The sequence below is a fragment of the Pelophylax lessonae genome (assembly GCF_965119305.1).
Source record: "Pelophylax lessonae genome assembly, chromosome: 11".
Lineage (NCBI taxonomy): Eukaryota > Metazoa > Chordata > Amphibia > Anura > Ranidae > Pelophylax > Pelophylax lessonae.
The window spans coordinates 229,000,517-229,288,874 of record NC_138778.1 but is presented as its reverse complement, the minus strand read 5'-3'; the positions used below and the strand labels follow the sequence as shown (position 1 = coordinate 229,288,874).

Sequence of the window (288,358 nt, the reverse complement as noted above, 5' to 3'; positions counted from 1 at the left end):
TAAAGATATAAAACCGTAATTTGTTGTGAAGAATCAACAACAAGTGGGACATAATCATGAAGTGGAACAAAATTTATTGGATATTTCAAACTTTTTTAACCGATAAAAAACTGAAAAATTGGGCTTGCAAAATTATTCAGCCCCCTTAAGTTAATACTTTGTAGCGCCACCTTTTGCTGCGATTACAGCTGTAAGTCGCTTGGGGTATGTCTCTATCAGTTTTGCACATCGAGAGACTGAAATTTTTGCCCATTCCTCCTTGCAAAACAGCTCGAGCTCAGTGAGGTTGGATGGAGAGCGTTTGTGAACAGCAGTTTTCAGTTCTTTTCACAGATTCTCGATTGGATTCAGGTCTGGACTTTGACTAGGTCATTCTAACACCTGGATATGTTTATTTGTGAACCATTCCATTGTAGATTTTGCTTTATGTTTTGGATCATTGTCTTGTTGGAAGACAAATCTCCATCCCAGTCTCAGGTTTTTTTCTAGAATGGTCCTGTATTTGGCTCCATCCATCTTCCCATCAATTTTAACCATCTTCCCTGTCCCTGCTGAAGAAAAGCAGGCCCAAACCATGATGCTGCCACCACCATGTATGACAGTGGGGATGGTGTGTTCAGGGCGATGAGCTGTGTTGCTTTTACACGAAACATAACGTTTTCCATTGTTGCCAAAAAGTTTGATTTTGGTTTCATCTGAGCAGAGCCCCTTCTTCCACATGTTTGGTGTCTCCCAGGTGGCTTGTGGCAAACTTTAAACAACACTTTTTATGGATATCTTTAAGAAATGGCTTTCTTCTTGCCACTCTTCCATAAAGGGCAGATTTGTGCAGTATACGACTGATTGTTGTCCTATGGACAGAGTCTCCCACCTCAGCTGTAGATCTCTGCAGTTCATCCAGAGTGATCATGGGCCTCTTGGCTGCATCTCTGATCAGTCTTCTCCTTGTATGAGCTGAAAGTTTAGAGGGACGGCCAGGTCTTCGTAGATTTGCAGTGGTCTGATACTCCTTCCATTTCAATATTATCGCTTGCACAGTGCTCCTTGGGATGTTTAAAGCTTGGGAAATCTTTTTGTATCCAAATCCAGCTTTAAACTTCTCCACAACAGTATCTCGGACCTGCCTGGTGTGTTCCTTGTTCTTCATGATGCTCTCTGCGCTTTAAACGGACCTCTGAGACTATCGCAGTGCAGGTGCATTTATACGGAGACTTGATTACACACAGGTGGATTCTATTTATCATCATTAGTCATTTAGGTCAACATTGGATCATTCAGAGATCCTCACTGAACTTCTGGAGAGAGTTTGCTGCACTGAAAGTAAAAGGGCTAAATAATTTTGCACGCCCAATTTTTCCGTTTTTTATTTGTTAACAAAGTTTGAAATATCCAATAAATTTCGTTCCACTTCATGATTGTGTCCCACTTGTTGTTGATTCTTCACAAAAAATTACAGTTTTATATCTTTATGTTTGAAGCCTGAAATGTGGAAAAAGGTCGCAAAGTTCAAGGGGGCTGAATACTTTCGCAAGGCACTGTAGCACACTTGAAATAAACTCTGGACCTTTTATCTGCTCCTTGTAAATGGGATAATGAGGGAATAACACACACCTGGCAATGGAAAAGCTGAGCAGCCAATTGTCTCATTACTTTTGGTCCCTTAAAAAGTGGGAGGCACATATACAAACTGTTGTAATTCCTACACCTTTCACCTGATTTGGATGTAAATATCCTCAGATTAAAGCTGAAAGTCTGCAGTTAAAGCACATCTTGTTTGTTCCATTTCATATCCATTGTGGTGGTGTATAGAGCCAAAAAGATTAGAATTGTGTCGCTGTCCCAATATTTATGGACCTGACTGTAGATGTGACGGTGGGGGGTCATACTGAACATAACCCCTCCGATAACTTCATTGTATATAGAAATGGCGCTCCTTTCTCGCGGGTGCAGTAACGGTTCCTATCCTCCGGCGCTCAATCACCGCACTGACGGTTTTACCACTGACAGCGATGTATGAAGGATTCTGCGTCATCTGTATCTGTCCACGCCGGCCTGGAAACCCGCTGCCTGCTGACCCGACAGATGATAAATCTCCCCTCCCCCCCCCCCCCCCGGGTGGAGTTTATTATGTGTCTTAAGCTCCTCCATCATTGCGCTCTTCTGCGAGCGATGAAAGATCGCCGTATAGATGGAGAGGGAGCTGCGTCTGGCCGCAGACAGTTCCATCGCTCAGGAAGACGCACAGCTCTGCGCTCCGTCCTGTGCCGGCTCTTTTATTAAAAGTCCTGAAGGCGGATGGAGCGTCTGAGGATGAGATTTATAGCAGAGCGGAGCCAAGGGACAAACTTTATATCTTTGTGGATGGAGTGGAAGAATGAAACCCGTCTGTGTTTTTTTTTTCCTTTTTGTTGGATCTCCCTTCATTTCCTGTCCCAGAGACCGGAAGTGAGAGGAAATCTCCACAGTTGTCACCAGAACATGGGTCCTCATTGGATGATTACCCCTTCCCTTTCTGTTAAAGGGTAACTCCACTTTTGTGGGGGGAAAAAATAGCAAATAAATAAAAAACAAAACAGCGTATACATTGCGACACAAATCATATTGTAATTGGATGTTATTAAAAATGACATTTCCTTTAAAATGAAGCCATGGCCTTCTTTAAAAATAAAAAAAATAAAAAAAATATTGACCTTTCTTTTTCAATCTGCAGCTGTTGTAATTTTCTGCAAATGCAATGCAATATGGCCGCCTGGAGGTGTTCTGTACACAGAATGTATACTGACCACACCCCCAGAAACATCATTTCCTGCTTGTGTGATTGGCTCACCAATTTTCCCAGAAGTCTGCACTAAGATACTAGTTAGATTTCTGGCATCCCCTGCAACAAAAATTTCATTTTTGGTGAGATCCTCCCAATAGGAACACGTCTAAAGGGATGCAGGCCCAGCAGATTTCCTCATTAGAGCTCTGCAGCTGCCACAGCTGATAGATAATTATGAAACCACTCCCATTAGATCCACTCAGCACAGAGGAACAAACAATGATTTCTTCAGAATAATAAAAGGTAGAAATCTGCAACAAAGTTTGTTACAATCCCTGCAATGTACAGAGATCACCCAGGGGGGGATGTTTTTTTTTTTTTTTTCTCAACAAAAAGTGGAGTTACGCTTTTAATTTTGGTTTCCCTTCACTTCCTGTCCTAGAGACACAACAAGAGATCTCTACAAGATAAGGGACAGATGTCACCGGAAGCGGTGTCCCCATTGGAAGATTACTCCTTTACTTTCTATTAGATTTGGATTTCCCTTCACTTACTGTGCCAGAGACTACAAAGGAAGTCTCCACAAGATGAGGGGCCATTTTCACCAGAAAAGGTGTCCCCGTTGGAAGATAACCCATCGCCAGCTGTTCTGGTGACAACTGTTAAATTTGGATTTCCCTTTATTTCCTGCCCCAGAGACTAAACAGGAAATGAGTGGAAATCTCCATAGGATAGAAAATTGTCGTCAGAACAGGGATGACCTTTAGTGATATTCTTATTTTTCCCTTCAAGTTCTGTATGATGTTCTACATATGATTATTCATTGGGAATTTATACCTTTCCTATGTGTGTATATCTGTTCTAATTTTAGACTAAAAGATGTTTTTATGTCTGATTTATAAAATTTAACCACTTGAAGACCAGACGTTTTCTGGCACTCTTTGTTTACAGTATTTTTTGCCAGAAAATGATTTATAACCCCCAAACACATATATATATATATATATATATATTTATATATATATATATATATATATATATATTTATATTTTTTTATATATATATATATATATTTTTTTTTTTAATATATATATATATATATATATATATATATATTTTTTTTTTAATATTTATATATATATATATATATATATATATAGAATATATATATATATATATATATAATATATTTTTTATATTTATTTATATATATATATATATTTTTTTTTTTATTTATATATATTTTATATATATATATATATATATATATATATATATATATATATATATATATATATATTTTTTTTTTTTTTTTATATATGTATATATTTTTTATATATAATATTTTTATATATAATATATATATTTTTTATATATATATAATTTATATTTTATATATATATATATTATATATATATATATATATAATATACACATTTTATTTTATTTTTTAACAGAGACCCCTAGGGAATAAAATGGCGATCGTTGCATTTTTTTTTTTTTTTTTTTTACACTTTAGTGAATTGAAAAAACACATATAAACCCATATATAAAAATATATACCCATATATAAAAGAGGATGATATGCCGAGTAAATAGATGCCTAACATGTCGCTCTTTAAAATTGCGCACGTTCGTGGAATGGTGACAAACTACGATAACTAAAAATCTCCTTAGGCGACGCTTTAAAACATTTTTTGCAGGTCACCAGTTTAGAGTTACAGAGGAGGTCTACCGCTAGAATCATTGCTCTCGCTCTAATGATCCCAGCGATACCTCACGTGTGGTGCGAACACCGTTCACATATGCGTGCGGGACCTACGTATGCAATCGCTTCTGCGCACGAGCATGAGGGATTGGGGCGCTTTAAAAATGTATTTTTCTTTATTTTTTTTTACACTGTCCCTTTTTTTTTTTTTTACAGTATATGGCTTGATATACAGCTGACCACTAGAGGGAGACTGTACACATCTTTTATATGAAATGCAATTGTGGGAAATATGGAACAGCAAGGGTTGAACAATGCAGAAGAGAGAGAGGAGCGATGACAAGTGATGCCTCATATCCTCCCTTCCAGTCCCATTATTCTTCAGCATAAAAACTTGTCCTCCCTGCCCCCCCCCCCCTTCTGAGGATCATTACCTGTAGCAGAATCGGTAAACCACCTGTTATGTTATAGGAAATGCCAATCTCCTGGCTGATTCTTTTGTTTCTATACTTTGAGTATAGAAATGAGGTATTCTGACTTTCACTGGCTGCATGCTTATCAAAGCCAGACAGCCAAGCAACGAGCATTTTCAGAAGGAGGCCATTAAATCTTACAATAGATGTCATTGTTTTTTCCCCCTGTAACATGGTAACAATGTTTCTTCCTCCTGCGGTTGCAGACAGATGATGTTTTTGCTGAGTTGTGTTGTAGGAGGGAAAGCAGAGCAGAGGCGTTGCGCTCGGTACGATCAGAGATCAGATCGCACCTCGCACCTCTCTTCGCCTCTTCTGTGGTTTTTTTTTTTTTTCTGTCTTTGTCACGTCAGGTTTAACCCCTCGTGTGTTTCCTCCCCCAGGATCTGCGAGCTCCAGGCACCAGCTGCGCTGTAGAAGCGAGACGCAGGAGCCAGGCGCCATGACGAGCCGGCCAGTGCTCCTCTTCCTCGGGTTGTTGGTGGTCGTCCTCTCCGAGGCCATCGAGGGCACCTTCCCCACCCTGTCCAAGCAACGTCTGAAGGGGAGATTCCAGCGGGACCGGCGGAACATCCGCCCCAATATCATCCTCGTTCTGACCGATGACCAGGACGTGGAGCTCGGTAAGTGCGCTTCCTTCTACAGAGGCTACAATCTGCCCATACACATTGGTCTGCTTATACAATCTCTGTACAATTCGATTTACATGAGGACCTGCCTGAACTCCTATGTCTGTAATCAGGCAAGCGATTCCATTAATGGCTGTTAGTAGATTTTAGGCTCACAATACACTTCACAATTGTACAATCTCTGTACAATCTTCTATAGCTATGCAATCAGTATGTAACCTGAGGACCTACCTAAAATATCCCATCGATTTCTTTTACATCACGCAAGCTATTGCACTGCTGAGCAAACTTCTTTAGGTCTACCCAGGGCCGGGACAAGGGATGGGCAGGAGGGGAGCTGCCCTGGACACTGTGGTATCATGTGAGGTTCAAGGGCACTACAAGGAGATTAGGAGGAGAGTATTTTTGTTGTGAGGGGTAATTTTTTTTGGGGGGGGGAATTTGGGGGCAGGGGGGGCAGCAGGAGGTAAGAACTGTTGGAAAAGGTAATTTGGGAGGGGGATTTGTGTTGGGAGGGGGAATTTGGGGCCAGGGGGGGCAGCAGGGGCTAAGAACTGTTGGAAAAGGTAATGTGGGAGGGTTATTTGTGTTGGGAGGGGGAATTTGGGGGCAGGGGGGGCAGCAGGAGGTAAGAACTGTTGGAAAAGGTAATGTGGGAGGGGGATTTGTGTTGGGAGGGGGAATTTGGGGGCAGGGGGCGGCAGGAGGTAAGAACTGTTGGAAAAGGTAATGTGGGAGGGGGATTTGTGTTTTGGAGGGGGAATTTGGGGGCAGGGGGGGGCAGCAGGAGGTAAGAACTGTTGGAAACGGTAATGTGGGAGGGGGATTTGTGTTGGGAGGGGGAATTTGGGGGCAGGGGGGGGCAGCAGGAGGTAAGAACTGTTGGAAAAGGTAATGTGGGAGGGGGATTTGTGTTGGGAGGGGGAATTTGGGGGCAGGGGGGGCAGCAGGAGGTAAGAACTGTTGGAAAAGGTAATGTGGGAGGGGGATTTGTGTTGGGAGGGGGAATTTGGGGGCAGGGGGGGGGGGCAGCAGGAGGTAAGAACTGTTGGAAAAGGTAATGTGGGAGGGGGATTTGTGTTGGGAGGGGGAATTTGGGGGCAGCAGTAGGTAAGAACTGTTGGAAAAGGTAATGTGGAGGGGGATTTGTGTTTTGGAGGGGGAATTTGGGGGCAGGGGGGCAGCAGGAGGTAAGAACTGTTGGAAAAGGTAATGTGGGAGGGGGATTTGTGTTGGGAGGGGGAATTTGGGGGCAGCAGGAGGTAAGAACTGTTGGAAAAGGTAATGTGGGAGGGGGATTTGTGTTGGGAGGGGGAATTTGGGGGCAGGGGGGTGTCAGGAGGTAAGAACTGTTGGAAAAGGTAATGTGGGAGGGGGATTTGTGTTGGGAGGGGAATGTGGGGGCAGGGGGGCAGCAGGAGGTAAGAACTGTTGGAAAAGGTAATGTGGGAGGGGGATTTGTGTTGGGAGGGGGAATTTAGGGTGCGACAGGAAGTAAGATTTGTTCTAGGAAGGGAAATTTGGGTGTGCGAAGAGTGATTTGGGGGGGGGGGGTGAGTGCTATAAAAGTGAGGGGTGATGGGAGAAGATTTGTGTTAGGATGGGGTATTTGGGGGGGGGGGGTTGTGCTAGAAAATGTAATGTGGTTGGGGGGGGGCTTGGGGTGCTGCAGAAGGTAAGATTTGTTCTAGGAAGGGCAATTTGGGTGTGCTAGAAGTGGTTGGGGGGAGGGGGGTGGGTGCTATAAAAGTGAGGGGTGATGGGAGCAGATTTGTGTTAGGATGGGGGATTCGGGGGGGGGGGGGGTTTGCTCAGAACATAAGTGGAATGAGAGGTTTTGAGCTGAGCATGCAGATTAGCGTTCTATTTTTTGTGGGGGGAATTTTTGCTGACACCTAATGCTCATGTATCGGGGGGGGGCACAATTTGCCACGTTCGCCCTGGGCTCTGGATGTCCTGGCACTGGGCTGTAGTGCACCAGCCTGCCTGATGGGATACAAATTGATTGGATCGTTTAGGTCATCCAAACTACGGCCCTCCAGCTGTTGCGGGACTACAAGTCCCATGAGGAATTTTACAACTCTGACATTCACAGACATGACTAGGCATGCTGGGAATTGTAGTTCCTGAACAACTGGAGGGCCATAGTTTTGAGACCCCTGGGATCCTCATATGATTACTTTTGGTAGATCTGAGGTTGATTGTACAGTCAGATGTGAGCCTACGCACTTTGATTTTATTATCCGATTGATGTGCATTTCAAAACCTTTAAATCAGCAACACTTTCCTTTCCGATCGATTTCAGATCAGATTCGATCAAACCGGGTCAATCAGCAAGGCTGGACATTTATCGGTCACATTACATCGAGGTGCTTTGTGTGTGAATTTGGTTGTATTTCTAGAGATTAGTTTTATGAAATTGCATGGTGGAAACAGAGGTGCGATCGATTAATGTTTGTATCTTCCGCCTCTCGATTGAAATCCACCCTTCCCCGCGTTTAGCCAAATCGACCCATTGGGAGAAATCGATCGGAAAAGAAATTGATCTTTAATCAGAGTGTATACACACAAAGTAGAATTTTTTCTGTGAAATTCAGCAATAAGGAGATTTTACGGTCAGTATACAATGTAACACATTTAAAATATATATAATATAATATAGACAATGTAACACATAATTTAAAATATATATAATATATACAATGTAACGCATAATATATATAATATATACAATGTAACACATAATTTAAAATGTATGTAATATATACAATGTAACACCTAATATAAAATATATGTAACAATATAACAATGTAACACGTTTGACAAAAAAAAAAAAATGTAACAATTAGTAAGGAGTCAGGCAGACCTTGCCGTGGTTGGATTGGCTTGTATATGGTCCGACCTATGACGATCCTGTGAAATCTTTTCAGTTTCCAAGCTTTGACCTGTCTGCTGTTATCCTTTGTTAGACAGAAAACCCTCCTGTGCACCCCCCTGACCCGGTTTCACTTGTAACCAGTTTAAGGCTCCAGTCACACCTAAGCGTCCTCTGAGCGCCCACCAAAGTGCTCGTTTTCACAGAACCTGCGTGCTGCGTTTGTGACGCCATTCATTGTTAGCCCCCCCCCAACATGGCCAGAACAAAGCTCAGTGCCATAAAGGTGCAGGAGCTTCTTTGGCGCCCATGGGGGGCCACCCACTCAAATGAACAGGCTGCCCTATGGGGGCCACTTATATATATATATAGATCTGCTGAAAGCTGCTTGCGGTAAAGCAGAGCTTGATAGGTGTCAGCTGGTCTGTCAGAACAGATGCCAGGACCTCCATAGCCCCTTTTGGGATGTAGCAGAACCAGGGCAGCGACCACAGACAAGGTGGCACCCAAAGAAGAAGCAGGATCAGGCTGAAGAAGCGTAGTCTGGATGGGAGCCTAAGTCATACACAGGAAGGTAAGCCAGGGAGTAGGCAGATCCGTGTTCAAGAATCGAGATGAGGTCATTCACAGGGTTCCAATGGAGCAATCAGAAGGGTAGTCAAGAGCAAGCCAGGGTCATGCACAGTAGAGCAGGAGAGTAGTCAAGAGCAAGCCAGGGTCATGCACAGTAGAGCAGGAGAGTAGTTAAGAGCAAGCCAGGGTCATGCACAGTAGAGCAGGAGAGTAGTTAAGAGCAAGCCAGGGTCATGCACAGACAGAGCAAGGGAAGCGGAGTCCTTGGAGAAAGCTGGGTTCAAAACCAGGGGTCAGGCAGCAGAGAAGTCCAGAGGCAACCCTGGTCAGCAGCAGGTAATCCAAAGAATACAGGGAACACAGGAGCAAGAAGTATTGGTAGCTAAAGATCATCCAGCAAAGCCTAAGTGTAGCCACATTTCTGCACAAACGAGCATGACCATACTAAGTATTGGCAACTATGCCAGGTCTTTTGCTCAGCACATGCACATTTTTATTTCTCTGCCTTCTTTCAGCACATTCTCATGTTTGTTCTGTATAGCACCCTGACAGTTGTCAACGGACACATGTCCACTGACATCCGCCTCTCCATAGAGGGCAATGGTCGGTCCGATCGGGTCCACCTGAAAAACTGACAGGTGGACGCGATTGGTTGGCCCGTAAAAAAGTGGCCTGAAATAGTCCGATAGGTGCCAAGTCATCAGTGCCCAACAGGCACGTTCATACATGCTAATGCTCATTGACGCACGTACAGCTCTCACTCTGTGTGCGTTCGCATGAAATGTGCGCTTATCTTTGCGCACGACTCTCCTTACCAGCACGATTATTTTCAGGCATGTGACTAATTTTCAAATTTCATTGCGCTCAACTGAACATAACTGTCACTTTTTTGGAATGTGAGGAATCTTTGAGAGACTCTCGCCAGACAGGTAGGATCAGGGTGCACTGGTCCTCTTTACTACATGTAGACATGGAGGAGACGTCCTCAATGCATTTGCCCTGTCTGCCCTGTGACCGGCCTTCATGGGTGGCAATGTTTCTGTTCCTTCTGGCTCCTCTCCGTTGGTTCCTTCTGGCTCCTCTCCGTTGGTTCCTTCTGGCTCCTCTCCGTTGGTTCCTTCTGGCTCCTCTCCGTTGGTTCCTTCTGGCTCCTCTCCCTTGGTTCCTCGTGGCTCCTCTCCCTTGGTTCCTTCTGGCTCCTCTCCCTTGGTTCCTTCTGGCTCCTCTCCCTTGGTTCCTTCTGGCTCCTCTCCCTTGGTTCCTTCTGGCTCCTCTCCCTTGGTTCCTTCTGGCTCCTCTCCCTTGGTTCCTTCTGGCTCCTCTCTATTGGTTCCTTTTTGGCTCCTCTCTATTGGTTCCTTCTGGCTCCTCTCCCTTTGTTCCTTCTGGCTCCTCTCCCTTTGTTCCTTCTGGCTCCTCTCCCTTGGTTCCTTCTGGCTCCTCTCCCTTGGTTCCTTCTGGCTCCTCTCCCTTGGTTCCTTCTGGCTCCTCTCTATTGGTTCCTTTTTGGCTCCTCTCTATTGGTTCCTTCTGGCTCCTCTCCCTTGGTCCCTTTTTGGCTCCTCTCCCTTGGTCCCTTTTTGGCTCTTCTCTCTTGGTCCCTCGTGGCTCTTCTCTCTTGGTCCCTCGTGGCTCTTCTCTCTTGGTCCCTTGTGGCTCTTCTCTCTTGGTCCCTTGTGGCTCTTCTCTCTTGGTTCCTTCTGGCTCTTCTCTCTTAGTTCCTTCTGGCTCCTCTCCCTCGGTTCCTTCTGCTCTTCTATCTTGGTTGGTTCTGGCTCCTCTCTGTTCCTTCTGGCTCCTCTCCGAGCCACGTTCCCGGGGCTCAGATTTATGTAGAGATGTAAATAAGAATTGAATGTTCCCAGCTGCTGTCTCCTTACTCAGCACTTGCAGCAGGCAGCGGGCTGCTCGTTTGCCACTCATCTCCATAAAGGGTGACAAATGTACGGAAATTCTTGTTTTATTTTTGCAGAAAAGCATATTCGGCTCCCCCCCCTCACCCCCTCCCGGAATCCATCTTCATCTCCTCGTGCCTCCGCATACATTAACTCACACATTAAAGCTCTTTAATACAGACTTACCGAGCCGTCAAATCCCCAGACGGCAATGTGCGCCGAACGCACGCTTGTCAGATCCGCCAACGCCGCCGCCACCGCTCTGCCTTCGTAATCCAGACCCGATGACATTACAACCATTTCATCCCTCAATTAAACGGCCGTTCCCCTTCGGCTCCAGATACGTTTCTTTTCTCCTGAAAGTTTGTCGAACGTTTCCAGGCGCGTGAATTATTTTGCCGTCTGTTAATTTGTCAAACGAAAGAATTCAACTTTTTTTTTTTCTTTTGCCTCCTCCTCCTCCCGGAACGTCTAATGAAAGCGTATTGATCGCTCGGTGATATTGCGGTGTGTGGGAGGCGGCGGCGGGAACTGATGATCCCCGGAGATGAAGGAGCCTATTTGCGGAGGGCGAGATTGCTGTGCTGCCCTTTGTTGTCGGGGAAATATGGATTCCCACAATTTTTGCCTGTTTATTCTCTGGCAGAGGCTCACCGCCTTTTCTTTATAGCTTCAAAAATCCAAAATAATCAGCAAAGTTTATTCTGCAGCCCGCAGGGACTTTCTTCCCCTTTTTTATTCCTCTTCCAAACTCGCAATAACTGAACTCTGGCCATCCTTTCAGAATAGAACAGTTGTGCAGGTTCCTCTTCTGGTTTATTCTGATTTCACTGCACACTCTGAGCTTCTCACAATGTGCATTGGAAGCTGCAGCAAGTCAGATCGAGACCCGCCTCATTTCCTGGCAGCATCTACCCCATTGGTGCTCAAACTGTGGCCCTCCAGCTTGCAGGACTACAAGTCCCATCATGCCTCTGTCTTTGGGAGTCAGCCTTGCAGTGACTCATGTAGTTCTACAATAGCTGGAGGGCCACAGGTTGAGCTCCCATGATTTAGCCCAGTGATGCCAAACCTTGGCACCCCAGATGTTTCGAAACTACATTACCCATGTTGCTCAACTACACTGCAGAGTGCATGAGCATCATGGGAAATGTAGTTCCAAAACATCTGGGGTGCCAAAGTTTACCATCACTGATCTAGGCCTTTCCTTGCAGCCTGACTGTCCCTGGCCCGCCCCTTTCTTTCATTGGTCTTCAGTTCTTGCATTTGAGGCTCAGTATCACATGTCGGCCTTTTGGCTAAGATCAAGTGTAGTATCTGTTCTTATCAGTGATCCAGTGGGGGGCGCTGTGCTGTCATCTGAGCCTTACCAAGGTTGGATGGCGGCCATGCAAACCTGCTGGAGTGATGGGGATCTAGAAGGTTAGTATCGGCAGGAACTGAAATCGGAGCGCCTGAACGTAATTGGGGGCCGGGAATAAGTTCTCTTCCAGAAAGCTGGAAGGGTCCATTACCTTCTGATTTGAATGGACTGCCTTGTCTGGCCAGGGACTGGTTGGGCAGAAGGTCCGCGGTGAATGTGCCCCCTGGGAGTGGTCGCCCCAGGGGTGCTCTTAGTAACCCATGGGTGTGGGACCCCACAGTGTGAACAGGCACTAAATTTGCTTTCCTTTCTGCACTGCACCTCATGAGCTGGACCTTTTGGCTATAGTCCGGGGCAATTTTTGCTTACCAGGCCCTAGGGCCCGGCCAGTGCAGATTTGGCACGGCCACTTTATTATTTTATTTATTTATTTCCTTCGCTGTTTGTCACTTTTGTGTGTGTTTTCACGGATTGTAGGGTGTGAGTCCTCGGGCTTACCCTGAAGTCTAGGGGGAGGATGTGTGGCCCTCAGGTTCCTTCCTCCGCTGCCTCTGGGGGGGGGTCTCTCTTCGGGAGAGCCCCCTGACCTAGTATTTGGGGTCGGCTTCGGCTGGCCTGAAGAACGGGGTCTGCCAGGCCTTCTGGCTAGGCAGACCATGGAAACCTTAATCCCTGTCAGGAGCCTTGCGCCCCAGGAGAGCAGGGTACAAGTCCTACCCCTTCAGGGGGCTGGACTAAAGCAGTGGTCCTCAACCCTGGCCTACAGGGCCCACTAACAGGCCAGATTTGCAAGATAACTGAAATACATCCCAGGTGATATCATTTGCTGCTCAGTGATTGCAGTACTCTAGTCTGCATCTCCCCAAGGTAATACTTAAAATCTGGCCTGTTGTGGGCCCTGAGGACCGGAGTTGAGGACCACTGGACTAAAGCACACCCTTAAGTACACTTTTTTTGTGTGTTTGTTTCACATGCACGTTTTTTGTTCACTTACAGGTTTTTTTCGTTGTAGGTTTTGCACCACCGCGGACAAAAAAAAATCACATGTGGGCGTTATGCATGCAAATACAGCTGCCTAGGAACACCCACCAAGGCTTTGTGATATTTGCATAGCTCCTCCCACTGCTTGCATCAGGACTGAGGGCTCTTGAGAGGAGTACGTAGGCAGAGGGTGCGTGGATGTTTTCAGGAAGCTATGTCCAGCACCCTGTCGGCCCTTCCCACCAGCCATGATCTAATTTACATAGAGAAGACCAGGAACCCTGCAACCAGGGAGGGGGCAGAAAAGGCATGCGCCCAGGGCACAGTGGCTCTACTTAAAGGGAGGGGCAAGCTGGGAGCTCCAGCGGCTCCCTTCCTGTCACTGACGGGAGTGATTGCAGTATCACTCCTGTCAGCAGAGTATTTATTCTTCTGGAGCACGGCAGCACCGATGTCACTTCAGTTCGGCTCAGTTAACCGCACAATTTCTGTGTTGCGGGTGTGTTTCTGCATGTGTTTTTTGATGCGTTCTGGTTCACTTTTTAGGATTTTTTGGTGTTTTCCCCTTTTTTTTTATTTCTTCATCTCAATTCAGGAAGTTCTGGTGATTTTCTGGTGCATTTTTACATGCATTCTTGTGCGTTTTCCATAAGTTTTGCTGCATTCCATACAGAAAAACTTGATATTTTTTCCTTCCAGTGACGCCACCAACTCGGAGACATTTTTTTCATCTCAGTGACACCCTTGACGCAGGAACTTTTTTTTTCCTTTTGTGACACCAGCCATTTCACCAAGCAAGTGTTTCTTCCCCAGTCTCCCCTCCCCCGGTGATCAGACTGCAACACTAACTTTGCAGCAAGTCACAAGGTGAGAGACTGCAGCAGGGGCTGATCTGTGTTAGATATTTGCGAACACAGCCAAGAACTGCACAAACTTCAGAATGACTGTCCTCTCTGAACAGGCATCTCTGAGTATGAGGTCTAAACAAAGGTGGCGCCACCCTTCTGGGGAGAAAAGCCGATGAAGGGACTGTCATGGGGTGCACTGTGATTCCTGTGATTGGTAATAATTACCTGTCACATTACGTAGCATGCAGCACTTAACAAGAAAATATATATCTGATGTATTTTTGTATACTGTCTGCAGTTCAGTTTACACAGCAGGCCTTTGATGCCTCGTATTTCACCCGCAGGTTCTTCTCAGTTAGTAAGGAGTTAAGCTGACATTGGGGAATCTTTGTTGGTCTTCTGCTTTGTCGGCTGACTTTGCGGAAGGTTGTAGTGATTAAATATTAGTCGGTACTTCTGGGGGTTTAAATATTTAACTCTGGCCTAGTTGCGGAGGGCCGGGGGGAGGCCCGGTGATGGCGGTCGGCGGCTGGTCTGTCACTCCGCATTAGCTGGGTGCCTGCATTAGATCATATGTTTTGGTGCGGTGGATGGCGGTGTTGTGAGGTTCTATTAGAGGCGTTGGAGATCTCGGGGGACGCTCGGCATGTTGTGTTGTGTCTGCACAGATGCTGCTGTCGTATCCAGGCAGACACTTCCAATGTCATGTTGGAGAAACAACGTTGTATTCCTGCGGCGCTGCTAATGGCTCCTCTGCATAACAAGCAGCATGTTTATGGGGTCGGCTCTCAGAGTCGGTATTGGGTTTTAATGTAACTCTTCTGGAATAAAATGGCAATTTATTATTAATTCTAAGTCCGACATCTGAGATTGGGTACAAGGATGCATTAGGTGGACAGCTGAGGTCTGTTACAAGGGTACATTGGATGGACATTTGAGGTTTGATACAAGGGTACATTGGGTGGACAGCTGAGGTCTGATATAAGGATACATTGGGTGGACAGCTGAGGTCTGATATAAGGATACATTGGGTGGACATCTGAGGTCTGGTAGAAGGATACATTGGGTGGACATCTGAGGTCTGATACAAGGATACATTGGGTGGACAGCTGAGGTCTGATATAAGGATACATTGGGTGGACAGCTGAGGTCTGATATAAGGATACATTGGGTGGACATCTGAGGTCTGGTAGAAGGATACATTGGGTGGACATCTGAGGTCTGATACAAGGGTACATTGGGTGAACATCTGAGGTCTGATATAAGGATACATTGGGTGGACATCTGAGGTCTGATACAAGGATACATTGGGTGGACAGCTGAGGTCTGATATAAGGATACATTGGGTGGACAGCTGAGGTCTGATATAAGGATACATTGAGTGGACATCTGAGGTCTGATAGAAGGATACATTGGGTGGACATCTGAGGTCTGATACAAGGATACATTGGGTGGACAGCTGAGGTCTGATATAAGGATACATTGGGTGGACAGCTGAGGTCTGATATAAGGATACATTGAGTGGACATCTGAGGTCTGATAGAAGGATACATTGGGTGGACATCTGAGGTCTGATACAAGGATACATTGGGTGGACAGCTGAGGTCTGATATAAGGATACATTGGGTGGACAGCTGAGGTCTGATATAAGGATACATTGAGTGGACATCTGAGGTCTGATGCAAGGCTACACTGGGTGGACATCGGAGGTCTGGTAGACGGATACATTGGGTGAACATCTGTGGTCTGATACAAGGATACATTTGGTGGACATCTGAGGTCTGGTAGACGGATAGATTGCGTGGCCATCTGAGGTCTGATGCAAGGCTACACTGGGTGGACATCTGAGGTCTGGTAGACGGATACATTGGGTGGACATCTGAGGTCTGGTAGAAGGATACATTGGGTGGACATCTGAGGTCTGGTAGAAGGATACATTGGGTGAACATCTGAGGTCTGGTAGAAGGATATATTGGGTGGACATCTGAGGTCTGATACAAGGATTCATTGGGTGGACATTTGAGGTCTGATACAAGGATACATTGGGTGGACATCTGAGGTCTGGTAGATGGATATGTTGGGTGGACATCTGAGGTCTGGTAGGCGGATACATTGGGTGGACATCTGAGGTCTGATACAAGGATACATAGGGTGGACATCTGAGGTCCGTCTGATACAAGAATACATTGGATGGACATCCGAGGTCTGATACAAGGCTACATTGGGTGGACATCTGAGGTCTGATACAAGAATACATTGGGTGGACATCCGAGGTCTGGTAGAAGGATACATTGGATGGACATCCGAGGTCTGGTAGAAGGATACATTGGGTGGACATCCGAGGTCTGATACAAGAATACATTGGATGGACATCCGAGGTCTGATACAAGAATACATTGGGTGGCCATCCGAGGTCTGGTAGAAGGATACATTGGATGGACATCCGAGGTCTGGTAGAAGGATACATTGGATGGACATCTGAGGTCTGGTAGAAGGATACATTGGGTGGACATCTGAGGTCTGGTAGAAGGATACATTGGATGGACATCCGAGGTCTGATACAAGAATACATTGGGTGGCCATCCGAGGTCTGGTAGAAGGATACATTGGATGGACATCCGAGGTCTGGTAGAAGGATACATTGGGTGGACATCCGAGGTCTGATACAAGAATACATTGGATGGACAGCTGAGGTGTGATACAAGAATACATTGGATGGACATCCGAGGTCTGGTAGACGGATACATTGGGTGGAAATATGAAGCTTAGTCTTGTGCGTTCACTCCCTAACATTATGCTGTGTCATTTCCTTTTTAGTAGCATTGCATCACTTACTGTATCCAAACTCCGACAAATGTAACAAATTGTAACTTACTAGTCCTTAGAAATGGTGGCTGCATTTTTTTTTTTCATTTTCCTTTGATTTTTTTTTTTTTTTACCTGGTGTTCCTTTCAGCAACACATTTCCTGTCTAAGGGTGACAACACTCACTGTGTACTGTATCTATGGAACAATGTTGTCACCCTGAGTCAGGACTACAAAGCACCTCCACTGGAAAGTTTGTTTTTCATTTCCCTCACAGGAAGGGACAAGGACAAAATTCTGCTTGCTGCATATTTGGTGTATATTTGGCATAACGCAGCAGAAACGCACCTTCCCTATTGAAATTGATTGAAAACGCAGCAAGAACGCATCAAAAATGCACCTGTGTTGCGTTTTTGATGCATTTTCGAGTCACATGACCTATGAAAAACCGCATAAGCAAGGTAAAATCGCTGGCCTTTTTGACAGCCATTATCCGCACTTTTTTTTTTTCTTTCGGCACAACGCTGAAAATCTTATTTTCGGCCGATGATTTTTGGCAGCCAAGTTTTCGATGCATCACTAGTGACAACACAACCTTGTCTCTCAGGTGTACACCTACGTTGTCACCCTGTCACATAGACTTCCAATTGAGACCAAAAAACATAAATGCACGGTCTACTGCTGTTAGCCCAATAGAACACTTTCACCTCCCTCATCTGTAGGACATAGGGTGGAGAGGTTTTGTAGTACACAGAGAGATTTGGAAACCACGTAACTGATAACCGTGCAGCGGGGACAGAGAATACAGGAATTTATCAGCTCACTGGATTTGTGGCAGGATCAACAGCTATTATATTGAGTTATTGATCAGATATACAATGGGGAAAATAATTATTTGATTTTGTAAGTTTGCCCATTTACAAAGAAATGAAGGGTCTATCATTTTTATCATAGGTGTCTTTTAAATGATAGAGACAGAATATCAACCAAAAATGCAGACAAATACACGACACAAATGTTATAAATTGAGTTGAAGTTCAGTGAGAAAAATTAAGTATTTGATCCGCAAGCAAAATGTGACTTATTACTTGGAGAAACCCTTGTTGGAAGCACAGAGGTCAGACGTTTCTTGTAGTTGGTGACCAGGTTTGCACACATCTCAGGAGGGATTTTGGTCCACTCTTCTTTACAGATCTTCTCTAAATCCTTAAAGTGATTGTAACGTCTCGTTTATTTTGCTATAAAAATAACAATTTTCTTACACTTACCTGCTCTGTGCAGTTGGTTTTGCACAGAGCAGCCCAGATCCTCCTCTTCTTGTGTCCCTCTTCTGTGATCCTGGCCCCCTCCTTCCTGATTAGTGCCCCCTCAGCAAGCAGCTTGCTATGGGGGCACCCGATTTGAATCACAGCTCACTGTGTCTATTCAGACAGGGAGCCCCAACCTGGCCCCGCCCCCTTTCTCCCCTAATTGTCTAGCTGACTTAGACAGCAGCGAGAGCCAATGGCGTCGTTGCTGTGTCTTAGTCAGGAAGGAGAATCTCAGTTGGCTGAGATACTCGTGGACAGAGAGGGATCTCAGCTAAGTGTTAGGGGGGCTGAGGTGGACTGCTGCACACAAAAGACTTTTTATCTTAATGCATAGAATGCACAAAGATTAAAAAAAAACTTCTGCCATTCCAACTCCTTTAGAGTCCATTCAGACTAGCACGACTTGTCAGGCGACTTGGTTGCCTGACAAGTCGCGGTCGGTCGCTCACCATTGAGTAGTACAGGACCCATTCTAATAGGAGCGACACAAGTCGCTCCGACTTAGAAAAAGGGTCCTGTACTACTTTGGGGCGACCTGGAGGCAACTTGCATTGACTTCAATTATATGAAGTCCGTGCAAGTCGCGCCGAAGTCACGGTGCACTCTGTGCACCGCGACTTCACAGGTCGCCCCACAAAGTCGTGTCGCACCAGTCTGAATGGGCTGTTAAGGTTCATTGGCTGTCATTTGGTAACTCGAAATTTCAGCTCCCTTCATAAATGTTCTATAGGATTAAGGTCTGGAGTTTGGCTGGCCACTCTATGACCTTAATATTCTTCCTCTTGAGCCATTTCTTTGTTGCCTTGGCTGTTTTGGGTCATTGTCATGCTGGAAGACCCATCCATGACCCATTTTCAGTGTTCTGGCTGAGGGAAGAAGGTTCTCATCCAAGATTTTACAATACATGGCCCCGTCCATCGGCCCCTAAATGTGGCAAAGTCGGCCTGTACCTTTAACAGAGAAACAGCCCCAAAGCATCATGTTTCCACATCCGTGCTTGACTGTAGGGATGGTGTTCTTAGGGTCATAGTCAGTTCCTCCAAACACGAAGGCACATCTACAGCCATGCCAATGAACATCTAAATGATTCAGAGAAGGATTGGAAAAAGTGCTGTGGTCAGATGAGACCAACAGCTTTTTCGCATTAACTTGACTCACTGTGTTTGGAGGAAGAAAAATGCTGACTATGACCCTAAGAACACCAATCCTACAGTCAAGCACAGAGGTGGAAACATTATGCTTTGGGAGCAGTTTCTCTGCTAAAGGTTCAGGCCAACTTTGCTGCATTGAGGGGCCAATGGACGGGGCCATGTATTGTAAAATCAGCCAGGACACTGAAGATGGGTCGTGGATGGGTCTTCCAGCATGACAATGACCCAAAACATACCGCCAAGGCAACAAAGGAGTGGCTCAAGAAGAAGCACAGTCACTAGACTTTATTCCTATAGAAAATTATGGGGGGAGTTGAAACTTTGAGAGGCCAAGTGACAGCCAAGAAACCTTAAGGATTTACAGAAGATCTGTAAGAGTGGGGCCATGTATTGTAAAATATTGGATGATAGCCTTCTTCCCTCAGCCAGAATACTGAAAATGGGTCGTCAATGGGTCTTCCAGCATGACAATGACCCAAAACAGTATATACTGCCAAGGCAACAAAGGAGTGGCTCAAGAAAAAGCACGGTCACTAGACCTTATTCCTATAGAAAATGTATGGAGGGAGCTGAAACCTTGAGTTGCCAAGTGACAGCCAAGAAACCTTAAGGATCTAGAGCAGGCATGTCCAACCTGCGGCCCGGGGGCCACATGCGGCACGGAACCCCAGGCAATGCGGCCCACTGCCCCCTGACCATTTTTTTTTTTGCTGGGGAGGAAGGAAGTTGGTTCGGGGGCATGGCCACAGTGGCTTCCAACTAACGGTAGGCAGAAATTGCTGCGGAGGGGGGAGGCGAGCATGTGCAGTGTTTCTGACTCCAACCACCATGACCACTTCAGTGATTTGGAGTGTTCCTTTAATATCTCTCAGAAGAAGAAAACCTCTGTATACTGATTCCATTTTATTTGATCATCCCCTAGTTGTGTTAAATTAGTGCGGCAGTGCGGGAAGGGTGCGGCGGCATTTTATTACTTGTATACCTTAACTATCTTACTATATAAAGTACAAGTGTCTCTGCGTCCAGTCCCTGTGTCCGTGGGATTGCGCTACTGCGCATGTGCCCCATGGACAGCCGTTGGGACTTGGAGCGCAGAGACTTCGGGCGGCCGGGCGAAAATGTTAAAGCAGGGTTCTGGCGCCCCTTAATTTAACAGGCTTAATGTCTAGTAGTATATATTTAATATGCGGCCCGAGAAAATTTCTCTACACTCAATGTGGCCCAGAGAAGCCAAAAGGTTGGACACCCATGATCTAGAGAGATCTGTAAAGAAGAGTTGACCAGAATCCTTCCTGAGATGTGTGCAAACCTGGTCACCAACTACAAGAAACGTCTGACCTCTGTGCTTGCCAACAAGGGTTCCTCCACCAACTACTAAGTCATGTTTTACTTGAGGATCAAATACTTATTTTACTCACTGAACTGCAACTCCATTTATAACATTTGTATTGTGTTTTTTTCTGTTTTTTTTTTTTTGGTTGATTTTCTGTCTCTATCATATAAAATGCACCTATGATAAAAAAAAAATGATGGACCCTTCATTTCTTTGTAAGGGGGCAAACTTACAAAATCTGAAGGGAATCAAATCATTATTTTCTCCACTGTAAAAAGGTGGTGTCAGCCCTGCCTACTTTCCTGCTTGCTTAGAAGATTTCTGGCAGGACCAACTTTATTTTATTTTTGCACTTAATATTCAAATACGATAAAACAGTAAGAGAGAGATTCATTATTAGGGTTTACTTGCCCTTTAAAATCACTTCTGGGGCCCCTCACTAAAGATTCAGAGGGGCCCCAGAAGGGCCACACGAAGCCTCCAGGCTTTAGGTCTGCTGGCGATGTGCAGAGCGGAATTGGACCTCACACACTGTTTTTACTTTTTTTTTTTTTCCCCTTGCAGGCTCCATGCAGGTGATGAACAAGACCAGGCGGATCATGGCACAGGGCGGGACGCACTTTGTCAACGCCTTCGTCACCACGCCCATGTGCTGCCCGTCCCGCTCCTCCATCCTGACCGGGAAGTACGTTCACAACCACAACACCTACACCAACAACGAGAACTGCTCCTCGCCGTCCTGGCAGGCCCAGCACGAACCTCACACCTTCTCCGTGTACCTCAACAACACTGGATACCGCACAGGTGAGGGGCGGCCAATGGCAGGGGAGGGCTGAGATCCTGATGAGAGTCCCAGGTACCGGTCATCATTAAAGAGTAACTCCACTTTTGTTGGGAAAAAAAACCCTCCCCTTCTGGGTGATCTCTGTACATTGCAGGAATTGTAAGAAACTTTGTTGCAGGTTGCTACCTTTTGTTATTCTGAAACAATAGCGGTTTGTTTCTCTGTGCCAATGCACGGAGTGAATGTGAATGGGAGGGGTTTTATGAAAAAGCAATCAGCTGCTGCACCCCCAGGGCTCTGAGGAAAGTAGCCGTGTCTGCATCCCTTTAGACGTGATTTCCCCATCTCACAAAAAAAATGACCTTTTTGTTGCAGGGGATGCCAAAAATGTGACTTGTATCTTAGTGCAGACTTCTGTGGAAATCAGTGAGCCAATCACACAAGCAGGAAATGACATTTCTGGGGGGCGCTCTCTTTACTATCTGTGTATGGAGCGCCTCCTGGCGGTCATATTGCATGTTACAGAAAATGACAGCGGCTTCAGAATAAAAGGAAAGGTCATTTTTAATAACATTCAGTTACAATATGAATTGTGTCACAATTGTACACTCTATATTATTTTTTATTATTTTTTTATTATTTGCTAATTGTTTTTTACCCACAAAACTTACTCTTTAACCACTTCCGGGCCGCCCGTCGCAGTTATACGTCGCTACTTTGATGTTAAATACCGAGGTTATGGCAGCAGATAGCTTCCATAACCCTGGTATTTTTTTACTGGGCGGGCAGTCCCCTTTCTCATAAAAGTGGTCCCAGTGGTGGATTCGCCGCGGTATCAGTTTTATGGGCGGCGGGAGAGGTGCGCCCCCCCCCCCCCTCCTGCTGCTTCACGGTTGTTTTTCCTGCTTACTGGAGCCGTCGGTAGCGGGGAAAACGATCCGGTCCTTTCCCCTCCTAGGCAGGAAGTCGAGTGAGGGCAAGATGGCCCCCACTCCACTCTGTGGCCTTGGAGGACCGGAGTGACGTCATATGTCACTTCCTCCCAACGAACGGCCTTAAAGGGCCCATTTTTTTCCATGATGAAAAAATGTATTTATTTTCTTTTTTTCTGCTTTTTAGTGTATATGTGAGGTCTTTTTGACCTCAGATCTCACATAAAGAGGACCTGTCTTCCTTTTTTTTATTACAAGGATGTTTACATTCCTTGTAATAGGAATAAAAATTATCAAAAAAATTAGTTTTAAAGGGACAGTGTAAAAATTAAAATAAAAGGTAAAATAAATCAGAAAAAAAAAATAATAATTAAAGCGCCCTGTCCCCCTGAGTTCGTGTGCGGAAGTGAACGCATACTCAAGTCCCGCCCACATATGTAAACGGTGTTCAACCCACACATGTGGGGTATCGCCATGATCCATAGAGTGAGAGCAATAATTTAATCCCTAGACCTCCTCTGTAACTCTAAGCTGGTAACCTCTAGAAATTTTTAAAAGCGTAGGCTATGGAGATTTTTAAGTACGCTACCAATGTCTGTTGCCATTCCACGAGCGTGTGCAATTTTGAAGCGTGACATGTTGGGTATCTATTTACTCGCTGTAACATTATCTTTCACATTATAGAAAATAATGGGGCTCACTTTACTTTTTTTTTTTTTTTTTTTTTTAATGCAGTGAGATGTATTTTTTCCCAAAAAACTGCATTTGAAAGACCGCTGCGCAAATACCGCGTGACAAAAAATATTGCAACGACCGCCATTTTATTCTCCAGAATCTTTGCTAAAAGAAATAAAAAAAAAATATATATATATATATATTTCTAGATTGTAAGCGCTAACGAGCAGGGCCCTCTAGTTCCTCCTGTTTTGAACTGTATTGTAACTGTATTGTCTTCCCTCACATTGTAAAGCGCTGCGCAAACTGTTGGCGCTATATAAATCCTGTATAATAATAATAATATATATATATATATATATATATATATATATATATATATTATAATGTTTGGGGGTTCGAAGTAATTTTCTAGCAAAAAATACTGATTTTAACTTTTAAACAACAAGTGTTAGAATTAGGCTCCGTCCTTAAGTGGTTAAAGCCCCTCTACAGCAGGAAAATAAATATATAAACATCCCAGGTCCTCCTCTGTCCTGCACCAGCAGTCTCTGCCAGGCTGAATGACACCCAGAGTCATTCACTTCCTGTAACTTCAGGGTGTCATGGACTCCGCCCCCTTGAGGTGGGCCCTATCACCTGCCCAATCTCACATGAGAATGCTGGAGAGAGCCTTTCCAAGTTCTGACGCCGGTAGAAGAGAAAGAGAGCCCCCGATATGTCACATGACCCGCCATAAAATAACTAGGAAAAGTTAAAAATAATGGGGGGGGGGAGGGTATTCTAGGGGGACCGGGGCTTTCATGGCGGGGGTGCACCCAACTTTGATTTGGGATTTGAAGATATTAAAATTTGAAGTAATATGGGGGGGGGGGGGGTTCATGTGACATCCTCGCAGTGCTCAGGGGCCTAAAGAATGGATTGAATTTGTATCCTTTTATATTTCTGTCCATTTTATATGTATCAATTTACACTCACTGGTCACTTTATTAGGTCCACCTTGCTAGTAGTGGGTTGGACCCCCTTTTGCCTTCATTCTTCATGGAATAGATACAACAAGGTGTTGGAAACGTTTCTCAGAGATTTTGCTCCATAGTGACATGATAACATCACGCAGTTGCTACAGATTTGTCGGCTGCACATCCATGATGCCGATCTCCCGTTCCACCACATCCCAAAGGCGCTCTATTGGATGAGATGTGGTGAGTGTGGAGGCCATTGGAGGACGGTGACCTCATTGTCATAGTGAAGAAACCAGTGGTGAGATGATTGGAGCTTTGTGACATGGTGCATTATCCTGCTGGAAGGAGCCATCAGAAGATGGGGACACTGCAGTCATAAAGGGAAGGACATGGTCAGGAACAATACTCAGGTAGGGGGTGGGGTTTATACCATGCTCAATTGGTACTAAGGGGTCCAAAGTGTGCCAAGAAAATATCCCCCACACCATTACACCACCAGCCTAAACCAATACCCCCCTCCCCCACACCCTTACACCACCACCACCAGCCTGAACCGTTACCCCCCCCCCCCCCTCCCCCACACCATTACACCACCACCACCAGTCTGAACCGTTACCCCCCCTCCCCCACACCATTACACCACCACCAGTCTGAACCGTTACCCCCCCCCCCCTCCCCCACACCATTACACCACCACCACCAGTCTGAACCGTTACCCCCCCCTCCCCACACCATTACACCACCACCAGTCTGAACCGTTACCCCCCCCTCCCCCACACCATTACACCACCACCAGTCTGAACCGTTACCCCCCCCCTCCCCCACACCATTACACCACCACCAGTCTGAACCGTTACCCCCCCCCTCCCCCACACCATTACACCACCACCAGTCTGAACCGTTACCCCCCCCCCTCCCCCCACACCATTACACCACCACCAGCCTGAACCAGTGATACAAGGCAGGATGGTCCATGCGCCAAATTCTGATCCTCCCATCAGAAGATGGGGGACACTGCAGTCATAAAGGGATGGACATGGTCAGCAACCATACTCAGGGAGGCCGTGGGGTTTCTATCATGCTCAATTGGTACTAAGGGGCCCAAAGTGTGCCAAGACCCCCCCCACACCATTACACCACCACCAGCCTGAACCGGTGATAGAAGGCAGGATGGATCCATGCACCAAATTCTGATCCAACCATCTGAATGTCGCAGCTGAAATCCAGACTCATCAGACCAGGCAACGTTTTTCCATTCTTCTATTGTCCAAATTTAGTGAGTCTGTGCCAATTGTAGCCTCAGTTTCCTCTTCTTAGCTGATAGGAGTGGCACCCGGTGTGGTTTTCTGCTGCTGTAGCTCATCTGCTTCAAGGTTGGATGTGTTGTGTGTTCAGAGATGATATTCTGCATACCTTGGGTGTAACGAGTGGCTATTTGAGTTACTGTTTCCTTTCTATAATCTGGAACCAGTCTGACCATTCTCCTCTGACCTCAACAAGGCATTTTACTCCACACAACTGCCTCTCACTGGATATTTTCTCTTTTTCCCACCATTCTCTGTAAACCCGAGAGATGGTTTTGTGTAACAGTCCCAGAAATATTCAGACCAGCCCGTCTGCTACCAACAACCATGCCACGTTCAAAGTCACCTAAAGGGTAACTCCACTTTTGTGGGGGAAATAAAATCAGCAAATAAAGAAAAAACAATGTAGTGTATAAAATTGTGATACAAATCATATTGTAATTGAATGTTTATAAAAATTCCCTTTCCTTTTCAATCTGCAGCTGCTGTAATTTTCTGAAAATGCAATACAATATGGCCGCCTGGAGCTGTTCTGTACACAGAATGTATACTGACCACACCCCCAGAAACATCATTTCCTGCTTCTGTGATTGGCTCACCAATTTTCCCAGAAGTCTGCACTAAGATACAAGTCAGATTTCTGGCATCCCCTGCAACAAAAATGTCATTTTTGGTGAGATCCTCCCAATAGGAACACTTCTAAAGGGATGCAGGCCCAGCAGATTTCCTCATTAGAGCCCTGCAGCTGCCACAGCTGATTGATAATTATGAAACCACTCCTATTAGACCCACTCAGCACAGAGGAACAAACAATGATTTCTTCAGAATAACAAAAGGTAGAAATCTGCAACAAAGTTTGTTACAATCCCTGCAATGTACAGAGATCACCCAGAGGGGAATGTTTTTTTTTTCTCAACAAAAGTGGAGTTACGCTTTAAATCCTCTTTCTTCCCCATTCTGATGCTCGGTTTGAACTTCACAAAGTCGTCTTCACCACGTCTAGATGCCTAAATGCATTGACTTTCTGCCATGTGATTGGCTAATTTAGCAATTTGTGTTACCAAGCAACTGAAGAGGTGTAGCTAATAAAGTGTCCGGTGAGTGTATGTACAGGATACAGACTGTACAATGGCATGGAAGAATTGTCCCCGGGCTTTACCACCTCCCGAGTCCAAATGAATGAATGTAAAATGTGTGTGGAGGAAGTGTGGGCAGAGCGGAGGCCCCCTTCGCAGTCTGGAGTCCGCCCGCTGACAAATGGCCGACAGATTTGTTGTTCCTCTTTAATGAAGGCGAATGGCAGGGAATTTGCATCTCTAATTGTCTTTATGTTCTGCCCGGGACGGGAAGTGTTTTTATGGGAATTATTTTAATAAGCTTCCAACAATTGCGGCTGATTTATGGCGGATTTCACCGTCTGTCATTATTTAAAATGTAACCGGCCGTCTGCGCTGTGTATGGCGGGGGATCCGTCATCCTGATTGGGTGATGAATCGGCTGTGTGAGGGCCACTCCTAATCCATTTAAAGGGCATATTAAACTCTGACCTCCGGCCTCCCCTTCAGTCTTGCACAGTTGTACCGGCTCCTCTCCTGGACTGAAATGGCTTTCTCTGATTTCACTGCACACTGTGAGCGTCGCACAGTGTGCATTAAGAGCTGCAGCAAATTAGAGCCCCGCCTCATTTCCTGGCTGGAGAAATCCTTAGCCCCGCCTTACATTAGAGACCCCCACAGAGCCCCCCTTACATCATAGACCCTCACAGAGCCCCCCCTTACATCAGAGACCCCCACAGAGCCCCCTTTACATCAGAGACCCCCCACAGAGCCCTTCTTACATCAGAGACCCCCACAGAGCCCCCCCTTACATCAGAGACCCTCACAGAGCCCCCCCCTACATCAGAGACCCCCCACAGAGCCCTCCTTACATCAGAGACCCTCACAGAGCCCCCCCTTTACATCAGAGACCCCCCACAGAGCCCCCTTTACATCAGAGACCCCCCACAGAGCCCCCCCCTTACATCAGAGACCCTCACAGAGCCCCCCCTACATCAGAGACCCCCACAGAACCCCCTTTACATCAGAGACCCCCCACAGAGCCCTCCTTACATCAGAGACCCCCACAGAACCCCCTTTACATCAGAGACCCCCCACAGAGCCCTCCTTACATCAGACACCACCACAGAGCCCCCTTTACATCAGAGACCCTCACAGAGCCCCTCCCCCTACATCAGAGACCCCCACAGAACCCCCCTTTACATCAGAGACCCCCCACAGAGCCCTCCTTACATCAGACACCACCACAGAGCCCCCTTTACATCAGAGACCCCCACAGAACCCCCTTTACATCAGAGACCCCCACAGAGCCCTCCTTACATCAGAGACCACCATAGAGCCCCCTTTACATCAGAGACCCCCCACAGAGCCCCCTTTACATCAGAGACCCCCCACAGAGCCCCTTTTACATCAGAGACCCCCCACAGAGCCCTGATTACATCAGAGACCCCCACATTGAATACTGGAGGCTCAGCATCACCTAGGACAGTCTGCATGCAAATACAGCCTGCTTAGGGACGCCCACTCCAGACTGCCCCCACCCATCGAGGCACTTTTGTATTTTTATAACTCCTCCCAAGAGCCCACCTACTACTTGCATCAGGACTAAGGACTCTTTTGAGAGGCGCAGGGTTCTGTGATGTTTTCAGAAAGCTTTGTACAGGACCCTCCCACCAGCCATGATTTGCCTATATTACATAGAGAAGCACAGGGACCCAGTGATGACAGCATCAGGTCTAAAATAAGTCATGAAAAACAATTTTCTTTATTATAATAATGCAGGATTTATATAACAGTTTACGCAGCGCTTTACAATGTAAAAGGAAGACAATAAAGTTACAATACAATAAAATACAAGCGGGTTAAGAGGGCCCTGCTCAAAAGAGCTTACAATCTAATAGGGTGGGGTAAGTGGTACAAAAGGTTGTAACTGTGGGGAATGAGCTGATGGAAGTGATAAAAGATTAGTTGGAGTCATGATAGGCTCCTCTGAAGAGATGATTTTTCAGGGATCATCTGAAAGTGGACAGAGTAGGAGAAAGCCAGACAGATTGGGGTAGGGAGTTCCAGAGGATGGGAGAAGTCCTGGAGATGAGCATGGGGAGAAGAGGACAAAGGGAGCTAGAGAGCAATAGGTCTTGAGAGGAGCAGAGAGGACAGTTTGTGTGATATTTGGAGACAAGATTAGTGATGGGGCTGGGGGCAGAGTTGTAAATGGCTTTGTATATTGTTAGCATTGAATTTGTTGGGTGAGTGGCAGCCAATGGAGGGATTGGCAGAGAGGGGTGGAGGACACTGAGCAGAAGCCAGTGGAGGGATTGGCAGAGAGGGGCGGAGGACACTGAGTGGAACTCAGTGGAGGGATTGGCAGAGAGGGGTGGGGGACAACGAATGGAGGCCAGTGGAGGGATTGGCAGAGAGGGTTGAAGGACACTGAGTAGATTTCAGTGGAGGACACTGAGTGGAAGCCAGTGGAGGGATTGGCAGAGAGGGTTGGAGGACACTGGGCAGAGGCCCATGGAGGGATTGGCAGAGAGGGTTGGAGGACACTGGGCAGAGGCCAGTGGAGGGATTGGCAGAGAGGGATGGAGGACACTGAGCAGAGGCCCATGGAGGGATTGGCAGAGAGGGGTGAAGGACACTGACCAGAGGCCCATGGAGGGATTGGCAGAGAGGGTTGGAGGACACTGGGCAGAGGCCAGTGGAGGGATTGGCAGAGAGTGGTGGAGGACACTGGGCAGAGGCCAGTGGAGGGATTGGCAGAGAGGGGTGGAGGACACTGAGCAGAGGCCCATGGAAGGATTGGCAGAGAGGGGTGGAGGACACTGGGCAGAGGCCCATGGAGGGATTGGCAGAGAGGGGTGGAGGACACTGGGCAGAGGCCCATGGAGGGATTGGCAGAGAGGGGTGGAGGACACTGGGCAGAGGCCCATGGATGGATTGGCAGAGAGGGGTGGAGGACACTGAGCAGAGGCCCATGGAGGGATTGGCAGAGAGGGGTGGAGTAGAGTGAGTGGTTGGTAAGGTAGAAGAGTCTGGCAGCAGCATTCATGATAGACTGAAGAGGGGATAGCCTTTGGAGAGGGAGGTCAATGGGAAGGGAGTTGCAATAGTCAAGGCGAGAAAAAACAAGGGCTTGAATGAGGAGCTTGGTGGTTTTATTCGTTAAAAAGAGAAAATGATGTAGGGGAAAAAGGAGATGTTACGGAGCTAAAGTCCACAAGCTTTTGACAGCGATTGGATTTGGGGCTGAAAGGACAGATCAGAGTCTAGGATTACACCTAGTACCCTGGTGGGAGGGGAGGGATTGATGGATGCATTATTGACCTTGATGGAAAAGTCATGAAAGGGGGGGGGGGGGGGCACGGGCAGGGGAGAATATTATCAGCTCGGTTTTAGAGAGATTTCGTTGAAGGAAGTGGGGCGACATCCATGCTGATATGTCAGTTCATAAGTTAGTAATGTGAGAAGAGACTGAAGCAGTGAGCTGAGGGCTAGAGAGAAGATTTGGGTGTTATCAGTGTAGGGATGGTATTGGAAGCCGTGGGATGTGATCAAGTGATCAAAAGAGGAGATGTAGATAGAGAAGAGAAAGGGGTCCAAGTATAGAGCCTTGGGGGACCCTTACAGAAAGAGGAAGGGACAGGAGACAGATTTATAGGTAATACTGAAGGAGCACTGTGATAGGTAGGAGGAGAACCAGGAGACCGCAGAATCTTGGAGGCCAAGAGAGTGGACTTTGAGAAGAAGCGAGTGGTCAACAGTATCAAAGGCCGCAGAGAGGTCTAGTAGTAAGAGTATGGAGTAGTGGCCATTGGTTTGAGTGCTGCGAGCGAAAGTCAGACTGTAAGAGGTCAAGAAGGCCGTTTTCAGTGAGGTAGGAGCTCAGACGGTTGTAAAAATTTAATTCGCACATTGATGAGGGGGGAGAGATCCAGCAATACCACTCCAACGCGTTTCGGCTAAATAAAAAAGCCTCACTCTTCGCATTGAGGAAAGGCTTTTTAGCCGAAATGCGTTAGAATGGTATTGCTGTGTCCCTTATGTAGCCAATAAAGATTCATTACTATGGATGTTACCGAGTAGCCGGCTCGATCTTACCACTTCCTGGAGCGCCCCAGTTTTCCAGCAACATGAGACACACTGCCAGGTGAACAGTGATGGTTCACAAAGATAAAAAATGGTGCAAGTGGGCTGAAACGCGTTAAACCTGTATATATTATGAAGCCAATAAAGATTTATTACAATGAATGTTAGAGTAGCCGGCTCGATCTTACCACTTCCAGTTTTCCAGCACTTCAGAGACACGTTGCCATTACAGGTGAATAAAATGATAGTTCACGCAAAGAAAAAAATTATGCAAGGAAACCGTAACCCTGGGATATCTACAAACTTGCAGTGCGGCACGTCACATGTAATATTCACTGCAGTCCTGTGCAAATCACATGCGATGTGCATGCGGTGCGATTGGCTCAAATCGCACCAATCTGCATAAAAAGGGTGCAGGATCCCTTTTTTTTTCCTCCCTTACTAGAATGAGATTGCATGGGAGGTTCACACCTGTGCGATCTAATTCTGTCAATAGCGCTGTGTTTTGTAAACCATTTTTGGGGTGTCATTAACATAACCGCTTCCATACCGGGACAATTCCAACATTCCTCTCCTACATGTCAAAATCCTAATTTTTTTGCTAGAAAATTACTCGGAACCCCCAAACATTATATATATATACAGTGGGTAAGGAAAGTATTCAGACCCCCTTAAATTTTTCACTCTTTGTTATATTGCAGCCATTTGCTAAAATCATTTAAGTTCATTCTTCTTCCTCATGAATGTACACATAGCACCCCATACTGACAGAAAAACACAGAATTGTTGACATTGTTGCAGATTTATTAAAAAAGAAAAACTGAAATATCACATGGTCCTAAGTATTCAGACCCTTTGCTCAGTATTTAGTAGAAGCCCCCTTTTGATCTAATACAGCCAGGAGTCTTTTTGGGAAAGATGCAACAAGTCTTTCACACCTGGATTTGGGGATCCTCTGCCATTCCTCCTTGCAGATCCTCTCCAGTTCTGTCAGGTTGGATGGTAAACGTTGGTGGACGGCCATTTTTAGGTCTCTCCAGAGATGCTCAATTGGGTTTAAGTCAGGGCTCTGGCTGGGCCATTCAAGAACAGTCACGGAGTTGTTGTGAAGCCACTCCTTCGTTATTTTAGCTGTGTGCTTAGGGTCATTGTCTTGTTGGAAGGTAAACCTTCGGCCCAGTCTGAGGTCCAGAGCACTCTGGAGAAGGTTTTTGTCCAGGATATCCCTGTACTTAGCCGCATTCATCTTTCCCTCGATTGCAACCAGTCGTCCTGTCCCTGCAGCTGAAAAACACCCCCACAGCATGATGCTGCCACCACCATGCTTCACTGTTGGGACTGTATTGGACAGGTGATGAGCAGTGCCTGGTTTTCTCCACACATACCGCTTAGAATTAAGGCCAAAAAGTTCTATTTTGGTCTCATCAGACCAGAGAATCTTATTTCTCACCATCTTGGAGTCCTTCAGGTGTTTTTTAGCAAACTCCATGCGGGCTTTCATGTGTCTTACACTGAGGAGAGGCTTCCGTCGGGCCACTCTGCCATAAAGCCCCGACTGGTGGAGGGCTGCAGTGATGTTTGGCTTTCTACAACTTTCTCCCATCTCCTGACTGCATCTCTGGAGCTCAGCCACAGTGATCTTTGGGTTCTTCTTTACCTCTCTCACCAAGGCTCTTCTCCCCCGATAGCTCAGTTTGGCCGGATGGCCAGCTCTAGGAAGGGTTCTGGTCGTCCCAAACGTCTTCCATTTGAGGATTATGGAGGCCACTGTGCTCTTAGGAACCTTAAGTGCAACAGAAATCTTTTTGTAACCTTGGCCAGATCTGTGCCTTGCCACAATTCTGTCTCTGAGCTCTTCAGGCAGTTCCTTTGACCTCATGATTCTCATTTGCTCTGACATGCATTGTGATCTGGAAGGTCTTATATAGACAGGTGTGTGGCTTTCCTAATCAAGTCCAATCAGTATAATCAAACACAGCTGGACTCAAATGAAGGTGTAGAACCATCTCAAGGATGATCAGAAGAAATGGAAAGCACCTGAGTTAAATATATGAGTGTCACAGCAAAGGGTCTGAATACTTAGGACCATGTGATATTTCAGCTTTTCTTTTTTAATAAATCTGCAACAATGTCAACAATTCTGTGTTTTTCTGTCAGTATGGGGTGCTATGTGTACATTCATGAGGAAGAAGAATGAACTTAAATGATTTTAGCAAATGGCTGCAATATAACAAAGAGTGAAAAATTTAAGGGGGTCTGAATACTTTCCGTACCCACTGTATATATATATATATATATATAAACATTTTTTTTCTTTTTTTAGCAGAGATCCTAGGGCAGTGATGGCAATCCTTGGCCCCCCCAGATGTTTTGCAACTACATTTCCCATTATGCTCATGCACCCTGCATTGTAGTTGAGCATCATCGGAAATGTAGTTTCAAAACATCCGGGGTGCCAAAGTTCGCCATCACTGCCCTAGGGAAAAAAATTTGCGGTCATTGCAATTTTATATGTCACACGGTATTTGCGCAGCAATTATTTAAACTCAATTAAAAAAAAAAAAAAAAAAAAAACAGTAAAGTTAGCCCAAATTTTTTACTATAAAGTGAAAGTTGATGTTACGCCGAGTAAATAGATACCTAACATGTCACACTTTAAATTGCGCACGTTCGTGGAATGGCGCCCAATTTTGGTACCTAAAAATCTCCATAGGCGACACTTTAACATTTTTTACAGGTTACCAGTTTAGAGTTACAGAGGAGGTCCAATTATTGCTCTGGTTCTAACTCCTGCAGCGATACCTCACATGTGTGGTTTGAACACCATTTACATATGTGGGCATGACTTGCGCATGCGTTCGCTTCTGCGTGCGAGAATGAGGGGACGGGGCACTTCATTTTTTATTTTTATTAAATTTATTTAATTTTTTTTTTTTTTTTTTTTACTCTTCACATTTTTTTTTTTTTGATCACTTTTATTCCTATTACAAGGAATGTAAATATCCCTTGTATTAAGAATAGGGCGTGACAGGTCCTCGGAGCGCACTGCTCTGCAAATCACATGTTCTGTGCATTGTGAATTCAGCCATACCGATTGTATGGCTGAATTTGCATTGCATTCGGACCAGAATCGGATCGCATGGGTGTTCACACCTATGTGATCCAATTCATGTCCGAACTGACCGTTCGCACTGCAATATGCGAACCGATCTGGGGTGTCGTTAACTTTGTATTGACACCCCCAGCGATTCGCATATGGCAGTGTGAACTGCCTGCGAGTGCACTGCGATGCGGGAACCCGCCGTGGATTCGCAGGGTTCCCGCATCGCATATGTATGAACCAGCAGTAAGTCCCACATCTCTCCTCTAGGCTGGAAAGCCGGAGATCAAAAGAAATATATATAAAAAAGGATTCTGCGCTATGGTAGCCTACTTCAAATATAACCCAAAGAGTTATACAGATAAAAAAAAAAAAAAACACAAAAAGAGGAATAAGTGGCGCTGCCTAGGAATAAATAAAATACAAACCTGGCAGGACTAAAGCCAGGAGCAATATTGGGATAAACAAAATGTGTACACGGTGTAAGAAAGTGTGAATACCACTAGTGAGTCAATGATAAATACATGAAATTTTAATACATCTAAAATCGTATGACAATTTTCTTAACCTCCTTAGCGGTTTTCCCGAGTGTGGCTCGGCTCGGGGTTAATTTTCAGTACCAAAAGTGGTAATCCCCAGCCACATTCGGGATTACCTCAGAATCACACTCACCTTCCCTGTGATCCCCTGCCGTGATCCCCCGCCGGAACGTGAGGACAGCGACGATTCTGATGTCTCTTTCTGTCGCTGTCCTCACTTTCCGTACCTGATGACCAATTTTCCCACCAATCGCTATCGCTCAGTTCTTCAAGTAACTCAGTTTCGCTGTTGCTGTTTTCCAGTTCGTCTAAAAGCACTTTTGCGCAAAAAGAACGCTTTTTGGACGCCATGGTCGTTCTCTATTTTCCAGGCACAAAGCACTGGAAAAGCACAGGCAGGGCACTGGAAAAGTCACCAGGGGAAATCCTGTGGTGAGATGGGATGATACAGTGTAATCCGTTAGGATCGCAGCTTTCTATCATCTCATTTGGTGTATTTACATTTTTGAATTTGCCGCCGGTTCCACCCCCCCTGTGTTGTAACGCTCGCAGGGAGGGAACCGGAAGACAGGGGCCAGCATTCGCCGGGATGACGACGGGGGATCAGAGGGGTAGGTGAGTTTTAAAATATAAAACCGATTTCCATGCAAAACAATGTACCGCTCTGGACATATTCAGACCGCCAGGGAGGTTAAATAAAGTCCATAAAAATGACAATCCCAAAGAAATCTTGGAAGTGGTTGGTGATGTGAATGAACTTGTGACCCCCCCCCCCCTCCCAGGACAGCACTCGCCAAAAGGGAGAACCCCTACAGGAGTATCACAGGGGTTTCAATCACTGATCAGGTATGCCTGGTAATCCTAACCTTGGCTGTAGGGGCCGAGGGTGGCCAGTTCGTTTTAGAAATCCCAAACAACATAAATTAAAAGCGGTGGTGGGAACAGTGTATCCGGAATGCATACGCGTTCCACAGACCAGAAGCGGAAGTGACGTAATGACGCTCTATGCGTTTCGTCAATGTGACGTCATCAGGAGCAGCACTAAGTCCCCACATCTCTCTTCTAGGCTGGAAGGCCGGAGATCCAAAAAAAAGAATCAGATCTCAGGCTTTCCAACTGAACCACACGGTAGTGTTTACAACTGCCGGATGTGATGTCATAACATTGCGCCCGGCCTCCGAGAGTCAAAGAGATGACTGGGGACAATCTGGTCCTCAGTCAGCTCTTTGGTAAACTTCCGTTGCCAGTGGATTCCTTCTCGGGCTCGCCGATCACACAGGTGAGCTGGTAGAAGCACTGGAGAGCAGTGGGGGGGGGGACTTCCTCTCCTGCCGCCTGTAAAAACAATCAATCATCTGAACTGCCGCTATGATTGTTCTTACGGTGCAGGGAATCACTGATAGGAAAAAAGATATCTGAATGATGCCTGCAGCTGCATCCATCATATAGAGATCTCCACTGACCGCCCAGGACGTCGCATGACTTTCAGCGGTATGGAAGTGGTTAACATTGACACCCCTGCATTTCGCATACACGCCATGCAATTTCAATGTGGTGCGGGAAACGTATAGGATTCGCTGCATTTCCCGCACCGCATATATATGAACTGAGTCATAAAATCTGTGCCGTTCCCACCAGTTAAGTACAGGTAGGTGACGGGGTCTCTTTACACAGATACATGTATTACAGAAGCGAGGGGTTCGGTGGTAAACTTTAAGGGCAGTCCAATATAAGCGCAGGTAATCTCCGCAGGGAAAAGCGGTTTATTGTATAATTTATGGAGCGCTGGCGGTTTTTGGTGAAAGGGAATCTCTGGGTTTGTGGAAGATGAATGGACCATGACGTATCTTCGCCTTCTGACTCACATCTGTCAGATCGGTGGCCTTGGGTTGGTTGTTGCGCGGTCTGTGGTCTTGGCACGCTGTCAGGATGCGGTCAGATCCCCCCCATCGGCAGGCAGTCTGGTGGGGTGTGGCGGGGTGTTTGCATTGAACCGTCACTGTTGGGGTGAGCTCATGTTTGGGAGAGAAAACGTCCACATTGTACTTGGCCCTCCGCAGATCTTTCCCTGCCAGAGTCAGATTGCTGTGAGCACATTTGTTTGTGGAAGGGAGGCGGAAACGCTCAACGCTGAATGATGATTGGCCCCTCCCTGGCTCCTTATACACCATATAATACCAGGAAGACATAGGACCCCCAAAAACCTTCCGCTGTGCCCAGATTGTTAGATCCACCCATACACATTGCAGATATAATTGGTTGTTTTCAGGATGTCTTTGTGACGTTGTGTCCAGGATGACTTTGTTACATTGTATTCAGGATGAGTTGGTTACATTGTATTCAGGATGAGTTGGTTACATTGTGTTCAGGATGAGTTGGTTACATTGTATTCAGGATGAGTTGGTTACATTGTATTCAGGATGTCTTTGTGAGGTTGTGTTCAGGGTGAGCTTGTTACATTGTATTCAGGATGACTTTGTCGCATTGTATTCAGGATGACTTTGTTACATTGTATTTAGGATGACTTTGTTACATTGTATTCAGGATGACTGTTACATTGTATTCAGGATGACTTTGTTGCATTGTATTCAGGATGACTTTGTTACATTGTATTTAGGATGACGTTGTTGCATTGTATTTAGGATGACTTTGTTACATTATATTTAGGATGACTTTGTTACATTATATTTAGGATGACTTTGTTGCATTGTATTCAGGATGACTTTGTTACATTGTATTAAGGATGGCTTTGTTGCATTGTATTAAGGATGGCTTTGTTGCATTGTATTTAGGATGACTTTGTTGCATTGTATTCAGGATGAGTTGGTTACATTGTATTCAGGATGAGTTGGTTACATTGTATTCAGGATGAGTTTGTTACATTGTATTCAGGATGACTTTGTTACATTGTATTCAGGATGACGTTGTTGCATTGTATTTAGGATGACTTTGTTACATTATATTTAGGATTACTTTGTTGCATTGTATTCAGGATGACTTTGTTACATTGTATTAAGGATGACTTTGTTACATTGTATTTAGGATGACTTTGTTACATTGTATTAAGGATGACTTTGTTGCATTGTATTCAGGATGAGTTGGTTACATTGTATTCAGGATGAGTTGGTTACATTGTATTCAGGATGAGTTGGTTACATTGTATTCAGGATGAGTTGGTTACATTGTATTCAGGATGAGTTTGTTACATTGTATTCAGGATGAGTTTGTTGCATTGTATTCAGGATGTCTTTGTGACGTTGTGTTCAGGATGAGCTTGTTACTTTGTGTTCAGGATGACTTTGTTACATTGTATTTAGGATGACTTTGTTGCATTGTATTTAGGATTACTTTGTTGCATTGTATTCAGGATGACTTTGTTACATTGTATTAAGGATGACTTTGTTACATTGTAATAAGGATAAGGTGTCCCCATTTCAGCTAGGGATTTTGCAGGGCAGTGTTGGCAGCTCTGCACATGCTCAGTGTTCAGCGAGTTTCTATGCTGAGCATTTCCTCCCTAACACATCTGAGCAGCCCATGTGACTATAGAGTCACACATGTGGGTGTATACACAGTGGTAAATGACAGCCCACCCCTCCCCCTCCTTCTCCATGCCCACTAACCAGCTAAACACAATGGAGGTGTGATATTACATGTGGATTGATGGAGGCTTCCCCTCCCTCTTATTCAAAGACACAGGCTGGAGGAGGGTGACACAGCCTGTGACTGGCCAAATCCACCCACACCATGTTGTTGCCAAAAATAATAAAGATTTGATTTCAAATATAGATTTGTATGAGGATTTAAAACAGTTTGTTGATATTTTTACTCTGTATTCTTCCTGTATACAAAGTAAGACAGGCTAGGAGAGGGCGGGGTCATGTGACAGCTGGGATATCCATTAGGAAAAAGGTACTTAGATGTTTTATTTATTAACCACTTCTGGAACGGAAGGTTTTACCCCCCTTAATGACCAGGCCATTTTTTGCGATTCGGCACTGCGTTACTTTAGCGGACAATTGCGCGGTCGTGCGATGCTGCACCCAAATAAAATGGAGGTCCTTTTTTTCTTTTGGTGGTATTTGATCACCTGTGTGACTTTTTTATTTTTTGTGCTATAAACAAAAAAAGAGCGACAATTCTGGGGAAAAAAAAAAAAAACAATATTTTTTCACTTTCTGCTATATAACATTTCCGATAAAAAAAAAAAATTCAAAAATCTATTTTTTTTTTAGGCCAATTTGTTTTCTGCTACACATCTTTGGTAATACAAATCACAATAAGCGTATTTTGATTGGTTTGTTCGAATATTATCGCATCTAAAAACTAGGGGAAAGATTTATGCAATTTGTATTTATATATTTTTTTTTTTACTAGTAATGGCGGCGATCAGCGATTTATTTATTTTTTTTTTTTTGCGGGACTGACATTGCGGCGGACAGATCGGGCCCCTAACAGACATTTTTGAAACTTTTTTGACACTTTTGGGAGTACCAGTGACATCACTACAGTAATCAGTGCTAAAAATATGCACTGTTACTGTAATAATGACACTGGCTGGGAAGGGGTGAGCCTAGGGGGTGTTTTCTAACTGTAAGGGGGATAGGCTTATGGAATCAACACAGAGACCTGTGTTCCTAAATAGGAGGTCCCAAGAGCTCTGCAATGATTCCTGAGAGAACATCAGTCTTTTGTGTTTACATCAGCAGACCGCCGTTCTCTCTCCACGGGGAGCGATCACGGGAGTTACAGATGATGCAACCACTTTTCTTTCTGGGGTTTACTTTAAGGCCTGACACTAAAAAAAAATCTCACTATTGTGGGAGGGGCTGAGACACAAACTACTGCAGGGAATGTCACCATTGTGGGAGGGGCAGAGACACAAACTACTGCAGGAAATCTCACCATTGTGGGAGGGGCAGAGACACAAACTACTGCAGGGAATGTCACCATTGTGGGAGGGGCAGATACACAAACTACTGCAGGGAATGTCACCATTGTGGGAGGGGCAGAGACACAAACTACTGCAGGGAATGTCACCATTGTGGGAGGGGCAGATACACAAACTACTGCAGGGAATGTCACCATTGTGGGAGGGGCAGAGACACAAACTACTGCAGGGAATGTCACCATTGTGGGAGGGGCAGAGACACAAACTACTGCAAGAAATCTCACCATTGTGGGAGGGGCAGAGACACAAACTACTGCAGGGAATGTCACCATTGTGGGAGGGGCAGAGACACAAACTACTGCAGGAAATCTTACCATTGTGGGAGGGGCAGAGACACAAACTACTGCAGGAAATCTCACCATTGTGGGAGGGGCAGAGACACAAACTACTGCAGGAAATCTCACCATTGTGGGAGGGGCAGAGACACAAACTACTGCAGGGAATGTCACCATTGTGGGAGGGGCAGAGACACAAACTACTGCAGGAAATCTCACCATTGTGGGAGGGGCAGAGACACAAACTACTGCAGGAAATCTCACCATTGTGGGAGGGGCAGAGACACAAACTACTGCAAGAAATCTCACCAATGTGGGAGGGGCAGAGACACAAACTACTGCAGGAAATCTCACCATTGTGGGAGGGGCAGAGACACAAACTACTGCAGGGAATGTCACCATTGTGGGAGGGGCAGAGACACAAACTACTGCAGGAAATCTCACCATTGTGGGAGGGGCAGAGACACAAACTACTGCAGGAAATCTCACCATTGTGGGAGGGGCAGAGACACAAACTACTGCAAGAAATCTCACCAATGTGGGAGGGGCAGAGACACAAACAACTGCAGGAAATCTCACCATTGTGGGAGGGGCAGAGACACAAACTACTGCAGGAAATCTCACCAATGTGGGAGGGGCAGAGACACAAACTACTGCAGGAAATCTCCCCATTGTGGGAGGGGCAGAGACACAAACTACTGCAGGAAATCTCACCAATGTGGGAGGGGCAGACACAAACTACTGCTGGGAAATCTCACTATTGTGGGAGGGGCAGAGACACAAACTTCTGCAGGAAATCTCCCCATTGTGGGAGGAGCAGAGACACAAACTACTGCAGGAAATCTCCCCATTGTGGGAGGGGCAGAGACACAAACTACTGCAGGAAATCTCACCAATGTGGGAGGGGCAGAGACACAAACTACTGCTGGGAAATCTAATCTTCAGGGGAGTTGTCCTTAAATATTACAGAATATAGACGCTATAGAATATAAAGTGGATACGGGATAACAGTGTGCACCTCCATGGCACTCCATCATCCCAGGCGGAAGGCCAGCAGTAATTACCTTCTTCTATTACTTCTCTGTCCCGGGAGAGCTGAGCTCCTCGGATGGAGCTGTGAAAATAAGCCGATCCATATTTAATAACATTTATATATAATCCGTGTTCTTCATACATCTCTGGGGGCCGCAGTGTAACCGGAGCGCCGCTCCTGACCTCTCCAAGGGCCCCGTGTTCACTTTACATCCAGATTATTTACTGCATGCCCTACACATAGACAGCAAGGTGCTCTTCATCCTCGCTTCCCCATCATCCCTCTACAAACATGGCTGACACGGATTCTTCTCCAATCTGAGATAATGGTGTCACCCAGAAAACTACCCGGGGGTCTCGGTGTAACCAACAAACATTGGTGGACAGAAATAACAAACATTCTGTTTATAAAAGGTTTTTTCATGTGTGAAAAAAATGTGTAAAAAACACCCAAAATTGGGCCTTCAAAAAAAGTGCCAAAGTCGGCTTCAAAGAAGTCATACGGGAGCGACTTTGGTGCGTTTTTGTAGCTCGGGGCAGCCCATTCATGGGAAAGGTGTCACCCCAAAAACTGGCCAAATTACGGTGCAAAAAACGTGACGTGGGAGTTCTGCTCAGATGTGATTGGAGCCTTCTGTGACTTCTTCCCAGATTTATACATGAATGAACAAAAATAAACTTCACGTCAGAGTCCCCCTTTCTTACATCAGAGTCTCCCCCTCTCATGCATTGGAGTCCCCCCCCCTCTTATCAGTGTACATCATAGCTCCCCCCCATACATCGAAGTCCCCCCCCCCCACATCAGAGTACATTAGAGTCTCCCCCCCTCTCATACATCAGGGTTTCTCCCCCCTCTCATACATCAGGGTTTCCCCCCCCCTCTCATACATCAGGGTCTCCCCCCCCCCCACTCTCATACATCAGGGTCTCCCCCCCCTCTCATACATCAGGGTCTCCCCCCCCCCCCCTTTCATACATCAGGGTCTCCCCCCCTTTCATACATCAGGGTCTCCCCCCCCTCTCATACATCAGGGTCTCCCCCCCCCCCCCTTTCATACATCAGGGTCTCCCCCCCTTTCATACATCAGGGTCTCCCCCCCCCTCTCTCATACATCAGGGTCTCCCCCCCCCTCTCTCATACATCAGGGTCTCCCCCCCCCCTCTCATACATCAGGGTCCCCCCCCCCCTTTCATACATCAGGGTCTCCCCCCCCTTTCATACATCAGGGTCTCCCCCCCTCTCATACATCAGGGTCCCCCCGCCCCCTCTCATACATCAGGGTCCCCCCGCCCCCTCTCATACATCAGGGTCCCCCCGCCCCCTCTCATACATCAGGGTCTCCCCCCCCCCTCTCTCATACATCAGGGTCTCCCCCCCCCTCTCTCATACATCAGGGTCTCCCCCCCCCTCTCATACATCAGGGTCTCCCCCCCCTTTCATACATCAGGGTCTCCCCCCCCTCTCATACATCAGGGTCCCCCCGCCCCCTCTCATACATCAGGGTCCCCCCGCCCCCTCTCATACATCAGGGTCCCCCCGCCCCCTCTCATACATCAGGGTCCCCCCGCCCCCTCTCATACATCAGGGTCTCCCCCCCCCCCCCTCTTACATCAGGGTCTCCCCCCCTCTTACATCAGGGTCACCCCCCCTCATACATCAGGGTCACCCCCCCCCTCATACATCAGGGTCTCCCCCCCCCTCTCATACATCAGGGTCTCCCCCCCCCCCCTCTCATACATCAGGGTCTCCCCCCCCTCTCATACATCAGGGTCTCCCCCCTCTCATACATCAGGGTCTCCCCCCCCTCTCATACATCAGGGTCTCCCCCCCCCCTCTCATACATCAGGGTCTCCCCCCCCTCATACATCAGGGTCTCCCCCCCTTTCATACATCAGGGTCTCCCCCCCCTTTCATACATCAGGGTCTCCCCCCCCCCTTTCATACATCAGGGTCTCCCCCCCCTTTCATACATCAGGGTCTCCCCCCCCCTTCATACATCAGGGTCTCCCCCCCCCCATACACCAGGGTCTCCTTCCCCCTCATACATCAGGGTCCCCCCCCCCCTCTCATACATCAGGGTCTCCCCCCCTCTCATTCATCAGGGTCCCCCCCTTCATACTTCAGGGTCTCCCCTCCCCCCAATACATCAAGGTGGTCCCCCCCTCTCATACATCAGGGTCTCCCCCCCTCTCATACATCAGGGTCTCCCCCCCCCTCTCATACATCAGGGTCCCCCCCCCTCTCATACATCAGGGTCTCCCCCCCTCTCATACATCAGGGTCCCCCCCCTCTCATACATCAGGGTCCCCCCCCCTCTCATACATCAGGGCCCCCCCCCCCTCATACATCAGGGTCCCCCCCCCTCTCATACATCAGGGCCCCCCCCCCCTCATACATCAGGGGTCCTGACACACACACTTCAGAGTCCCCCCCCCCTCTCTCTCTCTCTCAATCATCAGATTCCCCCTCCCACCCCCCCCAAACATCAGATTCCCCTCCCCCCTCACATGTCAAAGTTACCCCTCCCCCCCACGTCAAAGTCTCCCCCTCACTCTGAAGTCAGAGTCCCCCCATTTAATCTCATTGTGACCTGTAATGGAACTTGGGGCGCCACTAAGAGATGAGCGGATTCCCTCTGGTCCCCAGAGATGCCCCATGTGTGGTCGCCCCCCCATGATGAATGCATTCCTTTATATTACATTGATTCCGGCAGACCTTTGCACTACATAGATGACGGTAGATCTATAGGAGATTGTACAATCAGATATTCAGTGTATGGTCCTGTTTTAGATTTACCAGAACTGTCCTATGAGTTCAAACCTGAAGAATCCAATTCATTCAGATGAAATACACAGGAGATGTATTGGAGATTGTATAGTCATTGTACAGAGTATGGTCCTCTGAAAGGAGACAATACAATCAGGTTGTAAGGTGTATGACCCCTGATCGACAATAAGCCCCATTTACAGAGGCTCACTCTGAGCTTTACCCAGAATCCCCTGCAGTCAGGCCGGCCACACACACAGAAGCGGAGGACAATCTGCGCCTGTTGGCGTTGGCGCCGGCGCCCCCCCTGATCTCATGTTTTCCCTCTCCTGTCTTCCAGCTTTCTTTGGCAAGTATCTGAATGAGTACAACGGCTCGTACGTGCCCCCCGGCTGGAAGGAGTGGGTCGGCCTGGTGAAGAACTCTCGTTTTTACAACTACACGCTGTGCCGCAACGGAGTCAAGGAGAAGCACGGGTCTGACTACGGCAAGGTGAGCCAAATTCGTCACCCGGTGGCCCCGTGCCACGGCCCAATGGAAAGCGTGATGCCGTGCCATCTGGTGTGAGGTTTCTGCTGTGTGCAGTCCGGGGCAGTCATTAATAGGCGTAAGAGGGGGCGACACGAGACTTCCCAGTCTCTGTATTTGTTACCATGTGTGTCATTCTATTATATTTGTTACATTGTATTATTAATGGCAACAAAGTCACTGCTTTGTATTCCATTCCCTTCTCCATTTTCATGGCTGTTCAGCTGGTTTTGTGATCCAGACAATACAGCCAGGTCACTGACCTCCCTGCTGACCACATGACCAATGACACTTGGTCTAGTGCCCGCCCCCTACCTGTGATTGGGTAATTAATAAGGGATGAATTTAACCTGGATTCACACCCACTCCTTTTCCCCTTATGAAATTGCCATTGAAGTCAAGGGAACGTATAAAAACCCATGTCAAAGCGCGGCGTTGCACGGTTATAATGCGCATTGCAATGCACTTTATACTCAATGGCGGCATACAACATAACCTGCACTGACGTGGCATGATCAGGGTTAATTTTTCCCTAATCAAATAGGTGTAGGTACTCCCCCCCCCCCCCCCCTTCCGAGTCACCACTTGTCTCCGCCTCCTACGCAACTCTGAGCACCCTCCCTTGGATCCACCACCTACCCACCTCCAAGTACCGCCCCTTTTAGAGACTATAAATGCAGTAATTTGTATGAAATTTGTTGATAACAAGAAAAGGAGTAAAATGGATCCCCTGCAGCCTACAACAGACCCCCCCCCTCCTAGCAACAATAGATCCCCCAGCAGTATAGACCCCCCACTAATAATAGATCTCCCAGTAGCCAGCGATTATAGACTTCTCCCTCAATAGTATTCTCCCTCCCCCCATAACCGAAGATCCCCAACAGCTAGCAACAATAGACCCCTTCCTCAATAGTATTTCCCTCCCAGCTACAATAGACACCCCCATAACAATAGATCCACAGCAGTCAGCAACAATAGACCTCTTCCCCAATAGTGTTCTCACTCCCCCCATAACCGAAGATCCCCAACAGCTAGCAACAATAGACCCCTTCCTCAATAGTATTTCCCCCCCATCAACAATAGGCACCCCCATAACAATAGATCCCCAGCAGCCAGCAACAATAGACCACTACCTCAATAGTATTTCCCTCCCAGCAATAATAAACAGCCCCCCCCCCCCCATGATAGATACCCAGCAGCCAGCAACAATAGATGTTAGGGTGTTCCTAACCCCTTTTCTTCCACTTTGGTGTCCCTAACCCCTTTTATCCCACCTCGGTGTCTCTAACCCCTTTTATCCCACTCCAGTCTCCCTAACCCCTTTTATCCCACTCCGGTCTCCCACCCCGGTGTCCCTAACCCCTTTTATCCCACCCCGGTGTCTCTAACCCCTTTTATCCCACCCCGGTGTCTCTAACCCCTTTTATCCCACCCCGGTGTCCCTAACCCCTTTTATCCCACCCCGGTGTCCCTAACCCCTTTTATCCCACCCTGGTGTCCCTAACCCCTTTTCTCCCATTCCGGTGTCCCTAATCTTTTTTTATCCCACCCCGGTGTCCCTAGCCCCTTTTATCCCACCCCAGTGTCCCTAACCCCTTTTATCCTACCCCGGTGTCCCTAAACCCTTTTATCCCGACTCCGGTGTCCCTAACCCCTTTTATCCTGACTCCGGTGTCCCTAACCCCTTTTATCCCGACTCCGGTGTCCCTAACCCCTTTTATCCCGACTCCGGTGTCCCTAACCCCTTTTATCCCGACTCCGGTGTCCCTAACCCCTTTTATCCAGACTCCGGTGTCCCTAACCCCTTTTATCCCGACTCCGGTGTCCCTAACCCCTTTTATCCCGACTCCGGTGTCCCTAACCCCTTTTATCCCGACTCCGGTGTCCCTAACCCCTTTTATCCAGACTCCGGTGTCCCTAACCCCTTTTATCCCACTCCGGTCTCCCTAACCCCTTTTATCCCACTCCGGTCTCCCTAACCCCTTTTATCCCGACCCCGGTGTCCCTAACCCCTTTTATCCCGACTCCGGTGTCCCTAACCCCTTTTATCCCGACTCCGGTGTCCCTAACCCCTTTTATCCCACCCTGGTGTCCCTAACCCCTTTTATCCCACCCTGGTGTCTCTAACCCCTTTTATCCCACCCTGGTGTCCCTAACCCCTTTTATCCCACCCGGGTGTCCCTAACCCCTTTTATCCCGACTCCGGTCTCCCTAACCCCTTTTATCCCACCCCCGGTGTCCCTTTAAAAAGTTCTCTCAGCACAGAAACATCGGCCGCCCAGCGTCACACATGTGCGTATTAGGTGGTCATAAAGGGGTTAATGAGAACTGCCACACAAAGTTCTTTTTCTGGGGGACGCTTCCCATTAACCTGACGGGCTCTTGAAGTGTCCCGGGTTGTGGTCAGAGCATTGCTGTCCCCTGATGCGTCTATAACACACTCTCCTAATTACTCTCCTGCTCCGAGCAGAAGCCGATATCGATCGCCCGTGTTTTTCAGATCAGACGCTGAAAGGAGCCTCTTTTCTTTCTTTCTTTTCTCTCTCTGCGCGGTAAACAACGGCCGTCTCAGATCATTTCCAGATATTCGGCTCCTTTAGGGAGGGCAAGCGGCGGAATTCTGTGTTTGATTGCTGCAATCTCCTGTCCGCTCTTCTGACACTGTCAGGTGCAGATAAAATAATTAAATGCTATTGATTAGCTGACTGCGCCTTCATCTGAAAGGTCCCGGCTATTATTTAACAAGCGAACGATTGCCCCTCCGGGAAAATGTTACCCCCCACCCCCGGATAAGCTTCGCCTTCAAAACAAGGCCGAGCGCAATAAAACCGTTCTGTGCTGCGGATTTAATGTATGGAGTGCGGGCGGCTGAGTCTCCCCAGGAGAAGTTCCACCTTGGAGTGGACCCGTCAGTAACTGTACAGTCCTGAAATCACAATATACAGTAATATTTTTCAGAAAAGCTTCACCTTTTATCAATAAAAAGTCACCCATGAGCTGCAGTCAGTTACATAGTTATTTAGTTAGGTTGAAAAAAGACACAAGTCCATCTAGCTCAAACATTAAAGCGGTTGTAAACCTGAAAAAAAAAAAAAACCTGCAAGACAAAGGCATAATGAGCTAGTATGCATCGCATACTAGCTCATTATGTATTACCTTAGAACGAAGCCCCGACACGGACCCCCGGACACCGCTGTGGGAGGGAGCTGACATGATCCCTCGGTGTCTCTTCCGGGTTCGGCGGCTCCGGCCGATCACAGCGTCACTCCCGCGCATTTTTCGGCAAGCTCCCGGCATGGAAAGCTGAAGGTCCGCCGGACCTTCAGAGCGCATGCGCCGCTCGCGTGAGCGGCTGCATGCAGTGCAAATATCTCCTACACCGTGCCAGTTTAGGAGATATTAATTGTACCTACAGGTAAGCCTTATTATAGGCTTACCTGTAGGTAAAAGTGTCAAAATGCGGTATACTACTGCTTTAAGAAAAAACAACACAACCATACAATCCCATATACACAATCCTATACACACAGATGATCCAGAGGAAGGCGAAAAACCCCAGCAAAGCATGATCCAATTTGCACCAGCAAGGCATGGCAATTCCTGCAGCCACCAGGCAGACTCCTGGACGCAGGGGCGTAACTACAGGGGTTGCAATTGCAACCGGGCCCCATGCTCCAGGGGGCCTGTGCGGCTCCCCTGTACACCTGGATAGGAGGGGCGGCGGGGGCAGCATGTAGAGAAATCACTGTCCTCCTTTTTCCTCTTGTAGCTGCAGGAGGAAAAATGGAGATTGGTTCCTCTGTATGCTGCCCCCCGCCATTCCTCCTATCCGGTTCACTTGTGTTCTGCTGTCTCTGGGCCCCTGTGTGCTCCCCCCCCCCCGCTGTGCCCCACCCCTCTCCTGCTGGCTGCTGCAGGGGATGTGTCACAATAGAGAACCAGGAAGGGTCGGTAAATATGTAATTTACCAGCTCCTTCCTTTTCTGAATGGACAGAGTCATAGTCAGTGACATTGTAAAAAAATAAAATAAAATGATAAAAAATAATACAATTAAAATACCAAAAAATAAAAACTACTGACACCAGTGGATGAACTTCCAGGATCGCAAAGGTCACACTTGTGACCAGGCCCTGACATTCCACCACAGTGGGGATGCCCCAAGATGGCAGGAAGGGGAGCCACTGAAGAACTTGTTAAAGGGTCCCGCTGCGGGACTGTAATTAAGGGCCCAGCAGCGAGAGTAAAGGGCCCCAGGATCAGTGGGAAGAGCCTCAGGCTTGAAGGGAAGAGCTCCGGCCAGGGGTCTGGGGGGCCCTTCATGGTTTCTTGCAGAAGGTTCTAGTTACGCCTGTGGGTGGACGCACACACCCCTGGTACCAGCGCCCCCCATTGCATGTATTCCGGGCTCCGCTTGCCCATCTGTGGGCCTGGGACCGACATGGCGGTGCCGCTGGGCGGAGGGAGGGAGAATATCCACTCTCCTTTTCTTGCTGTAACCTGGAAAGCGGGTGCCTTCTGGGTCAGCCTCTGTGTCCCTGGCTAGCAAACCCCGTAAGGCACTGGTGTCACTACGGGGGTGCAGACCGCACCCAGGTGACACCATGGCCAGATCTAGAGGGGTTGCTGATTTTAGTTGTACTCCCCGAGGCCTGTCTTTTCATATATGCTTTGCCTGGCTGCTGAGTGCCTTCCCCTGTCTCTGCACTCTCGGCTGGGACAAAGGAAGAGCAGCCTGGAGCAGTGAAGTCTGCAAAGCAAAGAGGACAGAGAGCCGGGAGGTGCGGGCTGTGTTCTCCCCTTTCTGTCAGCAGTGATCCTCCATAAAGCATATGACACAGGATCGATCGCTCTTACATCTTAGTGTTTGCTTCATTCCCTGCTGAGCGATGAGCGGTCATTGGGGGAGATAGGGGGTGGGGTAATCAAACTGTTTACAGCCCGATCCTGCGTCATCTGCTGTATGGAAGAGCGCTCCACTGACAGCAGTGAGAGAGCACAACCCCCACCTCTACCTGGTTTCCTACCTTTAAGTTGGGGGTGGGGGGAGCTCCAGGCCGGGGGAACATCCCACAATGAAAGTGAGGGGGGGTAACAATCATTGGTGCTGAGATGAGAAGCTTGTGCAGGGGGGGGGGGATGTGTACTATAAGAGAGGATTTGTGCTAGGAGGGGGTATTTTTGCCGGGAGAGGGGGTTGGGGGGACTTTTATCAATAGTGGGGGTTTGTACTGGGAGAGGGGATTGGGGGATTTGTGCTAGGAGGGGGGGGGGGTTGTGCCAGGAGAGGGAAGTGGGAGGATTTGTGCAAGGAGGAGGGATTGGGAAGATTTGTGAGAGAAGGGGGGATTTGTGCTAGGAGAGGGGGGTTGAGGGGATTCGTGCGAGGAGAAGAGGACAGAGAGCCGGGAGGTGCGGGCTGTGTTCTCCCCTTTCTGTCAGCAGAACGATCCTCCATAAAGCATATGACACAGGATCGATCGCTCTTACATCTTACCGTGTTTGCGCTAGGAGGGGGTATTTTTGCCGGGAGAGGGGGTTGGGGGGATTTTTATGAATAGTGGGGGTTTGTGCTGGGAGAGGGGATTGGGGGATTTGTGCTAGGGGGGGGGTTATGCCAGGAGAGGGAAGTGGGATTGATTTGTGCAAGGAGGAGGGATTGGGAAGATTTGTGAGAGGAGGGGGGGATTTGTGCTAGGAGAGGGGGTTGGGGGGATTCGTGCGAGGAGAAGGGATTTCTGCTAGGAGAGGGGATTGCTGGGATTTGTGCTAGGAGAGGGTATTGGGGGATTTGTGCTAGGAGAGGGTATTGGGGGATTTGTACTAGGAGATGGGGTTGGTGGGATTTGTGCTAGCAGAGGGTATTGGGGGATTTGTGCTAGGAGAGGGAATTGGGGGGGATTTGTGCTAGGAGGGGGGGGGTTATGCCAGGAGAGGGAAGTGGGAGGGATTTGTGCAAGGAGGAGGGATTGGGAAGATTTGTGAGAGGAGGGAAGGATTCGTGCTAGTAGAGGGGATTGGTGGGATTTGTGCTAGGAGAGGGTATTGGGGGGATTTTGGGGCAAATTTGAGCTAGGACTAGCGGCAGAACAACATGGTGTCACTCCCCTCTGTGTGGCAGAGGTTGCACCGAGTAAATAGTGTGTAGTAGTGTAATATAGAGTAGTAGTGTAGTGTATTGTGTAGTAAGTAGTAGTTTAGTGTAGTGTAAGTAGTGAAGTGTGTAGTAAGTAGTATTGTAATGTAGTAGTGTGTAGTAAGTAGTAGTGTAATGTAGTGTAGTAGGGAAGTGAGTAGTAAGTAGTAGTGTAATGTAGTGTGTAGTAGTGTAGTGTGTAGTAAGTAGAAGTGTAGTGTAGTATGTAGTAAGTAGAAGTGTAGTGTGTAGTAGTGTAATGTAATGTAGTATAGTGTAGTGTGTATTAGTTTAGTGTGTAGTAGTGTAATGTAGTATAGTGTAGTGTGTAGTAGTGTAATGTAGTATAGTGTAGTAGTGTAATGTAGTATAGTGTAGTGTGTATTAGTTTAGTGTGTAGTAGTGTAATGTAGTATAGTGTAGTGTGTAGTAGTGTAATGTAGTATAGTGTAGTGTGTAGTAGTGTAATGTAGTATAGTGTAGTGTGTATTAGTTTAGTGTGTAGTAGTGTAATGTAGTAAGTCACAAGGTGAGAGGCTGCAGCGGGCTCTGATCTGCACCGACACCAGGATTTCCGTCATCCACTGACACATTACTGAACATTTTATGCCTAAAAATGAAACAATGTGTCTAATGTTTGATCCTTTGTACTGAGCCTGAGGTTCAGCAGAGTTCAGGAAGCAGTCAGAGGCTTCAGAATTATGATCTGCCGTTGTTCTCCCCACAGGATTACCTGACGGATCTCATCACCAACAACAGCATCAGCTTCTTCCGCACCTCGAAGAAGATGTATCCTCACCGGCCTGTGCTCATGGTGCTGAGCCACGCGGCCCCCCACGGCCCCGAAGATGCCGCCCCCCAGTATTCCCAGATGTTCTCCAACGCCTCCCAGCACATGTAAGTCCTGCGTGTCAGAGAGCGCCGGCCTTAGCCCACGGCGGATATTAAGGGACACTCCACCCAATGCGGACATTTCAGTCTTAGGTGGACGCAGCAACTGACTTTTTTATTACATGTCTTGAGGTTCTGCAAAAAGTCCACTTTTTTTTTTTTTTATTAAATGTGGTCAAAGTGAACCCCCATGTTACACACGTCATTGTTCGGTCGAAACAAAAAAAAAAAAAAGTTCCCCTTTTTAAAGCAGAGAGAACTCTGTGACACCCGGAGACGTGTGACACCCGTAGACGTGTGACATGTGTCATGTGATGGCCGTGACAGCACTAATATGGCGGTCACGTATAAACAAAGCTTTAGAACTAAGGACCGGGTTCGCTTTTCATGGCAAACAGGAACAGGCCCAGCCTAGTTTAACCACTTAAGGACCCCCCCCCCCCCATGGCAAATCTACTGCCACATGGCGGCCCTCCTGTGCAGAATCACATGTGTGTGTGTCTATATATATATATATATATATATATATATATATATATATATATATATATGATTCTGCAGTTCCCCCTAGGGGGTGCGCACACGCCACCGCCAGCCCACTTCTGCTGTGATTACTCATAGCAGAAGCCAATATGCAGGTGCCGGATACTGGATGTCCGCCGGCACCCGCTGATCATCAGGCAGAGACACAGAACAGAGTTTTGCCTATATAAACAATGCAGAGCTCCGTTCTAAAGGGGGGGGGGGTATGGATTTTGTGTCCCCTCAAAGCAGGGGAAAAAATCCATCACTTCCCTTCGTAAAAAGCACCACATACAGTGCACGAGAACACTGGCTAGTTAACCCTTTGTTTAACCCGTTCCCAGCCAGTGTTATTAGTACCCACTTGCCCTCCGGAAGGTTTAAATCCCCCCCACCCCACCCTACCTGACCAGGCCATTTTTTGTGATACGGCACTGCGTTACTTTAACTGACAATTGCGCGGTCATGTGATGCTGTACCCAAATAAAATTGATGCCTTCCCCCCCCCCCCACTTTCTTTTGGTGGTATTTAAACACCTCTGCAGGTTTTTATTTTTTTTTTTTTGCGCTATAAACAAAAAAACCCGACAATTTTTGAAAAAAAAAAATATTTTTTTTTTACTTTCTGCTATAAAACATATTCAATAAAATGTAAAAAATCCAATTTCTTCATAAATTTAGGCCAATATGTATTCTGCTACATATTTTTGGTAAAAAAAAATTCCAATTTGATCCAATATTGATCGGTTTGCGCAAATGTTATAGCGTTGGGATAGAATTACAGAATTTTTTTTTTTTTTTTTTTACTAGGAATGGCAGTGATTAGCGACTTATGGCGGGACTGCGACATTGTGGCGGACAAATCGGACACTTAGTGACACTTTTTTGGGGAGCAGTGACACCAATACAGTGATCAGTGCTAAAAAAAAAAAAATGCACTGCCACTGTACTAATGACAATGACTGGGAAGGGGTTATCATCAGGGGTAATTAAAGGGTTAAATGTGTTCCTAGGGAGTGCTTGCTAACTGTGTGGGAGGTGCTTGTACTAAGGGAAGGCAGTAAATAAAATACATTTATGTTTTTGGGTGTAACATGACAAAATGTGGAAAATTTCAAGGGGTGTGAATACTTTTTCAAGGCGCTGTATGTGTATCTAGTCTAGTGATGGCGAACCTTGGCACCCCAGATGTTTTGGAACTACATTTCCCATAATGCTCAACTACACTGCAGAGTGCATGAGCATCATGGGAAATTTCAAAAAGGATTTTGTGCTATGGTCAGTGACTGGCTGCAGCCTCCCTCAAGTATAACCAAGAGGTTATACTAATATAAACAGAGTATGAGAGGAATAGGTGGCACTGCCTAGGGTGAAAATAGTGAATTATGATTAATTCTGGTGAACTACAACCAAACAAAATAAAAAAAAAAAAAATCAATAAATTAATTATAGAAAAGGGAGGAATGTGTAATTGTGACAGTATCATACCTGATAATTTACTGCATGAATAAATAAGTGCACCTCCTATAAATATTAAATAAATATTAGATGATTGATATATTCAAAGTGATGTGTGCTGAAGGGTACAAATTGTTAGTGGCCACTGTAAAGGACAATAATACACCATAATCATAAATTCATAAATATATGAATAAACATATATAAATGAATAAATGCTAGATAAATTAATACAATCAATAAAAATCCTCCATTAACCACTTACCGACCAGGCCTATTTTTGACACTTGGTCTTTACAAGCTAAAATAATTTTTTTTTTTTGCTAGAAAACTACTTAGAAGCCCCATACATTATTTTTTTTTTTCAGAGACCCTATAGAATAAAATGGAGATCATTGCAATATTTTTTACCACACCGTATTTGCACAGCGGTCTTCCAAACGCAATTTTTCTGGAAAAATTCACTTTTTTTAAATAAAAAATAAGAAAATAGTAAAGTTAGCTCAATTTTTTTTTTCCATAATGTGAAAGATCATGTTATGCCGAGTAAATAGATACCCAACATGTCATGCTTCAAAATAGCGCCCGCTCGCGGAATGGCGACAAACTTTGGTACTTAAAAATCCCCATAGGCGACATTTTAAAACTTTCTATAGGTTACCAGCTTAAAGTTACAGAGGAGGTCTAGGGCTCACATTATTGCGCTCGCGCTAACGATCGCGGCGATACCTGACATGTGTGGTTCGAACACAGTTTACATATGTGGGCGGGACTTGCGTATGCGTTCGCTTCTGCGTGCGAGCTAATGGGGACAGGGCCCTTTAATTCCCCCCCCCCCCTATTTATTTTATTTATTATTTTTGTTTTTTACACAGTTTTAAAAAAAATTTAAATTTGATCATTTTTATTCCTTTTACAAGGAATGTAAACATCCCTTGTAATAGAAATAGCCATGACAGGACCTCTTTAATGTGAGATCTGGGGTCAAAAAGTCCTCTCACAAGGACACTAAAAAAGAAAAAAAAATGGTTTTAAAGAAAAATTGGCTCTTTAAACCGGTTGCTAGGTGACGTCGCTTCGGTCCTCCAAGACCATAAAGTCCAGTGAGGGCCATCTTGCCCTCACTCGACTTCCTGTCTAAGAGGATCCGGGAACGGAACGTTTTCCCCGCTGCCGGCGGGTCCGGTAAGCTGGGAAAACGGCCGGGACGCGGCGGAAGGGGTATAAATGTATAGTTCATAGAAATGCCAGCCCCAGGCAAGGCTTTGAAGGTGGGTGGTGAAATAAGAGAGCTTGTGCTCCCCACCCTCCCAGGACCGCACTCACCAGAGCGCAAAACCCCTACAGGGGTGTCGTGTCCCAATCACTGGATGGATCTGGTGGGTGCAGGTCTTCCTGAGGTCCCTACAGGGATGTCTCGTCCCAATTTCTGGATGGGTATGGCTGGTACTCAAGCTTGGCCACATAGACCACGGATGCCCCGTCCAATTTAGCAGTCCCCAGGTGAATAAAGATGGAAAGACCACATAGTGTAAATCCGCATAAATAATTTTATTGAAGAAATCAAGTCTTGTACTCACATATGCAAAAATACAGCAAAAAAAACGACAATTTCCGGATGGCAAATGCGTTCCAAGGACCGGAAGCGGGGGTGACGTAATGGCGCTCTAATGCGTTTCGTCGTTAAGACGTCATCAGAAGCGTCATCATGGGAAATGTAGTTCCAAAACATCTGGGGGGACCAAGGTTTGTCATCACTGGCTCTAATCTATATACAACGCATCATACCTGACCTCATTAGAGGAAATACTTCTCACCGACCACAAGAGCTTACAATCTAGAGTGCAGTATATTCTCCTATAGTAAGAAATGTCACGGCTATAAATTCCCAGCAGATAAAAGGCTGATTCATCTATGTAGATCTCTATATTGGTTGTATCTATAGAGCTCATGAAGTTTTGTCTGAAGAGAATACTTTTTATACTTTATTCCCTCCCCGCACACAAATACTTTAATGGGTCAGTGAGCGGTACGAGGCACTTAGTCTAATGGCACGGGGAGTGTTTCTTGTAACGCTCGCATCGGCGGCTTTCCTAAGTAGGCGATCGCTGATTCGCTTATTTCTCCTGTATGAAATGTTGCCGTTAACGGTACAGATTACTTATCCGCGTAATCTGCCTTTTATTTCTCTCATCACTCAGACAGCAATCTGCATAAAATCACATCAATTTCCGTCCATAAAACCAGGCTGAGAATGTGATTTTTCGCTGAAATTGCGATAATCGCAGCATAAAACAGCGGCACGTCAGGTAACGAGCAGCTCACAATTATCCAGCTTCCTATAACTGGATGTAACGCGTTTATGGGACGCGCAGAATGGGTTATTTACATGGCGAGTAACGGCGCTGCAGAAATATCTTCTACTTACCTCCCCGCTGTGGCGGTAATTATATTTTATGGTTCCTGTAGATTTTATGGGTCGTCGTCGCACTTCAGACGCCGTTAATGCGTTAGGTGCGGTCGCTTTAACTACGCATTTCATTTAACGTGCCAGTAAACCAATAATCATCGCAAGTCTTGTTACCACCTTCCCAGTTTTGCTTGAGTGAGTTTTTTTCTTTTTAGTGAAAGCCTTTCTTTCATTTTTTACTTTTTTATCCTTTTTACACGTCTGGAACCCGAGCGATTCTGCGGCACTGCTAAAGCGTTCTTCTGGTGACTCGTAGAACTCTAAATTCCAGACAGTTATACAACTGTTCATTAGCATCTAAGGAAAAAAAGGTTGTTTTTTTCCTTTTTTTAATTGCCCCATGGTGCAATCAGACCCACAGTGTTCCCCACTGTCAATGCCATTAATGGCCACATGAGCCAACTCATTGACCCCCAATGAATAATGGGGGTGATTGCAGTTCTGGTGTTGTGGAGTAATCTGTGCGCAATGCTGGGAGTGCTTGACTGCTCAGTGACATGCAATGAATAGGAACTCTCTAACAACCTCAATGTTGGGAGAGTCAGCTTCTTTGACGCATTTTAACCTGTCACTTGGCTAATGGTCATCTGAGCCAGCTTGGTGACACCAGTGAAAATGGAGGGGATTGTATCTATTCTGGTGACATTGGCGGAAACTATGCCCTGCTGGGAGTGCTTGACTGCTCAGTGACATGCACAGAAGCCGGGCACTAACGTTCTCAGTGTTGTCTGATCATCTTCCATACCCACCAGATAAATAACATGCATAATGGAGTATGAAATCCACACACCTGGCTGATGGCCCTCTAAACTTTTTTTATGTTCTCATACAGATGTTTGTGAGACTCCGATAAGAAATTCCTGATTTGACCAATATTTGCTACTTTGCTTGTGTTACTGGTCCATCATGATGGGGTCAGCACTCGCTCTCGCTCTTTCCGTTTTGCTCTCGCTCTTTCCGCCTCGCTCTCGCTCTTTCCGCCTCGCTTTCACACGCTCTTTCCGCCTCGCACTCGCTCTCGATTTCCATCTCGCTCTTGATTTCCGTCTCGCGCTCGCTCCTTTCCGTCTCGCGCTCGCTCCTTTCCGTCTCGCGCTCGCTCCTTTCCGTCTCGCGCTCGCTCCTTTCCGTCTCGCGCTCGCTCCTTTCCGTCTCGCGCTCGCTCCTTCCCTCTCTCTCCTTCCCCCTCTCTCTCTCCTCCCCCCCCCCTCTCCCCTTCCCCCCCCTCTCTCTCTCTCTCTCTCTCTCTCTCTCTCTCTCTCTCTCTCTCCTTCCTCTCTCTCTCTCTCTCTCTCTCTCTCTCCTTCCCCCTCTCTCTCTCCTTCCCCCTCTCTCTCTCTCCTTCCCCCCCTCTCTCTCTCTCTCTCTCTCCTTCCCCCTCTCTCTCTCTCCTTCCCCCCCCTCTCTCTCTCTCTCTCCTTCCCCCCCTCTCTCTCTCTCTCCTTCCCCCTCTCTCTCTCTCTCTCTCTCTCTCCTTCCCCCCCTCTCTCTCTCTCTCTCTCCTTCCCCCTCTCTCTCTCTCTCTCTCTCTCCTTCCCCCTCTCTCTCTCTCTCTCTCTCTCCTTCCCCCTCTCTCTCTCCTTCCCCCTCTCTCTCTCCTTCCCCCTCTCTCTCTCTCTCCTTCCCCCTCTCTCTCTCTCTCCTTCCCCCTCTCTCTCTCTCTCCTTCCCCCTCTCTCTCTCTCTCTCCTTCCCCCTCTCTCTCTCTCTCCTTCCCCCTCTCTCTCTCTCTCTCCTTCCCCCTCTCTCTCTCTCTCTCTCTCTCTCCTTCCCCCTCTCTCTCTCTCTCTCTCTCTCCTTCCCCCTCTCTCTCTCCTCCCCCCTCTCTCTCTCTCTCTCTCTCTCCTCCCCCCTCTCTCTCTCCTCCCCCCCTCTCTCTCTCTCTCTCTCTCCTTCCCCCCCCTCTCTCTCTCTCCCTTCCCCCCCTCTCTCTCCTTCCCCCCCCTCTCTCCTTCCCCCCCTCTCTCTCCTCCCCCCCCTCTCTCTCTCTCTCTCTCTCCTCCCTCTCCTCTCCCCCCCTCTCTCGTTTGCGCTCTCTCTCTCCCCCCTTCCCTCTCTCTCCACACATTTTCTATACATTTGATGGACACTTCTTCTTTACCCCTCGCTCTCGCTCTTTCCCTCCATCCCTCCACACATTTTCTATACGTTTGATGGACACTTCTGGTGACACCATTTTCTTTGACATAAAGAATACATGCACCCCCTCCCTGCCCCCACTGATTTCCTGGTAGATCTATATACTTCCTCCTTATCACTTCTCCATTTCATTGGAATCCAGACAAATCTTATTCTGCTGAAACATAAAGTGAGTCCTGATTTCTGTAAGCATTATTCGGATGGACAATCAGACAAAAAATAATAAAATGACACAAAATTTCTAATTGAATGTGATAACTTTCCTATGATCTCTTATTGTGAAAAGAAAGGGGTGCGCTAACCTTCAAATATTGTGGCAGCACTAGAATTAGAAAAGTGAATTTGAGAAAAGGGGTAGTGCACCCGACAGGTTAATATCTTCTATGCAAATGAATTTACATATGAAATATTAACTATCCAAAAATCATGCGATTCCCACACAAGATAAAAACCTTCAAATAAAAATATATACAAATAAACACTTTGCAGAGAAATGCATAAAGTGACAAGTGTGCAAGTGATATAAAGTACTTAAATCATTCAAAATTCGATAAATCAAGATATCTTCAATCTTTGCCACTATTAACCTCCCTGGCGGTATGATTGTTTCCGATTTTAGGTGCTGAAAGCGGTACCATTATTTTGCATGTAATTCTTAAGGACGAGCAGCCCAAACCAACTATTTACATATGATTTATTTTTTACTGTGCGTTCTTCTTTATAACATCTCGGGTATGATAAAGTTTGAAACACAAAATCATTAGTTTTATATTATAATAAATAACTATAAATAAGTTAAAGTGTATATATATATATATATATATATGTGTGTGTGTGTGTGTGTGTGTATATATATATGTGTGTGTGTGTAGTAAACCCCCCTCCTTTGCGGGGGTTACGTTCCGGACCCAGCCGCGAAAAGTGAAAATCCGCGAAATAGAAAAACCCTATTAAAATGCATTGTAGGCATGTTTTTTTACTGTCACTGTACGTGTAAAAGCATTTTAAGGTCTTTAAACACACTTTTAAAACAATAGAAACTCATTTAAACACATAAAAGATACTGAGAGACATAGCAAGAGCTATGGAAAACACAAAAATATTTCATTTTTAATGATTTATATAGTAAAATAACATTACAAAAAAAACCGCAATATACCGGGACCGCAAAAACTGAACCGCGATGGAGCGGGGGTTTACTGTGTATATATATATATGTATATATGTGTGTGTGTATATATATATACAGTGGGTACGGAAAGTATTCAGACCCCCTTAAATTTTTCACTCTTTGTTATATTGCAGCCATTTGCTAAAATCATTTAAGTTCATTCTTCTTCCTCATGAATGTACACATAGCACCCCATACTGACAGAAAAACACAGGATTGTTGACATTGTTGCAGATTTATTAAAAAAGAAAAACTGAAATATCACATGGTCCTAAGTATTCAGACCCTTTGCTGTGACACTCATATATTTAACTCAGGTGCTTTCCATTTCTTCTGATCATCCTTGAGATGGTTCTACACCTTCATTTGAGTCCAGCTGTGTTTGATTATACTGATTGGACTTGATTAGGAAAGCCACACACCTGTCTATATAAGACCTTCCAGATCACAATGCATGTCAGAGCAAATGAGAATCATGAGGTCAAAGGAACTGCCTGAAGAGCTCAGAGACAGAATTGTGGCAAGGCACAGATCTGGCCAAGGTTACAAAAAGATTTCTGCTGCACTTAAGGTTCCTAAGAGCACAGTGGCCTCCATAATCCTCAAATGGGAGACGTTTGGGACGACCAGAACCCTTCCTAGAGCTGGCCGTCCGGCCAAACTGAGCTATCGGGGGAGAAGAGCCTTGGTGAGAGAGGTAAAGAAGAACCCAAAGATCACTGTGGCTGAGCTCCAGAGATGCAGTCAGGAGATGGGAGAAAGTTGTAGAAAGTCAACCATCACTGCAGCCCTCCACCAGTCGGGGCTTTATGGCAGAGTGGCCCGACGGAAGCCTCTCCTCAGTGTAAGACACATGAAAGCCCGCATGGAGTTTGCTAAAAAAAACACCTGAAGGACTCCAAGATGGTGAGAAATAAGATTCTCTGGTCTGATGAGACCAAAATAGAACTTTTTGGCCTTAATTCTAAGCGGTATGTGTGGAGAAAACCAGGCACTGCTCATCACCTGTCCAATACAGTCCCAACAGTGAAGCATGGTGGTGGCAGCATCATGCTGTGGGGGTGTTTTTCAGCTGCAGGGACAGGACGACTGGTTGCAATCGAGGGAAAGATGAATGCGGCCAAGTACAGGGATATCCTGGACAAAAACCTTCTCCAGAGTGCTCTGGACCTCAGACTGGGCCGAAGGTTTACCTTCCAACAAGACAATGACCCTAAGCACACAGCTAAAATAATGAAGGAGTGGCTTCACAACAACTCTGTGACTGTTCTTGAATGGCCCAGCCAGAGCCCTGACTTAAACCCAATTGAGCATCTCTGGAGAGACCTAAAAATGGCTGTCCACCAACGTTTACCATCCAACCCGACAGAACTGGAGAGGATCTGCAAGGAGGAATGGCAGAGGATCCCCAAATCCAGGTGTGAAAGACTTGTTGCATCTTTCCCAAAAAGACTCCTGGCTGTATTAGATCAAAAGGGGGCTTCTACTAAATACTGAGCAAAGGGTCTGAATACTTAGGACCATGTGATATTTCAGTTTTTCTTTTTTAATAAATCTGCAACAATGTCAACAATTCTGTGTTTTTCTGTCAGTATGGGGTGCTATGTGTACATTCATGAGGAAGAAGAATGAACTTAAATGATTTTAGCAAATGGCTGCAATATAACAAAGAGTGAAAAATTTAAGGGGGTCTGAATACTTTCCGTACCCACTGTATGTATATATATATATATATATATATATATATATATATATATATATATATATATACATGTATATATGTGTGTGTGTGTGTGTGTGTGTATATATATATATATATATATATATATATATATATATATATATATGCGTGTATACATACACATATATATATATATAGTACAGTAAAACTGCAGGAAGGGGCACTGGGGGGCAAACAAATGTCAATTTATTTTATTTTGTAATGTAATCCAATAGGATTACAATATATCAGTGTGTTTTACTTTTCAAATTTTTCGCCGATTCCACCCCCCTGCGAGCGTCACGTTGCAGGAGACGGAAGCCGGGGTTCACAGCATCGGACGGAAGATCCGGCCGCCGTATGCTGCAGGGACACATCTCGGGATCCCGGTGACAAGGTAAGTACACTCTACCAGGATCCAGCGATGCTCCCTGGCGGTACCCCGAATGTGGCTCGGGGTTACCGCTAATGGCACTAAAATCCCACCCCGAGCCACACTCGGGAATAACCGCCAAGGAGGTTAACCTGACGCCTGATAAGGCGAAACGCGCCGGAGGGAGCAGCCACGCCATCACGCCACGTGGTCCGCACTGCAGGTGGCCACATTTTTCACATTGGAACCATTGTTTGTGCCTTTTTTTCCTCCTTTGCCATGTAAGTGTGTTTTCTATTTTTTAATAAAGTTTTATAAGTATAATGCACTATTGGCAATTTTATTTTTCCTATCTTGGGGGAGCTACACTAGAGACAAGTATCGTCAGCTTCACTTGTGAGTTGGACACATTTTAGTGGAGGAAACCTCACAGTCCACGCATAGAAGCCGTCATTGGATACCTTCTATCTAGTGAATCCATATACCAACAGGGGTTCAAGTTTACCCTCTTCATACTTCTGGTAAGAAGTTTGCACTATCACCTGGGTGATACCTCACTTGGTTTTCCTTTGTCACGAGTGGAAAGTGTCTGTTCACTATTAAGGCTCACTTTTTAGTGCCGTTTGGTAAGGGGCTGTCCCTCCTATTCCATTGTCACGGATTTACTGGTTTAATAGTGGCAAAGATTGAAGATATCTTGATTTATCGAATTTTGAATGATTTATGGGCTTTATATCACTTGCACACTTGTCACTTTATGCGTTTCTCTGCAAAGTGTTTATTTGTATATATTTTTGTTTGTATATTTATTTGAAGGGTTTTATCTTGTGTGGGAATCGCATGATTTTTGGATAATTAATATTGCATATGTAAATTTGTTTGCATTGAAGATATTACCCCATATGATCTCTTATTACCAACACTGGTGTAAAGCTTTACACTCCAACTTCAGCCAGGGGTTAAACCTCTTCCTATAAACGGGTTCAATAGACCTAACCAGTCCGCTGATTGTCTGAGGGTCCTGCCAGGATTCATTGTGCGCAGCTGGTCACCCCTCCAGATGGGGGCCCTATAGTTGCTGGTAAAAAATGAAGGTTGAAGGATTAAAAGAGGTGCATGGAAGTCAGCCAGCCCCCAGTCCGATGTACTCACCCTCCAGTCTGTCACCAACCAAGTAGACCTGTCTCATAACATAAAGAACAGGGGATTCGTTGACACGCATTTGCAAACGCATGTGTGCTGCACGGCCACTACACGGCACCCTGTTTTACCTGCAGTCCTAACACTTCCTAATTTAGTGTCTCCACAATGGGAGCACATGGCTGCCAATGGATGGATGGGGAAACAGGTGGGGGGGAGACAGCCCAAACCTCCCCCAACCCACCCCCATCCATGACTGGTCTGTTGTCTCAAAACTCAAATAGCTAAGTTGTAGCGATGGTACAAACTGGAAATGACCAGCTGAGAAGCATTACACCTCCATCCCCTTGGTGGATGCAGTATAAAAACAGATTGGGATTTTATATATGGGGCATGGCCTGTAAAGCACAATGCCTTTCAATCCCTAATTTCATATTTGGGACTTTATAGGAGACAAGCAGGTCATGCTATTGGTCTCCATCCCTGTATATGGAAAAACTGAGGTCAAATCAGACTGCATCCACCAAAAACGCACGAAAATTGCACGGTTACCGCCTCTTTCAAATGTGCTCTGTAGATGAGCCTGTTCCCTAGAGGCTCCTATATGCAAAGTAAACTGGCGACCCTCCAGCTGTTGCAGAACTACAAGTCCCATGAGGCATTGCAAGGCTGATAGTTACAAGCATGATAGGACAGCTGGAGGGCCGCCAGTTGGACACCATTTTATCCCATTAAAAGTGATGTTTATAGAATAAAGTATGGCAGTTGACTAAATATAAATAATAAGCCGAGTCTTGGAAAACGCAAATACACAACCACATCCCACATAAAACCATGGAAAAGGAAAAAGACTGGGGAAAAAAGGAAACCCCAAGTACTAATTATGGGACAATAACAGCTGTGTGGTTAGAAGTGATGTAACACAATGAAGCTTAAAACATTTTATGACATAAATTTGTTAAAAATAAAAACATGGGTCATAAACGACCGTTACATATCATAAAATACATAATCATAAAACACCAAACCGGTATTAAATAAGTAGAGGCAGTAGATGCTCATAGAAATAAGTGGTTGAATCTGATGTGTTTCGCAGCCCCTTGCTGCTTCATCAGGGAAACCATGAGGGCATCTGATAAGATTGTTTAACAGTATATTACAATACCATACCAAAATCATTGCACGATATATACGGGGGGGGTCACCAAGCAGGGCCAGGTGGGCAGAAGGGACGGCTGCCTCGGGCGCAACATGTATTGTAGGGGATGGGGAGACTGCAAATTCCTTCTTCTATAAGGCTGAGAGGAGTAGTGACAGCGGCATCACTACCTCTGTCAGCGGAAAGGAGAGGAGGAGAGAGCCAGGAGGAGGTGCAGGTTGTGCTCTCTCTCCCCTTCTTCCTCATAAGCTCACACATAATGAAAGGGGTGGGGGGCGCAATTTGGCATCTTTGCCCTGGGCACTGGATGATCTTGTCCCAGCACTGTCACCCAAATATGGCAGTTATTTGCAAATTGGCAAAAAAATAAAAAATTAGGGGGTAAGGGGGGGTTATACTTCTGGGATTTTTTTTTTTGTTGAAGAGGAAGTAAACCCGAAAAAAAAACCTGTAAAGACAAAGGCATAATGAGCTAGTATGCATACAGCCTGCCATACAAATGAATGGCTGTTTTGGGTGTTTTCCCATTCCCAGGGAGCCACATACAGCCTGCCATACAAATGAATGTCTGTTCCGGGTGTTTTTTCCCATGCCTAGGGAGCCACATACAGCCTGCCATACAAATGAATGGCTGTTCCGGGTGTTTTCCCATGCCTAGGGAGCCACATACAGCCTGCCATACAAATGAATGGCTGTTCCGGGTGTTTTCCAATGCCTAGGGAGCCACATACAGCCTGCCATACAAATAAATGGCTGTTCTGGGTGTTTTCCAATGCCAATGGAGCCACATACAGCCTGCCATACAAATAAATGGCTGTTCCGGGTGTTTTCCCATGCCTAGGGAGCCACATACAGCCTGCCATACAAATGAATGGCTGTTCCGGGTGTTTCCCCATGCCTAGGGAGCCACATACAGCCTGCCATACAAATGAATGGCTGTTCCGGGTGTTTCCCCATGCCTAGGGAGCCACATACAGCCTGCCATACAAATGAATGGCTGTTCCGGGTGTTTCCCCATGCCTATGGAGCCACATACAGCCTGCCATACAAATGAATGGCTGTTCCGGGTGTTTCCCCATGCCTAGGGAGCCACATACAGCCTGCCATACAAATGAATGGCTGTTCCGGGTGTTTTCCCATGCCTAGGGAGCCACATACAGCCTGCCATACAAATGAATGGCTGTTCCGGGTGTTTTCCCATGCCTATGGAGCCACATACAGCCTGCCATACAAATGAATGGCTGTTCCGGGTGTTTCCCCATGCCTATGGAGCCACATACAGCCTGCCATACAAATGAATGGCTGTTCCGGGTGTTTCCCCATGCCTAGGGAGCCACATACAGCCTGCCATACAAATGAATGGCTGTTCCGGGTGTTTTCCCATGCCTAGGGAGCCACATACAGCCTGCCATACAAATGAATGGCTGTTCCGGGTGTTTTCCCATGCCTAGGGAGCCACATACAGCCTGCCATACAAATGAATGGCTGTTCCGGGTGTTTCCCCATGCCTATGGAGCCACATACAGCCTGCCATACAAATGAATGGTTGTTCCGGGTGTTTCCCCATGCCTAGGGAGCCACATACAGCCTGCCATACAAATAAATGGTTGTTCCGGGTGTTTCCCCATGCCTAGGGAGCCACATACAGCCTGCCATACAAATGAATGGCTTTTCCGGGTGTTTTCCCATGCCTAGGGAGCCACATACAGCCTGCCATACAAATGAATGGCTGTTCTGGGTGTTTTCCCATGCCTAGGGAGCCACATACAGCCTGCCATACAAATGAATGGCTTTTCCGGGTGTTTTCCCATGCCTAGGGAGCCACATACAGCCTGCCATACAAATGAATGGCTTTTCCGGGTGTTTTCCCATGCCTAGGGAGCCACACACAGCCTGCCATACAAATGAATGGCTGTTCCAGGTGTTTTCCCATGCCTAGGGAGCCACATACAGCCTGCCATACAAATGGTGTTTTCCCATGCCTAGGGAGCCACATACTGCCTGCCATACAAATGATTGGCTGTTCCGGGTGTTTTCCAATGCCTAGGGAGCCACATACAACCTGCCATACAAATAAATGGCGTTTCCGGGTGTTTTCCCATGCCTAGGGGCCACATACAGCCTGCCATACAAATGGTGTTTTCCCATGCCTAGGGAGCCACATACAGCCTGCCATACAAATGAATGGCTGTTTGGGTGTTTTCCCATGCCCAGGGAGCCACATACAGCCTGCCATACAAATAAATTGCTGTTCCAGGTGTTTTCCCATGCCTAGGGAGCCACAAACAGTCTGCCATACAAATAAATGGCTGTTCCGGGTGTTTTCCCATGCCCAGGGAGCCACATACAGCCTGCCATACAAATAAATTGCTGTTCCAGGTGTTTTCCCATGCCTAGGGGGCCACATACAAATAAATGGCTGTTCCCGGGTGTTTTCCCAAGCCTAGGGAGCCACAAACAGTCTGCCATACAAATAAATAGCTGTTCTGGGTGTTTTCCTATGCCAATGGAGCCACATGCAGCCTGTTATACAAATGGCTCCCAAGCCTAAGGAGCCACATACAGTCTACCTTACAAATAAATGGCTGTTCTGGGTGTTTTCTTATACCAATGGAGCCACATACAGCCTGCCATACAAATGAATGGCTGTTCCGGGTGTTTTCCCATGCCTAGGGAGCCACATACAAATGAATGGCTGTTCCAGGTGTTTTCCCATGCCTATGGAGCCACATACAGCCTGCCATACAAATGAATGGCTGTTCCGGGTGTTTTCCCATGCCTAGGGAGCCACATACAAATGAATGGCTGTTCCAGGTGTTTTCCCATGCCTATGGAGCCACATACAGCCTGCCATACAAATGAATGGCTGTTCCTGGTGTTTTCCCATGCCTATGGAGCCACATACCTTCTGCCATACAAATGAATGGATGTTCTGGGTGTTTTCCCATGCCTAGGGACCCACATACAGCCTGCCATACAAATGAATGGCTGTTCCGGGTGTACTCCCATGCCTAGGGAGCCACATACAGCCTGCCATACAAATGAATGGCTTTTCCGGGTGTTTTCCCATGCCTAGGGAGCCACATACAGCCTGCCATACAAATGAATGGCTTTTCCGGGTGTTTTCCCATGCCTAGGGAGCCACACACAGCCTGCCATACAAATGAATGGCTGTTCTGGGTGTTTGCCCATGCCTAGGGAGCCACATACAGCCTGCCATACAAATGAATGGCCGTTCCGGGTGTTTTCCCATGCCTAGGGAGCCACATACAACCTGTCATACAAATGAATAGCTGTTCCGGGTGTTTTCCAATGCCTAGGGAGCCACATACAGCCTGCCATACAAATGAATGGCTGTTCCGGGTGTTTTCCCATGCCTAGGGAGCCACATACAGCCTGCCATACAAATGAATGGCTGTTCCGGGTGTTTTCCAATGCCTAGGGAGCCACATACAGCCTGCCATACAAATGAATGGCTGTTCTGGGTGTTTGCCCATGCCTATGGAGCCACATACAGCCTGCCATACAAATGAATGGCCGTTCTGGGTGTTTTCCCATGCCTAGGGAGCCACATACAGCCTGCCATACAAATGAATGGCTTTTCCGGGTGTTTTCCCATGCCTAGGGAGCCACACACAGCCTGCCATACAAATGAATGGCTTTTCCAGGTGTTTTCCCATGCCTATGGAGCCACATACAGCCTGCCATACAAATGAATGGCTGTTCCTGGTGTTTTCCCATGCCTATGGAGCCACATACCTTCTGCCATACAAATGAATGGATGTTCTGGGTGTTTTCCCATGCCTAGGGACCCACATACAGCCTGCCATACAAATGAATGGCTGTTCCGGGTGTACTCCCATGCCTAGGGAGCCACATACAGCCTGCCATACAAATGAATGGCTTTTCCGGGTGTTTTCCCATGCCTAGGGAGCCACATACAGCCTGCCATACAAATGAATGGCTTTTCCGGGTGTTTTCCCATGCCTAGGGAGCCACACACAGCCTGCCATACAAATAAATGGCTGTTCCGGGTGTTTTCCAATGCCTAGGGAGCCACATACAGCCTGCCATACAAATGAATGGCTGTTCTGGGTGTTTGCCCATGCCTAGGGAGCCACATACAGCCTGCCATACAAATGAATGGCCGTTCCGGGTGTTTTCCCATGCCTAGGGAGCCACATACAACCTGTCATACAAATGAATAGCTGTTCCGGGTGTTTTCCAATGCCTAGGGAGCCACATACAGCCTGCCATACAAATGAATGGCTGTTCCGGGTGTTTTCCCATGCCTAGGGAGCCACATACAGCCTGCCATACAAATGAATGGCTGTTCCGGGTGTTTTCCAATGCCTAGGGAGCCACATACAGCCTGCCATACAAATGAATGGCTGTTCTGGGTGTTTGCCCATGCCTAGGGAGCCACATACAGCCTGCCATACAAATGAATGGCTTTTCCGGGTGTTTTCCCATGCCTAGGGAGCCACACACAGCCTGCCATACAAATGAATGGCTTTTCCAGGTGTTTTCCCATGCCTATGGAGCCACATACAGCCTGCCATACAAATGAATGGCTGTTCCTGGTGTTTTCCCATGCCTATGGAGCCACATACCTTCTGCCATACAAATGAATGGATGTTCTGGGTGTTTTCCCATGCCTAGGGACCCACATACAGCCTGCCATACAAATGAATGGCTGTTCCGGGTGTACTCCCATGCCTAGGGAGCCACATACAGCCTGCCATACAAATGAATGGCTTTTCCGGGTGTTTTCCCATGCCTAGGGAGCCACATACAGCCTGCCATACAAATGAATGGCTTTTCCGGGTGTTTTCCCATGCCTAGGGAGCCACACACAGCCTGCCATACAAATAAATGGCTGTTCCGGGTGTTTTCCAATGCCTAGGGAGCCACATACAGCCTGCCATACAAATGAATGGCTGTTCTGGGTGTTTGCCCATGCCTAGGGAGCCACATACAGCCTGCCATACAAATGAATGGCCGTTCCGGGTGTTTTCCCATGCCTAGGGAGCCACATACAACCTGTCATACAAATGAATAGCTGTTCCGGGTGTTTTCCAATGCCTAGGGAGCCACATACAGCCTGCCATACAAATGAATGGCTGTTCCGGGTGTTTTCCCATGCCTAGGGAGCCACATACAGCCTGCCATACAAATGAATGGCTGTTCCGGGTGTTTTCCAATGCCTAGGGAGCCACATACAGCCTGCCATACAAATGAATGGCTGTTCTGGGTGTTTGCCCATGCCTATGGAGCCACATACAGCCTGCCATACAAATGAATGGCCGTTCTGGGTGTTTTCCCATGCCTAGGGAGCCACATACAGCCTGCCATACAAATGAATGGCTTTTCCGGGTGTTTTCCCATGCCTAGGGAGCCACACACAGCCTGCCATACAAATGAATGGCTTTTCCAGGTGTTTTCCCATGCCTAGGGAGCCACATACAGCCTGCCATACAAATAAATGGCCGTTCTAGGTGTTTTCCCATGCCTAGGGAGCCACATGCCTAGTCTCTACCTCCTTCTCTCTCCTAAAGGGGTATCTTATTCCAGAGATCTGTCCATTGATGTTCTATAGGCAGGGACTGATGTGTCATAGGATAAGGGAGGGAAAGGTAATTCCCGGTGACAGGTCCACTTCGGCATGTCATTCACCACACAATGAGTGTATCACGTTCCCACATCTGATACAGATCAGGCAGTTAGCGGACTGTCAGTACACTTTATGAGATGGCGTTATTGAAATGTATCCGCGTAGAACAACATTGTCTCATATTGCTGAGCTCCTCTGACATGGATGGCTGGGAAGACATAAGCTGCAGAGCAGAGCCTGCCAGTTGTGGAGGTGGGTGAGCGTGCCGTGCCATGCTGGCCGTTTTCTGTATTAGACACGTCTACCTTTTATATCCTTTAGATAATTCCCAGTCCCCTGATGGAAGCGTCTCACCCCAATAAGCACTAATTATTGGCATCACGTTTTTGGCTTTGATATATGGTGACATCATTTTAGTTTTGGCGCAGCAGATTTGGGGGTTCGGGGTTATATTTCTACCCGCTGTCTGTGCCCACTACAACTTTATCAAAACTGGAGCAGTTGTGCATGGCAACCAACCAATCACCATCAGACTTTCATTTTCAAAGCTTAAATGAAAAAACTGACGATGGAAACTGATGTCGGCCAAGCCCAGCTGCTCCAGTTTTGATAAATTTCCCCCATAGGAGCAGGAGGGGGAAGGGAAGTTGCGCTGCACTGTTGAGTTGTTCTAGGTATACGGTGTTGCATCTGAAGGAGAATAGTAAAAATGGAGACATGATTACTGCTCAACGCGTTTCGAAAATCAAAGTCCACTTCTTCAGGAGGATTTAGGAGGAATGGTGCATATACTGTATATACTGATCAGCTTGTTGGCTAAATCAGCCAAATTAATTTTATTATCATATCTGTGCCTGTGCATTATCCAGGCTCTGACCAGAGGACTGTTAGGGATCCAGGGGGAAGCCACTTTATATGATCTTATATATATGATCTTACCCTGATCGGGACACTAATGTAAGAGGGAACCCTCATGTAAGAGGGGACTCTGATGAGGACCCTGATGTAAGAAGGGACTCTGATAGGGGCACCTAATGTAAAGGGGGACCCTGATGTAAGGGGGTCCCTGATAGGGACCCTGATGTAAGAAGGGACTCTGATAGGGGCACCTAATGTAAAGGGGGGCCCTGATGTAAGGGGGTCTCTGATGGGGATCCTGATGTAAGGGGGCACGCTGATGGGGACCTTGATGTAAAGGTGGGACCCTGATGTAAGGGGGTCTCTGATGGGGACCCTGATGTAAGGAGGGACTCTGCTGGGGACCCTGATGTTAGAGAGGACTCTTGATGTAAGGGTGAAACACTAATGCAAGGGGTAGGATTCTTATGGGGACCCTGATGTAAGGGGGTCTCTGATGGGGACCCTGATGTAAGGAGGGACTCTGATGGGGACCCTGATGTAAGGGGGGGAATCTTATGTAAGGGGGGACTCTGATGGGGACCGTTATGTAAGGGGGGCTCTGATGTAAGGGGGATACTCTGTTGGGGACCCTGATATAGTGGGGGACCCTGATGTAAGGGAGGGGGATTCTGATAGGGACTCTGATGTAAGGGGGCCCCTAATTGAAGGGGGAGGGTTCTGATAGAGACCCTGATGAAAGGGGGGGATCTTATGTAAGGGGGGACTCTGATGGGGACCCTTAGGCAGGGGGATACTCTGTTGGGGACCCTGATGTAAGGGAGGGGGACTCTGATGGGGACCCTGATGTAAGGAGGGCCTCTGATGGGGACCCTTTTGTAAGGGGGTTGGACTCTGATGGGGCATAGCTGCAGCATTTCCTGGACGGTCTTTTCCAATCGGCCTTTTGTGTACTTAGAAAAAGTCTTCGATCTTTGAGTTCAGCTCATTAAAAATTGGGGCAAAAACAAAAGTGGTGTTTTCATAATTTTGTTCGTTGTGTGTCGCTGCGCTCTCACTGACACCTTCCTGACATCCAATCAGAACATTCCCAACCACACATTCTGTTCAATGTAGTATCGCCATCCCGCAGTCATGTCTTCTGATGGCGCCGCCGTTGCCTGGGGCCAATAGATGTTGTAAATGTGAAATGATTTCCCGGAGAGCTGCGCTCATTGAAATCGCTCGCTTCACGCATTTTTTGAGGTTGCCTACGGGAAACGTCCAGCCGCAGGAAGACATTGTGCCGGCAGGACGGACTCTGATAGAGCTGGAAGAGGTCCGTGACATCATTTCATCCAGGAATAAAAATTTTTTTTTTTTGCTTATTTCACATGTCACCGCGCTGTGTGTGTGAAATGCGTTATAGATTTGGGGGGGGGGGGGGCACGATGAAAGTCACACTGGCCCCAGCATGTTACCCGGGTTCCTGTCTGTAAAAAAAGCCTAATACACAGGTGGAATAAAAATCACCTTACCTGCCAAAGGACTGGTCTGTTCATCCAGTCCTGAGATTTACACAGCTCTGCCACACACAACCTGATTTTTCTCTGCTGCCTCTTAGTACAGCCTTAGTGAAAGGAACAGCAGCAGACTGATGAGGTTATCTTTCTTTTGCTCTGCTGTCTCCTTCTATCAGCATGCTCCTTGTTAGTACATGAGCACTGGACAGCTGATTGGCTCCTTGTGCTGTTTCTTCCACTTCCAGTCTGAGTCACCAACCTGATCAGCTCTATGCCAAGGAGATGTGTTGCACTGTGTGAGGCGAATGGTGGTCACACCAGATACTGACTGGTTTTTGGACCCCCCTTTGCTGTACTGCAAAGACTTACACAGCTTAGTGATGTATTAATGACATAGAGCCGCATTCATTGTGTGTCTTTGTATCTCTGTCTAGAGTTCAGCTTTAGGTTTTCCCATCATGGCAGCACTCCACCGCGCCTGCAAACACAATTACATTATAAATAGTTCTATAGGTTGGAGACGGCGACCCATCGGGTTCAACCCATAAATAACTGACATCGGGTGTGTTGGGGTTTTTGTCTTGCAGAACGCCGAGCTACAACTACGCCCCGAACCCCGACAAGCACTGGATCATGAGGTACACCGGTGCCATGATGCCCATCCACATGCAGTTCACCAACATTCTGCAGAGGAGGCGACTGCAGACCCTGATGTCCGTGGAGGACTCGATGGATCGGGTATGGACAGGAATGGGGGAGGGGATAAAATGCCATCATATCCAATAGGAATAAGACTTTTCAGGATCACAATGAGTTTCCAGTTAAATGGGATTTATTTTCTGAAATAATAGTAGAATTTTGGAATGTAAAAGTGAGGTAGTAGTAGTAAAAGTACTGTTGTTATAATTATTATTAAGGGTGTTATTTTTAAATTACGATTAGTAGTGGTGTTATTTATTTTTTTTTTTTAATTATATTTTTATTAATATTAGTTGTAGTATTATTAGTGTTATTTGTAGTTGAAATATTATTAATAATTAATAAGAATACAAATAACAGTAATAATACTGCCAATATTATTATTAACAATAACACTACTAATATATTATATTATTAATAATATTGGCAGTAGTATTAGTGTTTTGGATAATAATATACAAATAACACTAATGATACTGCCATTAATATTATTCAAATAACACTAATAATACTGCCAATAATATAATTTAAATAACACTAATACTACTACCAATAGTAATATTATTATTATATAAATAACACTAATAATACTGCCAGTAATATTATTCAAATAACTACTACAATACTAATAATAATAATAATACTACAACCAATATTATTATTATTATTGGCAGTAGGATTAGTGTTATTTATATAATAATAATATTGGTAGTAGTATTAGTGTTATTTATATAATAATAATAATAATATTGGTAGTAGTATTAGTGTTATTTATATAATAATAATAATAATATTGGTAGTAGTATTAGTGTTATTTATATAATAATAATAATAATAATATTGGTAGTAGTATTAGTGTTCTTTATATAATAATAATAATATTGGTAGTAGTATTAGTGTTATTTATATAATAATAATAATAATAATAATAATATTGGTAGTAGTATTAGTGTTATTTATATAATAATAATAATATTGGTAGTAGTATTAGTGTTATTTATATAATAATAATAATAATATTGGTAGTAGTATTAGTGTTATTTTAATAATATTATTAGCAGTAGTATTAGTGTTATTTGTAAATTAATATTATAATAACACTTATACTACTATTAATAATATAATAATATAGCAGTAGTATTAGTGTTAATAACAATGTTGGCAGTAGTATTGGTGTTATATTTATAATAATAATAATGATATACAAATAACACCAATACTAATGTCATTAATATTATTCAATTAACACTAATACTACAACCAATATTATTATTATTATCATCAGTAGTATTAATGTTATTTATATAATAATTAAAAAGTTGTGAAGGCGCCAAGCCCCAATTAAAAGATGTTAAAACCTGCTGCCCTTTTAATTGTTAAATAACAATAAATAGGTGATGGATAAATGGTAAAAAGGCGCTGGTAATCTTTAAAGTGCTGTATATAAATACTTATAAAATAATTTAAAGTGTATATTTTTCACAAAGGAATAAAAACTTCAATAGTGCAATATATCTTAAATAATTAATAAAGTGCAAGTGTTATCCAGCATTCGTGCAAAATATTCGCAAAAAAAGAATTTTTATGAAACAGTGCTTACTTGTGCATCCACAAAGGATCAATAACACCGCAAAACTGGTGCATATATTAAATCAATAAATATTAAATCAATAAATATTGTGCTCACAATTAAAGTGTTTAAGGTGGTAAAAAAAGTGCTTATAAATAATTAAATTCTAGTCCAAGTCAATTCATGCAAAAAGATTATCAATTCAATCGCTTGGATCTTTGGTGCTTCAGGTGAAGGGGAGTGTCACTCGTTGCCTCTTACCAGATAAGGGCAGGTCGCAAGGACCCCCAACGCCTGTGATCCCTTTATTTAGGTGGATCAAACCTTTAATCGACTCCTTTCTCCAGAGTATCCTGCTCCTTACTCCTATTCGTGCGTTACTCGTACATATGAAGATACGGTCCGCATGTATAAAGACATATAAGATAGCCGAACAATAGTGTAATACTGTTGATTTTTAATGGAAATACACAAATAACAAATAGTTGGCTTCTTACATTTTGTTGTGCCCTCCTGGCACTGGGCAATTTGTATTGATTGCTTGCGGGTATCAGGAAAAGACTCCTCCAAGGATCTGCAGTATCCCTTTTGTATCTCCTATTCCCCTGCTAGCATGCGGCGGTCGGCTTGCGTTCCAGCCTGTATATCAAAATGCCCTTACTTCCTACTTCCGGGTATTAGCAGAGACCACAATGCATTTCGCTTGTATTTGCGTCATCAGGCGGTCTCTGCTACCCGGACTATCGCTATTAAATACCGCTGGCTGCAATTTGATAGGCTCCTACTGGATTTCTCCAGAGCGATCCTCTCTAGCCAATCATTAACTAATGCGGCCTCGATTGTATTGCCATTTTACCAGCTGACACTATTTAAAATTGTAACATTACTTTATTTCGAAATACTGTGTTAAAAATCATTAAGAAAAGCCGATCTTACTGCTAAGGTGGACGCACTACACGCACCTTAGCAGTAAGAATAGGGGAATTCAAAAATATTAATTGCAGTAGTATTAGTGTTATTTGTATATTATTATTATTCTAATACCACTTATACTTCTGCCAATGTTATTATTCATATACCATAGCAGTAGTTTTAGTGTTAATAATAACAATAGTGGCAGTATTATTAGTGTTATTTGTATAATATATTTAGATATTATTATTATTATTATTATTATTATACAGGTTTTATATAGTGCCGACAGTTTACGCAGCGCTTTACCACTTGAGGGTAGACAGTACACTCTAAAAAAAAAAGTAGGAACCTGTTCCTTAGAGCTTACAATCTAAGATCTACTAATACTACTGATATTAATATTATTATTGGCAGTAGTTTTAGCCCCCGTTCACATAGGGGCGGTCCGACTTCGGGCGGCGATCCTCCGAGATCGCGGTGCGAGCAGCGCGCCGCGACCTTGGAGCGGCCGCCACGGACTTCATAACATTGAAGTCTATGGCGGTCGCCTCCGGGTCGCCCCAAAGAAGCTCCGGACCCTTTTTCTAAGTCGGAGCGACTTGTGTCGCTCCTATTAGAACGGGTCCGCAGCTTCCCTATGGAAGGCGACCTGCGGCGACCTGTGAGGCGACCAGGTCGCCTCACAGGTCGCCCTAGTGTGAACGGGGGCTAAGTGCTGTTTGTATAATATTATTATTATTGTTATTATTAATAATATTAGCAGCAGTAGTATTAGAGCTCTTTCACACGGTCCGCCTCCGTAGGCGGATCCGTGCTGCTCAGCGGGGATCGATCCGCGATCCCCGCTGAGCCAGCGTATGATGGAGAGGGAGGCGTCACAGCCCCCGCTGCTCTCTATGGGGGATCGGATGAGAGCGGACCGCCTGTCCGCTCTCATCCGATCCCATCCGATCCGATTCCTGGACGGATGGAAAAATAGGGTTTCCATCCGTCCAGATTTCACGGACAGGATCGGATACGGATGGCAGCGGTTGTCAGTGGAGGTTTCTCCGCTGACATCCGCTGCCCCATAGAGCTGCATGGAGGATCCGATCAGATCCGCCTAAAACACTGACAGGCGGATCTGAACCGCCCGTGTGAAAGAGCCCTTAGGCTCGGTGCACACTGCCGCGATTTGGGATCCGACTTCTGAGACCCCAAGTCGCGTGACATGTGAAATTCCATGTTAGTCAATGAGAGCGGTCGTAATTAGCGCTACTGAAGTCGCTCCGACTTCAGAAAAGGGTCCCGTATTAATTCAAGGCGACTCCTATCTGATTTATATTCTACACTTCTATCAAAGCAGTACTCAAGTCGCCAGGAAGTCGCCTGGCAAAGTCGTACCGCAAGTTGCACGACTTTCAGATCGCATCAGTGTGAACCGAGCCCTAGTGTTATTTGTATATTATTATTATTATCATTCTACAAATAACACTAATAATACTGCTGCCAATAATAATAATACTTATAATAAAAGTTGTAGTATTTGTTTTTTTTATGAATAATATTTATAATAGCAATAGTATTAATTTTGTTTTATATAATAATAATAACAACATTATTATTATGATTAGCAGTAGTATTCATGTTTTATGTATAATATTATTATTATTATTATTCTACAGATAACATGAATACTACTGCTAAAAATAATATAATAATTATAGCTGTAGTATTAGGGCTCTTTCACACGGGCGATCCGATCAGATCCGCCTGTCGTTTTTTCAGGCGGATCTGATCGGATCCTCCATGCAGCTCTATGGGGCAGCGGATGTCAGCTCAGACACCTCCGCTGCCATCCGTATCCGATCCTGTCGGATGGAAACCCTATTTTTCCATCTGTTCAGGGATGGGATCGGATGAGAGCAGACAGGCGATCCGCTCTCATCCGATCCCCCATAGAGAGCAGCGGGGGCTGTGACACCTCCCTCTCCGCACTGCAAGCGGAGACGGAGCTGTCGTCCGCCGGCTCAGCGAGGATCGGCGGATCGATCCTCGCTGAGCAGCAAGGATCCGCCTATGGAGGCGGACCGTGTGAAAGAGCCCTTAGTGTTTGTTTGTTTTTTTTTACTATCAATAATAATAATAATAATAATATATAAAAATGCCACCAATATTAATATAATGACAGTAGTATAGTGTTGTTTGATTATTATTTTGCCACTATTATTTGTGTTATTTGTATAATAATAATAATAATAGTAGCAGTAGTATTATTGATATTAGTTATTATTATTTTAGTAGTAATGTAATTTAGAGTCCATTTAATATTCTCTGTATTCTGTATATACTGTCCTGTCTGTACAATGTTGCCAGTTAGCTTAGACTTTCTGTAAGTGTAAAGTAAATGTTTGGTTGAGGTATTGAGGTTCGGAGACCCTTTAGTGCATGCTATATAGTGCCTAAGGCGTGCTAAAATGACGTCTGACAACAGTAAATAAAAGGCCACTTTAGCATGCCCTCAGTGCGCCTGAAGTAAAGCCCAGGTAAACTTTCAGTTTAAATCCTCCAAATACATTCCAGTTGTATGAAATTGAGATGAGTCTTACAGCTTGATTTCTATAGAGTAGAAAGTCCTTTCCCCTTCAGAAAAGGACTCTTGTCTCTGTTGGGAAGCAGTGGTCTCTCTGCAGAGGTCAGAGGTCTGAGACAGAGCTAAAGCTCCCCAGTCACCTAGGTTTATCCTGCCTGCTGTGGTTTTAATGTAAGCCAACCAGTAACAGAATTAGGCAGGCCACAGAAAGTCCAGTAATGGTGATGGATGCTAATTTTCCGCTAATTTTGTTGTGTTTCATTCATACAGAATAAGGTGAATTGGGAAAATACCACATTATGGCCACTAGATGGAGCTGAAGATCATAAGAATTACTTATTCACAATGGTTGTAGCTCCGTCTTGTGGCCATATTGAGGTATTTTGCTTAACGATTTTTCTTTTTATTAACTAACAACATTTAACCTGGAGAAAAAAAAAAGAACCTAATAACGTTCGATTTTGCTGGAACGTACACAGAACATTTCCATATTCCTCAGGGCCAGATAAACTCACACAGAAATAAAAGCCTGGAAGGGGCTCTAACACTCCACCAAAGCTACAACCAGCAGATACCGTACATACTTTAAGGTTGCGGTGTTTGCTGGACGTCACACGCAGTCGGATCCAATTTTGCTCGCGCCTCGCCGTCGTTCCATTAATATTTTATGGGCTCTCCTTCGTCTTTTATGATTTTGATTTACATTTTCTCCCCTCAAAGCCGGGAGCGTTAAAACGTGTTTTGTTAAAATTATAAAAAGACGGACGCGGCCTTTCCTTCTCGCTAATGTTTTATTAATCTACACAACAGACAATTTATTGTTTTTATTTACTGAGTTAATAAAAGTGCGGCCGATCGTGTCTCCTCACCCCGCCGAGGAACGCGCCGGGAATATTGATGTACTTTGGATACTCGGAGATGATTCCGCACGTGTCCGGGGTACAGGGTTCCATAGATAGAGGATTTATTTGTACCCAAAATAGGAGGCATGGAGCACCTCATACCTCGTGTCCCCCTGATGTCCCAAATATTGCTTTAGCCTATAAAATGTACTCATAGAAAGTGAACCCGTCATCAGATAGAGATTTTCCTCTATAGTAACTCTCCTAGGTATGTATTACCTCTCATAGAGATCCCAGGACCCCCCCCCCCCCCCCCGACAATGCCTTCATCCACTTTTCAGTTCTAAAGGAGGGCACCAACTTTGTTCAGGCATCATCCACCCACAGTCACCGTCTACTTCTGAGACTGAGGTGCCGGCTCAGAGGTGACACCAATCATGTAATTCCTGGAGGATGTGCTCACAAATGTCTTACAAGATCAGCCCCTGCTGCAGCCTCTCACCTTGTGACTCTCTACAAAGTTACAATGTTGCAGTCTCTCACCATGTGACTGACTACAAAGTTACAATGTTGCAGCCTCTCTCCTTGTGACTGACTACAAAGTTACAATGTTGCAGCCTCTCGCCTTGTGACTGACTACAAAGTTACAATGTTGCAGCCTCTCACCTTGTGACTGACTACAAAGTTACAATGTTGCAGCCTCTCTCCTTGTGACTGACTACAAAGTTACAATGTTGCAGCCTCTCACCTTGTGACTGACTACAAAGTTACAATGTTGCAGCCTCTCGCCTTGTGACTGACTACAAAGTTACAATGTTGCAGCCTCTCACCCTGTGACTGACTACAAAGTTACAATGTTGCAGCCTCTCACCTTGTGACTGGATACAAAGTTACATTGTTGCAGCCTCTCACCTTGTGACTGGATACAAAGTTACAATGTTGCAGCCTCTCACCCTGTGACTGACTACAAAGTTACATTGTTGCAGCCTCTCACCTTGTGACTGACTACAAAGTTACAATGTTGCAGCCTCTCACCCTGTGACTGACTACAAAGTTACATTGTTGCAGCCTCTCACCTTGTGACTGGATACAAAGTTACAATGTTGCAGCCTCTCACCTTGTGACAGCCCCTACCCCACCAGCAGCCATGGTTCTGGGTGGAGTGACCCTGTATACCTCTCCCATTGCTTCCTATCTGAGCCAGTGTAATATAATTATTAATATTCAGGATTTATGTATTGTACAGAAATTATATTATTATTATAATACAGGATTTAAATATTTTTATTATACAGGATTTATATAGTATTTTATACAGGTTTTTTTATAGTATTATTATTACTGTTGTTTAGGATTTATGTATTATTATTACTATACTGGATTTATCTAATAATATACAGGATTTATATATTATTATTATTTTTATTACTATACTGGATTTATCTAATAATAAACAGGATTTATATATTCTTAATATTATACAGGATTGATATCATCATTATTATTCATGATTTATATATTATGCAGGATTTATATATTACTATTATACAGGATTTGTATATTCATATTATACAAGATTTAGATATTATTATTATTGTTAAACAGGATTTATATATTATTAATATTATACAGGATTTTAAAATGTAATATTATACAAGATTTAGATATTATTATTATTATTCAGGATTTATATATTATGCAGGATTTTTATATTCCCACTTGTATTTATATTATACATGATTTATATATTATTATTCTAAAGGATTTATATATTATACAGGATTTAGATATTAATATTATACAGGATTTAGATATTATTATACATTTATGTAATAATATTATTATACAGGATTTATATATTTTACAGGATTTATGTAGTAGTAATAATATACAGGATTTTGTTGTTATTATACAGGATTTTTAAATGTAATATTATACAGGATTTATATATTAATATACAGGGTTTTTATATTATTATTATACAGGAGTTCTATAGCACCAACAGTTTGCACAGCGCTTTACAATATAGAGGGAGGCAGCGCAGTTACAATACAGTTCAATACAGAAGGAATAGGAGGGCCTTGCTCATGGAGCTTACAATCTAAAGGTAATATTGTCTGGTTTTGCTGTATTTGCAGATCTATAACACGCTGGTGGAGATGGGGGAGATCGATAACACGTATATCATCTACACGTCCGATCACGGATATCACATCGGACAGTTCGGATTGGTGAAAGGGAAATCTATGCCGTATGAATTTGACATCCGGGTGCCTTTCTATATCCGAGGGCCGAATGTGGATGCCGGAACCCTGTAAGTGCTTACACCCCCCGCCCCCCCCCCCCAAAAAAAAAATCTGCTTGTTTGGTGAGGGACCCCAATGCCCCCAATCTGACCTCTTGTGACCTCCATTGCTTCTTGTGCTGGTCAGGCACGTTGTCCCGTTTTCTAGCTGGGAAAGTGTGGGGGGAAGGTTTTTTTTTTTTTTTGGGGGGGGGGGGCATTGTACTCTTATTTCTTTACTGATGCCCCCCCCCCCCCCCCATTTCATTCTGCTCAGAAACAACCAGTCCTACTAGTTTTATCTCAGCAGTCATAAGTTGCTTGTCTGTCACATGACCCCCCCCCCCCCCCACACTCAGGAGAACCTTTTGGTGAAATGCAACAATGTAACAGCAATCTAAAGACACAGTTCTATGTATTTCCTGTTTGTGTGCTCAATGGCCACCATTTCCTCCTCCTGTCTGCAGAAATCCGCACATCGTGTTGAACATCGACCTGGCCCCGACCATCCTGGACATCGCCGGGTTGGACATCCCCCCCGAAATGGATGGAAAATCCATCCTGAAACTGCTGGACACCGAGAGGCCAGTGAACAGGTGAGGAGACCCATAAGGGGGTGTACAGGGGGTGGGGGGAGAAGAATGTCACTTTGTAACCTTTGGATTTTAAGCCTCCATTCACACTTGTGTGACTTGTCGTGTGACTTTGATGTCCAATGTCGCATGACAATTTGCAGCCCATTCTTTTCACTGGCACCCGTTCAAATCGGTGCGACGTAGAAAAGGTGACTCTGCACTACTTTGATGCGACTTTGATCCAGAGAGTGTAAAGGCGGATCAAAGTCGCACTCAGTCTCGCTCCAAGGTCACCCCGGATATTGAGTGACTGATGTCGTGTTAGTGTCAATGGAGCCTCATTTTCATTTTTAAAGATCCAAACAGAATAATAGATGAGAAGCAGGAGGCTGGGGGGTAAAAGTGCAATGTTCTGCCCTTGACCAATAACGGTCACAAGGTTAGTGGAGCACAGACAGTTACAAGTTCTAAGGAGGTACAGAGCATCCGGAAAGTATTCACAGCGCTTCACTTTTTCCACATGTTGTTATGTTACAGCCTTATTCCAAAATGGATTAAATTCATTATTTTCCTCAAAATTCTACAAACAATCCCCCATAATGACAACGTGAGAGAAGTTTGTTGGAAATCTTTGCAAATGTATTAAAAATAAAAAAAAATTAAAAATCCCATGTACATAAGTATTCACACCCTTTGCTCAATACTTTGGTGAAGCTCCATTGGCACCAATTACAGCCTCCAGTATTTCTGAGTATGATGCTACAAGCTTGGCACTCCTATTTTTGGGCAGTTTCTCCCATTCTTCTTTGCAGGACCTCTCAAGCTCCATCAGGTTGGATGGGGAGCGTCGGTGCAAAGCCATTTTCAGATCTCTCCAGAGATGTTGAATCAGGTTCAAGTCTGGGCTCTGGCTGGGCCACTCAAGGACATTCACAGAGTTGTCCCATAGTCACTCCTTTGTTATCTTGGCTGTGCGCTTAGGGTCGTTGTCCTGTTGGAAGAGGAACCTTCACCCCAGGCTGAGGTCCAGAGCGCTCTGGAGCAGGTTTTCATCAAGGATGTCTCTGTACATTGCTGCATTCATCTTTCCCTCAATCCTGACTAGTCTCCCAGTTCCTGCTGCAGAAAAACATCCCCACCACCATGCTTCACTGTAGGGAGGGTTTTGGCTAGGTGATGAGCGATGCCTGGTTTTCTCCAGACATGACGCTTGCCATTCAGGCCAGAGAGTTCAATCTTTGTTTCATCAGAGCAGAGAATTTTGTTTCTCATCGTCTAAGAGTCCTTTAGGTGCCTTTTGGCAAACTCCAGGTGGGCTGTCATGTGCCTTTTACTGAGCAGTGGCTTCCATCTGGCCACATCCATACAGGCCTGATTGGTGGAGTGCTGCAGAGATGGTGTTTGTTCTGGAAGGTTCTCCTCTCTCCACAGAGAAATGCTGGAGCTCTGTCAGAGTGACCATCGGGTTCTTGGTCACCTCCCTGACTAAGGCCCTCCTCCCCCGATTGCTCAGTTTGGCCGGACGGCCCTCTCTAGGAAGACTCCTGGTGGTTCCAAACATCTTCCATTTATGGATGATGGAGGCCACTGTGCTCATTGGGACCTTCAATGCTGCAGAAATGTTTCTGTACCCTTCCCCCAATCTGTGCCATCCTTGGACTTCATGTCTTGGTTTGTGCTCTGACATGCACTGTTATCTGTGGGACCTTATATAGACAGGGGTGTGCCTTTCCAAATCATGTCCAATCAATTGCATTTTCTACAGGGGGACTTCAATCAAGTTGTAGAAACACCTCAAGGATTATCAGTGGAAACAGGAGGCACCGGAGTTCAATTTTGAGTGTCATGGCAAAGGCTGTGATACTTATGTACATGGGATTGTTTTATTTTTAATAATTTAGCAAAGATTTCAAACAAACTTCTGTCACGTCATTATGGGGATTGTTTGTAGAATTTTTAGGAAAATAATGAATTTAATCCATTTTGGAATAAGACTGTAACATAACAAAATGTGGAAAGAGTGAGGCACTGTGAATACTCTCCGGATGCGCTGTACATTACATATACTGTATATATTTCAGGCTTTCCTCTGAATTAGACATAGAAAACGAATACATTGTTTTAATTTGAGACCGGATAATAGAAGTAAAATACAAATTAACATTTGGGGATTGCGAAATCCGGGAAAGCGCCAGAACTTAGTCCGTCACAGATGACATTACTGCGTCTAATTACCTCTGCGCCTCTCTCGCAATTTCACCGTTCTGTTTGAACATTTCCGATTTTTTTTTGGATTCTGTTCCCCTTTAATGTCACATGAAATGTGGGGGCTGGCGGTGTCGCTCAGCTTTGCGGTAACCATGGAGACGGCGGCTCTCAAACTTGATTAGATTGGGAAATTTCCCCAGGAAAGCTGCAGAATTGGCGTTAATTGGCCTCGGATGTGACGCCGGTGTCACATCCAACTAGGAGGCTTTGAGCCCTCAGACAGATGCGTTTTCCCGGGATATTACCGCCACGTCTCCAAGTTGTCATCGCCGTTCGCTGGAAATGGAGCCCATCATCTCTCTAATAGACTTTTTTTTATGTTTTGTATCCTGTCTGACAACTTCTTCATTTTGTGTTGGTTGAGATGAAAAAGCAGCCGCCATCGCAGCTTATGCGCTGTGGGTGGGGCTTTTAAAGGGTATCCTTAAAACAAAAAGCATGAAAAAAAAATCCATTGACTCCATGCCATTCCCCTTTGTAGGTCAGAGAGGGTTGCAGGTCTTCATGGGCCAGAGGGGGTTGCTGGTCTGTGGTGGGTTGAGGGGGTTGCCTATCTGCGGTGGGTCGCTGGTCTGTGGTGGGTTGAGGGGGTTGCTGATCTGCGGTGGGTCGCTGGTCTGTGGTGGGTCAAGAGGGGGTTGCTGGTCTGCGATGGGTTGAGGGAGTTGCTGATCTGCGGTGGGTCGAGAGGGGGTCGCTGGTCTGCGGTGGGTTGAGAGGGGGTTGCTGGTCTGTGGTGGGTTGAGAGGGGGTTGCTGGTCTGTGGTGGGTTGAGAGGGGGTTGCTGGTCTGTGGTGGGTTGAGAGGGGGTTGCAGGTCTGCGGTGGGTTGAGGGGGTTGCTGATCTGCGGTGGGTCGCTGGTCTTCGGTGGGTTTAGAGGGGGTCGCTGGTCTGGGTGGGTTGAGAGGGGGTGGCTGGTCTGCGGTGGGTCGAGAGGGGGTGGCTGGTCTGCGGTGGGTCGAGAGGGGGTTGCTGGTCTGTGGTGGGTCAAGAGGGGGTCGCTGGTCTGCGGTGGGTCGAGAGAAGGTCGTCGGTCTGTGGTGGGTCGAGGGGGGGTTGCCGGTCTTCAGCTGGTCGAGGGGGGGTTGCTGGTCTGCATGGGTTGGGGGGCTGTTGCAGGTCTGAGTCAGTCGCGGGGGTTTCGGCTCTGCAGGCGAGACAGAAGGGCTTGCGGCTCTGGGGGCGAGTCGGAGGGGTTGCGGCTCTGGGGGCGAGTCGGAGGGGTTGCTGCTCTGGGGGCAAGTCGGAGGGGTTGCGGCTCTGGGGGCGAGTCGGAGGGGTTGCGGCTCTGGGGGCGAGTCGGAGGGGTTGCGGCTCTGGGGGCGAGTCGGAGGGGTTGCGGCTCTGGGGGCCAGTCGGAGGGCGTTGCGGCTCTGTGGACCAGTCGGAGGGGTTGCGGCTCTGCGGGCGAGTCGGAGGGGTTGCGGCTCTGCGGGCGAGTCGGAGGGGTTGCGGCTCTGCGGGCGAATCAGACAGCCCATGGGTCTACGTGTGCCAGAAAGCTGCAGGTCTGTGTGCAGTCACTGGAAGTGGTAACCTGTGAATTGTTTCCTCAATAATCCAGGTTTCAAGTACACAAAAAAGTGAAGGTGTGGAGAGATTCGTTCCTGGTGGAACGCGGGTGAGTTGTGACCTCTACATATTTATTATTTAATTAGAGCTCTGTTTGCTAATAATAAAATGCTGTACAATATGGGACCACCACCTATGAATGCATGGGGGATGCGGGGGTTTAAAGTGGACCTTGCATTACAATGAGCGTGAGCCCCTCCCCCCTTTACAAAGCACCTAATGTTTGTAAGTACAAAATGTACCAGTAAAATAACATAAGCAAAAAAAAAAATGTCAGATTAAAGCTTAACCCCCCCCCCCCCATCTTCTGCATCGATTGAAGTGATGTCACCGTCCTTCTGGGAAAAATCTTGAGGGCAAAGCAGAAGAAATCTGATGAGAAGACCTGCCAGTCCACCTGTAGTCTAGGAGCTGCAGGTGGACAATGGGTATGAAAAGTATAAATCGGAACTGTTCTCCTTGCAGGCACCTTCTGTAGCTACTAATAGAAGGTGGTTGGTAAAGGGGGAGGAGGGGCCTGGGCAGTGAATGCGGACCTTTTGATATTTGCTGTCCTGGTGGTGCCGGGACAGGTGCGGTCACTTGCCACCCCAAACTTAGTTACGTCTCTTCTTGCTATCTACACATTATACAGAAAATTGCTGCATAAGAGAGAGGTGGATAAACCGGATGCCCAAGAGGAGAACGTTCTACCCAAGTACCAGCGAGTCAAAGACTTGTGCCAACGAGCTGAATACCAGACGGCCTGCGAGCAGCTGGGACAGGTAATTACCCACAATCCTCCTTACTCTGTACTTGTTCTGATCCTAATAGTGATGTACAAAACTGCTAAACCCCCCCATACTCCCCTATGGAGCAGAGCAATTTTTACACTTCTGCTGTGGGCTGGTTTATTCAGCAATACTTTTTGTCATTACTTAATAAAACAAAGTTAAATATGACAAATATATAAATATATACCGTAAATAAATAAATAAAAAAAAATATATATATATATATATATATATATATATATATATATATATATACCGTAAATAAAAAAAAATATATATAAAATCTCAATCATTTGTCCTGTTTAAAATGACACTTAAAAGCAATGCAAAATTATTTCTAACTTAAAGAGGAAGTAAAGTCTTCCAGGTTTTTTTTTTCTTCCCTGCAAAGTAAATGCATATGTAAATGCATCGCATACTAGCACATTACGTGACACCTGCAAACGATGCCCGCGTTGTCCCCTCTGGCGGCCGCATCCATCTTCGCCCCTCTTCCTTCCGGGTCTGCAGACCCTGGCTGAATTACTGCGCACAGGAGCCGCTGGTCATGGCACAGGTTTTTGAAGAAACAGCACGTGCGCTGACATCATCTGCTGCATGCAGTGTAAATATCTCCTAAATGCAAGTTTAGGAGATATTTACAGTACCTATAGGTCACCCTTATTATAGGCTTACCTATGGGTACAAGTTATAAAGGTGGGTTTACAACCACTTTAAAGCGGAGCTTCCCCGTTTGGCCACCTCCTCCCCCCTCCCCTCTCTGCTGCCACACTTGACACATTTCGGGGGAGTGTGTACCTTTTTTTGGATAGTTTTTAATGCAAAACTAAAAAAAAAAATTACGTTTAAAATTTATTGGTTAGGACAATAGAAATAAAATAAAAAAATATTCCCTAAGGAACTAAGGCAAAAGACATAAATTGAAAGACCAAACATTGCTCAGGGATGGATCATGTAGCCTGTAAGATCTCTCACTCACTCTCTCGAGGCTCTGCCCTACGCGTTACGTCCAAATTGTCATCTGGGGGATCTGTAAAGTGTACTTAGTGGAACTGCAGTCTGCTCACATAATTTGTAATAAAAACATATTTGCCATTCTGAAGCTTCCCTCCAACCACTTTGTATATTATTTTGCATGCACTGTGATTCTGTACTTGCCAAATATGCTGCAGAAATCTCCCTCCACTAAGTATGGCTGCAGCCATTTTAACTGTGGGCAGCTTAAGCTGCTGCCTGTTCATTTCCTGGATTTACACAGACACACGAACATACACACATATATATATATATATATATATATACAGACAGACAGATACACTAACACCACTGCTTGCATGCACATTTCTCCTCTCTCGATGAATACTCCTAGATCTCTGCAGTCCCCTGTTATCTCCGCCCTTATCCAGCCCCCTCCAGCTCTGCAGCTTTCCTTGGCTTTCCTCTGAATCATCCCTCATCCCTTGCTGGCAAACTCTAACGAGAGTGAGAGAGAACTGTGGATGATGTCCTTAGCCTAGGCTAATTACAAGATAAGAAAGAGGAAGTGGGCTGTATAAGGTATTTACTGGCAGAAAAAAAAAATTACTATCCAAAGTTAAAACAACAAGGGCAGAAGATTTAATAGATGTAAATCTGAAAAAATGACTGAAGGTCCGCTTTAACTACTTCCGGACTGCCCGCCCGCCACAGTTTTACTGCGGCAGGCAGCGTCTCCTGCACGAATCAACGTAGCTCTACATCGGTAGCGCTCCTGCCCCCACTCGGCAGCGGGGACTCCGATGCAGGGGGCAGGTGGCTCTGATTGCCGCCTGCCACCCGCAACCGATCCCCACTGAGAGAGAAGAACGGTCAGCTATATATAGCTTCTATATAGGATCACAGTTCTCTGTGATCATTTCAAAAGCCCCACCCCCATACAGTTAGAAACACTCCCCTAGGTACACATTTAACTCCCTGATCACCCACTGTGTTAACCCCTTCCCTGCCAGTGTCATTTTTACAGTAATGTTGCTATATTAATTACTGTAGTAATGTCAGTTAGGGGTCTGACCTGTCCGCTGCAATGTCGCAGTCCCGCTATAAATCGCAGATCGCCGCCATTACTAGTAAAAAAAAAACAATAAAAATGACATGTTTGCTGTAGTTAGTAAACAGGATAAATTTTGCACAAACCAATGAAAATATGCTTATTGCGATTTTTTTTTTTTTTTTTTTTGTTTACCAAAAATATATAGCACACAACAAATTGGCCTAAAATGTTAAAAATTTTAGATTTTTACATTTTTTTTTTTTTTTGGGAATGTTATGTAGCAGAATGTGAAAAATTCTTATATGTATGGGTGGTTCCTGCGCTATCTGAGGATATGTGTGTTTCCCTTCTTGCTGCTGCACCACAGTACTGGTACCAGGAACCAGTTAATACAATGTATACAATTTTGGTTGGTGGTGCGCTTCAGAAGTGGACATAAAGTAAAATAAAGTGAATGTATAAACTGACGTGGTAAAAAGTGTTCTAGTGATAAAAAGTGGTGTCGCTGGATAATACAAGGTGATCACATTACTTCATATATAAATATCATATATAAATATCAATATAAGTAAACCATTCCAGTATATCTTCTATACAATAAAGTGCTGAGTGTTTAAACTTTCCTAAGAGATGTCAATAAATATGCCGTAGACAAGATAAAAATATAAATAAACTTCAAAAAAGATACAAAGTGCTATGTGCTATTTTCCTTCAATCAAAAATAAATAAATAAATTAGGTGCTGTGTTTATAGTGTCCATATATACAAAAATCCAAAATCAGGTGTAATTCCCTTCGATATCATCAAATAAAACAAGGTGCTCTCATGCAAAATATGGGTGTTGTGACTTGTTGCCTCCACCAGGTGTCACATCTAGGTGCTCTATATTCTCACCTCAATAAGGTGTGTATTGCGCCTGTATACAAAACTTAGCCTCCGGGTATCATATAGGCTTTTACTTATTCCGGTATCTTGTTCCAACCTCCGAGTGTTTCCTGTCCTGTCCTGTTAGTATTTTGGGGTGCATAAACTTTACGTCCTTAACTCCTTATCGTGGCCTCGGGCTCAGTGAAAACAGAGGGCAATCATGGTGTAGTATGTCAAATCAGATTTATTATTAAAAACGTAGTTGCACTTACAATTTGTAGATCATTTGTTTGCAGATAAAATCTCAATACAACGGGGGGAGCGTTATCGCTCCGATCTCTAACGTCACTTCCGGTAGTCTGGCGGCTCCTCCTACGCGTTACGTCACATCACGTGACTTCCCTGAGGAAGTCACGTGATGTGACGTAACGCGTAGGAGGAGCCGCCAGACTACCGGAAGTGACGTTAGAGATCGGAGCGATAACGCTCCCCACGTTGTATTGAGATTTTATCTGCAAACAAATGATCTACAAATTGTAAGTGCAACTACGTTTTTAATAATAAATCTGATTTGACATACTACACCATGATTGCCCTCTGTTTTCACTGAGCCCGAGGCCACGATAAGGAGTTAAGGACGTAAAGTTTATGCACCCCAAAATACTAACAGGACAGGACAGGAAACACTCGGAGGTTGGAACAAGATACCGGAATAAGTAAAAGCCTATATGATACCCGGAGGCTAAGTTTTGTATACAGGCGCAATACACACCTTATTGAGGTGAGAATATAGAGCACCTAGATGTGACACCTGGTGGAGGCAACAAGTCACAACACCCATATTTTGCATGAGAGCACCTTGTTTTATTTGATGATATCGAAGGGAATTACACCTGATTTTGGATTTTTGTATATATGGACACTATAAACACAGCACCTAATTTATTTATTTATTTTTGATTGAAGGAAAATAGCACATAGCACTTTGTATCTTTTTTGAAGTTTATTTATATTTTTATCTTGCCTACGGCATATTTATTGACATCTCTTAGGAAAGTTTAAACACTCAGCACTTTATTGTATAGAAGATATACTGGAATGGTTTACTTATATTGATATTTATATATGATATTTATATATGAAGTAATGTGATCACCTTGTATTATCCAGCGACACCACTTTTTATCACTAGAACACTTTTTACCACATCAGTTTATACATTCACTTTATTTTACTTTATGTCCACTTCTGAAGCGCACCACCAACCAAAATTGTATACATAGAATGTGAAAAATATTGTTTTTGTTGCAGAATTGTCGTTCTATTTTTCTTTATAGTGCAAAAAATAAAAATCTCAGAGGTGATAAAATACCACCAAAAGAAAGCGCTATTTGTGGGAAAAAAGGACATCAATTTTATTTAGGTACAGCGTTGCACGACTGCGCAATTGTTCGTTAAAGTAACGTAGTGCCGAATTGCAAAAAATGGCCTGGTCATTAAGGGGGTAAATCCTTCCGGTCCCGAAGTGGTTAAGGAATGATAATGTGTAAATTTTATTTTTTTTCCACTTGTCAGGTTGCTTTAACCACTTAAGCCCCGGAGGATTTTCCTGCTAAACGACCAGGGGGTATTTTGCGATTCGGCACTGCGTGACTTTAACAGACAATTGCGCGGTCGTGCGACGCTGTATCTAAACCAATTTGGCGTCCTTTTTTTCCCACAAACAGAGCTTTCTTTTGGTGGTATTTGATCACCCGTGCGATTTTTACTTTTTGCGCTATAAACAAAAAAAAGAGCGTACATTTTGCAAAAATAACAATATTTTTCACATTTTTTTATATGAAATTCCCCAAAAAAAATGTAAAAATCAAAATTTTTTAAAATTTTCGGCCAATTTGTTTTATGCTACCTATGTTTGGTAAAAAAAAATCGCAAAAAGCGTATTTTGATTGGTTTGCGCAAAAGTTATCGCGTTTACTAGGGAAAGGGAAAGATTTCTGTCATTTTTGGTGTTTTTTTTTTAACGTGTAATGGCGGCGATCTGCGATTTTTTTTTTGCGGTACTGCGACATTGGGGCGGACAGATCGGACCCTTGACTGACATTTTTGACACTTTTGGGGTTACCAGTGACATTTCTACAGTAATCAGTGCTATACATATGCACTGTTACTGTAAAAATACACTGGTAGTGAAGGGGTTAACTTTATTTGGGAGGGAGGGGCTGTGTGTGTCCCTAGGGGTGTGCTTTCTACTGTGATTGGCTGTGGCTTGAGCTGTAAGGACACTGATCAACGGATCTACATAGTAGATCCATGTGATCAGTGTTTTTACAGCGAGGAGAATGACAGGTGGCTTGTTTACACAAGCTGCCTGACATTCTCCTTCTCCCCCGCCGATCGCCGAGTGACCGGCGGACATCGGGTCCGCTGGTCACACGCGCGGGGGGGGTCCGTGACCACGCAGGAGCGGGAGCGCGCCTCCGCGGGTGCGCGCTCGCTCCCCAGAGCCTCACAGGCGAGCGACGTAGACCTACGTCACTCTGCCTGTGAGGGGCTGACTGCCGCAGTAAATATACTGTGAGCAGTCGGCAAGCGGTTAAACAGACATCCTGTGCAGATGGAAACTTCTAATTTTTGTTTGCAGATGAATGGAAGAGAGAAATACAGAAGTAACAAAAAAAGTAACAATAATACTCTGTATCTATCTGAATAATGAATAGAAATTGGCAGAAGGTTTTTTTTACACCAATGGGTGTACAGTAAAACCTTGGTTTGAGAGTAACTTGGTTTAAGAGCGCTTTGCAAGACAAGCAAAATTTTCAAATAAATTTTGACTTGATATACAAGCGATGTCTTGATATACAAGTAGCCTCAAGTCACAGCTGAGTATAAAAGAGAAGAGAAGCGCCTCTAAGTGTAGCAATATGGTTAAATTTAAGGAAGGTTCAACATTTAGCAACTCACATGGTTGATGATTGGAACAGGCACATCTAAGTATGCAGGCATCTGGGGTAAAGCTGTCCACATAGACCATCCTCCACACTGCTATCTACGTCATCCCTTCCATGCTGCCCCTCGCTTTCAGATCGCTTTACTCCAGGGTGGTCTTCCCGGTCAGGATTACAGACTGGCAGCCGGAGGTGCAGAAGATAGTCTATGTGGACAGCTTTACCCCGGATGCCTGCATACTTAGATGTGCCTGTTTTATTGATCAACCATGTGAGTTGCTAAATGTTTAACCTTCATTAAATGGAACCATATTGCTACATTTAGAGGCGCCTCTCTTCTCTTTGATACTCTGTAGCTCCTGCTGCATTTTGCTTCTAATCCCCTTGTGGAAGCGGCTATTTGTGGATGGACATTTTATGGTTACACAACCTATCGCAATGCTATAATCTTTTTATATGGACTATAAACTGAAGGACTTATGGTTGTGGAACGAATCATCTGAGTTTCCATTATTTCTTATGGGGAAATTTGCTTTGATATAAGAGTGCTTTGGATTACAAGCACGCTTCCGGAACGAATTATGCTCGCAATCCAAGGTTTTACTGTAATAGCTAAACACAGCAATTACATCCGACTGTTAGAGGAAGTAAACCCTCCTCTGACACTTTTACCTATAGGTAAGCCTATGATGAGTTTACAACCTCTTTAATAAATGGTTGATAAGTCTCCAAAACCTAAATCAATAACTGAACCTTTTGATTAACGCCAAGGTCCTCTTCTTTTTTTTTTTTTTTTTTAATTGGAGGGAGCGGTACATAATGCATGGATTTCACATCTAGAGTTTTTCACCCATAGAAATGGCAGTGTGTCGAGGATGCGACGGGAAAGCTGCGATTACACAAGTGTAAAGGGATGGCGAGTCTGTCGGCTGTCCCCAGCAGTGTAAATAAATCCCCCAACCTTATGAGCAATTACTACACCAGCGACGAGTGCAACTGCGACTCCATCAGCTACAAGATGACCCAGCTGGGCCGCCGCAAGAAACTTCTCACCAAGAAAAGTGAGTATCTGATTTTTGTGGAGTTTGTGGAGGAAGCTTGATAGGCCTTGTCTCGAATAATGGAGATCCGGAGAGGATCTCTGAAGTTAAACTCTTGCTCAGGGAGTGTCAATATGACAGGCATGCCTCTTTGGTTCTGAAAAGGGATTTTTTAGGAAACATCACTCGCCCAAGTCTTAACAGAATTGCCAACAAGGTAGAGCAGTTAAGTCAGTTGTAGGCCTGGTTGACAGTACAGGTTCCATGACCAGGTCCAAGTCAGGGATCCTGGAAACCACAAGGTCATATTATGCTGACCTCCTGCCATGGATAGGAAAATTAATGTGAATGATAAAGCTGTTTGTAGTGCTGAAGAGGGGAATTTATGTGTTGGTGGATGGAATGACAGCTGCTGGTGCTGCTGCGGCCTCTGGTGGTGATTTGCAGAGTGGGGGTTCTGATGCTCCTGCCACCAATGGTGCAACTTTGAGACCTGGGGTGTCTAATCCTGCAAGTAAAACCTGTGCTGGGGCTCTGGCTGGGATGAGGGGGTTACATCAGGCTGGCAACTCAGGGGGGAGGTCTGCTGCTGGTCCTTCCACCTGCACCCCTTTCTTTTAGGTGGAGGAATGTAGTCCTGCTCAGGTGGGGGTTCCGCCCCTGTTAAGGAGGTTGGTTTTGGACAAAATTTTGGCAATGGGTTTAAAGGCAGATGACATCTTTGCTCTGATCAGTCCGGCAGGCTCCTATGAGTATGATCTCTCCTTTGTTCACCCTGAGTCTCTTGATATGTCTTGGGAGAAGTATGAGCGTATGTATAGGGGTCTGCTGGAATGGGAGGGACTCATCCCAAAACTTGCCTCACGCCAACCTCTTGTGAAGAATGTCACCATCCTGGTAAGGAATGAATCCATTCCCTCTGCTGACCTGTCTGTCTGGCTGAGGAGATTTGGGGAGCTTCTGACCCCTCTTAGGAAGATTGTGGATGAGAGGGGCATATGGACAGGTGGGTGGTCGGTGCAGATGAGGTTGCATGTGTGTGGGAATGTGGTCCAGCATCTTCCCTCCTCAGCCTTCATTGGTAAGGATAGGATTGTTGTGTTTTACCTTGGCCAGCGCCAGGCTCTGTAATAAGTGCAATTCTCGGGGTCATTTCGCCTCCTCATGTCCAGAGATGAAATGCTCCCTGTGTCAGGGCCTGGGGCATCTGGCTGAGGATTGCAATAAGATCAAATGCAATCTTTGTGATGAGTTTGGCATTCGTATAGCCAGTGCCCTGAGGCCTTGTATAATCAGTCTGCTTTGGTGGAAGAGTTTTTTCGCCTGGACATGGAGGAGGCAGAGGAGAGAGGGGCTTTGCCAGGGGTCCCCAATGTCTTTGTCCCTGTTGTTTCAGTGCAATTAGTGTCTGATTGTTCATCCAATGTTGTGTCATCCCCTTGTGTCGTGCGGCTCATCATGCCCCCTGAGTCGGTGTCAGTGGATGCTGTGTCTGATCCTCCTGTGTCAGTCTCCCCAAAGGTAGCAGGGGCTGTGGAGGGAGTTGGACCGGTGTGCAAGTTTGCACTGACCCCCCCCCCCCCCTCCTCGGCGTCTGAGAACTGGAGGGTGCGAGGCGCTGGGGGATGGAGTGAATGATGGTGGGGGTGCTGGGGTAAAGGGTGGGGGGACTGTTGTAGTGAGTGGGGTGGGTGATGTGGGTGATGAGGGAGGGGAAGGGGTCTTTGCAGTCAGGATTGTCTCATTAAGATATGGAGTGGTTGAAGGCAAAAAGAAAATCTGGGAAGAGGAAGAAGGATGTACCTGAACCTGGGAGGGTGGAGGTGTTCAATAGGTTTTAAGTGTTTCCTTAGGTGGAGGATGAGGGTTCTTCAGGTGATGAGTCTGTGATTTCCATGCAAGAGGAATCACAGGGAACATTAAAGCGCGTAGGGTCCCCAAGTAGGGAGTGGGGGGGGGGGGGGAAGCATGAATCATGTACCCCAATCATCCTGATGGCAGTTCCCACTCCACTGAAGGTGGCGGCCATTAATGGTGCCAGCATAAAATCAGTAAGTGCTCGTAACCTGGCCTTACTTTTGCTTAGAAAGTTTGATGCTGATATTTTCTTTTTGCAAGAGACCCGGTTGTCTAGTTTGGCCGATATTCATCTGGTGGAGGCGTGGGCCCTCCTTCTGGTGTTTTGTGGCTGAGCCTTACACTGGAGTTGCGGTACTTTTTTCCGGCATGGTAACCTGTTGGTTGATTATTGAGGTAGAAATGGGGAGATGCATGGTCTTAGAAATCTCCATGGGGGGGCTGCGCCTGATTAACTAGCTTTTTTTTAAAGAGGAACTCCACCTTCTTGGCACCAGTGTGTCAGGTGGTGGAGTTCTCGGTTCTCTGTGAGTCTGAATAGCCCCGATACACCACCTAGGGGGAGGGGTACCTGGAAGCTAAATTTGGCACTCCTGGATGATAAGGGGAGTCAATCCTTTGAGGATTTTTTCAGGCACAGGTATCGATCATGGTCTTTTGCACCAGTAAGTCAGAGTTGCGGGAGCTTACAAAACAAAGGATTGTTGGGTCTTTCAAGGCCATAGGAAGAAATAAACAGCTTGATAAGTATGTCACCTACCAGCGTTTGTGGAGGAAGCTTGATAGGCCTTGTCTCGAAAAATGGAGATCCGGAAAGGATCTCTGAAGTTAAAACTCTTGCTCAGGGAGTGTCAATATGACAGGCATGCCTCTTTGGTTCTGAAAAGGGATTATGGGAAATATCACTCGCCCAACCCTTAACAGAATTGCAAACAAGGTAGAGTAGTTAAGTCAGTTGTAGGCCTGGTTGACAGTACGGGTTCCACGACCAAGTCCAAGTCAGGGATCCTGGAAACCACAAGGTCATATTATGCTGACCTCCTGGGCAGGAGGGACCTTGATCGGGCAGGCATGTCAGGTTTTCTGGATTCTATTCCAGGACTGGGAACTGGCAGTTCTCTGGTGCGTTTGACAGAGGACATCACTGCAGATGAGGTGGTTATGGCTATTGATAAGCTTGCCATTAAGAAGTCGCCTGGGCCATATGGATTGACAGCTGACATTTACAAGCACTTTAAGGTTACTCTGGCCCCGTAGTTGGTAGTGATTTGTAATTGTAATGGCTGTCTTAGAGAGGGTTCATTCTCTAGACAGGTGTGGAGGAGACGATGGACCATTTCATTTCAGTTCCCCTTTAATATTGAAGTCTACAAGTGGGTGAGGCTCTGGGTATCCCTTTCCTTTCCCGCTTGAGTTATGCGGAGTGGTCATACGGGTCATTTGAGATGCATCGTGATTTTGATTTCGAGACACTTTTTCTAGTTAGCTTAGTAGTCCGTTACTTCACATGGAATGCACGGTGTCAGGTCTACACTCGGAAATAAGTCCTTCCTGTCGAGGTGGTGGTGCACAACATTCTGGGTGAGGTTGGGAAGATTCGGGGTCTTGAGAAGGACCGGTGGTGGCCGGGGGCCTGGATAAAGGTGTGGAGTAATGTCAGGTCCCCGTAGCTGCTGTCTGTCAGTCTCTGGGTGTGTGGCTTTTCTTTCTGTCCTTTCAGATCCCCTAGATTTTTTAAAGGATCAGATTTCTGGAAAAAGACTGCCTGCATGGGGTGAATGTGTAATCGTTTCCTAGCCTGAGGGGGTGTTTAGGTGGAGGTTAGGGCTTTGTTGAGTTTAATCATACTAATATTAATATGAAAATTTGTCTTGGTTGGTATATTTGTTCGTTTTTTTTTTTTTTCTTTCTGGCAAAAAAGCAATATTCTGTTTCTATGCTGCTGTGAGCTATTTTTGTTTATATATATATTTTTTTTTTTTTAATTTATTTTGTATGTATGTAAATATGTTTTTATTATGTTTGTAAGATTTTTAATACACAAAAATTTACAACCGAATATCCCCCCACAGTCACACACTATTATTATTATACATTTATATAGCTCTGACATATACCGCAGTGCTGTACAGAGATCACTGAGCCATTCACATCAGTCTCTGTACCAGAGGAGCTTACACTCTAATGTCCCCCCACAGTCACACACCATTATTATTATACATTTATAGAACTCTGACATATACCGCAGTGCTGTACAGAGATCACTGAGCCAGTCACATCAGTCTCTGTACCAGAGGAGCTTACACTCTAATGTCCCCCCACAGTCACACACCATTATTATTATACATTTATAGAACTCTGACATATACCGCAGTGCTGTACAGAGAACCCAACATAATAAAATCCAGTTTTAGAAGAGAAGACTTTGGGTAATGTTGGGCAAGTGTCTTGTTTATGATAAATCTGGGAAATCTATAATTCTGCAACTTTGAAAAGTCTGATGCAGGCTGGGTGTATGACCTCATCACTGACCAGCTATACTTCGCTATGAGGATGATGAAGACCGGTCCTCTTTATAGTTTTGTATCAGAGACAGGAAACATTTTTCCCATCTGGGAACCCTCCGTCCATCTGCTGTGTTCTCTAAATGGGATGGAGCCGACCACAAAGGAGATTGGAAAATGTGAGCGGAACAGAAATTGCAGACGAGAATGATGCCGTATATCATTACCAGGGAGGAGATTCCAATCCACCCCAACCTCCACTCCCAATCCACCCCAACCTCCACTCCCAATCCACCCCAACCTCCACTCCCAATCCACCCCAACCTCCACTCCCAATCCACCCCAACCTTCACTCCCAATCCACCCCAACCTCCACTCCCAATCCACCCCAACCTCCACTCCCAATCCACCCCAACCTCCACTGCCAATCCCCCCCATCCTCCACTCCCAATCCACCCCAACTTCCACTCCCAATCCACCCAAACTTCCACTGCCAATCCCCCCCATTCTCCACTCCCAATCCACCCCAACCTCCACTCCCAATCCACCCCAACCTCCACTCCCAATCCACCCCAACCTCCACTCCCAATCCACCCCAACCTTCACTCCCAATCCACCCCAACCTCCACTCCCAATCCACCCCAACCTCCACTCCCAATCCACCCCAACCTTCACTCCCAATCCACCCCAACCTCCACTCCCAATCCACCCCAACCTCCACTCCCAATCCACCCCAACCTCCACTGCCAATCCCCCCCATCCTCCACTCCCAATCCACCCCAACTTCCACTCCCAATCCACCCCAACCTTCACTCCCAATCCACCCCAACCTTCACTCCCAATCCACCCCCAATCCACCCCAACGTCCACTCCCAATCCACCCCAACGTCCACTCCCAATCCACCCCAACGTCCACTCCCAATCCACCCCAACGTCCACTCCCAATCCACCCCAACGTCCACTCCCAATCCACCCCAACGTCCACTCCCAGTCCACCCCAACGTCCACTCCCAGTCCACCCCAACGTCCACTCCCAGTCCACCCCAACGTCCACTCCCAGTCCACCCCAACGTCCACTCCCAGTCCACCCCAACGTCCACTCCCAGTCCACCCCAACGTCCACTCCCAGTCCACCCCAACGTCCACTCCCAATCCATCCCAACCTCCACTCCCTAACCACCCCAACCTCTACTCCCAATCCACCCTACCCTTCACTCCCAATCCACCCTACCCTTCACTCCCAATCCACCCCAAACTCCACTCCCAATCCACCCCAACCTCCACTCCCAATCCACCCCAAACTCCACTCCCAATCCACCCCAACCTCCACTCCCAATCCACCCCAACCTTCATTACCAATCCACCCCAACCTTCATTACCAATCCACCCCAACCTTCATTACCAATCCACCCCAACCTTCATTACCAATCCAACCTTCACTCTTAATCCACCCCAACCTTCACTCTTAATCCACCCCAACCTTCACTCTTAATCCACCCCAACCTTCACTCTTAATCCACCCCAACCTTCACTCTTAATCCACCCCAACCTCCACTCCCAAACCCCCCCTCCCCCAAATCCTCACCAACCTCACTCCCAACCCCCCCCATCCTCACCAACCTCACCCCCAATCCCAAATGTTTTTATTTACAAGCAGGGTAAGCACCTGAATGTTACCTGGCATCAGCCTTTTGCAGTCCCCCATACAGCAGAGCTCAAACTGGGGAGGATGAAGAAGCACAAAGAGCCATTCGGGAAAATGATGGGAGGATAAAGCTGAGCGACAGAGAGATGAGCTCATCAGTCTGCTTCTTCTCCTTTCACTGTCCAATCACAGGCAGGGAGAGGGAGAAGACCTGTAAGTGTTACTGAACTGCAGAAGTGGAAAATCAGGTTTCCTCCCCTGCCAGGCTGGGCTTTGCTGTGTGTAAGCAGGGCCGGTTTTAGACAAAGTGTGGCCCTGGGCAAACCTAAAAGTGGGGCCCCAAATATTTTTATATTCTACCAAAAATATAGGCGCCATATATGGTGATATGCTGCGTGGCACCCAATTGCACCAACCGGCAAGGGAAAGGGAAGAGAGGGGCCGTATCCTTCCACAGGTACGCTAGGAATCTGTAAGATCGGTGCTATGGGCTCCTGACAGTGACGTGGCCCCTTTGTAAAATCTTTAGACACAAGGAACAAAAGTGCAATAATTTATAAACAAGTGCAATATAAATAATTCACAAACCAAGACCAGTGCATTACAAAAATCATACATAGACAAAACCAGAGCATTACAATAGTAAATTGCCAGGTCTAGGTGGGGTAGGGTTGCTACCTCACCCCTTTAATCCAGGACACATACGAATTACCAGTGGCGGCTGGTGCTCAAAATTTTTTTTGGGGGGGGGGGGGCGCAAACAGAAAAATGTAATAGGCATTGCTTTGCGGCAAAAAACGCTGTAAAAAATTGCGTGACTTAACAAATAATCATTAGGTTGGTTCAAGATTGACCAGCGTGTCCCCATTCACTGCACAGTGACCAGCATGTCCCCCATCAATGCACAGTGTCCACAATGCACAGTGACCAGAATGTCCCCCATCAATGCACAGTGACCAGCATGTCCCCATTCAATGCACAGTGACCAGCATGTCCCCATTCAATGCACAGTGTCCAGCATGTCCCCATCAATGCACAGTGTCCAGCATGTTCCCCATCAATGCACAGTGACCAGCATGTCCCCATTCAATGCACAGTGTCCAGCATGTCCCCATTCAATGCACAGTGACCAGCATGTCCCCATTCAATGCACAGTGACCAGCATGTCCCCATTCAATGCACAGTGTCCAGCATGTCCCCCATCAATGCACAGTGACCAGCATGTCCCCATTCAATGCACAGTGTCCAGCATGTCCCCCATCAATGCACAGTGACCAGCATGTCCCCCATCAATGCACAGTGTCCAGCATGTCCCCCATCAATGCACAGTGTCCAGCATGTCCCGCATCAATGCACAGTGTCCAGCATGTCCCCCACCAATGCACAGTGACCAGCATGTCCCCATTCAATGCATAGTGACCAGCATGTCCCCATTCAATGCACAGTGTCCAGCATGTCCCCCACCAATGCACAGTGACCAGCATGTCCCCCACCAATGCACAGTGACCAGCATGTCCCCCACCAATGCACAGTGACCAGCATGTCCCCATTCAATGCACAGTGTCCAGCGTGTCCCCATCAATGCACAGTGTCCAGCATGTCCCCATCAATGCACAGTGTCCAGCATGTCCCCCACAAATGCACAGTGACCAGCATGTCCCCATTCAATGCACAGTGTCCAGCATGTCTCCCATCAATGCACAGTGTCCAGCATGTTCCCCATCAATGCACAGTGTCCAGCATGTTCCCCATCAATGCACAGTGTCCAGCATGTCCCCCATCAATGCACAGTGTCCAGCATGTCCCCCACCAATGCACAGTGTCCAGCATGTCCCCCATCAATGCACAGTGTCCAGCATGTCCCCCATCAATGCACAGTGTCCAGCATGTCCCCCATCAATGCACAGTGTCCAGCATGTTCCCCATCAATGCACAGTGTCCAGCATGTCCCCCACCAATGCACAGTGTCCAGCATGTCCCCCACCAATGCACAGTGTCCAGCATGTCCCCATTTAATGCACAGTGTCCAGCATGTCCCCATTTAATGCACAGTGTCCAGCATGTCCCCATCAATGCACAGTGTCCAGCATGTCCCCCATCAATGCACAGTGTCCAGCATGTCCCCCATCAATGCACAGTGTCCAGCATGTCCCCCATCAATGCACAGTGTCCAGCATGTCCCCCATCAATGCACAGTGTCCAGCATGTTCCCCATCAATGCACAGTGTCCAGCATGTCCCTCATCAATGCACAGTGTCCAGCATGTCCCCATTCAATGCACAGTGACCAGCATGTCCCCCATCAATGCACAGTTTCCAGCATGTCCCCCATCAATGCACAGTTTCCAGCATGTCCCCCATCAATGCACAGTGTCCAGCATGTCCCCCATCAATGCACAGTGTCCAGCATGTCCCCCATCAATGCACAGTGTCCAGCATGTCCCCCATCAATGCACAGTGTCCAGCATGTCCCCCATCAATGCACAGTGCCCAGCATGTTCCCCATCAATGCACAGTGTCCAGCATGTCCCCCATCAATGCACAGTGTCCAGCATGTCCCCCATCAATGCACAGTGTCCAGCATGTCCCCCATCAATGCACAGTGTCCAGCATGTCCCCCATCAATGCACAGTGTCCAGCATGTCCCCCATCAATGCACAGTGTCCAGCATGTCCCCCATCAATGCACAGTGTCCAGCATGTCCCCCATCAATGCACAGTGTCCAGCATGTCCCCCATCAATGCACAGTGTCCAGCATGTCCCCCATCAATGCACAGTGTCCAGCATGTCCCCCATCAATGCACAGTGTCCAGCATGTCCCCCATCAATGCACAGTGTCCAGCATGTCCCCCATCAATGCACAGTGTCCAGCATGTCCCCCATCAATGCACAGTGTCCAGCATGTCCCCCATCAATGCACAGTGTCCAGCATGTCCCCCATCAATGCACAGTGTCCAGCATGTCCCCCATCAATGCACAGTGTCCAGCATGTCCCCCATCAATGCACAGTGTCCAGCATGTCCCCATTCAATGCACAGTGACCAGCATGTCCCCCACCAATGCACAGTGTCCAGCATGTCCCCCACCAATGCACAGTGTCCAGCATGTCCCCCATCAATGCACAGTATCCAGCATGTCCCCATTCAATGCACAGTGACCAGCATGTCCCCCAACAATGCACAGTGACCAGCATGTCCCCATTCAATGCACAGTGACCAGCATGTCCCCCATCAATGCACAGTGACCAGCATGTCCCCCATCAATGCACAGTGACCTGACCAGCATGTCCCCCATCAATGCACAGTGACCTGATCAGCATGTCCCCTATCAATGCACAGTGACCTGACCAGCATGTCCCCATGAATGCACAGTGACCTGACCAGCATGTCCCCCATCAATGCACAGTGACCTGACCAGCATGTCCCCCATCAATGCACAGTGACCTAACCATTATGTCCCCCATCAATGCAGTGTCCAGCATGTCCCCATTAATGCGTGACCCCCCCCAGAGGACTTCACTTACCTCTGGTGCCACTGCCGTCAGTGGGGGGGGGGGGGGCTACACCGCCACTGTATCATACCCCCCCCCCCCCCCCGCACACAATTCACCACTGATCTCCTCACCAAATTCACCACTACTGTGTCATTCCCTCCGAATGACACAGTAGTGGTGAATTTGGTGAGATTACATATTGGTGGGGGTGTCAGTGGTTTATTGTGTGGTGGTGGGGGGGGGGAATGACACAGCGGTGGTGAATTTTGTGGGGAAATCACATATTGGTAGGGGGTTTGTGCCACAGACAGACCCCCTACCAATATGTGATTTCCCCACAAAATTCACCACCGCTGTGTCATTCCCACCCCTACACCACCACTGACACCCCCACCAATATGTGATCATGTCCCCCAAATTCCCCACTGCTGTGTCATACCCCCCACACCACCACCAATATGTGATGTCCCCCAAGTTCACCACTGCTGTGTGTGTCGTTGTCCCCCCATCACACAATTCACCACTGACACCCCCACCAATATGTGCTCTCCCCCAAGTTCACCACTGGCACTATGGTGAATTTAGGGGAGATCACATGTTGGTGGGGGTGTCAGTGGATGTGGTAGTTAGCTGGGCTTGCTTATTATCTACTCACTGACCTCTGTCACCACTTATGAGGACACCATAGAAAGGCAGCGCCGCCGGGCTCCTCCTCCCACAGATGCAGCGCTGGCCACCGGACTCCTCCTCCCACTTCCATAGCACAGCCGCCGGGTCCCTCCCCTCCTCCCACTTCAATGCCATTGGCCGCCGGGTCCCATCCCTCCTCCCACTTCAGTAGTGACAGCCGCCGGGCCCCTCCCCTCCTCACACTTCAATATAGAACTGGCCGCCGGGCCCCGCCCCCTAATTCTATAGCGGTGGACGCAGGGCCCCTCCACTCCTCTCACTTAGCGCTGGTCGCCGAGCGGCAGTTCCTGGCGAAAGCCCGATGTTGTCTCACTCTGAGACAACATCGGGTGAATTAGTGCTGTACTGGGCGGCGGGTTCCCTTCCCGTCCGAAGTGCCCGACCGACCGGCGACCACTCAGTCCGCCCTGGAGCCCGCTGCTGACAGTGGCCCGGGGCCCCTGGACATTCGGGGCCCTGGGCAGTTTCCCAGTTTGCCCCCCCCTAACGCCGGCCCTGTGTGTAAGGCCCCTTTCGCATGATTGGGTCCACCTGTCTTTCAGGCGGCGGACTCAATTGGGCCCCCACTTCTCCTCTATGGGTAGGCGGATGTCAGCAGACGTGTGTCCCCTGACACCCACCTGGCATCCAATCCAACAAGATCTGCTGAAAACAGACATATGGCAATACGTTCGCCATCTGCCCAGCGGATCGGATGAAAATGGACAGGCTGTCCATTTTCATCCAATCTCCCCATAGAGGAGAGCGGGACTCTGACAGGTCCGTCTGAGCGGGGATCAATAGAGCGATCCCCACTGAACAAGCGGAGTCTGTCAAAATGGATCTGCCCCCTGTAAAGGGGTCTTAGGATCAGAACTGGATGGACATGGACGGAGATGCAAATCCTAAAACAAATTATTTATATATAAAATTCATCTGTGTATGGAGTTTTTTTGTGTTGCCCCGGAGTTCTGCTTTAAGGCGGTTGCGGAATTCAGCTGCTCTTTCATCTTCTCTTCTGGAAAATTCCGCCATTATTCATATTTTTCTTTCTCCCCTGTAATGTGGTGTTAATGCCCCTCCGAGAATCTTTCTTATTTTCTCGGCGTCGCTTGGCTGGCACGGCGAGTTTTCCAGAGCGGCAGTAAAGTTATCACGGTATCGTCACCTCGTGAGACGCCCATTTCCCGCCGAGGGGCCGTAAATCCGCTAAATGACTTTCCACAGCGACGGCTCTGGAAAATAAAACTTCCCTCCAGCTTAGTGACACGGAGCGCTCGGCCACCCCTGCCAGTCTGGATGGAAATTTCCTTCTTAAAGACGGAGATGAAAAACGATCCCATCCAGATATCATGGAGAGTGGGGGGCCGGGCGGAGGACTGTCTGTGTTGCCTGCTGCGGCCTATGAGGTCTCATTTACTGGGGGCACAACGAGGATCAGATGTGGCGGTTACACCTGTGAGAGGGCATAATTCAGCCTCAAAACAGATCTAGGGTACATGGAGCGCCATATCACACACTGTGACAGCGAGTATAGGGGCCCCTGCAACATCCCTGCCCCAGTGTGACAGCGGGTATAGGGGCCCCTGCAACATCCCTGCCCCAGTTTGTGAGAGCGGGTATAGGGGCCCCTGCGACATCCCTGCCCCAGTGTGTGACAGCGACTATAGGGGTCTCTGCAACATCCCTGCCCCAGTGTGTCAGAGCGAGTATAGGGGTCTCTGCAACATCCCTGCCCCAGTGTGTGAATGCGAGTATAGGGGCCACTGCAACATCCCTGCCCCAGTGTGTGACAGCGGGTATAGGGGTCCCTGCAACATCCCTGCCCCAGTGTGTGTGTGAGCGAGTATAGGGGTCCCTGCAAAGTCCCAGCCCCAGTGTGTGGCAGCAAGTATAGGGGTCCCTGCTACATCCCTGTCCCAGTTTGTGAGAATAGGTATAGGGGTCCCTGCGACATCCCTGCCCCAGTGTGTGAGAGTGGGTATAGGGGTCTCTGCATCATCCCTGCCCCAGTTTGTGAGAGCGGGTATTGAAGCCCCTGCAACATCCCTGCCCAAGTGTGTGAGAGGGGGTACAGGGGTTCCTGCAACATCCCTGCCCCAGTGTGTGACAGTGGGTATAGGGGCCCCTGCAACATCTCTGCCCCAGTGTGTGACAGCAGGTATAGGGGTCCCTGCAACATCCCTGCCCCAGTGGGTATAGGGGCCCCTGCAACATCCCTGCCCCAGTGTGTGAGAGCGGGTACAGGGGTCCCTGCAACATCCCTGCCCCAGTTTGTGAGAGCGGGTATTGGGGCCCCTGCGACATCCCTGCCCCAGTGTGTGAGAATGGGTATAGGGGTCCCTGCGACATCCCTGCCCCAGTGTGTGACAGCGGGTATAGGGGTCCCTGCAACATTCATGCCCCAGTGTGTGACAGTGGGTATAGGGGTCCCTGCAAAGTCCCAGCCCCAGTGTGTGGCAGCGAGTATAGGGGCCCCTGCAACATCCCTGCCCCAGTGTATGAGAGCGGGTATAGGGGTCCCTGCTACATCCCTGCCCCAGTATGTGAGAGTGGGTATAGGGAGTCCCTCTCCTAACCCCCCCCCCCCCGTCCTAGCCCTGACTGGGTGAGGGTTGACTGAGGAAATGCTTCCTCCTGCCTGCAGCAGACTGATGACATCATCTCAGCCTAGGGAATGTCAGTGACTGGAGCTCAAGGATGGCTTTTTTATCCCCTTCACACAGACAGTATGCAAATATGTGGCCCCATTAAACTGGGCTTTTTGCCATGGGGCTACATATTTGCGTACCTCCCTATGTACTGGGAGCCCCATTTGAACAGATAGAAGAGCACACAGGGCTCCCTCTTCCTCCCTGCAGGGACACGGCAAGCTGTGGGAAGCATGAGGTAAGTGTTTCATTGATCATGTGCTGAGACTGAGGGTGATGATGCCCATCTGTTGAGCACTGACATGCCGATCAGGATTGCTGTGTGATGTTGTGGGGCAGAGCTTTCCTCTCCAGGGGGTGAGTGTAGGTTCTCTCAGCAGCCTTAGTTAGAGCTGTGTTTGGATGTATTCACTTTGTGCTGGGGAATCCTCTGAAGAGCAGCAGCAGGAGCACAGCCTCTGTGTAGCAGCAGCACACTGATCTCTCTCTGCATTGAAGGGGGCACACTGATCTCTCTCTGCATTGAAGGGGGCACACTGATCTCTCTCTGCATTGAAGGGGGCACACTGATCTCTCTCTGCATTGAAGGGGGCACACTGATCTCTCTCTGCATTTAAGGGGGCACACTGATCTCTCTCTGCATTTAAGGGGGCACACTGATCTCTCTCTGCATTGAATGGGGGCACACTGATCTCTCTCTGCATTTAAAGGGGGCACAGTGGTCTGTCTGCATTGAAAGGGGGCACACTGGTCATTCTGCATTGAATGGGGGCACGCTGGTCATTCTGCATTGAATGGGGGCACGCTGGTCATTCTGCATTGAATGGGGGCACGCTGGTCATTCTGCATTGAATGGGGGCACGCTGGTCATTCTGCATTGAATGGGGGCACGCTGGTCATTCTGCATTGAATGGGGGCACGCTGGTCATTCTGCATTGAATGGGGGCACGCTGGTCTCTCTGCATTGAATGGGGGCACGCTGGTCTCTCTGCATTGAATGGGGGCACGCTGGTCATTCTGCATTGAATGGGGGCACGCTGGTCATTCTGCATTGAATGGGGGCACGCTGGTCATTCTGCATTGAATGGGGGCACGCTGGTCTCTCTGCATTGAATGGGGGCACGCTGGTCTCTCTGCATTGAATGGGGGCACGCTGGTCTCTCTGCATTGAAAGGGGCAAGCTGGTCTCTCTGCATTGAAGGGGGAACACTACACCTTGATTACAGAAGGCCCCTTTCACACTTTTGTGACCTCAGTCACGCAATTTTTTACAGTGTTTTTTGCCGCAAAGCAATGCCTATTACATTCTTCTGTTTGCGCCCCCCCCCCCAAAAAAAAAAACATTTTGAGCACCAGCCGCCACTGTATATGTATATATATATATATATCTGTATCTGAACAAGTTGTCAGTTTGGCAGGTTTTGGGCCCCCCCATATTTGATGGCCTACCCCCATCTCGTACCCCCCACCCTCCGCACGCCAGCCTGTACTAGACAAGACAGGACCTCCATTACCAATAGACGTGGGACTTGTTTTTGCTGGAAAAATGAAGGACGGAATAATAGACTAATTGGATATTTAGCAGCCGATGTCAGTGAAGCGCGTAGATTCATATTTAAATTACCCTCTTCAGTCATTAGCCGCGCTCACTGAGAGGGAACGCTATTTGCTGCGTGAAGAGGGAATGACAATAAAACAGAGGTGAACGAGGACAGCGCAGATAATTCTGAGAGATTAGGAGAGGATTGAAGTGCATTTCTTTTGAAGACCGTTTATGATTTGTCAAAACTGTATTTAATGCTAAGCGATCGCTGCGCAGCCTCTGGGGATTGGCGGTGTCTTGGCGCCATCTTGTGGACGTTTGGCTGTATAGCAGGCGCGGTGATGGGATCACAAAAAGAGGCAGCTTTTAGATTTAGGGGTTTATTGTGATACGTATAATGTTTTCACAGGTAAGGATATTTTGTGCACACCTAATACGGGAGCGGAGGGATCTGTGTGTAGAGTTTGTATAATCTGAGCTGCAGGGCTTGCCCAAGACATTGTGCTGCCTGGGTCCAAAAATCAAATGCTGCCCCCCCAAAAAAAATCATGCCCACCAAAAGGCCCACACAATTTTATGTTATATCATGGGAATTAAAACTAAAATTAAATGTATCAGGAAGTCAGATTTATATGCAACAGCACCTTGTCTACATGCACAATTATATGACATACCAGTGGAAGTTGAGTGGGGGCCATCTATGCCCTTGGAGGACTGGAGCGACGTCAGACTTCCGCCTGTTTACATTCCTTGTAATAGGAATAAAAGTAATAAAAAAAAAAAAACTTTAAAGGGACAGTGAAAAAATTGTCACACACAGAAGCGAATGATTAAGCAAGTAGCGCCCACATATGTAAATTGCCGCGATCGTTAGAACTAGAACAATACTTCTAGTGCTAGACCTCCTCTGTAACTCCTAACTGGTAACCTGTAAAAAGTTATAAAGTAACGTAGTTTATCACCATTCCACGAGTGGGAGCAATTTTAAAGCGTGACATGTTAGCTATCTATTGACATGGCGTAACATCATCTTTCACAATAAAACAAAAAAATTGGGCTAACTTTACTGTTTTCTTATTTTTAAATTCAAACATGTTTGTGTTTGTAAGACCCATTTTATTCTCTAGGGTCTCTGCTAAAATATATATATATATATATATAAAAAATGTTTGGGGATTCTAAATGTCAGAAACAGGCCTGGTCTGGAAGTCGGTGCTGAGAGATCGGTTCCTGGTGTAGGAAGTCGGTGCTGAGAGATCGGTTCTGGTGTAGGAAGTCTGTGCTGAGAGATCGGTTCTGGTGTAGGAAGTCTGTGCTGAGAGATCGGTTCTGGTGTAGGAAGTCGGTGCTGAGAGATCGGTTCCTGGTGTAGGAAGTCGGGCTGAGAGATCAGTTCTGGTGTAGGAAGTCAGGACTGAGAGATCGGTTCTGGTGTAGGAAGTCAGGACTGAGAGATCGGTTCTGGTGTAGGAAGTCAGGACTGAGAGATCGGTTCTGGTGTAGGAAGTCAGGGCTGAGAGATCGGTTCTGGTGTAGGAAGTCTGTGCTGAGAGATCGGTTCTGGTGTAGGAAGTCTGTGCTGAGAGATCGGTTCTGGTGTAGGAAGTCTGTGCTGAGACATCGGTTCCTGGTGTAGGAAGTCGGTGCTGAGAGATCGGTTCCTGGTGTGGGAAGTCTGTGCTGAGACATCGGTTCCTGGTGTAGGAAGTCGGTGCTGAGAGATCGGTTCCTGGTGTGGGAAGTCGGTGCTGAGAGATCGGTTCTGGTGTAGGAAGTCAGGGCTGAGAGATCGGTTCTGGTGTAGGAAGTCTGTGCTGAGACATCGGTTCCTGGTGTAGGAAGTCGGTGCTGAGAGATCGGTTCCTGGTGTAGGAAGTCGGTGCTGAGAGATCGGTTTCCGCTGTGGGAAGTCGGTGCTGAGAGATCGGTTCCCGGTGTGGGAAGTCAGTGCTGAGAGATCGGTTTCCGCTGTGGGAAGTCGGTGCTGAGAGATCGGTTCCCGGTGTGGGAAGTCAGTGCTGAGAGATTGGTTCTGGTGTAGGAAGTCGGTGCTGAGAGATCGGTTCCTGGTGTAGGAAGTCGGTGCTGAGAGATCGGTTCCTGGTGTGGGAAGTCGGTGCTGAGAGATCGGTTTCCGGTGTGGGAAGTCGGTGCTGAGAGATCGGTTCCCGGTGTGGGAAGTCAGTGCTGAGAGATCGGTTTCCGCTGTGGGAAGTCGGTGCTGAGAGATCGGTTCCCGGTGTGGGAAGTCGGTGCTGAGAGATCGGTTCCTGGTGTAAGAAGTCGGTGCTGAGAGATCGGTTCCTGGTGTGGGAAGTCGGTGCTGAGAGATCGGTTTCCGGTGTGGGAAGTCGGCGCTGAGAGATTGGTTCTAGTGTAGAAAGTCGTTGCTGAGATATCGGTTCTGGTGTAGGAAGTCTGTGCTGAGTAATCAGTTCCCGGTGTGGGAAGTCGGTGCTGAGAGATTGGTTCTGGTGTAGGAAGTCAGTGCTGAGAGATCAGTTCTGGTGTAGGAAGTCAGTGCTGAGAGATCAGTTCTGGTGTAGGAAGTCGGTGCTGAGAGATCGGTTCTGGTGTAGGGAGGTCAGACTGAGAGGAAATAGATTTGTAGCTACATTGTAACAAAACACATATAGACGTCTTTAGATACATTTTATATCATGGGTAATCACTATGAAGGAGAACCAATGGCAAAGCTTTTTGATAGAAATATGAAGTATAGGAAGACCTCTCTGTCTGGTGTCCAGTCGTCTTCTGTACGTTATATTGAACTCTCTTTTTTCCCGTCTTGCAGAGTACAAGTCCGGCTATCTCCGGAACCGCTCAGCTCGCTCGGTGACCGTCGAAGTGGGCGGGAAGATCTTCAACATGGCGTTGGAGCAGGAGTACCAGCCTGTGACGAAGAGAAACTTCACAAAGAGTCAGATGTCCAACCCAGAGGACGACGAGGATTTCAGCGGGACGGGGAGTCTCACCAATGAGCTGTTGGTGCCCAGCGCTCTGAAAGTGACACACCGGTGAGATATTTGGAAATGGTGGATGTTTTACGCTGCAAGACTCAACTCCGTAACCAAAGTGCCGTTACCATCACACCCCCGGTCATTGGACCTCTCATTCTACTGACTGATGTAATATGATGAAAAGACACGAGGGGAATTTACTAGGGATTGACCGATTGTCAGCAAAGCCAATATATCGAGGGCCGATATGCACTTTCCCCGATATATATCGGAATCGACCACCAAGGTGACGGATATTGCCGGTATTTCGGGAAAGTGCTTGTACCGGAGTGATGTCTGCAGCTAGAGGCATCACCCCGGTACCTGCGTCCATAACTGACCGTCGGCTGTCTTGTAATGACAACCGATGCGGCTGAGAATCTGTTTGGCTGTTGTTACAAGGAGCGGTAAATCAGATATAGTGAATGCAGAGTCCTGGGGAGATCAGATATAGTGAATGCAGAGTCCTGGGGAGATCGGATATAGTGAATGCAGAGTCCTGGGGAGATCAGATATAGTGAATACAGAGTCCTGGGGAGATCAGATATAGTGACTGCAGAGTCCTGGGGAGATCAGATATAGTGAATGCAGAGTCCTGGGGAGACCAGATATAGTGAATGCAGAGTCCTGGGGAGACCAGATATAGTGAATGCAGAGTCCTGGGGGGAATCAGAATATAGTGAATGCAGAGTACTGGGGGGATCAGATATAGTGAATGCAGAGTCCTGGGGAGACCAGATATAGTGAATGCAGAGTCCTGGGGAGACCAGATATAGTGAATGCAGAGTCCTGGGGAGACCAGATATAGTGAATGCAGAGTCCTTGGGAGACCAGGTATAGTGAATGCAGAGTCCTGGGGGGAATCAGAATATAGTGAATGCAGAGTCCTGGGGAGACCAGATATAGTGAATGCAGAGTCCTGGGGAGACCAGGTATAGTGAATGCAGAGTCCTGGGGAGACCAGGTATAGTGAATGCAGAGTCCTGGGGAGACCAGGTATAGTGAATGCAGAGTCCTGGGGAGACCAGGTATAGTGAATGCAGAGTCCTGGGGAGACCAGGTATAGTGAATGCAGAGTCCTGGGGAGACCAGGTATAGTGAATGCAGAGTCCTGGGGAGACCAGGTATAGTGAATGCAGAGTCCTGGGGAGACCAGGTATAGTGAATGCAGAGCCCTGGGGAGACCAGGTATAGTGAATGCAGAGTCCAGGGCTTAGTAACACTTTAAAGGAGGACTAATTTTGAATGCTCACCAGCGCTCCATCTTGTGGCCGTAATGCAGTATTTTCTTGGATCACACTATTCTGAAGAGAAAATAACCTAATAACATTTGATTTTGTCACCATTTACAGTGAGGGAAAAAAGTGTTTGATCCCCTGCTGATTTTGTATGTTTCCTTCTGATAAAGAAATGATCAGTCTATAATTTTATTGGTCGGTTTATTTTACCAGTGAGGGACAGAATAATAAAAATTTCTAGAAAAACGCATTTCAAAAAAGTTTTAAACTGATTTGCATTTTAATTAATGAAATAAGTATTTTGATCCTCTATCAATCAGCAAGATTTCTGGCTCCCAGGTGTCTTCTGTACAGGTAACAAGCTGAGATTAGGAGGACTCTCTTAAAGGGAGTGCTCCTAATCTCAGCTTGTTTCCTGTATAAAAGACACCTGTCCACAGAAGCAATCAATCAATCAGATTCCAATCTCTCCACCATGGCCAAGACCAAAGATCTGTCCAAGGATGTCAGGGAGAAGATTGTAGACCTACACAAGGCTGGAATGGGCTACAAGACCATCGCCAAGCAGCTTGGTGAGAGGGTGACAACAGTCGGTGCGATTATTCGCAAATGGAAGAAACACAAAATAACTGTCAGTCTCCCTCAGTCTTGGGCTCCATGGAAGATCTCCCCTCGTGGAGTTTCAATGATGATGGAGAACGGTGAGGAATCAGCCCAGAATTACACAGGAGAATCTTGTCAATGATCTCAAGGCAGCTGGGACCATAGTCACCAAGAAAACAATTGGTAACACACTACGCTGAGAAGGACTGAAATCCTGCAGCACCCGCAAGGTCCCCCCGCCCAAGAAAGCACATGTACAGATCGTCTGAAGTTTGCTAATGAACATCTGAATGATTCAGAGGAGAACTGGGTGGAAGTGTTGTGGTCAGATGAGACCAAAATCAAGCTCTTTGGCATCAACTTAACTCCTTGTGATTGGAGGAGGAGGAACGCTGCCCATGACCCCAAGAACACCATCCCCTCCGTCAAACATGGAGGTGGAAACATTATGCTTTGGGGGTGTTTTTCTGCTAAGGGGACAGGACAACTTCACCGCATCAAAGGGACGATGGACGGGGCCATGTACCATCAAATCTTGGGTGAGAACCTCCTTCCCTCAGCCTGAGCTTTGACAATGGGTGGTGGATGGGTATTCCAGCATGACAATGACCCAAAACACATCACCAAGGCAACAAAGGAGTGGCTCAAGAAGAAGCACATTAAGGTCCTGGAGTGGCCTAGCCAGTCTGCAGACCTTAATCCCATAGAAAATATGTGGAGGAATCTGAAGGTTTGAGTTACCAAACATCAGCCTCCAAACCTTAATGACTTGGAGAGGATCTGCAAAGAGGAGTGGGAAAAAATTCCTCCTGAGATGAGTACAAACCTGGTGGCCAACTACAAGAAATGTCTGACCTCTGTGATTGCCAACAAGGGTTTCTCCACCAACTACTAAGTCATGTTTTGCGAAGGGGTCAAACACTTATTTCATTCATTAAAATGCAAATCAATTTATAACTTTTTTTTAAATGCATTTTCTGGATATTTTTGTTGTTATTCCGTCTCTCACTGGTAAAATAAACCCACCAATAAAATTATAGACTGATCATTTTTGTCTGTGGGCAAACGTACAAAATCAGCAGGAGATCAAATACTTATCTGTTGAATCGGCAGTGGGAGAGTCGTGATAATAAACCGCCCGTTCTCTCTGATCTCTCCCTCTCTCAGGTGTCACATCTTGGCGAACAACACGGTGCAGTGTGATCTGGATCTGTACAAGTCTCTGCAGGCCTGGAAGGATCACAAACTTCACATTGACCACGAGGTAAGTGTGCGGTCACGAGGAACAGGGCCGTCTTTAGCACAGGGCAAAGGGGGCAGCTGCCCTGGGCCCAGTCATTATTGTGGGGCCCAAAGCAGCTGCCCCTTAAGCCCGCGCTGCCTGCAAATAGTTAAGTGGATTTGGGAGGGCCCAAGAAAATATTTGTCTTGGGTCCAATCAGTATTAAAGATGGCCCTGACAAGCAATACTGACCCGGCTCCACCGGCAGTCATGTGACTCGTACTAAAGTGGAACTAAACCCAACGGTTTAACGGTTTGAAAAAACTGTTACATTCAAGGCATGCTGGGAATAACGGTCACATTGGTTGTGCTCTCAACCAAATTGTCAAACCATTAAATGGGCAGAGCCATAACTGATCACATGTGGAGCACCCTGGGAGCTGCAGATCAAACAGAAGCAGCTTCCTTGGCTGAAAACGATAGGAGGGTTTAGTTCCGCTTTGATGACTGAGTCATGACTCGGGCTCCGCTGTCTTCCCCTCTTAGATCGAGACGTTGCAGAATAAAATAAAAAACTTGCGAGAGGTCAGAGGTCACCTGAAGAAGAAGAGGCCGGAGGACTGTGACTGCAGTAAGATAAGGTAGGTCTGTCCCAGGTTGGTTGTCAGCAGGTTTTATTTTAATAGAGAATTTGTCCCACTTTTCTTTTCTAGCTCAGTAGCGGCCACTGCTAGGGGGCGCATAATTGTATTGTCCAGCCTAGCTCAGTAGCGGCCACTGCTGTGGGCCTGCAATTGTAGTGCCCAGCTCAGTAGCGGTCACTGCTAGGGGGCGCATAATTGTACTGTCCAGCTCAGTAGTGGCCACTGTTAGGGGTTGCACAATCGTAGTGTTCAACTCAGTTGCGGCCACTGCTAGGGGGCGCACAATTGTATTGTCCCGCTCAGTAGCGATCACTGCTCGGGGCCTGCAATAGTAGTGCCCACCTCAGTAGGGGCCATTGCTAGGGGGTGCATAATTGTAGTGCCCAGCTCAGTAGCGGTCACTGCTAGGGGGCGCACATTTGTAGTGTCTAGCCCAGCTCAGTAGCGGCCACTGCTAGGGGGTGCACAATTGTAGTGTCCAGCTCAGTAGGGGCCATTGCTAGGGGGCTCACAATTGTAGTGTCCAGCTCAGTAGGGGCCACTGCTAGGGTGCCTACAATCGTAGTGTCCAGCCCAGCTCAGTAGCGGCCACTTCTAGGGGTTGCACAATCGTAGTGTTCAACTCAGTTGCGGCCACTGCTAGGGGGCGCACAATTGTATTGTCCAGCTCAGTAGCAGCCACTGCTGGGGGCCTGCAATAGTAGTGCCCACCTCAGTAGGGGCCATTGCTAGGGGGTGCAAAATTGTAGTGCCCAGCTCAGTAGCGGTTACTGCTAGGGGGCGCACATTTGTAGTGTCCAGCCCAGCTCAGTAGCGGCCAATGCTAGGGGGTACACAATTGTAGTGTCCAGCTCAGTAGGGGCCATTGCTATGGGGTGCACAATTGTAGTGTCCAGCTCAGTAGCGGCCATTGCTAGGGGGCGCACAATCGTAGTGTCCAGCCCAGCTCAGTAGCGGCCACTGATGAAGTAGAAAGTGCACTGAGCATGTACTGTTTGAATGACCTGAAGCCACCACTAGGGGCTGCACAATTGTATTCTCCAGCCCATCCTGCAAATGGCAAGTGTTGTCACTCTGATACAGGAAATGGGATTATAATGGATTTACCGTCAGAATAAACAGTTAAGAAAACTGCTACGGTGTAAATCAGGAAACCAAAAAACTGCTGTGATGATAGACTGCTGCCATAATGCTTGGGATAGACGGCTGCCATTTTTATTCTGCCCATAGCTCCACCTTAAATAAACGTCCTCTCTTCTACCCTGAATGGTACAAACCCCTGGTGGTTCTTTGACACCCCCCAACTAGCTGGCACTATCAGTAAGTCTCAGCCAGAGCTTTAAGGATCCCGTGTCACCCATAAAATGACCCCAATTGTTTATCTCCTGCAGTTACATCAAACATAAGAATGGGAAGCTGAAGAGCACAGATCCCATGATGCATCCCTTCAAGTGAGTAACCTCATTGAGCAGGTAGTGGGGGGGGGGTGGGATGCAGAAGTGTCCCCAGGGGTTTTCTTGTTATAATTTTATTTAAGAAGCTGGTAAGCAGTGCAGCTCATTTAATCTGCAGATTGTATTTTCTGATGGGGGTCACCATACTGCCCTGTCCCCCCCCCTCATCACAGGGTGTTTGTACCGCCCCGTCCTCTCTGACCACTTGGAGATTGTACTGCCCCATCCCCTCAGACCGTTGGGTGTCCACACTGCCATGTCCTCTCTGAGAGCTGGGCATCTGTACCAATCCATCCCCTCTGAATTTTGGGCTGCCATGCCACCCTGTCCCCTCTTACTGTTGGGCAGCCGTTCTGTCCTGTCCCCTCTGACTGTTGGGCTGCCATGCTGCTTCATCCTGTTTGGCCATTGGGCAGCCATATTGCTTTGTCACCTCTTGACTGTTGTGCATACATACTGCCCCATCTTCTCTGACCACTGCATGTCCGTACCACCCTGTTCCGTCAGACCTTTGGGTGCCACACTGCCATGTCCTCTCAAAGGGGATGGGGTGGTACAGAAGCCCAGCAGTCAGACTTTTGGGCTGCCATACTGCTCAATCCACTCTGACCATTAAGCTGCCATATTGCCTCATCCTGTTGACTATTGTGCGTCTATACTCTATGCCGTACTGTCCCGTCCTGTCTCACTATTGGGCAGGCCATACTGCCCCGTCCCCTCTGACCGTTGAGCTGCCACACTGCCCTGTCCCTTCTGACCATTGAGCTGCCACACTGCCCTGTCCCCTCTGACTGCTGAGCTGCCATACTGCCCTGTCCCCTCTGACTATTGGGCGGCTGTACTGCCCTGTCCCCTCTGACTATTGGGCAGCTGTACTGCCCTGTCCCCTCTGACTGCTGAGCTGCCATACTGCCCCATCCTGCCTGACTATAGCGCGGCCATACTGCCCCATCCCCTTTGACCGCTGAGCTCCTGTCTGACTATTGGGTGGCTGTACTGCTCCGTCCTGTCTGACCATTGGGCAGCTATACTGCCCCATCCTGTCTGACCATTGGGTGGCCCTACTGCCCCATCCTGTCTGACCATTGGGTGGCCCTACTGCCCCGTCCCCTCTGACTGTTGCCTATGTATGCAGGAAATCACTGAAATCTCAGGACAAGACGTGGCTCCTGCGGGAACAGAGGCGCAAGAAGAAGTTACGCAAACTTCTGAAGAGGCTGAAGAACAATGACACTTGCAGTATGCCAGGACTCACCTGCTTCACCCATGACAACCAGCACTGGCAGACTGCCCCCTTCTGGACACGTAAGGTCTCATTAAGATACCTGAATATTGATACAACGCTCACTGTTCACTGGGGAGGGCGAATTTGTTAAATTGTATGGGCAAAAAGGTCACATGCTGCAGCTTATTAGTCATTAGATGTAGTGGATGCATCCATTTTTTTCCAGGCATACATTGTTTCAGCTGCCTTCTGCAGACTGTGGAACACCTCCCCTCTATGTAATGGAGAGTAGTAATGGGGGTGTTTGGACTCCATATCGAGAGCGTAGCCTAGAGTGACAACGCTGCTCCTCCATAGATACAATGTAGCAAGTGAATGTTGTCACCCTAGGATAGGAAGTGTTACTGGTGAAAAGAAAACAAATGCAGCAACCCCATCTAAGGGCTGGCAAGCTGCTGTATATTACAGTTTGTGTTTAGATACACTTTCCTACCAGAAAGCCGTTCGTTATCAGTGAGCCGTGATTTGGGGGTCTTGGTTGTTTGTTTCCATTGTTATAGTGTAATCTGTGAATAATAAAAGAAAAGAGGCCACTAGCAGAGTATTCAGCGCTGTCACTGTCCTTTCTTGCTGTGCAGTTGGGCCATTCTGTGCTTGTACCAGTGCCAACAACAACACATACTGGTGCCTGAGGACCATCAACGAGACGCACAACTTCCTCTTCTGTGAATTTGCCACCGGCTTCCTGGAGTATTTTGATCTCAATGTGGATCCGTATCAGGTAAAGGGGCATTATGGGAGGGGCTCCAACAGCCATACATTGGGTTGCTTATGAATGCCATGTGTTGATGCAAGGTGTCCACAAGATGGCAGCAGCTTGGTGCCTGTAGAGAGGAGTTGATGTACTGCTGCCACCTTGTGGACATACTGTGTACTGCACCTGTACATACAGCATGGTTTGTTGTTTAAAGTATATACCTGCATGTGTTTGGTTTCTGATTATGTTGCCAACTTGAAAAAAGAGCATTCGAAGGCCTCTTTTACATCCTAACCCCAAGACCAGTTGTTGATATGCCCCCTTCATCCCTTTTATTTAGTTGATGGCCTCTGCACTCTGTGTGTTAAATAATCCTGAGCTCTGCACTCTGTGCGTTAAATAATCCTGAGCTCTGCACTCTGTGCGTTACATAATCCTGAGCTCTGCACTCTGTGCGTTACATAATCCTGAGCCCTGCACTCTGTGCGTTACATAATCCTGAGCGCTGCACTCTGTGCGTTAAATAATCCTGAGCTCTGCACTCTGTGCGTTACATAATCTTGAGCCCTGCACTCTGTGCGTTACATAATCCTGAGCGCTGCACTCTGTGCGTTACATAATCCTGAGCTCTGCACTCTGTGCGTTACATAATCCTGAGCGCTGCACTCTGTGCGTTACATAATCCTGAGCCCTGCACTCTGTGCGTTACATAATCCTGAGCCCTGCACTCTGTGCGTTACATAATCCTGAGCTCTGCACTCTGTGCGTTACATAATCCTGAGCGCTGCACTCTGTGCGTTACATAATCCTGAGCCCTGCACTCTGTGTGTTACATGATTATGAGCCCTGCACTCTGTGCATTACATAACCCTGAGTTCTACACTCTGTGCGTTACATAATCCTGAGCCCTGCACCCTGTGCGTTACATAATCCTGAGCCCTGCACTCTGTGCATTACATAATCCTGAGCCCTGCATGCTGTGTGTTACATGATTCTGAGCCCTGCACTCTGTGCGTTACATAATCCTGAGCCCTGCACTCTGTGCATTACATAATCCTGAGCCCTGCACTCTGTGCGTTACATAATCCTGAGCCCTGCACTCTGTGCGTTACATAATCCTGAGCCCTGCATGCTGTGCGTTACATAATACTGAGCCCTGCACTCTATGCGTTACATAATCCTTAGCCCTTCACTCTATGCATTACATAATCCTGCACTCTGTGCGTTATGTGATCCTGAGCCCTGCACGCTGTGCATTACATAACCCTGAGCCCTTCGTTACTCTCTTGACCCATAGCAGCAATAGGTTCGGGATAATTTAACCCCTTGAGCTCAACTCACTGTTACAGTTTGGCCACAACCACAATTTGCTATGAAGCGCAATCCCCACTGCAGCAATTCCCTTCTGTCCTTTCTTTTTTTTCAGTTTAACAAGTGGGGTGTTTTTGTGGTTGTGGTCAGGGTTTCCCCAGATTTATTAATCCTATTTCAGAATGTACATCTAGGAAGAAAAGTGTGTCGCTCCTTCCAGCAGTGGGGTGGGATTTCTGCAGTGAATGTTTGTGATGTGGATTTGGCGTTCTCTTTTCTCTTCAGTTGATAAACGCGGTGAACACTCTGGGCAGAGACTTCCTCAATCAGTTACATGTCCAGCTAATGGAGCTGCGAAGCTGTAAGGGTTCCCGGCAGTGTAACCCACGGACGCGCAGTCTGGATCTCGGTATGATATCTACTTGCTCATATGATTTTCTCTATAAATGTGTATGGAAATACTGGTCCTTCTTGGAATAAGTGTTAGTAAGTCCCTTGGAGTTGGGTCCAGGTACAGATCCCCACTGCCCTTCGTACTGGTTGTTGCAGGTAAACTGTACCTGTACCTGAACACAGGTGGTTGGCCACTCTGCAAGGGTGGAGAGGCGGAGCAGTGACATCACGCTCTTCCCCCCTCGTCCAATCAGAAAACTGTCAGGGTTATTTGGGGAAGTTAACAGCATTCATTGAGAAAATGAGGGTCTGAATGTGTATGGCACCTGTGAGGCCCGATCTTATTTCCACCATGCAGCTGCTCAGCATTGGACCCGGAAGCTAGTGGAGACCACTGGAGTAGCCATGTCTATACTATGATTTCCTGGGGCCAGGTGTGGTATATACTGTACACAGTTACATTGGTTTAACCTTTTGTCATTGTTACTTTTAGTATCTGTACCTGCAATAAATCTTTAAGCAGCTGTAGAATTTTCACAGGTTTGACAATCTGTTGCCATAGTACAGTTATTGCTATCCAAAATAAGTGACGCTGCACCCAGAATGAGCCACCTTATGTGTGCGTCCCACCTCTGTATTATTCTATTGACACACTGTACATTTTATTTACAGGGCTGAAGGATGAAAGTTTTGAACAGTACCGGTAAGTCCTCCTCCCCAAAAAGTGTATTTTACCTGTTGCACCCCAGTGTTTTTCTGACCTCCTGCCACCAGCTCAGTAAAGAAATACAGAGCAGCCAATCAGAAAACTTCTAGTCACCAGAGGCTGCTGATGCTGGATGGTTGTTGTGGATTACTGCATATTTCTGTTACAAGTGGATCTCAGAAAACACATTTAACAAATTCAGCCATCTTGTTTTTTAAGTTTGTATTTTATTTAGATTCAGCTCTCTGATGCTTCTGGTGGCTGTCTGTACACTCCATGGCCTACAAGCTGGATGTAGCACTGAGCACACCTGTATGAGTTTGTTGGACATTCCAAAACAATGATAATATGGAGTTGTCATCTTCCCAATTGGCCATAAGAGTAATGTTGCCCCTTCCCAACTGGCCTGCCAGCGTAGAGTTGTCCCCTTCCCAACTGGCCTGCCAACGTAGAGTTGTTCCCTTCCCAACTGGCCGGCCAGCGTAGAGTTGTCCCCTTCCCAACTGGCCGGCCAACGTAGAGTTGTCCCCTTCCCAACTGGCCGGCCAACGTAGAGTTGTCCCCTTCCCAACTGGCCTGCCAACGTAGAGTTGTCCCCTTCCCAACTGGCCGGCCAGCGTAGAGTTGTCCCCTTCCCAACTGGCCTGCCAGCGTAGAGTTGCCCCCTTCCCGACTGGCCGGCCAACGTAGAGTTGTCCCCTTCCCAACTGGCCGGCCAACGTAGAGTTGTCCCCTTCCCAACTGGCCGGCCAGCGTAGAGTTGCCCCCTTCCCGACTGGCCGGCCAGCGTAGAGTTGCCCCCTTCAAGACTGGCCGGCCAGCGTAGAGTTGCCCCCTTCCCGACTGGCCAGCGTAGAGTTGCCCCCTTCCCGACTGGCCGGCCAGCGTAGAGTTGCCCCCTTCCCTTCCCAACTGGCCTGCCAGGGTGGAGCTGCCATCACTGCTTTACCATCCTGTATGCTTTGTGTGTGTGTAAATTTGTGAGGACAGGTACTGATGGTGGATGATAAGATCTTGCTCAAAATCGGCACTGTTACCACAAGGTTAGAAGAGAAAAATTGTCTACAATGTCTTACCTATAGGTACTCTAAATATCTCCTAAACATAAACCGTTTAGGAGATATTTAGCTTTCATGCAGCCAGTGACATCACTGGCGCATGCGCTCTGAAGGAACGGCCGCTCATGCCGTTCCTTCAAAGCCAAGTGCCGTGAAAGTCGGCTCCCGCGAGAAGAGTAACTGAACATGTCGCCCGTGAGGGAGGTGAGCGAGCTGCACTGCGGAGCTTCGTTCGAAGGTAAGTATTTCATAATGAGCTAGTATGCGATGCATACTAGCTCATTATGCGTTTGTCTTTCAGGTGTTTTTTTTTTTTAAAATTCTGAGGTTTACAACCTCTTTCTCAGGACCCTTCACTGGAGACACCTGAACTCCATCATTTGGAGGGGTGTCTGCATCCTTTGGGCTATGTCGTGTATTCGTTAGGAGTGAGATGACCCTATTACCATTATTGGTAAGGTTCTTGATTCAAGAACCTCCAAGGCCAGGACTGATATTGGATAAGACATGGCTCACGATCGGCATACCAATGGCGCTTTGTAGGGTTGAGGTCACAAGGTTGGAAGATCACAATTGTCTACAATGCCTTTGGAGGGTGGAGTTTTAACTACACTTCACTTGAGACACCTGAAGTGAGTTCAGTTGGCTACTTCAGTCTTTGATTCCAGTACTTAAGGCATGATCATGTAGATTCTGTTTTTTTATCTTTGTGGTTGGGTCTCCTCTTGTTTGTTCTGTACTTTATGTATTTAACATAGACATAGTAGCTGCTAATGCTTAGATGAGTGTTGGGCTTTCACTGTCGGTGATGGGGTTCCTCTTTTCTCTCTTACTTGGACATTTAGACAACTTCAGCGGCGGAAGTGGCCAAAAACGAAGAGACCTTCCTCTAAGTCCTTGTGAGTTGTCCTCTTGTCTGACTTCTGTCTTGTCTCATCATGTCCTTCATCCTCTAGACGTCTCCTTCTATACCAACGCTGTGTTTTTCTCTCTCTACAGAGACCAGCTATGGGAAGGTTGGGAAGGCTAAAGGCTTCGCACAGGAAGACACCTCTAAACAACTTGAACCATTGTTCACGTTTGAAGACAACCTTCGGGGGAATGCTGATAGACGATTCTTCAGAGTGATGGATTGTGGGTAGATAGTCTGCACCGTGGGAAGACTTTTAGAGACAGATAAAGCTACTTGTGACTAATGACGTGATCAGAGGTGCACAAATCCTCTCTAAAAACTCCACTTCTTGCACCCGTAACTTTATTTTTGTTTTCTCATACATTCCTGATGCTGGAGGGGAGGGGGGCGGGGCTTGTTTTACAGCACCACTAGCTTACCTGGAGGGAGCAAACCTCGGATAAACTGCACCAAAATGCTTTCTTCACCCACAGAGACTCTGGATGCCATGGGACAGAGGATGCTGCTGGATGAGAGTATTAAAAATACCACTAAAATGGATGCGAGATGGAAGTAGCGTGACATCCCTCCAGCGCTTGGCTGTGATATTGGAGATTGTGGGATTAAAAGAATGAACGTAAAAAGACGTTCCTGCTTACTGATGGATATTTCTTGTTGCATAATAAAATTTCATAACTGATCGACTTTTACCAGGTGATACTACAGCTTTTTTATTGTCTCAAGGATGTTCTGCAGAGGAACCAAAAAAAATTTCCAAATTCTGGAGTTACAAAATATTCAATGCACGATTCTGCTGACTGGTAGTGGCTGCAACTGGAGGTTTGCTGTATAGAGTTCTTTCCCGTCTCCAGCCAGGTGCTCGAGTGGCCTACATGCCCTCTCAATGCTTCCTGCTGCTATATACAGGATCTTTAGGTGCTGTGTGTATATGTAACTACTTTAAAGTAGATGTAAAGCTGATGCTGATCTCCATGTTTAATGTCCCTTTAAGAATTTGTTTGGGCCAAGCAAACTATTAACAGGTGGAATTGTTGGGGGTGCTGTATGTATCCTCAGCTACATACAGTATACAGCGCTGTGTTCTGACAACTTCCTGTCTCCCGGACCAGATTAAGATTTATGGGAAGCTTTTTTTTTTTTTTTTCATTCTATGAGTAAATACAAAACTTCGTCTGATTGGCTGATTCAGAGTTAATGACATCATCAGTCAAAGGAAGCCTGGTATTCATTCATAGAATATAAAGCTTCCTATGAATGTCTGGTCAGCTCTCAGCCTGACTCTGCTTTGTTCCAGGAGTGGGACGGGAAGTTCTCCTCCTAATGCTGGAACACAACATTGGATGTAGCTGGAGGCCATTTCCCATTAATACAGGGCTGGACAAATTTGTTTTGAATCTAGGAGCAAGCTAAAAAAAAAGTTAGCCAGTTTGTGCACAGCCATATGTAAAGTGTATCGCAATCCCCGTTTTCATGCGTAGAAGCCCCAAAGCATGTCTTCACGTTTTTACATGCGTATATGTGCATGGGGCCTCTATTTTTTTGGGCGGGGGGATCTTTTTTGCTTGGGTGTAACTTTACTTTTATAACAAAGCTTGTTAAAGCGGAGTTCCACCCATTTTTAATACATTGGATTACATAGATGTATGTAATCCTCTTTAAAAGGACTTTTACCAATGGAAACTTTTTTTTTTTTTTGCTAGTAAATACCTTATTTTCTTGTTTATTCCTCCTCTCCTCACTTCCGGGTCCAATCGGGGATGACGTCATTCGGCGATTCGCAGTGTGTGCTGGGATGTATTCCATGCCAGAAATCTTGCAGTATTACCCAGGAGCTGTACTGTGTGTATTGAGGCCGTTACCTGCCCCGCCTCCTCTCAGTGAGTTGTACTTTATGTATTGTATTCAGGCCGTTCTCTGCCCCGCCTCCTCTCAGTGAGTTGTACTTTATGTATTGTATTCAGGCCGTTCTCTGCCCGCCTCCTCTCAGTGAGTTGTACTTTATGTATTGTATTCAGGCCGTTCTCTGCCCCGCCTCCTCTCAGTGAGCGAGGACTGAAAGCATTATATCCTCACTGAGCACACTGAGAGGAGGCGGGGCAGAGAACGGCCTGAATACAATACATAAAGTACAACTCACTGAGAGGAGGGGGGGGCGGATGCGGGGCAGGTAACGGGCCTCAATGCACACAGTACAGCTCAGCTCCTGGGTAATACTGTGAGATTTCTGGCATGGAATACATCCCAGCACACACTGCGAATCTCCGAATGACGTCATCGCCGATCGGACCGGAAGTGAGGAGAGGAGGAATAAACAAGAAAATAAGGTATTTACTGGCAAAAAAAAAAAGTTTCCATTGGTAAAAGTCGTTTTAAAGGGGATTACATAGATCTAAAGTTACGAAAATGGGTGGAACTCCACTTTAACTTTTTTTCATCACATAGGGCACAAAAAGTCCCCTATGAGATGATTTTTTGTGGTGACCATTTGTCTTTAATGAGACGTGGGGGTGGTAACAGAAGCCCAGCAGTCAGAGAGGACATGGCAGTGTGGGCAACCCAACATTCTGACGGAATAGGGTGGATACAGCCATGCAGTGGGCAAGTATGGCTGTCCAATGGTCAAACAAGATCCCCCCCCCGAATGTAATGCAGATCACACTGCATCACATTCTTTCCCAGCCATGCTGACCAGGGAATCTGTCAATAGGGACCTGGAAGTGACATCATACGTGTCACTTCCGGAACAATATGTGGAGGAGAGCAGGTGTGTGTCCGCTCTCTTCCCTCCACTTGTGTGTGGAAGCAGCAGGGCTATATGTAGAGGCTATGGGCCGGAGGCTGCACGTCCCAGGCATCAGGCAATACAAATTGTGAATCTCTCTGCATTTGTGAATGGGTTCTCAGAATCCCAGGTGCCATGATAAAATTTCTAAACACTGTCAGGCTCTGAAGAAGGGGAGTCCTTCAAAACACATCAACCAGCAGGGTCCCAAGACCTCCTCTCTTTGCCGGGCAGTCAAAGCAATCTATGAGAGATCAGCCACCCACGTGGCTTGATGGGCGAGTTTTGACGTTTGTTTGCCAGTGCTCCCTCTTCCTTTCTCTATTCTTGCAGCACGGCCAGGGCAACGCCAGTCCTAGAGGGCAGCAAGGCATCTTGGGAATTATCCACTTTTTTGACCAGGCATTAAGTGCAAACCCCCCCCAAAAAAAGGCACTTCACATACCTCATTAAATTGCAAATATAGAAAACACATAACAAACAGAAGCTGCATATTCTATGACAAATTATTCATAAACATGGAAAGACAAATTTTTTTGGATTTCAGATCTAGAGGTTTCAAAGTAAGGGGGTTAGAAAGCCATTTGCCCCATATTTTATTACACACTGAGTTTTTGATGGAGGGGGTGTAGGCTGTCCAACATCCATGGAAGGCTACAGAGATGACACCATTGACAGAAACCATGTGCACAGATGAAGTTCTAATGGTGTCATGTCTGTAAACATTCTGTAGCTTTCCATGGATGTTGGACAGCCTGCACCCCCTCCTTCCATCAAAAACTCAATGACCGCAAGGTGCTTCTGCTTGAAATTCATAATATTACCTGCAATTAAAAAGAGAAGGAAGAACTTCCAACTACCTGTAAGTTACTAAAGTTATGCACACGTTGGCATTACTTTCTGTACAGCTCCTCCTTCAGTGAGGGAAATGGTAAGTTTAGACTAAAGCCTCGTACACACGTAATGATCGGCCGTCTTTTGTCCAGTGTTGTTGTGTTGGTTGAAATGTGCTCTAGACTTGCACTGGACTTTTGTTGGCCAACAAAAACCAACTTCAGAAGTGATGTCATGTGATGGTTTACTTTCCGTGTGTTTTTTATTCTCTGAGCATGCCCAGTCTTGCTCATCAGATTTTTGTCTGCCGAAATCTGTACTGACTGACGAAAAATCGGCCGTTGTGGTGACGGCCAACAAAAATTTTATAGCATGCACACCAGATTTTATTCGGCCGAAAAGTCATTGTCGGAATCATCATACTAACAAGCAGACAATCGGCCGATCGGACGTTGGCCGAAAATTCACGGCCAACAATCGTTGCGTGTGTACGAGGCTTTACTTAGTTTAAAAAGTTTGTTGGAAGTAAAAATCAAACTTGGGGTTCAGCTTTAATTTCCATCGCTGTGTCAGAGGTAAAATAATATAGCATATAAAATGTATATAATTTGTGGAATTTCTGTTGGTAACATGAGTAGGAATGTGGAATCGGGTTGAACCCTGAATGAGGGGAAAGCTTTCCTGTTTTGTTGCTTTCATGTGTCTCGCTGCCTTTTCTAATGTTTGCACAATGCTGCTATCTGGGGTCACAAATGAATATTTCCTACACTTATCTAGAATAAACAAATTACTTATTTAGTGAGCCAATGTTTTCTATAAAAAAAAAAAAAAAGCGCAAAAAAGGAATGCCAGCTCACACTTTTCAGTCACCTCAACTCCACCCAACCGGGACTTTGTGCTACTCTCTGTAGACGGTTATCAGACAATACAGCAAATCTGTCACTGCAGAAAAAAGACAAGCTCTGTAAAGGAAAGAGGTACTACTACACCTACCTTCCCCAAGGCTCCCTGGCTGCTGGAGTTGAATATCTGCTTCTCATGTAGGGTTATACACTATATTACCAAACGTATTGGGACACCTGCCTTTTAGATGCACATGAACTTTAATGGTGTCTTAAGTCTGTGGGGTTCAACTCTTCTGGGAAGGCTGTCCACAAGGTTAAGGAGTGCGTCTATGGGATGTTTAACCATTCTTCCAGAAGTGCACTTGTGAAGTCAAGTCCTGATGTTGGAGTGAAGGCCTGGGTCGATTTTGTTTGCTCTAATTCATTCCAAAGGTGTTCTATCGGGTTGAGGTAACTCAAGTTCCTCCACCCCAAACTCGCTCATCCATGTCTTTTATGGACCTTGCTTTGTGCACTGGTCCAAATCATTTGGCAAAGAAAACAAAGAAAGGGCGCACCGACCTAGCGCATTATCCTCCATAAAAGGCTTTATTCAAGTAACACTTAAAGATGGCTACTCACAGACCTAGATGTAAATATATCATATCGAGCTCAGTTGCCCAAATGTCCGGATTAGTCCATGTGATCGTCCATAACCGATGAGATGACGGCTGACGCGTTTCGAGGCCTAGCCTCTTCCTCAGAGCCCTCTGGGCTCTGAGGAAGAGGCTCGATATGATATACTTACTGATATACTGAGCTTGATATGATATATTTACATCTATGTCTGCAAGTAGCCATTTTTAAGTGTTACTTGAATAAAGCCTTTTATTGAGGATAATGCGCTAGGTCGGTGCGCCCTTTCTTTGCCTTTAGTACCGGTGGACTACCCCAGTCCGTTATGGGCAGCAAGACCTTAGCCATCTGAGAAGCCAGGTGTGAGTCCCGTGAGGAGTGTGGTCGGGGGGCTCGGATTCCAAGCGCAGGAGAAAGGTGTTTTCACCTTATTGTTTTTTGGACCAAATCATTTGGCGGAGGGGGGATTATGGTGTGGGGTTGGGCTTGGCCCCTTCGTTCCAGTGAAGGAAACTCTTAAGGAGTCAGCATACCAAGACAATTTCATGCTCCCAACTTTGTGGGGACGGCCCCTTCCTGTTCCAAAACAACTGCACACCAGTGCACAAAGCAAGGTCCATAAAGACATGGATGAGCGAGTTTGGGGGTGGAGGAACTTGACTGACCTGCACAGTCAACCTAACAGAACACCTTTGGGATGAATTAGAGTGGAGCCAGGCCTTTGCTCTAACAGTGTCTGACCTCACAAATGCGCTTCTGGAAGAATGGTCAAACATTCCCATAGACACTCCTAAACCTTGTGGGACAGCCTTCCCAGTGGGCCAATCCAATATTGAACCCTACAGACTACAAGTGGGATGCCATTAAAGTTCATGTAAAGGCAAGCGTCCCAATACATTTGGTAATATAGGGTATGTCATGTAGAAATGTACAGCGGTGGGAAGCAGTAGCATACAGGTCAAGGCAGGGATCCTTAGCAAAGCAGAGAAATTTCTCTCTCTTTCACAGAGCTGGTTTTTCTTTTTTTTTCCTAGGGGGCCAATTCTCACTTGTGAGATGCATTGCAGTGTGTTCTGTTCCCCAAACCTTGGTAACATCTTTGATGGCCTACCATGGATCTAAGGTCACTCCACAAGTAACCACCAACAATGCACAGTGGGAATCAGAGATCAATTAATCTCATCTATTTACCCAACTCCTGGCCACGCCTATAATCTGCCATGGATCTAAGGCTATGTCTCAAACACGATGAGCCAGCATCAACTGAAATCGATTTAAGTCCCACTTATCACCCACCTGATGGAGACAGCTTGTTAATTGTGATCGATGACTGCTACAAATGAAAATGAGGCTATAATTTACTTTAACAATATTTTTAAGAAAATAAAAAAAATTTGATTTACTAAGTCTTGATGCTCAAGAGGACTGGCTGCTAAAACTGAATACAGAGTTTTGCTCTGGTGTAGGGGTAAAATAGCCAGACAGTGGCTAAGTATCTACTTTAGAGTTGCAGGTTCGAATCTCTGCTTTGATCTTTTTGAGTTCTTCACAACCTTTAACTTCTGAAATAGAAGAACAAACACACAAGTCATTGAGCAGAGGTGAGTAGCTCAATGAATAGCAGTAACCAGGGTGCCAAAGACTTGAGGTCAAATCCTGTAGACCCTCGTCAAGTCTGAGCGATTTGGGCAGCAATAAAATCACTCAAATCCTGCAGACTCCATGCTTGAATCACTGAGTGGATGCTTGGAGGCCATAGACAACCCACCAGTCTGCTCCAGACCCCCATAGGCCTATAACATGTGTGGGCATCACATTAGGTTGTGGACACCCACCTCTTCAGTCCACAGTCTTTGACATCTCTGCAACATATATAAATAGAATGGACTGTCTTACTAGGGTAGCCCATTCCAAAAGCAGGGACTCAGCATTTTTGTCCTCACCCCCCTCAAGGTACTGTACAGTACCCGAGCACCCACATGGTGAGACAGGGTAGTAGTGGACCTCAAACTTTTCCCACTGCCCTGTTCCACCCACAAAGGGGGTTTAGGTATTGCACAGCACCCAGGACCGTGAGGCAGGCTTGCTCAGGGATTTGAACTCAGGTCTCCAGCACACTTATTGTAGCTCTTACCTCCTGAGCTGTCGCTGCTTCACACAAACCCGACTACTTATTGCCCTACTTCCAAGCAAAAAAAAAAAACACAATTCAGTTTCTGCTGAAGGCCCTGTTACATAAGACTCAACACCTAATTATTGGTGCTTAAGAGTCGGTTCACACTATGGCGACACGACTTAGGGGGCGACTAGTGAAGTCAACTTCGGAGCGACTTGCACGGACTTCACATAATGGAAGTCAATGCAAGTCACTCCGACTTCGGTCAAAAGTAGTGCAGGAACTATTTTCTAAGTTGGAGCGACTTGAGTCGCTCCTATTAGAACAGTTCCCATAGCACAGAATGGAGCACGACTTGTCAGGCGACCAAGTCGCGGTAGTGTGAACCGGGACTCAAACCAACTAAGTTACTTGTCCTTCTTCAGAATTGGAGAAGGAACACAGAGAGTACCTCAAATGTTGTATAAACATCCTTCTGAATGATGTGAAAGTGGGACAAAGCAAATAATCTCGGAGTCATGGCTCTACCATAACCCAGGGTCAACAATTGAACACCTTGCGGGGGTAATAGACAAGAGGCAGTGATATTTTCCTCCATTGAAGACTTACCAATACAGAGTCCCACACTTGGATTGAGTCATTGCCCAACAACTGATACCACCCAGGTTGGGCTATGGGGCATAAAGTAAGACTAAGTCCACCAGCTCAGCTATAGTTCTTTACGAAGCCAACACATTGCCTAGGTCAATGTCTCCGAACTCAAGGTCATGTTTTCAGGCTTTCCATTTATTTTGCACAGGTGATTTGATCAGTTTCAATGCCTTAGTAATTAACACAGCCGTTTCATCTGAAAATCCTGAAAACATGACCTGTTGGGGGTACTTGAGGACTGAAGTTGAGAAACATTGGCCTAGGTAATAGATGAGGTCCGTAATCCATATTGACATTCGTTTCAGGTCATCAGAACAGAAGCAGACAATGGCAGGATGGAGGTATGAACAGCAATTACACAGTAGAATGTCAGAAAATGTATACTTCCAACCAACTAAAAATATTCTCAAAAATGGTAATTCTCCATGAAATGCCCCAGAATGTGACCAATCACACTTTCAGATGATCTGTACATATAGTGCCTCACTGGAATGAACTGCTAAAGAAATAATACAATAACGACTCAAATCGCTCTGCTCCTGCTTATATGTTCATAAAGTTAGACTGACAGCACCGATCTAACCCGTAATGATCTGATTGGTTCACAGCACTGACTTTACCTCCTCAATCCAATTGCGCGGGACATTCTATAGACAGCTTTAAGGAAGAAGAAGGGCAAAACAAAGTAAAATGTAAAGGTAGATGGAAAGCTAAAACATTTTTCTTTTGAAAAAATACACAAAGGATAAAACCTGTAGTATATCTATATATATATATATATATTTTTTTTTTTTGTGTCCTGTTGTGGAATCGTGATGTAAAAATATTCCTGATCCTGGGCAGGCAGCTTCTACACCTGAGAGGATCTCCATAGTCTCCTTGGATTGATGTGTAATGTAAAAGAAAAAAGTTGAAATTGAAGGGCCACACCACTGCTAAAAGGTGCAGAAACAATTTTATTCCATTAAAGGTCAGGGGTACAATTCGAAAAGTAGCCAACGTGTTTTGAGGGGGTATAAAGGCCCCCCTTCATCAGGGCTTGACTGGCAACAAAGTCAACATACCAGAAGTGACTTGGACCTGCTGCTGATTAGGCCTGTGCTTTTATTTCACACTGAAAAAAAAAAAAAAAAATTGAAGGTCCAGCTCATTTCTCAATTGTTCACTTTGTTTTCTAATTAAGCCCCAATGAAGGCAGCACTTAGACCCCCGAAATGCATTGGCTACTTTTTAACTTGTACCCCTGACCTTTATTGGAATAAAGTTGTTTCTGGACCTCTTAGCAGTGGTGTGGTGCTTCAATTTCAACTTTTTTTTACATCACACTACCCAGCCAAGGAGATAGGGGTGTCCAAACTATGGCCTTCCAGCTGTTCAGGAACTACAATTCCCATCATGCCTAGTTATGTCTGTGAATGACAGAGTTTTACAATGCCTCATAGGACGTGTAGTTCCACAACAGCTGGAGGGCCGTAGTTTGGACACCCCTGCTTATGGGGTGTAGAAGCCGCTTGTCCAGGAACCAGATCATTTACGATGACCATAATACCTTAAGATAACAATACCAGTAAAATAACCCTACAGCAGTCTTTCCACTTTCCTCAACTGTGGTGGAATTGATCCGTAAACGTATCCTGCCCAGTGCTCACCCTGGTGTCCTTTTAATTGGGCTCCTATGCCCATAGGGCGGGAAGGCCTGCCTGATCAGGTGACCACTCTTGATGGGCTATTAGAGCGGTCACATGACCGGGAGCCAGACTTAACAGTTGCCGATCATTCGGACAGTCCAAGTGCTGACTTTATGCACGCTCTCAGCACAGACGACTCCATCCTTAGGCGCATATGTGCAGGGTGTGGTTCCTAAAGCGGACCCCTCTTTGAGGTTACTTGGCCGGTGTAACGTTAAAAAAACCATACCCCGTGGAGAAACCATACCCTCGTCACTTCCGGGCTGAAACAGCTGAGCAGCGCAGCAGTGCGCATGCTCAGAGTCCCGGATACGTGATTGAACATTAAAGAATGAGACAAGTGCGCATGCTCGGTGGGCATGAAATTCTCACGGCACTGTGTCTAATGTAAATCTTGCGGCGCTTACATTAAAACAGCTCATCTGAAACGTAAATCATCTCCGCTCTTCGCCCTGTCACTGCCCTGATCTCCGGTAATAAATATGAAAGCGGTGGCGGGTGTATGTGATGTAAATGTGATGGCGATCGTGGCTCCGTGATCCGCTTTTATATTTATTACCGGAGATGAGGGCAGTGACAGGGCGAAGAGCGGAGATGATTTACGTTTCAAATGAGTTGTTTTAATGTAAGCGCCGCAAGTGTAACTACCGTGAGAAATCCATACCCTCCGTAGCGGAACCGGAAGTGACTAGGGTATGGTTTTCTCACGGGTATGGATTTTTCACGGAACACCGGCAAGAGGTTGCAGTCCTGTCTGGTAAACACAACAGGAAGTAAAAGGAAATTTCAAAAACTGCAAACCAAGGAACACAGCAATAAAAATGTGAGAAGAAATGCAGTATTTCCCACACTTTCCAAATTTCCCCCCAAAAAGTGCTGGTTTCAGACAAGAAAAATGAACTTCATCTCAGAATTAATAACAGCCATCCAACAGTCTTCAACAAAATGGTGGCCATCAGCACACAGACACCAACCCCCTAGCTGCATAAATGTAATGAAATGGGTAAAAGAGGACTTCAGCACCTATTCACCTGTAGAGAAGAGAACCTGCCTAGGATTTCATCCTTTTCAGGGCTTAAATTTATGCAACAGGGAATCGGTGTCTGTCATTTTGTTGGAGCCTGCCGATTCTGTCCGTCTTGCACCAGTCTTTTCACATGCTGATCTGACTGTTTGGAGGGGCATTAGAGTGGTATTATTTTCTCTGTTTTGGGCACCCAACAGTTTTGTCATCCACGAGACACAATCACACCCAAACTTCACACATCCAGGCTCATCGACGACGTTCAGACACAAAGTCCAGAGGAATTTTTCACCAAGATGGTCTCTGAAGACGAAATAAAAATTGAAGAAGTCGCATAATAGACTGAAAACCAGACACTAAGCCTTTTATTACACACCAATGTAAAATATACAATTGTACAGATTATTACAGAGAATAACAGACAGGCTTCATTCCTGTGTTTGCAGACACATTGACTTGCACACAATTAGCGGTTCTGTAAAGACAATTTCCGAACAGCTTTAATGGCGGAGGTGAAGCACCTCAGCAGGCCGCTTTGGCGGTACAAACGGGGGCCGAGTTCAGTGGGAAGGCACGGGAGGAACAGATTATTGCTCGATAGACAGGTGCTCCTCCAGACACATATCGGGAGGAATTGAACACCGGGGGGGGGAAGGGTGGGGATATTCGACAGCCACAGAGGTGCGCCACATAAAAACTCTACTAAATGCAGATGGAAAGTAGTAAAAGGAAGACTACGTACACCGCACAAAGAGTCGCCCAAAACTGGCAGAATTAAAATGGCGAAGATTGTCTCAAAATTAGTGCCAATTCAAAGTGTAAAATTTCAAGAAAATACTCTATGAAATCCAGGTAAGCTAAAGAATAAAAGATTAGCAGGGTCTGGGAATTAGTCTTTCGGGAGGGGATAGGTGCAAATATCCAACAATTATTATCATTTTTTTTTTCTCTAATGTTGGGGGAAGTGTTGGAACAGATCTAGCTTATGTCCAGTCTAACATTTCACCAGCACGGGGCGGCAGAGGGCCGACGTTCGCGCCGTTCTTACATTCCGTGTATAATAAAAGCAGCACAAAAGTAACATTCATTTGTTAACTTTGGAAAAGCACTAAGAAAAGAACTTTGTTAGAACGGGGAAAGGAACAGATCTGAATTGAACATCCAGAACACGAAACACAAGGCAGATTGGAAAGCTGAAAATGCTGATAAGTACAGATAATTCTACATCAAAGGACCTGAAGATTATATGGCACACCCAAATCCTGACAATTTTTCCACTACTTAGAATAAAATTGGGCTCTGCTCACTGGTTGCCTGGCTACCTGCATTCAAGTTGGCTTCCTGCAATTACAGAATTAGAGACATTAGCTAGCTTTTCTATTTCTTGCTGCAGACGGGCTACAGCCATGGCCATTCCAGCTGCAGACGGGCTACAGCCATGGCCATTCCAGCTGCAGACGGGCTACAGCCATGGCCATTCCAGCTGCAGATGGGCTACAGCTATTCCAGCTGCAGACGGGCTACAGCTATTCCAGCTGCAGACGGGCTACAGCTATTCCAGCTGCAGACGGGCTACAGCCACTCCAGCAGCATACGGGCTACAGCCATGGCCGTTCCAGCGGCATACGGGCTACAGCCATGGCCGTTCCAGCGGCATACGGGCTACAGCCATGGCCGTTCCAGCGGCATACGGGCTACAGCCATGGCCGTTCCAGCGGCATACGGGCTACAGCCATGGCCGTTCCAGCGGCATACGGGCTACAGCCATGGCCGTTCCAGCGGCATACGGGCTACAGCCATGGCCGTTCCAGCTGCATACGGGCTACAGCCATGGCCGTTCCAGCTGCAGACAGGCTACAGCCATGGCCATTCCAGCTGCAGACAGGCTACAGCCATGGCCATTCCAGCTGCAGACAGGCTACAGCCATGGCCATTCCAGCTGCAGACGGGCTACAGCCATGGCCATTCCAGCTGCAGACGGGCTACAGCCATGGCCATTCCAGCTGCAGACGGGCTACAGCCATTCCAACTGTAGACGGTTTACAGCCATGGCCATTCCAGCTCTTTCTCCCTCTTGATGGGCTACAGGCATGCCTAAACACCAGCGGCCGCTACGTCCAAAACTAATTGGCAACAACTTTCACAAAGCCGATGTGAAGGGTGAATCTGTGAAATAAAACTGGTTCCATCGTGATAGAGGAGATCGGGAGAGTACAACTTGTCAGTATAGCGTCAGAGGGCAGTGTACTCCACATCGAAATCTCATTGATGGCAAGGCAGAAAACGATGTCACAATCTGTAGGCATCACACTATAGCTTTTATTTAGTGTAACAGACTTCTGACATGGTCCCCACCCTAAGCCCCAACCCACTGATGAGTTTCACCCTGTTTTTTTCTTATTCATATCTATAAATCGGGATAAAATGTGTCAGGGTGCGTGGCTTACAGCAGAGACCATGTTGAAAGCCTTAAACATTGAATAAATGTCATGGCGTGATTCCAACAGAGCGCAGCTTCATTTTTTTTTCCTGATTTGCCATCTTTGCCGAGTGGGACAAACTCCTAGAAGCCGTCACATGGCACAGCCAAGGATCTGAGAACTATGCACCGAGCAAGGAGTGGTGCAACTCTGCTTAAACTTCTTCCAAAACCTCATTACTTAAAAGAGGCGAGGACTCTTGTCAACAAGATGCCACTATGGATGATGCAGAAATCAAATCATGAATTGATTTTTAAAGGTGTTTATTTTCTATCCGTGAAGAATTATCTGTACTTATCCACAGAAATCAGAAAAAGGACCAATCTTTTAAAATGTTTGATTTGGATGAGAAAGGCTTAGCAAAAAATTTTCAGAAAAACTGGAGCAACAAGAACGAAGAACTTAGAACAATGCAGAGATATCACAACACGCAGATATTGCTATAATAAAACATTTCAGAATATCTGTGCTAACCGTCATGAAATATAAATGGGTCCTAAGGGCTCATTCACAGCAGCCCGTTCCGCTGTGGTGCATTAGATGCACCTGCCTTAAAGTTAGGGCAGCCTATTTAGCCTGCACAATGCACCACAGTAGGTAAAAAAGAAAAATAAATGGGCATGCAGCACTGCAACGCACATTATCGCAATGCGGTCGTGTGAATGGGCCCTAAAAAAGAAGCTGGAGCAGAACAGGAAATCCTAGCGTTTAAAGTAACTTTAAGGGGGCTGTAACGGGGGTGCCTTTTAGTCCATATCCATTTTCCATAAAAGTCAAGCCAAGTACCCCCCATGAAATAAAACTAACAAACATTCTCCAAAAAGCCTGTGAGGGCCATGGCTTCCTTAGATTCAGGAAGTAGAGCAATTATAACATTAGATACAGAGTCGTCATGGCCCTCCGCAGGAATTAACCAATCTATTGCCAAAACATAGAAAGGAGTTGCTGTGAACCCATGGCAGACACAGGGTTAAATATACAGCTTTAAAAGCTCTGAGAAAAATAAAAACCAGGAACACTGACCTAGAAAAAAAATCATATACATTAATAAAGATCATATATACAAAAAGTTTACACTGTGGTGAAGGGAAGGGGCTAGACAAGTTCAATGCCTGCTCGTGCTATTTATACAGAATGGAGGAGGGGGTATCTCAGGGTGGGGCTATTGCAGTCTCATTCTCAGACAATGAAGCCGGTAAAATTCCAGGCGGTTCTCAACAGTCGTAAAGAGCAAAACTACTGCACGCGGTTATCAACACATTCTCTCATCTAAACTGTACTCGAGCCAAAAAAGTCACAAAGCTTTATAGGAATACTACTCTGAACACAACGTAAAAAATAAGCAAACTTTAAAACTTAAGGTTTCACTTAGAAATGTTTTTTTTTTTTTTAGGTGCTTTGGGATAAAGAAAGGAGAAAAAAAAAAAAAAAAAGTTTCCCAAGTTGCCCTAAAGAAACTGTCAGACCAGCTTATGAATGAAAATGTTACCACCCGATTCACATCTTGTGTCTCTGAGCACCAAAACAGCCGGCGACCGTTGTCTGTCCTGCGGACGTACTACATCAAACATTCCTGACGCCCCGAAGTCCAGGCCGAGCTTTCTCCGACAGGCCCTCCTCCGAGACAGGAAGAAAAGAGCTGATGTCCTTGGTAAGGCCAAAGCAAGACGCAACTTGCTGCAGAAATAGATTTTTTTTATTTTTTTTTTATAGAAATTTATCCTCTATAGTGCAGACTTTCCTCCATGGCGGCCGAAGAGACGTCAGCAGTACTTCTACAGAGAGGGAAGCAAGAAAAAGATTTAGTTAATTATAAAAAAAAAAAAAAAAAAAAAAAAACCTTCAGTAAGAAAGTTAGTGAAATTCCGGGTAATATAAAAAGAATGACATACACGTGCATCTCATAAAATTAGAATATGATCTACAAGTTAATTTATTTCAATAATTCAATTGAAAAAAATTGGATTTTTGTCTTACTGTAAAACCCATTTCTCTGATGTTCACTGACAGACACAGCTCCTGATCTTCTTAATCATTGGGTTATACTGCCCCCCTACAGGAGTAGGACACTAGGCAAAAAAAAAAGCTTGACTACGCCTATGGTCAGTCCCAGGGGGTATACTCCCTCTCTCGGCTATAGGCACTTAGTTTTGTTACAAGCAGTGTCAGAAGAATTACAACTCCACAGAGGGGTGGGTGCTGTGTCTGTCAATGAACATCAGAGAAATGGATTTTACGGTAAGGCAAAAATCCCATTTACTCTATCGTTCATTAAAGGACACAGCTCCTGATCTTCTTATCCATTGGGGCCCCACAAAGCAGTGTTAAACATGAGGGGTGGAAAAAAAGAATCCCCAAAAAGAAACCATAGCCAACCAGGTAACAAGGAGCTCAACCAAGAACAACTGGAGCTCACCTGAAAGAAAACAATACACCCTCAAAGAGGACCAGGTCCTCTAAACAGCAGCCTGCAAAACCTTGTGGCCAATGGAAGCATCCGCAGATGCGAACACATCAACTTTTTAAAATTTTGTAAAGGTGTGCACAGACGACCAGGTGGTCGCCTTGCAAACCTGCATCACCGATGCCTGATGACGGAAGGCACTAAGCGCCACGGTAGAGTGCGCCGTAACAGGGAAAGGAGGAACCTGACCCTTAATTGAATAGGCTGGAAACGCTGTCTGTCTGATCCATCTGGAAATGGTCGCAGCAGAAGCGGAGGTCCGTCAGTGAGCACAAATAGTGAGTCTGACTTCCTGAAAGACTCCGTAGCTGCCAGGCACACCCTAATTGTCCGAACCACATCCAAGGAATGCAAAGCAATTTCCTTGGTATGTTTTGGCCTGGGACACAGGGAAGGCAACACCTTTGGAAGGAACGATGGACAGAGGCAAAGACCCGCCTTATCTCTGTGAACCACCAAGTAAGGTGAATGACAAGACAACGCCGCCAGCTCCGACACCCTGCGTGCAGAAGGGATTGCCACCAAAAAAGGCCACCTTCTAGGATAACATAAGCAGGGGAAACTAAGATTTTTAAAACATGGTTTCTGGAACACTGAAAGCACCAAATTGATGTTCCAAGGCGGCAATGGAGACCGCACCGGAGGAGCCAACTGTCAAACTCCCTGGATAAAAGTACACACCAAGGAAATTGTTGCCAATGGACATTGAAAGAAGACCACCAAAGCTGAAACCTGGCCCTTGATAGTACTCAAGGCCAGGCGCTGCTCAACCCCCTTGGAGGAAGGTCAAGATCCGAGTCACCAAAAAGGAGCGAGGGTTCGTGAACCCCAAGAGACTCACACCACGCAATGTACGACTTCCATGTACGATGGTAGATCTTTCTAGAGGTAGATTTTTTCTATCCTTTAACAGCGTAGGAATCACTGAATCAGACAAACCTCTTTCTTTCAGCACTTGGCTTTCAACAGCTAAGCCGTTAGTTCCAGCGACTGTAAAGCAGGATGATAGATTGGCCCTTGGGACAGCAGATCTTCCCTGAAACTAAGTCTAAAAGGAACATCAACCACCTGCCGTACCAGATCGGCGTACCAAGACCGGCGAGACCAGTCTGGAACCACTAAGATGACCAGAATCCCTTCTGTCTAGATCATGCGCAGAAGTCTTGGCAGAAGCTTGAAAGGGGGAAAGGCGTAAATCAGAAGATACTGATCCCACGGGGCCACAAGCGCGTTTGTAGAGTCCGCCAGAGGGTCCCGTGCCACAAACCTCTGCGCCTTCCTGTTGAGACAAAAGGCCAACAGGTCCACCTCGGGAGTACCCCACCGGAGGCACAACTGATGAAACATCTCCGGATGAAGTGACCATTACCCCTGGTCCAACGCCTGTCGACAGAGGTAATCCGCCTGCCAATTTTCCACCCTCGGAATGTGTACAGCAGAGATGGCTGAAACAAAACGTTCTGCCCACCTTAGAATGCCGGCTACTTCTTGAGCCGCCAGGACACTTCTTGTGCCCCCTTGGTGATTGACATAGGTCACAGCCGTGGCAATGTCCAATTGAATTAGCACCGGTCACCCCTGAAGACGATCCGTCCAATGACCCAAAGTCTGATCGGTCGGAGCTCCAGTACATTGATGGGCAGTCTGGATTCTTTCAGTGTCCAGACCCCCTGAGCAGAATCTTTTCCGATGACGACTCTCCACCCGGATAGTCTGGCATCCATGGTGACCACCGCCCAGTACAAGGAGAGAAAGGATTTGCCCTATCGAAGTGCCGGAGAACAAAGCCAGCAGATCAGGGACCCTCTTGTACCCCTGCTCAGCCGGATCAGATTGTCTATAGACTGTAGATATTTGTCCCATTTGACCTCAATTTCTCTTTGCAGGGATCTCGTGTGGAACTGTGCAAATGGAACCGCCTCAAAGGCAGACACCATCAGGCCCAGCACCCGCATGCAAGCCCGAACGGATGACCGTCTGATAGACAACAGAATTGCTTCCTGCAGTTTCTGGAGTTATTCTCTGGCTAAGGATGAGTCCAGAGTCAGACCCAGATAGCCCATATTTGTGGACAGAACCAGAGCAGACTTCTGAAGGTTTAGAATCCAACCCAACTCTCTCAGTTTACAGAGTAATCTCCAAGTTGTCCACCAGAGCAGTCGGAGACTCTGCTTGCAGCAGATTGTCCAGGTACCCCAGAACCGCGATCCCCCGCTGACACAACAATGCCAGCACCGGGGCCATCACTTTTGTGAAGACCCGAGATGTAGAGGCAAGACCGAAGGGTAACGCCACAAACCGATACCCTCTCTCACGCTGGAGGAAGTGCTGGTGACCAAGCAAGAAGATCCCCCTGATGCAGGGATGCCACTACTATGCGAATGGACTCCATTCGAAACTCCTGCACCAAGCAGTTTAACGCCTTGAGGTCCAGAATTGGACACACCTTGCCCTCCTTTCTGGGGACTCTAAACAGGTTTGAATAAAACCAGTAAAAACGTTCTGAAGTCGGAACCGGGACAATCACCCCTTGGCTCAGCAAGTCTTGCACTGCCCCAAAGAGAACCCGTAAGTGGTCTGGAGATAGGTGCAAGTTGGAGAGAAAAAACATTTCCGGAGGGTAAGAACGAAACTCGATCTTGTAGCCGGACTGTATAACTTCATTAACACACTTGTCTTGTACCAGGGAGGTCCATGGGTCCAGAAACCAGCGAAGAAGTCCCCCTACCCCGCATACGGGTCAGGGCGCCCCTTCATGCCGAGGAAGCCTTGTCCGCAGGTCTGGAGAAGCCTGCTCTCGGCTTGCCAGATCAGGTTTTGTTTGGATCCTCCGGAGGAGGCCCTGAAGTGTTTTGATTCCTTGTTGTGGGACCCTGCGGGAGGAAAAAACTTCTTATGAGCCAAGAAGGATGGACCATGTCTATGACGGGGCTCCTTGTCCTTACTAGCCTGCGGAAGAAAGGTACTCTTCCCCCGTGAGAACCTTAATGATGTCATCCAGGGAAGCTCCAAAAAGGCGATCCCCTAGGAAGGGGAGATCAAGTCTGGTCTGCAGACCAGCATTTAAGCCAAATAAAACGCCTAAGGACCACTGCTGAGACAGACAGCCTCGTAATCAGAAGAGATGCATCCAAAGAGGCATCACAGACAAACTGCAGCCCCTGGACCAACTGGTCTGCCAGCTCAGCAAAGGCAGGGGTAAGCTGCCCCCCCCCCCCCCCAGGTCCTGGCCTATAAGCTTGGCCCACTCGGTCAGAGTTTGCGACACCAGGGCAATAGCAAAAACTGGCCTAAATGCAGAAACAACCAGTGTACATATGGCGGGCCACAGCCTCCGCTTTTCTGTCAGCCAGGTCCTTAAAAGCCGGGCCTAGTATCCTACTCCTGTAGGGGGCAGTATAACCTATGGTTAGGAAGATCAGGAGCGGTGTCCGTCAATGAATGATAGAGATATTTTATATAGATGCATTACAATTAGAGCGATACATTTCAAGCATTTTTCTTCCTATTTTGAGTATAATGGCTTACAGCTAGTGAAAACCCAAAATTCAGTATCTCAGAAAATTAGACTACTACATAAGACCAATAAAAAAACAGGAATTTAAATACAGAAATGCTGGCTTACTGAAAAGTATGTCCATGTACAGTATAGGATGCACTCAATACTTAGTCAGGACTTCTTTTGCATGAATTATTGCATCAATGCGGTGTGGCATGGAGGTGATCAGCCTGTGGCACTGCTGAGGTGTTATGGAAGCCCAGTTGCTTTGATTGCAGCTTTAGGCTCATCTGCATTGTTGGGTCTGGTGTCTCTCATCTTCCTCTTGACAATACCCCACAGATTCTCTATGGCAGTGGTCCTCAACTCCGGTCCTCGGGCCCACTAACAGGCCAGGTTTGCAAAATAACTAAATTACATCACAGGTGATGATATTTGCTGCTCAGTGATTGCAGTATTCTAGTCTGCATCTCCCCAAGGTAATACTTATTTAGTGGGCCCCGAGAACCGGAGTTGAGGACCACTACTCTATGGGATTTAGGTCAGGTGAGTTTGTTGGCCAATCAAGCACAGTGATCCCATGATCATGTGACCAGGTATTGGTAATTTTGGCAGTCTGGGCGGTGCCAAGTTCTGCTGGAAAATTAAATCAGCATCTCCATAAAGCTGAGGGGAGCATGAAGTGCTCTTGAATTTCACGGTAGAGGGCTGCGTTGACTTTGGAATTGATAAAACACAGTGGACCAACACCAGCAGATGACACGGCTCCCCAAATCATCACTGACTGTGGAAACTTCACTGGACCTCATGCAACTTGGAATCTTTGCCTTTCCACTCCTCCTCCAGACTCTGGGACCTTAATTTCCAAATGAAATGCAACATTTTTCACAGTCAGTGATGATTTGGTGAGCCGTGTCATCTGCTGGTGTTGGTCCACTGTGTTTTATCAAGTCCAAAGTCAGCTCCGCCCTCTAGCAGGAAATTCTAGAGCTCTTCATGCTTCCCTCTGCTGACCAGCTTTATGGAGATGCTGATTTCATTTTCCAGCAGGACTTGGCACCGCCCACACTGCCAAAACTACCAATACCTGGTCACATGATCATGGGATCACTGTGCTTGATTGGCCAACAAACTCACCTGACCTAAACCCCATAGAGAATCTGTGGGGGATTGTCAACAGGAAGGTGAGAGAAACCAGACCCAACAATGCAGAGGAGCTGAAGGCTGATATCAAAGCAACCTGGACTTCCATAACACCTCAGCAGTGCCACAGGCTGATCGCCTCCATGCCACGCCGCATTGATGCAGCGATTCATGCAAAAGGAGCCCCGAACAAGTATTGAGTGCATCCTATACTGCACAGGCACAGACTTTTCACTAAGACAACATTTCTCTATTAAAAATCCTTTTTTTTTTTTTAATTGGTCTTATGTTATATTCTAATTTTCTGAGATACTGAATTTTGGGTTTTCACTAGCTGTAAGCCATAATCATGAAAATTAAAAAAAATAAATAAATGCTTGAAATAGACCACTATGTAGCACATCTATAAAGAATATTAAGAGTTTCACTTTTTGAATTTAATTACTGAAATAAATTAACTTTTTGATGATATTCTAATTTTATGAGATGTTCCTGTATATGGTGCTGTATGTCACAAACATAAAACACAGCGGTCCTTTATTTGTGTGATCCTAGAGTTAGATTTCCTACTAATGCTGCCAGTAGAGCCACTACTTTTCAACGTCCCGTAACAGGGTGACAACCAGGGCTGCTGTTAGAAATCACGGGGCCTCATACACCTTACCCGCCCCCCCCCCCCCCCAAATATATCAAGATAATATTTTTACAAAAATCATTATTAGCAGATACAAACAACAGAGAACCTGTGTGAATTAGCCATTTTTAATTGTTTTTTACATTTAAAAAAAAATTATATAATTTTTTTTAAATGTTTACAATTATTTATTACAATGTTTAATTATTATTTTTTAGAATTTGTTATTTTTTACAGGACAGGGAAGCCTGCAGCGCTCTGGGAGGGGTGGGGAAGAGGCACAGTGAAATGAGGGCACACGGGGGGGAATCAGAAGCAGGCAGAACAGGGAGGGGGATCGGTGTCGGAGAAGTAATTACAGGAATGATGCCCTGTGTCTCTCCCTGCAGTAGCTGAAAGCTGGCAGGAGGAGGAGAAAATGGCATTCAGCTGCTGCAGAGAGCCGCACAGGGCTTCCTTCTGTAATTGCCCCTCTGCCCAACCGCACCGATTCCCCGTGCTGTGGGGGCCCCCCCTGTGTGTCCGGGCCCCCTACAGGAGGACTGGTTGCCCCCCCCCCCCCATCGGCAGCCCTGGTGACAACACTGTTCTGTAGTGAATTTGCACAGCAGCGTGGGGTCACCCTGTGGGTAGAACGTAGTCTTAGATGGGCATCAAGCAGCAACACAAACTGCTATGTGAAAAGTGAGCCTCAATAGTCATACAGTCATGGGCAAAAAAAATTGGCACCCCTTCATTTCCGTCAGATAACGCACCACTTCGCCCAGAAAATTGTTGCAATTACAAATGTTTTGGCAGTCTCATGTTTATTTCTTTTGTTTGTATTGGCATGACACAAAAAAGTGGAGAAACAAAAAGACAAATCTGACACATTCCACGCAAAACTCCAGAAAATGGACTAGACAAAAATTATTGGCATTTTCTCAAAATTGTAAGAAATATTTGCATTCCAAAGTTTGTGATTCTCCTGTAATTTGTAAATAAAGTGATTGTAAAGTCTCATTTTTTTGTTTTTAAAAAACAAACATGTTCTATTTTCCTCCTCTGTGCAGTTGGTTTTGCACAGAGCAGCCCCGGATCCTCCGCTTCTTGGGTCCCTCATTGCTGCTCTTAGCTCCTCCCTCCTGTCGAGTGCCCCCACAGCAAGCAGCTTGCTATGGGGCACCCGAGCCGAGGCTGCCAGTCGGGCCCGCCCCCTCTCTGTCCTGATTGACTGACAGCAGTGGGAGCCAATGGCGCTGCGGCGGTGTCTCAGCCAATCAGGAGAGGGAGTCCCAGGGACTCGTGGACATCGCTGGATAGAAATGGGGCTCAGGAAAATATTAGAGGGTGCTACACCCAAAAGGTTTTTTTTTTACCTTAATGCATAGAACTCATTAAGATAAAAAAATTAATTTTTGTAAAATCTTACCGTAAAATCCTTTTCTCTTAAGCTCATTGACAGACGCAGTCCTCTTGATTAATATCAAATTGGGTTATACTGCCCTCTACAGGAGTAGGACACTAGGCAGAAGGAAAACATTCTGGCCACACCTTAGGGGCAGTCCCAGAGGGTATATCCTCTCTCTCCCTGCTACAGGATGTCAGTTATGTCACAAAGCAGTGTCAGAGAATTTAACCCAACCCAACTCAAAAGTAGAGGGGCGGGTACTGCGTCTGTCAATGAGCTTAAGAGAAAAGGATTTTACGGTAAGATTTTACAAAAATCCATTTTTCTCTGTCGCTCATTGACAGACGCAGTCCTCTTGATTAATATCAAATTGGGACGTCCCAAAGCAGTGCCACAAATGAGGGGTGGGATAACAGAAATCAAAATCCAATCTAGAAGGCCCAACCGGTGCCAACTAGAAGTTTTAAAGGCTCATCAGACAAAAGGATGAGACTCAACTGAAAATCCAACCGAAAAAAAAAAACCTCGAGGTAGACCAACGGTCTCCTCAAATTGCGGCCTGCAGAACCTTGCGGCCAAAAAGAGGCATCCGACGATGCCATCACATCAACTTTATAAAATTTTGTAAAGGTATGAACCGACGACCAGGTAGCCGCCTTGCAAACCTGCACCACTGACGCCTGATGGCGGAAGGCCCAGGAAGCACTAAGCGCCCGAGTGGAGTGCGCCTTAACAGGGAACGGAGGCTCCCGACCCTTAATAGAATAAGCCTGTACCACCGTCTGCCTGATCCATTTGGAGATAGTCGCGGCAGATGCAGGCAACCCCTTTCTGGGGCCATCAACAAAAAAAAAAAGTGAATCCGTCTTACGAAACGGGTCCGTAGTTTTCAAGTATACCCTGATTGCCCAAACCACATCCAAGGAGTGTAACGCAAACTCCCAAGGATGACTGGGCTTAGGACACAGGGAAGGCAATACAATGTCCTCATTCAGATGAAACTCTGAAACCACTTTAGGAAGGAAGGATGGATTCGGACGAAGAACCACCTTATCCCTATGAACCACCAGATATGGGGAATGACAAGATAATGCGGCCAGTTCTGACACCCTGCGTGCAGAAGTAATGGCCACCAAGAAGGCCACCTTCTGGGATAACGTAAGCAAGGGAATCTCCCTGACATTTTCAAAGGGAGGTTTCTGAAGAACCGACAACACTAAATTAAGATCCCAGGGCTGTAAGGGCGTGCGCACTGGCGGAGCCAAGTGCCGCACCCCCTGGATGAAATTCCGCACCAAGAAATGGGTAGCCAAAGGTTTCTGAAAGAAAATTGCTAACGCTGAAACCTGACCCTTGACAGTACTCAAGGCCAGCTTCTGCTCAACCCCCTGTTGCAGAAAAGCCAAGATTCGGGTCACCGAATAGGCACGTGGAGGAAATCCAAGGGATTCACACCACACAATATAAGACCTCCATGTGCGATGATAGACTTTTCTGGAAGTCGCTTTCCTTGCTTTAATTAAAGTAGGAATAACTGAAGTTGACAATCCTTTGTCCTTCAGCACCTGAGTCTCAATAGCCGGGCCGTTAAAGCCAGTGATTGTAAAGCAGGATGGAAGATCGGTCCCTGAGACCGCAAATCCTCCCTGAGAGGAAGTCTCCAAGGAGCGTCAGCGACCAGCCTGCCCAAGTCGGCGTACCCGAGTCGACGAGGCCAGTCCGGAGCTACCAGGATAACTGGAATTCCCTCCACCTCTATCCTGCGAAGAAGTTTCGGCAGCAACTTGAGAGGAGGGAAGACATACAGTAGCTGATACTGTCCCCACAGGGCGACCAGCGTGTCTGCTGCGTCCGCTCGAGGATCTCGGGAGCGGACTACAAACCTCCGCACCTTCCTGTTGAGCCGAGCTGCCAACAGATCCACCTCTGGGGTGCCCCAATGAAGGCACAGCTGGTGAAAAAGAATGCTGGCCACTTCTATGGTCGCCAGGGCACTCTTGGTGCCCCCTTGGTGATTGACATAAGCCACGACCGTGGCCTTGTCCGACTGGATCCAAACTGGGCTGCCCTGAAGCTGCTCGATCCAGTAAATCAAAGTCTGATCGCTCTCAGTTCCAATACATTTATCGGTAACCTGGATTCTATCGGAAGAAATGACTTCCCCAGAGACTCCCTGGTCCGCTCGCTCAACCGGATCCGATTGTCCAGAGAATCGAGATTCCGATTTCATTTGAAAAAAATCTCGTTTTGGAGAATTCGGGTATGAGACTGGGCATACGGTACTGCCTCTAAGGCCACCATCAGTCCCAGGATCCTTATCCGAAGGGAAGGCCAGTTGACGGACAGTAACATCCGAATAGTTCACTGAATCTTCCGGAGCTTCTCCGTAAGGAGACACACCCTTGCCAAGGATGTCTCCAAAGTTAGGCCCAGATCTGTTCAGATGGACTCCATCTTGAATTCTTGTACCCGGACAAAATGATTGAGTGCTCTTAAGTCCAGAATTGGACGCACCTTGCCCTCCTCTCTGGGTATTGTGAATAGGATCGAATAGAACCCCTGAAAACGTTCTGCTCAAGGACGGGAACTACCGCTCCCTGTTGCATCAAGTCCATTACTGCCCCCCGCAAAGCTCTTAAGCGATCCGGGGATAGTCGAATGTTCTGACTAGACAGAAAAAAACTGACATCTTGTAGCAGGGAGAGAGAGGATATACCCTCTGGGACTGCCCCTAAGGAGTGGCCAGAACGTTTTCCTTCTGCCTAGTGTCCTACTCAAGTAGAGGGCAGTATAACCCAATTTGATATTAATCAAGAGGACTGAGTCTGTCAATGAGCGACAGAGAAATACCTTCTGATTTTACAACTCCTTTAAACTCACCTGTATCAATCAACAGGTGCGGACAATATAGAAATCACACAGGCAACCAGTTAAAATGGTGAAAAATGTACTCAACATTTCAGTTGTGTGTCTCTGTGTGCCACATGGAGCATGGAGAAGAGAAAGATCAGCAAGGAATGATGTGAGGATGAGAGGACAAACGTTGTGGGAAACCATGGACAATCTCAAGGTTACAAGTCCATCTCCAGTGATCTTAACCGCGTAAATTTTTTTGTACCCATAAAAAAAAAAAAAAATCTATCCTGTTCCCGTAAAGCATTATATACAGCACAGTGCTTGTGCTGTGAAATTTGGCCCCTGTATCGCTTAAAAAAAAAAAAAAAAAACCTGGCTGATCCTGCCAGTTTCTACCCTCCCCTCTGTAAACTGAACACGGTATATCATGGCTGCCAAGCCCTGACACTGTGGTCAGTATACGTGCCTCTGTCGTCAACCCTTCACTATGATCCTGGTCCCGTAAAGCATTATATACAGCACAGTGCTTGTGCTGTGAAATTTGGCCCCCTGTAATCGCCTAAAAAAATCAAACCTGGCTGATCCTGCCAGTTTCTACTATCCCCTCTGTAAACTGACCACAGTATATCATGGCTGCTGAGCCCTGACACTGTGGTCAGTATACATGCCTCTGTTATCAACCCTTCACTATGCTATCCAAAAAAACTTATGAAATTGGATTTTTGCAAGAACTTACCATAAAATCCTTTTCTCTGATGTTTATTGACAGACGCAGCTCCGTATCTTCATTACCATTGGGTTATGCTCCTCCAATCAGGAATAGGCACTAGACAGGAAAAAAACTTTACCAAGCCCATGGGGCTGTCCCTGCAGGCATAACCCCACACACTCTGCTTCAGATTGCAGTTTTGTCTTCTAAACACCGCTTGCAACAAAAACTGCAATCTGAAGAAGAATGTGTGGGGTTATGGCTGCAGGGACAGCCCCATGGGTGTGGTAACGTTTTTTTCCCCGTCTAGTGCCTATTCCTGATTGGAGGAGCATAACCCAATGGTAATGAAGATATGGAGCTGCGTCAGTCAATGAACTTCAGAGAAAAGGATCTTACGGTAAGTTACAAAAATCCAATTTTATACGTTTTTGGATAGCATAGTGAAGGGTTGATGACAGAGAGACGTATACTGACCACAGTGTCAGGGCTCAGCAGCCATGATATACCGTGGTCAGTTTACAGAGGGGAGGGTAGAAACTGGTAGGATCAGCCAGGTTTTTTACCTTGCTATTGGGGCATTTTGAAGGCAGGAGGAGCAAGAAGCTTAGGTGGGGGACCCCAGAAGAGGAGAATCAGGGCTGCTCTGTGCAAGAGCATTACACAGAGCAGGTAAGTATGACATGTTCATTGTTTTAAAAAAAAAAAAAAATCACTTTAAAGGCTCTGTGTAGGGAAGATCAGAATCTGAACCCAGAGAAGGTGGAGGCTGATAGACTGGAGGAAATATAAGGCATTACAATTACATTTAAAGTAAATGTTTACCAGTATTGTATTTAAAATGATCATATCCGTGGAAAAGCTTTCAGCTTTTAGTACTACTTTAATATAAAAGATTGATAAATCCTTTCCAGCCTTTATAAACTGTAGCTTCATGTCTGGCTCCTAGTTCAAATGCCCAAATATCCTACTTCTGGGTGTATTATTAGGGGTGCACCGATCCGATTTTAGGATCAGATATCGGCCTCGATACTGACAAAATAGCTGGATCTGGGATCGGAAAAATCAACAGATCCACGGGCCGATCCAGGTTTTTATTTTTTTTATTCGTCGCAGCAGAACCTACGTCATTCGTCAGCTTCACGTGTGTCTCTCGATTTGAATGCGCAATTGTTTTTTAAATAAATAAGAATTCAATACATTACATACATCTGTTATATTGTCTTAGTTATGTTTAGTTAGTAGTCTGGTGCCTTTAGTCTCTTCAAGGAAGGTACCGTATATATTCGAGTAGAAGCCGAGTTTTTCAGCACATTTTTTCAAAATGTCCGTGGCAGACCGACATGCACACTGCGCATGCGCCACCGCCGCTCGGGAAAGCCGAAAGTTTGCGGGCTGTCCCGAGCGGCGGCAGCGCCGCATGCGCAGTGTTGTTTCAGGGCCGGGCGGCGCAATTTTTAAATCGAAGGCGCCTCAGGAACAGGTGAGACTCCACCACAGCCACACTACCTTCCATTATGCAGGGCTGCAGGCATACTACAAGAGATGCAGTGCTGCGGGCATGGTACACCAGTACCATGCCCGCAGCCCCGCATTCTCCTGTACCATACCCGCAGCCCCGCATTCTCCTGTACCATGCCCGCAGCCCTGCATTCTCCTGTACTATGTCCGCAGCCCTGCATTCTCCTGTACCATGCCCGCAGCCCTGCATTCTCCTGTACCATGTCCGCAGCCCTGCATTCTCCTGTACCATGCCCGCAGCCCTGCATTCTCCTGTACCATGCCCGCAGCCCTGCATTCTCCTGTACCATGTCCGCAGCCCTGCATTCTCCTGTACCATGTCCGCAGCCCTGCATTCTCCTGTACCATGCCCACAGCCCTGCATTCTCCTGTACCATGCCCACAGCCCTGCATTCTCCTGTACCATGCCCACAGCCCTGCATTCTCCTGTACCATGCCCACAGCCCTGCATTCTCCTGTACCATGCCCACAGCCCTGCATTCTCCTGTACCATGCCCAAAGCCCTGCATTCTCCTGTACCATGCCCGCAGCCCTGCATTCTCCTGTACCATGCCCGCAGCCCTGCATTCTCCTGTACCATGCCCACAGCCCTGCATTCTCCTGTACCATGCCCACAGCCCTGCATTCTCCTGTAGTATGCCCGCAGCCCTGCATTCTCCTGTACCATGCCCGCAGCCCTGCATTCTCCTGTACCATGCCCGCAGCCCTGCATTCTCCTGTAGTATGCCCGCAGCCCTGCATTCTCCTGTACCATGCCCGCAGCCCTGCATTCTCCTGTACCATGCCCGCAGCTCGTTTGGGGTCTCGTGGTAGTCCAGTAGCTGCTGCATTTCCCACCCTAGGCTTATACTCGAGTCAATCATTTTTTTGTGGTAAAATTAGGGGCCTCGGATTGTATTCGGGTCGGCTTATACTCGAGTATATACGGTATAAGATGGAAGGTATACAGTTTATTATTAATTTAACAATAGTACCCGATCGGTATCGACAGATACACAAAGCCCAGGCATCGGTATCGGGACTGAAAGAGTCGGATCGGTGCACCCCTATTTATTTTATATATATAATTATATAAGTGATATATATATAATTGTTAAAAACTTTTATTGAAAAAAATAATTTGCATTACAAAGAAGTAATATATATTATTACTTTCACTGTTTCACAGTATAAATGAACTCCTTATAGTAGCGTTTATCTGCTCTTTTTGTACTATAAAAGGCTCATTTTAGTTTTTTTTAACCCCATTATGACAGGTGATACAAAAAAAGCATGCTGCTGCTACTTAACGTCTTAGGCCTGGTTCACACCTATGCGTTTTTTGGTGATTTTTGGCGAGACATGCACTACAATTCATTTACCATGGTTTCCTATAGGACACGTTCACAGCTTTCCTTTTTTTTTTCAGCCGCTGCAAATTTGGAATGAGTCAGGTACTTTTTTCAACGTAAAATGTTTTTTGGGGTCTATTGAACCCAATTTTTTGGGTTCAATAGACTTCAATGGAGATGCTGCAGAAAATAAAATAGTGTGTTTTTTGCTACGATTTGCCTTTTTTTAATCTGCCCGACAACAAATTAGCCCAACAAAAAAAAATAAAAAAGCATAAGAAGTGCAAAATGCAAAAATCAAACAAAATCAGGGGTGCAAAAATGCAAAACGCACCACAGAAACGGATCGAACGCAAACTGCATAGGTGTGAACCGAGCCTTCTGCTGCCCATACATGGATAGATTTTCGGGTGACAATATTCATACGAAAAATCTTTGTACATTCGCTGAATGAAAGGAATGTCATTTGAAATTATTTTACTTGCTTTTAACATTAAGTTTTAAAATGAATGTCATTTCAGAACGAAAACCACATTCACTGCCTGAAAATTCCTTTGACAAAGAAGTTTTCTATTCTGGCCCTTCGAATTTTTACCGTGACTGTGGTAGAAAACGAATGCCGATTTGACCCTACTAACGATTAGAGAATCGAACGAACGTTCTTAAAATGAAAATTTTTTTTGAAGGGAGACATTGTTTATGTATGGCCAGCATAAGTGACAGCAGGCGCAGGACGCTTTTATCAAGCCACCTGCCTATGACAAGGTCGGTCATACATCTTATCTTTTTATGCATACATTTTTTATTATATTTATTTATAAATATATAAATATATTATTTATCAATATTTATATTTATGCATACAGCATATATTTTTGCTGTCTAAAAATAGGCAAAACAGTCTTTCAATTTTTTATTTTTTTTTCTTTAAATAAAAAATGTGATCTTTGAGTCTGATGATATTCACCAGATTCAACCTCTATATATATATATATATATATATATATATATATATATATATATATATATATATATATATATATATATATATCTGTATATAGAGTATATCTCTTCTGTCTGTTATTCTCAGAGTGGATTAGAGATTTTGCTCCCTAACCATATAGTTGGTTATTTATATTTACCACTGCATACAGATATTTTAAAAATAAATTGCTTTTTTTTTTTTAAACTTTACATATTAATCACTATAATAACGGAAGGAATTTCCCCCCCTTAATGACCAGGCCCTATTTTGCAATTCGGCACTGCGTCACTTTAATGGACAATTGCGGTCGTGCGACGCAGTACCCAAATAAAATTGATGTCCGTTTTTTCCCCCCGCACAAATAGAGCTTTCCTTTGGTGGTATTTGATCACCTGTGCGATTTTTATTTTTTTCGCTATAAACAAAAAAAGAGCGACAATTCTGAAAAAAAAAAAAAATATATATATATTTTTCACTTTCTGCTATATACTGTATTTTCTGGCGTATAAGACTACTTTTGAACCTCAAAAAAATCGCCCAAAAATGGGGGGTCGTCTTATACGCCAAGTATAATATCTCCAAGGTAACCTAAGTATAAGTATTACCGGTAGATGAAAATTAGGGGGGGTCGTCTTATATGCCCAGTCGTCTTATACGCCGGAAAATACGGTAACATTCTCAATTTTTTTTTTTTTTTTTTAACATTTTAGGCCAATTTTTTTTCTGCTACATATTTTTGGAAGAAAAAAAAAAAAAAAAAATCGCAATAACCGTATTTTGAATGGTTTGCGCAAATGTTTTCGCGTCAACAAACTGCGGGAAAGATTTATGTCATTTTTATGGGGTTTTTTTTTTTTACTAGTAGTGGCGGCGATCTGCGGTTTATGTACTGTTACTGTAATAATGACACTGGCAGGGAAGGGGTTAACCCTGTGGGTGATCAAGGGATTAAATGTGAGCCTAGGGGAGTGTTTCTAACTGTGGGGGGCGTGGCTTGTGAAATGATCATAGAGACCTGTGATCCTATATAGAAGGATCACAGGCGCTCTGTGACCATTCCAGGGAGAAGAACGGTCGGCTGTGTTTACCTCCCCGCTGCCGAGTGGGGGTGGGAGCGAGGCGGCGCGAGCTGGCCCCCTCGCTGCCACCAGGCGAACGATGTACTGATATGTTGTTTTGCCTGTAGGAGCCACTCTGCCGCCGTATATATATATATATGTTAAGCGGTTGGGAAAAGGTTAACTAAATTTATACACCACACTGTTTCCTTTCTTCTCTCTCAGCGGGGAACGATCGTGGGTGTCAGGCGACAATTGGAGCCGCCTGACCCATGCATCGGCTTCCCCACTGCCGAGTGGGGACGGGAGCGCCCTGGCGGCGGCACGCCCCACCATTAACCACTTCAGCATTGGAATGTTGGCCCCCTTAATGACCAGGCCATTTTTGCGATACGGCACTGCGTTGCTTTAACTGACAATTGCGCGGTCGCGAGACGCAGTACCCAAATAAAATTTATGTATTTTTTTCCCCCCACAAATAGAGCTTTCTTTTGGTGTTTTTTTTACTTATTGCACTATAAAAAAAGGCCAACACTTTAAAAAATAAATATTTTTTACTTTTTGCTATAAAACCCATCCAATCATAAAATTAAAAAAAAAAATCGAATTTCTTTATCAGTTTAGGCCAATTTGCACTCCGCTACATATATTGATTGATTTGCGCAAAAGTTGTAGCGTTTTATTTTTCTAATTGTTTTTAGGGTTAGTAATGGTGGCGATCAGCAATTTTTATCGGGACTGCGACATCTCGGCGGACAAATCGGACAGGAAGTGATACTTTTTGTGGACCAGTGACACCAATAATCAGTGCTATAAATATGCACTGTTACTGTATAAATTACACTAACAGGGAAGGGGGTTAACATCAGGGGGCGATCAAAGAATGTGCTCCTAGGGAGTGCTTTCTAACTGTGGGGGGGAACATTGACTGCAGGAAGAGAGAGATCTGTGTTCCTGATTAGTAGGAATGCAAGATCTCTTTCTTTCTGTCTGAAAGTGGTGGTCTTCCTTTTTACTAGTTATGGCAGTGATTTTTAGTGGAACTGCGACATTGTGGCATACAGATCGGACTCCTAACTGACATTTTTGGGGGTATCAGTGACATTACTACAGTAATCAGTGCTAAAAATATGCACTGTTACTGTACTGACACTGGCAGGGAAGGGGTTAACAACCCTGTGGGTGATCAAGTTGTTAAATGTGAGCATAGGGGAGTGTTTCTAACTGTATGGGGGCGTGGCTTTTGAAATGACCATAGAGACCTGTGTTCCTATATAGAAGGATCACAGGGGCTCTGTGATCATTCCAGGGAGAACGGTCAGCTGTGTTTACAACAGTCGACTGTCCTCTCTCAGCGGGGAACGATCGCAGGTGTCAGTCGGAGCGCCTAACTCGTGCATCGACTTCCCCGCTGCGGTGTGAGACAGGAGCGCGCCGCCAGCAGCGCGCTCTCGCCCCCTAGCTGCCACCAGGCGAGCAATGTACCAATATGCTGTTTTGCCTGTAGGAGCCACTCTGCCGCCGTGTATATATATATATATATATATATATATATATATATATATATATATATATATATATATATATATATATATATATATATATATATGTAGTAAGCCAGGGGTGTCCAAACTATGGCCCTCCAACTGTTCAGGAACTACAATTCCCATCATGCCTAGCCATGTCTGTGAATGTCAGAGTTTTACAATGCCTCATGGGACGTGTAGTTCCGCAACAGCTGGGGGGCTATAGTTTGGACACCCCCTGTAATAAGCTGTTTTCTCTCTCAGCGCGGAGCGATCGCGGGTGTCAGGCGGCAGTCGGAGCCGCCTGATCCATGCATCGGCTTCCCCGCTGCCGTGTGGGGCAGGAGCGTGCCGCCAGCAGCACACACTCGCCCCCTAGCTGCCTGCTACGTCGGTTTGCCTGGGAGAGCCACCCTGCCGCAGGAAAAAGGCGGCGTGTGGTCAGCAAGCGGTTAAAGAAAAAAAAAAAAAAATCCGGAAATCCTCTTAATTGCCAGATGAAGGTCTGCAGCCGTTTACAGTGAAGCCAAAAAAAAAAAACTTTTTTAAATTTTTGGTTGGAGCGGGGAAGGATCAGACACCCCTGTAAGCTTTCTGTTATCTTTAATCTCTTTAGAAAGATTTCCCCCTCACTTCCTGTCCTGGTGACCCCAGTTTCAACAAGACAGGAAGTGAGCGAAAATCTGCCACAGGGACAGAATAAAAGGAAAAGCATTTTTATATGTAAAACTGATGGAGAATTGTCCTCACTTCCTGTCTGGGAAAAAAAAAAAGTCATTACAGGAAGTGGGAGGAGTCTCGCTAAATAGACTTCCTGGATGACAAGGAAAACCTGACAGGGGTTCTAATCCTTCTCCACTCAGATCTAACAACATACCTTTTACAGATCTAGAAGCCTTGGTAACCGAACTGAATTTTACATGTAAAATGCAACAAAATAACCCCCAGGTGGAAAATTCTGTGGTAGAAGAAATTAAAAGAATAATACTTTGGTGAATTGACCCCCGAAGAGTAACAAAAAAAGGGGTGCATAGGAAGAGGAAGGGTGCAAGGAAAGACGTGTGTGGTAACAGCCAGATTTAGTCCTGGTGGTAGTTGTATGAAATTCCAATCACCTGGTCCGGTCCCATCGGAATGCCCGACATGGGCAAGGAGTTCATAGCCATTTGCCCCATATGGCTACCATTACTGTTCATGTGCATTATGTTGTAGGTGCCGGGATTGGCCTGGTGGCTGTACTGCTGCGGGAACGAGCTGCAAAGACACAATTGCTGCCATCAGTAACGGATTCATCATCACTAACAGACAATAACCCGGTGATGGGGAACCTTGGCACCCCAGATGCCTGAGCATCATGGGAAATGTAGTTCCAAAACATCTGGGCTGCCAAGGTTCACCATCACTGCAATAACCCATGAATGGGAAGGTGGGGAGTGCTAAAGGGGTTACCTTCATGCATTCGTTCTGCTCCCCTCCACAGCCCCTCTCCCTAACACCGGAGCTCCCTCTCGATCCAGTGATGTGCACGAGAGCTTCGGCTGCCCAGGAACTCCCTCACCTTATTGGCTGAGACAGTAGCGAGAGCCGTTGGGAGGCGGGGCAGAGCCGTGGCTCTATGTGTCTTATGGATGCATAGAACGTGGCAAGGGAGCAAGCACCCACCAGTCCCCCATAGCAAGCGGCTTGCTAATTGGGGGGGGGGGGGGGGCACTGGTCAAGTGGGAGCACCCAGGAGACCTGAGAAGAGGAGGGGCTGCTCTGTGCAAAACTGCTACGCAAAGCAGGTAAGTAGAACGTGTTTGGTGTTAAAAAAAAAAAAAAAAATGTATTTAAAATATTTAAATTAAATTTAAATATTTAATATTTTAAATTTGTTAAGTAGAACATGTTTGTTAATTAAAAAAAAGAAAAATTAAAATATTAAATAATTTAAATATTTAATATTTTAAATATTTATTAAGTAGAACATCTTTGTTAATTTTAAAAAAATGTATTTAAAATATTAAATATTTAAACTAAATTTCAATTAAAATATTTAATATTTTAAATATTTATTAAGTAGAACGTTTGTTGTTAAAAAAAAAATGTATTTAAAATATTAAATATTTAAATTAAAATATTTAAAAAATTTATTAAGTAGAACATGTTTGTTAATTTAAAAAAAATGTTTATTTAAAATATTACATATTTAAATAAAATTTATTTAAAATTTTAAATATTTATTAAGTAGAACATGTTTGTGGATTTAAAAAAAATATTTAAAATATTAAATATTTAAATTAAATTTATTTAAAATATTTAATATTTTAAATATTTAAAAAAAAAATATATCACTTTAAATTGATTTTAAATAATTATTATTTTTTTTTTTTTACCACTTTAGGACTGCTCATGTTGCTGATACTGCAGCAAGGTGGCAGCCCTGGGTGTGGCGACGTAGACCTACGTCGCTGGATTGCTCCCTGTCTCGGTGGCGCGTGCGCGCCGCCGGAGGCTCACTCCCGCTGTGTTTAGACACAGCGGGAGTCAGGCAGTAGGACGAGAGGGGGCGATCACCGCCTCTCTTCCCCGATCATCGGGGAAAGACTGAGAAAATCCGCCCGCTTGTGTAAACAAAGCAGGCGGATCTTCTCTGTGACAGACAGGGACAGATCACAGGATTCAGCATAGCTCAACCTGCGATCTGTGTCTGTGTCACACAACCCCCTCCCCCCTCACACATCAGTAAGCATGAGGCACACAGTTAACCCCTTCCCTGCCAGTGACATTAGTACAGTGACAGTGCATATTTTTAGCACTGATTACTGTAGTAATGTCACTGGTCCCCCCAAAAGTGTCAAAAAATGTTAGTTAGGGGTCCGATCTGTCCGCCGCAATGTCGCAGTCCCGCAAAAAAAAAAAATCGCCGCCATTACTAGTAAAAAAAAAACAATAAAAATTACAAATCTTTCCCGTAGTTAGTAACTTTTGCGCAAACCAATCAAAATACGCTTATTGAGATTTTTTTTTACCAAAAATATGTAGCAGAAAACAAATTGGCCTAAAATGTTAAAAAAATTTGATTTATAATTTTTTTTTTTTTTGGGGAATGTTATATATCAGAATGTGAAAAATATATATATTTTTTTTTCAAAATTGTCGCTCTTTTTAAAAAAATAAAATAAAAAAATCGCACAGGTGATCAAACACCACCAAAAGAAAGCTCTGTTTGTGGGGGGGGAGACGTAAATTCCATTTGGGTACAGCGTCGCATGACCGCGCAATTGTCCGATAAATTAACGCAGTGCCGAATCGCAAAATATGGCCTGGTCAGGAAGGGGGGTAAAATCTTCCGGTCTTAAAGTGGATAAAAATACACTCATTGAGAATTTTTTCGTAGCTAAATAAATACATTTTGGCCTAAATATATGACAAAAATTGAGGCTACATTCACACCTGAGCGTAGCGTTTTCGCGCGTTTTTTTTACCGCGATTTACAGGCGTTTTTTGTGCAGGCGTTTTTAGATTGAATAGAGACCAATGGAAAACGCCTGTAATCTGCCCAAAAAGAAGCTCATGTACTTTTTTGAGCGTTGGGCGTTTTGCTTACAGCGTCAAAACGCTCAGATGTGAACAGGGGCCATTGAAATGAATAGGATTTGTCTTGTTGGGCGTTTTGAGAGCTGATCCTAGAGCAGAAAAACTCCCCAAAAACGCCCCAAAACGCCTACATGTGAACGGAGCCTTAATATATTGGATATTTTTTAACAGTCAAAGTAGAAAATGTCAATTTTTTGCAAATTTTTTTTACTCTTTTTATTTATACCGCAAAAAATAAAAAGCACAGCGGTGATCAAATACCACCAAAAGAAAGCTCTGTTTGTGGGGAAAAAAGGACGTCAATTTCATTTGGGTGCAGCATCGCACAACTGCGCAATTGTCTGTTAAAGTCGCACAGTGCCAAGTTGAAAAAAGTGGCCTGAATGTTAAGCAGGAAAATCCTACGGGCCTAAAGTGGTTTAATAACAAACATGTTCTGCTTACCTGTTTGTGTAGTAGTTTTGCACCACTGGATCTAGAGGTGGCTCAGGTAAGTATGGGGGGGGGGGGGGGGAGCTACAGCACACAGAAGGTAAAAAAACCTTGAGCGTTTGGAACAACTCACTGGCACCCCCTGAGAGGTGCATGCTGGGAGCACTTACCTGGGCCTCGCTATATTTCCTGACGGCCAGCCCTTCATGTCAGGTGACTGGTACATCTGTGTCGGCTGAGGGTGGGGGTTCTGTGTCGGAGGCATACGAGATGTCATCATGGGGTTCGGGGGGCTGGAAACCCTTCCAAAGGTGGGATCGGCTTGCTGATTCATTCCTGAAAGGCAGAACATATTTTTACTAACATAAAGAAGGTACGGGGGATGAGCAGAGAGAGATTATCATTGGAAGACCCGTGTATGATAGGGATCTACAATTACCATTCCCTATTTGAAAAGGGCAGGGGGACGCTTACCGTAGTTAGGTGGGTAGGAGAACTGCTGGGGAGGAGCCTGAGGCATGGGAGGTCCAGCCAGGGGGTTCTCCATACTGGCAGAAGCGGTCACATTGGGAGGAGGGCTAAAGCCCTGCGGCTGCCCCTGTTGCATAATCAAGGCCATCCTCTGCTGGCGGATCTGGTGGCTGAGAAGCTCCCGGTTCCTCTGAGCGACCATTTGAGCATTCAGAAATCCCTGCTGTAAAAGGAAGAGGTGTCAGCGCTGTTTAAAACATCCAATAAACCGTCCATGCTGTGTGTTAATGTGTACAACAAGCAATTGTATCTTCCCATTACACAGAACCCCTCCCCCAGGATCGAAGTGCTGCCTTTTACACACAATGCCCAGGCTCTCTGCTCCACTCCCCCTGGATCGCACTGCTGCCTTATACACACAATGCCTTGGCTCTCTGCCAACCTCCCCCTGGATCGCACTGCTGCCTTATACACACAATGCTCCGGCTCTCTGCCAACCTCCCCCTGGATCGCACTGCTGCCTTATACACACAATGCTCCGGTTCTCTGCCCCACTCCCCCTGGATCGCACTGCTGCCTTATACACACAATGCCCTGGCTCTCTACCCCACTCCCCTGGATGGCACTGCTGCCTTATACACACAATGCCCTGGCTCTCTACCCCACTCCCCTGGATGGCACTGCTGCCTTATACACACAATGCTCTGGCTCTCTGCCACCCTCCCCCTGGATCGCACAGCTACCTTATACACACACACACAATGCTCCTCCTCTCTGCCCCCCTCCCCCTGGATCACTCTGCTGCCTTGAACACACAAAGCTCCTCCTTTCTGCCCCCTACCCCTGGTTCGCACTGCTGCTTTATACACACAATGCTCCGACTCTCTGCTCCCCTCCCCCTGGATCACTCTGCTGCCTTATACACATAATGCTCCTCTCTGCCCCACTCCCCCTGGATCGCACTGCTGCCTTATACACACAATGCCCAGGCTCTCTGCCCCACTCCCCTGGATCGCACTGCTGCCTTATAGACATAATGCCCTGGCTCTCTGCCAACCTCCCCCTGGATCGCACTGCTGCCTTATACACACAATGCTCCGGATCTCTGCCCCCCTTCCCCTGGATCGCACTGCTGCCTTATACATACAATGCTCTGGCTCTCTACCCCACTCCCCTGGACCGCACTGCTGCCTTATACACACAATGCCCTGGCTCTCTATCCCACTCCCCTGGATCGCACTGCTGCCTTATACACACAATGCTCCGGCTCTCTGCCACCCTCCCCCTGGATCGCAGAGCTACCTTATACACACACAATGCTCCTCCTCTCTGCCCCCCTCCCCCTGGATCACTCTGCTGCCTTGAACACACAAAGCTCCTCCTTTCTGCCCCCTACCCCTGGTTCGCACTGCTGCTTTATACACACAATGCTCCAACTCTCTGCACCCCTCCCCCTGGATCACTCTGCTGCCTTATACACATAATGCTCCTCTCTGCCCCACTCCCCCTGGATCGCACTGCTGCCTTGAACACACAAAGCTCCTCCTTTCTGCCCCCCCCCCCCCGGTACGCACTGCTGCTTTATACACACAATGCTCTGACTCTCTGCTCCCCTCCCCCTTGATCACTCTGCTGCCTTATACACACAATATTCCGGTTCTCTGCCCCCCCTCACCCTGGATCACACTGCTGCCTTATACACACAATGCTCCGGCTCTGCATTACACAGACTCATTATTGGATCTCACCTCCTTATCCAGCCATGTGCTCAAGCTCTGTGCTCCCTCCCACAGCCTGTACTCAAGGATGCCATAGGAAGTCCCCTCCTCCACCTCACGCTTTCTGCACTACTCCAGGCGCCTCCCTCTGAGTTTACAGGAGTCAGAACCACAGAGGCGGCATCGGGTATCAATACATTAGTGGTTGCTGGTTTAGAACAAGGACATATACTTCCGACAATACAACAACTGGAGACCTACAAAAGCCATGACAAAGGACACTGAAACAGAGAAAAGACTGAGACTCACCTGTGAGGGTACAGGCATCTGCATACCAGGCCGCATAACCCCAGCGCCGCTCGCGTTCATACCTTCTACCTTCATCTCAAGTGCTTGTCTGCTTTGGTTCAAAAACTGTGGAGTGAAAGAAAGAGGATTATTCCTTCTCACCCTTTTAGGAGGAATACAGCAGTATTCTCAAATCATGGATTGTACTGTATATAGGATCATTGTGGGTGACATAATATTATAGAGCACCAAAAGTTTGCACAGATGGTTTACAATATAAAGGGGGACAGTACAGTTACGATACACTTTAATATAGAAGGATTAAGAGGGGTCCCTCCTAATCAATCCAAAAAATTTTCCCTCCTACAATCTAAAAAGGAAAAAAAAAAAAAAATACAAAAAAGAGAATAGCTGTGGGGGATTGGCTGATGGAGGTGATCAAAGCACAGTTTTTAGGTGGAGGTCTGATAGGCTTCCCTGAATAGGGAGCTGTGGGAGGACGGCGGGGTAGGGTGGCTGGAGGAAGGCAGGGTAGGGTGGCTGGAGGAAGGCGGGGTAGGGTGGCTGGAGGAAGGCGGGGTAGGGTGGCTGGAGGAAGGCGGGGTAGGGTGGCTGGAGGACGGCGGGGTAGGGTGGCTGGAGGACGGCGGGGTAGGGTGGCTGGAGGACGGCGGGGTAGGGTGGCTGGAGGACGGCGGGGTAGGGTGGCTGGAGGACGGCGGGGTAGGGTGGCTGGAGGTGGAGGAAGGCGGGGTAGGGTGGCTGGAGGAAGGCAGGGTAGGGTGGCTGGAGGAAGGCGGGGTAGGGTGGCTGGAGGAAGGCGGGGTAGGGTGGCTGGAGGTGGAGGACGGCGGGGTAGGGTGGCTGGAGGTGGAGGACGGCGGGGTAGGGTGGCTGGAGGAAGGCGGGGTAGGGTGGCTGGAGGACGGCGGGGTAGGGTGGCTGGAGGACGGCGGGGTAGGGTGGCTGGAGGACGGCGGGGTAGGGTGGCTGGAGGACGGCGGGGTAGGGTGGCTGGAGGACGGCGGGGTAGGGTGGCTGGAGGACGGCGGGGTAGGGTGGCTGGAGGACGGCGGGGTAGGGTGGCTGGAGGACGACGGGGTAGGGTGGCTGGAGGACGACGGGGTAGGGTGGCTGGAGGACGACGGGGTAGGGTGGCTGGAGGACGACGGGGTAGGGTGGCTGGAGGACGACGGGGTAGGGTGGCTGGAGGACGACGGGGTAGGGTGGCTGGGGGACGACGGGGTAGGGTGGCTGGGGGACGACGGGGTAGGGTGGCTGGGGGACGACGGGGTAGGGTGGCTGGGGGACGACGGGGTAGGGTGGCTGGGGGACGACGGGGTAGGGTGGCTGGGGGACGACGGGGTAGGGTGGCTGGGGGACGACGGGGTAGGGTGGCTGGGGGACGACGGGGTAGGGTGGCTGGGGGACGACGGGGTAGGGTGGCTGGGGGACGGCGGGGTAGGGTGGCTGGAGGACGGCGGGGTAGGGTGGCTGGAGGACGGCGGGGTAGGGTGGCTGGAGGACGGCGGGGTAGGGTGGCTGGAGGACGGCGGGGTATCGCAGGGAAAGGTGAGTTTTAAAATATAAAACAGATTTCCATGCAAAACAATGTAGCGCTTTTAGCACAGAAATCCTGACATAATCAGACCACCAGGGAGGTTAAGTGTAACCCTGCTGATGTAAACGGTGCAGTCCTGGAAAACAAAGCTCACACTCACCTGCTGTCCTTGGAGCCTTTGTTGTAGCTGCATCCGTAGCTGTTTGGGGATGTTGGTTCGGGGCCTCATGAGAGTGGCCCTAGGGTGCATTCCTTGCATTTGGAAATTTCCTTGCTGCTGGCCCATCTGGCTCATCATAGAGTTGAACTGAGGGTGCTGTCCCTGCATGCTATTGAAGCCCCCGGCCTGCATTGCGGACCCCTGTCCTGCATACTGCTGTCCATACATTGGGGGCTTCTGGTCTATCAGCACTGGGGAGTCTTGCGGCTGGAAGGCATCAGGTTGGGCGTCTATAGCCTGGCCCTGCGTAAGGAAAAAAAAAAAAAAAAAAAAAAAACAGACTTAGTGGGAAGGATGAGGGTGGTTTTATTCCTATAAAATGTGTGTTAACATATAAAGGAACATTCAGACTGGGTTCAAATACACTATATTGTCAAAAGTATTGGGACGCCTGCCTTTACACACACATGAACTTTAATGGCATCCCAGTCTTAGTCCGTAGGGTTCAATATTGAGTTGGCCTACCCTTTGCAGCTATAACAGCTTCAACTCTTCTGGGAAGGCCGTCCACAAGGTTTAGGAGTGTCTATGGGAATGTTTCACCATTCTTCCAAAAGGGCATTTGTGAGGTCAGGCACTGATGCTGGACTAGAAGGCCTGGATTGCCATCTGCGCTCTAATTCATCCCAGAGGTTTTCTATCGGGTTGAGGTCAGGACTCTGTGCAGGCAAGTCAAGTTCCTCCACCCCAAACTCACTCATCCGTGTCTTTATGGTTGGTGCTTTGTGCACTGGTCCAAATCATTTGGTGGAGGGGGGGGGGGGATTATGGTGCGGGGGTTGTTTTTCAGGGGTTGGGCTTGGCCCCTTAGTTCCAATGAAGGGAACTCTTAAGGTGTCAGCATACCAAGACTTTTTGGACAATTTCATGCTCCCAACTTTGTGGGAGGAGTTTAGGGATGGCCCCTTCCTGTTCCAACATGACTGCGCACCACTGCACAAAGCAAGGCCTGGCTTGAAGTCTCCGCGTGGCTTCATCCCAAAGGTGTTCTATCAGGTTGAGGTCTGGACTCTGTGCAGGACAGTCAAGTTCCTTCCCCCCAAACTCATTCATCCATGTCTTTATGGACCTTGCTTTTTGGACAAGAAGGCCTAGTCTGCACTCTAATTCATCCCAAAGGTGTTCAATCGGGTTGAGGTCAGGACTCTGTGCAGGCCAGTCAAGTTCCTCCACCCCAAACTCGCTCATCCATGTCTTTATGGACCTTGCTTTGTGCACTGGTCCAAATCATTTGGTGGAGGAAGGGTCATGGTGTTAGGTTGGGCTTGGCCCCTTAGTTCCAGTGAAGGGCATTCTTAAGGCGTCAGCATGCCAAGACATTTTGGACAATTTTATGCTCCCAACTTTGTGGGAGGAGTTTGGGGATGTCCCCTTCCTGTTCCAACATGACTGCACACCAGTGCACAAAGCAAGGTCCAACGAAATGAAACAAAATTTACTTCCTTTTCTTCAATGAACGAAAACTGAACTAAAATTTTCGGGGGGAAAAAACGGCTAAATCTGCGTCTGTGTAATTCGTTCAAACCTTAAAGTGTTACTAAACCCACAACAGTAAAATTAGTCTTGAATTAGTGCAGTAAAGCATGCTGGTTATACTCACTGTGGAACCTAAGGAGTTAATCCGCTGCATTGTGGAAAAAGTCGGTTTGATCCGCTCTTCTCTGATCCTCCCTTTCTTCCACTGTCCCCAATCCATCTCCTGATAAGACAGAGCCTTTACAGTCACTCTGCACATACTCAATTTGGTGCGTATTGCTAACGTTTTTTATATATTTTTTTATCTTGGGAGGGTGTAATGTGATCGGCACAGGGGCCAGTCGGCACTGTCCAGAATGTCAGGGGCCATGCAGCCTCATAGGACAGTCAGAGGAGAATGAAAACTCCTCCTACAAGCTTTAAGCAGACACTGATAGAAGTCACAAGACTGCTATATATTGCTGATGGGAAAAGTTATTTAGCAGTTTATATTTACTAAAACAATGACATTTCCATGTGCTGTGCACTGTTGGAGACCAGTAATAGTGAATACAGGGCTCCTGGGTTTAGTAACACTTTAACCACATAACGATCGCCCTATAGCAGGTTTACTGCTACAGGGCGGCCGTTCTGTGCAGAATGGCGTATATATACGTGATTCTATAATCCCGCCAGTGGGGGGCGCGTGTGCGCTGCTTTCGGTGACATTGTGAAGCCTATCAGTGGGTGCCGGCCAATGGATGTCTGCTGGCACCCGCCGATCGTCAGAAAGAGAGGCTGGATGGAGCTCTGCCTATGTGGACAAGGGGGAAGTGATAGATTTTCTTTCCCTCTCTTAGTGAGAAGCACCGCATAAGTCGACTAAAATCTCCAGTACATTTTAGTTGACTAAAATAATTGTAGTCGACTTAAATCGAATGGCTTTAGTTAACCACTTGCAGACCGCCGCAAGTACGTTTCAATGACGATGACGATGCAATGGTCAGTTAAAAGTAACGCAGTGCCGTATCGCAAAAAATGGCCTGGTCACGAAGGGGGGTAATTCTTCCAGAGGTAAGGTGGTTAAATACACCCTAAAACATTTTTAAAAATCATAAACATGTTATACTTACCTGCTCTGTGCAATGGTTCTGCACAGAGCAGCCCCGATCCTCCTCTCTTCGAATGCCCCGCCGGCGCTCTTGGCCCCTGAGTGCCCCCATAGCAAGGTGCTGGCTATGGGGGGGGGGGAGGGGGACTCATGTGTCCATAAGACACACAAACAGCTGGGCTCCGCCCCACCTTTGTCCCTCCTCACTAGCTGTGATTGACAGCCGATGGGGCTCCTTCTGTTGTCTCTGAGCCAATGAGGAAGGAGAGACCCGGGAGAGCAGCTGCTCTCTAGATCGAGACCAGGCTCAGCTAAGTATTAGGGGACGGGTGGGGGCGGCGAGGGAAGCTGCATGCAGATTTTACTTTCATACATAGAATGCAATAAAGTACAACTAAAGCAGGCATGTCCAACCTGCGGCCCGGAAACCGCAGGCAATGCGGCCCAGTGCCCGATGATAATTTTTTTTTGTTTTTGCTAGGGAGGAAGGAATTTGAGTCGGGGGCACAGCCACGGAGGCTGCCTCGGAGGGGTTCATCCGCGTTTTATTACTTATATACCTTAACTATAGTATATATTTTATATGCAGGCCGGGAAAATTTCTCTACACTCATAGTGGCCCAGAGAAGCCAAAAGGTTGGACACCCATAAACTAAAGGCAAAACTTTTTTTTTTTAAGTTTTAGATAGAATGGAGAGGGATTAGAATATCTGTCAGTGCCCCCGTTAGGGAGATTCATCCTCTCTCTTTGTCCTGTTTACTGTCATCATTGAAAGTAAAAGAAAATTCCAAATTTTGGGTTGTCCACAGAAAAGTGATAGAGGGAAAATCTTCCAATGGGGGACACTAGTTCTGGTGAACTGGGGGTCCCCAATAAATTCCCTGAATTTTCAGGGATTTCCTCCCACTTCCTGTTTGGCTACAGGACAGGAAGTGAAAGGAAATCTCCGCAATGAAACAGATGGCGAAAAACAAAATTAGACAGGGGTTATATTCCTCAATTACTCCAAAATTGCCTATAGTTCTACTTTAACCACTTTACCACCGGAGGATTTTGCTGTCTTACGTCCAGGCCACTTTTTGCGATTCGGCACTGTGCGACTTTAACTGACAATTGCGCGGTCATGCAATACCGTACTCAAACAAAATTTACGTCTTTTTTTCCCCACAAACAGAGCTTTCTTTTGGTGGTATTTGATCACCTGTGCGATTTTCATTTTTTTTGCGATATTAATAAAAAAAGCGACAATTTTGAAAAAACAACAATATTTTTCTACTTTGACAGTTAAAAAATATCCAATATTTTCAATTTTTGTCATATATTTAGGCCAAAATGTATTTAGCTACATGTCTTTGACAAAAAAATTCTCAATGAGCATATTTTTAACCGCTTTAAGACCGGAAGATTTTACCCCATTCCTGACCAGGCCATATTTTGCGATTCGGCACTGCGTAACTTTAACAGACAATTGCGCGGTCGTGCGGCGCTGTACCCAAATTAAATACGTCCTTTTTTCCTCCCACAAACAGAGCTTTCTTTTGGTGGTATTTGATCACCTGTGCGATTTTTACTTTTTATGCTATAAACAAAAAAAGAGCAACAATTTTGAAAAAATAATATTTTTCAAATGTTTTTATATGAAATTACCCCCCAAAAAAATGTAAAAATCTAAATTTGTTAACATTTTAGGCCAATTTGTTTTCTGCTACATATATTTGGTAAAAAAAAAAAAAAAAATCGCAATAAGCGTATTTTGATTGGTTTGCGCAAAAGTTATTGCGTTTACTAACTAAGGGAAAGATTTCTGTCATTTTTATTGTTTTTTTTTTTAACTAGTAATGGCGGCGATCTGCGATTTTTTTTGCGGGACTGCGACTTTGCAGCGGACAGATCAGACTGACATTTTTGACACTTTTGGGGTTTACCAGTGACATTACTACAGTAATCAGTGCTATACATATGCACTGTTACTGTAAAAATGACACTGGCAGGGAAGGGGTTAACTTTATTAGAGAGCAAGGGGTTAAGTGTGTCCCTAGGGGCGTGATTCTAACTGTAAAGGGGCGTGGCATTTGAGGTAACCACAGAGACATATGATCCTACATAGCAGGACCGTATGATCTCTGCAGTTACACCAGGGAGAATGACAGACGGCTTTGTTTATATCAGCCGCCTGCCTTTCTCCCTCTCCAGCGGGAGATCGCGAGTGACCGGCGGACATCGGAACCACTGGTCACTCGCGCGGGGATGCCCGTGAAAGAGCGGCGGCGCGCTGGCCCCCTATTGGCTCGCAGGCGAGTGACGTACCCATACGTCACTTTGCCTGCACGGGGCTGACCGCTGCAGTATATGTACTTGCGGCGGTTGGCAAGTGGTTAATATTGGAAAAGCATAGCATCCTCAATTCAAGGGTACCTCTCTTTTTCTATAGACTACAAGCACTGGTTCTGGAAAAGCGCTCTCTACTCCTACACACAAATACCTGGTTGACCAGCTCAGGGATCCCCAGGGCGCGATCGATTTCCTCCAATCCAGTTGGATCTGTATTGCTCAGAAGGGTGTGGAGTTGGTCCAGGAGAGCGATCTCGTCAGTCTGCCCCTCCACGGTTGACGGAGGACAAAGGAGGTCATCCAGAGAACTCCTTCCAAGCTGCCTGGAAGACGAAGTCGGCAGAGAGATTCTGTAGGGGTGTAAAGGACAGAAGTCCATGAAGTCACAATGACCGCAGTGTGACAACAAACAAACACAGACTTGACTCGCGCCATCGGTTTCCCCAGAACATGCCTCACCTGTTCTGAGATCCACTCGGCCCCTGCTCCATGGCCATTATACTGTCTGGCCAGGAGCCCCCAGGGTTTGAAGGCGCTTGCTGACCATAAGGGCTGGATCCCATGCCCATCGCCATCTCATTAGGCCCTAAAAAGCAAAAAGGGTTCATTATATCATTATCTTTGTAACTCATTCCTCAATACATTTACTAAACATTCATAACTAATATATATTTATTGCTTTATAGACGGTGATCCTCAATCAGATTCATTTTTTAACACTTGCTCTCCATACTATAAAGTCAATAATACTAAAGAAAATAACTATCCAAAAAGAGCCAATCCATTATCTCCATTATTTCCCAGCAACTGGTTACCCAATTCGATTTTTTATCATGATGTACAAAATGTTGACATTGAAAAGACTCCATTTAGGGCAAAGTGACACATTTTCTTGAAAAGTCACCCCTGCCCACTTGTTCTAAAAGCTCCATTCAGCCAAATATACCCGGGGCTACTAGGTACATCAAGCATCGGACCTCTCTTTACTCCTAGGATGCAATGCCCTGGCCTGAGCTGCCAATCGGTGAGGGACGGGAGGATATAAACCTTGTGCGGGTTCTATGACAAGAGGAACTGAGCGGCGAGGGAGCCGGGTAAAAACTATAAATATAAGTGGGCATTTCAAGAGAACCGGTCACTTTTATATTCACATGCATATAAAACTAAAAAACCTTTATTTTAGTACTGTGTTCTGGCCACCAATAAAGTGGGCCTCCTCTGTGTCTGGGTGGATGTCGGGGGTCTCAGACGACCTTCTGTTTAATTTTCTAACCAGCTGTACTGACGAGAAAAGGTGAAGCTAAGTTAGAGGTTTGGAGGGAAAATTAGATTTCTGTACTCAACGTAAATTCTGTTTCTTGGAGTCCATTGAGGAACAGAGTTTGATGGTAATCTGCAACCTGGGCTATAAGGCCACCCACAAAACAAATTGTCACCAGGCGTATAGAAAGATGGCCACCCCCCCCCCCCCCGGGCTATAACACCTCCCATAACGCCTCCCAAGGCATATGATGTAGCAAGCAGTCCAAAAACGGGAAGAGAACATTATTATTTATGGTAAGGGAGCTGTGTCCTTCAATGGACTACAAGCAAAGGATCACCATGTATAAATACATAAGGGGGGGGGGGATATGATCTCCATGTATAAATACATAAGGGGGATATGATCTCCATGTATAAATACATAGGGGGGGGGGGGATATGATCTCCATGTATAAATACATAAGGGGGGGGGGGGGGGGGAGATATGTTCTCCATGTATGATCACCATGTATAATACATAAGGGGGGGATATGATCACCATGTATAAATACATACGGGGGGATATGATCACCATGTATAAATACATAAGGGGGGATATGATCACCATGTATAAATACATAAGGGGGGATATGATCACCATGTATAAATACATAAGGGGGATATGATCTCCATGTATAAATACATAAGGGGGGATATGATCTCCATGTATAAATATATAAGGAGGGATATGATCTCCATGTATAAATACATAAGGGGGGATATGATCTCCATGTATAAATACATACGGCGGGGGGGGATATGATCTCCATGTATAAATACATAAGGGGGGATATGATCTCCATGTATAAATACATACGGCGGGGGGGGATATGATCTCCATGTATAAATACATAAGGGGGGATATGATCTCCATGTATAGATACATAAGGGGGGGTATGATCTCCATGTATAGATACATAAGGGGGGGTATGATCTCCATGTATAATTACATAAGGGGGGATATGATCTCCATGTATAGATACATAAGGGGGGGTATGATCTCCATGTATAATTACATAAGGGGGGGGGGGATATGTTCTCCATGTATAAATACATAAGGGGGGGGATATGATCTCCATGTATAAATACATAAGGGGGGGGGGATATGATCTCCATGTATAAATACATAAGGGGGGGTATGATCTCCATGTATAAATACATAAGGGGGGGGGGATATGATCTCCATGTATAAATACATAAGGGGGGGGGGATATGATCTCCATGTATAAATACATAAGGGGGGGGGTATGATCTCCATGTATAAATACATAAGGGGGGGATATGATCACCATGTATAAATACATAAGGGGGGGGATATGATCACCATGTATAAATACATAAGGGGGGGATATGATCTCCATGTATAAATACATAAGGGGGGATATGATCACCATGTAGAAATACATACGGGGGATATGATCTCCATGTATAAACACATAAGGGGGGATATGATCTCCATGTATAAATACATAAGGGGGGATATGATCTCCATGTATAAATACATAAGGGGGGATATGATCACCATGTATAAATACATACGGGGGATATGATCACCATGTATAAATACATAAGGGGGGATATGATCTCCATGTATAAATAAATAAGGGGGGATATGATCTCCATGTATAAATACATACGGCGGGGGGGGATATGATCTCCATGTATAAATACATAAGGGGGGGGGGGGGGATATGATCTCCATGTATTAATACATAAGGGGGGATATGATCACCATGTATAATACATAAGGGGGGGATATGATCACCATGTATAAATACATAAGGGGGGATATGATCACCATGTATAAATACATAAGGGGGGATATGATCACCATGTATAAATACATAACGGGGGGATATGATCACCATGTATAATACATAAGGGGGGGATATGATCACCATGTATAAATACATAAGGGGGTCCATAAAGTGAACTTGGTGTTGAGTTGTTCACTTTAAGGTCATCACAGAGGACAAGGGGGCGCTCTTACTGTCTAGAGGAAAAGACTTAATCTCCAAATACGGAAAGGTTTCTTCACAGTAAGAGCTGTGAAAATGTGGAATAGACTCCCTCCAGAGTTGGTTCTGGTCAGCTCAGTAGATTGTTTTGAGGAGGCCTGGATTCTTTCCTAGGTGTATATAATATAACTGGGTACTAATATTTATAGGTAAAGTTGATCCAGGGAATATCCGGTTGCCTTTTGGGGGATCAGGAATGTGTTTTTCCCCTGCGGGGGCAAATTGGATCATGCTTTATTGTTTTTTTTTTTTTTGCCTTCCTCTGGATCAACTGTTGTTATAGGATTGTGTATATGGGATTGTATAGTTTTTTCCCCCCTTCTATTGGTTGATCAAGGTGGACTTTTTTAAAACCTGACTATGTAGTAGCTGTTCATAGAAGAAAAAAGAAGCAAAAAGGGAAAGAATATGAATTTTTCCTAAGAACACTAAGCAAAACTGCGCAGTGTGAGGTGGAAGGAGGTTTATCCTTAAGGAGGTGGCCTTCAGTTTTTGTGTCTAGAGTTCCTTTCTCCTGTAGGTGGCAGAATAACCCTAGGTTTCCCATTATCATGAGCTAGGTCCCTCAATGGACAATAGAGAAACAAACATTGCTGCCTTCAGATGTTAGCTACATGAAGACACAAATCCTTGTTTGATAGAATATTCAGGTCACCCCCTACACAGTCAAAACATCTCAGACACATACTCATGGACATCATCTGCTGTGGCAGCCCCGGCCGGTTCCCTGGCATGCTGTTGGATCGTCCTGGAAGTCCCGGCATACTTGCACTCATAGCAGGTCTGGGCATGGCAGCATTATATTCCGGTCCTTGCCTCCCTACCGGCCCCGTGCTGGAGGGCTCCATCTGGTTCACTGCAGAGTTCTGCAAGGCCCAGTCTCCGCCCGGGTGCTGGCTGATCCCTCTGTTGGCTCCATTCCCTACGGGGACCAGAAATAAAGACAACAGGCCATTATTACATGACAAGGGAGCTTCAAGCACACGATTCTTCAGAAAACACACAACAATCTCCATACAGGAATCAATGACGGTACCTGCGCTGCCACCCCCTAGTGTCAGTTTATGTGAAAAGCATCTGAATCAGAGGCTACAAACCAAGATAGAGAAACACAAACTCCAGATAATTACACATTATGGAGGACAGAAAAGATCGGACAAAGCGAAAAGAGAGCCCGTACCCAGCATCACAAAATTGTCCTGGCCGTCCATCATCCTTGGACTTCCCATCATGCTTTGCTTTTGCATCATTGGAAAATTATTAACGTTCCGGACTGGAGGGGTGGAGTTACCAGGCATATTGCTGTCCAATGACATGGCTCGATTGAAGGGCGGCCGGTTCACCTGAACGTTCTGAGGGCTCCTCATACCTGGAAAGTATAAAAAAATTATTTTACAGGAGGCAGCAGCAAAATGTCAGAAATAACACTGGACAAAGATGGTTCATATTTAACCCCTTCCCGCCTGCACTATATACGAAAGATGGCTACAGTGCGAGCTTACTTTCATAGACGTCATTCCGTGATCGCGCTGCCCGCGTGCCCCCTTCCCCTGCAGCGATCTGTGATCGCTGAGTCCTTCGGACTCAGCGATCACAGATCGGGGTAAAGGGCAAATCACAGTGGCCCTTTACCACATGATCAGCTGTGTCCAATGACAGCCGATCACAGATGTAAACACAAGCTGGTTATTGGCTTTCCTTTCCTCACGCTGTCACCGCAAGCAGAGGAGAGCAGATAACCGGCTTGTGTTAAAGGGACATCTAAACTGATAATCAGTGTCAGTCATCAGAGCCTCCTCGTCAGTGTCGGCCATCAGAGCCTCCTCGTCAGTGTCGGCCATCAGAGCCTCCTCGTCAGTGTCGGCCATCAGAGCCTCCTCGTCAGTGTCGGCCATCAGAGCCTCCTCGTCAGTGTCGGCCATCAGAGCCTCCTCGTCAGTGTCGGCCATCAGAGCCTCCTCGTCAGTGTCGGCCATCAGAGCCTCCTCGTCAGTGTCGGCCATCAGAGCCTCCTCGTCAGTGTCGGCCATCAGAGCCTCCTCGTCAGTGTCGGCCATCAGAGCCTCCTCGTCAGTGTCGGCCATCAGAGCCTCCTCGTCAGTGTCGGCCATCAGAGCCTCCTCGTCAGTGTCGGCCATCAGGGCCTCCTCGTCAGTGTCGGCCATCAGGGCCTCCTCATCAGTGTCGGCCATCAGGGCCTCCTCATCAGTGTCAGCCATCAGGGCCTCCTCATCAGTGTCAGCCATCAGGGCCTCCTCATCAGTGTCAGCCATCAGGGCCTCCTCATCAGTGTCAGCCATCAGGGCCTCCTCATCAGTGTCAGCCATCAGGGCCTCCTCATCAGTGTCAGCCATCAGGGCCTCCTCATCAGTGTCAGCCATCAGGGCCTCCTCATCAGTGTCAGCCATCAGGGCCTCCTCATCAGTGTCAGCCATCAGGGCCTCCTCATCAGAGCAGCCCCATGAGCGCACATCAGAGCAGCCCCATGAGCGCACATCAGAGCAGCCCCATGAGCGCACATCAGAGCAGCCCCATGAGCGCACATCAGAGCAGCCCCATGAGCGCACATCAGAGCAGCCCCATGAGCGCACATCAGAGCAGCCCCATGAGCGCACATCAGAGCAGCCCCATGAGCGCACATCAGAGCAGCCCCATGAGCGCACATCAGAGCAGCCCCATCAGCGCACATCAGAGCAGCCCCATCAGCGCACATCAGAGCAGCCCCATGAGCGCACATCAGAGCAGCCCCATGAGCGCACATCAGAGCAGCCCCATCAGTGCAGCCCCATCAGCGCACATCAGTGCACATCAGTGCAGACTCATCAGCGCAGTCTATCAGTGCCGCCTCATCAGCGCACATCAGTGAAGGAGAAAAATTACCTGTTCGCAACATTTTATAACAAACTATTAAAATGAATTTTATTTTTAGCAAAAAATAAAAGCCTAGCGGTGATTAAATACCACCAAAAGAAAGCTGTATTTGTGTAAAAAAAAAAAAAATGATAAAAAATGTAATTTGGGTACAGCGTTGCATGACCGCGCAATTGTCATTCAAAGTGTGACAGCGCTGAAAGCGGAGAATTGGCCTGGGCAGGAAGGGGGTGAAAGTTCTGGGTGGCAAGTGATTGAACATTAAGCAGCGGCTTTGTCAGATGATCACTGCCAGACATTGATCACTAATTTAGTGTCACAGTGTGTTTGGCTCCTGGGCCCCTTTGTTGTCTACAGGACTGCTTTCATTAGACGGGTCAAAGCAAGTTTTAGGAAAAAAAACGACATAACAGGTAACAGGGGAAGAGGGGCTGTGCCTTACCCATGGGGGGCGTGTCTGGGAACACCGGCGTTTTAGCTCTCATGTTTCCTGTACTGGAGCTCATGGGATTCGTGTAGAAGTCTGAGCCTGCAAGGTCACCGAGGATGGCGTCCAAGTTGTCCAAGTCGCCGGTCACCTAAAAAGCAAAAAAAATGGTGATCAGAGCCAAAACCTCCAGTAAGACAAGCATTTATAAATTATATTATGTATACATAAAACAAGACAGCAAATAAAATGGAGGGTAGTTAACAACCACCTGCAGACCAATACGCATGTAAAATAAAACCCTCCAGGGGGAAGAAGGGGGACAGCTACTCACCATACCAGGAATAAGGCGGGCACCGCTCCAGACAGAACCCCTCATCATCGAAATGGGGGGGGGGGGGGGGGGGGACTGTTGGCCAGAAGGAACGCTGCGGCTCAGGCCGAGACCTGGTCGTATGCGACCTCGTGAGGCGTTAACTCGCAGGCCAGCCCCCGTCCAATGGGGCTATGTTACGGCCAACCTACTGCGGAGTGGAGGTTTGCGCGTGCTCGTTGGCCAGACTGGGGCGACCTGAGAGAGGGAGTATACCCCCTGGGACTGCCCATAGGCATAGCCAGACTTTTTTTCTGCATAGGAGTGCGTTACATACATAGTGCATGGTTCAGGGGTGCGATACGTACAAAGTGCGTGCGGAGTTTAGGAGTACACTACATACAGAGGGTAGAGTTCAGGGGTGTGCTGTTTAGAATGCAAAGTTGGGGATGAACAGTGAGTATTCCCAACCCCCCCCCATGCTTCCTTGCATCACCACATGGCCCAGCTCTAGTACCTCACTGTGTAGGCAGCTCTACTAATGTTTTCAGCTCTAGTACCTCCCTGTGTAGGCGGCTATGCTTTGCCTTGCAGGGAGATCGATCTCTCTCAGATTCTGGAGACCTGCTTTCGCCGTAGCCCCATTGTGAGTACGTGAAGTGATTGGTTCGATTTGGGAACCACTGAGAGCAAAGCTGTCCCTTGTAAACACAGAAGGCTTCTGTGTTTACAAGTGACATCAGGGAGCAAGAACGGAGGGGGTAAGAGCCAGAGTTGGTGGAATTCCCCCGTTTCAGCTGCAAATTCAATGTGCAAGGACCACATAAGGCCTGGATTCGACTTGTGTTTGACATATGTGCTTTAAAGTATATAAACACTGTTTGCATGTTCATAGCAGAGAGACAGAGTCTCTTTAAAGCCCATCGAGCCTAGTTATACCCCTGTATAAGCTCCATTTTGAGCTTACACATGGCTAAAGACTATGACCTGCTGCTCATTGCAACAGAGGCCAGGCCTGGCTACTTCACCCAAGAACTGCATTCTAAGAGGAGGTCACATGACCCCCCCCTCAAATCCAGAAGCACTGGGTATCTTGCAGTGGCTCTAAGAGAGAAACAAAACTGAGTGGGGAGCTTGCAGAAAAGTAATAGTAGTATAAAGGATATAGTGCTTGCTAAAACCCCTATATTCTATGTCAAAAGTAGCAAATACCGCCTGCGCCAGGACAACATCCATAAATCAAAAGGACGGCACCTGGGTCTGCTATGCACATAAAATCTATACTCCATACCCATAGGGATACAAAAAGGTCCAATACACAAATGCTGATGCGTTTCTACTCTTTTGACTAAGACCCGTAAGGGCAGAAATGTGTCAGTTTGCTAGTGTATTGGATATTTTCTATCCCTATGGGTACACAATAAAGAAGATTTTATGTGCATTGTACATCCAGGTGCTGACCTTTTCATTTATGCAGGTTGCAGCAAGTGTGGGTCTGGACGGGGATTTGAAGAGATGAGGAGGTCACATGCTCCCCCAAACCCAGAAGCATTGGGCATTTGTTGGTGGCTCTAAGAAAATAATTAAGAGGCAGGGTGGGGAGGTTGTAGCAAAGGTGAGTTTATGTGGGTCTGGTCTGGGATTTGAAGAGAAGAGGTTGAGGTCACATGGTCCCTCAAATCCAGAAGCATTGGGTATTTGTTGGTGGCTCTAAGAAAATAATTAAGAGGCAGGGTGGGGAGGTTACAGCAAAGGTGAGTTTATGTGGGTTTGGTCAGGGATTTGAAGAGAAGAGGTTGAGGTCACATGGTCCCTCAAATCCAGAAGCATTGGGTATTTGGTGGTGGCTCTAAGAGAATAACAAAGAGGCAGGGCGAGGAGCATGCAAGAAGGGTGAGTTTATTTGGGTCTGGTCTGTGATTTAAAGAGAAGAGGTTAAGGTTATATGGTCCCCCAAATCCAGAAGCATTGGGTATTTGGTAGTGTATCTTAGAAAATAACAAAGAGGCAGGGTGGGGAGCGTGCAGCAAAAATGGGTTTATGTGGGTTTGGTTGGGGATTTGAAGAGACGAGGAGGTCACATGCTCCCCCAAACCCAGAAGCATTGGGTATTTGTTGGTGGCTCTAAGAAAAGAATTAAGAGGCAGGGTGGGGAGGTTACAGCAAAGGTGAGTTTATGTGGGTCTGGTCTGGGATTTTAAGAGAAGAGGTTGAGGTCACATGGTCCCTCAAATCCATAAGCATTGGGTATTTAACAATGTTGGTGGTGGCTGTAAGAAAAAATACCCCAAAGTGGCAGGGTGGGGAGGTTGTAGCAAAGGTGAGTTTATGTGGGTCTGGTCAGGGATTTGAAGAGAAGAGTTGGTTGAGGTTACATGGTACTTCAAATCCAGAAGCATTGGGTATTTGGTGGTGGCTCCAAAAGAATAACAAAGAGGCAGGGCAAGGAGCATTCAGCAAGGGTGAGTTTATTTGGGTCTGGTCTGTGATGTAAAGAGAAGAGGAGGTTAAGGTTATATGGTCCCCCAAATCCAGAAGCATTGGGTATTTGGTAGTGTATCTTAGAAAATAACAAAGAGGCAGGGTGGGGAGCTTGCAGCAAAGGTGAGTTTATGTGGGTCTGGTTGGGGATTTGAAGAGAAAGGGAGGTTGAGGTTATATGGTCCCCAAAACCTAGAAGAATTGGGTATTTGGTGGAGGCTCTAAGAGAATAACAAAGAGGCAGGGTGGGGAGCTTGCAGCAAGGGTAGGTTTATGTGGGTCTGGTTGGGGATTTGAAGAGAAGAGGAGGTTGCGGTTGCATGGTCCCCCAAATCCAGAAGAACTGGGTTTATTGTGGTGGCTCTAAGAGAATACAAAGAGGTAGGGTGGGGAGGTTACAGCAAAGGTAAGGTTGCGGCAGGAGTTTATGTGGGTCTGGTGTGGTATTTGAAGAAAAGAGGAGGTTAAGGTTACATGGTTCCCCAGATCCAGAGGCATTGGTTATTTTGTGGTGGCTCTAAAAGAATAACAGTGGCAGGATGGGGAAGTTGCAGCAACGATGTGTTAATTTACGTGGGTTTGGTTGAGGATTTGAAGAGAAGAGGAGGTTAAATGCTCAAACCCTGGAAGCATTGGGTATTTGGTGGTGAATCTAAGAGAAAAACAAAGCGACAGGGTGGGAAGGTTGCAGCGCCGTTGTGTTTATGTGGGTTTGGTCTCAGATTTGAAGAGAAAAGGAGGTTATTTGCTCCTCAAAGCGAGAAGCTTTGGGTATTTGGTGGTCAGGGCTTCGAAGAGACAGTCCGTTTGCCCATTCAGATTCTCTTTAACCACTTGCCGACCACTGAACCACTTGCCAACCACTGCGGCGGTCAGCACCTCACAGGCAAAGTGACGTATGGGTACGTCACTAGCCTGTGGGGCTCTGGGGAGCTAGCGCGCGCCGCCGGAGGAGCGCTACCGCGCGGTCACGGACACCCCCGCACGTGTGACCGGCGGACCCGATGTCTGCCGGTCACTCGCGATCGTCGCGGGGGTGGGGTTAAGGGAGAAAGGCAGGCGGCTGATGTAAACGAGCCACCTGTCATTCTGCCCTGTGTAGGAATAGTGATCATACGGTTCTACTATGTAGGACCGTTGATCATTGTTCCTACAGCTCAAGCCACAGCCAATCACAGTAAGAATCACGCCCCTAGGGACACACACAACCCCTCCCCTCTCAAAAAAGTTAACCCCTTCACTACCAGTGTAATTTTACAGTAACAGTGCATATGTATAGCACTGATTACTGCAGTAATGTCACTAGTAACCCCAAAAGTGTCAAAAATGTCAGTCAAGGGTCCGATCTGTCCGCCCCAATGTCGCAGTCCCGCAAAAAAAAAAAAAAAAAAAAAAAAATCGCAGATCGCCGCCATTACGCGTTAAAAAAAAAAACAACAACAAAATTGACAAAAATCTTTCCCTTTGTTAGTAAACGCGATAACTTTTGCGCAAAACAATCAAAATACGCTTTTTGCGATTTTTTTTACCAAACATATGTAGCATAAAACAAATTGTCCAAAAATGTTAAAAAATTTTGATTTTTACTTTTTTTTGGGGGGGAATTTCATATAAAAAAATTTGAAAAATATTGTTATTTTTGCAAAATTGACACTCTTTTTTTATTTATAGCGCATGATCAAAAAAATCGCACAGGTGATCAAATACCACCAAAAGAAAGCTCTGTTTGTGGGAAAAAAAGGACGTCAAATTAGTTTAAGTACAGCATCGCACGACCGCGCAATTGTTCGTTAAAGTCACGCAGTGCCGAATCGCAAAATACCCCTTGGTCAGGAAGGGGGTAAAATCTTCCGAGCTTAAGTGGTTAAAACAGGACCTTTTAAAGGGATGAAACTGGTATGAAATATGCTGGTTTTAATGGTTACCTCCTCGGCGGGCTCAGTCTTTATCTTGATGTCCTTGTCCTGGCTGGAAGTGGAAACAGAGGAACTGCTGCACTGGCCCAGTTTGGTGTCCATGGGTTCTACTTTGGGTTTAACGTCCTTGGTCATCTGATCTTTGCCCTCGTCTTTGTCCAGCAAGTATCGAAGAAGCGCATTGTTCTCTTTCTTTTTAGGGCTCATCTGTTCCTGCTTCACCGTTGGCTCCACGCAAGGGGCAGAGCTGACCGAGTCCTGGAAACTGTCCTTGCCGGTGGCTTCGGCGGTGATCTTGGCAACCTCAGCAGGGGAATTGCCATTCTGTAACAACTTGTGAAGGATGCGGTGCTTCTCCTGTAGCATGGAGCCGTGCAGATTTGACGTGGAGCTGACGCCAGTGGAAGTAGAGGAGGACACGCTGGAGGGGCTGGTGACGTTGCTGGAGGAATCTTTACAGCCAGAGTCCGTGGAAGAGTTGGTCATGGTACTGTGACCCCGCTCCTCCGTAGGACACGTCAATAACTGTAGGAGCTTCTTGTGGCCTTTACTTTCTACTTGCGCCCGCTGGCTGTCGGGGCCTTCAACAATGTTCTCCTTACTGTCCTTCTCCCCCATGTGCTCCCTCCCGCTGGACTGACAGACAGAACTCTCCACTTGTCCCTGTTCACAAAACATTCCCGCCGGACTCTTACACTCCGAGGGCATTTTAGATTGCTGCGCCATGTTCATATTAGGGGCGTTCTCCGTTTTCTGACCCGGTGAGGACAAGGATGACAAAAGAGAACTGCCAACTCCTTCGCTGATTGCGTGAAGGGCGCTTAGCGAGCTACTCGAAAAACTCCCTCCTCCTGCGTTCCCAGATGATCCCATTGGAGAGTTCATTCCTGTAAGATGACACAGAACCATAATCAGTAATGTAACCATTGTAGGCCAAGAAAAACCAGCTTAGGCCGTGTGCAACCAAAACACATTGATCAATAAGGCTCTTCATGACATGAAGCCAGGTCCATGTACAATGCTTTGACCTTGTCCTCAAAAACAAAAGAGTTCCTATAGTGGGATATATATCTATATATAATTTTTTTTTGCCCCAGGAATAGCAGATCTTGTATATAAAGGTTCTAGAACAGGATGCTTTGCTACATCCTATGAGATATACAGACTAGAAACTGGAATTTAATGGCGATGATTGCCTGGAAATTTCCAACATGGCGGACCAACTTTAAGAATTTTCTGTGTCTAGTTAATCTTGGAAACTTTACAGGTAATATCTGCCAGGGGAAAAAGTGTAGCACCTGGTTAACCAGTGTACCAGCATCTAATAGTTTCTGAGAGGGTGCGGGGGTTAAAGTGAAAAACTGGATTCTTGACTTACCGTAAAATCCTTTTCTCTTAGGTTCATTGACGGACGCAGTCCTCTGATGCATATCAGTCGGGTTATACTGCCCCCTACAGGAGTAGGACACTAGGCAGAAAAAAGTTCTGGCTACGCCTATGGGCAGTCCCTGGGGGTATACCCTCTCTCTTCCTACATAGGATGTCAGTTTTGTATCAAAGCAGTGCCAGAGGAAAACACACCAAACCACTCAAGAACAAAAGAGGGGTGGGTACTGCGTCAGTCAATGAACCTAAGAGAAAAGGATTTTACGGTAAAAAAATAAATTTTTCTCTAGCGTTCATTGACGGACGCAGTCCTCTGATGCATATCAGTAATGACGTCCCAAAGCAGTACCCGAATGAGGGATAGGAACAGCACAACAAAAAATAAACAGACATCCTATGCCGGAAGAGAGGGTATACCCCCAGGGACCGCCCATAGGCATAGCCAGAACTTATTTCTGCCTAGTGTCCTATTCCTGTAGGGGGCATAACCCTACTGATATGCATCAGAGGACTGCGTTCGTCAATGAACGATAGAGAAATAAAGCTTTAAAAAAATAAACAAACAAACACGTCACACTTGCCTGCTTTGTGTAGTGGTTTTGCAGAGCAGCCCCAATCCTCTTCTTCGGTCCCCTGCCAGTGCTCCCAGCTCCTCCCCCTTCAACAGTGCCCCCAATAGCAAGTCGCTTGCTATGGGGGCACAGGTGCATGGTCGCAAGACACAAAGCTGCAGCTCAACCCCCCTCCTCACTGGCTCACTGACTGTAATTGACAGCAATGGGAATCAATTGCTGCCACTGCTGTCTTATTCAATGAGAGGGAGCCCTGGAAAAGCCGAGGATGTACCTGTTAGGGAGATTCCCTCTTATGGGCCATACACACTATAAGATTTTCTTAAGACTTTTTCCTTTAGATTTACCAAAACCAGATAATATGAGGTCAAACCTAAACATTTTCAATTTGTATGCAATCTGGCTGGCCCTACAACTACATAGAAAAGGTAAATATGAAGGAATTCTAACCACAAAAGTTGGATAGTGTGTATCCAGCTTTACTTCCTGTCATAATGATCAATAAGTAGAATTGTGGCCAGGCTATAAACATTCATCTATTTGCAAATTCTAAGCGAATTGTAAAAATGCTTTAAAAACAAGCCCTCAATGAACTCTGTACCTGCTGGCAGCATGGAGTAATTCATTCTCAAAGGTCTGAGAAAAAATACTTTCACTGTAATTTTGTTTTCTGTAGATTATTTTGCTCCCCACCTCCCACTCCTAGCAGAGACTTGAAAGCCTTCTAAACTGGGCAGGTACCAAAGCGGAGATCTGTTTTGAATGACATAATTGCTTATATATTGAATTTTCCTTTTTTTAAATCAGATTAAACTCTTATTTTATCCTTTTTACACTATATATATATATATATATATACGTACATGCACACACACGTGTATATATATATATATATATATATATATATATACACACACACACACACATATATATATATATATATATATATATATATATATACATTGTGAAATTTGAGAATGAATTGTTCCGCAGTGGCTGAAGCTGCAATGGTCAGTGAAGGCTTCTTTTAAAGCGAATTAACTGCTAGTTAAGAATGTATCAATGTATCACTTTAATGTCTGTAGTCCAGACACACTTCTACTTTAAAGGATTGGCAGTGCTGTCTTGTGATGTTCAGACCAGAAATTCCCAATTTTAAATGACCATCAGTTAAACACCCCAACCCTTAGATGACATGGGAGGGATTCAAGACAAAATATCATAGCTGCTACCAGACTGCACAACAACCCGGATGTATAAAAAAAAATGGGTGGCCTATAATATGCAACAAGTATTAGGTGGGACAAGCTAGAATGTTTGATCTCGGGTAAAAAAAGACTATGTATGCATGTTCTGGACAGGGTTGCTAGTTAAAGCGAGTCTACAACAAAAACATTTTTTTATCTCAATGCACTCCCTGCATTAAGGTAAAACAATATTTTAGGTAGCAGTATGCCCCCTCACGCCTTCCCCCTTATACCTACCTAAATCCTCACTCTATCCAGCGCTGTGCCGGTCTGTAGTCTCTCCCTCTCATCCCACAGGCTTGGATGAGAGCAGTGGAGGCCATTGGCTCTTGCTGCTGTCAGTCAATTCCTGTGACAAGGGAGTGGGGGCGAGGCCAAGCCATGCTGTTTATGTCAGACAGCATGGCTCAGGAGCAAGCCCGCAGGTGTGGTCCCATAGAAATGAGCATGATATAGGAGCACACCAAGAGGATGAGCATGGAGCACCAGCAGGGGACCCCATTAGAGGAGCGGCTCGGCCCCAGGAGAGGATCGGGGCCACTCTGTGCAAAACTATTGCACAGTGCAGATAAGTATAAGCCTTTTTGTCATTTTATGAAAATACAAAAACAGAGTTTACAATCACTTAAAGCATACAGAAACCAAGCCTAAGAATGCCCTGATTGCACGCGGTTGTTACACAACCAATAAAGCTAAACAGAGATATATATCCACTTCAGACTTGGATTTATTTGGGTTGCTGTCCATTTGAGCAGAAGGCAGAAAAGTCCTTGACCTCACAAGACACAATAAAACGTCTCCCAATTTAGGAAACCACTTTTGGTTGCAGGGCTACTAAATATATACATGCTTCTCTTGCCAGATAAAATGTACCTAACAAAAATAAAAAAAAGATTAATATTGTCTGATGGTGAAGAAAATACCTGGAATGGGGGAGAACTGGCTGGAACCCATCTTGGGGCTCCCTCTGTTCCGTGGAGACACCATCAGACCAGGCTGGCTGCTGCTCATGCTGGGGCTGCCATGCGGCGGACTGTTCATGGGGATGCCATAGTTGGGGTTCTGATATGGCGATTGCTGCATTCCCTGAGCCTGGGGCGACGGACCCATGTTGGCGCTGGAGCCGTACCTCATGCCGGCCATTTGTCCCATGTTGTTGGGCTCTCCCATGCCGTAGTTCCTGTTCTGTGGCGGCATGCCCTGTACAGGCGAGACATTCATGGCACTGGCAGGATTGGGATTTTGAGGCAGAGGCGGGCGCACACCTTGTGACATGGGGCCCTGAGACATGGGGCCCTGAGACATGGGGCCCTGAGACATGGGGCCCTGAGACATGGGGCCCTGAGACATGGGGCCCTGAGACATGGGGCCTTGAGACATTGGATTTGGATTAGGTCGGTAGCCATTTTGCTCTCTGAAACACAAAAGAATCTGGTCAGTTATCAAGCATGGCTACAAAAAAAAGTTAATCTAACACTCACACCCAACACTAAATTTATCCCAACCACTAAGGATATTTACCAGACTTACCTGGTTCCCAGGGATCCTCAAACTACGGCCCCCCAGCTGTTGCGGAACTACACATCCCATGAAGCATTGCAAAACTGACATTCACAGACATGACTAGGCATGATGGGAATTGTAGTTCCTGAACAACTGGAGGGCCGTAGTTTGAAGACCCCTGCTCTAAACACTGCCTGCACCCAAACCCCATACCAACATTACCAAATGTTTCATGATTATTACCGGCACAAAGAAAGATGTTAGCAGCCACTCAAACCAATTCTTAAAAGGTAAACATAGGTAGGGAATGTTGTCGGACAATAACTATGGAGTATACAACGAAAGGAGACAGAACTGAGAACTAAGGGACAGGATACCTTACCCACTGGATCCCCTCAAAGATAAAAGAACTGACCCGGAAACACATAGCCGCCCCCCACACAATAATGACCAACCTTGCTGAAAATTTTGAGAGCCACAATATGTCTAGAATTATTATTATACATACCGTTGTAGGAAGTGAGTAGAGACAAAGCCATGAGGATCATTGGTGACAGGGTTGCGGAATAACTTGCTTTTGGTCTGTGCCGTTACCATAGTGCCATCCGCCAAAGAGAACCTGTACAAGGGCGTCTCCGAGTGACCGTGGACGTACGCTGCAAAATATATAGGAGAAAGGGTCGCAGATAAACGGGTATAACTTATGTAGGAGAATTTATTCAATCTCTGTGTATCTCCTGAGGCCAGTCACTTTACATTGTGCATCCCTTCACTCCAATGAGCTTTTAGAACTACTGTCAGGGACGTAATCGCCGCTTAGCGGCTACGGAACGACTCAGGCGCGTGCGCATGCGCGGGAGCGCGCCGGCGCGGAGTGCGTGCGTCATTACGCACAACTCATCAGCCCTGCCCCTATATAAGGCTCTCTCCTGGCTTACTCCAAGGCTGGTTTATCGTCAGCTCCCTGTGTTTGTATCCTGTGTATTACCTGCTTTCCTGTTGTGACCCGACTTATTCTTGGACCTGTCTGCTCCCTCTCCTGTGATTTGACCTCAGCTTGCCTGACCACCCTTGTTTCCACTGCTACTTCTGCTGGATCTCCTGTGTACCGACCTTGGCTTATTTCACACGGACTGTCTCCTGTTTATCCCTCTTGCTACCGCTGACCCCGGATTGCTTGATTACTTGCATCAGGACTGATTACCCGTGTATGACCCTTGGCCTGGCCTTTACCTTGGCACCTGTATTACCAGATACCATCAAAGTTCCTGGAAGCTGTCCTGGGTGTCTACCTAATCCACCCATCTGTACTACACAAGCATCCAGTGCTCCTTGGGACGTGTCATCTCCTGTACCACTTCCAGGGGTGATCTGCACTGAGCTACAAGGGAAGCCCTCTCAGCACTTCGGCCTCAACCAAGGTATCTGACAACTACCCTCACAGAGTGTTACTTCAGCTTTCTTGCCCCCCCCCCTTTTTTTTTTCTGACAGCTCAGACAAGCTTTATCAATTCTGGACTTTGAACAGCTTATGTATGAGGAATTATTTAATCTCTGTGTACCTCCTGAGGCCAGTCAACTTCACTAAGTATATAGAAAGGGTTTTAATTTTAACCCCTAGGGGCCGAGCACACGGTGGCCGGGCCTGCATATCTGTGTGCATGAGTGCAGACAGAGCTGTGCCAAGAGCAAGCACCCTGCGCGCTCCCACCACAGTGACCGGTGGCTCACGAAAAGCGCAAGTTTGCTCCATGCAATCGGGAGTTTTCCGATCACGTGACCGCTGTGACATCCAATCATAGCGGTCACAAGGCCCGAGCCCACCAAACCCCTTAAAGGGCCGGCGCGCCAAAGGGTTAAAAACAATCATGCATGAATCTGGAACAAAGGCCTCACCTTCCTGATAGTGGCGTTTGGAGGTCCATTGCTGACCGTCGCTGTGACACAGGAACCTCTGGATACACCTGCGGATGGTGTCCTCAAAGCCCGGCCTCATTGAGTTACGCAGGGAGTTGGGGTCGATATTCACTACTTTGCCTGTTGAAAGGAGATAAAAGTGTTCAGTGGAATCTCAAGTCGCTGCTTGGCAACGGTGATCAGAAATATTGATGGGTTGAGAATGATGAAGGCCGGACGCTCACAAAGTCACAGTTAGGGTGGGTGGTGATCCCCAAGTAACGCTGGCTACACACTATACAATTTTCTTCTACAACTTTCCTTTAGATCAGGGGTGTCCAAACTACGGCCCTCCAGCTGTTCAGGAACTACAATTTCCATGAGGCTTTGTAAATCTCTGACCTTCACAGACATGAGTAGGCATGGGAACTGCAGTTCCTAAACAGCTGGAGAGCCATAGTTTGGACACCCCTGCTTTAGATTTACCAAAACCATATAATATGAGATCAGACCTAAACACTTTCATATTGTATGCAATCAGGCCGGCCCTTGCACTATATAGCTGAAGGTAAATCTAAAGGAAATTGAACAACAAAAATTGCATGTGTATCCAGCTTAACAGTGAGTGTTCTGGATTTTCGGTTGAGTTAATGGCTGTTCTAGGTTATGTACAGACAAGTAAATGAGCCTTCACCTGGAGTATACAGTGACAGCCATAATGGTGACTAAAGACACAGAGTATATAGCGGTGTAAGACAGCAAATCTCTTACTGCTCCAATGCTGCTAACAAAACTTCTACTACATAAATCACATTAAAGGATAAGTCACCTTTACAGGTAAAAAAATGTCCACTTTTTTCTTAGGAGCCCATGAAGCATCGCACCCGTGGTTAGCAGATTGCAGGTGCAATACCAGTCTCCTGCAGACTATCAGTAGAGCTGTCTGCCCGCATCTCCGATCCAGTCCAAGAAAGATCAATGAAGTAGAAGAGCGCTCAACCAGCACCCGCATAGTTCATTGAGACTTGCAAGCTGTCAGCCGCACTGTTCTCAAGATGCTAGTCAGGTACTAAGGAGGCACCAGTGCGTGCGAACACCTGAGCCTGGCTGTGTGCGTCTATAGACACCCCCCCCCTCTCCTGCTCACATTTTATGGCTGTGTGTGTCTATAGACACCCCCTCTCCTGCTCACATTTTATGGCTGTGTGTGTCTATAGACACCCCCTCTCCTGCTCACATTTTATAGCCGTGTGTCTATAGACACCCCCCTCTCCTGCTCACATTTTATGGCTGTGTGTCTATAGACACCCCCTCTCCTGCACACATTTTATGGCTGTGTGTCTATAGACACCCCCCTCCTGCTCACATTTTATGGCTGTGTGTCTATAGGCACCCCCCTCCTGCTCACATTTTATGGCTGTGTGTCTATAGACACCCCCTCTCCTGCACACATTTTATGGCTGTGTGTCTATAGGCACCCCCTCTCCTGCTCACATTTTATGGCTGTGTGTCTATAGGCACCCCCTTTTCTGCTCACATTTTATGCCTGTGTGTGTCTATAGACACCCCCTCTCCTGCACACATTTTATGGCTGTGTGTCTATAGACACCCCCCCTCCTGCACACATTTTATGGCTGTGTGTCTATAGACACCCCCCTCTCCTGCTCACATTTTATGGCTGTGTGTCTATAGACACCCCCTCTCCTGCTCACACTTTATGGCTGTGTCTATAGACACCCCCCTCCTGCTCACATTTTATGGCTGTGTGTCTATAGACACCCCCCTCTCCTGCACACATTTTATGGCTGTGTGTGTCTATAGACACCCCCCTCCTGCACACATTTTATGGCTGTGTGTGTCTATAGACACCCCCCTCTCCTGCTCACATTTTATGGCTGTGTCTATAGACACCCCCCTCTCCTGCACACATTTTATGGCTGTGTGTCTATAGACACCCCCCTCTCCTGCACACATTTTATGGCTGTGTGTCTATAGACACCCCCCTCTCCTGCACACATTTTATGGCTGTGTGTGTCTATAGACACCCCCCTCTCCTGCACACATTTTATGGCTGTGTCTATAGACACCCCCCTCTCCTGCACACATTTTATGGCTGTGTGTCTATAGACACCCCCCTCTCCTGCACACATTTTATGGCTGTGTGTCTATAGACACCCCCCTCCTGCTCACATTTTATGGCTGTGTGTCTATAGACACCCCCCTCTCCTGCACACATTTTATGGCTGTGTGTGTCTATAGACACCCCCCTCTCCTGCTCACATTTTATGGCTGTGTGTCTATAGACACCCCCCTCTCCTGCTCACATTTTATGGCTGTGTGTCTATAGTCCCCCCCTCTCCTGCTCACATTTTATGGCTGTGTGTCTATAGACACCCCCCTCTCCTGCTCACATTTTATGGCTGTGTGTGTCTATAGTCCCCCCCTCTCCTGCTCACATTTTATGGCTGTGTGTCTATAGACACCCCCTCTCCTGCACACATTTTATGGCTGTGTGTGTCTATAGACACCCCCCTCCTGCTCACATTTTATGGCTGTGTGTGTCTATAGACACCCCCTCTCCTGCTCACATTTTATGGCTGTGTGTCTATAGACACCCCCCTCTCCTGCTCACATTTTATGGCTGTGTGTGTCTATAGACACCCCCCTCTCCTGCTCACATTTTATGGCTGTGTGTCTATAGACACCCCCCTCTCCTGCTCACATTTTATGGCTGTGTGTCTATAGACACCCCCTCTTCTGCTCACATTTTATGGCTGTGTGTCTATAGTCCCCCCCCTATCCTGCACACATTTTATGGCTGTGTGTGTCTATAGACACCCCCTCTCCTGCACACATTTTATGGCTGTGTGTCTATAGACACCCCCCTCTCCTGCACACATTTTATGGCTGTGTGTGTCTATAGACACCCCCCTCTCCTGCACACATTTTATGGCTGTGTCTATAGACACCCCCCTCTTCTGCTCACATTTTATGGCTGTGTCTATAGACACCCCCCTCTCCTGCACACATTTTATGGCTGTGTGTCTATAGACACCCCCCTCTCCTGCACACATTTTATGGCTGTGTGTCTATAGACACCCCCCTCTCCTGCACACATTTTATGGCTGTGTGTGTCTATAGACACCCCCCTCTCCTGCTCACATTTTATGGCTGTGTGTGTCTATAGTCCCCCCCTCTCCTGCTCACATTTTATGGCTGTGTGTCTATAGACACCCCCCTCTCCTGCTCACATTTTATGGCTGTGTGTCTATAGACACCCCCTCTTCTGCTCACATTTTATGGCTGTGTGTCTATAGTCCCCCCCTATCCTGCACACATTTTATGGCTGTGTGTGTCTATAGACACCCCCCTCTCCTGCACACATTTTATGGCTGTGTGTGTCTATAGACACCCCCCTCTCCTGCACACATTTTATGGCTGTGTGTGTCTATAGACACCCCCTCTCCTGCACACATTTTATGGCTGTGTGTCTATAGACACCCCCCTCTCCTGCACACATTTTATGCCTGTGTGTCTATAGACACCCCCCTCTCCTGCACACATTTTATGCCTGTGTGTGTCTATAGACACCCCCCTCTCCTGCACACATTTTATGACTGTCTATAGTATAGGCACCCCCTTTTCTGCACACATTTTATGCCTGTGTGTGTCTATAGACACCCCCCCCCTCTCCTGCTCACACCTGAGGCTGGCTGTGTGTCCCACCAGCTGCTTCTGCCTTCAGGATAAAGAGCAGGGAATGGGCCAGTAAACATGTCATTTACAGGGCCCTTCCTTTTGTGAATGAACACCGTGAGTGATTGGAATCGATCACTCACTGCATTCATACATAGCTGAAGCATAGTAAACACAGTTTGTGAATGAACAGGAGGAGCCTCTGTACATTCACCATCCAGTTGCCCGTCAGCAAAATGCACCTTCACCTCTGTAGACAAAAAATGCTTGCACCGGCCCTGCAGATCAGATCCCCATCTTGAAGACTGGACAGTGTAACAATCTATCCTGGACCCACGCAGATCAGTCCCCAGTCTCCATGTGACCTGCCCCATGCTAATCACTAGGGAGGGAAGACGGCTTCTTCCTGCCAGCAGCAGTCTAGTAAGACACTCTTTCAGATTGTTCCTTTCAGAAAACACATATATATATAGATATATATATATATATCTATATATATCTATATATATATATATATATATCTATATCGGAATGTTGTCAGAGCCCTTCCATATACATAACGGGACTAAACAGGGGTGTCCATTATCCCCATTGCTCTTTGCCCTGGTGCTGGAACCCCTCCTTAGGTGGGTCCGCAATAACAAGGATATAGGTGGGGTTACATACATATATATATATATATATATATATATATATATATTCAAGGTTTCTTTTCTCTTTTTTTTTCATGCCTCCCCCCGTTCCTTCCTGCTCTTCTGTTTCTGTGCCCTCTTTAGTGCTTTACTTGCTACCTGCACTTTTTGAATAAAGAGAAAATTTATTTTTTTATTTCTTTTGTTTTTCTCCTCAGGCATGCTTGCATTCGGGATGAGTGCAGGCGTGGGCAGTCGCCCTCCAGGTCGTGCCCCTTCGCCTTCATTTGCTGGTGTTCTAAAATTTAGTCGGACCCGTGAAAATTCCGGACCCTCGTCACTTCCGCTGACGCTCCGTCACCACCAGCTGGTGCGAGCCCCGGTGCGCATGCGCACAAGACATCTTCAAGGTCCGATGAAATTCTAAGACTTAGCGAACAGCTGATTGAGAGGAGGAGGGGCTAAGGTGGGACGCACACACCGCCGCGGGAAAAATTTCTGTCACGGGGGCGAACCAAAGGTGCTGGAGACCCGAAAATGGTATCGTAGGTGGCCAAGACCATTCCCTACAGGTGATAAAAATTTGGAGACTCGGGGATGAAAGGGCGCGGAGCAGTGACCCCGAGGCCCAGTTCTCGGGGTCACTGCTCTGCGCCCTTTCATCCCCGAGACTCCAATTTTTTATCAGCCATAGGGAAGGGTCTTGGCCACCGACGATACAATTTCGGGGTCTCCAGCACCTTTGATTCGCCCGTGACAGCAATTTTCCCGCGGTGGTGTGTGCCTCCCACCTCAGCCCCTCCTCCTCCTCCTCTCAGTCAGCTGTTCGTAATTCTTAAAATTTTATCGGACCTTGAAAATGCATTGTGCGCATGCGCACCGGGGCTCGCAGCAGCTGGGTTATGACGTATCGTCACCGGAAGTGACAAGGGTCCGGAATTTTCACGGGTCCGACTAAATTTTAGAACACCGGCCATATAACAGACACCGGAGGCGGCTCCCGGAGACCTCCTAGCATGCACGGATAACTACATGATCTTATCACTCCATTTGCCTCAGGGCGGGTTATCCTACTGGTTATATGTATTTATGTTGTCGTTTTATTGTTTAATTGCCTTATTTGCTGCGATGATATGCTCTTATAGCCCGGTTTAAGTTATGTATTGTCGTCTACTGCAGTTGGTCTTCGCAAGTATCTCAAGACTTTGACATGTTGACTTTTTTTTTTCCCTGTCTGTACCGCATGCATTTTAAATAAAGAATTAAAAAAAAAAAAAAAAAAAAAAAAAGAATGTATTCAAGGAGACTAAGCTACTACTGAGTCCACTCTAAAGTCCACTCTAAAGAAGAGGGATACATTAGCAGAATAAAAATTTCAGACGAGTAACAGCATTCCTGCAGCGATACATCAATCCAACCTTCTTCCTTTCCACACCGGGGGATCCATCCAGGAAGGTCAGTGGTTTAAACCCCTCACATGCAATGCATCTGACAGCCAGCAGGTGGTGTGAGTGAGCTGCTGTCAGTCTCCCAAGATAACATCTGCAGTGCATTGCTTCTATTATCTGGGAGTAAACAGATTTGGGCTCAGGCTCGGCTCTCCTCTCCCGCACACACATGCCGCTGCAGCAGCCGCGTCTCACCTGAAAGGTCATGCCGGGTAATGAAGCTCTCTGGGTTGGCGGAGAAGCCTCTCTCTATGGCTGTGAAACGTCTGGCCACACAAATCATGCAGGATTGCAGGTCTGAAAAAAAAAAACAAAAGAAAAACATGGAGATAAAAATGAAACAGAATAAATATATAATTTCTGCATTATATACAACACCACAATGACAGATGCCTGCGTTATAACACCGGATATTCACCCCAATCTCTCTGCTATATACAAAATTCATCAATGTAAAAGGACTTTAATTCATGCAGATGGGCGTTGGAGACCCGTCCTTCATGCTGATGCGCTTTTTGCTGCGTGTGCATCCTCTGCGGAGCTGTGCGTGGGGTGGCCCACAGACAGAATTGGATGCAGTGGCTGCACAGACAAAATTTGACATATGACTGTCTGTGCAGCCGCTGCATCTGCATCCACTTCTATGGGCTTCTATGTGGCTAACAGAATCGGATGCAGTGGCTGCACACACAAAATTTAACATGCAACAGTGTCTGTGCAGCCGCTGCATCCACTTCTATGGGCTTCTATGTGGCTCACAGAATTGGATGCAGTGGCTGCACAGACAAAATTTGACATACGACTGTCTGTGCAGCCGCTGCATCCACTTCTATGGGCTTCTATGTGGCTCACAGAATTGAATGCAGTGGCTGCACAGACACAATTTGACATGTGACTGTGTCTGTGCAGCTGCTGCATCTGCATCCACTTCTATGGGCTTCTATGTGGCTCACAGAATTGGATGCAGCGGCTGCACACACAAAATTTAACATGCAACAGTGTCTGTGCAGCCGCTGCATCCACTTCTATGGGCTTCTATGTGGCTCACAGAATTGGATGCAGTGGCTGCACAGACAAAATTTGACATATGACTGTCTGTGCAGCCGCTGCATCCACTTCTATGGGCTTCTATGTGGCTCACAGAATTGAATGCAGTGGCTGCAGAGACACAATTTGACATGTGACTGTGTCTGTGCAGCTGCTGCATCTGCATCCACTTCTATGGGCTTCTATGTGGCTAACAGAATCGGATGCAGTGGCTGCACACACAAAATTTAACATGCAACAGTGTCTGTGCAGCCGCTGCATCCACTTCTATGGGCTTCTATGTGGCTCACAGAATTGAATGCAGCGGCTGCACAGACAAAATTTGACATGCGACTGTGTCTGTGCAGCCGCTGCATCTGCATCCACCTCTATGGGCTGCCCTGAGATGGATGCACATTGCAGAAAAAAAAGGGTCCAGCACAGAGGATGGTTCTCAGCACCCGTCTGAATGAGCCCTTAAACTTGGCCCAATATTTAGCCCCCCAATCCATAATTACTTCAGTGAAGATTTTATACCCCCCCCCCCTCATGACCAGGCCCATTTTCTGCTATACAGCACTGTGCCGCTTTAACTTGTAATTGCGTGGTCATGCAACGCTGTAAACCACTGGGCTTTTTTTATTTTTTTGCTATATAAAATTTTATATATATATATATATATATATATATATATATATATATATATATATATATATATATACACACACACACACACACACACATACACACACACAGTAGGCAAAATTTATTCTGCTACATCTTTGGTAAAAAAAAAAAAAAATACTAATACATGTATATTAATTGGTTTGCATGAAAGTTATAGCGTCTACAAACCAGGGTGAATTTGATTTAAATCACTAGTGAACAGACTCTATTTAAATCATAATTTTTAAAAAGCAGCTGTCATCTCTGTCCCACAGCGGCTCCTCCCCTGACAGTCCCATTCACTTTAATGGGACAGCTGGTGATGCGGCAGTGACACAACAAGGTGAGGGGCGTGGCGGCAGCGGGTGAGTGGATGCCCGCTAACGGGCGTTGCCGTGATGGATCTGAAATGACAGGTGCTCTTTAAAATGTAAGGACCGATTCTTGCTGGTAGTTAGAATCTTTAATATTTTCTAGATTGTAAGCTCTAACGAGCAGGGCCCTCTGATTCCTCCTGTATTGAATTGTACTGTAACTGTATTGTCTTCCCCCACACTGTAAAGCGCTGCGCAAACTGTTGGCGCTATATAAATCCTGTATAATAATAAAAATAATAATTGCAAATAAAATGAAGGGTTCCTATTTAAAATAATAAGCTATCAATTCAATCATACAGTTTGTAGTGTACATAGATTTTCAAAACAGTGGGATAAAAGGAATATTCCTGAACTTTGTTTTATCTCACGGTTACTGTTACATTGTGTGAATCCATCAATGCGGTGTGTGTTATCTCAGCTTGCAGAGCTCGGATTCATTGAACGAGTTTACCAAAAATGTAAATATTGCAGAATATGCAGCCTCATGCTACTTATAACTAAGCTCCATTGCATGCTGAATAAACAAAATTATTAATGCATCTTAAATAGAAAACTATCTTCAGATAGATTTTTACTCCAAAAGCATTTTATCAAAATAAATGTAATAAAAATTAAAAAAAGCTGATTTAAATAAAAAATAAAATAAAAAAAAATCCTTTATTTCTATCCACCTTGCTACAAACTAGAGCTGCACGATTCTGGCCAAAATGAGAATCACGATTTTTTAGCTTGGAATAAAGATCACGATTCTCTGTGTAACAAAACAAAAAAAAATTGGGATAACTTTACGGTTACGTTTTTTTTTTTTTATTCATTAAAGTTTATTAATTGCGTTTGAAAGACTGCTGCGCAAATACAGTGTGACATAAAATATTACAAAAATTGCCATTTTATTCTGTAGGGTCTCTGCTAAAAAAATATATAAAATGTTTGGGGGTTCTAAGTACTTTTCTAGCAAAAAAAAAAAAGATTTTAACTTGCAAGCAACAAGTGTCAGAAAAAGGTCTAAAACTTCCTTCCTCCCTGGCAGAGGGAAGGAAAAGATACAATGTAATCATTTTTTTTATAGTTACTGGGAGACATGCTGATAGGCGTTTGCGGACAATGTAATCATTTTGTTTATAGTTACTGGGAGTTTTCCACTGCCGTTTTCTCTGCTCCCTCAGCTATGCAAAGAATTGAGCATATGTCAGGCTTAGATCTCAGGGGGGGGGGGGTGAATCGAGATCGCGATTTTCATACGATTAATCGTGCAGCTCTACTACAAACTATGTTATATATACTGGAATGTTGAATAACATTTTTTAAACTACTAATGGCAGCGACTTATAATGGGACTGCGATAGTGTGACGGCCAATCTGACACTAACTGACTAACTGCCACTGACATTATTACAGTGATCAGTGATGATATTATACACCAGGGATTCCCAAAATATGGCCCTGCAGCTGTTTTAGAACTATATATCCCATGAGGCATTGTAAAACTCTGACATTCACAGACATGACTAGGCATGATGGGAATTGTAGTTCCTGAGCAACTGGAGGGCCGAAGTTTGGGAATCCCTGTTATACACTGTCAATGTACTAATGACACTGGCTGGGGAGGGGGTTAACATCTAGGGCAATCAAGGCATTAAATGTGTGCCTAGCTGTGTGTACAGTGTACTGCATTTAATCACTTGCCGAAAGCTCACTGTGCTGCTACTGCGGCACTGTGGCTCCCCTGGGTCCAGCGACGTAGACCTATGTCGCTGGACTCCTAGCGGACCCGGCGGTGCACGCCACCAGAGGCTCGTTTCCCGCTGTGTCTAAACAGTCAAGTCGTCGGAGGAGAGGCGGCGATTGCCGTCTCTCTTCCCCGATCATCGGGGAAAGTGTAAGAAGATCCGCCTGCTTGGGTAAACAAAGCAGGCGGATCTTCTCTGTGACAGACAGGGAGAGATCACAGGATTCAGGATAGCTGAACCTACGATCTCTGTCTGTCACAGAACCCCTCCCTCCACACATGTCAGTAAGCATGAGGCATACATTTAACCCTTTGATCACCAACAGTGTTAACCCCTTCCCTGCCAGTGTCATTAGTACAGTGACCGTGCATATTATTTAGCACTGATTACTGTAGAAATGTCACTGGTACCCCCAAAAGTGTCAAAAAATTCAGTTAGGGGTCCGATCTGTCCGCCGCAATGAGGCAGTCCAGCAGAAGAAAAGAAAAAAAAAAAAATCGCAGATCGCCACCATTACTGGTAAAAAATCAAAGAAAAACAATAAAAATGACAAATCTTTCCCGTAGTTCGTAAACGCGATAACTTTTGCGCAAACCAATTAAAATAAGCTTAATGCGATTTTTTTTTTTACCAATAATATGTAGCAGAAAACAAATTGGCCTAAAATGTTAAAAAAACTTTTTATTTTTTATTTTGAGGAATGTTATATATCAGAAAGTGAAAAATATATACAGTATTTTTTGTTTTCAAAGTTGTCGCTTTTTTTTCAAAAATTAAAATCGCACAGGTGATCAAAGACCACCAAAAGAAAGCTCTATTTGTGGGAAAAAAAAAGGACGCAAATTTAATTTGGGTGCAGTGTCGCACGACCGCGCAATTGTCCATTAAAGAAACGCAGTGCCAAATCGCAAAATTTGGCCTGGTCAGGAAGGGGATAAAATCTTCCGGTCTTAAAGTGGATTAAAAATACGCTCATTGAGAATTTTTTTGTAGCTAAATATATGACAAAAATTGAAAATATTGGATATTTTTTAACAGTCAAAGTAGAATGTGTCAATTTTTCGCAACATTTTCGCAATTTTTTTATTAATATCGCAAAAAATAAAAAGCACAGGAGGCGATCAAATACCACCAAAAGAAAGCTCTGTTTGTGGGAAAGAGAGGACGTAAATTTTGTTTGGGTACGGCGTTGCATGACCGCACAATTGTCAGTTAAAGTCAAGCAGTGCCAAGTTGAAAAAAGTGGCCTGGTCATTGAGCAGCAAAATCTTTCAGTCTTAAAGCGGTCAATATTAGATCGCTCTGTTTCTCATCCCTGCTTTGCATGGATGAGAAACTGACAGATCGCTCCCTCTGTACAGAGCTCTGTGTTGTTTACCAACACAGAGCTCTGGGCTGTGATTGGACACAGCGATCAACAGGTGTCGGTCGTGAATCATTGGCTAGGACTTGCTGACATGGGCGCATTCTAAACTGGGAAGTAGGCAGCGATGTACCCAGTACATCGATATGCATACAGCGGCCGCTCACCCGCATTGTGAGCGAGCGGTCACCAAGTGGCTCAAGTAAATCTCTCCCATATATGAGGGCTGCAAATATTAACCTCCCTCTAACAAACGGACAATATCTCGCCATTTTCAAAAAGATCACAACCCTAGTAAACGCACATTTCCAATGTAGAGTGCTGGGAGGGAGGAGTGCCCGGCATCCAAAATAACACAACTCTTGGTGTAGAATTATAATTGTTTATTGAAGGTGTAAAAAAAATACAGAACAACGATACAGAAACGCATTGGCCCGATCTGTATGTTTTACACTTCCAATAAACAATTATAATTCAGGGACACCGGGCGCTGCTCCCTCCTCAGCCAATTACTTCTTGTTGAGATTACGGCATTGTGGCACCAGAAAGGTAACAGCCCAAATCCCCCAAGGGAGAAAAAATAAAAATTGGGTTAATGGCGGTAAAAGTACGTATTTTCCGGCGTATAAGACGACTGGGCGTATAAGACGACCCCCCTATTACATGATCTACCGGTAATACTTATACTTAGGTTACCTTGGAGATATTCTACTTGGCGTATAAGACGACCTCCCATTTTTGGGGGAATTTTTGGAGGTTCAAAAGTAGTCTTATACGCCAGAAAATACAGAAATTGTAAAGTATTTTTTTTTTTAATAAACATGTTATATAGGAATTGAGTTTACTCCTCTTCATGTTAATATGAATGTTTTCCCTCTATTGGACATATAGCCTTAACCATAGATGATTCTGGAGGCCCGTGAGCTCCTTTTCCCCCCCCACATATACGCTGTATACATTTTTGAATATACCAGTTCAGGCTCTACGGCGGCCAATGAATTTTAGTTCCGATTTTTCTATTGAAGGTGTATATATACATACTTTGAGAAAAGCCTGCTACACATCTGGATCCTGAGGAAGCCCGACATATGGGTGAAACGCGTCGATCCATCTTATTACAGCAGTTATGTCCAAACCATGGCCCTCCATCTGTTCAGGAACTACAATTCCCATCATGCCTAGTTATGTCTGTGAATGTCGGAGATTTACAATGCCTCATGGGAATGTAGTTCCTGAAAATCTGGAGGGCCATAGTTTGGACATCCCTGTATTAAAGGATGTGTTGCAATACACCTTCTAGGTACTGTGTTTTTATATGACGTTTTTATTATCTTGCCTTAAATAAAAATTGGATTTTTGTAAGAACTTACCCTAAAATCCTTTTCTCCGAGTCCTCTGACAGACACGCAGCTCTCAATGCTTCTTCACTAATGGGTAATGCGCCATCTACAGGAGTAGACTAGGCAGTGAAACGTTTTCACTGGACATGCCTACAGGGGCTGCCCCTCAGGACATTACCCCAGACGCACTGTGTTCTCAAATCAGTTTTGTAGCAAGCAGTGAATGAAGACACAGCCAACCTCAAAATAGAGGGGCGGGAGCTGCGTCTGTCAGAGGACTTAGAGAAAAAGATTTTACGGTAAGTTCTTAAAAAAAATCTAATTTTCTCTTATGTCCTCTAACAGACGCAGCTCTCAATGCTTCTTCACTAATGGGACATCCCAAAGCAGTGTAAGCATGAGGGGTGGGAAGAACGCAACCAAAAGTGTTAACATATTTCCAAGGCCAAGAACGTAGTCAACAGGGCAACAAAAAGCTTAACCAAAAGGAGCTTACCCAAAAAAAAAAAAAAAAACGGTCATTACCAAAAGAGAAACCATAGTCTCCTCGTCAAATCAATCTTGTAGCTGCGTCTGTCAGAGTACTCAGAGAAAATAATTTTACGGTATTTTCTTACAAAAATTCTATTTTCTCTTATGTCCTCTGACAGACGCAGCTGTCCATAGTTTCTTCACCAATGGGAAGTCCCATAGCAGTGTAGGCATGAGGGGTGGGAAGAACGCAACCAACAAACGTTTCAGCAAGGCTAGAGAAGACATAGCCAACAAAGCAACAGAAGCTCAACCGAACAGGAGCTTACCCCAAAACAAAAATCCACCCCTGAAAGAGAACAGTAAATCTCTTCAGCAAACAGCAGCCTCCAAGACCTTGCGTCCAAAGGAAGCATCCGAGGATGCCATCAAATCAATCTTGTAGAGTTTTGTAAAAGTGTGCACAGACGACCAGTTTGCCGCCTTACACACCTGAGGCACCGAAGCCTGATGGCGAAAAGCCCAAGAGGCACTCAGCGCTCTAGTAGAATGCGCCCTCACAGGGAAAGGAGAAACCTTACCCTTCAATGAATAGGCCTGAACAAAAAAGTCTGTCTGAGCCACTTTGATTTGGTTGCAGCAGACGCAGCTGAACCCTTACGAGATCCCTCAGGAAGGACAAAGAGGGAATCAGACGTCCGAAAGGATACGTGGCCGACAGGTAAACCCTCATCGCCCGAACCACATCCAACCAACGCAAGGCAAATTCTCTGGGTTGCTTGGGCTTCGCACAGAGCAAAGGCAAAACAATGTCTTCATTGAGGTGGAAAGCCGACACCACCTTAGGGAGAAAGGATTGGTTAGGTCGCAGAACAACCTTAGCCCTAGGAATGACCAGATAAGACGAACGGCAATACAGAGCCGCCAACTCAGACACCCTGCGAGCAGAGAAGATAGCCACCAGAAAGGCAACTTTCTGAGATAAAGGCAGAGAGAGAGTTCTCTGATATCTTCAAAGGGAGGTCGTTGCAGAACGGACAAAACCAAATTCAGATCCCATGGAGGTAAAGGGGACCAGATGACGCACCCCTTAAATAAAGGTGCGAATCAAAGAGTTAGGTCGCCAAGGGACATTGAAAGTAAACGTCTAAGGCTGACACCTGACCTTTAATCATGCCCAACGCCAAACGTTGCTTCACTCCTTTCTACAAGAAGGCTAAGACCCTCGCCACCAAAAAGGCACAAGGATGCAACCCTTGCGACTCACACCAGGCAATATATATCTTCCAAGTACGATGATAAATCTTCCTGGAAGTCGTCTTCCTAGCTCTCAGCAAGGTAGGAATCAAAGAATCAGAGAGACCTTTGTCCCTCAACAGCCATGCCGTAAAAGCCAGCGACCATAAAGCAGAATGGAAGATCGGCTCTTGAGACAATAGATCTTCTCTCAGAGGCAGGGGGGCCTAAGTCTACATACCAAGACTGGCGAAGCCAGTCTGGGGCCACCAGAATCACCTGCTTCGCCGCCAACCTGCGGAGGAAAGCCATTAATCAGCTGATATTGGCTCCAAGGCGCCACCAACGCGTCTGTGGTGTCTGCCAGAGGATCTCAAGCCCTGGCCACAAACCTCTCCACCTTTTTGTTTAGTCGAGATGTGAACAGATCCACCTCCGGAGTTCCCCACCAGGAACACAGGAGGCAGAACATCTCCTGATGTAGGGACTATTCCCCCTGATCCAGGGACTGACGACTCAGATAGTCCACCTGCCAGTTCTCCACTCCTGGAATGTGAACTGTGGAGTGAGCTGGAACATGTGCCTCGGCCCAGGCGAGAATCTCGGCCACCTCCTTGGCCGCCCGGGCACTCCTAGTGCCCCCTTGGTGATTGATGTAAGCCACAGCCGTGGCATTGTCTGATTGCACCCGAACGGGGAGAACGTGGAGCCGAGACGTCCAATGGAGCAGGCAGAGTTTGATCGCCCTGAGCTCCAGAACATTGATCGGTGAGGATGTTTCCTCCGTCGACCACAGGCCTTGGGCACAAAGCATGTCCAACACCCCACCCTGTCAGGCTTTCATCCGTGGTGACCCCTATCCACAACAATGACAGGAACCATTTGCTGTGGCATAGAGCAGGTGACCAAAGCCACCTCAACAGCTCCGACCTCGTGAGACGGCTTAGACATATCATCCTGTCCAAAGACTGCGGATCCTTGTTCCATTTGGCAAGGATCTCCGCTTGTAAAGGCCTTGTGTGAAACTGGGCAAACGGGACTGCCTCGAAGCAAGCTACCATGCAGGTCTGCAGGGAGGAGAGATCGTTGTCCAAAAGAACCCTGATCTCGCCCTGTAAAGTCTGAAGTTTTTCCTCTGGGAGAAAAACCTTTGATTTAGCGGAGTCCAAGACCATACCCAGATAATTCAGACGTACTGACGGAGTCAGTGCAGACTTCTGGAAATTGATGGTCCACCCGAACTCCTGTCAGATCGACCGACCGAGTGGCACACGAGCTCGCCTTCAGCAGGAGATCGTCCAGGTAACCGAGGACCGCAATCCCCCTCTTGCGCAGCAGAGCCAGCACTGGGGCCAAAACCTTGGTGAAAACCCTGGGAGCGGAAGCTAGATCAAAGGGTAATGCCACAAATTGAAAATGCTCCTCTGCTACTGCGAAACGGAGATACCGCTGATGGCCCTTGTAAATAGGGATGTGTAGATATGCATCCGTCAAATTGAAGGAGGCCAGAAAATCTTCTTGGTTTCAAGATGCCTACACCGACCGGACGGATTCCATCTGAAACTTTTGCACCTGCACAAAGCGGTTCAGCGACTTGAGGTACAGAATTGGATGCACCTTGCCCTCCTTCCTGGGTACCGTGAACAGGTTTGAGTAAAAACCTCGAAACCTGTCCCGCTGGGGAATCGGGACTATGACTCCCCATGCAAGAAAATCCTGCACTGTCCCCTTGAGATCCATTAAACGATTCAGAGACAGATGGAGATTTGATGGAAAGAACCTGTATGCTGGGCGAGAACGAAATTTGATCTTGTACCCTGTACAAATCAATTTGTGAACCCACCTTTCTGAAATCAGAGAGGTTCAGGGTTCCGAAAGGATTTGAGAAATGAGAAAATGATTTGAGAGCGTAGTGTGTCTGGGGTTATGTCGTGAGGGACAGCCCCTGTAAGCGTGTCAAGTGAAAACTTTTTACTGCCTAATCTACTCCTGGAGATGGCGCATTACCCATTAGTGATGAAACATTGAGAGCTGCGTCTGTCAGAGGACGCAAGAGAAATTTATATTTTTATAATTTGTGGAGGGGGTAGGGACTATCTATATAGAAGGATCACTGGCGCTCAGTGATCATTTCATAGATAACAAAAGTCGATCGTGTTTACAACAGCTGACCGTCCTCTCTCAGTGGGTAATGAACGCAGGTGCCTGGCGGCAGACACGGCCGCCGGTCCCCTGGATCGGCACCCCTGCTGTCTAGTGGGGGCGAGAGCACGCTATTGCGCACTAGCAGCCCAGCACCACTTGCGCGACCGACGTATTCCCTACGTCGTTTCGCGCAGCCGAGCCAGCCTGCCAGTGAAACTGGGGCGGGCGATCGGCAAGTGGTTAAGTATGACCAGGTGCTCCAATATGAGATTATACATATATAAAGGATGTAAAAGAAAAGCATAAATAGTCTATATATCTATATATGTATATATATATATTTGAAAAAAAAAAGAATCATAAAATGTCCCAAAAGAGTCCTTAAAAGTGGTTGTAAATCTCAGACATGAAATCTGAACAAAGCATATCTCTATAGTGTGTACTTGCACTCAATGTCATTTCTGTCTGCTGCCCCCTTCCTCTGATATCTGTACGAGTCAAGTCTGACAAGTTTTCCGGACACCAAGAGAAAAATGGTGATAGGGGAGGGACCTCCAGCTGACTGACAGCCTCAGCTTTGTTCCTGTGTGAAGGTGGCTGTGTCCCTTCCATCATTCCTCTCCTCACTGAGCTCAGTGTGCGATTTCAGCTCCCCACCACCTTTTTTTTCTGAACTCTCAGACAAGCTTTAGAATGTGGGACTTTGAACGTTTGTAGAGAAGACTGCAGATAAACAGGTACAACCCGGGCCTGTTCACACCACGTATAACACAAGAACACACTATGTGTTCCTGTGTGATTCATATGCGATCTGGGTCCAATGCAATGTCAGCCAATTCATTTAAAAGCAGAATTCCGGCCTCAAATACCCCTATAATACTAATCCAACGCCCTTTACAGAACCGCTATTCTCATACTTACAAGGTGTACGGTAATGGGATTTTAGTCACAATCGTACTTTTATAAAACGCTGTATGGGCGCGGCCATCTTGGATGTGGGCATCTGAAGAATCAGTGTAATCTGCTGTGCCCTTCTTCCTGATTCCAGGGAGTGTTCTGGGAGTTCTTCCTGATTCCAGGGGAGTGGTCTGGGAGTTCCTCCTGATTCCAGGGAGTGGTCTGGGAGTTCCTCCTGATTCCAGGGAGTGGTCTGGGAGTTCCTCCTGATTCCAGGGAGTGGTCTGGGAGTTCCTCCTGATTCCAGGGAGTGTTCTGGGAGTTCTTCCTGATTCCAGGGAGTGTTCTGGGAGTTCTTCCTGATTCCAGGGAGAGTTCTGGGAGTTCTTCCTGATTCCAGGGAGTGTTCTGGGAGTTCCTCCTGATTCCAGGGAGTGTTCTGGGAGTTCTTCCTGATTCCAGGGAGTGTTCTGGGAGTTCTTCCTGATTCCAGGGAGTGTTCTGGGAGTTCTTCCTGATTCCAGGGAGTGTTCTGGGAGTTCTTCCTGATTCCAGGGAGTGTTCTGGGAGTTCTTCCTGATTCCAGGGAGTGTTCTGGGAGTTCTTCCTGATTCCAGGGAGTGTTCTGGGAGTTCCTCCTGATTCCAGGGAGTGGTCTGGGAGTTCCTCCTGATTCCAGGGAGTGGTCTGGGAGTTCCTCCTGATTCCAGCCTCCTGGGAGTGATGACAAACCGCTCCCAGGATGCAATGCAAAGGCGGAAGTGATTTCGGAGGCCGCGGCCACAGAGGGGGGGAGAAGGAGGAAGTAAAATCAAAAATGCCCTGAAAATAAGGTAAGGGACCCCCGAAAAAAATTGAAAATGCCCAATTGTTGATCAGCATAGCGAGCGCTCCAGGAATCAATAAAGTTGCTAAATAGGCCAGAACTCCGCTTTAAATGGGCTGAAATTGTCCAGACCACTCCAAGAGTAGTGCATCGCTACTTTAGAAAATGTACGGGTCCCCTCACGGAGGTGTGCAGAGAGTGTAACTTCAGCTTTCTGCCCCTTTTTTTCCGATAGCTCAGACAAGCTTTATTAAGTCTGGACTTTAAACAGGAGAGGGTTGCAGATAAACGGGTACAACTTATGTAGGACAATTTGGCCTCAGGTGATAAAAACAGGTGAAACAGTCACTTTACTGTGTATATGTAGGGGTTCACAATACAAGATCTATGGTCACCTGTCTACATTAGCGGCTGCTCCACAATGAAATTGAAGTGGTCTCTGTAGGACATAGAAAAAGACAATAGGGGGCGCCAACCAAGTACAGTACATAGGTACTCTTATTAAAAAACAAAAACAAATGGCATCTTGCTTGCAGAACACAAGGGATCGCTCAGCTTATATAGTATGCCATCAGGTTGCTGATCAGCCTGGTGGTGTGCTCATATGGGGCTGCCATTTGTCTTTTTATTAAGAGACTGCACTTAGTTGGTGCCCCGTGTTGTCTTTTTCCACATCCCCAATGGGGTCCATCACCACAACCCACTGGAAGTGACCCCTTACTCCCCACGGAGCCACCCACAAACTGAACCCACTGCAAGTGACCCCTTACTCCCCCATGGAGCCACCTACCAACTGCAACCACTGCAAGTGACCCCTTACTCCCCCATGGAGCCACCTACCAACTGCACCCACTGGAAGTGACCCTTTACTCCCCCATGGAGCCACCCACCAACTGCACCCACTGGAAGTGACCCCTTACTCCCCATGGAGCCACCCACCAACTGCACCCACTGGAAGTGACCCCTTACTCCCCATGGAGCCACCCACCAACTGCACCCACTGCAAGTGACCCCTTACTCCCCATGGAGCCACCAACCAACTGCACCCACTGGAAGTGACCCTTTACTCCCCCATGGAGCCACCCACCAGCTGCACCCACTGGAAGTGACCCCTACTCCCCATGGAGCCACCCACCAACTGCACCCACTGGAAGTGACCCCTTACTCCCCATGGAGCCACCCACCAACTGCACCCACTGCAAGTGACCCCTTACTCCCCATGGAGCCACCCACCAACTGCACCCACTGGAAGTGACCCCTTACTCCCCATGGAGCCACCCACCAACTGCACCCACTGGAAGTGACCCCTTACTCCCCATGGAGCCACCCACCAACTGCACCCACTGGAAGTGACCCCTTACTCCCCATGGAGCCACCCAACTGCACCCACTGGAAGTGACCCCTTACTCCCCATGGAGCCACCCAACTGCACCCACTGGAAGTGACCCCTTACTTCCCACGGAGCCACCCACCAACTGCACCCACTGGAAGTGACCTCTTACTCCCCATGGAGCCACCCACCAACTGCACCCACTGGAAGTGACCCCTTACTCCCCATGGAGCCACCCACCAACTGCACCCACTGGAAGTGACCCCTTACTCCCCATGGAGCCACCCACCAACTGCACCCACTGGAAGTGACCCCTTACTCCCCCATGGAGCCACTCACCAACTGCACCCACTGGAAGTGACCCCTTACTCCCCACAGAGCCACCCACTAACTGCACCCACTGGAAGTGACCCCTAACTCCCCATGGAGCCACCCACCAATTGCACCCACTGGAAGTGACCCCTTACTCCCCATGGAGCCACGCACCAACTGCAACCACTGGAAGTGACCCCTTACTCCCCATGGAGCCACCCACCAACTGCACCCACTGGAAGTGACCCCTTACCCCCCACGGAGCCACCCACCAACTGCACCCACTGGAAGTGACCCCTAACACCCCATGGAGCCACCCACCAACTACACCCACTGGAAGTGACCCCTAACTCCCCATGGAGCCACCCACCAACTGCCAATGACCGATAAAAACTGTCCAGCCCAAACCAGATGCCCAGAAACATTACAAGACCATCAACATGGATCTTCAACTTCAAGATATCGGTCTTTGTGAACTCCTTATTTTATTAACAATCGAAGTTACTTGGAAACGATTACACAACATCCACTGCAGGCGAGTCACTGACCTTCCCCCTCCTCCATCATGGCACGTGGCTGCGATAAGGCGAAGCACTGCATGGTCTCGTATCTCTGCCGTGGATCCATACCACCTCCTCCGTCCTCCATGTGGTCCATAGTCGTCTTCACCAACATGCGACAGTTGAAGGTGTGACTCTTCTGTCTGGGGGTCTCGTTCGACCACGGCACCCCATTAACTTTAGCAAAAAGAAGACGGCTCCAGGTTAAATGTTTATTTACTACAACGGTCCTCATGTTTTTTCAGGATGACAAAGCAGAAGGAAGATTTCAGATGGCAATACAATCAATCATTTACAGATTTCAACCTTGGTTTCTTTTTAAAGAAAAAAAAAAATGGGTTGGTAAATACCAGGACGTTAGGAGGGGCAAGAGAAAGAAGAGGCGGGGACAGGAAAAGAGGCGGAAAAAGAAGAAGCGGGGAAAGGGAAAGAAGAGGCGGAAAAAGAAGAAGCGGGGAGAGGGAAAGAAGAGGCGGAAAAAGAAGAAGCGGGGAGAGGGAAAGAAGAGGCGGAAAAAGAAGAAGCGGGGAGAGGGAAAGAAGAGGCGGAAAAAGAAGAAGCGGGGAGAGGGAAAGAAGAGGCGGAAAAAGAAGAAGCGGGGAGAGGGAAAGAAGAGGCGGAAAAAGAAGAAGCGGGGAGAGGGAAAGAAGAGGCGGAAAAAGAAGAAGCGGGGAGAGGGAAAGAAGAGGCGGAAAAAGAAGAAGCGGGGAGAGGGAAAGAAGAGGCGGAAAAAGAAGAAGCGGGGAGAGGGAAAGAAGAGGCGGGGGAAAGAAGAAGCGGGGAGAGGGAAAGAAGAGGCGGGGGAAAGAAGAGGCGGGGGAAAGAAGAGGCGGGGGAAAGAAGAGGCGGGGGAAAGAAGAGGCGGGGGAAAGAAGAGGCGGGGGAAAGAGGGAGGGAGAAAGGAGGGGGGGGAGAAGAAGTGTGGGAAAGGAGGGGAGAGAAGAGGTGGGGAAAAGGAGGGGTAGAAGAGGCGGGAAAAAAGAGGGGGTAGAAGAGGCGGGGAAAAGGAGGGGTTAGAAGAGGCGTGGGAAAGGAGGGGTAGAAGAGGCGTGGGAAAGGAGGGGTAGAAGAGGCGTGGGAAAGGAGGGGTAGAAGAGGCGTGGGAAAGGAGGGGTAGAAGAGGCGTGGGAAAGGAGGGGTAGAAGAGGCGTGGGAAAGGAGGGGTAGAAGAGGCGTGGGAAAGGAGGGGTAGAAGAGGCGTGGGAAAGGAGGGGTAGAAGAGGGGGGGAGAAGAGGCGGGGAAAAGGAGGGGTAGAAGAAGCGGCGAAAAGGAGGGGGAGAAGAGGCGGGGAAAAGGAGGGGTAGAAGAGGCGGGGAAAGGAGGGGGTAGAAGAGGCGGGGAAAGGAGGGGGTAGAAGAGGCGGGGAAAGGAGGGGGTAGAAGAGGCGGGGAAAGGAGGGGGTAGAAGAGGCGGGGAAAGGAGGGGGTAGAAGAGGCGGGGAAAGGAGGGGGTAGAAGAGGCGGGGAAAGGAGGGGGTAGAAGAGGTAGGGAAAGGAGGGGTAGAAGAGGCGGGGAAAGGAGGGGTAGAAGAGGCGGGGAAAGGAGGGGTAGAAGAGGCGGGGAAAGGAGGGGTAGAAGAGGCGGGGAAAGGAGGGGTAGAAGAGGCGGGGAAAGGAGGGGTAGAAGAGGCGGGGAAAGGAGGGGTAGAAGAGGCGGGGAAAGGAGGGGCAGAAGAGGCGTGGGAAAGGAGGGGCAGAAGAGGCGTGGGAAAGGAGGGGCAGAAGAGGCGTGGGAAAGGAGGGGCAGAAGAGGCGTGGGAAAGGAGGGGCAGAAGAGGCGTGGGAAAGGAGGGGTAGAAGAGGCGTGGGAAAGGAGGGGTAGAAGAGGCGTGAGAAAGGAGGGGTAGAACAGGCGTGGTAAAGGAGGGGCAGAAGAGGCGTGGTAAAGGAGGGGCAGAAGAGGCGTGGTAAAGGAGGGGCAGAAGAGGCGTGGTAAAGGAGGGGCAGAAGAGGCGTGGTAAAGGAGGGGCAGAAGAGGCGTGGTAAAGGAGGGGCAGAAGAGGCGTGGTAAAGGAGGGGCAGAAGAGGCGTGGGAAAGGAGGGGTAGAAGAGGCGGGGAAAGGAGGGGCAGAAGAGGCGTGGGAAAGGAGGGGTAGAAGAGGCGTGGGAAAGGAGGGGTAGAAGAGGCGGGGAAAGGAGAGGCAGAAGAGGCGTGGGAAAGGAGGGGTAGAAGAGGCGTGGGAAAGGAGGGGTAGAAGAGGCGTGGGAAAGGAGGGGTAGAAGAGGCGTGGGAAAGGAGGGGGTAGAAGAGGCAGGGAAAGGAAGTCGGGGAAACTCATATCTCCATCCCAGTAACTTACAAAGAAGTGAAAATGAAATTCCCATGGGACATTTTTTGAGGTCACACAATCACAGAAAAAAAAAAAAAAGTCAACATCTTTATTGAAAACAAATCAAGATAAGAAAAAAGTTCAAAAACAATAAGGCTACGTTCACATGTTAGTGATCCGGAAATCATTGCAAATCGCGGGACGCCTGTGCTTTGCCGTTGATTTGCAATGGCACCCCAAACGCTGTGCGATGTTGCCGCGATTTCCGCCTGCCGAATTGCAGTAACATTGCGCAAACAAAATCACGGGTCGCATGACGCCCAAAAGAAGCTCTTGTACCTTTTTTGGGCGTCATGTGACCCGCGATTTTGTTTGCGCGATGTTACCGCGATTCGGCAAGATCGCACAGCGTTTGGGGTGCGCCATTGCAAATCAACGGCAACGCACAGGCATAGGAAGGAGCTGGCACATTGATTATTGGGGATCTATAGGAAGGAGCTGGCACATTGATTATTGGGGATCTATAGGAAGGAGCTGGCACATTGATTATTGGGGATCTACAGGAAGGAGCTGCCACATTGATTATTGGAGATCTGTAGGAAGGAGCTGCCACGTTGATTATTGGAGATCTATAGGAAGGAGCTGCCACATTGATTATTGGAGATCTATAGGAAAGAGCTGCCACATTGATTATTGGAGATCTGTAGGAAGGAGGTGACATTTATTATTGGAGATCTGTAGGAAGGAGCTGGCACATTGATTATTGGAGATCAATAGGAAGGAGCTGGCACATTGATTATTGGAGATCTATAGGAAGGAGCTGGCACATTGATTATTGGAGATCTATAGGAAGGAGCTGGCACATTGATTATTGGAGATCTATAGGAAGGAGCTGCCACATTGATTATTGGAGATCTGTAGGAAGGAGCTGGCACATTGATTATTGGAGATCTATAGGAAGGAGCTGCCACATTGATTATAGGAGATCTATAGGAAGGAGCTGGCACATTGATTATTGGAGATCTATAGGAAGGAGGTGACATTTATTATTGGAGATCTGTAGGAAGGAGCTGGCACATTGATTATTGGAGATCAATAGGAAGGAGCTGCCACATTGATTATTGGGGATCTATAGGAAGGAGCTGGCACATTGATTATTGGAGATCTGTAGGAAGGAGCTGGCACATTGATTATTGGAGATCTATAGGAAGGAGCTGGCACATTGATTATTGGAGATCTATAGGAAGGAGCTGGCACATTGATTATTGGAGATCTATAGGAAGGAGCTGCCACATTGATTATTGGAGATCTGTAGGAAGGAGCTGGCACATTGATTATTGGAGATCTATAGGAAGGAGCTGCCACATTGATTATAGGAGATCTATAGGAAGGAGCTGGCACATTGATTATTGGAGATCTATAGGAAGGAGCTGGCACATTGATTATTGGAGATCTATAGGAAGGAACTGGCACATTGATTATAGAAGATCTATAGGAAGGAGCTGGCACATTGATTATTGGAGATCTATAGGAAGGAGCTGGCACATTGATTATTGGAGATCTATAGGAAGGAACTGGCACATTGATTATTGGAGATCTATAGGAAGGAGCTGGCACATTGATTATTGGAGATTATTGGGGATCTATAGGAAGGAGCTGCCACATTGATTATTGGAGATCTGTAGGAAGGAGCTGGCACATTGATTATTGGAGATCTAGAGGAAGGAGCGGCCACATTGATTATTGGAGATTATTGGGGATCTATAGGAAGGAGCTGCCACATTGATTATTGGAGATCTGTAGGAAGGAGCTGGCACATTGATTATTGGGGATCTATAGGAAGGAGCTGCCACATTGATTATTGGGGATCTATAGGAAGGAGCTGGCACATTGATTATTGGAGATTATTGGGGATCTATAGGAAGGAGCTGGCACATGATTATTGGAGATTATTGGGGATCTATAGGAAGGAGCTGCCACATTGATTATTGGAGATCTATAGGAAGGAGCTGGCACATTGATTATTGGAGATTATTGGGGATCTATAGGAAGGAGCTGGCACATTGATTATTGGAGATTATTGGAGATCTATAGGAAGGAGCTGGCACATTGATTATTGGGGATCTATAGGAAGGAGCTGGCACATTGATTATAGGGGATCTATAGGAAGGAGCTGGCACATTGATTATAGGGGATCTATAGGAAGGAGCTGGCACATTGATTATTGGAGATTATTGGGGATCTATAGGAAGGAGCTGGCACATTGATTATTGGGGATTTATAGGAAGGAGCTGCCACATTGATTATTGGAGACCCGTTACAACTTTTTAATGAAAAGTGGAAAATATATAAAAAAAACAGTTTCTGGTGCATTTTATTGTTTTGTAAATTATTCTTATCTCGATAGGTTTTCAATAAAGTTTTTGGCCTTTATCATTTATATTTGTATGACCTCCAGATTGATTTTGACCTCTTTCAGGGGAAAGGGTTGAGGTGGGGGAAGGGCTGGAATGATTAGGAAGTGTCACTTCTATCATACCTGTGGATTTGGAATCATTAGGAAATGTCACTTGTTTCATACCTGTGGATTTTGGAATCATTAGGAAATGAGGTCTTGGTGTCACTTGTTTCATACCTGTGGATTTGGGGAGATTCTTGAGGAAGTCCTTGCGGTCATCTTCATGTAGGATGGAGTAGACGCTGGTGTTGACCAGATCCTCCTGCTTGTACTGCAGGTACTGAGTGACGTTCTCCGATACGAACACAATGCTGCCTTCCCGGTTCACCACGAACAGGAATCCGTCCAGAGCCTGCCGAAAGAACCGTGCAAACGTCACATCGGAGAGAACGGCCCGGTCCTATCCCAGCGGCGTCTCCATGGGCCGGAGGACGGACCGCACCCTCCGGGCTCACTCACCCAGACTGGATGCCAGGACATCTGGACCGGAGGACAGGCGGACATGTGCAGCAGAAAGCGGCGGTGACGGCGGCGGCTTCTCCTCCCTCCCTCCTCCATGTCCAACAGCACATGGCTTCTCCTTTCGGCCAATCGGGAAACGCGTCTTCAGGACGCGCTTTCCGATTGGCCAGGAGGCGGATCCGTGTGACAATAGCGAATTTTCATTCGCTATTGTCACACAACTGGGTGGGGCTTGGGGGCGCAGTGCTCTGGCTCCAGCTCCACCTCTTTTTATTTTAAGCCTATTAGAGCCTCTGGCTCTAATCACATGGTTAAAAAAAACAAAGCCACATGGAACTCCGTGCGGGCAGAAGCATGGATAGGGGGGCGGCGCCTCTAATGCAGCGGACTGTCCATGTCACATGTCAGACTTACCAATACAGAGATCCATCATTTTTGGTTTTAACTGCCTGAAATTCGTATTTGGGCTTGAAGACTTTGGGGTTGATTTACTAAAAGTGGAGCACCCAGAATCCGGCTGGCCAATCAGTGACCAGTTTATTTTTTTGTCAAAGCTTAACCACTTGCTTACTGGGCGCTTATACCCCCCCCCTTCCTGCCCAGGCCAATACTGGGCACTTATACCCCCCCCTTCCTGCCCAGGCCAATACTGGGCACTTATTCCCCCCCCTTCCTGCCCAGGCCAATACTGGGCACTTATACCCCCCCCCCTTCCTGCCCAGGCCAATACTGGGCACTTATACCCCCCCCCCTTCCTGCCCAGGCCAATACTGGGCACTTATACCCCCACCCTCCTGCCCAGGCCAATACTGGGCACTTATACCCCCCCCTTCCTGCCCAGGCCAATACTGGGCACTTATACCCCCCCCTTCCTGCCCAGGCCAATACTGGGCACTTATACCCCCCCCTTCCTGCCCAGGCCAATAATGGGAACTTATACTCCCCCCCCCTTCCTGCCCAGGCCAATACTGGGCACTTATACTCCCCCCCCCCTTCCTGCCCAGGCCAATACATGGCACTTATACCCCCTTCCTTCCTGCCCAGGCCAATACTGGGCACTTATACCCCCCCCCCTTCCTGCCCAGGCCAATACATGGCACTTATACCCCCTTCCTTCCTGCCCAGGCCAATACTGGGCACTTATACCCCCCTTCCTTCCTGCCCAGGCCAATACTGGGCACTTATACCCCCCTTCCTTCCTGCCCAGGCCAATACTGGGCACTTATACTTCCCCCCTTCCTGCCCAGGCCAATACTGGGCACTTATACCCCCCCCCTTCCTGCCCAGGCCAATACTGGGCACTTATACCCCCCCCCTTCCTGCCCAGGCCAATACTGGGCACTTATACCCCCCTTCCTTCCTGCCCAGGCCAATACTGGGCACTTATACTCCCCCCCCCCCTTCCTGCCCAGGCCAATACTGGGCACTTATACTTCCCCCCCTTCCTGCCCAGGCCAATACTGGGCACTTATACCCCCCCCCTTCCTGCCCAGGCCAATAATGGGAACTTATACTCCCCCCCCCCTTCCTGCCCAGGCCAATACTGGGCACTTATACTCCCCCCCCTTCCTGCCCAGGCCAATACTGGGCACTTATACCCCACCCCCCTTCCTGCCCAGGCCAATACTGGGCACTTATACTCCCCCCCCCTTCCTGCCCAGGCCAATACATGGCACTTATACCCCCTTCCTTCCTGCCCAGGCCAATACTGGGCACTTATACCCCCTTCCTTCCTGCCCAGGCCAATACATGGCACTTATACCCCCTTCCTTCCTGCCCAGGCCAATACTGGGCACTTATACTCCCCCCCCCTTCCTGCCCAGGCCAATACTGGGCACTTATACTCCCCCCCCCCCCTTCCTGCCCAGGCCAATACTGGGCACTTATACCCCCTTCCTTCCTGCCCAGGCCAATACTGGGCACTTATACTCCCCCCCCCTTCCTGCCCAGGCCAATATTCAGCTTTCAGCGCTGTCACTTTTTGAATGACAATTGCGCGGTCATGCAACCATGAGTGTCCAACCTGTGACTCCCAGCTGTTGTGGAACTACAACTCCCATGAGGCATTGCAAGGCTGACAGTTGCAAGCATGACTCCCAAAGGCAGAGACATGATGGGACTTGTAGTTCTTCAACAGTTGGAGGGCCGCAGGTTGGACACCCATGTAAGCTACACCATACCTGTATAAAAAATGTTTCTTATTTAACCACTTAACGACCGCCTACCACAGATTTACTGCGGCAGGCAGCCGCTCCTGGGAAAAGCGACGTCGCTCGCTCAGGAGACTCTAGGAGGCGAGTGTGCGCCGCCGGCTGCGAAGCGCTCCCGCCCCCCGCTCGTCAGCCGGGGGTACAACGCATGTGACTGCCGACTCCGATGGCAGCCAGCCACTCGCGATCTCCCGCAGCTTTTATTTAACCACTTAATGACCGCAGATTTACTGCGGCAGGCAGCCGCTCCTGGGCAAAGCGACGTAGATCTACGTCACTCGCTCTCAGGAGGCTAGGGGGCATTGATGCGTGCGTCAGGCGGCTCCGATTGCCACCTAACACCCGCGATCATTCACTGCTGAGAGAGAAGGACGGTCAGCTGTTGTAAACACATCTGACCGTTCTCCCTGAGAATCCTTCTATATAGGATCACATGTCTCTATGGTCATCTCAGAAGGCACGCCCCCCTTCAGTTAGAATCACTCTCCTAGGGCAGTGATGGCAAACCTTTTTGAGCCCAAGTGCCCCAAACTGCGACATAAAACCAACTTATTTTGTGCAAGTGCCAACACTGCAATAAGAGCCACAGATAATGGCCGCAAGGGCCTCTCACCAATCCCAGGGACACAGCAACACTTCCTCTGAACAGATGTCCACTCACACTCGGTTGACCGTGGCAAGGCCCACAACTGCCACTGCTGGGGGGGTATTCTCACAGCCTCTCTGTCCCCTGGCTCACAGTGTGTCTTTCTCACGATCTCTCTCATGATCTCGATCTCTCTCTCTCCATAGTCTTCCGGGACTAAATGTCCCATGGGGCACTTATCAACCTCCTTATTGGTGCTTAGCTGCAGCCAATAGGGAGGCAGGAGGAATCAGAGTGGGCGGCGATCTCTGCAAGTGTCGCTCTGTCCCCGTCCATCGCTGCTAGACAGAAGGGGGGCGAGCGAGGAAATACACTGACAGTCCACGCTCGCTTCCCCCCTTGTCACAGCGCCGCTGCCGTGTGGGGGGGGGGGGGGGGAGGAAGAATTAGAGAGCCCAGGCATCAGCGGCGTCAGCTTCCCAGTATAGCTGGTGTGCCCACAGTGCCAGCTGTGGCACACGTGCCATAGGTTCGCCATCACTGCCCTAGGGTCACATTTACACTTTTGAGGATACTAGTGACATTACTACAGTAATCACTAATCCGTGCTAAATTTATGCACTGTTACTGAAATAATGACACTGGCAGGGAAGGTCCTATACTGTTAACCCCTTCCCTGCCAGTGTCATTAGTACAGTGACAGTGCATATTTTTTAGCACTGATTACTGTAGTAATGTCACTACTATCCTCAAAAGTGTCAAAAATGTCAGTCAAGGGTCCGATCTGTCCGACGCAATGTCGCAGTTGCGCAAAAAAAAAAAAAAAAAAAATTGCAGATCGCCGCCATTACTAGTATATAAAAAAATAAATAAAAATGACAAATCTTTCCCGTAGATAGTAGACGCGATAACTTTTGCGCAAATCAAAATACGCTTATTAGGATTTTTTTTTTACCAAAAACATGTAGCAGAAAACAAATTGGACTAAAATGTTAAAAAAAAAATTAGATTTTTTAACCACTTAAGCCCTGGAAGATTTTACCCCCTTCCTGACCAGGCCCTATTTTGCGATTCGGCACTGCGTGACTTTAACGGACAATTGCGCGGTCGTGCGATGCTGTACCTAAACGAATTTGACGTCCTTTTTTTCCCACAAACTGAGCTTTCTTTTGGTGGTATGTGATCACCTGTGCGATTTTTACTTTTTGCGCTTTAAGCAAAAAAAGAGCGACAATTTTGAAAAAATAACAATATTTTTCACAATTTTTTATATGAAATTCCCAAAAAAAAAAAGTAAAAATGTAAATTTTTTAACATTTTAGGCCAATTTGTTTTCTGCTACATATGTGTGGTAAAAAAAAAATTGCAATAAGCGTATTTTGATTGGTTTGCGCAACAGTTATTGCATTTACTAACTAAGGGAAAGATTTTTGTCATTTTTTTTTTTTTTTTTTAACGAGTAATGGTGGCGATCTGCGATTTTTTTTGCGGGACTGCGACATTGCGGCGGACAGATCGGACCCTTGACTGACATTTTTGACACTTTTGGGGGTACCAGTGACATTACTACAGTAATCAGTGCTATACACATGCACTGTTACTGCAAAAATGACACTGGCAGGGAAGGGGTTAACTTTATTGGAGAAGGAGGGGTTAAGTGTGTCCCTAGGGGCGTGCTTCTAACTGTAAAGGGGCGTGGCTTTTCGTGTAACAACAGAGAAATACGATCCTGCATAGCAGAACCATATGATCGCCGGTCACACGTGCGGAGATGTTAGGGAGCGAGCGGGGGCGGGAGCGTGCCTCCGGCGGCGCGCGCTCGCCCCCTAGAGCCTCACAGGCGAGCGACGTAGATCTACGTCACTTTGCCTGTGAGGGGCTGACCGCCGACGTAGATAGTCATGCGGCGGTCGGGAAGTGGTTCAATTTTTTTTGGGGGGGAGAACGTCATATAGCAAAATGTGAAAAATATTGTTTTTTTTTTCTCAAAATTGTCGCTCTTTTTTTCTTTATAGCGCAAAAAATAAAAAAAAAAAATCGCACAGGTGATCAAATACCACCAAAAGAAAGCTCTGTTTGTGGGAAAAAAAAGACATCAATTTTATTTGGGTACAGCGTCGCACGACCGCACAATTGTCCGTTAAAGTAACGCAGTGCCGAATCACAAAATAGGGCCTGGTCAGGAATGGGGTAAAATCCTTCCGGTCTTAAAGTGGTTAATTGTGAGTGTTTTTAATCCTTTATTTGGCATTAAACATCCGAGTTGCTGCACTAAGAGGCGCCTTCTTGCTTCTTTTTACATTGTACCCAGAGCAACTTCTTCTCTCTAGTGCTGCCCAGGTGCAGGGACCTACACTCCGCCCCCTTAGATCCACGGAAGCCCCCATACTCATCTACTTTTGATTGGCTACCATGCACATCGGCACCAGATTTTTTAATTTACAGTTTTAGTAAATCGACTTCTTTGCGTCCTCCAAATCATTCTCAGTTCTGTAATTCTACAGTCCAAGCTACAATACCCCCGGGTATATCTGAACTGGAATAAGACTACGGGCAGAAAAACCCTACTTTTAAATATATTCCCGAAAAGCCAAAAAAAAAAAAAAAAAAAATCCACTTTGTGTGCATTAAATATTTTTGCAAACCCAGACATTTCCCAGTAAAAAAAAGTAGTGACATCATCACTGAGCTGTGCAGGGAGCAGAACTGTGGGAGGGGCCTACACTCCCTGAGTGCTTTTTTACACCCAGATATTACCATATAAAAATAGTAGTGACCTCATCGCTTAGCTGTACATAGCCCATGCAGGAAGCAGAACTGTGGGAGGGGCCTACACTCCCTGAGCATCCGGAGTGCTTTTTTACACCCAGATATTACCATATAAAAATAGAAGTGACATCATCGCTGAGCTGTGCAGGGAGCAGAACTGTGGGAGGGGCCTAAACTCGCTGAGCCCCCCCGAGTGCTTTTTTTAGACCCAGATATTACCATATAAAAATAGTAGTGACATCATCACTGAGCTGTACATAGCCCATGCAGGGAGCAGAGCTGTGGGAAGGGCCTACACTCCCTGTGTGCTTTTTTACAGCCAGATATTACCATATAAAAATAGTAGTGACATCATCGCTGAGCTGTACATAGCCTGTGCAGGGAGCAGAACTATGGAAGGGGACCCAGCAGGCTCCACCCACTACAGGCTATCTAAAAAAAAACAACTATAGGAGGGGGCAGAGACAAGACAAGTCACCCTTGTGGAGACAGCAGAGCTGTGGAATGGGGTCCAGCAGACCCCAACCACTACAGGCTGCCTGCAGAAAACTACAGGGAGGGCCGGAGACCAGACCAGTCATCCTGCACAAGCAAAGAGAGCAGAGCTGTGGGAGGGGTCCAGCAGACCCCACCCACTATAAGCTGCGTGCAAATCTACAGGAAGGGGCGGAGACCAGACATCCTACACAAGCAAAAGAGAGCAGAGCTGTGGGAGGGGTCCAGCAGACCCCACCCACTACAAGCTGCCTGCAAAACTACAGGAAGGGCAGAGACCAGACATCCTGCACAAGCAAAGAGAGCAGAGCTGTGGGAGGGGTCCAGCAGACCCCACCCACTACAAGCTGCGTGCAAATCTACAGGAAGGGGCGGAGACCAGACATCCTACACAGCAGAGCTGTGGGAGGGATCCAGCAAGCCCCACCTACTAGTTTGCCTGCAGAAAACTACAGGAAGGGCAGAAACGAGACCAGTCACAATGCACGAGGAGAGAGAGGGCAGAGCTGTGGGAGGGGCCCAAGAGACCCCACCCACTACAGGCTGCCTGGAGAAAACTACAGGAGGGGGTGGAGACAAGACCAGTCACCCTGCTCAAGGAGAGAGAGCAGCAGTGATTGGTCTTTATTAAAGGAAGTCTCACACTAGTTTCCTGCACAGATCTGGAAGAAATACACAGAGCTCACGGAGATTCAATAATTACTATACACGGGATGAATGGATTCAAATATTTTCTGATCCCAGAGTTCTGCTTTAAATATAATGTCGTCTTAGGGGAGAGGCAAAGGAAATAGTATTTAGTACACAGATTGGTCCAACAATGGCTGTACATGAAGGAAAAAATACAGAGGGCGCACCAAACAAGCGCATTACCTTAAAAACATGTATACATCATACTCCCAAAAATGGATGGAACATGGGCACAAAAAGAGATAGTAAATAAACCAAAGGAGGTCCTCCAAGGAGGCTCTTAATACCGCTTACAGGTTTCAGGGGCGTACCCCCTTACTCAGAGCTCTAAGAAAGGGGGTACGCCCCTGAAACGCGTAAGAGGCATTTAGAGGTTCCACATCCCTACACGGTCTGTACCTGCACACCATGCCCAGTGGACCTCCTTGGTGGACTTACGATCTCTATTTGTGCCCAGGTTCCATCCATTTTTGGGAGTATGATGTATACATGTTTTTAACAATAAACAGTTTTTAAAAGGTAATGCGCTAGGTTGGGGCGCCCTCTGTATTTTTTCCTTCTACTTCTCTTTGTGGTTTCCCCAACCATCTATGAGTGGCAGCACAGCAGGGCGACGACAATTCCAGCCAAGGTCGTGTCCAGCGATCCAAGTCGCATGAACGACCCCTCAAGCGCAGGAGCATTTCTTTTCTCAATGGCTGTACGTACCTGTAGAAGAAGAGGACCCAAAGAATCCTTATCGATCACCCCCTGCCCTGTGGACGAAACGTCTGCCTTCTGGACGTCATCGTCATTGGAGGAACCCTTTCCTAAAACACACAGGAAAAAAAAGGATTTATCCACAGACCAGAACAAATCTTACATGTACACCGAGAGCGCAGGGGCCATCTATTATCATATCATTGACTGCGTTACTTTAACGACAATTGCGCAGGCGTGCAACACTGTACACAAATGAAATTTGTCCTTTTTCCCCACAAACAGAGCTTTCTTTAGGAGGTATTTGATCACCTCTGCGGTTTTTAATTGCACTATAAACAAAAAAGGCCAATAATTTTGAAAAAAAAAAAAAAATAGTAATAATTTTATATATATATATATATATATATATATATATATATATATATATATATATATATCTCTATCTCTCTACATCTCTCTCTCTCTCTCTCTCTCTCTCTCTATCTATATCTCTAGCTATCTCGCTATCTCTAGCTATCTCGCTATCTCTAGCTATCTCGCTATCTCTAGCTATCTCGCTATCTCTATCTATCTCTCGCTATCTATCTCTCGCTATCTATCTCTCGCTATCTATCTCTCGCTATCTATCTCTATCTCTCGCTATCTATCTCTATCTCTCGCTATCTATCTCTATCTCTCGCTATCTATCTCTAGCTATCTATCTCTATCTCTCGCTATCTATCTCTATCTCTTGCTATCTATCTCTCGCTATCTATCTCTATCTCTCGCTATCTATCTCTATCTCTCGCTATCTATCTCTATCTCTCGCTATCTATCTCTATCTCTCGCTATCTATCTCTATCTCTCGCTATCTATCTCTATCTCTCGCTATCTATCTCTATCTCTCGCTATCTATCTCTATCTCTCGCTATCTATCTCTATCTCTCGCTATCTATCTCTATCTCTCGCTATCTATCTCTATCTCTCGCTATCTATCTCTATCTCTCGCTATCTATCTCTATCTCTCGCTATCTATCTCTATCTCTCGCTATCTATCTCTATCTCTCGCTATCTATCTCTATCTCGCTATCTATCTCTATCTCGCTATCTATCTCTATCTCGCTATCTATCTCTAGCTCGCCATCTATGTAGCACCCTCCTTGATAGGTGCTAGGAAAAGCATAGGTTTTTGCTCTGCATGCTTATCAGGGGAGTCTGATCAATAGTTATGCCTGTTACATGTGTCCAGTGGGTGATTCATCTGGGCTGAGGGAGTGTCCCCACTGTATCCAATAGGGGAGCCTGTTGGACAGTGGAGGAAACCCAGCCAGTGACACACAGGCATTTGTGGCAGTCACAATGGGAGGGCACAACAGTGGTGCATCCTTGGATAGGTCAAGCCAAGGGCACATCGAAAGCCAAGGGCACATGCGACAGGGCATCTTTAGGCGGGAAGCCAGGTCCTAGGAGGAGGGCGACGGCTGTCTCTCCTCCTGTCAGTGTGGAAAGTGGTCACAGGCAGTCAGCCTAGTGAACCAGAAGTGCGGTGCTGAGCTAAGCGGTCCAGAGGATACTGACTGTGGAGCAAGTGGCAGATCAACCTGAGGAAAAACAGTGTCCGTGAGTACCAGGGAGCTTGCCAAGGGTCTGCCCAGGAAGGGGACCACTCCGGTGAGAGTCAGTGGACAGGAGCTAGCACACACAGCAAGTTAGAAAGGGGGTGCCAAGTTGAGACCCTGAAGAGTAACCTAAAGCAAAATTCACTTTCAATAGCTTCACTTCAGTGGCAAGGTGAAGCAGCGGCCTTGCCGCACACTACCGCTAGAGGTCCTCAGGATTCTGTGCATAGTTACTAAGTTGGAGTATCCCACTCATCCCTTCTATCCTAGTTCCAAATAAAACACAAAAAAACAAATCCCCTGGACTGTTCACTGACTGGGCCAAGGACTTAAAGTGATAGGTTTAATAGACTGTTGCTATGGGTAACCCAGGGGAATCCATTCTCAGCAGCTCCCTATGGGGCAGTGCTACACACATACATATTGACCGATATTGTTTTTTTTAACGCCGATATCGATATTTTGGTCATTGGATATCGGTATCGGCCGATATCTGCCAATAGTTTTTAGTGGAGGGATCTGGGGGTCTAAAAGACCCCAAACCCCTCCTCGGCACCGAAAAGGTTTCAAAACGCCAAGTTTGGCTGTTTTGAATGCTGTCTTTTTTTCTTTTTTTTCAATTCGGCGCAGAGGTGATCAAATAACCACCAATAAGAAAGCTCTATTTGTGGGAAACCGGTGACAATTTCATTTGGGTACAGTGTTGCATGACTCCACAATTATCAGTTAAAGTAATGCAGTGCCGCCTGGTAAAAAAATGGCCCGGTCATGAAGGGGGGGGGGGGGTAAATCTTCTGGAGGTCAAGTTATAGAATACATGGCATGATTACACAGGATGAATATTTCACTGGTCAGTTATACACGGATCTCCGTCCTCTGCAGAATCCAGAATTTCAGGCTCAAATATTTTAGGAATAGGAGGAGCCGGGCTCGGCAATGACAGGAGAATCCCCGGCGTGTCACCACTGTGTGCTCAGCCTATAAAGCCGGTTTATTTAACGATCTGTGAGATAACACAAGGACTTCCACATACATTTATAGGCCTCTTTCCACCATTCCTGACACTTCTTATGTTTTATAGACTAAATAAAGAGTCACTCTATAAACAGACCTCACTGTCTTACATCAGCCCAGGAATCTACACTCACCGGCCACTTTATTAGGTACACCTGTTCAATTGCTTGGCAACACAAAATGCTAATCAGCCAATCACATGGCAGCAACTCAATGCATTTAGGCATCTAGATGTGGTGAAGACAACTTGCCAAAGTTTAAACCAAGCATTAGAATGGGGAAGAAAGGGGATTTAAGTGACTTTGAACGTGGCATGGTTGTTGGTGGCAGACGGGCTGGTGGTGTAATGGTGTGGGGGAGGAGGGGGGGGGGGGTAACAGTTCAGGCTGGTGGTGGTGGTGTAATGGTGTGGGGAATATTTTCTTGGCACACTTTGGGCCCCTTAGTATTGTTGCTGACCATGTCCATCCCTTTAGGACTACAGTGTCCCCATCTTCTGATGGCTCCTTCCAGCAGGATAATCTCACCATGTCACAAATCTCCAATCATCTCACCACTGGTTTCTTCACCATGACAATAAGATCACTGTCCTCCAATGGCCTCCACACTCCCCACATCTCATCCAATAGAGCACCTTTGGGATATGGTGGAACGGGAGATTGGAATCATGGATGTGCAGCCGACAAATCTGCAGCAACTGTGTGATGCGATCATGTCACTATGGAGAGAAATCTCTGAGGAACGTTCCCAACACCTTGTTGTATCTATGCCACCAAGAATGAAGGCAAAAGGGGGGTCCAACCCGCTACTAGCAAGATGTACCTAATAAAGTGTCCGGTCAGTGTATACACTCTGTGTTATCTGTGGGGGTTGTTACATTAGATATTTATAGATAGTGATCTTCTGCTGGGGCTATACAGTCTCTGGGGAGAGGCTGGAACAAAGGAAGCCAGCTGTTGATCACTATCAGCTGGCGATTGCCAACAACGAAGAGGTGTAGAAGTTTTGTGAAATGCCAAACTGAGGAAGCGGCACCCTAAGGAAGCGGCACGAAGCGGCACCCTGAGGAAGCGGCACCCTGAGGAAGCGGCTCGAAACAGCACCCTGAGGAAGCGGCACCCTGAGGAAGCGGCTCGAAACAGCACCCTGAGGAAGCAGCACAAAGCGGCACCCTGAGGAAGCGGCACAAAGCGGCACCCTGAGGAAGCGGCACAAAGCGGCACCCTGAGGAAGCGGCACAAAGCGGCACCCTGAGGAAGCGGCACCCTGGCCATCAAATGTGTATTTCTGATGTAATAAATAAAGATGACGCTCATTATCCTCACTACGACCACTCTGGAGACGGGAATTCTCCACATGAACATTCTAAAGGTTGGATTTATTATCATACATGGTCATTTCATCCCTGCTAATCCATGGAGTCCAACATTGCAACATTGTCTTTTCTTGTAGTGAAAATTCTCTCTACACTTCTTTTCAGCTTCGCCATGTCAAATTTATTTCTTGCACATGCCCAGACACACCACAGGGTTTTAAATAAGTACTGTCCCATGTGCTAATTTTTTTTTTTTTTTTATTTAAATAAGTACGCTCCTGTGCTTTTTTTTTTTAATATGTACTATCCCGTGCTTTTTTTTTTTTTATAAATAAGTACTGTCCCATGTGCTGATTTTTTTTTTTTTAAATAAGTACTGTCTGGTGCTTTTTTTGTTATTAGAAATAAGTACTGTCCCATGTGCTTATTTTTTATTCTATTTATTTAAATAAGTACCGTTCCATGCTTTTTTTTTTTTTTTTTTTTTAGAAATAAGTTCTGTCCTCTGTGATGATTTATTGTATGTTTTTTTTCATTCTAAATAAGTACTGTCCCATGTGCTGATTTTTTTTTTTTTTAATTTAAATAAGTACTGTCCTCTGTGCTGATTTATTGTACATTTTTTTCATTCTAAATAAGTACTGTCCTCTGTGCTAATTTATTTTATGTTTTTTTTTTTTCCATTCTAAATAAGTACTGTCCCATGTGCTGATTTCTTTTTTTTTTTTATTTATAAATAAGTACTGTCCCATGTGCGGATTTCTTTTTTTTTTTTATTTATAAATAAGTACTGTCCCATGTGCGGATTTCTTTTTTTTTTTTATTTATAAATGAGTACTGTGCCATGTGCTGATTTCTTTTTTTTTTTTTTTATTTAAATAAGTACTGTCCTGTGTGCTGATTCATTGTATGTTTTTTTTTTCATTCTAAATAAGTACTGTCCCATGTGCTGATTTGTTTTTATTTAAATAAGTACTGTCCCATGCTTGTTTATAAATAAGTACTGTCCCATGTGCGGTTTTATTTTTTTTTAATAAGTACTAGCCCCATACTTTTTTTATAAAAAAGTACTGTCCCGTGTACCGATTTATTTTATGTTTCTTTTAATTGTAAATAAGTACTGTCCCATGTGCTGATTTTTTTTTTTTTTTAATAAGTACTGGCCCCATACTTTTTTTTTTTTTTTTTTCTAAAAAAGTACTGTCCCGTGTGCCGATTTATTTTATGTTTTTTTAATTCTACAAAAGTACTTTCCCATGTGCTGATTTTTAATTTTTTCTTTAAAGTGATTCTACAGAATTTTTTATTTTTTTTTTAAATGGCAAACATGTTTAAAAAAATGACCCGCTCTATGAAATGGTTCTGCACAGAGAAGCCCCGATCCTCCTCCTACTTCTCTGGGGTTCCCTGCTGGCACCCAGCCCCCGCCCCCTCAGTGCAGCTTAGCCCCCCCCCGCCTCCTCCTCACTGGCTGTGAGCCAATGGCTGCCTCGATCTGCAGTGAGGAGGGAGAGAGCCGCTACTCTCAGGCACATTGCTGGATCGAGATGGGGCTCAGGTAAGTGTAGGGGGGCTGCACACAGAGGGTCATCACTCTAATAAACATTGATAAAAAGCAGATAAAAAGTAGTGACAGGTCCTCTTTCCAAAATACCAAATAAAATCCCCATTGACCTTTGCAGACTTTCCAAAGACAATGTGGAAGCGGAGCGTACCTTGTTCTTTAATCTGACGGATCTGCCTGACGGTCTCTTTTAGGATTGCACATTTATCAGGTTTGACATTGAAGTTGTCAATGTCGCTGAGATTTGCTGATATCAGCTCGGCCAGCTCTTCGATGTATTTGCTCTCCTGCTCACGTCTTCTCTTCTCCCCGCTGCAGGTCAGGCTAGGAAAAAAGGAGACAGCGCTTAGCATATGTAATTCATCAAGCCGCTGCGCACACCGTCTCGGGTGCTTTATGCATATGCAAAGCCGTCGCTGTGGAAATAAGACGGGAACTTCACAGGGAATAGGGGAGCAAGACACAGACAGGGACAAGAGCAAGACACAGACAGGGACAAGAACAGCCCACAGCGAGGATTGCTTCATACCGGGACTGTACATGACAAATGCGCTGAGAAACCAGGAGGTTGGGGCTTCCATTATACACAATAAAGTCCATTCTCCACCGTGGTCTTCCATCCCCCTACACTAATCACCTGTAATAGATTTGAGGAACCCAGATGAGGACTACTAACACTTCCAACTGCTAGATATGAAGACTCCAGATGAGGACCATTTTCAACTGCTAGATATGAAGACCTCAGATAAGGACCACTACCACTTCCAACTGCTAGATATGAAGACCCCAGATGAGGACCACTACCACTTCCAACTGCTAGATATGAAGACCCCAGATGAGGACCACTACTACTTCCAACTGGTAGATATGAAGACCCCAGATGAGGACTACTACCACTTCCAACTGCTAGATATGAAGACCCCAGATGAGGACCACTACCACTTCCAACTGCTAGATAAAAAGACCCCAGATGAGGACTACTACCACTTCCAACTGCTAGATATGAAGACCCCGGATGAGGACCACTACCCACTTCCAACTGCTAGATATAAAGACCCCAAATGAGGACTACTACCACTTCCAACTGCTAGATATGAAGACCTCAGATGAGGACCACTTCCACTTCCAACTGCTAGATATGAAGACCCCCATATGAGGACTACTACCACTTCCAACTGCTAGATATGAAGACCCCGGATAAGGACTAGCACTGCTTCCATCGACTAGATATGAAGACTCCAGATGAAGACCACTACCAACTGCTAGATATGAAGACCCTGGACAAGGACCACTACCACTTCCAATTGCTATATATGAAGACCCCGGATGAGGACCACTACCAACTGCTAGATATGAAGACCCCAGATGTAGACTACTACCACTTCCAACTGCTAGATATAAAGACCCCAGATGAGGACTACTACCACTTCCAACTGCTAGATATGAAGACTCCGGATGAGGACCACTACCCACTTCCAACTGCTAGATATGAAGACCCCTGATGAGGACTACTACCACTTCCAACTGCTAGATATAAAGACCCCAGATGAGGACTACTACCACTTCCAACTGCTAGACATGAAGACCCCGGATGAGGACCACTACCCACTTCCAACTGCTAGATATGAAGACCCCTGATGAGGACTACTACCACTTCCAACTGCTAGATATGAAGACCCCGGATGAAGACCACTACCACTTCCAACTGCTAGATATGAAGACCCTGGACAAGGACCACTACCACTTCCAACTGCTAGATATGAAGACCCCAGATGAGGACCACTACCACTTCCAACTGCTTTGACAGCCCAGGGCTAGGTGTGGTGTATACACACCAGCTTTGGCTTTATCTCTATGTGTGAGTCAGATCACCAGCACAGAGGGGAAGTCCTGTACTTATCTACTAGTTTCACAAATGATCAGGATGGCCATTATTACCTACAGTTAAGCAAAACACATACACCAAGGAAGGAGTACAGAAATCAAAGTACACTGGAGCATATAAATATTTCCCTGTCCTGAACAGGCTGAGCAGTGAGAAGTGTAAACATTACCCAGTCTTGGACAGGCCGAGCAATGAGAAGTGTAAAAATTACCCAGTCTTGGAGAGGCCGAGCAGTGAGAAGTGTAAACATTACCTAGTCTTGGACAGGCTGAGCAGTTAGAAGTGTAAGCCCTATGTAGACCTGGGAAGGCTGAGCAATGAGAAGTGTAAATATTATCTAGTCCTGGACAGGCCGAGCAGTGAGCAGTGTAAGCACTATGTAGACCTGGGAAGGCTGAGCAGTGAGAAGTGTAAACATTACCCAGTCTTGGACAGGCCGAGCAGTGAGAAGTGTAAACATTACCTAGTCTTGGACAGGCTGAGCAGTTAGAAGTGTAAGCCCTATGTAGACCTGGGAAGGCTGAGCAATGAGAAGTGTAAATATTATCTAGTCCTGGACAGGCCGAGCAGTGAGCAGTGTAAGCACTATGTAGACCTGGGAAGGCTGAGCAGTGAGAAGTGTAAACATTACCCAGTCTTGGACAGGCCGAGCAGTGAGAAGTGTAAACATTACCTAGTCTTGGACAGGCTGAGCAGTTAGAAGTGTAAGCCCTATGTAGACCTGGGAAGGCTGAGCAATGAGAAGTGTAAATATTATCTAGTCCTGGACAGGCCGAGCAGTGAGAAGTGTAAACACCATCCAGACCTGGGCAGGCTGAGCAGTGTAAACACCATCCAGACCTGGGCAGGCTGAGCAGTGTAAACACCATCCAGACCCTGGCAGGCTGAGCAGTGTAAACACCATCCAGACCTGGGCAGGCTGAGCAGTGTAAACACCATCCAGACCTGGGCAGGCTGAGCAGTGTAAACACCACCCAGGCCCAAGCCGGCTGAGCAGTTTGAAGTGTTAACACCATTCAGACCTGGGCAGGCTGAACACTGAGAAGCATAAACACCATTCAGACCTGGGCAGGCTGAGCACTGACAAGCGTAAACACCATCCAGACCTGGGCAGGCTGAGCAGTGAGTAGTGTAAACACCATCCAGACCTGGGCAGGCTGAGCAGTGTAAACACATTCAGACCTGAGCAGGATGAGCAGTGAGAAGTGTAAACACCATCCAGATCTGGGCAGGCTGAGCAGTGAGAAGTGTAAACACCATCCAGGCCTGGACATACTAAGCAGTGGGAAGTGTAAACACCATCCAGACCTGGGCAGGCTGAGCAGTGAGAAGTGTAAACACCATCCAGATCTGGGCAGGCTGAGCAGTGAGAAGCGTAAATACCATACGGAGCTGGGCAGGCTGAGCAGTGTAAACACCATCCAGGCCTGGACATACTAAGCAGTGGGAAGTGTAAACACCATCCAGACCTGGGCAGGCTGAGCAGTGAGAAGTGTAAACACCATCCAGATCTGGGCAGGCTGAGCAGTGAGAAGCGTAAATACCATACGGAGCTGGGCAGGCTGAGCAGTGTAAACACCATCCAGACCTGGGCAGACTTAGCAGTGTGAAGTGCAAACACCATTCAGACCTGGGCAGGCTAAGCAGTGAGAAGCGTAAACACCATCCAGACCTGGGCAGGCTGAGCAGTGAGAAGTGTAAACACTATCCAGATCTGGGCAGGCTGAGCACTGAGAAGCGTAAACACCATCCAGACCTGGGCAGGCTGAGCAGTGAGAAGTGTAAACACTATCCAGATCTGGGCAGGCTGAGCAGTGAGAAGTGTAAACACCATCCAGACCTGGGCAGGCTGAGCAATGAGAAGTGTAAACACCATCCAGACCTGGGCAGGCTGAGCAGTGAGAAGTGTAAACACCATCCAGACCTGGGCAGGCTAAGCAGTGTAAACACATCCAGACCTGAGCAGGATGAGCAGTGAGAAGTGTAAACACCATCCAGACCTGGACATACTAAGCAGTGAGAAGTGTAAACACCATCCAGACTTGGGCAGGCTGAGCAGTGAGAAGTGTAAACACCATCCAGACCTGGGCAGGCTAAGCAGTGTAAACACATCCAGACCAGATCTGGGCAGGCTGAGCAGTGAGAAGTGTAAACACCATTCTGATTTGGGTAGGCTGAGAAGTGAGAAGTGTAAACACCATCCAGACCTGGGCAGGCTGAGCAGTGAGAAGTGTAAACACCATTCTGACCTGGGCAGGCTAAGCAGTGTAAACACATCCAGAACAGATCTGGGCAGGCTGAGCAGTGAGAAGTGTAAACACTATCCAGATCTGGGCAGGCTGAGCACTGAGAAGCGTAAACACCATCCAGATATGGGCAGGCTGAGCAGTGAGAAGTGTAAACACCATCCAGATCTGGGCAGGCTGAGCACTGACAAGCGTAAACAACACCATCCAGACCTGGGCAGGCTGAGCAGTGTAAACACATCCAGACCTGAGCAGGATGAGCAGTGAAGTGTAAACACCATCCAGACCTGGACATACTAAGCAGTGAGAAGTGTAAACACCATTCTGATTTGGGTAGGCTGAGCAGTGAGAAGTGTAAACACCATCCAGACCTGGGCAGGCTGAGCAATGAGAAGTGAAAACACCATCCAGACCTGGGCAGGCTGAGCAGTGAGAAGTGTAAACACCATCCAGACCTGGGCAGGTTAAGCAGTGTAAACACATCCAGACCTGAGCAGGATGAGCAGTGAGAAGTGTAAACACCATCCAGACCTGGACATACTAAGCAGTGAGAAGTGTAAACACCATCCAGACTTGGGCAGGCTGAGCAGTGAGAAGTGTAAACACCATCCAGACCTGGGCAGGCTAAGCAGTGTAAACACATCCAGACCAGATCTGGGCAGGCTGAGCAGTGAGAAGTGTAAACACCATCCAGACCTGGGCAGGCTGAGCAGTGAGAAGTGTAAACACTATCCAGATCTGGGCAGGCTGAGCACTGAGAAGCGTAAACACCATCCAGACCTGGGCAGGCTGAGCAGTGAGAAGTGTAAACACTATCCAGATCTGGGCAGGCTGAGCACTGAGAAGCGTAAACACCATCCAGATATGGGCAGGCTGAGCAGTGAGAAGTGTAAACACCATCCAGATCTGGGCAGGCTGAGCACTGACAAGCGTAAACACCATCCAGACCTGGGCAGGCTGAGCAGTGTAAACACATCCAGACCTGAGCAGGATGAGCAGTGAAGTGTAAACACCATCCAGACCTGGACATACTAAGCAGTGAGAAGTGTAAACACCATTCTGATTTGGGTAGGCTGAGCAGTGAGAAGTGTAAATACCATCCAGACCTGGGCAGGCTGAGCAATGAGAAGTGTAAACACCATCCAGACCTGGGCAGGCTGAGCAATGAGAAGTGTAAACACCATCCAGACCTGGGCAGGCTGAGTAGTGAGAAGTGTAAACACCATCCAGACCTGGGCAGGCTAAGCAGTGTAAACACATCCAGACCTGAGCAGGATGAGCAGTGAGAAGTGTAAACACCATCCAGACCTGGGCAGGCTTAGCAGTGAGAAGTGTAAACACCATCCAGACCTGGGCAGGCTGAGCAGTGAGAAGTGTAAACACTATCCAGATCTGGGCAGGCTAAGCACTGAGAAGCGTAAACACCATCCAGACCTGGGCAGGCTGAGCAGTGAGAAGTGTAAACACCATCCAGATCTGGGCAGGCTGAGCACTGAGAAGCGTAAACACCATCCAGACCTGGGCAGGCTGAGCAGTGTAAACACATCCAGACCTGAGCAGGATGAGCAGTGAGAAGTGTAAACACCATCCAGACCTGGACATACTAAGCAGTGAGAAGTGTAAACACCATCCAGATTTGGGTAGGCTGAGCAGTGAGAAGTGTAAACACCATCCAGACCTGGGCAGGCTGAGCAGTGAGAAGTGTAAACACCATCCAGACCTGGGCAGGCTGAGCAGTGAGAAGTGTAAACACCATCCAGACCTGGGCAGGCTGAGCAGTGAGAAGTGTAAACACCATCCAGACCTGGGCAGGCTGAGCAGTGAGAAGTGTAAACACCATCCAGACCTGGGCAGGCTAAGCAGTGTAAACACCATCCAGATCTGGGCAGGCTGAGCAGTGAGAAGTGTAAACATCATCCAGACCTGGGCAGGCTGAGCAGTGTAAACACCATCCAGACCTGGGCAGGCTGAGCAGTGAGAAGTGTAAACACCATCCAGATCTGGGCAGGCTGAGCAGTGAGAGGTGTAAACACCATCCAGACCTGGGCAGGCTAAGCAGTGAGAAGTGTAAACACTACCCACTACGGTGGGTGATGGAAAGGGTACCTATACTTTTGCTTATATAAAGTGAAAGGAAAAAAAGAATGGGGATGGTTACACAGCTTACCTGGGGCCTGGAGTGTCGCATAGCGATGGCTTCCTCTTTCTCGAGTCGCCAGACAGTGGATCCAGGGAGTTTTCACCTAGACCACTCATGGTGAACAAACATCGGCAGCTGAAAGACAAACCACATTCTGGTATTTATCCCAAAATTCTATCAAATCCCTAAAATTACACACAAAAAAAAAAATACTTTTGGGGATTTTGATGCTGAAGATATAAAACACAAACATGTGCTGTCAATAAATAAACATTAACTACCCCCCCCCCCCCAATACACATCTTATAAAAACCAAGAAAAGATTTGGCAATCAGATGTATATTTAGTTCTAATAAACTCCCCCATCTGGCTGATTGATGTTAAAATGTTTCCAATGTAGTAAGTAAGCTCATAAAACAACCAAACCAAAAGGGTCACCATACATATAAAACGCATCCAACCCCGCGCAAATAAAAAAATGATCCCTAGCAGTGGGGCTGAGCACCCGAAGTTGGGCTTTAGGCAAGGCAGGAAGGATCTGTATGGAAATAGAATGCACAATGGAGGTGAACTGCAGGTACACCCGACAAAGTTAAAGAAATAGCAAAGTGAAGCCGCCAATCAGGTATCATCCGTGAAGGACAACATAGTGAGTTACCGGGCCAACGCGTTTCGGCTAGCTATCTGTGGTATGAATGATCGTATAGCTCCAGATATAAAAGACCAGGGCTCTTTTCTCCACCAGGAATGCAGTTCCAGCACTGAATTTTTTGAAAAATCATGCAAGACCCCACAGTTGCTGGTGAGCCGCCTCCAAGACCAGAAAACGCTCATCACGTTATAACGCATCCGCATAAGGCTCAGCGCTTCTACATCACAAAGATAGCACTGAATTTATGTAATGGTAAGGGGTGGTGGGGGTCTATTGTTGCTGTCTGCTGGAGGATCCATTGTCACTGGGGGATCTATCATTGAAGGTAGGGCTATTGTTGCTTGGGGGCGGGGTCTTTTGCTGCTGGGAGGTCTTATGTTGTTGAGAGGTATCTACTGTTGAGGGAGGGGTCTATTGTTACTGGCTGCTGGAGGATCTATTGTTGCGGGTGGGTCAATTTTTAATGGGAAGTCTACTGCTGCTGGGAGGGGGTCTACTGCTGCTGGGAGGGGGTCTACTGCTGCTCGGAGGGGGTCTACTGCTGCTCGGAGGGGGTCTACTGCTGCTCGGAGGGGGTCTACTGCTGCTCGGAGGGGGTCTACTGCTGCTCGGAGGGGGTCTACTGCTGCTCGGAGGAGGTCTACTGCTGCTCGGAGGAGGTCTACTGCTGCTCGGAGGAGACCTACTGCTGCTCGGAGACCTACTGCTGATCGGAGGAGACTACCGCTGCCGGGAGGAGTCTACCGCTGCCGGGAGGAGTCTACTGCTGCTAGCTGCTGAAGGGTTTATTGATTTGGTTGCTAGGAGATAAACTGTTGCTCGCAAAGGTCTGTTGTTGCTGGGGTAGATCTATTGTTACTGGAGGGATATTTTGCTGCAGGGAGGTCTATTATTGCTGGGAGGGGTCTATTGTTCCTGGGGGGGATTATTTTACAATGAATGCAAATTACTTAGCACCCCAAAATGAATGGTTCTGTATTCTCTAAAAGGGGCAGTAGCGGGAAGGGGGCGGAACCAAGGGACGTGCTCGGAGACAAGGGGTGACTCAGAAGGGGGGCCTGTAAAAGACGAATTGATGCCACTCTGTATTCACATACAAGCAATGTTAATACCTGAATTTGTTTCGGAATTAGGCTCTTGCAATCCCTGTACAACAGAGCTCAGAATAGGAGAGGAGGAAGCAACACAAGGAGCTAATCAGTTGTGCTGTATGGAACGACGTGCTGATAGGAGGAGACAGATAAAAGCTCCTCAATCTGCTGCTTCTTTTTTCACTGTCCAATCATAGGTGGAGGGACAAGACCTGTAAAAGTTACTGAACTACAGCAGAGAAAAATCAGGTCTCCTTGCCTGCCAGACATGGCTGTATAAATCTCTGGTACGGATGGACAGAAACAAAGATCCAGGTAAAATAGCTCCCATAAATGCATTTGATCGATTTATTTAGACGATAACCTAGAGGTCAAAAAAGGGTCAGCTAATTCACAACCTAGCACATATACTGCACAGGTAAGTCTTCTCTGACTTATACAATGATTCCAATGAAGGTTATAGTGAAATCTAAACGATCGGATGAATGGTGGGTTCACACTTTTATTGTATAAAACATGCGTTACAAGCTGCTGAATTGCACACACTGATCCTGGTTTGGCAGATTGCAGGATAAACACTGGATGGGTGTAATTCCTTCAGCAGCCAGCAGATGGCGCATGGCTTGCCATGGTGTGGCTCATCCCTGTGTCTGTGTACACTCAGCCTTCCCCAAGGTTATTCAATGAGAATTTCCCCCCCATTCTTTGGAGCTTCGTCAGATGCTGGGTGCTGGCTGGCCTCATTACTACCACCCCCCTTCCCTTCCCCGGGGAGGCGAATGTGCAATCACTGACCCCTGAGAATACACTACAGATGAATGAAATACGCCGCTGTCAGCGGACACCGACCACCCTTTAGGTGTCACTCCATCCTCCTCCTGCAATAGACACCGACCACCCTTTAGGTGTCACTCCATCCTCCTCCTGCAATAGACACCGACCACCCTTTAGTGTCACTCCATCCTCCTCCTGCAATAGACACCGACCACCCTTTAGTGTCACTCCATCCTCCTCCTGCAATAGACACCGACCACCCTTTAGTGTCACTCCATCCTCCTCCTGCAATATTCTAACATCTCCCAAAATGCTTCCAGTTTCTGATCTCCATTCTACGTTGTCATTTTTGTCAAATTAGGAATTCTAATTTTCCCTCCTCCTCCTTTCAAATCTATAGGGTGGCTACACTGCCTTGCCTGGTACCCTTACAGATATCATCACCACCCCCCGTCACCCTGTCTAGTCACAGGCTGGATATAAGGTGTTACTAAACTGCAGCACAGAAAAATAAGACAGGGCTGTGCTGTGTAGCAGAGCTGTGTAGATCTCAAGTCTGGATGGAAATCCACTTTTTTTTTTTTTTTTTGGCAGGTGGCCATTTATGTAGTTCACCTGTGTCTTTAGCTGCTGCTAGAGTTCCATTTCATCCGTTTATTCAGTATATTTCCTGGATGTCTGCAATGCCCATGCTTCAACAGGCAGGATGACACCACCCAGGGGGGACAGGATGAGACTCAGCTGACTGGTACCAGGGAATGAGGGGTATGGGGACTCGACCCACCACACCAGGTGTATGATTGGGGTGTGTTGTAGATCTCAGGATCACAGCTGTACAGGTAGATCTGTAGATCCCAGAATCAATCATCCCACCGTACCAGATCACGGCTGTATGGGTAGGATGTGTTTTGTAGATCCCAGGATCACTAATCCCACCATACCAGATCACGGCTGTATGGGTCGGATGTATGTTGTAGATCTGTAGATCCCAGGATCACTTATCCCACCATACCAGATGACGGCTGTACGGGTGGGATGTGTGTTGTAGAGCTCAGGATCACTCACCACCCCCCCCTCCCATTCAGATCACAGCTGTACAGGTAGAATGTGTGTTGTAGATCTGTAGATCCCAGGATCACTCATCCCACCATATCAGGTTACGGCTGTATGGGTAAGATGCGTGTTGTAGATCCCAGAATCACTAATCCCACCATACCAGATCACGGCTGTACGGGTAGGATGAGTGTTGTAGATCCCAAGATCATTCACCCCCCCCATCAGATCACAGCTGTACAGGTAGGATGTGTATTGTAGATCCCAGGATCAATCACCCCACCATACTAGATCATGGCTGTACAGGTAGGATGTGTATTGTAGATCCCAGGATCACTCATCCCACAATACCAGATCATGGATGTACGGGTCAGGTAGGATGTGTATTAAAGATCCCAGGATCACTCATCCCACCATACCAGATCATGGCTGTACGGGTAGGATGTCTGTTGTAGATCCTAGGATCACTAATCCCACCATACTAGATCACAGCTGTACAGGTAGGATTTGTATTGTAGATCCCAAGATCACTCTTCCCACAATACCAGATCACAGCTGTACGGGTAGGATGTGTGTTGTAGATCCCAGGATCCCCAATCACACCATACCAGATCACGGCTGTACGGGTAGGATGTCTGTTGCAGATCTCTGGATCGCTCATCTCCCCCATATAAGATATTGGCTGTACGGGTAGGATGTGTACTGTAGATCCCAGAAGCACTCATCCCACAATACCAGATCATAGATGTACGGGTCAGGTAGGATGTGTATTAAAGATCCCAGGATCACTCATCCCACCATACCAGATCATGGATGTACGGGCAGGGTGTCTGTTGTAGATCCTAGGATCACTAATCCCACCATACTAGATCACAGCTGTACAGGTAGGATTTGTATTGTAGATCCCAAGATCACTCTTCCCACAATACCAGATCACAGCTGTACGGGTAGGATGTGTGTTGTAGATCCCAGGATCCCCAATCACACCATACCAGATCACGGCTGTATGGGTAGGATGTGTGTTGCAGATCTCAGGATCGCTTATCTCCCCCATATAAGATCACGGCTGTACGGGTAGGATGTGTATTGTAGATCCCAGGATCAATCATCCCACCATACTAGATCATGGCTGTACAGGTAGGATGTGTATTGTAGATCCCAGGATCACTCATCCCACAATACCATATCACGGCTGTATGGGTAGGATGTGTTGTAGATCTCAGGATCACTTATCCCACCATACCAGATCACGGCTATATGGGTAGAATGTGTTTTGTAGATCTCAGGATCACTCATCCCACCATACCAGATCACAGCTGTATAATTACAGCTGTATAATTAGGGTATGCTGTAGATCCCAGGATCACTCATCCCACCATACCAGATAACAGTTGTACGGGTAGAATGTGTGTTGTAGATCTTTGGATCTCAGGCATGGTACAGGCTGTACAGCAGGGGGTCTTCAAACTACGGCCCTCCAGTTGTTCTGGAACTACAATTCCCATCATGCCTAGTCATGTCTGTGAATGTCAGAGTTTTCCAATGCCTCATGGGACGTGTAGTTCTGCAACAGCTGGAGGGCCGCAGTTTGAGGATCCCGGCTGTACAGGTTCCCAATGGGACAAGCCACAGCAATACTTGTGATTCCAACACAAACAACACAAAGCAAACAGGCTGTAAGTGGAAGAGGATTCTGAGAAAAGCACACACACGCCAGGAGACGGAACCAGGATGTCCGTCAGAAGCTTCCAGTATCATGTCTGTGTGATGCCAGCTGCTCCGTGCCAGGAGATGGCGAAGCCATCCACACCGTGCCCAGCACAGAGCATTCATCCAGCCCTGTACGATGGAGCGGTGCCAGGAAAACAGGTGACCTGCACAGTCAGTTACAAGGACAGGTGACGGCTTGGTGAGAGGGACCGGTCACATCAGGTCAGTCACACCTGTAGCATATTATTAGGATTTACATAGAGAAGTGTCAGGAACAAGAAAAGCTCACCAATAAAAGCTGGAAACACAGCGAGTCAATCTATTCTACACCACATAGGAGAAAGACAAGGCCAACCAGGCCAAATCCGCCCCGTCAGGCCTGGTCCTGTGGCTCTTGCATCCAGTAGTGCAGCGGGAATGTGGCGGAACTCAATTTCACTACCTCCATTCTTACTCTCTGCACCCACTGCCCATTGTCACTCGACTACAAGGAACCGCTTTGCTCAGAGGCTTCCAGATCTAAAAGATCCCTGCAAGTGCTCATGGCAGGGACAGCTCTCCAGAGAGGGCGCACAATCTCCCTGCAAGGCACGCCGCCTGCACAGGGAGGTACTAGAGCTGGGCAAGGTAGGAGAGATGCAAGGAAGTATGGGAGTTGGGGTTTCACACATTGTACTCTCTACATAGCACACCCCTGAACGCAGCACACATCTGAACCCTGCACTCTGCGCACTTCTGAACCCTGCACTCGGCACACTTCTGAACCCGGCACTCGGCACACTTCTGAACCCCGCACTCGGCACACTTCTGAACCCGGCACTCGGCACACTTCTGAACCCGGCACTCGGCACACTTCTGAACCCGGCACTCGGCACACTTCTGAACCCGGCACTCGGCACACTTCTGAACCCGGCACTCGGCACACTTCTGAACCCGGCACTCGGCACACTTCTGAACCCGGCACTCGGCACACTTCTGAACCCGGCACTCGGCACACTTCTGAACCCGGCACTCGGCACGCAGCACACTTCTGAACCCGGCACTCTGCACGCAGCACACTTCTGAACCCTGCACGCAGCACACTTCTGAACCCTGCACGCAGCACACTTCTGAACCCTGCACTCTGTATGCAGCACACTTCTGAACCCTGCACTCTGTACGCAGCACACTTCTGAACCCTGCACTCTGCACACTTCTGAACCCTGCACTCTGCACACTTCTGAACCCTGCACTCTGCACACTTCTGAACCCTGCACTCTGCACACTTCTGAACCCTGCACTCTGTATGCAGCACACTTCTGAACCCTGCACGCAGCACACAGCACACTTCTGAACCCTGCACTCTGTATGCAGCACACTTCTGAACCCTGCACTCTGTATGCAGCACACTTCTGAACCCTGCACTCTGTATGCAGCACACTTCTGAACCCTGCACTCTGTACGCAGCACACTTCTGAACCCTGCACTCTGTACATACCATGCTTCTGAACCCAGCTCTCTGCACGTATCGCACTCCTAAATCCTGCATTTTATACATAACATGCTCTTGAGCTCTGCACTCTATACGCAGTGTAATCCAGAACTCTTCAGGTTACGCGCTCCTGAACCCTGTACTCTGCACACACCAGATACAGCCGGGCCTTTGAAAGCAACCATGCTGTCCACTATAAAATTTAGATTTGATACCCCTGTTCTATACACAAGGAAAATATTGCTGCCCACATAGAGTAGTGAAATGCTTGATGGCAAGGGGACAGGGCAAAAGTTGAGGGTCAGTCCTGACCTGTAGTTGCCCATGCACTTGTATGAACAGTCCTTGCTGACCCCCAACAACTGACAATTCTTAGGTCTGCATCTGTAATCCAATAACATGCTATGAGGATAATCCAAGATCTTGCTGTGAATGTTCACAGGTTCTTCATATGCCCAGCTCCACAATCACACCCAATGAGCCAGTCCATAAGGGATCCTGGGGGGGAACATACAGAAAATGGGGGGGGGGGGGCGGGGTGACAGGCTAGGTGGTCACCAATAAGAATCACAAATTGATGATGGATAGCCCAGGAGGCACCTACACTCCGGGCAGAATGAGCCATCAGAAAAGGTGGAGCCTTTTCTTTCAAGCCATCAACTTTGAGAGATAATCTGAGGAATCCAAGGGGGAAATCGTAGACTGCGAGAACCTTCTTTGCTACTTCAATTTCTTACACATCCTAAAAGCCCGAACCAGATCTAAAGTGTGGTGATCCCTGTCCGCTGGCGACTGAGACCTGGGGGGGGGGGGGGGGGAGGCAAAACTGCACCCTGGTTAAGTGTACCTAGGCACCTACACTCCGGGCTGAAGGAGCCATCACCAGAAAAGGTGGAGCCTTTCCTTTCAAGCCATCAACTTTGAGAGATAATCTGAGGACTCCAAGGGGGAAATCGATGACTGCGAGAACCTTCTTTGGTCCTTCAGGAAGAACAGACAGTGACGGATTGCCTCACTGCGGCTGTCACTTTCCTACACATCCTAAAAGCCCGAAACAAGATCTAAAGTGTGGTGGATCCCTGTCCACTGGCGACTGAGGGGAAAAAAAAGGTAAAACTGCACCCTGGTTAAGATGGAAAGCCCAAGAGGCACCTACACTCCGGGCTGAAGGAGCCATCACCAGAAAAGGTGGAGACTTTCCTTTCAAGCCATCAATTTCCGAGTGATAATCTGAGGAATCCAAGGGGGGAAATCGTAGACTGCGAGAACCTTCTTTGGTCCTTCAGGAAGAACAGACAGTGTCGGATTGCCTCACTGCGGCTGTCAATTTCCTACACATCCTAAAAGCCCGAAACAAGATCTAAAGTGTGGTGATCCCTGACCGCTGGCGACTGAGGCCTGGGGGGAAAAAAAGGTAAAACCGCACCCTGGTTAAGATGGAAAGCCCAAGAGGCACCTACACTCCGGGCTGAAGGAGCCATCACCAGAAAAGGTGGAGACTTTCCTTTCAAGCCATCAATTTCCGAGTGATAATCTGAGGAATCCAAGGGGGGAAATCGTAGACTGCGAGAACCTTCTTTGGTCCTTCAGGAAGAACAGACAGTGTCGGATTGCCTCACTGCGGCTGTCAATTTCCTACACATCCTAAAAGCCCGAAACAAGATCTAAAGTGTGGTGATCCCTGACCGCTGGCGACTGAGGCCTGGGGGGAAAAAAAAAAAGGCAAAACCACATCCTGGTTAGAATGGAAAGCCAAAACCACCTAAGGCAAAAAAAAGGTGGTTGAGGCCAAAGGACCACCTTGCCATGGTGGAGGCTCAAGAATGGTTACTGGCAAGAAAGCGCCGCCAAACTCCGATACCATTCGTGCCGAAGTAATAGCAACCAGGAACACAACCTTCCATCTCAAAAGAACTTAGTCTAAAATAGGTTTGAATAGAGGTCTCTGTAGAAGAGGAAGAACCAAATTGGGATCCCACGAGAGTCACACTTTTACAGACATGCTCCTTCCCGAAGCCTTAAGCCCCGTACACACGCGTTGAAAATTGGCAGGGAATATTTCGTCCGACGACCGATCTGCAGATTTTCGGCTTGTTAGTATGACGCTTCCGACAACCGACTCCGACTTTTCGGCCAAAAAACATCTGGTGTGCGGACTATAAAATTTTTGTTGGCCGTCAACACAACGGCCGATTTCCGTGCAGTCAGTACAGATTTCGACAGGGAAAAATCTGATGAGCAAGTCGGTCATGCTCAGAGAAGAAAAAACAAAAAGAAAGCAAACCAACACATGACATCACTTCTGAAGTAGAATTTTTGTTGGGCGAGAAAATTCGTGTGCAGTCTAGGCACATTCCAACCAACAAAACACCACTCTGGACAAAAGACAGACGATCGGTTGGCCGATAATCGTTGCGTGTGTACGGGGCTTTACTTTGTTACTACCGAGGAAATAATTGCCTGGATGTATAAGTGTGTAAAACTGCAAAGGATCAATGAGCAAATCAAACAAACTTTGAGACTGCCACCAAAATAAAAAGGCGGGGGTGCTGTATTTTTAGGTTCCTGGGCCCCTGGGAGTTCTTCCGCACACGGCAGACTTCTGTTTACTCAGAAACTGTGAGCAGCAGCTGGGGAATTTTGGTGCTGGAATAGATTCAGGTGTGATTTATTCTGCTGAGAAAAAAAAAAAAAACAAGTCAGCGCAGGCTGAATCATCCTGTAATCCTCCTAACCTGGGGTCAGATCTGGTGAAATGACTATGGGACGGGAAGGGGGGGGCTGGGCTGAATTCAGAAGATTATTGTAGCTGACAACAAGAAGCTTAAAGGGAACCTGCACTTTGCCTGTGCAAATTAAAGCAACAGGTTCACTTTAATGCCTCTCCTCCACCCCGGCTGCATCCACTTACTTCTCCTTTTACTTTCCCACCACTCCGTTCAGCTGCTGGCAGTGAAGACTGATAAGAGACAGACTATTCCCTGCTTACACGTCTCTACTGCCCCTATGTGACAGAACGGGGCCAATCTCTGAACACTAGCGATGTCACATGGAGTGAGTCACATGATCCTCTGTACCTGGGAGTGTGGAGTAGGAGGGAGTCACATGATCCTCTGTACCTGGGAGTGTGGAATAGGAGAGAGTCACATGATCCTCTGTACCTGGGAGTGTGGAGTAGGAGTGAGTCACATGATCCTCTGTACCTGGGAGTGTGGAGTAGGAGTGAGTCACATGATCCTCCATACCTGGGAGTGTGGAGTAGGAGGGAGTCACATGATCCTCTGTACCTGGGAGTGTGGAGTAGGAGTGAGTCACATGATCCTCTGTACCTGGGAGTGTGGAATAGGAGAGAGTCACATGATCCTCTGTACCTGGGAGTGTGGAGTAGGAGGGAGTCACATGATCCTCTGTACCTGGGAGTGTGGAATAGGAGAGAGTCACATGATCCTCTGTACCTGGGAGTGTGGAGTAGGAGTGAGTCACATGATCCTCTGTACCTGGGAATGTGGAATAGGAGAGAGTCACATGATCCTCTGTAGCTGGGAGTGTGGAGTAGGAGAGAGTCACATGATCCTCCATACCTGGGAGTGTGGAATAGGAGAGAGTCGCATGATCCTCTGTACCTGGGAGTGTGGAATAGGAGAGAGTCACATGATCCTCTGTACCTGGGAGTGTGGAGTAGGAGTGAGTCACATGATCCTCTGTACCTGGGAGTGTGGAATAGGAGAGAGTCACATGATCCTCTGTACCTGGGAGTGTGGAGTAGGAGGGAGTCACATGATCCTCTGTAGCTGGGAGTGTGGAGGAGTGAGTCACATGATCCTCTGTACCTGGGAGTGTGGAGTAGGAGTGAGTCACATGATCCTCTGTACCTGGGAGTGTGGAGTAGGAGTGAGTCACATGATCCTCTGTACCTGGGAGTGTGGAGTAGGAGAGAGTCACATGATCCTCTGTACCTGGGAGTGTGGAATAGGAGAGAGTCACATGATCCTCTGTAGCTGGGAGTCTGGAGGAGTGAGTCACATGATCCTCTGTACCTGGGAGTGTGCAGTAGGAGTGAGCCACATGATCCTCTGTACCTGGGAGTGTGGAGGAGGAGTGAGTCACATGACCCTCTGTACATGATCCTTGTGACAGCAATAGGCAGTGACCGGTAATCTTGCAAGTATCGATATCGGTCACAAACTTGCCGATATTGCTTCAAGTGGTTGTGCCAAGGTGATGCCTGCAGCTACAGACATCACCCCGGTACCGTTATTTTTTTTTTTTTTTTTTTAGAGCCTACGATCAGCTCTCTTGTAATAACAACTGATGTGGCTAAGCAGCCGCTCAACTGATGTTACAATCAACGGGAGGAGACGACGACCCCCCCTTCCCGCTGCTCCGCCTCCACTGGGAAGCCCGAGCAACCAGCCAGCGCATATGCTGGCTGGCCCGAAAACTCAAAACAAACCCACATTTGGCTCTGATTGGGTCTCCGATGTATAAACCCGGAAGCGTTGTCATGACATCACTTCTGGGTACTGGAGCCTTAAAGGCGCCAGATCAAAAAAAATATGACTATTCAAAACTGCCAAACTTGGCGTTTTGAATGCTTTAAAGTGCAGAGGAGGGATTTGGGGTCTATTAGACCCCAGATCCCTCCATAAAGGAATCGGCTTTGATCGGGTCTCCGATGTAGTAACCCAGAAGCGATGTCATGACATCACTTCCGGTTACTGGAGCTTAAAGGTGCGGCTACTTGATTGTCATTACAAGGAACGGGAGGGGACATCGATCCCCCCTCCCGCCACCTTCTGCGGGTCTCCCGATAAGAGCGGTCAGCCGGCACATCCGCTGGCTGAGAGAAGACCAGAACAAAGCAGCTTTCGGGTCTGATCTTGTTCCTGATATAAAAACCCAGAAGCAATGTCACGATATCACTTCCGGTTACTGAAGCCTTAAGGGCGCCGGATTTAAAAAAGAAAAAAAGCATTCTAAACAGCCAAACGTGGCGTTTTGAATGCTTTTGAAGAGGAAGTAAACCCTCCTCTGCAACTCGTACCTATAGTTAACCCTATGATCAGATTTACCTATAGGTACTGTAAATATCTCCTAAACATGTACCGTTTAGGAGATATTTACTTTGCATGCAGCCAGTGACATCACTGGCGCATGCGCTCTGAATGAACGGCCGCTCGTGCCGTGAACGTCGGCTCCCGCGCGCAGTGACGTCATCGCGGCTCCAGCCAATCAGATGGCGGGATGCCGCAAACCCGGAAGAAGGGTGACCGAACATGTCACCCATGAGACAGGTGAGCGGGCGGCACTGAGAGGCTTCGTTCTAAGGTAAGTATTTCATAATGAGCTAGTATACGATGCATACTAGCTCATTATGTGTTTGTCTTTCAGGTGTTCATTTTTTTTATTTCTGAGGTTTACAACCTCTGTAAGTGCAGAGGAGGGAATTGGGGTCTTACAGACCCCCGATCCCTCGATAAAGAGTACCTGTCACTGCCTATTACTGTCACAAGGGATGTTTACTTTTCTTGTGACAGCAATAAAAGTGATCAAAAAAATAAATAAAAAGGACAGCGTAAAAATAAAAACTTTAATGGCTCTTTCACACGGGCGGTCCGATCAGATCCGCCTGTCAGTTTTTTAGGCGGATCTGTTCGGATGCCCCATTCAGCCCTATGGAGCCGCGGATGTCAGCGGTGACATGTCCGCTGCCATCCCGCATCCGATCCTGTCCGTGAAATCCGGACGGATGGAAACCCTATTTTCCATCCGTCTTGGGGATCGGATGGGATCGGATGAGAGCGGACAGGCGGTCCGCTCTCATCCGATCCCCCATAGAGAGCAGCGGGGGCTGTGACACCTCCCTCTCCGCACTGCAAGCGGAGACGGAGCTGTCATCCGCCGGCTCAGCGGGGATCGCGGATCGATCCCCACTGAGCAGCACGGATCCGCCTACGGAGGCGGGCCGTGTGAAAGAGCCCTAAATGTGCAGAATATCGGCATCTAATATCAGCCTGAAGGGTTGCTGGAAAATCGGTATCGGCCCTGAAAAAACAATATTGGTCGATCCCAAATCTGAACCTCTTAGCAGTGGCAGTGGTGTGGCGCTTCAATTTCAACTCTTTGCATGTTATATTAGGACGCCCCGGCTGTGCCCTTGCAGCTGCATGTCCCAATAGAAGTTAATAGGATGCCGGCACAGGGTTGCATGTGACAGCTGTGCATCCCCGCAATGGTAAAAGACGGCCCTGCATGGGAGACGCAGGTCTGTGCCCCGTGTGGCCCAAATAATACTTACCAAAGGAAAAAAAAAATAAAAAAAGAGAGACCTTTAAAATCCGGAAGCCGAGCAACACTCCGCAGTGACCTTGTGTGTCTTTTCCCTGTTAATCCTATTACTGTGAGGACAGCGTGTGACCGGCTTATCATTACACTGACCTCGCCTGTCTGCCCCCATGATCCGGTGGTGGTAGAAGGAGAGGACAGGACTGTGCTAGAATATTCCGGAATCTTTAGGCTCCTCGTACATGGGACTGTCTAGATGCAGTGCACCCCTCCCAGAGTTTTGGTGCACCCAGGAGGGACAGGTGCAGCATCAAGCCCCGCTGCCTATTGAAGTCTATGGCGGGACGTGGCTGGACGCTGTGTAGAGAGCGCCATTCAGCCTCATCCAGCTCCAGCCTGCCATAGACTATGAGACGTCCCATCATCCACAGACACCGATCAGTAAGATACCAGCCACTGTTACTGCCAGCAATACTGGGGCCACAGATCACCTAACAGGTTTCCACAGCATGCACACCCGCCACTGGGAAAACAGGGGTGTCACAGCAGAGCTCAGACTGAAGGAGGGGGAAGCAGCACAAGGAACCCATCAGTTGTTCTGTACATGTAAACGAAGGACATGTTATTACAAGAGCGCAAAAAAAATGCTAATTGCTTGATAGATAGGCAAACCGTATTTTGTATTTTAATTTTGTATTTAGAGCTGAACCCTGGGTACAAAAATCTCAAGTTTACATCTATGCCTCAATAGCCACACACACACACACACACACACACACTATATATATATATATATATATATATATATATATATATATATATATACACACACACATATACACACACACACTATATATATATATATATATATATATATATATATATATATACACACACACACTATATATATATATATATATATATATATATATATATATATATATACATACACACACACACACACACACACACACACACACACACACGATTGATAGATTTATATATATATATATATATATATATATATATATATATATATATATATTTATCTATATTAAATACACACTGTGCCTTTTCCCACCCAGATATTACTTTGTAAAAGCAGCTGTGACATCATTGCTTTGCTGTACATAGCCTGTGCAGAGAGCAGGGCTGTGGGAGGGGCCCAGCAAGCTCCACCCACAACAGGCTGTCTACAGAAAACTACAGGAGGGGCAGAGACAAGACCAATCACCCTGCACAAGGACAGAAAGCAGAGCTGTGGGAGGGACCCAGCAAGCCCCACCCATTACAAACTACAGGAGGGGCAGAGAGAAGACCAATCACCATAAACAAGGAGAAAGAGCAGGGGGAGGGACCCATCAAGCACTACAGGCTGCCTGTTGAAAACTACAGAATGGGGTGGAGACAAGACATATTCACCGTAGATAATGAAAGAGCAGAGCCGTGGGAGGGACCCAGCAAGCTCCACCCATTACCGGCTGCTTGCAGAAAACTACAGGAGGGGCAGGGACAAGACCAGTCACCCTAACACAACGAGAGAAAGCAGAGCTGTGGGAGGGGCCCATCAGACCCCACCCACTACATACTGCCTACAAGAAACTCTAGGAGGGGACAAAGACAGGACCAGTCACCCTGCACAACGAGAGAGCAGAGCTGTGGGAGGAACCCAGCAAACTCCACCCATTACAAGCTGCTTGCAGAAAACTACAGGAGGGGCGGAGAGAAGACCAGTCACCCTAAACAAGGAGAGAGAGAGAGGGGGAGGAACCCAGCAAGCTCCACCCATTACCGGCTGCTTGCAGAAAACTACAGGAGGGGTGGAGAGAAGACCAGTCACCCTAAACAATTAGAGCAGGGGGAGGAACCCAGCAAGCTCCACCCATTACCGGCTGCTTGCAGAAAACTACAAGAGGGGCGGAGAGAAGACCAGTCACCCTAAACAAGGAGAGAGCAGGGGGAGGAACCCAGCAAGCTCCACCCATTACCGGCTGCTTGCAGAAAACTACAGGAGGGGTGGAGAGAAGACCAGTCACCCTAAACAAGGAGAGAGAGCAGGGGGGGGGGGGGAACCCAGCAAGCTCCACCCATTACCGGCAGCTTGCAGAAAACTACAGGAGGGGCGGAGACGAGATCATTCACCCTGCACAACGAGAGAAAGCAAAGCTGTGGGAGGGGCACCGAAGGCTCCACCCACTGCAGGCTGCCTAAAAGAAACTCTAGGAGGGGACAAAGACAGGACCAGTCACCAGAAGAGGGCAGCAGTGAGCGGTCTTTATTCTAGGAAGCCTCACATTGGATTACTGCATAGATTTGGAAGAAATACATGAAGAACAGATGGGATGAATGTATATAGATCCGTACCTGGACAGTAAGTCCTGCCATTGTCACCCACAGACATTATTTTACTCACCTGAACTCAAAAAGACCGGAAGCTACAGGAGGTGAAGGGCCATCTCATGGGGCGTCATCCAGCGTCCTGCAAGAAAAACACAGAGAATACGTTAGATCAGAAAATCTCATCCAACATGGAACAACTCTGCAATCCGCACACCCAATACCGTCACACATTGCAGCTTAATAATCACTGGATGTGGCGGCTGCATGCATTTTATTTTTTTTTAGGCTCCCCCCCCCCCCCTTTCTATTTTCACCTGGTGATCTGCCCAGTAACACCTCCTGTATTAGAGCTCCCCCCCCCCACTCTGGATGATGGAGCACAGGAGAACACCTTTGGACAGCAGCATTGTCAGTCTGGGGGAAGGGGAGTTTAAATCTGCAAGTCCATCTAAAATACAATGAAAAAACTGACACCAAACTCCAGTTCACATTTTATAAACAGTTACAACAAACCGTTTTTTTTTTTTTTTCCTTTTGGGATAAAAAGTTTTACATAAATAAAAGCTGATCATTGTAAGCACCCTGACAGTGGTAAATTGATTGTTTCATCTCTGTAACTGATACATTCTACTGGGAGAGCTTGTTCTGGTGAAAAACAACAGACTTACTGGCTAGATCACCAGATGACAAAGGAAGAAAAGCCTAAAAGAAAAAACTAATGCAGCCATCACATCAAAGAATTTGTAAGCTGCAATATAACAATTTATAATAATAATAAATCCCATTAGGGATTATTACTGCTTTAATACTTAGCTGTGGATGGGAGCAGTGAGGGGTTATACAACCCCTGTCAGGTGTTTGTTGCTGTCTCTGCTGGGGAAGGGGGGGGGGAAATTCACCCTCTCTTGCCCACCATTAAAAGTAATAGCAGATACAAGAGTTTTGAATCCCAAAGTAAAACAAAAGTTGTTGCAGTAAAGATTTTATATATAACCATGTTGTCACCATTTGAGGCATATTTAAAAAGTCCCAGTGATAGGTTTGTTCTTCAAGATGAAAAAGCTTTACAGTTGTCACCAGAAAAGGAACAGAGGGGGGGAAACATAATCTGGTGACCACTAAGAGAGGACTAGTCTTCACTTCCTGTTGTGTCTACACACAACAGGAAGTGAAGTAACCGGCATCACCAGCTCCACTTGACACGTTGCTTCGTTACTTGTCACGTGACTTCTTCCCTTGAAGAAGGCATGTGACAAGTGACGAAACGTATAGGGTGGAGCCAACCCAAGTAGTCTTTTCCTGGTATACAAGACACCGGAAATTACATCACCGGCTCCACTCGACACGTTGCTAGTCACGTGACTTCTTCCCTTGAAGAAGGCACGTGACAAGTGACGCAACTTGTCGGGTGGAGCCAACTCAAATAGCCTTTTCCTGGTATACAAGACACTGGAAATGACATCACCGGCTCCACTCGATGCACTGCGTTACTTGTCACGTGACTTCTTCCCTTGAAAAAAGCACATGACAAGTGACGCAACGTGTTGGGTGGAGCCAACCCAAGTAGTATTTTCCTGGTATAAAAGACACAACGGAAATGACACCACTGGTTCCACCCGACGCATGAAAAAAAAAAAAAAAACAATCCCCGACCCCATTGCCCAAAATGGAAAGACGACCAAAAAGTTTTGTCTTTGGATACGCTCCAACATCAAGCACCTCATAATAGACAGAAGACCCTCACATTACACATCCTGTTTATTTGTCACACATCCCGCCTTTATTTATTTATTTACACTTTCTTGTTCTTTTTAATAGTGGTGCACCAAAATGGAGTATGTCGAAAATTATCAAGTTTTCAGCGATGTGCCAAAAAGTAAAAAAAAAAAAAAAGTGCCAACAATGGCTACCAAAAATGCCCGCGATTTTACCTTGCCTTGCTTATGGTGTGTTTTTAATAGGTCAAAAATGCATCAAAAAGACGACATGGGTGCGTTATTTTAAGCGTTATTGCTGCGTTTTCAATGCATTTCAATGGATACGTTGGTTTTTAGAGTGGTTTGCCAAATATCCGCCAAGAATGCAGAAAGCGGTATTTTTAACACCGTTTCATAAAGGTGCCAATAATGGCCAACAATAAATTCATATTCACCTAAATTCATATTATTTAAAAAGTCGAATATAATACAATATAAAAATATATAAATTTTTTTTAAAAACGTCAATTTCGGTTTAGTGCATCCCGAATTTTTGGTTCCGAAAATTTTTAATTTCGGTGCACCACTAATTTTTAACCACTTGCTGACTGGCCACCGTATATTTACTGCGGCAGTTTGGCTCTATTGCGCGAAACAACCTACCTGTACGTCATTTCATTTAAAGCGGAGTTCCGGCCACAGATTCGTTTTTTTTTTTAAAATACCTCCCAAACAGTGATCCACCGCCTTTCTTACATCCGCTAATCCGATTTTATACATGTAAATAATAGATTGACAATACTAAAATCTTACTTTATAAAATTTTTGCAGAGCGCCGCCATCTTTTCCATGGTCACCCGAAGCCGCAGTGTGCACATATATGCCCTGCTTCCTGGTTGTAGAAGGAGGGGGGCCGATCAATGCAGCGCGAAATTTCGCGCATGCCCAGTACAAAGGAAAGTACTGGCAATAGGCTGGCGCCGTCCGCGCTGTGCTCCGCCTCTCATCGCGTCATTTTCTGTTTGGAAATAACGCAATGAGAGGAGCGGCCGCATACGTCACTGCCCATTGCCTCCTGGGAGTGATGAGTAAGAGCTCCCAGGACGCATTGCGGGACAGGAAGTGACGGCGCAGGCTGCGGCCGCACAGGGAGGAAGTGGAAGGAAAGGTGAGTATATTTTCTGCTGAAACAAGGTAAGTAAAAAAAAAAAAAAAATTTGGGAATATCCAATTCTTTTTCAGGGTACAATAAGGAAGCGGATGCCACAAAATCTAAGATAACGATTTTGCGGCCGGAACTCTGCTTTAATAGCCACTAGAAGACACAATTGCGGCCTGATTCGCTGGCCGGGATGTCAATCAGCAGGCCTGATCATGAAGGGAGGTAAAACCTTCCGCTCCAGAAGTGGTTAAACGCTTTAAATGCTACACATAACAAGCCCAATGTGTTTATAAGAGGCTGATTAATTAGTAAGACATCAGACTATGGAACTTGAGGGATAATACAGGGAAGGAGAGCCCCCTGAGGCTATCAGACGTACCCCCCGGGGGGTTCGCTTTTCCCCCGGCTGGGGCCCCATCTGGCAATACTGAGGACAGACAGGAATAAGAATAGACTCCATGGATCAGTGTCTATGTCGCCGATCACTACAAACAGCACCTGTCATTGCAATGGAACCTGGCTTCTATGGCACCCTGCACAGCCTCTGCAAATCCTCCAGCTGCTGCAGGGTGGCAGTTAAAGATGAGTCTACAAATGAATCCCAGAACCAGGAGACATTTAGCTGCTATGGTAGAGCGCATGGTTATTTCAGTTCGGTGTGAACTCCGCCGAGTCACATTATACCTTTGAGGACTATCGTGGTAACATTTTCCCTTTCCACGGCTGCAGGATTCTCTATCTTTTCACTACTAATCAGACTGGATCTCACTTAAACACCAATCAAATGACATTTCCTTCTCGTCTTTTCAACCCTTGTTGTATCTTGGCGCTGCTGATCTCCTGCAGTCTTTTTTCAGCCACATCTTGTCTACATTTACTCCAGCGATGGCTGCATGGCATTTCCTGATGGTGACAATGGTGGACCATGTATGTGTAGAGATGGGCTCACGTGTGTTCGGGATCCTAGTCCCAACCCACCTACTCAATCCCACCAGGAGGCTGACACTGCATACCGCTAATCACAGGCAGTGAGACATTTCCCAGTCTGTGCAATGAGTGCTGGAACCGAAGCCATGTGACCGAGTGACAGCACAGGAGTCAACTGAGAGATAGTAAGAAGAGGGCGACAACAGCGGGTACCGGACGTTCAGAGCCAGGAAGAGGATGATGCCGGCAGGAGCTAGGCATTCAGAGCCAGGAAGAGGACGACGCCGGCAGGAGCTAGGCGTTCAGAGCCAGGAAGAGGACGACGCAGGCAGGAGCTAGGCGTTCAGAGCCAGGAAGAGGACGACGGGGGCCGGACGTTCAGAGCCAGGAAGAGGACGACGGGAGGCCGGCCGTTCAGAGCCAGGAAGAGGACGACGGGAGGCCGGCCGTTCAGAGCCAGGAAGTAGAGGACGGGGGCCGGACGTTCAGAGCCAGGAAGTAGAGGACGGGGGCCGGACGTTCAGAGCCAGGAAGTAGAGGACGGGGGCCGGACGTTCAGAGCCAGGAAGTAGAGGACGGGGGCCGGACGTTCAGAGCCAGGAAGTAGAGGACGGGAGCCGGACGTTCAGAGCCAGGAAGAGGACGACGACGGGGACAGGACGTTCAGAGCCAGGAAGAGGACGACGACGGGGACAGGACGTTCAGAGCCAGGAAGAGGACGACGACGGGGGCCGGACGTTCAGAGCCAGGAAGAGGACGACGACGGGGGCCGGACGTTCAGAGCCAGGATGAAGAGGACGAAGGCCGGACGTTCAGAGCCAGGAAGAAGAGGACGGGGGCTGGCCGTTCAGAGCCAGGAAGAAGAGAACGGGAGCTGGACGTTCAGAGCCAGGAAGAAGAGGACGGGGCCTGGACGTTCAGAGCCAGGAAGAAGAGGACGGGGGCTGGACGTTCAGAGCCAGGAAGAGGACGGGGCTGGACGTTCAGAGTCAGGAAGAGGACGGGGCTGGACGTTCAGAGTCAGGAAGAGGACGGGGCTGGACGTTCAGAGTCAGGAAGAGGACGGGGCTGGACGTTCAGAGTCAGGAAGAGGACAGGGCATCCCTACATTCAAAATATATACATGATCTAGCAACCTGCATACGGTGGCACAGCCTTCATTACAGCCTTGATGAAGGGGAAGTGTGTTTGGCCCCGGAAACGTGTTGAATTTTTTTTTGCTATGAATCAATTTGATCATTACCCTTTCCCGCCAGCGCATCCCTCTAAAAAGTCCTTAACGCCAGGGAGAGGGAAAGATTGGCTGGTCGTGTGATCACTTTGATGGAGTGTTGACCAAAAGCCGGAGACAAAGAGCTGTCTTTCCTAGCTAGGTCTCTGTGATAGGAGTGCACAGCGAGTGCAAGGTCAGCACAGAAACATTAGCTGCCCAACGTTGCATAGGTGTGGCAAGCAGGTATTAAAGCCCACCCTTTTGCTACCACACTTATATCAGGTGGTTGTAATGGGGTTAAAAGCCTTGGGCATTTGTTTGGTGCCCTCATTGGATTGTAACATTAAAGGGGACAGAGTGTTGTCACCTTATACCAGGAAGTAGCTAAACAAGGACCTTCATTGGTGCCCTCATTGGATTGTAACGTTAAGGGGACAGAGTGTTGTCACCCTATACCAGGAAGTAGCTAAACAAGGACCTTCATTGGTGCCCTCATTGGATTGTAACATTAAGGGGACAGAGTGTTGTCACCCTATACCAGGAAGTAGCTAAGCAAGGACCTTCTTTGGTGCCCTCATTGGATTGTAACGTTAAGGGGACAGAGTGTTGTCACCTTATATCAGGAAGTAGCTAAACAAGGACCTTCATTGGTGCCCTCATTGGATTGTAACGTAAGGGGACAGAGTGTTGTCACCTTATACCAGGAAGTAGCTAAACAAGGACCTTCATTGGTGCCCTCATTGGATTGTAACGTTAAGGGGACAGAGTGTTGTCACCCTATACCAGGAAGTAGCTAAACAAGGACCTTCATTGGTGCCCTCATTGGATTGTAACATTAAGGGGACAGAGTGTTGTCACCCTATACCAGGAAGTAGCTAAGCAAGGACCTTCTTTGGTGCCCTCATTGGATTGTAACGTTAAGGGGACAGAGTGTTGTCACCTTATATCAGGAAGTAGCTAAACAAGGACCTTCATTGGTGCCCTCATTGGATTGTAACGTAAGGGGACAGAGTGTTGTCACCTTATACCAGGAAGTAGCTAAACAAGGACCTTCGTTGATGCCCTCATTGGATTGTAACGTTAAGGGGACAGAGTGTTGTCACCCTATATCAGGAAGTAGCTAAACAAAGACCTTCGTTGGTGCCCTCATTGGATTGTAACGTTAAGGGGACAGAGTGTTGTCACCCTATACCAGGAAGTAGCTAAACAAGGACCTTCGTTGATGCCCTCATTGGATTGTAACGTTAAGGGGACAGAGTGTTGTCACCCTATATCAGGAAGTAGCTAAACAAGGACCTTCATTGGTGCCCTCATTGGATTGTAACGTTAAGGGGACAGAGTGTTGTCACCCTATACCAGGAAGTAGCTAAACAAGGACCTTCGTTGATGCCCTCATTGGATTGTAACGTTAAGGGGACAGAGTGTTGTCACCCTATATCAGGAAGTAGCTAAACAAGGACCTTCATTGGTGCCCTCATTGGATTGTAACATTAAAGGGACAGAGTGTTGTCACCCTATACCAGGAAGTAGCTAAACAAGGACCTTCATAGCTCACTGGATTTATATATACTCTATATATTCTGACACACCCGGAAATCCAGTAGTTGCAGACCCCCCCAGAAGCAAGGTGAAAACTGTATTGCCTATTTTTATTCCCATAAGTCTCACTCCTATTGCTGTATATTATAGTTCACATTCCAGATGGGGTCCCCTCCATAACAATGGCAGCAGCAGGTGGATTTGGGAATGGAGACAAATGACCAATGAAGGACATAATAGACCCCTGAATACATCAGTCATAGTGAATTATCCAGCTCGGGTTATCAGAGACGTCTACGTGAACAGTGAGGAGCCTGCGACACCGAGCCACATGTCGCCCCGGACACAGAGGTGTCATGGCCGGTGTGTGTAATCCATGGCAAAGGCAGGGTTTAATCCTGCATATGGTAGAGGGAATCATTAGCCATGGTAATTAGCAGGCTTTCTGGGTGCCCGGAGGGAACGGGAAGGAGTGAGGAGGGAGAGACGCAGAGGAGGGGAGTCAGACACAAATGGTACATCAGCAGCTGTGCATTTAAATTGATTTATCGAGCGCAGCTTCAAGCTTCTATGCAAAGCAGGGACTGTGCCGGCTAATTAGAAAAATAAATTGCTCTTGGAAGATATTTATAAAGCATTCAAATGTAAAAAGCACATATTGAAGGCTTGAGATGCAGAGTGAGAGAGAGAGAGAGAGAGAGAGAGAGAGAGAGAGAGAGAGAGAGAGAGTGCCGCTGCCGCCACAGCCGGCTGGTGTCATCACCCTCTGTACTGTACTGGAGGAGCGTATGTATGTCCTGCCAAGCACAGCACTGAGCACAGGACCAACACAACAATCACACATAATATATACATAAAATTACCACACTGTACAAACACCGAGCAACTCCTCTGTACCAGAGGAGCTTACACTCTAATGTCCCCCTCACAGTCACACACTATTATTATTATACATTTATATAGCTCTGACATATACCGCAGTGCTGTACAGAGATCACTAAGCCAGTCTCTGTATCAGAGAAGCTTACACTCTAATGTCCCCCCACAGTCACTCACTATTATTATACATTGACATAGCTCTGACATAATGAGCCATTCTCTGTACTAGAGGAGCTTACACTCTAATGTCCCCCCACAGTCACACACTACAATTATACATGTTTATAGCTCTGACATATACCGCAGTGCTGTACAGAGATCACTGAGCCAGTCACATCAGTCTCTGCACCAGAAGAGCTTACACTCTAATGTCCCCCACAGTCACACTATTATTATTATACATTTATATAGCTCTGACATATACCGCAGTGCTGTACAGAGAACACTGAGCAAGTCACATCAGTCTCTGTACCAGAGGAGCTTACACTCTAAAGTCCCCCTCTGGATTGAGGTGTGACAGTTAATGTAATTTTTCTCTATTCAGGTTAATTATTAAAGAAAAAGTATTTTTTTTATAAACCAGACTGACTGTATCCAGAGGAAGACATGGAGGGACATGTCACCGAATTCTTAGAAATAAGACTTTTCCAGGAAAGCTGCTTAATCAGCTTCTGTCTGTAACCCGTCCTCCCCTCTGTAGCCCCCCCCCCCCCCAACCCGTTATATCCTCCGCTCGTTAACGTTACAGATGTTTTTCCACCCTGCAGATACACAGAAGACACGTCAGTGTACACAGCTCTCCAAGAATGTCACTGTGTAACACCGACAATGTCTGAGCCAGGGGAGGAGGAGGGGAGCAACATGGGTAAAGGGGGGCCCTCCATCCCCTACTACATCCAGATGGGATGACACAGCCTCCTGGCAGAGGGGACTGTTCCTTTAAATTGCGGTCCCCCCGTATTTCAGATCCTCAGGTGCCAGAGAAAGATCACTTGTTCCATTGCAGACTTCATACGGGCTGCGGAGAGGAGATTATAGAGGAGGACGATCTCCGACGCAGTGCCAAGAACACAGCAAGATCCCAAACACTGACAATATTAACCCAAGAAATATATTTAAATAAGAATATTTGGCCAGGAGTTCAGCTTTAAATTCTCCGGGAAGTAGTAGCTCCTCTTCTGATACTACATTGGTGTCGGGTTGTAAGGACAGTTTTCCCTTTAGTTTATTGACGGACACAGCTCTTGATCTTCTTAACCATTGGGTTATACTGCGCTCTACAGGAGTAGGACACTAGGCAGATGCCTAAGGGCAGTCCCAGGGGGTATACTCCCTCTCTCTGCTATAGGTACTCAGTTTTGTTACAGTGTCAGAAGAATTACAACTCCATAGAGGGGTGGGTGCGGTGTCTGTCAATGAACATCAGAGAAATAGATTTAACAGTAAGTCGAAAAACCAATGCTCTCTTTCATTCATTGACGAACACAGCTCTTGATCTTCTAAACCATTGGGATGTCCCAAAGCAGTGTTAAACATGAAGGGTGGGAAGAGCGAAAAATAAATTCCCAAGGCTAAACTATAGACCAACCAGGTAAACAGGAGCTCAACCAAAACAACTGGAGCCCACCTTAAAAGATCAATAGTACCAGGTCCTCTAAACAGCAGCATGCAAAACTTTGCGGCCAAAAGGAAGTATCCACAGATGCCAACACATGCACTTTATAGAACTTTGTGAAAGTGTGCACCGATGACCAGGTGGCCTTGCAAACCTGAGTCACTGATGTCGGATGACGGAAGGCCCAGGAGGCACTGAGCGCCCGAGTAGAATGCGTCTTGACAGGGAAAGGAGGAACCTGACCCTTGAGTGAATAGGCCTGAACCACTGTCTGATCCATCTGGAAATGGTCGCAGAGGAAGCGGACAACCCTTTATGAGGCCTATCCGTGAGCACAAATATTGAGACTGATTTCTAAAAAGACTCCATAGCTGCCAGGTACATCCTAATCGCCCGGACCACATCCAAGGCATGCAAAGCAATCTATTTAGGATGTTTTGGTCTGGGACACAGGGAAGGCAACACAATGTCTTCATTCAAATGAAAGTCAGAGACAAGCTTGGGAAGGAACGACGGACAGAGGTGAAGAACCACCTTATCTCTGTGAACCACCAAGTAAGGTGAACGACAGGATAACACCGCCAATTCCGACACCTTGCGCACAGAAGTGATAGCCACCAAAAAGACCACCTTCTGGGACAGCGTAAGCAGGGGAATCTCCCGAAGATTCTCAAAAATGGAGGCTTCTGGAGGACAGAGCACCAAATTGAGGTCCCGAGGCAGTAACAGAGACCGCATTGGAATAGCTAAGAGCTGAACTCCCTGAAGAAAAGTATGCACCAGAGAGTGTGTGGCCAAGTGCCCTTGAAAGAAGATAGCTAAGGCTGACACCTGGCCCTTGATAGTACTCTAAGCCAGTTTCTGCTCGACCCCCCGTTGAAGGATGTCAAGATCCGAGTCACTGAAAAAGAACGAGGTTGAACCCCAAGAGACTCACACCATGCAGTGTACGTCTTCCATGTACGATGGTAGATCTTCCTAGAAGTAGATTTCCTAGCTGTTAACAGTGTTGGAATCACCAACTCAGACAAACCTCTATCCATCAGCACCAGGTGTTCCAACAGCCAAGCCGTCAAAGCCAGCGACTGTAAAGCAGGATGGAAGATTGGTCTTTGGGACAGCAGATCCTCCCTGAGAGGAAGCTTCAAAGGAAAATCGGCGACCAGTCGCACCAGATCGGCATATCAAGCCTGGCAAGGCCAGTCCAGGGCAACTAAGATTACCTGAATCCTTTCTGCCTCGATCCTGCATAGAAGTCTTGGCAAAAGCTTGAGAGGAGGAAAGGCGTAAATAAGACGATACAGACCCCACGGGGCCACCAGTGCGTCTGTGGTGTCCACCAGAGGATCCCGTGACTGAGCCACAAATCTCTGCACCTTTCTGTTGAGCAGGGACGCCAACAGATCCACCTAGGGAATGCCCCACCTGAGACACAACTGATGAAACGCCTCTGGATGAAGGGCCCACTCCCCTTGGTCCTATGCCTGCCGACTAAGGTAATATGCCTGCTAGTTTTCCACCCCAGGAATGTGTACAGCGGAGAGGGCTGGAACGAACCATTCTTCCCACCTAAGAATACCGGCTACCTCCAAAGCCGCAAGGACACTTCTTGTGCCCCCCTGGTGATTGACATAAGCCACGGCTGTGGCATTTTCCGAATAAATGTGCACTGGACATCCCTGAAGACGATCCGTCCAATGTTCCAGGCACAGTCTGATTGCTCGGGGGTTCTAAGACCTTGATCTGTAGTCTGGACTCTTCCAGTGTCCAGAGCCCGAGCAGAATTTTTGCAGAGGACAACTCACCAGCCGGACAGGCTGGCATCCGTGGTGACCACTGTCCAATACAGGGGGAGGAAGGATTTGCCAAGCCAAAGCGCCGGAGAACAGAGCCACCATATCAGGGACTCTTGTTCCCTGGCTCAGCTGGATTTGATTGTCCAGAGACTGCAGTGTCTTGCCCCATTTGGTCAGAATCTCCCTTTGCAGGGACCTCGTATGGAACTGCAAAAAAACGGAACAGCCTCGAAGGTAGACACCATCAGGCCCAGCAACCGCATGCAAGTCCGTAGGAATGACCATCTGCAGGACAGCAGGAGACATATCACAGACTGCAGTTTCTGGAGTTTGTTCATATTCATATGGTGATTTCCAGATTTTCCACCAGAACAGTAGGAGACTCTGCTTGCAGAAGGAGGTCGTCCAGGTATCCCAGTACCGTTGATCCCCGTTGGCGTAACAATTCTAGCACCAGGGCTAATACTTTTGTGAAGACCCGAGGAGCAGAGGCAAGACCAAAGGGTAACACCACAAACTGATAATTCTCCTCTCCCACGGCAAAGCGGAGGAAGCGCAGGTGACTGGCACATATCAGTATGTGAAGGTCAATAGAGGCAAGAAAATCCCCTATGCAGGGATGCCACCACCATGCGAATGGACTCCAGTCTGAACTTCTGCACCCACACAAAGCAGTTCAGCGCCATGAGGTCAAGGATTGGATGCACATCGCCTTCCTTTCTGAGGACTGTAAACAGGTTTGAGTAAAAGGGGCTTGGCACAAGTTGGAAGTGAAGAACCTTGCCGGGGGGGGTAAGACCTAAACTCGATCTTGTAGCCGGACCCTATGACTTCGTGGACCCCCTTATTTTGTACCAGGGAAGTCCACAGGTCCAGAAACCAGCGAAGACGTCCCCCCCCACCCCTGATATGGGTGAGGGCGCACCTTCATGCTGAAGGAGCCTTGTCTGGAAAAGCCTGCTCTCGATTTGTCAGACCAAGTTTGCTAGCATCCACCAGAGGAGGCCCTGAACAGCTTTGATCCTGTCAGTCGCCCCTGAGGGACGAAAAAAACGTATGAGCCGAGAACGATGGCCCATGTCTACAACGAGGGACCTTGGCCTTAGTAGTCTGTGAAAGAAAGGTACTCTTCCCCTGCTGTGAGACCCTTAACAATGTCATCCAGGGTAGCTCTAAACAGGCGATCTCCTTGAAAAAGGAAGATAAGTCCAGGCCTTCTTAGAAGTCTGGTCCGCAGACCAGCATTTGAGACAGAAAATACACAGAAGGGCCACTGCTGAAACAGAGAGCCTAGCGACTAGGTGAGCCACATCCAAAGAAGCATCACAGATCAACTGCAGCCCCTGGACCAATTGGTCAGCCAGTTCAGCAAAGGCAGGGGGGTGCTGCTCCCCCTTCAGGTCACGGCGTAAAAGCTTAGCCCACTCGGTAAGAGTTTGCGACACCAGTGCAATGGCAAATACCTATCTCAGTGCCAAACCAGCCAAGGAGTACATAGCCTCGGCCTTCCTGTCAGCCAGATCCTTAAAGGCCAGGGACTCTTTGACCGGAATCGAGTTTGCTTTGTTTAATCTGGACTCCGGAGGGTACACCACCGGTTGAACAGTCCACTTTTAAAGAAGAGACTCCGCATAGGGGGACCACATAGCAAATCACTTAGGGACCACAAGGGGACGTTTTGGCTGTTCCCATGCTTTATGTCAAAATAAGCGAGGAAAGGAAACACCTTTGCCGCTCTGGATGGCTTGTGAGTGCCAAAGAGAACCGACACCTCCGCTGCAGATGTGTCCTCCATTTTTAAGGTCTCACGCACAGATACAATTTTCGTTTGCGGTTGCAGAAGTGTAGGAATCATCCTCACTATCTGAGAACTCAGGGCGTGTGGTTGCAGACCCAGCAGAGTGTCCCACGTTCGCGTTGGCCGAATCGGATTCAGGATCTGAGGAGACAGATGAGGCAGGGGTCACTTTTTGCTAGCCCTGTCGCCCAAAAGCCACCACCACCCGGGACACAAAAGGACTCCAGGACCGCCATCAGTACATCGAAGGAGGATTGGGACCCGGAGGGCCCCACAGCCTCTGAGAGGGGATAAGGTGGGGAAATGTGCTCCAAAGACTCCGCGAGTCAATAGGGGAACCCCACAAGAAAAGGTGTAAAAACATTGCTAAGGGACACCCCCACCGCTCTGGCAGCACCACTCGGTCGCCAGGAACAGAGCACCTAATCAATCTCATGGAGAGAGGGAGAGGCCCCCTCCCAGACTCACCACCCAGCAGAAAAAGGCACCTGCAGCCACCAGGATAATCATGTGGCGAACAGGAAGTGAAAAGATCCAGGAGTCAGCATTGCCGTGCATTGAGCACACAGGCTACAGCAAAATGGCGGCACCACGAGGCTCCCAGGGACCCAGGAGGGATTCCTAGGCCTTAGAAAAGGGGACAGGCAGGAAGAGGAGCCCCCACCAAGTAGAGCCCCCCCACTGCCCATTCGCCGGCGGCGCACCCTCATTGCCAGCACAGCACCCTGCCCCCTACCCCAGGCAGTGGACCAGGCCATCCCACAGCCCCAGCGTCAGTAAAGGAGAAGGGGGGCAGATGGGGGCAATATGGCCCACCGGACCGATGAAAGGGGTGCCTATTGGGAAGGAGGGGAATCCAGGAGTCCGACCATCCCATGGAGGGGCCCACGTCCACCCCAAAACCATCCAGGGGGAGAAGGGGGACAGTCACTTACCATACCATGAACTAGGCAGGCACCGCTCCAGACAGAACCTCCTCTCCATCGAAATGGGTGGGGGTTGTCGGCCAGGAGGAACGTTGCAACTCGTGCCAAGACCCGGTTGTATGTGACCTCGCGAGGCGTTTAAATCGTAGGCCAGCCCCCGTCCGGTGGGGCTAGGTCATGGCCGACCTAGTGCGGAGCAGAGATGTGCGCATGCTGGCCAAACTGGGGTGACCACTGTATCTAGATATCCAGCCAGTCGCCCAGTTGATTGTAGATCTCACAGGAAAAAAGGAAAAAATTGCCAGGACCAGAGATCCAGGCAAAGAACTAGGTCCTTACAAGGCAGAAAAAAAACTGAGTACCTATAGCAGAGAGAGGGAGTATACCCCCTGGGACTGCCCATAGGCGTAGCCAAACTTTTTTTCTGCCTAGTGTCCTACTCCTGTAGGGGGCAGTGTAACCCAATGGTTATGGAGATCAAGAGTGGTGTCCATCAATAAACAAAAGAGAAAACGGTCCTTACAACCCGACACCAATGTAGTATAAAAAGAGGAGCTACTACTCCCCGGAGAATTTAAAGCTGAACTCCGGGCCAAATATTCTTATTTAAATATATTTTTTTTTTTTTGCCAGCTAAATATAACTTTAATTCAAGTAGATACATTTTTTTCTGAATTCCACACCAGCACAGACTATATTTTTTGAAAGCCACAAAGGATATAAATCCACTCTATGAGCACCAAATGCCTTTGCAAACCCAGACATTACTTTGTAAGAGTATCAGTAACCTCATCACTGTGCTGTACATAGGCCTGTGCAAGGAGCAGAGCTATAGGAGGGACCCAGCAGGCTCCACCCACTTGCACGCTCCCTGCGGAAAACTAAGGGGGGGGCGAAGACAAGGCCAGTCACCCTGCACAAGGAGAGAGAGCAGAGCTGTGGGAGGGATCCAGCAAGCTCCACCCAGTACAGGATGTCTGCAAAAAAACTACAGGAGGGGGCGGAGACAAGATCAGTCACCCTGCACAAGGAGAGAAAGCAGAGCTGTGGGAGGGACCCAAAAGCTCCATCCACTAAAGGCTGCCTACAGAAAATGACAGGAGGGGGGGGGGGGGGGGGAGGACACAAGGCCGGTCACACTGCACAGGGAGACAGAGCAGAGCTGTGGGAGGGGCCCAACAGTTCCATCCACTACAGGCTGCCTGCAGAAACCTACAGGAGGGGGCGGAGACAAGACCAGTCCCCCTGCACAAGGAGAGAGAAAAGCAGTGAGCGGTCTTTATTACAGGAAGTGTCACACTGGTTTCCTGCACAGATCTGGAATACACAAACCACACTGAGATTCAAGAAGAATATACATGACAAACGGATTAATACAATATTTGCTGATCCTGGAGTTCAGCTTTAATTAGCAATTAAAGCTGAATACATTTAAAGAATATTTGCTTATTCTGGAGTTCAGCTCTAAGAAAGACGAATCCTCCCTAGCCTATCTTCCTTCGTACATTACAGCTTAGATGATCCAAACTGGCAAATTGTTATTTAATCCAGCCAACATATGATGCTACTGACATTTCCTAGGCTATTCCTAACTGCTTCACTGAAAGAAAAGTCTGGTTACAGAGCACAATAGCTAAAGCTGGTATTAGACACAGCAGTGACTAACTCCACCTCCCTTCCTGCTCTGTACAGGTCAGTATCAGCTTTCAATTAAAGACAGAGAGTCTGAAAGCAAACAGCTACAGCTGTACTCTCTCTGCTATGCTGTGTGAATCCTGCCTCATGGGTGTGCCCTGCATAAATGTTCATTTTTCAAAACCTAAAAATTTGCAAAATGTTGCCATTTAATTTAATCTGAGGCCTAATCTGCAGGTTTACATACAATACAGCATTAAAATGAAAATTAAGCCTTGAAACTCATGAGTTCACCCACCCTGTCATGTCCCAAAGTTTCTACTTCGAGGTACAGCTATACCTTGCTAAATCACCCGAAGCTTGGCAAAATCTGCTGATCTGGAATCCCCAGCTATAAAAAGGAAGGAAAAGTATTCCTGACCCCACCCACTGTTATCCCAACCCAGTCCACTGAAGGTTATCTTGCATTCAGAGATGTAAAGCCCCCAGCAGCACACATGGTTACACTGATGTTACAGTAAGGGCCCGTTGAATGGCACCCCAATGCATCTGCGCGGAATGCACTATTTTTTGGCAGTACACCGCACATTACTGCGTTGTTGCACTGCAACTCACGCCCATCATTCAGAATGAATGGCACCACGCTGCACCAACACACTTAATGTGCATTACCTCAAACAGATAGTGTGAACAAGCTCTAGAAGCAAACCCATACTGGGACTGAATGCCAGGCAGGTGGTATTTTCAGATGAGTTTAGCAGTGACCCTATACATCTCTCATAATGGGTTTCCTTTATGGTAAAATGATCGGCATTTCCTAACATTAGCACAGCCTGGAGAGCACTAGCAGCTTATCGATTTCTCTTTTAAGGGCCTCTGTTTGAGAAGGGCCTCTAAGTGAGAACACCCTAAAGATGACAAAAAACTAGTTCTGAGGGAGTCGAGAAAAGGCTGCTGAATCAGTACTGGGCCAGGGATTCGAAGTGCTGCTGAACTAGTAATGGGCCAGGGAGTCGAAGAGGGGCTTGCTGAATCAGTACTGGGCCAGGAAATCGAAGAGGGGCTGCTGAACTAGTAATGGGCCAGGGAGTCGAAGAGAGGCTTGCTGAATCGGTACTGGGCCAGGGAGTCGAAGCGGGGCTTGCTGAATCAGTACTGGGCCAGGGAATCGAAGAGGGGCTGCTGAACTAGTAATGGGCCAGGGAGTTGAACAGGGGCTTGCTGAATCAGTACTGGGCCAGGGAGTCGAAGAGGGGCTTGCGGAATCAGTACTGGGCCAGGGAGTCGAAGAGGGGCATGCTGAATCAGTACTGGGCCAGGGAGTCGAAGAAGGGCTGCTGATCTAGTAATGGGCCAGGGAGTCAAAGAAGGGTTGCTAAAATAGTATAGGGCCAGGGAATCGAAGAAGGGCTGCTGAACTAGTAATGGGCCAGGGAGTCGAAGAGGGGCTGCTGAACTAGTAATGGGCCAGGGAGTCGAAGAGGGGCTTGCGGAATCAGTACTGGGCCAGGGAGTCGAAGAGGGGCATGCTGAATCAGTACTGGGCCAGGGAGTCGAAGAAGGGCTGCTGATCTAGTAATGGGCCAGGGAGTCAAAGAAGGGTTGCTAAAATAGTATGGGGGCAGGGAATCGAAGAAGGGCTGCTAAATTAGTACTGGGCAGGGGAGTCGAGGAAGGGCTGCTGAACTAGTATAGGGCCAGGGGGTTGAATTAGGGCTACTGAACTAATACTGGGCTAGGGAGTCGAAAAACTAGTATTCATTGTGGGAGTTGAAAAAAAAAGGCTGCTGAACTAGTACTCGGCCAGGGAGTTGAGGAACGGTTGCTCAATTAGTATTTGTCCAAGGAGTCGAAAAAAGAAAAAGGCTGCTAAACTAGTATTGAGCCAGGGAGTTGAAGAACAGCTGCCAATGTCAAGTTACACAGGTGTCTCTCTTTGCAGCACAATCCATTTAATGGCAAAAGTGATGGACTTCGATGTGACATGACGACTTTCTACAAAGATCCCGACAGAAGGAGAGGGTAATATCTGTAGGAAGGATGCAGGACTTAAGAAATGGTCATCAATTATAACCAGCCATTCATGAATGACTCAGTAAAAATATTTACTGCCGTGCTCACAATATTGGAGTCCACATTGTTTGTTCCTCAGAAAACGTGACGGTTCGCTGCATGTAATACATTACTCTGTGTGTAAGATGCAGAAAATACAAACCATGGGTGGAGGAACCTTTAAAGTCCTGTACAGTCAGGATGTTTTCATAGGTAGCAAGGGGAGTAAAATAACCAATACAGAACAGGTGGTAAATACTAGTGTCTGAATGATTAGGTTTAACATCGGAGGTGAGCAAATCTCACAAACCCAAGGAAAGACACCTCAACCAAGGCAGGGTGACCTCAACCACAAACCAAGGCAGGGAGTCCTACTACTGTGACATACTCTTGAAGGTTGAGGTCTCCCTGCCACAACTACTTGGGTTTGCGAGATTTGCGCATATATGAGATTTTTCTAATATGCAATACATCTCAGTAATACATACACATCTACCCACCCCATGTTTTACCCCTTAACCCTGCAGAAAGGGTGAAGTTCGCTTTATAGGTATAGTTCATCTTTACCAAAAGGTAAGGAGCACATGTACTGTATATAAAAATAAACCGTGCAGCTTTGGACGATGCTGTTGCTATAGGTGTAGGCCATCTACTTACCTCCTGAAGCCTGACTAAAAAAAAACTCACAGAGATGGTATCATCCCATCTTGCCTGGTTGCTAGAAAGTTGCTAAGATACTACCAGCCATTACTGCCCCCCCCCCCCCACCATCACAGGAGCAAACTTGCAAGCCCCCCACACGTGTGGTCCACCATCTCCTCCGTTGCAGCATCACTGAGCTCGGAGCTACTGTGCCAGGAGAGGGGGGGGGCATGTAAGGGGGTTTGACTGAGCAGCATCTTCCTAACATCCTAGTAACAAGGTAGGCCAGGATGGTGCCATCTCAGAGAGATATTATGCAGCTTTATCTATATCTGCAGGCACTCCTTACCTGCAGAGGCATCTTTTTGGTAAAGGTGAACTAACCCTTTAAACATGGCTTCCGTCTTCACTCTTGGAAGCCTAATAGAGTGGTGGGGGAAGAAAAGTAAGATGTACTGCTCGGAGGAGAAAATATAAAGCGGAGTTCCGGTCTCAAACTAGAAAAAAAAAAAATCGATTTTGGGCCATCCGCTTGCTAAGGCCCACCTGAAAAAGAAATGGATGCTCCCAATTTTTTTTTTTTTGGTCACTTACCTTGATATTGAAGAAAATATACTCACCTTCCTTCCACTTCCTCCCTCTGCGGCCGCGGCCCGGCTTGCGATGACACCTGGGAGCTGAACGTCATCGCTCCCAGGAATCAATGCGCCTGCACCGGCCCCGCTCGTCATCACTTCCGGTGCAGGCGTGGCGTTCCTTGCTAAACAGCTTCTGGGCATGCCCAGAAGCTGTGCAGGGGATGCCGCGCTTGCACCGGAACTGACAAGCGGGGCCGGTGCAGTGCATTGTGGGACTCCGACGTCACCGAAGAGGCCACAGAAAAGGACGTGTTGGCTTCAGCTGTCCACACCTGAGATGGCAGCGCTGGAGAATTTTTCAAGGTATTTCTTCTTACAGGTAAGTGCGACCCGGGACAGTTCAGAGGCTATCCAATGTGGAATGTACTAGCCCTGAATGTCCCGGGGGTATTTTTATCTAAATTTGACCCCCGAGGCCGGAACCCCGCTTTAAGGCCTGTGTATAAAGGATTTTGTTAAGATCAGAACTTCTTCTCTCCCCATATCCACATTCTCAATAGAAAGGTCAGAAGGAGGTCAACATGCAGGTCAAATGCACCTGCGAATGAACGCCGAATGATATCTGAAGTGTCCCAAACACAAGCTGAAAATTCTGGATGGCCCCAAAGACAAGCTGAACGCCCCTGGAAGAAGGCCTCATTTCCTCATTGGCGCAAGCCACAAAAATAAAGAAAGCTCAGGTCTAACTTAGATTCCATGCTTGACCATTCTCCAAACCAAACTAGGGGGCAGAGGTCAAACTTTGGACATCTACCTGCTAATATCTTTGTTTTCAGAAGCTTTGCTGGTGCAACTAATGGCGCCTGCTCTTCAATTTCGATGATAGAACATGAATATGACAGGTGCACTTTAATAACACAACACTTTACACAAGTGTGTCTCTGCAATCTACTCATACAAGGCTAGCGATAGAGAGGACATTTCAGCTCACTAGTCAACAATTAAAAACAAGAAATTGAAATAAAAAAAAAATTTAAAAAAAATGTAACGCATGTAGGGAATTGCGTATGTCCTAATAAATATAGTAATTAGTTTCAGGAGCAGTGGGAGATCTTCGTTCAAAGCTTAGAATAACCACAGGCCAGAAAGAAAGAAACTGCATTTCACAGCAATTAATTCATTTCTGGACACTGTACTTAAAATTGTTATTAACATGGATTAATCAGCAACGATCTTCCAAGCCTAGATAAAAAAACAAGAGGAAAGTCAATGGTGCCCACTATCCAGAATGTGAGGGTGCCATCTTGGGGACTGAAGCAAGACATGGTTCTCAAGAGGCCAGTCTCTGTATCTAAAAGGACTTAAAGAGAACCTGTACCATGGAAGCTTTGCCCCAAAAAAGGCAAGCAGAGGACAAAGGATTAGTTACCAGTATTGCCTGTGGTCTACCTACAGCTGATCTTTCCCCATTACTGACTTGCCATGCTTTGCTCAGCAATGCTTCTCTATCGGAAGGCAGCCACACCGGCTTTGCTTCTTTATGTGAAAGCTGCTGGTGGGGGAATCAAACAACAGCATGATAAGTGGGGGAAGCATAGATCCATAAAATGGATGAAGCAAAAAGATCCTTGCACTTTAGGTCCTCAGGTACAGCTTCCTCTCCAGCAAAGAGAACAAGGAGCAGCACAGTAATGAAATCAGTAAATCTCACTACAAAACTCCTGAGGCTATCAGGCTTGGAAGCAGGGAAATCTTTGTCCTCTAGGCCCTCAAGTACAGCTTCCTCTAGAGCAGTGGTTCTTAACCTTGTTGGAGGTACTGAACCCCACCAGTTTCATATGCGCATTCACCGAACCCTTCTTAATTGGAAAAATAAAAATATTTTTTCAAAACACAGCTGGTTTTATGAGTGTTTCACCAATGGTGTGTGGTTTGCCCTGCTTTGCGATCAGGTAAGCAACTTCGTACGATGCTATGAGGATCGGTTTGTTGATGGGTACAACGCCGAGAACAGGCAGACTAGCCTTTTCATCGAATCTGGCTCTCCTCACCTTGAGAGTTGTGTTCTTGTATTTTCCATCTCTATGCAGCTTAAGGAAGTGTTCTCTTAGTTTACTCTTAGTTTTGCCGGTGCTAGACTAGAATTACTCAACTTGGCATTGCAAATCATGCAGTTAGGACGCTGACTCTTTCCGTTATACATGTGAATCCATATTGTACATATTCATCCAACCACTTTGTTTTTTTGCTCGACATAGTTAGTATGAAGGGAATTAAAATATTAAGAAAGAAATTACACGACGTACCATCACGACAGTTACAATTCGACTACTGGGCGCGCCAAATTCCCTGCAGCACAGATAGGCCAAGAGATGTTGTGTGATCACCTGCAGCCAATGAGCGGGGCGTGTCATCACGAATCATATGAGTCGGGTGTGTCTTGACCTCCGCCGAACCCGCGAGACTGACTCACCGAACCCCTGGGGTTCGATCGAACCCAGGTTAAGAACTACTGCTCTAGAGCAAGTACACTGAACAGCACAATAGTGACATGACCGAATCTCTGGAGATTACCAGGCTTGGAAGAAGGGGGATCCTTGCCTTGCAGATCTTCAGGTACAGCATCCTCTCCAGCAATCTCATTCCAAATCTAGGGAGATTGCCAGGCTTGGAAGCAGGGAGATCCTTGCATTGCAGGTACAGCTTCCTCTCCAGCAAGCAAAAACGTGAACAGCACAGCTATAACACCACAAAAGTCCTGCAAGTCTTCAGGTACAGCTTCATCTCCTACTAAGACACACGTGTCAAACACAAGGACCCAGGGCCAAATCCGGCCCTCCAGGCCATTTCATGTGGCCCTCGCACCTCTTCTGCAGCTGCGGCAACCCCTTCACTGTTGCTGTCTCAGCAGTCAGCAGCAAAGAGAAGGGCAAAACTCATCCACCAGATCCTGCACTTCTCCATGACGCCACAGAGAGGTTTGAATTGACCCCCCCCCCTTCACCATCTCAGCAGTCCGCAACAGAGAGGAAGACAGATTTCCTCCTACAGAACCTGCGCCTCTCTGTGCAGCCGTAGCACCCCCTCCTCTCCACTTCCCATGGTCTTAGTAATCAGTGGACTCCAGCCCTCCTCCAGACTCAGGGGCGCAATGTCATGTAAGGGAGGGTGAGGGACTCTTGACTTTGGATGGTGGAGATGGGGGGTGCTCTTGACATGTAATGGTAAGGGGGGGGTTCTCTGGACATCTAGTCTTACAGATACAACTGGCCCTTTGAGGGCGACCATAATGTGGATTCGGCCCGTGATGAAATTGAGTTTGACACCCCTGTACTAAGAAATGAGTGAAAAACAAATCTCACTCTAGGTCTGGTGAGACTAGCAGTCATAAGCAGCAGAAGCTTAGATCTCAAACTGCAGATATACAGCTATGAGACTACAGAATAGGAGTGCCTAGGCACAGGAAGAGCACAGCTATTTTTTGGGAGGAATTAAAAGACGAAAAGGTCATTACGTAGAGAGAACTGCTTAGGCACAATTAATGTTCCCTATAAGGAAACAAATCTTCAATTATTGAGATCAGGAACATCAAACTGTTGCATTTTTTACATTTTTTTAAGCAGGATAGGGCCCCGTTCACACTGGGGCGACGCTACTCTGCGGGGCGACCTCATAGGTCACGGCGCGCTGCTCGCACCGCGACCTCGGATCGGCCGGCACGGACTTCATAACATTGAAGTCTATGCAGGTCGCTCTGGGTCGCCCCAAAGAAGCTCCGGACCCTTTTTCTAAGTCAGAGCGACTTGTGTCGCTCCTATTAGAACGGGTCCGCAGCTTCTCTATGGAAGGCGACCTACGGCGACCTGTCAGGCGACCAGGTCGCCCCAGTGTGAACGGGGGCTCAGACTGTGTAAACATGTACAGCCTGTAATTGTATCCATATAAAAAGGTCAGGCACCCTTGCTTACTGCATATATGCCCGAGCCTTCAGTTAAACATGGTTGCACAGAGATTATGCTTTGTTGACCATCTCCTAGCAGGTCTACCTCACACCTTCCATCTGACTGAAACCAACAGGCACTCTAGGCCACAGGTGTCAAACTGGTGGCCCTCCAGGTGTTGCAGAACTACAAGTCTTTGCAGTTACAAGTATGACTCCCATAGGCAGAGGCATGATGGGACTTGTAGTTCTGCAACACCTGGAGGGCCACCAGTCTAGGCTTTAGAGAACAATTGGGTTCGGGACAGGGGTTCTATTCAGGGCCAGACACAGTTGCCTTTACGTAAAATGGCAATATGAATAAAGTTATACACCCTACAAAATGTAATAGGTCTGTCCGGAGACAAGGCCACTGGTGGCATTAAATGGGACTCTAAAAAAACAAACCCTACACTGCCAGCTGAAAAATCATTCTTCTGGTACCTTTCTCACTGCCTTTGTGAACCTTGATGGCACCAATTGCCCTGTCAGTAGCACGTATGAGCCAAATCAACCGGTATTTCCATGTGTGCCTCCGGCCAGAGTCTTATTGGCGGATGTAATTATGAGCAAGGCTGAAAGCTGCAGAAGCATTTTATCTTCATGTCAGAGCACGTCTGATGCAAGCTTCTCAATGGTGGGGGGGGACTGTAAAGGAACCGCCAGATTGAGGGAGAAAAAATTACAATCGGCAGCAAAGTTAGCTCAACCTGCACAAGAATTTAAAAATAAAAATCTCAGGATCTATCAGTATGGAAGAAGATTCAACAAGGTGGATCTTCTCTGAAAAAGGAACGGTAGAAAAGAAACTGCCATTAAATCGGAGAGGGGTCCAAAAGATGTTTTTGGAGATGTGTTTGGCCATCTTATGCCTCGTACACACACGCAACAATTATCGGCCGACCGATCGGCCGTCTTTTGTCCAGAGTGGTGTTTTGTTGGTTGGAATGTGCCTAGACTGCACACAAATTTTCTCGGCCAACAAAAATCTACTTCAGAAGGGATGTCATGTGCTGGTTTACTTTCCGTGTGTTTTTTCTACTCTGAGCATGCCCAGTCTTGCTCATTAGATTTTTGTCTGCCGAAATCTGTACTGACTGATGGAAAATCGGCCGTTGTGTTGACGGCCAACAAAAATTTTATAGCATTCACACCAGATTTATTTGGAGTCGGTTGTCAAAAGCATCATACTAACAAGCCGAAAATCGGCCCATCGGACGTTGGCCGAAAATTCACGGCCAACTATCGACGGTGTGTACGGGGCATTACTCAACTCATAGTAACATAGTTTGGGAGGTTGAAAAAAAAGGACACCAGCCCATCCAGTTCAACCTATGGTCCATCTTGTACAACACAATGACACCGAACATTTCTAGGGGTGTATAGAAGGAGACAACACATTGACTGTCGTACAGGAAAAGCCACTTCCAATTTCTAGAAAACCTTCAGTTCCAAGAGTCAACTTCTTAGGTGACCTTCTTATCGCACATAAATAAGAGTAACATACTAGCAAAGAACGTCGGATCTCCAATAATTCCAAAACCCAAGCAGAAAGAAGGACCATTCAGTGGTTTATCTCTCCAGTATCCACTGAAATACCAGATTTGTGTAGGGTGAACATTTGATTTTTAATGCTTCTGATCGGGTTATCACCCTTGTTACAGTAAGGTCTCTATAGGGGGGGGGGATTTACTAAATCTGGTTCAACTTAGCATAGAAACCAATCAGCTTCCAGGCTTTTTTCTTTTTTGTCAAAGCTTAGCCACTTGCTTACCAGGCTCTCTCTGGTACTTTCTGTTTACAAGTTTTAATCAGCATTTTTGCTAGAAAATAACTTTGAACCCCTAAGACTCCATTCACACCAGCGCGACTTGTCAGGTGACTTGGCCGCGCTCCCTCGCGGTCCATTGAGTAGTACAGTACCCGTTCTAATAGGAGCCACACAAGTCGCTCCGACTTAGAAAAAAGGTCTTGTACTACTTCGGGGCGACTTGCATAGACTTCCATTATGTGAAGTCCTTGCAAGTCGCCCCCGAAGTAGTACAGAGTCGTGCCGCCCCAGTGTGAACAGAGTCTAAGTCTCCATTCACACTAGTACGACTTGTCAGGCGACTTGGTCAGCCTGACAAGTCGCGCACCATCGCAGTCCATAGTGTAGTACAGGAACGGTTCTAATAGGAGCGACACAAGTCGCTCCGACTTAGAAAAAGGGTCCTGTACCACTTTGGGGCGACCTGAAGCGACTTGCATAGACATTCATTTTATGAAGTCCGTGCAAGTCGCGCTGCACGCGACTTCACAGGTCGCCCCCGAAGTCGTGCCGCTTCAGTGTGAATGCGGTCTAAACATTTTTTTTTTTTTTAGCAGAGACCCTAGAAAATAAAAAGGACGATCGTTTGCATTAATTATATGTCACACAGTATTTGCGCAGCAGTTTCATCAAAAGCACCTTTTTTGGAACAAAAATGCAATTTAATGAATTTTTGAAAAAAAAAAAGAAAAAAAAAAAACAATAAATAACCCAATTTTTCAGTAAAGTATAAAAGGTGATGTTATACCAAGCACACAGATACCCAATACGTCATGCCTTAACCACTTCAATACCGGGCACATTCACCCCCTTCCTGCCCAGGCCAATTTTCAGTTTTTAGCGCTGTTGCAATTTGAATGACCATTGCACGGTCATGCAATACTGTACCTAAACCAAATTTATGTTATTTTTTTTTTCTCCCACAAATAGAGCTTTCTTTTGGTGGTATTTGATCACCGCAAGGTTTTTTCTTTTTTGCTAAACAGATAAAAAAAGACCAAAAAGTTTGAAAAAAAAAAAAAAAAAAGTTTTTTGTTTATGTTATAAAATTTTGTAAATAAATATGTTTTTTCCTGCACTGATGAGGAGGCACTAATATGCAGCACTGATGGGCACTGATATGCAGCACTAATAGGCAGGACTGATGGTCACCACTGATAGGCGGCACTGATGGGCATAGCGGCAATGATGGGCGGCACTGATAGATGGCAATGTTAGGCAGCACTGAGGAGGGCACTGGAAGGCTCCGAGCACTGATTGGCATCCCTGGTGGCTATGGGTGGGCAGCCCTGGTGGCCATGGGTGGGCAATCCCTGGTGGCTCTAGTGGCATCCTCCAAGGGTCTGCACTGGTAATCATCAATGCTGATTACCAGCACAGTCGCCCCCGCCAGGAGAGCCGCCGAACGCTGACGAAAGCCGATCAACGGCACTTCCTATTTACTATGTGACCAGCTGTGATTGGACACAGCTGGTCACATGGTAAAGAGCCTATGTCATAGGCTCTTTACCAGGATCGGAGATGTGGTGAGTCAGAGTGACACACCGCACCACCGATCGCCGAGCTGCACGCCTCCGGACGTCATACGACGCCCCAGTCAGGATAGTGCAACCACTCTGCCGCTATAGGACGGGAGGCAAGTGGTTAAAATCGTACACTCTCGTGGAATGGCACCAAACTACAGTAATTGAAAACCTCCATAGGAAGCACTTTAAAAAGTTTTCAAGTTTCCAGTTTAGAGTTACAGAGAAGGTCTAGTGCTAGAAATTATTGCTCTCGCTCAAACATTCGCAGTGATACCTCACATGTGTGGTGAGAACACCGTTTACATATGCGTGGGTGACTTATACATGCGTTCGCTTCTGCGTGCAAACGCGGAGGAATGGGGGCACTTTACTTTTTTTCTTTTTACACTGCCCTTTTTTCATATATACATATATATAAATAAATGTAATCATCACTTATAATAGAGACAAGGGATGACAGGTCCTCTTTATAGAGAGATCTGGGGTCAAAACTCTCCTCCACCTTTAAGGCCCCTTTCACACTTGTGTGACCTGTCCTGCGACTTGGGACTGCAAAGTCGCATGACAAGTCGTACTCCATGATTTCCAATGAGTACCATTCATATCTGTGTACAAGTCTCAACGACTTCAAGATAGTCCCTGCACTACTTTGGTCCGACTTTGATGCATTTTGAGGTCCTTAGACCTTAAGATTACACAAGCATTGCTTCGAGTTAAGTCAAAATCACGCAATTTTTAGGTCACACAAGTGTGAAAGGGGTCTTAAAGAAAAAGATTAAAAAAAAAAAAAAAAAATTGTTTACTTCCGCCCTAAACTGGAAGTGACGTCATGACGATGCTTCAGTCCTCCAACACCATACAGGGGGATCAGAGATGATCTGGTCTTCGGTAACCGCTATGGCCAGCCACATTGCCTGTAGGATCGTTTCTTGAACTCGTCCGAAAAAAAAAAAAAAACGAAGCCTGAGAAACACCGGCGAGCAGAGGAGACCCCTCCCGCAGCTTCTGAAAGTGATCCAATGGCTAATTAGCTGTTCAGACCGCTTTCATGAGAAAGCCAGTTGCCAGCTGAAAAAAAATCCTGAGGCTATATCAGATAGCTTCTGCTATAACCCCAGTAAATCACTTGCAAGCCACAACGTATATATAAGTATTGGGGTCCGCAAGTGATTCACTGAACAAGCTGAAGCTAGAAGGCGATTGGCTACTATGCAGAGCTGCACCAGATTTCAGTTTTAGTAAATCCGCCCCAAGTGGAACCCCACAATGCCATCAATGGTCCTTCTTCAGGATAACTGGTCAATTCTCAAAGATCAGCTCTCCTACCAATATCCAATAAAAGAGAAGTATGGCCTTTTTTTTTTTAACTTTAGAATCATACTTGGGTGGATGCAGCATCTGTCCCCCGCAGGTCCAAACCCTGCTCTCTGCTATGCCCCCCCCCCCACCAATCGCCCACTGAAGCACTGGGCTGTGGAGGGGGTGGAAGTGCCCAGCTTGGGCTCATCAGCTCACCGAGAGGCTGAGCCGGGTGACAATCCCGACGTGTGGGCAGCGCCAGACCTTCATTGTCGCAATCTTTACTGAGCCTGGACCAGCTCTGTGACGTCAGCGTGCAGTGGTCTTCAGCCCGCTGTCAGCTGAAAATGGGTCACCGGAGTGCAAAGAGAACAGCACTCCTGTGATCCATAGAAGAAATACAGCCAAAATGAGCTTTCCCTGTACTTCTCCTTTAAGGGGAAAGCACACATACAGTACAACATTTTCCTAATCCAACAATTTATTGGTCTCCCATTATTAATGAACATCTTCTCTTTGGAAAACCTGTTAATACAAAGCAAATGGAAGCATGCCATAGGACCATAACAGAAGGGATGAAGTCTCAATTAACCACTTGACCTCCAGAAGATCGACACCCCCCCCATCACGAACAGGCCATTTTTTGCAATACGGCACTGCGTTGCTTTCACTGATAATATCGCAATCGTTCGACGATGGACACAAATGAAATTTATGTCGTTTTTTTTCCCCACAAATAAAGCTTTCTATTGGGGGTATTTGATCGCCTCTGCGATTTTTATTTTTTGCAATATAAACAAAAAAAAAAAAAACACAATTTTGAAAAAAAAAAAATAATAATAATAATAATAATAATAATAATAATAAATATACTTTCGGCTATGAAACATAAAATTAAAAAAAAAAATGTCAATCAATTGAGGCCAATATGTATTCTGCAATAGAAAAAAAAAATCCCAATAACTGTCCATTGCGGGGGTTACGTTCCGGACCCAGCCGCGAAAAGTGAAAATCCGCAAAATAGAAAAACCCTATGAACCACTTAAGCCCCAGCCCTATTTCGGTCACTTTTTGTTCACACGTTAAAACCAGTATTTTTTCCTAGAAAACTACTTAGAACCCCCAAACATTATATATATTATTTTAGCAAAGACTCTGGAAAATAAAATGTCGGTCATTGCAATAATTTTTGTCACGCGGTATTTGCGCAGCGGTCTTTAAAGCGCCATTTTTTTTGGAAATTTTTTGAAAAATCACATTTCACTGCATTTAAAAAATACTAAACAGTAAAGTTAGCTAATTTTTTTTGTATATTGTGAAAGAACATGTCACGCCGAGTAAATAGATACCCAACATGTTACGGTTTAAAATTGTGCCCCCCCCCCCCCGTGGGATGGCGACAAACTACGGTCAATAGAGATCTCAATCTGCGACGCTTTAAATTTATTTAACGGTTACCAGTTTAGAGTTAGAGTGTAGCTCTTTTTTTAAAATTATTGCTCACGCTCTGGCGATCGCGGCGATACCTCACATGTGTGGTTTGAACAGCGATTTCATTTGCGGCTCGACTTGCGTATACGTTTATTTTGTGCGCGAGCTAACGGTGACGGGGGCGGCTAAATTTTTTTTTTTCCCCCCATTTATTTTATTTTTTTTAACTTTATTACAGTTTTTTTAAAAAAAAAAAAATCTGATCACTTTTATTGCTGTCACAAGCAATGTAAACATCCCTTGTGACAGCAATATGTGTGACAGGTACACTTTATGGAGGGATCGAGGGTCTAAAAGACCCCAAACCCCTCCACTACACTTCCCTGTATGCAAAACGCCGAAAACTGCGTTTTTGCATACAGCCGATTTTCAAATTTGCCGCCTTTTGCCGCACAGTAACCCGGAAGTGACAACATGGACGCCGCCTCCGGGTTACGTCAACGGAGACCCGATCGATGCCGTTTCCGGCATTCATCGGGACTCCATCCAGCCGGCGGACGCGAGCCCCGAGCAAAGCCACGGAAGGCGGGGGAGGGGGGGGACGTCCCCTCCCGCCCCCCCGGGTACCGATCGAGCGGCTCCCGAGCCGCATCGGTCGGTACCGACGGAAAGCCGACCGTCTGCTTCAAACCACGGTACCGGGATGGTGTCTCTAGCTAGAGGCATCATCCTGGTACACTACCGCAAAGTTTACCGACGTAGACCTACGTTAGTATGCGGTAAGTGGTTAAAATGCATTGTAGGCGTGTTTTTTTTACTGTCACTGTACGTGTAAAAGCATTTTAAGGTCTTTAAACACACTTTTAAAACAATAGAAACTCATTTAAACGCATAAAAGATACTGAGAGACATAGCAAGAGCTATGGAAAACACAAAAATATTTCATTTTTAATGATTTATATAGTAAAATAACATTACAAAAAAAAACGCAATATACCGGGACCGCAAAAACTGAACCGCGATGGAGCGGGGGTTTACTGTATATTGATTGGTTTGCGCAAAAGTTATAAAAGTTCAAGAACTATGGGATACATACTGGAATTTTATTTTTTTTTTAATTTTTTTTATTTTTGTAAGACTAGTAATGGCAGCGATCAGCAACTTATAGCAGGACTGCGAAATTGCGGCGGACAATCTGACACTGACTTTTTGGGGGAACCAGTGACCCTAATACAGTGGTCAGTGCTAAAAATATGCACTGTCACTGTACTTATGACACTGGCTGGGAAGGGGTTAAACATCTAGGGCGATCAAAGGGTTAAATGCCTAGCCAGTGTTTAGTGTGTGCTGCTTTCACTAAGGGTAGGGCATTACAGGGAAACAAAATCCAAATCCATAACCCCCCGTGAGGGCGCAGCTCTGTGTTGTTTACATAGGCAGAGTTTCCCCTCGTAGAATAGTTGGTGCCGGTGTTCTGCCGAAAACTCCAATTGCGTCACTTCCGGTGACGGTACATCATTAATAATTGGAGATTGACAACTTGGTGTTTTTCACAGAACAGGCAGCAGCCTATAAACTCTGGTACACTCCGGTACACGCTATGTAATAAGTGGAGACTGTTAGTCCACCTACCGGGCGGACTAACAAGCTTCACTCATCATAGCATGTACCGGAGTGTAAAGGCTGCCAATGTTATGCGAAAACAACAAGTGGTTAAAATCTCCAAATATTCCTGGTGTCCACTCACCAGAGGCAAGTTGGAGTTTTCGGTAGAACACCGGCACCAACTGATCGGCTTCTGCTGTGACATAACACAGGAGATCCGCTGGATCGCTTTCAAAAGCAGCAGGAGGGATCGTCGTGTTCCACCTCCCCATCTGTTGGTGTTTCTTGGGCTTACCGTTTTTACGGGCACACCCGAGAAACGAGCTGGCCATACAGGTTACCAGAGACCAGATCATCTCTGATGCCCTTAGAGGACCAGTGACGTGATGACGTCACTTCTGGTCTAGGATGAAGTAAACAATTTTTTTTAATAAAGCAAAAGATATATCTATATATATATATATATATATATATATATATATATATATATATATATATATATATATATATATTTTTTTTTTTTTTTTTGCTTATAAAAGGTAGAGGAGAGATTTCAGATCCTATTAGCCCCAGATCAAGACCGCAGACCCCAGATAAAGAGGACCCGTCATCCCTTATGACAAATTACAGCAGAAGCAGTGCAGCTTCCCCTCCCCCATGGAATTGCTGGATCTGATACCGGAGAAACGCTCTGCCGCCATACATACAACAAACTTATGCGGTCAGGAAGCGGTTAAGTTAGATCATAGATTTTGTACCTGTATCTGGGATAAGTAGGGCAGATACGGATGGAATGCCCCCTACATTGATATCCTCTGTAACTATCTGGAGTATGCCCAGAGATAATACAGAGGAGAGTCTTGGTGACACTGTATGGAAGGGACGGACGTCACAATGTCATGTCTGTCGGGTGACAGTTTCTGGAGGACTCCCAGTTTCACATATCACCAGGGAGGAGGCTCACATGTACAACAACAAGCCAATGACACAAACAAGTCATGGAAAGGAGCAGCAACACAGCGCAGACAATAGTGAGCAGAAATTCTTGCCTGGGGTGTGTCAAATTATCCTATCACAGGAAGAGGACCGGCAGGTCAACCCAGCATGAAATGAATGATCAGCAGAGAGAGAGAGAAAAGGGAAGGGGGAGGGGAAAGGCAGACAGAGACATTCAGCTTACCTTCATTTGCTTATAAATAAACCTGTTTGGAGCTGGTGACTATGGGGGAACATTGGAGTGTAAGCTCCTCTGGTACAGAGACTAATGGCTGGCTCAGTCATCTCTGTACAGCACTGCAGTATATGTCAGAGCTATATAAATAATAGTGTGTGACTGTGGGGGGACATCAGAGTGCAAATTTTTGTTTATTAAAAATCTTACAAACATAATAAAAACATATTTACAAAAAAAAAAAATATATATATATATATATATATATATATATAGAATATATATAACAAAAATAGCTTACATTTACATTAGCATAAACAGAAAATTGTTTTATTTGCCAGAAAAAAAGAATTGACATTCTTCCAGGCCTTTGTCCAATCTTCCCAACGTCACCCAGAATGTTGTGCACGACCACCTTGACAAGAAGGAGTTTTTTCTGAGTGGAAACCTGACAACATGCATTACACGTGATGACCCAGACTACTAAACTAACTGGAAAAAGTTAAAACTCAAAATCCCGATGCGTCTCAAACAACCCGTACGCCCACTCCGCATAACTCAAGCGGGAAAGGAAAGGGATACCCAGAGCCCCACCCACCTGCTTATAGACTTCTATATTTAAGGGGCACTGAAGCAAGAAATGGTCCATGGTCTCCTCCACACTGCCACACTCCTCTCTTGGACAACCACGGTTCTCTGCAGAGCGATGCTTCAAGTTGCCCTTCAAAAAGAGTCTGCCATGGAACGAGAGCCAGGCCAAATCCTAAAACTTTAAAGGGATTCTCTCCAGATTAATCAAACGCAGACCCTCCCTCATAACAGGCCCAGGGCAATCCTTCAAGGCCAGTGGCTCGCTAAAGGCAGAAACAACCCTCCTCTCCAGGGCCTTCCTAGGAAGGAGACTAAATTTCCCCCACGGTCACTCGCCACTGCCGAAGCATTTTCAGGCAAGGGGCAACGTAAGTCAGGAGCATAGCTTGTCAGACCCTCAGGCTTTTCACTGGCCGACCATTCTCCCAGCTACGCAGAAAAGGCCTAAACCAGGACTGAAAATACCAACCCACCCAAGCGGTTTCTCTGCCAGCATGTTACCAAAATTACGTTTCAAAAACATCAGAGAAAAAAATACCACTGGATTGACCATCCCTAGGCCACCCATCCGCCTGGGAAGGTAGGTTACAGACCTCTTAATGAGGTTCAGTTTGTTCCCCTATAACAACTGGAAGAAACCGCTGTAGATCTTCGCACAGAGAGACACTGGCAAAACACAGACAAAGCTGACATACAGAAATACCGGGATCAGGTAAGATTTAACCAGTTCAATCTTTTCCCTGTAGAGAGTTTCCATTACTTCCAGCTGGCAACCTTGGCTTTCCCAATTTGCAAGGCCGTAATCGCCGGGACCAAATTTGATGCCTAAAACTACTTTCCTCCTGGGGTTCTGAAAAGGTGTCCAGAAGCTTGAAGCCATCGCCTTCCTCTCCCATCCAGAAAACTTCACACTTCTCCAGATTGATCTTTGAGCCGGATGCCTCAGCATACTGCTCCATCACCGAAACCACCATCTCCGCCTCCTCTGTCCCAGAGATGAAAACAGACACGTCATCAGCATAGGCCACAACCCACAAAGGAGGTTCACCAGGAATGCCCAAAGGCACCCAAACAATGGTCCGCTCTCTATCCTCCTGATGAAGGGATCAATTGCAAACGCGTATAGCAGAGGACTCAAAGGACACCCCTGACGCACACCCGAGCCAACCTCAAAGGGCTGTCGGATCCAACCAATCACAAGCATGAAGCTTTCAGCCTCTCTGTACAAAGTCTTTAGCCAATTGAAAAAGCCCCCCCTCCAGGCCATACTTGCCAAGAAGCAGCCATAGGTACTCATGATTGACCCGATCAAAAGCTTTTGCCTGATCCAATGCCAGCAAGTACTTTCCCCAGCCTGCAGCCCTGCACCGTTCCAGGGCCTACCAGACAGCTAACACTGCTGAAAAAGTGCTTCTACCCTGAACTTAACAGTGCTGGTGGTGAGAAAGTAAATTGCCAGTACAGACGATAAACGCCAGAAAATGATTTTTGCTAGTATCTTCCTATCAACATTGAGAAGGCTAATGGGCCACCAATTCACGATTCTTGAAGAATCTTTACCCTTTGACAGAAGAATCACTGCAGAGGGAGAGACAGCCAAAATCTTGTCCACAACCAACCTCCTGATAAGGGGGGGAATTCCCACCTGAGCACCACTACATTCCCCTGCCTAAAAGAAAGGGGTGCAGATGGCAGACCGCCTCATCCCAGCAAGAGTCCAGTCCTGCAGACACGGCAGCCACCTTCACTGCAAAGTCCTGTGCAGACACCAGGAGGTTTTCCCTCCAAAACATTGCGGACCATGCTGCTCTGCACACTGCTCTGCATGCTGGAGTCCATACTGACAGTTTTTATAAAGCATGGCTTCTCAGTCACTTTTACCTTTAAAGGTCCAGGCACAGAGTCCTCATCCGCATAATCCGCTGAAAAGCGAAAGGTTCTTTCACTTAAGGGAGACTCCATTTCCTGAATAAAGTTCAGCAGGCCTCCGCCACTTTCCTCTACCCTCCTGTGCTGTTCCTCCAGCTTGCCGGGGAGGGAGGGAGGCAGGCAGAGGCCAAAATTTCCTCTGGTGAAGCAGATCCTGAGGTGGATGGGGTTTCAAGGGCAGCATCCAGGACCCCCTCCTCACTCTCCACCCGTACTGCCACCGCTCCGTGCTTTTCCGCGACTAGTCTCACCCCTCATTCTCCAAAACGTTTCCTCGTTCTGCAACTTTTCCTTGAAAGCTCCGCTTTTCTCCTTCAACACATCGACCAGATTCTGCTGGCGCTTTATGGCGTCCTCCAAAACTTTAAGCTCTGGTTTCAGACACTGACACTTCTTGCTCCATGCTTTATCATGCACAGCTTTCTTTTTTCTGTAGTCTGTTTTTAGGACTCCCCAGTTTTTCCTCCTCCTTTATTCTCTTTAGATGATCCGCAACACGCTGTCTAAAAGCAGAGGTGGATTCCCCTTTCTTAGGGCCATAGCCAAGGTCTTCAGGAAAAAATGTGGTTTGGGATCGCAGGTCAGATCCCTGAGGGGGACCATCGCCCGGGTCATCCCCAGAATCTCCCGTCCTCACTGGGGATAGGTAACTCACCTGACCCCTGATGTCTGGGAAGGGAGAGCTGCAGCACACACAACCGCTTTGGTACAGAGACTGATGTGACTGGCCCAGTGTTCTCTGTACAGTACTGCGGTATATGTCAGAGCTATATAAATGTATAATAATAATAGTGTGTGACTGTGGGGGGACAACAGAGTGTAAGCTCCTCTGGTGCAGAGACTGATGTGACTGGCTCAGTGTTCTCTGTACAGCACTACGGTATATGTCAGAGCTATATGAATGTATAAATAGTGTGCGACTGTAATGGCCGGCTACTGTGGGTGACTAGTGGAATACGAAGCGGCTCAGCTGTGTGAGGAGTTTTGCCGCTCGCTCTGTGCGATGTGAAGGTAGCTGAGAACGCTCCATATTTAGTCAGAATTTGTTTAAAATTCCCCCAGCAGCAGCCAAGCTGGGATTTGCATTCTTGTGGTTCGATTATAATGACTCCGGGCTGGAGCCAAGGAAAAGGGAAGAGTATGAGAGCTGGCAGGAGCCTTTGAAAATTAGATCGGCCGGCCGGGAAGAAATAAAAAATCTGGAGGTAGGTTGTGTGTGTCATAGTCGTCGCCCCCCCCCCCCTCTACCGGTTTATCGGGGTCTGTGTGCACGCACTCCATCATGCTTGTGTACAGTGCAGGAATAATCTCCACCGAACCATATGCATGATGACCGGGCAACTGCTGGCGGCACCAGATTTCTTCCTACAGAACGTGCAGGATGGAAGAAAAGGAAACACCGGCTGAAAACGTCAGTTGTCCCTGGTTATCGGGATTGGTGGTTATCACATCCCCCCCCCCCCAATACACTGCCATATATTACACAAGACAACTGGTGGCATTAAGGTATCTACTAAGATGTGTCAGGAGCTACCAAGAACCACCAGCTTCATTTTTTATTTTTCTATTTGCCCCCCCCCCCCCCCCCTCAATATTCTCTATCCTAATCATAATGTTACTGTGCTGCAAATCACCGTGGCTGGTGCGAATATAGTCATGGCTGGATTTGTTATGTAGTTGTGGTGCACTACCATTGGTTTCAAAGCAATGGGCGCATTCGTCAGGAAACTTTGCCCGTCACACTAAAAATTACCACCCCCCCCAAGGAAGCATCTTGAAAATGAACTCACCCCTGCAGCCTCCATGTAAATTCAGAGGTAAGCAGTCAGGGAAAAAAAACACAGGCACACAAAACACAGATCAAGGTTTTGTTTTTTGTTTTTTTTAAACCACCCCATCACCACCTACGGGAACTAAGCCTAAGACCAGGGGTCTCCCAGCTGCAGCCTGGGGGTCGTATGCAGCCCTTTGCTTGCCTCTATATGGGGCACGATTAATCCGACTGACACCAATGATGGGGCACTATTCCTCCCACGCACACCAATGACGGGGGACTGTTCCTCCCACTGACACCAATGACGGGGGACTGTTCCTCCCACTCGCACCAATGACGGGGGACTGTTCCTCCCACTCGCACCAATGACGGGGGACTGTTCCTCCCACTCGCACCAATGACGGGGGACTGTTCCTCCCACTCGCACCAATGACGGGGGACTGTTCCTCCCACTCGCACCAATGACGGGGGACTGTTCCTCCCACTCGCACCAATGACGGGGGACTGTTCCTCCCATTCGCACCAATGACGGGGGACTGTTCCTCCCATTCGCACCAATGACGGGGGACTGTTCCTCCCATTCGCACCAATGACGGGGGACTGTTCCTCCCACTCGCACCAATGACGGGGGACTGTTCCTCCCACTCACACCAATGACAGGGGACTGTTCCTCCCACTCACACCAATGACGGGGGACTGTTCCTCCCACTCACACCAATGACGGGGGACTGTTCCTCCCACTCACACCAATGACGGAGGACTGTTTCTCCCACTCACACCAATGACGGGGGACTGTTCCTCCCACTCACACCAATGACGGGGGACTGTTCCTCCCACTCACACCAATGATGGGGGACTGTTCCTCTCACTCACACCAATGATGGGGCACTAATCCTTCCACTGACACCAATGATGGGGAACTAGTCCTTACACTGAAACCAATGATGGGGAACTAGTCCTTCCACTGAAACCAAAGATAGGAGCACTATTCCTCTCAGTGACACCAATGATGGGGAACTATTCCTTCCACTAACACCAACGATGGGGCACCATTCCTCCCACTGACACCAATGATGGGGCACTATTCCTCCCACTGACACCAATGATGGAACACTACTCCTCCCACTGACACCAATGATGGAACACCATTCCTTCCACTGACAATAATATAATTTATTACTCCCATTGACCCCTAAGGCTATGGCGTTGCTTACTCCCGCTGATGCCAGGGCATTCTCTACTTCAATTGGCCACAGTCCTGCCCCTAATATTTGAAGGGCAGTAAACATGCCCTTTGTTTTAAAAGTTTGGAGAGCCCTGCCTTTGAAAAGGAGTCCAATTAGCAAGGTTTTTTCCTGTTCTGGTGACAACAGTTACTGGGACGGATGAATCTACCCAGGGGAGACACAGGCAGCACTAACCCTTTCCTTCAGCCTTTCATACACATTAATAAATGGCCCGCCAATGCACTAAAACTGATGAAAAATGTGAATGATCTTTCTTTTGTTTTAATGCAATGCATCAGAACGCACACTTTGTCCTGCATTGCACTCTACTGTGGTGTCATTCACAGTGAATGACACTGCAATAAATATCTATACAGTGGGCCTAGAAAATAATCACCCCTCTTTAAGATAACGTGTTGCTTGCAGCCTGAAAAGGAGTACAGCGACAGTTTTTTTGGTTTTATCCAGCTGTATTTACTTCTACTTTACTTCTCACATCCAAGTGAAAGATAGAACACCAACATGTCAGAAAAAAATAAAGAATTCAAAAACAAAATCACTGGAGTTGGAATCCCCCATCCCTTGTGTCAGTATTTTGTTGGACCACCTTTTACTGTAATTCAAGCCTTTAGCCTGTTGGGATTTGTCTACTAACTTTACACATCTGGACTTTGCAATATTTGCCCGCTCTTCTTTGCAGAACTGCTCAAGCTCAAATATATTTGATAGTGAGCGTTTCTGGACTGCAGTCTTCAATCATTCTTCAGATTTTTAATGGGGTTTAAGTCTGGGCTCTGACTAGACCATGCAAGGACATTCACCGCCTTCTCCTCCAACCACTGTGTGCTCATTGGTGGACATTCCCCGCCTTCTCCTCCAACCACTGTGTGCTCATTGGTGGACATTCCCCACCTTCTCCTCCAACCACTGTGTGCTCATTGTTGGACATTCCCCGCCTTCTCCAACCACTGTGTGCTCATTGGTGGACATTCCCCGCCTTCTCCTCCAACCACTGTGTGCTCATTGGTGGACATTCCCCAACTTCTCCTCCAACCACTGTGTGCTCATTGGTGGACATTCCCCGCCTTCTCCTCCAACTTCTGTGTGCTCATTGGTGGACATTCCCCGCCTTCTCCTCCAACTTCTGTGTGCTCATTGGTGGACATTCCCCGCCTTCTCCTCCAACCACTGTGTGCTCATTGGTGGACATTCCCCGCCTTCTCCTCCAACCACTGTGTGCTCATTGGTGGACACTACCCGCCTTCTCCTCCAACCACTGTGTGCTCATTGGTGGACATTCCCCAACTTCTCCTCCAACCACTGTGTGCTCATTGGTGGACATTCCCCGCCTTCTCCTTCAACCACTGTGTGCTCATTGGTGGACATTCCCCGCCTTCTCCTTCAACCACTGTGTGCTCATTGGTGGACATTACCCGCCTTCTCCTCCAAGCGCTGTGTGCTCATTGTTGCTGTGTGCTTTGGCCCATTGTCCTGTTGGAAGGGAAACCTTCTTCCCATGGACAACTTTCTGCCAGCAGAGTTTACTCAAGAATTTGATGGTATTTTGTCCCATCCATTTTTCCCTCTATCCTGACAAGTGCTCCTGTCTCTGCTGCAAAGGACCACCCACATAACAGGATATTACCACCCCCATAACACTATATTAGCAGCCCCCCCCCCCCAACAGGATATTACCAGCCCTAACCCCCTCCCCATAACAGGATATTACCACCTCCATGCTTTAATGTAGGGATGGTGGTATTTGGATGGATTTCTACCAGACGTATCGTTTGATGTTGAGGCCAAATCATTCAATTTTAGTGGCCTCAGAATCTTTGCCGTGCGTTTTGGCAAAGCTCAGTGGTGACTGCATCTAGCCCTCCTTGTGATATTGGTGTCACATGCACACAGTGACCACTCTGTCAGGCTTTCGGTAGGCCTCTTGGTAGTCTCTCTGACCAGTTTCCTCCCGGCTCTTTCTTTCAGTTAGGAGCGACGTTCTGATTTAGGGAGGGTCTGTGTCGCACCAAATACCTTCAACTTCTAATAAATATAAACATCACTCTGCTTCTAGACGTTGATAAAGCCTTTGTACCCATCTCCTGACTTGTACCTATCCACAACTTTATCTCAGAGACAGCGCCTTGTCACCAATAGGTGATTGTTTGCTTCAGTTGCACTATCAGGGATGGAAATGCTTCAGGAAAGCTCTTTACATGCTGAGCTAATCAAAATGACCACTGCTGATCAAAGTTGAAAGTCAAATGGCTGTGTGTGCCATTGAGAAGGTGATTAGGTACATCTGATTGAGTTTCCAAGTCATTTATAGGAAGGGGGGAGGGGTGATTATTTTTCCAACTCTGCGATTCGTTGTGAGTTGCGTAAAATACAGCTGGATAAAACAAAACCGAGTCTTCATTTCAGGCTGCAAAGCAACAAAATGTAATTTTAAAAAGGGGGTGATTTATTTCTATACCTTCTATTTCTATACCCACTGTAGCAGGTGTATATGGTCCCTTAAAATCAGGAAATTGAGAGGGGGAGGTGCTTAACAGTCCAGCAGAAGAGCACTAGGCAGGGCTGACACCACTGCTTGGCATTTGGGTGAAGTCACATTGGAAGCGCACTTCAGGAAGTTAGGAGCTCAATGGATTGCTGGCAGGATCAACTGGTATAGTTGTTGTACTTATCTAGACATTCACTTTAAAATGCCCCCCTATCCGTCAGCCTGTATGACAGCCAGTCACCCCCCTTCAGCCGTAGACACTAGCGTGCCAGCAACAGATGAGACGCAATGTGGAATGAGGGTAGATGGCAGGTCCGTGCACATACAGGAAGCTCATTATACTTGCAGGTTTCATATTAATGAACATAGAGGAATTCTCACACGACGGGTTCAAAGTCGGCAGACATATGCTATCCATGTGTGACTACCCTGAGCAGCTCAGAGATGACTACAAGGCCAGTTAACGCTGATAGATGTCAGCTGTCATCCCATCCAGCCAAACAGACAGCATTTTTCTCTAGAAACCACAGCTGAAGAGCAAGGAGCATGGAAAGGGGGGAGGGGGGGCTAATTCCACCAGCCGTATGTAATGCATTATATATGGTAAAATCTATCAGAGGTCACAAGTTTACACATTCGTACTATTAAATGTAGAAGAGGCCCAACCGCCCTGGAAATAGAAGCAGTATTGGCACACGCAGGTCCGGCTCCTGGTCTACTACTACCGAGGACTCCAACCAGGCTCCATCATTAACCCTTCCCCCTACTACTACCACCACCGAGGACTCCAACCACGCTCCATCAATAACCCTTCCCCCTACTACTACTACCACCACCACTGATGACTCCAACCAGGCTCCATCAATAACCCTTCCCCCTACTACTACTACTACCACCAAGGACTCCAACCGCGCTCCATAATTAACCCTGCCCCCCACCTACTACCACCATGGATGGTTCCAACCAGGCTCCATCATTAACCCTTTCCTCTACTACTATTACCACCAAGGACTCCAACCACGCTCCATCAATAACCCTTCCCTGTACTACCACCACTGATGACTCCAACCAGGCTACATCAATAACCCTTCCCCCTACATACTACCACCATCGATGGCTCCAACCAGGCTCCATCATTAACCCTTCCCACTACTACTACCACCACTGATGACTCCAACCAGGCTCCATCAATAACCATTCCCCCTACCTACTACCACTGATGACTCCAACCACGCTCCATCAATAACCATTCCCCCTACTACTACCACCATCGAGGACTCCAACCACGCTCCATAATTAACCCTTTCCCCCTACCTACTACCACCATCGATGGTTCCAACCAGGCTCCATCATTAACCCTTTCCTCTACTACTATTACCACCACTGAGGACTCCAACCACGCTCCATCATTAACCTTTCCCCTTTCTACTATCACTGATGACTCCAACCATGCTCCATAATTAACCCTTCCCCCTACCTACTACCACCATCGATGACTCCAACCAGGCTCAGTCATTAACCCTTCCCCCTACTATTATTACCATCACCGAGGACTCTAACCACGCTCCATCATTAACCCTTCCCCCTACTACTACTACCAAGGACTCCAACCACACTCCGTCAACAATCCTTCTCCCTACTACTACTGATGACTCCAACCAGGCTCCGTCATTAACCCTTCCCCCTACTGCTGCTACTACTGCCGATGACTCCATCCAAGCTCCATCATTAACCCTTTCCCCGACTACTACTACGGATAACTCCAACAATGCTCCGTCATTAACCCTTTAGAGTACTCTCCTACTACTAAAAACTACATTCACTCTTCACCATTGACCCTTCCTCTATGTCAACAATGGATACTCAATTACTACTACTACTACTGCCATCACCACCACCAATAACTCCAACCATTCTCCATGATTAACCATTCCTCTATGTGGATATAGCAGTGTACATACAGTATAAGCTCCTCTTCTACTACTACCACTCTCCACCATTACAGCATCTCCTATGCAAATACAGGATACTCTACTACTATTACTACCTTCGATAACCCCAACCACTCTGCACCATAACAGATTCTTCTATGTGAATACAGGATACTCTCCTACTACTATTACTACCACTGATAACCCAAACCACTCTCCACCATTGCCGCTTTATGTGAATACACGATACTCTCTTACTACTATTACTACCACCGATAACCCCAACCATTCTCCATGATTAACCAATCCTCTATGTGGATACAGTCCAAGTACTAGAAACTAAGAGCAGTGTACATACAGCATAGGTTCCTCTTCTATTACCACCACCGATAACCCCAACTACTCTCCACCAATACAGCATCTTCTATGTAAATACAGGATACTCTTCTACTACTATTACTGCCTTCGATAGCCCCAACCACTCTCCATTACTGCTTTAATCTATGCGCATACAGAATACTCTCCTACTACTAGGACTGCCACTAATAATTCAAACCACTCTCCATGATTAAGCCTTCCTCTACGTCAGGAATCCTCAAAAGACGGCCCTCCAGCTGTTGCGGAACTACACATCCCATGAGGCATTGTAAAACTCTGACATTCACACACATGACTAGGCATGATGGGAATTGTAGTTCCTGAACAACTGAAGGGCCATAGTTTGAAGACCCCTGCTCCATGTGAATACAGGTACACAGTCATAGAAATAAATAAAGGAGTAGTGTACATACAGCACAGGCTTCTCTCCTACTACCACCACAAATAATAGGACTCCAACCTCTTTCCAACATTAAAAAGACAATGCACAGGAGTTACATAATCTTAACACAACACATCCAGGTAACCAAAGACTCAGAATCTTAACGAACACCAGGGGAATGTGGAAGCGTCGGTCATGGAGAAGAGCATGAACATCACATTACTGGAAGAGATCACATTGCTGGCCAAGGATGCTGTAATTTGCAACTTTATTGTACATATGTGTTCATTATGGCAAAAAAAAAAGCTTATGGGGGCACCAACATTTTTCACTTGGTCTAGTGGTTTAAAGTATATGTATATCTAAAAAACAAATGCCCTTAGATGGGATGGCCACTTTAGTTTTATTTTGCTAGGCTAGCAAACTGAAAATACCCATTGATCCTGCCAAAAATGCAGTATCCTGGTCAGTTCCTGTGAGCTGAACTGACAGCACAATATCATATTCCTTCTGTAAACTACTGAACTGACCATCTCTCGTGTCATAAAGATGAAAAAAGGAAGATGTTTGATGTCCAGCCAGGGTGACTGCCATGGTCAACTCCAGAGATACAGGAAGGGGCGTTCCCCCTCCATAGATGCAGGAAGGGGCGTCCCCCCCTCCATAGATGCAGGAAGGGGCGTCCCCCCCTCCATAGATGCAGGAAGGGGCGTCCCCCCCTCCATAGATGCAGGAAGGGGCGTTCCCCCCCCTCCATAGATGCAGGAAGGGGCGTTCCCCCCCCTCCATAGATGCAGGAAGGGGCGTTCCCCCCCTCCATAGATGCAGGAAGGGGCGTTCCCCCCCTCCATAGATGCAGGAAGGGGCGTTCCCCCCCCTCCATAGATGCAGGAAGGGGCGTTCCCTCTCCATAGATGCAGGAAGGGGCGTTCCCCCCTCCATAGATGCAGGAAGGGGCGTTCCCCCCTCCATAGATGCAGGAAGGGGCGTTCCCCCCTCCATAGATGCAGGAAGGGGGCGATCCCCCCCTCCATAGATGCAGGAAGGGGCGTTCCCCCCCCTCCATAGATGCAGGAAGGGGCGTTCCCCCCTCCATAGATGCAGGAAGGGGCGTTCCCCCCTCCATAGATGCAGGAAGGGGCGTTCCCCCCTCCATAGATGCAGGAAGGGGCGTTCCCCCCTCCATAGATGCAGGAAGGGGCGTTCCCCCCTCCATAGATGCAGGAAGGGGCGTTCCCCCCTCCATAGATGCAGGAAGGGGCGTTCCCCCCTCCATAGATGCAGGAAGGGGCGTTCCCCCCTCCATAGATGCAGGAAGGGGCGTTCCCCCTCCATAGATGCAGGAAGGGGCGTTCCCCCTCCATAGATGCAGGAGGGGGCGTTCCCCCCTCCATAGATGCAGGAAGGGGCGTCCCCCCTCCATAGATGCAGGAAGGGGCGTCCCCCCTCCATAGATGCAGGAGGGGGCGTTCCCTCTCCATAGATGCAGGAAGGGGCGTCCCCCCTCCATAGATGCAGGAAGGGGCGTTCCCCCCTCCATAGATGCAGGAAGGGGCGTCCCCCCTCCATAGATGCAGGAAGGGGCGTCCCCCCTCCATAGATGCAGGAAGGGGTGTCCCCCTCCATAGATGCAGGAAGGGGTGTCCCCCTCCATAGATGCAGGAAGGGGTGTCCCCCTCCATAGATGCAGGAAGGGGTGTCCCCCTCCATAGATGCAGGAAGGGGCGTTCCCTCTCCATAGATGCAGGAAGGGGTGTTCCCCCTCCATAGATGCAGGAAGGGGCGTTCCCCCCCCTCCATAGATGCAGGAAGGGGAGTTCCCCCCTCCATAGATGCAGGAAGGGGAGTTCCCCCCCCTCCATAGATGCAGGAGGGGGCGTTCCCCCCCCCCCCTCCATAGATGCAGGAGGGGGCGTTCCCCCCCCTCCATAGATGCAGGAAGGGGCGTTCCCCTGTTTTCATCGGATCTCCCATAGAGGAGAGCAGGGATCTGACAAGCCCGTCTCAGCAAGGTGAGCGGAGACAGACCTGCCATCCGCCTGCTAAGCAGGGATCGATCCTCCACTGAGCAAAACAGCAGTCCACCGGGCGGAAAGCTCGTGTGAAAGGACCCCAATTAAGTGACTTCTGAAAGGCAATTGGTTCCACTAGATTTTAGTTAGGGGTATCAAAGTAAAGGGGGGGTGAATACAAATGCACGCCACACTTTTCACAGATTTGCAAAAAAATTCTGAAAACCTTTTATCATTTTCCTTCCACTTCACAATTATATGACACTTTGTGTCGGTCTATCACATAAAATCTCAATAAAATACATTTACGTTTTTGGTTGTAACATGACAAAATGTGGAAAATTTCAAGGGGTTACATAGTTACATAGTAGGTGAGGTTGAATAAAGACAATAGTCCATCCAGTTCCCCCTGTGTAGGTGTGTGTGGCCGTAATCATCTCTCATACCCCTGAATGTTCTGATCCTTGAGATGTAAGTCTAAGAGTCTTTTTAAAGCCACCATTCTTCCCACAGAAACCACCTCTTGTGGTAGAGAATTCCACAATCTTGCAGCCCTAACAGTAAAGAACCCCCCACG

General features: G+C 46.9%; 2 protein-coding genes across 7 annotated transcripts in view; one reads left to right on the top strand and one right to left on the bottom strand.

The window, feature by feature from the left end:
• SULF2 (sulfatase 2) overlaps window positions 1-121,376 on the top strand; it is a gene marked incomplete at its 3' end in the record, with an annotated part of 224,503 nt that extends 103,127 nt beyond the window's left edge. For 3 of the 5 annotated variants that reach the window (XM_082272191.1, XM_082272190.1, XM_082272189.1), the window contains exons 2-21: window positions 5,326-5,565; window positions 21,270-21,509; window positions 43,511-43,662; window positions 50,560-50,729; window positions 71,436-71,586; window positions 79,585-79,760; window positions 80,198-80,326; window positions 84,139-84,195; window positions 84,781-84,910; window positions 91,620-91,824; window positions 108,959-109,181; window positions 112,172-112,268; window positions 112,773-112,867; window positions 114,262-114,321; window positions 115,460-115,629; window positions 116,188-116,330; window positions 117,903-118,026; window positions 118,683-118,713; window positions 120,620-120,673; window positions 120,774-121,376. In XM_082272191.1, the coding sequence (XP_082128317.1) occupies window positions 5,385-5,565; window positions 21,270-21,509; window positions 43,511-43,662; window positions 50,560-50,729; window positions 71,436-71,586; window positions 79,585-79,760; window positions 80,198-80,326; window positions 84,139-84,195; window positions 84,781-84,910; window positions 91,620-91,824; window positions 108,959-109,181; window positions 112,172-112,268; window positions 112,773-112,867; window positions 114,262-114,321; window positions 115,460-115,629; window positions 116,188-116,330; window positions 117,903-118,026; window positions 118,683-118,713; window positions 120,620-120,673; window positions 120,774-120,804 (2,619 nt within the window). In that variant the 5' untranslated portion in view covers window positions 5,326-5,384. Of the gene's footprint in view, window positions 1-5,325; window positions 5,566-21,269; window positions 21,510-43,510; window positions 43,663-50,559; window positions 50,730-71,435; window positions 71,587-79,584; window positions 79,761-80,197; window positions 80,327-84,138; window positions 84,200-84,780; window positions 84,911-91,619; window positions 91,825-108,958; window positions 109,182-112,171; window positions 112,269-112,772; window positions 112,868-114,261; window positions 114,322-115,459; window positions 115,630-116,187; window positions 116,331-117,902; window positions 118,027-118,682; window positions 118,714-120,619; window positions 120,674-120,773 lie in introns of those variants that run through there. The other 2 variants (XM_082272192.1, XM_082272193.1) reach the window with 2 other exon arrangements.
• Window positions 121,377-134,384: 13,008 nt separating this feature from the next.
• Window positions 134,385-243,898, bottom strand: NCOA3 (nuclear receptor coactivator 3). Of its 2 annotated transcripts, none has more exons than XM_082272165.1 (22): window positions 243,846-243,898; window positions 228,424-228,531; window positions 222,277-222,449; window positions 216,641-216,741; window positions 208,898-209,072; window positions 203,981-204,169; window positions 189,909-190,010; window positions 183,938-184,078; window positions 182,550-182,697; window positions 181,462-181,952; window positions 177,343-178,220; window positions 172,639-172,774; window positions 170,506-170,694; window positions 170,014-170,247; window positions 166,465-166,591; window positions 166,157-166,355; window positions 161,048-161,350; window positions 159,348-159,452; window positions 157,324-157,543; window positions 157,020-157,185; window positions 153,954-154,092; window positions 134,385-135,497 (listed from the first exon to the last, which is right to left on the bottom strand). In XM_082272165.1, exons 2-22 carry the CDS (start codon window positions 228,510-228,512, stop codon window positions 135,486-135,488), a joined length of 4,317 nt encoding a protein of 1,438 aa, XP_082128291.1. In that variant the 5' UTR covers window positions 228,513-228,531; window positions 243,846-243,898; the 3' UTR covers window positions 134,385-135,485. The 2 variants fall into 2 exon arrangements, with proteins under 2 accessions (XP_082128291.1, XP_082128292.1); XM_082272166.1 differs by having other exon boundaries at window positions 157,324-157,540.
• Between the last annotated feature and the right edge of the window lie 44,460 nt (window positions 243,899-288,358).

What these genes read in the sequence shown, in the direction of transcription:
- NCOA3 (XM_082272165.1), bottom strand. Translation starts at nt 228,512, where the DNA reads ATGAGTGGTCTAGGTGAAAACTCCCTGGATCCACTGTCTGGCGACTCG. An exon ending in CAAACGCCACTATCAGGAAG is followed by an intron (nt 182,698 to 183,937) that starts GTGAGGCCTTTG and finishes TATATTTTGCAG; the next exon opens with CGTACGTCCACGGTCACTCG. An exon ending in GGAAATATAGCGAGGCCCAG is followed by an intron (nt 154,093 to 157,019) that starts GTAAGTGCTCCC and finishes GTGTCTTTGCAG; the next exon opens with CTCGTTCCCGCAGCAGTACA.